This window comes from Varanus komodoensis, unplaced genomic scaffold (genome assembly GCF_004798865.1).
Source record: "Varanus komodoensis strain SLA01 unplaced genomic scaffold, ASM479886v1 scaffold3, whole genome shotgun sequence".
NCBI lineage: Eukaryota > Metazoa > Chordata > Lepidosauria > Squamata > Varanidae > Varanus > Varanus komodoensis.
Genome location: NW_025335761.1, coordinates 52722674 through 53011031, shown reverse-complemented (window position 1 = coordinate 53011031; position 288358 = coordinate 52722674). Strand labels below are relative to the sequence as shown.

The window sequence follows — 288358 nt, the reverse complement described above, 5'->3', positions numbered from 1 at the left end:
TGGACTCCAAATGCACTTTGGGTTCATATAAAACCACCAGGAGGGCCTATCTAATGGCCTTAGTGACTGGGCAGACTGGTAAGGGGGGATGGTAGTCTCACAGAACATGGTAGCCTGGCCCGTTGTAATAATATGAAGACAAAGTGCCTGCTTTCACTCCTGCATGATTCTCCATGCAGCAACTATTAAGGGCCCAGGAGCTGCTGTGTGCGGGCGAAGTCAGCCGTTATCTTTAAATAACACTGTGCCTTATCCCATGGCAATTTATCCCAATGTTTGTAACAATGCATACCAGCAATGATTCAGTTGGGGAATCCTTAGCAATGGATTTAACAGTAGTAAGCTGAGACGGTTATTATAACAACACAATTTGTGACATAAATTTTAAACAATGCTTCTACGTTTGTTTTAAATGGCTTTACAGGGATCCATAAATTTCCAGTAAGCTAAAAAATGTCAGCCCTGTGCATTCTACAATGCTGAACAAGTATGAGCTCAAGTGGATTTTGTTTTATTTCTTAGAAGGGAGTCGAGACAATCCTGTCAGATGGAGTTATCTGAGAAAAGAAAGGAAAATAAATAAGAATGTGTCCAAATATTTAGCACACAAACTACATGCCTGGTACCTACTTTCAGAAAATGAATGCAAAACATAACAAGGTGATGCCCAGCCTTCTCTCACCACACAAGCTGAAGCAAGTTTGAAAGAAAATGCAAATCTCACAGGTGCATCTTCCCTGGAGAAAAATCCATCAGCAGTGGGGAGGAAATGGCAAAAGAGGAGCTCAAGGCAGTGGGGGGGTGTCATGCTTTTGATGAACTGTAGAATTGTCATTGTCATTTTTGCTCTGAGCTTCAAAGGAAAGGGGACACTGATATTTTCAGCTGATGTAGTGCATCAAGATGTAGAGAGACTGAATAGGGAGTTATTTTTCTCCCTCTTTCATCCTACGAGAACCTAATAGAGACATCCCATGAAGCTGATTAGGGGGAAATTCAGAACAGATTAAAAGATGTGCTTCTTGAAATTGTTAAACAATGGAAGATAGAGTGATGGGAACCAATTTAGATGGTTTTAAAGGGGGATTAGACAAATTAATGGAGGAGATGGCTAGCCAGGGCTATTAGCTTTGCTGTTGGCGTGCTGGCAATGTGAGTCGGACGATACACTTACGCCCAGCTGGTGGTTTTCCATGGCACTGGCTGGCCACTGTGTCCACAGAATGAAACAGATCAGTGATTCCCAACCTGTGGTGCATGTACCCCCATGGGCACGAACCAGGACATTTAGGGGCACATGAAAACAATGAACCATGGCAGGAAAAGGCACATGTGTCAACAGTGTAAGACAAGATACAAGTAAAAAGTTGTGAAATTAATTGAACGTTAGGACAAATGGAGGAACAGGTTTTCTTTGTGATTTAACCTTGGGAAAAGCCCCATCCCCTCGCTGCTTTGGCTTTGTTACTTTGGCAAATGGTGGGAGTCCCTCCCTGCACAATGTGTTGCAAACACACCACTCAGTGCACATACCCAGCACCCCCACTCCCCCGCCCCCGCAGGCGCCTCCCTCCGTATTAAGTGGGCATCTCAGTTGGTCCTGTGAGCAGAGTTCAATGAACGAGACATTTTCAACAAAAATATGTGTTGAGTGTTTTATAAATATTATTTCAAAACATATTGAAGGGTTTCAATTATTAATAAATCAAAGTAACAAATGTAGTGTATTGATTAATGGAATGTATCTTTTTATGCAATCTGTGATGCATTTACTTGAATTCATTGTGTCTTGATTTTTGAATGTGAATGCGTATGCACTAGTCCCCTTTTAATTCCATTGCCTTTTGGAGCTATTTATTTACACTTATTTGAAATAACAGCGACTATATTAATTACAAACATTTTACTAATATGATGGGTACAGTTTATGGAAGTAGGCTGCCAAGTGAAAAATGACTGGGAACCACTGAAATAGCTGATAGACTTTCTGTCTGATCCCGCATGGTTGTTCTTGGCCTCCCCATCAGGGCTGGTGCCCCCTTTGAGTGTGCCCTCAGGATAGTGCTACTAATTTATTTATTTATTTATTTATTTATTATTTATTTATTTATTTATTTAAAACATTTCTATGCCGCCCCATTCGCCGAAGCCTTGGGGCGGCTCACGACATAAATTAAAATATAATACATTCAAAATATAAAACAAATTAACAATATAAAATAAGTCACACTGGCCAGATAAAATAAGCAAATAATATTAACAATTAAAATGACGTTTAAATAAAAAGGTCTTCGCCAGGTGCCGAAAAACAAATAACGACGGCACCAGGCGGACCTCTCTGGGGAGCGCATTCCATAGATTGGGCGCCACCGCAGAGAAAGCCCTCCTCTGAGTACCTACCCTCCTAATTTCTTTCACGGAGGGTTCCCGGAGAAGGGCCTCTCCTGCAGATCTCAAGGGGCGGGCGGGCATATATGGATATAAGCGCTCCTTCAGGTAGCAAGGACCCAAGCCATTTAGGGCTTTATAGGTCATCACCAACACCTTGAATTGGGCTTCAGTGGGCTTCAGTGGGAAGCCACTGAAGCTGACGGAGGACTGGAGTCATGTGAACATAACGCCCAGTCCCCGTCAGCAGCCTGGCAGCTCTATTTTGAACCAATTGAAGTATCCGGACCGTCTTCAAGGGTAGTCCCACATAGAGCGCGTTACAGAAGTCAAGGTGGGAAGTCATCAGCGCGTGTGTCACTGTCGCCAGGCATTCGTACTCCAGGTAGGGGCGCAGCTGATTAATCAGCTGAAGCTGAAGGAAAGCGCTCCTCGCCACTGCTGTCACCTGAGCTTCCAATGAAAGCTCTGGGTCAAGGAGCACTCCCAAGCTGCGGACCTTGTCCCTAAGAGGGAGTGCAACCCCATTCAGGACTAAGTTCAATTCACCCTCTCCGAAGCCCGATCCGCCAACCAACAGGACCTCTGTCTTGTCTGGATTGAGCTTCAGTTTATTGGCCCTCATCCAGCCCATTACCTCGGCCAGGCACCGGTTCAGCACAGCCACTGCCTCACCTGGATTGGTGGAAAACGAGAGGTAGAGCTGGGTATCATCAGCGTACTGATGATTCCGCAGCCCACACCTCCTGATGACCTCTCCCAGCGGTTTCATGTAGATGTTAAACAGCAAAGGGGACAAAATGAACCCCTGCGGTAGTCCATGGCATAGCTCCCATGGCGCAGAGCCATAGTCCCCCAGCACCACCTTCTGGAACCGGCCATTGAGATAGGAGCGGAACCACTGCAAAGCAGTGCCTCCGACCCCCAATCCCGCTAGCCCATCCAGAAGGATACCATGGTCGATGGTATTGAAAGCCACTGAGAGGTCCAGGAGAACCAACAGGGACGCACTCCCCCTATCCTCCCTGCACAGGTCATCGTACAGGGCGACCAAGGCAGATTCAGTACTGTACCCGGGTCTGAAGCCAGACTGAAATGGGTCCAGATAATCAGTTTCATCCAAGAGAGCTTGGAGTTGTCCCGCCACCACCTGCTCTAACACCTTGCCCAGAAACAGGATGTTGGCCACTGGTCTATAATTAGTGGCCGTCTCTGGATCCAGTGACGCTTTCTTCAGGACCAGTGGGACTACCGCCTCCTTTAAAGGGGCAGGCACCCGACCCTCCCTCAGAGAAGCGTTAACGACTTCCAAGATCCAGATCCCAATCCCGTGCTTGGCGTTATTTATTAACCAAGACGGGCAAGGGTCCAATAGGCAAGTGGTGGGATGTACTCGTCCAAGCACCTTGTCCACATCATCAGGCCGCAATAACTGAAATTCATCCAATAATTTTGGACCAGACGGCAGCATTGGTGTCTCCCCAGAAACCTCTGATTCACTAGTGGTGTCTAGCTTGTGACGAATCTGAGCGATTTTCTCCCTGAAATGCATGGCAAAGTCGTCACAGCGGGCCTTTGAGGGTGGAACCAGATCTTTCTTAGGACCTGGATGAACCAGGCCTTGCACCACTCGAAAAAGCTCCGCCAGACGGCATTTTGAGGAGGCAATGGAAACGTAAAAGAAACTCTTTTTCGCTGCCCTCACCGCCACAGCATAGGCCCAATAATGGGCTCTCAAGTGTGTTCGGTCAGATTCATCCCGTGATCTCCTCCACCTACGCTCTAGCCATCTCCCAACCTGCTTCATCGCCCGCAATCCAGGTGCATACCAAGGGGAAGAGTGGGCTCTGCCCGGTGGGAGAGGATGCTTAGGAGCGATCGTGTCCACAGCCCTGGTCATCTCCCCGTTCCACAGTTCGACCACAGCCTCGACAGGAGCACCAGTCTTGTCAGCCGGAAACTCACCCAGGGCCTTCAGGAATCCATCCGGATCCATCCGGCTCCAGGGGCGGACCCACACAATCGGGTCCACACCCTTGCAGAGGGAGAGGTCGCTCTCAAGCACAAACCTCACCAGGAAGTGATCTGACCATGACAGGGGAGTCAAACATAAATTCCTCACCCTCAGAACACCCTCTTCCTGCCCCGTCGAGAAAACCAGGTCCAGAGTGTGTCCACGTTCATGGGTCGGGCCGGTGACATGTTGAGACAGCCCCATGGCCGTCATGGAGGCCATGAAGTCCTGAGCCGCCTCGGTCAGACCAGTCTCGGCATGGAGATTGAAGTCCCCCAGGATGTTGGTCCTGGGGGTCCTCAACACCAGGTCCGAGATGATCTCCATCAGCTCAGGCAGGGAGACTGTTGGGCAAAAGGGTGCACAGTACACCAACAGAATCCCCAATCTGTCTCGGTCGCCCAACACCAAGTAGAGGCACTCCAGCCCTGGTCTCGAAGGGACTGGAAGTCCCGTGAGAGAGATGGAGGCTAGGTAAACCAAGGCGACCCCCCCCTCCCCTCCCCTCTGGGCGTGAACAGTGCTGAACCAGATACCTGGGCGGGCACATTTGAGAGAGGGCGACATCCCCCCCCCTCCCGCCCAGGTTTCCGTTATGCAAGCCAGGTCGGCCCCCTCATCCACAATCAAGTCATGGATGAGGGAAGATTTATTGTTGACCGACCTGGCATTGAGCAGCAGCACCGTCAGGCCCGAGGGGCGGTTGACAAGACTACCTGGCACCCTCTGGCTGGGGGCAAAACCAGAAGGAGGGACAGGTGTCAACCATCTGTCCCTCCTTCTTCTACATGGACACGTTAAGCCCCCACCACTATTATGTCCATTGCCCATGACCACCCCAATAGCGGCGCCCCCGCGCTCCCCAGGAAACACAAACGTCGACATGGCCAGGGACAACTCCATAAAAACAAATTAAAGCAGATTAAAATACAATAAAATTATAAAAACAATTAAAAAACTCCCCCTTCCCTCAGCGATGTGCCCCAGTCTGGCGGCGGCGGCGGCAGCGGCAGTGATGGGCCCTCTGCTTACATAACACTGAAGGAAAGGAGTGTTCTTTCCTCCCTCCCTCCCTTCCTTTTTTTTTAATGGCAACAGTTCCCCCCCCCCCCCTTCCTTCTTCAAGTCCTTCTCCTCCCCCAGCCAACTCTGTTGCAAAAGAAAGAGCAGAAGCACCCATTCAGACATGCCTGCAAAGCCAATGCCACTGTATTGCAAAAGATACGTATTTTACCTTTCATGTAGAGAGCCAGTGTGGTGTAGTGGTTAAGAGCACAGGACTAGGACTCAGGGGATCTGGGTTCTAGTCCCCGCTCAGCCATGGAGCCAACAGTGGTGTAGTGGTTAAGAGCATGGGACTGGGACTCAGAGGATCTGGGTTCTAGTCCCCGCTCAGCCATGGAGCCAACTGGGTGACTTTGGGCCAGTCACAGACTCTCAGCCCAACCTACCTCACATGGCTGTTGTTGTGGGGATAAGATGGAGGAGGAGATGTAAGCTGCCTTGAGCCCTTTGTAGGAAAAAGGCAGGATAGAAATCACAATATAAACAGGGTGACTTCGGGCCTGTCACAGAATCTCAGCCTAACCTACCCCGCAGGGTTGTTGTGGGGACAATATTGAGCGCAGGAGGAAGGGAATTATGTAAGCTGCTTTGAGTTCATTGTAAGAAACAAGCGGGGTATACATCTAACAAATGATTAAAAAAATAAATTTAGAGTAGCAACAACAGGTAAGACTATTTGAGGGTGCCTTCAAAACCTGGAAGCATCCACTCCAGGTATGGCCCTAAAGGTCCCCTTTCGCTTGTCCTCATCTTCTCTGAACAGCTGAGGAAGCTCAGTTGGTTCTTATCACCTACATGATGATTGCAGGATGCAAACCTGAACCCTCTTAGGCTCTGCAGTTAACCTCTGGTTGTACAACCTCCTTGAGCATGATCTGGCTTCCATAATGATTCCAAAATCTGGGCAAGATGCAGCACAGCAAGGCATTAACGGGGGCTGAAGAAGGGCCACATCTCCGCAGTTACTGATGCCACCTGGACTTTGGAAGGAATTTCCATTTGGTTAGCACAGTCCAGTTTCCTTCCAACCTGAGAAGGTGCTGATGAGTGTCATGAATAAGCCCTTTGGAAAGGCAGTCCTAGAGTGTTCCCCCCACATCCCCTTCCTCTTCAGCTCTGGTCAATTACAGGTCACTTGTGTTTGCAAAAAACTCAACACTCTGCACACCAGAGATAACAACCCTGAGATCACTTAGTGCTCCTAGAATGAAAAAGATGTAAGACAGCCACTGCTTTTTACCCCGGGGTTCTCTTCAGTTCCAACTTACTCCAGCTTCGAATTCACCTCTTGAATGCATAACACAACTAGGTAATAATGGGGTTGATGTTCCAGCAATTATCCAGTGGAGGAAGAAGGAGCTGGCATTCGCCTGTTCTTAGATGTACTTGAAGAAACATTTACCCCTCCCCCCAAAAAGCAGTGTATTTTAAGAGCATTTCTTATGGTTGTTTTTTGTTTTTTCTTTTCCTGTCTCATAACAATGCTAGCCATGGTTATCAACATAGGTCAGATAGTCATCCTGTTTAAAGCAAGGATTTGTGCTTTTGGCATGCGCAGGACCATTTAACTGTTCATCACATTAAACATTGTTAAACATCCATTATGCAGAACTGAGAGTTACCCGGAGATACAGAGCCCCCTCCTGAGAAATAATCCCTTTTGGTCTGAAAAGGAGGCAAATTGCATAGTTGATACAGGACTGTGTAGCAAGCCCTCAGAAAGAGGAATTCCACTTCCTTGCATACCATGACTGAACTGCAAAAAGATGAATGCCATTGATTCAGGAAGGAAGGATGGGAAATAGTTGAAGTTCTTGCTTCAAGAATCTCTGTTAAAAGAAGTCTGCAGCCAAGAACAGCCATGACTTTGATTCATCTCCAGGAACCATAGCTTTGGCAGGTGCATGTGAAGGAGAAAGAGAGAAAAAAAGAGACCAAAGAATGAGAATGCAGCCTTATTCAGTGAAATGGGAAATCCTGCATCAAATGAGAGACAGGATTTCTCATCCTGCTTCAAAAATCAGCATGCAAATACTAACTAGGTGCACAAACACATTTAAGAAAGCACAGAACAGCACAATACAGCACAATACAATGTTTCTGTGTGCACCTCTTTTAAGCATTACTTCCTGAAAATATTCAAGTAAAGGTATCAAACTGAGTTTTCCTCACAGCCTGTATGTGTTCATCAGACAAAGGGAGGGGTGGGTTCCTCTCTCTATTGGTCCAGGCAAAACAGGAAACCATTTCTCAAGAGCGTTTCCAGAATTCACTGACTGCTTTCACCAGCACGTGATCCAAGCCGCTCGCAGCCTCTCCAATTTTTGTTAAGGTTGCTCCTGCAAAGTTTAGTTGTTGTTGCTGCAAATGTATGGGGACTGCAGTCATTCTCTAGGTCTGTGTCTGCTGTTGTACTACTTCAGTTCTGAATGCATAAGGATTTAAAGGACCAACTAGAGGTCATAGAAAATGTACTTTGGTCCACTTGGTAATCTTTCTTAGCTTGCCCTTTTCACTGCAGCTACACAACTGAAGTTAGGATTTTTTTTGCCCAACCTGTCTAGTTCAGCCTGTGCCCACCTGGTGCTTTCCAGATGGTTGCACATCAATTTCCATCAGCCCCAGCTGACTAGGCCATGTTGAGAAGGCCCTGGCTGTCACCAGCTAGAAAGATTCGCTGCTGGAGGTGCCTAGAAACCATCAGAGTTTAGGGGTTGTTTGGAGGTGGGAAGAGCATTTAAGACTGAATAAGATACAGTATTTTTGCCAGTACTTCAATTATGCCTTTATATTTCTGTAGTGAGCCCCTAGTATGAATTGCAAGGGGACTGTTTAATCTTAGCATTTATTTACGGGTATTCGTTATTCACAGCCATCTGATCTATTAATCTCTAACTCTCTTCTGAGGTATCTTTCTTCAGTTCTGCTCTCTCCTCCACTGCAGACCCTTTTTGCTCATATGATCCTGCTAAAGAGGCAGGTTTCGGATGGTTGTGCTGAATGGACAATCTGCAGCTATTAACTGAATTCCCACCTTGCTGACCAAGCTCACATTTCTGCATCTCTCTTTCTCTCTCTCTCTCTCTCTGTGTTACAGAGAGAATAACAGTTCAAGTAAGTACACACATTTTGATTCCATGGCAAGGATGAGAAAAATGCACTAAGATCATTTTACATTACATGGGTCTGCCTACCACAAGAGACCACTGCCACCCGTTTTTTTAATTGGCTGGACCAAAAATCTTGTTACAATTACAAAGTGTACTGATCAGAAATAATCAGAAGACATTCTCTTAAAATGCACAGCTTTTTCCCATTTTAACCATCAACATCGTGAAGTGCATTGTATGCATTTACTCTCAGCATATCCAATCGTTTTTACAACTCATAATTATAACCATTAAGAACTTTTCAAAAAAAGGGCTCTGCTTAGAAATCATACATGGTACATAGGCCTATTTATTGCATTACAATTCCCATCAGCCTTGTGAATTGGTCAGAAATAATTGGTGTTGTTCCTGAAGCATAATCACACATAATGGGGCATGATTCTGTGCCTCTTCTTCCATCCTCCCTGTACTGATCCCCATATTTATTTCAGATGTTTATACCCTGCTTTTTTTCCCTACAAGCAAGACAAGGCAGTTTATATAACCCCCCTGCTTAGAATGCCAGTGTGGTGTAGTGCTTAAGAGAATGGGGCTGGGACCCAGGAGATCTGGGTTCTAGTCCCCGCTCAGCCATGGAGCCAACTGGGTGACTTTGGGCCAGTCACAAACTCTCAGCCCAACCTACCTCACAGGGCTGTTGTTGTGGGGATAAGATGGAGGAGAATGATGTAAGCTGCCTTGAGCCCTCTGTAGGAAAAAGGCAGCATATAAATCAATCAATCAATATTTCAATATACTATACACAGAATATTTTAAACAACTAAAAACAGTATCAATAATAGTACCAAATATGTTAAACAAAGCTGATGTTAACCTGATGCCAGAAAAGATTATGGCGTTGGCACCACATCGGCCTCAATGGGAAAACCAGTCCACAATTGGGGGGCACAGCTAAGAGGTGTCATTCAGGGGAGGGCTTCAGATATTGATCACAGTGTCTGGGTAGATTCAAGCTGGGATGGGCATTCTTTCAGATATTGCTGTCCTAAGCCATGTAAGGCTTTCCAGATTAAAAACAGCTTCTTCAGTCAGACTTGGAAGCATACAGACAACCAATGCAAGTGATAGATGTGAAAGGAAGATTTGGAACAAGGAGTAGAAAAATTGAAAAAGGTAACAAAGAAAATTACTTACCCCAAAGGAGAGGAGGGGCTAAGATCAGATAGCACAAGGTGTGGGGGAAAAGGCAGGTAGGCAGGAGGGCCAAATACTTCCTGATTGTTTACTGACAAGCTTGGCAGAACAAAATGAGCCTATTGTAGCCCACCGGGGGCAGGGCTGGTTTGGGAAGAAGGGCAGCGAGGAGGAGGCAGGCAGAAAGAGCGTAAACTCTCAGGACCCTATTAGCCAATTAGGGGAAAAGAAGAGGGAGAAGCGGCCGGGGGCAGGGCATATAGAAACAAAGAAGCATAAAAACATAGAAACAGAGCGAGTCAGAAGGGGTCTTCCGGGTCATCTAGTCTGACCTCTGGCACCAGCCAGCTCCACTCACAACATGCGAGCACATGTTCGCGTCTCATATAAAATGAGATGCGAACATGTGCTCCGGTGAACAGGAAAATGGGAAGGAAACCTTTTTTTCTGTTCCCTTCATTGCAATAAAGTTTGAAAAAGGACTCTCTGCATGCCTGGAATATTTTTCTCTTCCAACGGAAAGGAAAGAGTGATCATAACACAAGTGAGCCAGAAGCGGTGCTATAAATTCAGACCTTCTGATCGCAGCTACTAGTCTGTCTGCCACATTTTGCACATGCTGCAACTTCTAAACAGTCTTCAAGGGCAGCCCTACCTGGAGTGCTGTGCTATGATCTAACTTGGAGGTTACCAGTGCCTAGATTACTGAAACAAGATGATTCCTGACCAGACTTAGGCGTAGCTGGGCCATCAGCCAAACCTGATATAAGATATTCAATGCCTCTTAGGTGACATTGAGCCTTGGGTGACAGAAATAGGTCCAGGGAAACCCCCAAGCTAGGGACCTACACCTTCAGGGGGTGAGTGCGTTCCACCTGGTCCTAAGAACCAACTGCTAACTGCATCTCAGTCTTGTCTGGATTGTGGTTTCATGTGTTAACCCTCATCCAGTCCATTGTTTCAGCAGGCACCAGTTTAGCACATCCACAGACTCATTTGCTGAAGATGAAGAGAAATATTGCTGTGGGTCACCAAAGTCCTGCAAAATTCAGTACCGGACAATTTCAGTACCCCAGGCAGTATGATGTAGATACCAAATAATTTTCAGGACAAAATTGACCCCTATGGAGCGGTGAACACTATTCCCCAGGCCCCACCTTCTACAGCCAGCCCTCCAAGTAGGAGTTGAACCATTGCAAAGTAACACCCACACCACACCTCAGACTGGCATCTCTGAAGGATACCATTATAGGTGGTATCAAAAGCTGCAGGGGTATCAACAGAGCCACAGTTCCTGCCTCTCTCCCAACACAGGGAACCGTATGGGGGGACCAAAGCTGTTTCTGTGCCAAGACCCAGCCTGAATCCCAACTGAAACAGATCCAGATAATCAGTGACAGTCAAGAGCACCTGGAACCAATTGGTCACCAACCCAGTGAAGGGCCTTGGCCAGGAGAGGAACATTTGCCACCACCCTAAAGATGTTAGGATCTTCAGGGCTGACAAAGGAGTTCTTCAGGAATACGCTCACTGCCATCTCTTTCAAGAAGGCATTGCTTACCTCCCTGGCCCAGCCAGTCGTTCTTTCCTTGCTGGCTGAAAGGGGAAAAGTTCCCCTATGGATGTAATTGCACAAACCCGTCCAAGCACTTTGTCAACATCCTCAAGCTGTACCAATGGAAACTCACCCAAGAAAACTGGACCAGACTGTGCTCTGGATGCCTTACCCAATTTACCTCTTGTAGTACTGCAGTCTAAGTCCTGGCAGATGCAAGATATTTTGTCCTGGAAGTGTTTCCCAGATATGCTGGAATAATTCCACAGGGCAGGTTCTGCATATGTTAGACCCCAGACAACGCTTTAAAAATCTGCTGAGTAGCAGATAGAGAACTGACTTGGGGCAGTGAGAAGTTATTTCTGTGTTGCCTTCACTACCCCTAAATATACCTGGCCACAGGTACATAGAAAAATTAGGAGTTTTTCACCATCTGCACTGAAACAGTCTCCTATTTTGTTTCAGCATTCTTGGCACAGGGCATACAAGCAAAGGGTACAATGCATACTCAAGCTGTATCCCCTACAGGGAGGGTGCTCAGAGGGAATCACGTCAATTGCACAAGCTGCATTCCACAGACAGGCCAGGGTTTCAAGGGGGGGGGTGCTAGCCATATCGGCAGAAAACTGCTGCAGTCCCCACAGACACGCCCACAAAGAGAGTCCAAAAATCCATCAGGCAGCAGCGCTGCCCTCCCACTCCCATTCATCAGAATGAGCCAGTTCTAGCTGTTCTGGCCTCCACCAGGAACAGGACTTCTGCAAAGTTAAAGGGTCTTAATTACTCGTTCAGGACCAAGCCACTGAGAAAGATTTTGCATTACGAGAGGGAATAAAATACAGCTGGCAAGGAAGAGGGCAAATCATTTCACCCTAGCTACAGTGAGGATTGCAGCTAAGCTCAGAGGGCAGGATGAGGGCCAGGGCCCTTTCTGGTGGAAGGCAAAGTGGGGGGTCACCACCCACTGGGTGCGATTTTCCCTAGTATGGGAGACAGTGACGCTTCTCTGAGGGTACCACCATTTTGTGCAAACCTGTGGATTCCCACCCCATTGGTTTGCACCCATGAAAGTTGTTGTGCGATGGGAGTTGTTCGTGGAGCAGGAGAATGGGTGTCCAAAGAAGTCCATCTGTGTGGCCGAGTTCCCCTCTCCCTGCCTGATACGAACAAAAACTGAAATGTGAAAGTGGACCTGATGCTGCAGGTTGGGACTCAGGTGGGTCTCAGATCTGGACGGACTGAAGGTCACTGGTTTAAAGGATGCATATACTGTATTCCAAGCAAGTGTTGAAAGCCCATTATGGTGCAGTGACACTGATGAATGACACTGAGAAGCACTGCAATGTTAAAGAAATAAATTAAACATAGAAGATGCCACCATCCTCAGAAATGTGTGTTCCTCCCATGATCCCATTTCCTGCTGTTTAGGAACAAACAGCAGCAGCAAGAAGGGGCACCGCAACAGTTCCTCTCCTAGGACTCCAAATGCCTTGAGACAGCTCTGAGGGTGCCACCCGCCTTGCTAGTAACAGGAAGTGCCCGGACTACATCCGTTTGAGCTCAGGCTCGCTGCACCTCTGGGTACAGCTCAGCAGAAGGGTGCAGGCAGGACCAGCCTATATGGCCATGGGGCCCCCTTTTGCTTTCAAAGAACTCTTGAGACGAGACTCTGAGGACACCTCAGCCTGGCTAAGCAATGGTTCACCAGATCAAGCAGCCCAGCATGGCTAATATAAGCCATGGTGGTCCATGGTACAGAGCGAAGCCGTTTTGAATACTTGAAAAACCAGCCCATGGGTTCCGGGTATCTTACCAACCATTGCAACAAGCCACTCCCACCATGACTGGATGACATAACAAGCTTGGTTGCAGCTTGTATGTTCAGAATGACTGGTTGCACTGCAACCCATCCTGGCTTAAATAAGGCGGCAGGGGCTGCAGCAAAGGCAGTGCAATTAATAAACTCTTGCTTCACTCTATCCTGGTAGCGTGTAGATAACTATCCTAAAGTGGGATTGAATTAACTTTTATTTAGAACACAAACAGAATCTCCAAGTTTGTTACTAAAGCATTTATTACCATATCAGCAGGAACAGGAAAAAGTCCGCCCTTGCCAACATGTATTTCAATCACCAAGTATCACTACCCAGTTTGACTTTGAGTGTTTCCAGATGAATCTTTTATCTTGCCGCATTCACTGAATTTTATAGGTCACCCAGACACGAGATCTTCCATTTGTATCACTTCCATGTTTTCCACCACTGTGTCTGTCTCTCTCGCCAGAAAAAAAATCTGTTAAGATGGAAAACATGGAATAGCTGCACTATGGTTTTCCACTGTTGGCACTGGGAGCATCCTTCCATCTGGAAGCACCCTTTATGCCTGTTGCTTCACCTAAAATTAATTGGCAGCCTTTGCTAGGAAAAGGATACTGAGTTATTCTTTGCTTCTGCCCACAAAGGACTTGTGTGGTCCAGTTAGTGCTAGAGACCAAACCGAGTAAATGCTGAGGTAAGTATTATTTTCAGAAAGAGGGTGCTCATGTTTCTCTGTCCTGTAGCTGTTAGTGTAATCTGAGAACTTCTGGCTCCAAGCACGGCTGTGTGAGGTTGATGCAGAATTCCTACCCTTTTCATGGGGCACACTCCCTAATATGCCCGCCAACGCCCGCATCCTGCAAATGCAGTGCTAAGCACCCTTCTTAAGCTATTGAGTTTTGCTTTGCATTGCATTGAACATGCTTAAGACCGCACCGTACATTTGCTTAACTTTTCCCCGTTCCATGTTGAGTCTACTGCAGGCAGTCCGCAGACTTGGCCTTCTCCGATCTACTGCTTCTTCTCTCTGCCCCACACATAGGTTGTGGCTCTTGCTGAATATCCAGGCCGACTGAGAGCTTGGATAAAATGTACTTGATTCCTCTCTTCTTAATGGATTTTCAAGGGTCCTCAGAAAGGCAAGCCAACTGTTTCTTCAGTACATCCAATACAGGTCTTCTCTTCTGAGAAACAAGCCCCTATTGGTGGCTTTAAACAGCTGGTCACCAACAGCTATAGGCCAGATAAAGCAGATGGTAACAGAGGGGCCAGTTCCTGCAACAAAATTGGGTGGCAAATCTATCCAAAAAGCATATTTTATTTATTTATTTAGAGTTCTTTGTATGCTGTCCCATCGCTTATATCCTCAGGACGGCTCACATAAATAAATAAACATGATACAAAATACAATTAAAATCTGGAAACACCCTGGCTGCACAATTAAAACCCATAAATATTAAGCGTTGTTAAAATATTTTTTAAATAAAAAGGTCTTAGTCTGGCACCGAAAAACAAATAATGACGGCACCAGGCGGACCTCTCTGGGGAGCGCATTCCACAGATGGGGCACCACCGCAGATAAAGCCCTCCTCCGGGTGCTTTGCCTCCTGATGTCTCTCCCAGAGGACTCCTGGAGGAGGGCCTCTGCTGCCGATCTCAAGGGGTGGGAGGGCAAATAAGGAAGCAGGCGTTCCTTTAGGTATCCAGGTCCCAAACCATTAAGGGCTTTGTAGTGATAACCAGAGCTTGAATTGAGCCCGGACTTTGATGGGGAGCCAGTGAAACTGGTAGAAGACTGGGGTTATGTGAGAGTAACGTCCAGTCCCCGTCAGCAACTTGGCTGCTCTGTTTTGCACCATCTGAAGTATCCGGACTGTCTTCAAGGGCAGCCCCACGTAGAGCGCATTGCAGTAGTCCAATAGGGAAGTGACCAATGCATCTGTCACCGTTGCCAGGCAGTCATCCTCCAGGTAGGGAGGATCTGCATAAACAGATCCTGGCTGGATCAGCCCAAGGGTCCATCTAGTCCAGGATCCTGTTCACATGGTAGCCAAACCGCAGCCCACAGCACCCAAAAACCAGACAAGAGTGCAACAGGTGTGCCTCACGTCTACTCTGGAATGCTATTACAGGATGTCACAATGTCACCTATAACAGAAGCAGTTCTTCCACCTTTCTCATGATAAGCTTTCTTTTCTCAACCATGCCCTTCTGCATTCTGCATGGGCAAGTAGGCCTGTCTCTACAGAGAAAAAATTTGTTGTTCAGTTGCAAAGTCGCACCCAACTCTTCACGACCCCATGGATGACATTCCTCCAGGTTTTTCTGTCCTCCACCATCCCCCCAGAGTCCACCCAAGCCCACACCCACCTCTCCGGTGACCCCATCCAGCCACCTCAACATCTGCTGTCCCCATCTCCTTTTACCTTCAATCGTCCCCAGCATCAAGGTCTTTTCCAATGAGTACAGAGAAAAATAAATGGATGCTATTCTAACATTAGAAACAGTAATATTCAAAAACCAATTGCAGAACACTTTTCAGCCCCAGAGGATCCTCGGCCTTGACCTTAAGAGAGCAAGCAACTTGGAAGACAGACCAGAATTTGAGACTTCTGAAACAGACTTCCTCAACAGGTTTAATTCTGTCTCCCAAAGCTTGAATCACACTACATTTTTATCATACTACATGTGTTAATTGGCTAACCTAGTGCTGGGAACCTTGTGTTATCAGTAACAACTATGTTATGAATAGTCACTGATAATGACGCAATTGTCACTGGCAGTACTATCTGCATTACATTTCCTCCATGGTTTACAGTTCTTCCCCAGCCTCCCTCCCTATGTACCCATATAACTGGCTGGTGCTGGTTCTGTCTTCCACTGTTTTATTTTTAATTTCTTCCCTTTTATGCTATGTTTTAACTAATACTTTGTTTTAATTCGGTTTTTAGGGCTAGCTGGCTTGAGTGCTAATTTTGAGAGAAAGGTGGGATAATTAAATATAAAAACCTTGAGAACTCTTCCTAAAACTCCATACATCTGATAAAGTAGGATACAGTCTGCAAAAGCTTATGGCGATATCAATGTGTTAGTCCTTAAGCTACCACCAGAATCTCTGTTGTTGCTATTGAACTGTAGCAAGTGCCAGCATTTTCCCCATTGCTTTTATTCTCTCTGTGCGCTGGTGGGCCATTCGGCAAAGGGGATTGTGCCTGCTGACTGATTTCTTGTCCTTTAGTCTTTCTTTGATCGGTTACCAAAACAACTGTGAGGAGCACTCTGGCGTTCAGTTCCAGGTTCAAAAACACAGTCTGTTTGTTTCAACAGGATCACTGACAGTAAAGCGGCACAGAACACTCACAGTTGAGCTGCCTTTGCAAAAACTGGGATCTGTTTGGCAGGATTTATTATTGATGTAAAACACCAGCATCTTTATTCAGTTAAGTGTAAGTGGAATAAATAATGCCTTGTGTAGTTCTAGTTAAAAATGAAGAAAGAGAGGGAGGCTGGGAACATTTTCATGCTGGCTATGTGACTGGGTACTGCACCTTTAAATGCAAGATTCTCCTTTGTGCTGTCACTTCAAATAGGGACTGCTACACAGGGAGAAGCCATGTGGCTGCGCTCGCTTTCTCCTTCTCACTAATGGAGACTTTAGGGCAAATGCCAAATTGTCATACACACACTAATCTAGACTTTAAAATAATTATGGGAGATGAGGCTGAGATTTGCTACTCTTTCAAAAATCAATCTGTCAGGGTGAGCAGATGCAAAGAAAGGAATTTTGCAGGGGGGAAAATAGTAGGAAGCATGCGCCGAAGGAGGCATTTTGGCAGATGTAGTTTGTCATGGGGGAGTGGGTATGTGAACAAAAAAAATCCACACTCGCAGAGCTTTTTTTCTCTTTTTCACAACTATAGGAGCCCTGGCCTTCTTAGCCCTTTGAATTTCCCTGATTTATCTAAAAAATATGTATGTCAGCTACATTACAGCTGTCAACTAATTAAGGAAACCTAAGGCCAGGATGCTAAACACACTTACCTGGGAGTAACCCTTATTAAGCATGGTAGAAACTACCTCTAGAAAAACATGCAAAGCATTGTTCTATTATTCAGTTAAAGAATTACATCTGCACATGATTTAAAAGGTGAACATACAAAAAGCTGTATGGGGAGTGATGAGCATTTGTCTCAGAGGCCTTTATCCTAGAAGAGCTTTTCCATCTTCTCTGTCATCTCCTTGTCTCCCATCTTCTGAGCTGTCACATGCCATCAGTGACTTTTATAAGTACTCACATTAAAAATAAGGTTTTAAAATTTTAAAGCAGACTGAACAATTAATCAAAAATGCCTTTTGAGTCTATTAAAACATTTGAAATCAATTAACTCAATATGGATGGTAAAGCTGAGTTGATTAAGTGGTTGCATTATTGAATTGGTTGACTAGTTACACTAATGGCCCTATAATAATATATAATCTAACTCCCTTTAAAGAGCTTTGAAGTCATTTTCCCAAGAGAAGCTCTTGGGACCAAATTATGTCTTAAGGTGTTGTGGGGGTGAATCCTAGAAGGTCACATTTGAGATGTTAGTTTTTGTTTCCTTTGATTGCTCATAAGGAGCCCCCCACCGTTACATTTCCCCATGGGGGTTTTATCATTGCAGTGGCCACCATATTTTAAAATAATTGTGGTAGGCATGTCATGAGCATAGCTGGCTGGGGGGGGGGGGGCGGTCAGACTAGATGGCCTGGGAGACCCCTTCTGACTCACTCTGTTTCTACATTGAAAATTAGGGTATGGCTGGAGTGTACTTCTCATTATGTTCCAGCTTGGCAGGAGTGATATTTGGGTGTCTACAATCCACCCACAATACTGATGGATTCTGGAGGACTCTTCAACCATCCCAGAAATACCCCCTTAAACTAGGTCTGCATGTAAGGAGAAGCTAAACCATGCTCCTGCATTCTCCAAATATTCAAAATGGCGACAACAAGAAATTCCATGGTGAAACTCACCCTCCTCTTTACCAGAAAGTTAGCTATTGCCTGCATGCCTTTAAAAGGAGCTAACGTCTTTGCTGCCAGCTCCTTTTGCTGCATCCAGGACTGGTTGCGCTTATGGAGGATTGGGGAGGCTGGTGAAGCCCTTCCAGTTTTGGTGGGCCTTGGCAATGGCGCTGGGCTGCAAGCAGCACTGAGGGCTGCCGTCTTGCTTTCCCAGGATTGCTCAGAGTGATGCTACACTGGGGAGAGTGGCAGCCAAGCCCACCTTCTTGAAATACTTGGTAACAACACTTTTTCAAGTGGTTTGCAGGGCAGGCATAAGGTGGCCAAGCATCTTAATTTATGGGCCCGGTCCTCTATTTTGGAAATGTGTCAGAGGATAGCTTTTATTTGGAGGTGCTCTTAATTTCATGTTCTGTCCAGTTCTAGTCTGGTTTAAAATCTAAGAACTATTAAGGAAAAAGCACAGGAGCCTTGAAGCTACTCACAGTCGACTCACGAGTGGACAAACAGATCACCTGCTCAGTCTTTCTGACTGTGGTAAGATAAACTATATTTCTATTTAAATTATAGCCATTGGTTTGTATCCAAATTGAGACCCACTCAGAGCACAGCAACAGACATGAATGACACTTAAATTAGACCAGGAAAGGATACAATCCATTATTCTAAATTTGCACCTCTTAATTTAAAATTGTCTATGCAAATATCATACAAACTGTTTCCCCCTTTTGTCCTCTTTTTTGATGATGCAAATTTTTTAATCTGGCAATGACCCAGACAACTCATGCAAGACAAGGGGGATTAATATGCTGGTTCATTTCCCTAATTACTGAACCTACTATGCGTAGGTGGCAGAGGAGGTTAAGAAATCATTCAGTGGCCCTATATTAGAACCATGTTCTTTCCAGGTGGGTTTTTAACCACCCCAAATATCCACCTTTTGTGGCTTCTTAACCACGCTCAAGTCACTTGACCCCTGTCTAAGACCTGGTTTCCATGATCATCTTGGCTTATTTAAACCAAGGTGGGTTTCCACGCCCCTTCATGCTGAGTTATCAACTCCACCCTGGCAGCCTTTATTAGCCATCCTCATAGGTAAGCAGCCCCAGGCAGTGGCAGCCCCCAGTGGTCCCCACCAGGATGCTGACTCTCACTACAAAAGTCCCTTGCTGCTTGCTCTCTGCCGCTACATTTCTGTGTGACAAGCTGGCATCAAAGGTGCAGAAGCAAAGCTGGTGGAGTTGGATGGCTGGTGATGCAATCGAGGGAGTGCACTTGGGGGCTTCATTCAACCTGTCCTGCTGACTTTCGTATTCCCCTCCCCTTCGCGCCTGGTTCATGCCAAAGAGCTGATGAGACAGATGCCTGTGATCTTGGGAGAGAAAGCACAGTTCATGGCATTCTCCAGCTGCTGCACTTCTGTGGCTTCTTGAAGGAGCGGAGCAAATTAGGAATGAAAAAAGCAATCTCAGCTGCTCGGGTCGATGAGGTTTTTGAGGACCAGAGGATAAATGAGTGAAAATCACACAGTAATGAGGGCTGGAGAAGCTGGTACTTGTGATCACTTATCCAGCACTTTTACTTAGTAAAAATTGAGAATGGAGGCAATCGCTTATCCGGTACAGCACAGTGAAGTCTCCTTGGTGGAAGATTTATGAAACACTTGGTGCAGTGCAATTGAGGGTAAGGCCTGGAGTGCATTCCAAAACCAAATTTGGTGGAAACTTGCAGACCAGAGGAGGCCTGCCTGCATGCACATGTTGGGCAGGTGGTGCTCTTGTACCCACCCCGCTTGGGGGATCCTGGGGGCAGCTGATTTGCTGCCCTGTGAACCGAGTGCTGGACTGGGTGATTGGTCTGATCCAGCATGGCTTTTATTATGTTCTTAAATGTTTTGGACTGTGCTTCCCATGATCTCGGACCATGGGCCATGCTGGCTGATGCTGATGGGAGTTTTAGTCCAAAACACCTGGAAAGTACTAAGTGGCCACATTGTGGTCTAGGTAATCCCATGGAGGCGGGATTACCTAGCATAGCATGAAGGCATATTCATCAGTATCGGTGCTTGATTTGATTTCTTCTGCCATGAAAGACTCTTCTATGTTTTTTACTGTTTCTTCTGTCTTTTTCCTTTCTGCAGTACACCAGAAAATTCATCAAGAAAGAAAAAAAGAGGCAAGACAAACTCACCAAGGAGTAATTTGACCGATAAGGAAGCTGTTCCCACATCCTCCACCCCCACTGGCTGCACTCCTCTTATCTGGAGCAAAATGTCGAAATCGGCACATCAGCCCAAGAGCCATGAGCTCCTGCGCTACTTCTGCCAGAGACCTTGGATGTCTTCCAGCATCAACCGTCTGTGAATCCACCAAAAGCCTGGCTAGTTTTGCTGAACTTGCCCTTACAACCGTGTCTGTGCCTTCCCAAAAGCACATTCCATATAACGGGGCATTTAGCAGCCTGCCCCGACCTAGTGCCTGCCACACGTTTTCAACTTCAGCTCCCATCCGTCCCCACCAGCAAGGCCAATGGTCAGGAACACCGGGAGTCATAGTCCAAAATATCTGGCGGGCACCAGGTTGGAGCAGATTGGGATATTGGTGTTTTGTCCCCAAGACCGAACATCAGGGGTTCTTCCAGATGAAGAGCTCTTAATGCTAGCAGTCAAGGACATTGGCCTGATATGATGTCTTTCCTGCCTTAAGATGTTTCAAGAAAAAGATGAGAGAAACAGTGAGAAAACAGAGGAGGGCTGCCAGTAGAAGACATCTTCTGGACCCTCTGTTCAAATTCCATGAATGAGTCGGGGCAATTGTTGGAAGACAAAAGCTGTTCTGGAAGCATCCCAGGCACCTGCAATCAAAACAAGTCGTCCTCCGAGTGCTACATCCATTTTTAATTTCTGTGACCGATAAAAACCACTTCAGCCTTTTGTAAATGTGTGTAACATTTAATCCTGCTAATTCTGCTCTGGAGTGGTTGTTTTTATTTTTTAAATACATCTCACATAGCCTTGCTCTTGGAGTGCAACATGTTTGATGTCTGCAAAATATTATCTTTAGTCCTGTTGTTCTTTCGGTAACTGTATTAGCATCTAAGAATCTGTCTTGGATCCCCGCGATGGTTGGTCCTTCTGGAACTGGGTGCTGAGTTGCATTGGATGGGATGAGCTACTGACCTCTGCTGGATAGACCTTAGACTTGCACGTGCACCTTTCCGTACGTGGCTCATAAATGCCTCTCCTTGTTCCAGACATGTTAAAGACCTTGTTGGCAGAAGTGATATATTACTGGAAAATCCAGGCTCTTTATTTACATTTTAAAAATAGGTTTTTATCTTGTCTCACGTAGTCATTCCAAGTAGATTTCTAATTTTTACAAATAAAATATGCCAAACATTCTTGGCTCTGGGAAGAATTCAAGGGACCTCTAGTCCTACAGATACTCATCCATCTTCTTCTGAAAGAGCTCTCCAGAAAAATAGGTTTCTCAGCAGTGTCAGCTGCAGCTCTGGGGGGCCTTGGGCAAGGCACTTGCAGGGGGGGCCCTACTTGGTGAATTGTCTCAGTGCTGCCACCAGCTTCCTTGCTGGGCAAAGAGCCAATGAGCAGGCAGAGAACAGATGTATTATTCCTTTCTTCTAGCCACCAAATTTTGTCTGGGGCAGAGCTAGGTGTTGATGAATGAACAGGTTGCTCTGGTGAAGATGAGAAGCAGGTCCAGGGAGCAGGTGGTCCCCTGGCTGCTCGAGCTGCCACAGTCTCTTCCCAGTTGAAAGCATCTTCGGACACCCATCTAAACCTGTTTTGCTTCTGTTGCTTTCTGTCCTTCTCTACTAGACCCCAGGAGACAGGAGTAACATTTCTGGTGGTTAAAATGTAGTGAATATCTCTGCTTGTCCCCTCAAAAAGAAATGGGGGACGACAGGGACAAAATAAAAAAAAAGAAAGTAATGAAGGCACAGTGAAACCCTTGGATACTTCAGCTGCTCAGATCCTCATGGGCGCCTTAAGGAAACATTGCAAGACATTCATTCTGTTCCTGCTACAATGGTGGGTCATGTATTCAACGTTCTGTTTTTGACTTTTAAAGTCCAGATTATTTGATGGATTGACTACACTCTGTCTATGTGTTAGGATAATCTTTGGTTGGTTTGTTCAGTACAGCCGGGTAATAAGATGAGTTAAGCTGGCAAGGCCTTCTCACTGGTGTCCCCCATCTCCTGGAAGCAGAAGTGCTGGCCCTATCTGTGGGTGTTCGCCAGAGGCTTTCTCAAAGAACATGTGTTTTCCCTGGTCTATAATTGAAAACTGATGGATATTCTGAAATTATATTTTCTTGAAACTGGTTTCATTTAAAATTGTCTTATCATATTTAGTATGATTATATTAGCAAAATATTATCTTCAGTCCTGTTGTTCTTTTGGTCTGACTTCCAGACAAGTTGGGCTGCAACACCCAGGATTCCCAGTCAATGGCCCTGTAGTCCAAATGCCTCTGAAGGCCACTGGGCCGGGGAAGGCTGAGCTAGACTGTCTCAGAGGTCCACTGAGCTATGGCGAGCCGCCTCTGGGAGGAGAGACTGGAGGCAAAATCATCTCTGCTGTTGGCAGCAGCCCAGCAGAGCCTAAGATTTTTGGGAGCCACCAAGTTCAGGGGCTTGTGTCTAACAAGCTGCCAGCCGATATTACTGCACTTGCCCGTCCTCTGTCAGACCCTGCTGATTTATCTCTTGTCAGAAGGCTCTGCATGAAAGCAACCTGGCCATTTTATCAGATCGTACAAAATATAGTATATATATCATTCTACAGGGTTATATATAATACCAATATATTACAGAATGAGGGAGTGTTCTACAGCTTATGTACAGGGACGGGATTTCCACTGAGGACACCAGGGCAGCTAATTGCCACACTAGCTCAGCCTCAGAGTCCGTCTGTCACCCCACCCCTTTGGAATGGCCAGAAATGGCTTTTATATGGAGGCACAACACATGAGTTGTGTGGGGCAAAGGCGTGTCTAACAATGCACAGTTCATTTGTATTCCTCTGTCGAGTGAAAAATGTGTCTCCTCTCTCATCTGGTAATAATGGTTAGCATTTCTATAGCACTTCACAAGTGATTGAGACATGACAAAAATGTCATCTATGCTTACAACAGTTTTGTAAGGCAGGCCAGAGTTGTTATTTCCACATTCATTAGTCGCAGTTGTACTAATATTCAAAGCAAGCAAGCATAGGATTACACTGTAAATTAATGATTTCGCAACACGGCAATAGCAACTTTTGCTGAAACCAGGGCCTGTCTCACTTCCTGCATCCTTCCTCTACAGGGTGTGACTTCCATGTGTACTGCAAGCAGCTTGGGATGAAAAGCTCCTCATTGAGGCTCTTTGCTTGTGAGATCCTATCTACATTTTGGGTTTTATTCCAACTCTGCAATGATCTTTTGTGGCCGGTTGAGCCAAGAAAGAGCGATGCATCCAGAGAAAGTACCAGAGGAGAACTGGTTGGTACTTACCCAGGGCAGAAGTCATTGGAAGCTCCCCTGTGCAAGGCTCATTGAAGTGAATAGGAATTGCTCATGAGCCCTTCCGCAGCTTGAGGCTTGGGCAGAAGCGCCTCTGAGTGGATGATGACTAAGGACTTTTCTACAAGAACAGTTTAATGCATTGCTTCAGGACTTCTGTATAGGAGGCATGTATTCTGCTCTTGTGCCGTCTCACTCACAGAAGTTTGCAGAGCTTGTCCTGATGCAATCATGCTCCAGAGTCTCAGTAAGGGCTTCTCTACATAAGAGCTTTAACTGAGGGATCACCTTCTGTTTCCAATGTGGAAGGAAAAAAGGCATCCTTTCCGTGGGGTTTTCTCCAGGCGTTTGTAGTTCTCTGCCTTTGTATGCATTCTGTTAACCAAGCACAAGGTGGCTCTGTAATGGTGTTTGCAGCTATGCGCAAGGCTTTTGGGGCCGTTTGTTGCAGTTTAAAATGTAACAGCAGATTTTCAACGCTAAAAAATAAGATAATAAAAGGGCTGGGAAACCGGGGAGAGATTCTGGAGGAGGAGGATGTTGTCAAAAAGCCCATAAAAACCTCCATGAGTGAGGGATCCTGGGAGCATGAGAAATGCCTTGTGAAGATGCTTTACAATAACAAGTATCCTCATCAACACAGAGAAAACCAAAGTGATGCATCAGCCAGCCCCGAAAGCCCAATACCAAGAGCCCACCATCACAGTGAAGGGACAAAAGCTGCAAGCAGTGGACCAATTTACATACCGTGGCAGCACCCTTTCCCACGCAGTGACAATTGACATCGAGGTCAACTGCAGAATCGCCAAGGCAAGCTCTGCATTCGGCAGACTGCAGACCAAAGTGTGGGACCACCATGGAATAAGCCTTGCTACAAACCTTAAAGTCTACCGAGCAGTAGTGCTAACTACCCTGATGTATGCCAGTGAGACTTGGACAGTATACAGGAGGCATGCTAGGCAACTAAGCCACACGACTTGCCTCTGCAGACATTTGAGGATCCGGTGGCAGGACAAGGTGCCAGACACAGAGGTCCTCTCCAGAGCAGGCCTGCCATCAGTTCACACCCTGCTGGTGAAAGCCCAGACACGCTGGGCAGGCCATGTTGCGAGGATGCCAGACCACCGCATCCCCAATCGGCTCTTCTGTGGTGAGCTGTCTCAAGGAAAGCGATCGCACAGGGGACAAAAGAAGCGATACAAAGACACGCTGAAAGCCTCTCTCAAGTCCCTGTTTATCGACACCACCTCCTGGGAGACCCTGGCACAAGACTGATCAACACAGTGCACACTGATCCACCAAGGCTGCCAAACTTCTGAAGCCAGAAGGACAACCATAGCACAAGAGAAGCGAGCACTCCCTAAAGCCAGAGTTGCAAACGTTACAACAGTGGTGCCCACACATGTCTGCCTGACATGTGGCAGAACACTCCGTGCCCCTATTGGACTTATCAGCCACCTGCGGACACACCGTGGACAACTCACAACCCGTTAGATGTCAAGGTCCTCATTGAAAACTATGGACGAACAACAACAACAATCCGGAAGGAGGCCTTGCAGTTTTCTTCAGCCACCAAATATGTCTTGACTCAGCCTTATGATTATGTGCACATTTCTCAGGACTTCTGAATGATTTCCAGATCTAAATACTGCACTAAAAGCCAGACGATAAGCCCCTTGCAAGCATTCTGGCAAGTTACTAAGTGTTCTGAAATAGTACATGAAGTGACTTGCCCTTCACGAGGGAGCAAAGTTAGATTGACCACTCAGGAGCAGATGGTGAGGGAAAACACGCAACTTCCATTAAGTTCTTGGCATGACATCTCTCATCTTGCAGAGGAACTCAAGGTGAATCTGGCCAGCATACCTGTCCCTGATGGATGATTAACAGGCATGCCATGTGATATGCTGGGTAAATTGTTTACTCCCCTTCAGGAAAGCAGGACAGAATCCAGAGAAGCAGTCATACAGGAACAGTCTTTTCCTCTTGCATCTGGCTCTGCAAACTCTTCAGCTGCTGCATTTTGAATTCAAGAATAACAAAGGAGTCTCCCAAGCTGCTGCTCCTTTTCCTAAGTAGGCATGCAGATCATGGGCTGCCCAGAAACGCAGTGGCTTCTGAGGGCCACACAGCCATGGCTCCAGGGCCCTTCCAACACAATCTGCCCTGGGCGAGAGGCAACTTCTGAAACTGACAGGGGAGAAAGATGAGTTCTTCGTACCCATCTGTGCAGCCCTAGATGCACTGGCCAAAACTGAGCCAGTGGCTTTATTAATCAATTGTTACAAAGATAATAATGGATATTAAAATGCTGCAATTTAATTAATTTACATTTTAGTGTGTCTGTCCTGCTTACAACAAAGTTTCCAGAACAAGACTATTTAGACATAGCACAGCCACCTAGCAATAAAAAAATAAGTTTTTTTTTAAAGAAATGCTTCAAATCAAAACAGCAAACATAGTAGTAAAAGGAACAGTACATGAAGGGCAACAAAGCAGGAAATATTCCATTAAATTGCATGGGAACCCCACAGGTGCTTACTGGGGAGTGATGAATGCAATGAATTTGCTGAGGCTTACATCCAAGTAAACATGCATTATGCTGGCCTGGCGAGCTGCAAACCTAAGTACACTTAAACCATAATCCTGTGCAAGTGTAGCCAGAAAAAAGGCCTCCAACTCCCAGTATGCTCCAGCCAGTGCAGCTCTAAATTCCACGGGATCACTCCCAGTTAAGTGTGTCTCAGTTTGCTTGGGAAATGAGTCCCCTGAGATTAATGGGGCTTACTTCAAATCAGCAGGCTCATTGTCTGTGTCATGTAGACATAAATGCAGGTCATTTGGGGTTGCAACTCACCCAACTGAGGCCATCCTCATCTCTTCTTGCACCTTTAACAACAGCTCAGTAAAGCTGACACCCAGATACTAGCAAGAAAAGCGTTGCACAGAATGGAGAGGCACATAAGGAGGTATGAACAATCACAAGCACCCAGGGAATATGTGGGAAGCAGCGCTGAATGTGTCGGCATGCCACTCATGCAGCACTAGCCCAGCGTCTAGTGAATCGGCACCAACTTTAATTGCAGAGGTGTTCAGGGTGAGGTTTAGAGTGGGAGAGAAGATGTAAGAGCCCTCCTGGAATCAGACCGAAGGCCCACCGAGTCAGGCATTCTGTTCACACGAGAAGCCCAGCAGGGACATGAGAGTCACCGCTCCCAATCACCCATGTCCCCCAGCAACTGGTATACACATGCAGGCTGCCTCTGACACTGGAGGTAGCATGCAGCCATCAGGACTAGTAGCCATGGATAGCCTTCCTCTCCATGAACTTGCCTAACTCCATTTTGAAGCCATCCAAAGTGGCGGCCATCTTGTGGAATGAATTCCATGGTTCAACCATGTGCTGTGGGAAGAATACCTCCCTTACTTTCCTGAGTCTTCCAGCAATCAGTGCACCAGGCCTCATGGACCCTCATGAACTTGACTTCAGGTGTTCTGAGCAGCTTCACAGAAGATCCTTTTGCACACTTACTTGGGAGCAAGCCACAAGCTGCTTTAGGAGCTGGTGGGTTCTCCTTGCCAAAGGAGGCTCCACAGCCAGCTAACAGGAATACTGTAACTGTATCCTGCAATGGGCAGATGGCGTCCAAGGTCCGTGTGATACTGGCTGTAGGAGAGCACAATCCTACGGCATCTGCCCTTGGTGAGCAGAAGCCTCCAAAGCATTTGTCATCGAATGCAGAGCACACAGCTCAAGGGCAGCAACACCTGCTGCTCGGCATCCTGCACCTGGATTTCATCTGGAAGAAATGAAGGTGGCATTTGGATATGTCGCTGCCCAGCCTCCTACCCTGTCGGCCCCTCAGCACCTCCCTTTAGTCCTTTCTGAGGGCCGTTTCTCACCTGGGGATGCGACTGGCACCGTTCTTTCCACCCTGGCTGGGAGGCAGGCCAGGAGCGCCATCGCAGCCCCTGTGCCCTCCTTGGAGGACCTTGGACTGGGACTTGGAATCCCAGGAGGCCACAGGGCTGCTCCCTACGATGAACAATTCATAGGTAGGATGAATTCCACAGTGTAAACTCTTTAGAAAAGGACTATAGAGCTAGACCTGATTAGAGGGAAGTTAATATAACCAATAACTAATAAATGCAGTTCTTGGTAGGGAATATCCAAGACAGCTTTTCACTTCTGCAGGAAAGCCAGGTGTATCACAGCCTTTTTGCAGTTTCTTCACTTCTTTGCCAGCAGTTCAAAACTGCAGACTTCCCAGTCCCTGAAAAAGCACTAAAAGACAGATGGCGTGTGGACACCAGAGAGCAAGGAGAGGAGAGAGACCAACAGCTGCCTGGGAAGGAGATGCAAAGGCAGAGGTGGGAACCCATAGCGTGCTGGCTTCTGAATTTCCTTTTCTGCTCTCAGTTGCAAGAGCACAAACTCCCACAAGCTCCCTTTCTAAAATGCTTTGCTGCCACACTCGCACTGCAGCTGGATGGCAGCTGCAGGGGAAATTACAAGAAAAGCACCTTTGGCCCTCTGCACTTCAGGATGTGTCAGCGACAGGCAGCCAGCCAGCCACAGAAGTCTCCAAGATGGGGAACGGCCTTCTCCCACCAAGATGCAGCAAGACATGGGCAGCCATCAGCATCAGATGCTCCAAACCAGGGCTGTCTTAACAGCACTGTGGGCCCTGGGCAAAGCAGTGTACTGGGGTCCCTACACAACTATCCTCAGTGCCAGTATGTATCAGGAACAATACAAAGCAGAGAAGAAATTAGCAATTAGTGAAGTAACTATACGCCTTTGATCTGTATGTATCATATATGATACAAGGTGCATGGAAGGGTTAACATACACAGATTAGTATGGGGCCCACGGGCAAGGGCCCATCAGGCCCACACCTTAAGACAGCCCTGCTCCAAACCTCTGGTACGGGCCCTCATCCCCTGAGAGCTGTGCTGCACGGGAATGACTGCAGCAGGATCCCTTTCTCTAAAAAGGGAAAAAGATGGTTCTTCAAACACTTCCCCTCTGCCCTTTTTGTCATGCTCTCTGCTTAGAGATTTTCAGAAAGGACATGCATGCATCATTCTGGAAATTTCGGCCAGCAAATTATTGGGGAGGGGAATTTCAGTGTGGGTGAAGGGGAAGCAACTCAGCCGAAGAAGCAAGAGGTTGAAAGGTCTAATGTTGAGTTGGGTTTACTTAAAGTGAAATCCAGCATATTTTAACAAAATTTGAAGTGGTTAATTTTTTTCTACCTCCTAATGCCTGTGGGCTGTGGAGCAGTTAATAGAATCTGGACTTAATAGTCGTATGGAGGAGGGGGGTCTTCCTTAGGTTTCGCCCTGATTCACATGACGAAAACAAACCACCATGGATATTTAAGTCACAGTGACTTGTTTAAAGCAGTGGCACGTGCCATGTGACATTCGTGAAATTCCCTGCCAGGGTGTAGCTGGTGTCATTCAAACCCAGGCAGCGTGGTCTCTTTGAGGGAGAAGCATCTAACAAACAGTGCACAGCCTCTTGTTGGGTTGTTTGAGGGTTGCTTGGCCCCTCAAATAAGCCATGCCCAGGTTTAGATGACATGACAGACAGGCTGTGCCCAGGTCGAATGGCTCCCGGCATATCCTGACATCTTCCACTGATTTAAACAAGCCACCGTGACTTCCCTGATCTCCTGCTGGCTTCACTGAGTGAGTTCTAGCATGGTGGGAAAAGGAGGAAAAACCTGATTTTGCTCGCTTTGATCACAGCATCCTGTGACCTGGTGCTCTACTGCAGTCCAACACCTCCAGGCGGCACCAGGCCCTCTTCCTTCCCCTTCCAAACTCAGATGCCCAGACACCGTGGCCATTCTGCAGAGAGCGCTATTCCAGCCCCTGCATCGTTTTGCTGAGCCTTTCTTCACTGCTTCCAGTTCTGTGATAGCCATTCCTGAAATGAAGCAACCTGAACTATAGGCAGTATTCCACATATTCTGATGCCATTGACTTTTCGTCCACATGTAAAATGAGTGAACCAACCAGATATAAAGGTGTGGCTGATGAAATGTAGGGTGTTGGACACGGTGGAAAAGAGTCTTTGAGATCAAAAATGCTGTCCCTCTTTGTGGGTCCAGAGCTAGGCTGAGCTAAAGCAGAACATCCTGGGTGGGGTAAAGGGAAGGCAAGGCCCCTTAGAGGTGGACGCTGGAGGACTCTGGCAGGAGGAAAATTGAGTAGAGAATTTTAGAGCCAATGTGGAACCTCAGCACTGAAAAAAGCCCCATGCTTTGTGGCACCCACCTGATTTCATGCAGTGGGGCAGCAGGAGAAGGGCCACTGTGGAGGCACTTAGGATCTGGGCAGGTGTAAACAGGAGGAGGTGATCTCTGTAAGTCTGTAATATCAGCACTCTGAACTTGGCCTGGGTAGGAACTGGCAGCAAGTACAGCCCCTAAATCACTGTTGTGAAATGTTCACATTGGCTGGGACCCATTAGCCATCTTGCTTCCTGCTTTGGACCTGCTGAAGTTTCTGAATCATCGACAAAGGCAGTCTCATGTATAATAGGCCAATGTCCCTCATCTAGCAGAAGGATTCTACCCTGGTTGTGCCTGCACCTTATCTGGACTGAGTTCCAGTTGACCGGCCCTCATTCAGTCCATTGCTGCACCTGGGCACCCATCCAGAATACCCACTGTCTTGTCTGAATTTGAAGGAAAGGAAGGACGATGCAGGGTGTCCCCTACATATTGATGGCTCCTCGGTCCATATCTCCTGGGAACCTCCCCAGCATGCAGATGCTAAACAGCTTGAGGGATAAAGGGGACCCTCCACCACCCCATGGCATTGCTGGGAAGGGAGAGAGCAGCAACCCTTCCGATCTTGCAATTCTGTGATTTACAAAAAGAGACTGCTAAGAATATCAAAAGCAGTTGGACAAGAAAGATCACCAGAGTAAACAGGAAGTGCTGGAGAAGTGCAGTTCTGGAAAAAGGCAGACCAGGAACTGATGAAGAGTCACAGGCTACCGATGACCTTATTCAAAGGACACAGAGCCTAGTTTCAGCACTGCAACCTAGAAATATCTCACTGCTTGAAGCACTGGAGCACAAGTCAGTTTAGATGTATGCTTGTATATCACACCACCAGAGTCCACTTTGCAGAAATATATTTGCAGAAATGATAGGTGTCTGCCTCAAACAGCTTACAATCTAAAATCCTGGCTGCTCGTCAGCTTGAAGCACCTGTGGGCACCTTGGGAGCAAGGAGAAGAACACATCGCTTGTAAGGCTCATGGAGGGTATTCTTCCATCCAACATATTTTTAATATCATGGAACCTGTGGACTGTTTTCTCTTGCCACAGCATTTCCAAGAACTGCTTCTCTGTTTCTGTAGGTACATAGCTGTGAAAAGAGGCATCCTAGGAGACCCTGGAGACCATTTCTTGGGGCTGTACCAGGCTATCTCAGCAATCCCTAGGGCAGGGGAGGGAGACCTGTGGCCCTCCACTCATTTTTGGATTCCAGTGGCCAGTCATCAGGACGATGCAAGTGTCTGCACAATCATGGGGCACCTACCCCAGCCTGAAGGTCTCAGATCTTTGACTTGCAAGGAAGTAGCTGTGTCCATTTCCTCCCAGGTAAATGCACCCAGGACTGCAGCCCCACCTGCCTGCCTGCTGCTAGTTCCAGGTCATGGGTGATGTGAGCAGGCAGGGGAGAGCCGGAGGTATGTGGGCAAGGATTGAGCTTGCTGTGCACCTGAGGATGACATTTGCTTGCCCAGGCTGGTGCCAGGAAAACAAGTTTTCCGGCTGTTCAGCCTCTGATATTCTGTCCCAATTTCACCTCCCCTTGCTAAGCACAGTGTATCTGAGGTGCCATAAATGGGCATTAGGAAGAGATGCAATCAGTTAGCTCTCTTGGCACTGCTCTGTGCTCAGTCATCAGTGTTCCCTGAAGTCTTTCTCACTCATTACCAACTGTTAACTTAATTGTCTTTGACACAGTGAAGAGACGATGAAGGTACACAGAAGTGCTGACTCGCACCTATTTAAAAAGAACACCCTGATTTCCATAGAAGTTCACTGTGGGTGTCTGAATGCAGTTCTCTTTTTCCAGGCTGCAGCTAATTCCTGCAAAGGCAAGGGGTGCCCCCTGTGCATCCCCCCCTTCAATCTTTTAGAAGGGGGGGTGCACTCAGTTTGGGAATCCACCAAATGATTCATGGTGGGGGGAGAGAATCATGGGGGCTAGGCATCTGGCAAACTCCCCAGGAACAAATCTTGCCCCAGGGCTGGGGTTCTGCAGTCCTATGTTGGATGCTATGGGGCCATAGCACCTGCTTTTCCTGCCAAAGGCTGCAGCTGCAATCCCTGGGCATCTCCAGATGAAACAAGGACTACTAAGCAAGGTAGAGATTAAGGCTCCACAAAGTGTCTTTCAGTCAAAGTGGGCAACACCAGGCTAGCTGGACCCACAGGCAGCTCCTGGCGTTGTCTGTGGATGGGAGGTACAGCGTGAAAGCTGATTAAGGAACGGGGCAGCTGGAGCAGAGAAAGCACATTTGCGGGATCATCACCGGCATGAGGATGCGAAGGTGTCATCCTGTGGCTTGCTGACATCTGCCACCTGTTCTGTGACAGTCTGGTGGGGGTGCCAGACTGCATCCCAAGGAGCCCAACCTTCCTGGAGGAGCACTGAGCGGTGATGAAGCCATTGCATCACTCAAGGCTTACTCCCAAATAAGTATAGAATTGCAGCCTCCTGGATGCAACCTGTATCAGATCCCGAGGCTTCGTTTCCTTTGCCATCCATTATACTGCCAGACTGTTGTTCCTGGTCTGCCTTTGCTTTGTCTCTTGTGACTTCACACACCAGCGCTAGGATGGAGAGGCGGCGGCCCTGTTCCCACCCACATGTAGGCCTGTTTGTTAACAGGGCATGTTCAGTTACAGCTCAGAGAAGCGCATGCATTTCCTGCGCCAGAAACAAAAGCAAACATTGTTCTAAAGATGCTTCTTGATTATGTGGATTGGCTTTTCCCCTGGCAGGCAACTTGCCCTCCTCCCCACCTGCTGTAGGAATGAGGGCTTTATAATATAGCAGGAGGAGAGATGGAAGAGCTAGCGAGATTTATTTTGACATAGACATGCACAGGGCTGCATTGCTTCTGGAAACAGAAAACAGATTCTGGCATGTGGTGAGGACATACTGCCCATGATCGGCATTGAAAACAGGCGACCCCAACCCTTCTATGCCTCCAAGAGACAAGGAAATGTCCCAACATGGAGAGGCAGTGACAGGGAAAGCTGTAGCTGTCGAAGTAGCTTCCTGCTGGAAAAAAGGTGGCCATGGTAAAGGATTCCTTCCAGGTGTTTTGGGCTGGAACTCCTTGGCCAGCATGGCCAAAGGGCAGGGCTTGTGGGAACTGCTTTCAGAATCTCTGGCGAGCATCTGGTTGCCCTTTTGGTTATGCTACCATGCCTGGGTGTAAGAAAGGCAAATCTAATGCAAGTTACTCAAGAAACTTAGCAAGAAGTTATCACATTTCTATCTTACATAGACCTCCTCACTTGGGTACTAATCAGATCTGGACATGCTTGACCTCAGCAGATATTCGCATTATCAGAATTTTGCCATTAAGGTGAAACACATCATTCATTTCACTTTCCTTGCCACCCGTGGGAGCTTGTGTCAGAAAAGCCTCAGTGCAATATCCCACCATGCCTCCTTTACCTTCTAGGAGACTTGCTCACGGCACCCATGGAAATTCATGGAAATGTCAAGGGAAATTCTACACACTCCCCTTTCCAGCGGAATGTATCTCCTCTGGTCCCTCCCACCGTGCCTGGGTGGAGATTCCAAAAGAATCTTTTGGACTACAGCTCCCAACACCCTCCAGTCCTTCTTTCAAGCGTAAGATTGCTCCTTGCAAAAGTCCGTGTAATTCCCAAAACTGCACAGTAGATGGCGCTCGTAGAGCCAATTTTTCAGGCTCTGCTCTGAAGCGCTGGGGATGAAGGGAGGATCAAAGGCAGAGTCTGTTTTCCTTGTAGTACTTCAGGCTAGAGTCCTAGACCTCAGGACTCACGGCAGCTGCTTTTTTTTTTAGCATTTAAAAGAAATAAAGAAAAATAAAGCTCGCCTTACAACTTTGTCAGCTGCATCAAGGGCAGAAACGTAAGAAGTGTGGCTTGATGCAGCTTGGAGCGGAGCAACGAGGAAGCTGTGTTAAAGGGGAGCCCCAGAAGACAATGAAGTCCAGGCCCTTATGGGGTTGCGACTGAGTGACTAAAGTGCTCTGATGTCAAGAGGAGCCTTGCACTGTCATTGGTGTAACTGCTGTGATGTCAGAGGCCCTGGGCAACCAGAGCCGAGCAGGCGGCTGTCTGGGGAACCCTGGGAAACATCAGAATCAGAATGTGAATGTCCAAAACTGCTGCTAAATTAAACCACACAAACTTTTCCCAGACACTAAACACTTCCAATGCCAGCAGCTTGAGCATTTTCAGAACTTTTCAGTGGAAACTGGCGGACTGGAAAAGACATCCGTTGCCCGCCACCCCTCTGCCTGCGTGTGCTTTCTTGTCATGCTGCTCTAAAACACACAAGGCGGCTCTCTGCTCTCCATCACACGTGTTGTAGTCCTGAGATAATGCTCCCCCCTCTCTTAATTAAGATGCTCTGCGGGTATAAAGCACTGGGAAACTTGCTGTTTGGGAACCAACTTTTTGGCATGCCTCACAACGCGGAGGAACTCTGTACCAAGGAAGGCCCTTCCCTGACGCGGAGCCAATACAGGCTCCTTTGGGTTAACGCTAAACGAAGGGCTAATAGGCAATCATCCCATAAGCAGGTGCTGGGGAGACACTGCCCAAGGACAGCCTCCCCAGAAGCAGGATTCAGAGACCTGCCCCCGCTTCTGCCAGAGCCCTGTCACCGTTTAGCAACGGTCGCAAATCGTGGCCAATGCACGGTCCCCTCCGAGCTTCACCTCGCCTATTGGGCATTACAGAGCTCTTTGGCAAAAGCAAGCCTCTTTTTAACCCCATAGTCTTGATGGTGCCATGATTTCAGTGAGTTTAAAATGCAAGATGAACATCCTTGTGGGGACTGTTGTTGCTCAGACTGGCTAACAGTTTCACTGCTGCCCTGGTATTTCCGGAATGTGGAAGCCATTGTAAAGCATGGAAGGGCAACTGGAGGGGTGCTGAGGAAAGTGAAATGTTTCATTGTGTGCTTCAGAACTGAAGCCATACAGATGGCAGTCTTAAGCCCCCTCCCCAAAAGACCCCTGGGTCTGAGGTCTGAAATTACCCAGCTGCATTCCATTTCCTGGATTTGGGACTGGATTTTATTCTCTTTGATTCGTATCTACCTCCCTTTTCTGAAATCAGTGCTCTCCTCAGCCTTGGTAGAGGGAACCCCGGGTTTCTCATAGCCCCCGAGATGCTTTTAGGGGCCATGGGACTGTGTCACAAATGCATTGCTTGCTGTTGTAGCTTTTTTGGATTTTCTTTAACTATGAACAGTTTAGTAAGGAGGACTTTTGTCTGGATTATGGCATGTGGGGAGAAGGGCTGAACCCTTTCCTCCCTTACCCAGGGTCACTCCCTGCCCCCAGCACACACACACAGAGCGCACACACACACACGCACACACACACAGAGCGCACACGCACACACAGCGCATGCGCATGGCCATCACTAGAATGGCATCTAGTTTAGCCCTTAGTCTATTGACTTCAGTGAGATTTACTTCCATTCATGCTGCAACCTTCAATCCACTGTCAAACCACTAACTAGTCCCATTGGTTAATCCCACAATGGAGAGCCAGTTATGGAGTAGTGCTTAAGAGCTGGGACTGGGACTCAGACGACCTGGGTTCGAGTCCCCACTCGGCCATGGAGCCAACTGGGTGACTTTGGGCCAGTCACAGACTCTCAGCCCAACCTACCTCACAGGGCTGTAGTGAGGATAGGATTGAAAGGAGGAGGAGAATCATGTAAGGTGCCTTGAGTTCCTTGAAAGGAAAAAAGGCGGAATATAAATATAATAAATAAATATTCCCATCACTATCACTGTATTCTTGAAGTCTGCCTGGACTGGTTTCTTTGCCACTTGGTGGTGGTTTTGTAAATGTATCCTCGGAGAAAAACAACATTTTAAACATGCATGTATCTCAATGGCCAATCATTTGCGATGTGGCATCCCTAGCAATGTAATCAAGTGGGGGTGGGGGGTACGACCTCAAACAGAAAGAAAGTTTTAGCTCTCATAATATTTGCACTAACTCGAGTTGTCTGTAGAGGGTAATATTTTGCTACCATTGCCTTCCTTTTAAGCATCTGTTTCCTTTACAAAAATAGAGGAAAAATACTAGAATGACTCAAAAGTTGGAATAAATAAAAGTGACTTCACAGCTTTTGAATCTGAAGTTTTAAAAATGTTTAGATCAGAATGTAGTGCTTCTTGTGAGATTCCTTTCTTTGGCCATCCTCCAAAGGACCCTCTCTGCTTCCCAGGGAAGCCTAGCAGACCATCACTGTAGGAATGCAAAGGCACCTTGTCCATATTATGCATAGTGCGGGGCTCTTCTATCTGGTGCCAGGTTTTTTGTGGGGGGCCCTGGACACATTCCATGAGCCTGATTCCCTGGAGAGTCTGTCTTCTCACGCACACCCTTCTTGGTGGTTTTTGCTCCTCATTCCTATGGTATCCTTATTTAGTGAGCCAAGAGCACGTAAGCTGTGCATCTCTCACTCCTCCTCCTCCTCACCACCACTGATGCCCGAGCCGAGCCAGCGCATGAAGCAGCAGGTTGAAAGGATGGTCAAGTCCAGGGGCTCCTTCTCCTGGGCTCCTGCCGGGATGTTGGCCTGCAGCAGCTGCCCAAGCAAGCCTAGCTCAGATGCCAGCCCTGTTCCCACCCAACACCACGGAAGATCATCCCTCAGAGCTGACAGTAACAGAAGATACTTGGCACTGAGGTGGCCAGGTGAGAAAAGAGGCAGTATGTGCAAAAGAGGGAACTTCTCCTGTTCTGTTGCTTTGATGTGCCATCAAGTTGTCTTCAACCTACGAACAGAAGCCCTCCAAAATGTTCTGTCCAGGACAGCTCCACTCAGCTCAAAGAATCACAGAACGGCAGAGTTGGAAGGAGCCATCAAGTCTGACACCCCGCTCAGTTCAGGACTCCAAGTTAAACCATTCTTCTCAGATGGTTGCCCAGTTGTACCTTGAATGCCTTCAACTTTGAAGAGCACACAACCTCCATAGGTCATGGGTTCCATTGCTGTTACGAAGGTGTTTCCTGTCCATGTGTGGGTGCTGGTTCACCTTAAAGAGAGAAGTTGCGGATTCCTCAGGCAAAAGAACTTCACTACACAGCGGTACCACCTGTCTCACTAGGCTCAGCAGCTCATCACCATCTCCCTTCCAATGCAGTGAACATGAGGCAGAACTGAGACTAAAGAAATGTGTGCCCTTGAAAGGTTTTGCAACACAGGCCTACCCCAGACTGGACTCCTCAGTAAGTATATCCTGTCTGAAAGACCTGTGAGAAAGGGGAGACACAGGGAAAGCACATTCTAAGCAGATTTCCTTTCCAGAATTGGAAACAACTATGATTCAAAATCTTGCCAGTATCTGGAACAGTGAAGTCAGCTCCTCCCTGACCAGCCTGGCTGAAGTTTCCCTAAACAAGAAATGTTTGATTAATATAAAACAGTGTATTTGCAATTTTTAAAGAAGGGAAGCCTAACAGAAAAAAAGGCACAATCAGGAAGTTCTTCTTGTTCAGAACTTGGCTTCCTGTAAATTGAGCCTGTTATTCCATGTCCTGCACTCTGGGGTGATCTAGAAGAGATCCTGGCCTTTGTGACAACCTTTCAAGTACTTGAAGACTTCTTCCAAATTCAAGGCTGGGGCTTCTTTTCCAGCTCATATTTTGGTCTTCCCTCTTCTATACAAGTATTAAAGCACAAGAATTCTTCTTCACCTAAACACCTTGCTGCAGAACATCTCTTACACATCAAAAAGAGTTCACACATTGGCAGTCAACATGTATTTGACCAAAGTTCAGGGGTTTTCTGAATGAGACACTGGAAGTCTCAAGTTAAGCAGGCTAAATAAAAGGAGGAGTTCTTGACTCTGAGGATGGAGAAAAAGTCAATCAGCAACTAGCACAAAGGTACATGAAATCAGGAACGCATTAGCAAACATTGTCAGTTATCAGCAAGCCATGTCAGATAGTACAATGATGAGTAATGCTGAGGTTAGCAGTGGGATAAATGAACAGAGCCTCAGCACAATTCACTCTGTGTGGGTAGGAAAGGGGCTAGGAAATGACATAAGGTATACTAGAGATAGAAGAAAGCACCTGGAGTGGAGGAATAGAATAACCAATAACATTATGTTGAAGTGCAAGATTTTAGAAGTCAAAGATACTGGTTGGAGTCATTCAAGAGAAGCTAGAAAATGCCCTGCTGGATCAAACCAAGGTCCACCTAGTCCAGCGCTCTGTTCACCAAGAAGCCAACCAACTGCCCATGGGAAACCCATAAGCAGGACACGAGTGTATCCGCACCCTCCTGCCTATGATCTCTAGCAACCGATATGCATGAGCTTGCTTGTCTCTGACACTGGTGGTAGCATGGAACCATCAGGACTAGTAGCCAAGATAGAGGTTTCCTCCATGAATTTCTCCAATCCCCTTCTAAAGCCATCCAAATTGGCGGCTGTCACTATTTCCTGTTGGAACAATGAATTCCCTAGTTTAATTGTGTGCTCCTAGAAGAACTATCATGGAATTATAGAATAATAGAGGTGGAAGGAGCCAAGAAGGCCATCAGGTCCAACCCCCTGCGGTTGCAGGTCACCAATTTACACCATCCCACTCAGTATATCCTCTTGTCTTTCCTGAATCGCTAGCTTCATAGGATAAAGTAATGATACTGAATAAATGTAGGAGAGGTCATGATTTCAGCAGGGGGAGGCAGAGGCAGTGGGAGTGGCCCATGAGGACCGGAACCCTGAATCCTTCATTTGGAACCCCAAATCTCTGGGGGACCACCTGCCCCTCCATGGACACTTGCTGAAATAAAGGTCCAGGGCCCTGGTGATCTCTATTTCATCTGATTGTCCTGGATAAGCTGTTTGCCCACATATGCTTTACCTCCCGCTGCCCCCCAGCAATCTTTCCACCTGAGGGTCCCCCCCCCCACAAATCCAATGACCTCCCCTTCCTTGCGCACACCATCTCTTTTGAGTATTATTAGGAGACAGCGTCCTTAAAGACACGAGGAGAGAGCGCGGATGTAAAGGAGCAGGTGCCAATGTGTGCGCAGAGCTTTGTTTTCTGCCCATAGGCTTTGTAAGGTGCCCTCCTTCTGCAGAGCTCTTAAAAGTGCAGGAGCCTGTCAGCTTTCCGCAGACCCACTGTCTGCTTTTCCGCATTCCCAATATGTGAGGCATTACACAGAGCGAATGTTACAAGAAGTTTACATCAACCGAAAAGAAAAAGTACAAATGCAAGGACTTTGCTGTCCATTATATATTAACCATTGAAATGATGAATCATATAATTTATGGGAGAAAGGACACAAAACGCCCATAATCTGGCCAGGGCGACTTATTTTATATTGTTATTTCTTGTATTTTAACCTAATGTTGTGAGCCGCCCCGAGGCTTCGGCGAATGGGGCGGCATAGAAATGTTTTAATAAATAATAAATAAATAATAATGGCATGAAAGCATGGTGAATGTGGACCAATGGAGAACATCAAAAGAATTCATTGCTTTGGCAAGATGCTCCCTTCGCTGACGGCATATTGACTGGACGATGCACAAAAGCTCTTGGTTGAATTCACATTCTCCATCACTGCTTGGAGGCGAAAGGCACAAATATTGCAATGAAAGGAAGCTGTGCATAAACATAGGCTGTGCAAAATCACAAAGTTAATGCTACACATGACTCAAGGGGGAGGAAAAGCCCTTTACTGCTGTACCACCAAGTTTACACAACTGGGGAAGAAAATAAGCCACTGCAGCTTATTCTCCTGCCCCAGTCACCGTCTCTCCTGTTACTATGATTCCCTTGCCTGTCACAGCTTGTTGTGTCTTCCAGACCTGATGAGGTTGTGGGGCTGGGGAGGCTCCCAGACCAGCCTGCCACCCTAGAACAAGCCACAAGCCCTGGGCTTTGTAAACCCTCCCGCCCTTGCCAGGCCTGGCCAACACAAGCCATGCTCAGCAAGAGTTGTTATAGCAATTTAGTGCCATTCACCCAGCACATGTGGAGTGGGAAAATAACCCACAATGGCTTATTCAGTGGCTTGTTTTCCTTCCCTGATTGTACAAACCAATCAATGCAAGACCTTGGGTTGGATATGTAAGTTGTCTCCATGGCAGGCGAGAAAATGTGCTTGTGACTGTGGTTTGAAGAAATGGGGTGACTTTTTGGCCCGGCTAGACTTTGCTCACCTCTGCCAAGGCCAGGTTACTGACCTCTTGCAATCAACAGATACTTGCTTAAGCCTGCTAAGCAAACGGCCAAAGCAAACATTAATTTGCAATTGCTGTGCTAGGCAATTGCTGCAAAGCAAGAAGAGACTTTTGGGGGCCCAGTTAGCCTCCTCCTCACCCTTCTTGGTGCTATTTCCTTTAAAATGGACCTGGAGCAGACAGCTCTTCAAATAGAGGACCAACTCTTTAAAGCAAGACACATAGCTCTCCTGTTTCCATCCCTTTCCTTGCCTGACATGAAAAAGATCCTTCCCCTAATTTTCAGGAATTAAAATCAATTAATATAAATATGTATAATTAAAATATATCAAATGTTTATATTTTGACAAATCTGCTCTTTGAATAACTGGAAACAAATATTTTGGACACAGTCCAGTGCATGTTAAGATATGTAGTTGCAGGGTATTTTTCTGCTTGAACATGTGTAGGATTGCATCCTAAGGCAATAAAATGTGATCCAACTAATTGATTAAACACTGAAGTTCTCCAGGGATTCACAGCACAAGGAAACAAGTACGGAAGAACTGCCTAGAGACCTGTTTTGTGGAGCATTTTCCTTCAGGGTATTTACTGGAACTGAAGCAATTTGACAGTATTTGTTGGGGCATGCTAGAACTTAGGTAGTTTTTATGTCTAAATTTGCATAGGGCTGCTGCCCGAGTAACTTTGCCAACTAGTGAGTAACTAGTAAGTAACCAGCCCAAGGTCTGCTATTGAATGCCAAGGCTGAGTTTGTATTTGGTCCTGGGCCTCCCCAGCCTTACTCAATTCCTCTAACTACTGTGCCACTCTGGGTGGGCTGGTACATAACCAGATGCTTGATTAGCAATAGTGCTTTAATTATAGTCTCCAGGCAACTGTTAAATAATTAGGTATTATTTCACCCACTCCCCACATTTCCAGGTCAACAAATGATGTGGCATCTCTAGGAATTCAAATTTAGTTGATTAAAATCAATACAATACAAAGATGCAAGAACAGAACTGTAAAACCAACCTGATTTTTTTAAAAATCCAGAAGTGATGCAGGACAAGATGCATACCGTTGAAGCAACAAGACACTGTGGCAGAAGGGGGTGCCAGCGACCGCGAGAGGAGGCATTTGCTGAAAGTGTGCTGTGGCACTGATGCGGTCCCTCCCCGTGGCGCAGCCTGGGGCACCCCCTCACCTCGGCTGGCAAAGGCGCCATTGGGTACACGAGCACTGAGGACGAGGAGGATGAAGGACCCTGCACCAAATGTATTATGGCATAAGTTTTGTGAGCACAGTGCGCTTCATTAGTGCCTGTCATGACTCGTGTCCAAAGTGAAAATCAAAAGGGCTGCTATGTCCCCTCCAATTCCTTTGTGTTCTCAGTAGCACCTGTCATGCAAGCGGAACTCTCCTCCTGGGAAGCAGATTTAGCACTCAGGGAGTGCTGGGGATATCCAAACGAATCTTCACAGAGCAATATTGCTTATATGTGCCTTTGTGATAAGCAATCAAGCCTGTAGCGTCCCTGCTCCTCTTGCCCAGAAAGAACCAGAATTCCAGGCCAGGCTTTTTTCCATTCAAGCTTTATCATCTGTCCCCGTTAAGAGGCCGAGTCCGCTCACCTGAGGCAGCTGCTACACTTAGTTGCAAAGTTAATCCTCTGAGGAATGCAGCTCCCAAGGAAAGTTAATTGTGCCCATTCTTCCTAGCAGCACGAAGCTGGCAAAGCTGCTCTGACCAGTTTATCTTGTCATGTTGCAATCGGACTCGCTTACAAGTTCAAGCTCACACCTACGACTTGTAATAATTCGTGTGCCTTTTTGATATTCATGTCACTATCCTGTAATCATCAATATTTTCCATACTATTGTGTTATGTCCCCTTTGCAGATGTCTCACTGTTTTGACTATGAATGCATTATGTACCCATTATTTGCTCATCATTAGCCCAGCTCCTGTGTACGTGACTCAAAACCTGTAAAACATTCTGTATATGTTCTGGAATTTTGTAGTTGGTTGGTGCACCTTTCCCCAGCAGCGCTATTGTAGGTTTGTACTCTGCAGAAGGGTTTACCTGGGTTGTTCTCACCAATAAAACTGCCGAGGTTCAAGGCGAAGGTGCTGCCTTGTGGATCCAAGCATACATTCTTGCGGCCTTGAGCTGCCTTGATCCAGAAATGAGTGTTTCAGCTTGTTTGAGGGACTCGGAGCTTCCTAAATCAAGTGCCAAGTCTCCACTGGGGAAGTGCTTGGATCCAGCTTGCACAGTGGAATCAGCTGAGGTGTCCCTCACACCACAGAAGTGGTGGGAGGGGCTGCATGCGCGTGGCTCCATGGGATAACACTCCAGGAAAGCATATGCCTTGATGTCTTTCAAGAGCTGCAAGACTCTGGGGCTACTTGAAATGCATCATGCATCAAGGTGAAAAGTGATGAAAAGCAGCCCACAGTTTGCTCTGTGGCTAACAAATTTCTTACCATGGCACTGGAGTGCAAACATGTCAAGACCAGTGTCTACAGCCTTCAGGAATCTGCGCCATCACTTCAGCTATAGTTGGCTCCCTGGCCCAAATCCATAAAGCCATGGAGGCCATGCAGTAAAAGTGCTGGGAAAGCCATACATGCCAGGGCACTGATAAAGTAAAGCTCCAAAGGACCCTACATCTAAGTTTCTGGGCATGTGGTTGGTTGGACTGCCTTTTTCCTTTTCGCTTTGGAGACAGCTTTGCATTTTAAGTCGGCCTAGAAACATTTCAAATGAGATAAAACAATGTGAGTCAAACAAAACTCCCTGAGGACCAATACTTTTTGCAGAGCATTTTGTAAGTCTGGTCTATGACTCTTCCTAGATATTTGACAGTAAGATGAATTCAAGATTCAAATCTGTATTCAGATGTATTATGCATGATTCAAATCTGGCATGGTAATAAGACATGAATGCTGAAAATGTTAGGACACATCTTCTGTATATACCTGCAGAAATACCCATACAGCAATGGTGTAGAACATCTTTCAGCCCAAGGGCTGAACTCAATTTCAGACCCTCTCTGGGATCACCTTCCATGATGGGTGGAGCTGCAGGCAAAAGGGTGGGACTAAAGGCAGTGAGCTGGGAATTATATTTCCTTGAAGCTTTTATTGCTAGGAGAGTTTTAGAAGAAGCTTGCCAACCTTTTAGAATGGTACAAAAGTCTACACAAAAGCTAGGAAACCACCAAACAATTGATAGTTGGGGGTGGTGACACCAAGAAGAGGATGTGGCCTTTGGTTCATCACCTCTGTTGTACACATACCTGGGAGTAAATCTCATTGAACTCAACAGGTTTTAGCTTTGAGTAGACTTGTATAGGAACACACTGCACCTCTTTGTTATATAGGCAGTCCCTGGGTTACGAACAAGTTCCATTCCTAAGAAAATAGACATCGTCATTAAGTCAAAATTTTATGTAAGTTGGATCACATATAGTCAGCCCTCCCCATTTGTGGAAATTAGAAGCACAGCCCCCCATGAAAAACTGAATATCTCTACCCACCAACCCTCCCCCCCACCCCAACTCACCAGTGTTGCTCTTTGCAGCAAGGAAATGCTGGTGGGATTTCCCTCTCCGAATGGGTGGGACAGGAAGGCATGCTTTGAAGGCCTCCCCCTCTCTCCTTTCACTTCCTCTCTCTCTATGGTGATGCTTTGGAAGCCTCCCTCCCATTTGCTCTCTATGGTAATGATTTTTCTGCTGTAATTTTAAAAAATCAATAGGCTGTATAGCAGTTCATTCATAAGTATGTGCTTTTTGTAACTTGGGCATTCATAACTCGGAGATTGCCTGTACATGGTGATTGGGTAAACTAACAGCTACCTCAATAAGACAGTTGGATACACACAAAAAGCCTTATAATAAATAGTAACAGAGTGTGTTTGCTGCCTTTCCCTTGTACATCTTGGGTTATGGTTCACAGATGCCTCTTCTGCATGGCTGCTTTGCTTCTATATTTATGCCAAGCCTTAGGCTCAAAGTGTCCCAGTCAGTTCAGTCTATTTTCACTAATATGTATCTAATGCCACACTGGTAACAGGCTATATTAAGATGACACTAGGAATGCCTGGCATCTATTCTTGTAGAAAGTTATCCCTTATTTAAAAACACACGTCAGAGCATTGCAAGAAACAGCATGGATGCTCCTTGCCCAAGTTTACCGTGATCCCATCAACATAAATTGGGGCAGGGTAGCTGTGTCCCTTCATGTCGCAGGACTCCAGCTTCCCTCAGACTCTGCTAGTGTAGCAAATTGTCAAATGTGATGCATGCTGGACCCCAGCCATATGATCGAGAGAAATCCAGCCTTCCTCTTCAGACACAACACTGCTATCCAAACAGGGCCTTTTCTGGGTGGAACTGAGGTTCTGAAGCTCTCATGAGTCAATTCTTCAAGTATTTAGGAACTGGCTGGAGGGCCACTGTCAACATTTATACTGAAAGTTCTCCAAGGCAAGGACCCGTCTTTCCCAGTTTTCTTCTGTGGCTTATGATCAGAAATCGCACATCCTATATTCTCGGGCAAGGAGAAACCTGGGCATTTCCTGACTTACATAGGATTGCTCTGCCTGGGAACTTTGTACCTCTCTGGAGCCATTTTGCAACTCAAAAAAGCAACAAATATATTTATTTTGTTTTGGAGTTTTAAATATGGTTTTAAAACTGACATTGAAATCTTACGCTGTTTGAGTTCAGGGTTTTAAAATATTTTAAACTGCACAAAGTGTGTTAACCCCCCAGAAAGATGCAGTTATTGGGCAGCATATAAATGGATTTAAATGGATCATTTTTTAAAAAAATCGATAGCATGGCACTAATTCTACAGTGTTTTAGAGCCTTAGTATTTTATTAGAGAGCTAAACCCCAATCTTGCATTGTATTTGGCATGTCAAGCATACATTCCTCTGAACACAGACACAAAGGATTGCATTTCTGGGTACCATCCATGAGAAATTAATAAACAATATTCATTATTATTATTTAAGTGCTTCAGCAACTAGGGTTTGTATACCAGTGCCATCAAAAGCACACTTTGTGTCTGCGGATGTAGAATTAAAAATAACACATGTAGCAACCTTAATGGCCAATGGGCAAATCCTGTTGCGAAGTAATTCTCACTGTGTTCAGTGGGATTTATTTGCAGGTAGCATGTACAGGTTTGCAGCCTTCAGCACATAGAGCAAGTCCTATTGAATTCAGTGGCCTTTCCTTCTGAATAAACTTGCACAGGGTCACATGGTGGCCCCAATTAAAATAATGGCATAGGATTAACAGCTACTTTTTGACTATTCGTGGCTGGACAAGAGAGGGTTGCCACCCAAGTCCCTTATGCTGGGAAACTGCCAGACTAGGATCAGAGGATGAATTCTCCATGAATGCAACAGAATTTATTTTGGTATGAATCTGGCTCTTTCAGTCACAATCCTGCACATACTTGCTGAAACCAATGGGAGTGACTTCTAGGGAAAGATAAAATCAGGCATAGCTAACCTAAGTCCTGCCAGATTTAAAATGGTATTTAGGATTCCCTCCTATCTATGTTGCAGAAGTTTTTTTTGGCCTAAACATGGACACGATTGCATCCATAGTTACATGAATTTTTGCTGCACTGTGTGCTGTATTTCTAAATTACATCTATCCCTTGACTTTTAACAATAAGATGCTTGGATTCAATAAATGAAGGGTGGTTTCAGATGACGCATTTGTGAGGCCTTTGCTCTGCTTCATTTGGAGTTGTTTACAGGGGGTCTAGACAACATTATTTTCTGCTCATGCTCCTTCTGAGTGTTCTTCCGGTTTATCCACATTTTTTTCTTTAATGGAGAAAATCCATCAAGGAAAACAAGACAGAACTACTCAGTATTTTCCACTTTCCTTTTATTGTGCTTTCTTTAACAGAAGTGTCCTCTTTTAACATTTTATTATGTTCATGTGTGAACATCATGTGAGGAAGAAACAATTTCAAGATCTTTGTAAGCTTGAATGTTTTACAAAAGCTGCCTGGAAAGTTTTGATTTCCGGCCCACAACTAAGTTTTCAAAGAGAAGATTCCTTTGATTCTCCGGATGCCATTTGAAACTCAACATGTTTGGGCTGAAGCTTTTGTCAGCCCCAAACTGAAGTGGCCTCAAATTCCAGGAAGCTCCAGTAACAAGAGCCCAGCAACATTAGCCCTTGTTTAGGTCATTGTTCCCAACTCCTGTCTTCCCTCACAGTCTGAATCACTGGAGGAATTTCCAAATGAACATTATAAAACAAGAAAGTAAGAGGCCATTGTTAGCACCAAATATCTTGCAAAAGGATGTTTAACCCCAACCAGGCTTTTTGTCTGAATAAGCCTTCTCCATGCAAACTCAGACTTCCCCCAGGGCAGCTAAGGCAAAGCAAACCTTGGAACAAGTTGGAAGGAAACCCTGTTCACACAGCAGATTGGGCTGCAGTGCCTGGGAGTCCTAAAGGATTTTACAATTTCTTGCACAGCAGAGGTACTTCTTTCCTTTCCTTTCCTTTCCTTCTTTTCTTTTCTTTTCTTTTCTTTTATAACTTTTCTTTTATAACTTCTTTTATATCGTTTATATAATTTTTATTTATTTATTTATTTTATATTATTAATTTTATATTGTTATTTTTGTATTGTATTGTATTTTATTGTGTTGTAAGCCACCCCGAGGCTTCGGCAAGGGGCGGCATAGAAATGTTATAATAATAATAATAATAATAATAATAATAATAATAATAATAATAATAATAGCAGCCTTGGACTGGCTTAATTGGCATTACTTCTTCATAGGGAACTTTGGAAAGTGTAATTTTCTTAGGTTAAAGATGTGTAACACAATATTCTTGGTATCCTCACCAAAGAATGGTCTCCATGATTCTCTGCGGGAAGCCGCAAGAGTTAAGCTTGTAAGGCAAATATACTCTTGTGATCTAGTAGACCAGGCTTCTCTAACCTGGTATTCCCTATATGCATTGGATTACAACTTCCATTATCCCCAGGCTGTATGGGATTGACAGTCATGGTTGGAGTAGAAAGGAAGTCCTAACAAGGAACATGTTTTGAGAAACCTGGCAGTTAGCCAGCAACTCTCACAAGAAAGAGAGATTCATTTAGAGTGGAAAGATGATATTCCTATATAAAATTTTATTCCAGCCCTAGAGATTATATCACTCCATAAAAACTCTGCTTAATATCAAACTATTATCCTCATCATAAACCATAGACATCCCCCTTCTGAACAATCAAGCCAATAATTTTAGAATTTATTTTACTGATAAAATCTCATTCAGGAATGGGGGGAAGCAGGTGCATACACATGTACTTCTATTTATACATACAAAATGCTGCAAGGAGGGGGATCATGTTAGGCTCTTTATGTTCCTTGCAAGATGAAATAAGGTGGGGTAGGAAGGGGTATAATAAAAATAAATAAAAGCAACCCTAAAATACTATATCCCCATCCAAATCAATATAATAAAAAGGCAGTGGCACAAGATAAACCTAGTGCATAGTGAGATCAGCAACAGATGACCTTCTCTGGGAACCCTCTGTGAATGCTATTAGGAGGGTGAGTACCCGGAGGAGGGCCTTCTCTGCGGTGGTGCCCCACCTATGGAATGCGCTCCCCAGAGAGGTCTGCCTGGCACTGTCGTTATTTGTTTTTTGGCGCCAGGCTAAGACCTTTTTATTTAAAACTTATTTTAAGTGTTAATTTGTTGTGTAGGATTTTAAAATTTTTAAGCCGAGATGCACCGGGTTTTAATATTTTTATGGTATAACTTTGTTTTTGTATAACTTTGTTTTTGTTGTAAGCCGCCCCAAGGCTTTGTTGCGATGGGGGCAGCATAAAAATGTTTTAAATAAATAAATAAATCAGAAGAATCAGATAAAACCATTTTGATTGAGGTATTTAGAAATACCTGCCCAAAGAAGCAGTTTGCCAAATGCAAACTGTAAAACAGGGTCAAGGGTTCCCTTTCTCCTGGGCCCACCCCTTTCCCCCAACAGCCAATCATGTGGCTATTCCCAGCTTTTAAGCAATTCTGTTTTTGTTCTAGAGTTCTGGAGAATTTCGCTGGAGTGAAATTTCACTGGAATTAAGTAACTAAGGCTTAATTAGTTACTCCAAGCAGCATTATTATATGCATTATATCTATGCATATAATAATGCATATATATATCTATGCATGCTAGATACAGTATTATAGCAATATAGCACATACAGCCTGCTAAATATAGCATTATATGCTTTTTGCACCAGGTCAAGACCTTTTTATTTGACCAATATTTTAATTGTGTTAGATTTGTTTAATTTATTTTAAATAGATTAGTTTTATGCCCAGTGTTTGAGGATTGAAATAATGTCGTAAGCCGTCCAGAGACAACAATGATGGACGGCCTACAAATTTTCTAAGTAAAATAAATAAATAAATTATGCTGGATGGTTTTTTGGGAGGTTTGCCCCACCTGCTGCAGCCCTGCTCACCACTGGAAAGGGGACCCCAAGAACCTCCCAAAACTGAATTCAGCCTGCAGGCTCCCCAGTCCTTGCAAGAGACCCCCCCCCCAACATTTCACAAATAAAGCAGGGCAAGTCTGCTCAACTTCTGATATCTCCATTTGCACCTCCATGGCACATTTCTGTGCACGTTTACTCAGAAGTAGTAAAAGTCAAGGTATCACTTCCTCCTACTCAGAGGTGTAATCTAAGAGGAGTATCGAGAAGACAGCATCTCACGAGTATGCATTCCTTAAAAAATGACCCATGGCAGCAGGAACCACATACCTGCAAACATCAACGCACCTACTGGGGGGCCAGGATGAGACTGCAGGTGAGTGCCGGCTGCGTCCCATGAAGGTGACCTTGCTGGTGGCGAGAAGGAAGGGGAGCATCAGGTATGACCTGATGGCACAGGAACTCTCTGCCAAGCAATGATGAAAATGGCAGAAGCAGAAACAATGGGTGACAAAGGCAATGAAAGGACAGGCTCGCTGAGGGAAGGGCCCTATGAAGACTACCTTGCCCAACACCCCCCCCCCCCCCGCCCAGCCAGCATGGGCTGGATAGAAAAAGAAGGCCCCGTGCATCAGCAAGCCTTCCACCTTGCAGTCCTACAACTCCCCTGCTGAACACAGTGTGCCAGAAGTTGACACTTTGGACATGGCCATATACCACAGAGACCAAGTAGGCTTCAAAAGTGGATAGAGGGAGGTGGCAGCAATAAATAAATAGAACAATTCCACATGCACACCAAGTATTAACTCACCTCAAGGCTGCATGACCCAAAACAGGTGAGCAAGTGATTTCAGGAATGCAACAGCCTTGTTTGTTGTCCTGTAATCTGTTCTGCGTGTATTTATGATTACAAGGCCTTGTATACCACTTTCCAGTGAACTATCAAAGATGGAAGCAGTATATAATAGGAAATAGACAATTATACTATTGTATGAATAATAAATAATGATTTAACCATAAAAAGGAGAATAATTGTCTGTCACCCTGTTGGCTGGGTCACAGCTCTGGGAAGGTCTGGCCAAAGAGGTGGGGTTCTTCAGCAGCTCTCTGGAGACCAAAACTGACACATCTCAGAGCAAGCAGAAAGCCATTCTTGGGTGCTCCTGAACTGCGTGAGGGATCCTCTGCAGGCTGAGCTCAGGGGTGTCAGTGGTGCTCCTGCTGAGGGCCAGACAGGTGGGGATATGCGGGGTGAGGCCACCTAAAATAGCCTGGTCTCAGAGCTTTATTGGTGAACAGCAGAACCTGAATGTTGGCCAGGCAATGCAGGCCTTTCAGCAGAGGTGTAACATGTTGCTGGAAAAAGGCTTCCCTGCTACATTCTGCACCAGCTGCAGCTTCCAAACAAAGCCCAAGAGTATCTGCCCAGAGAGCACATACCAATAATCTGTCGTTCAAGTTATTTGGCTCCGGATGGAACTAGCAATGCGTACAGTTTCATCCTGCACTTGTCTGTCCGGGAGTTAAGGCCCCACCAGTGCTCAGATAGGTGTCCACGGGACTGCAAGTGCTGAACGTCATACTGTCATGGAATTAAATCTCACTTGAGCTCCAGAGATCTGACTTGGTGGGTTGTCTCACACAGCCTTCCAAATGTTTGCTTATGCCTAAATCATAATTTTGAAGGGACAAAGCATATTTTCCTTCTTTAAAAAGATGTGATTATAGATCACAGCAGGCATATATACTCATAAATGACTTGAACTTCCTAAAAGTTATGACTCAACTTAGTTCTGAGTGAATATGCCAAGGATGAGGTGCTAAGAATGTTTTCAAAATTAACACTAAAACACCATTAGGCCTATACCCACTTATCTAGGAGTTAGTGCCAAAGAACTCTTTAGTAAACTGTCCTGAGATGTCTATGATGGAACAGTATAGAAGTTTTAAATAAATAAGCAAGCAAGCTCAGTGGGAGAAGACCTGCATATGGTAGTGCTTCTAGTCCTTAATATGTGGCTTGGGCATACTGCCCTTCAAGGTGGAACAGAATTGGATTTAGAGCACAGGTACGTCTTAGACCAGCCATCCCCAACCCTGTGCCCCTGGGAGAGGCTGGGAGCTGAAGTAGTGTTAAGAGACAGTCTGCTAATGTGGGAGACCTGAATCTTTCATTTGGAGCTCCGACTCTCTGGGAGGCCCTCTCAGGATCTTGGTGACCACTGCCCCGCATTATTTCTGCCTCAGTTTTTCATTTTTCTTCCCAGTCGCTATAACCTTGGTTGCAAATTGGGGTATCCTTAGGAGATGGGGTCCTTTAACCCGAGAGGCGCTTTAGAGGATATGCCTCTTAGCTTACGTACAGCTGCAGTTTTGCATGCCTTTGTCCCGTGGGCCTTAGTTCAGGGCTCTTCCGCACCTGGCTGGCACTGCCCCTGGATGGGCGCTGTAGCTCCCCACGTCTGGAGGACGTGAGGCTGAGCCGAGCGAGCCATGCAGGTTTATCTCCACATTTCAGACATAAGGAACGCACCCATAAAACTCCATAAACGTAAGTCTACCTCGTGAGTACGCAGGGAGCACACAATCTGGTAACTCAGTGCAAAGTCCGCCAGAGGCGTCCTGTAGCTACAGTTTCGCTTCCAGACACGATCCACGATGCTCACGTGCAAGCTCGAGGAGGGCCCTCCCCCCGAGGGCACCTTGGCATGACTCCACATGTGGAGGTCAAGCGACGTCCCCGCGGTTGCCGAGCCAGGCTGCGAAAGCCTTCTCGCCGGGGCGACTGCGCTGGCCGATCGAGAAGCTTCTCCATTGATCCTTGCAGGCATTCGCGCGAGCCCAAGAAGTGCAAACGGGGTCTAGAAGGAGCGGCCCCCCGGAGGGAGCGAACCCCGCACTCACCTCTTCCTCCTCCGGCCCCCCCCCCACATTTTCCCTTGGGACGGGGAAGCGCGCGCCCGCGCCCGAGCGGCCCGGGCAACTTTCTTGGAAGTTCGCCTCCCGCTGACGCAAACAATCCTCCACCGGCCCCGGCCCAGGGCGCAGCCAATGGGAGGCCGCGGGGGGAGCGGGAGAGGCCAATCGCGGCGCGCTGGACAGTTCCCCGGTCCTGACCGACCTTCACCCGGCAGCCGCGGGAGGGGATAAAAGAGCCTAGCGGAGGCCGCCGAGGTTTGGTTGCCGCGCCGCGCCGCCTGCTCTCGCGCCTGTCGGCTCCCCGCCCCGCAGCGCCGGCGCAGCACCGCTCGCCCGCCCGCCCGCCCGCCCGCCCTCTCTTCCCCGCGCCGAGGGCGGCGAGCGCAGGCGGCGGCGCGCGGGAGCCAGAGGAGGCGGCGCCGCCGCTGCAGGCGGACTCGCTCCGGGGCGCGCGTGGCGGCGGGAGGCGGCGCCGGCTCATTCATTGCCGCAGCAGCCGGAGCCGGCGACGAGCAGCCGCGGGAGGAGGCGCCGCCGTGCAGCCCGGTCGCTCCAGGCCGCCTCGCGCGCGGCGCGGAGAGGTAAGCGGGCGCCTCCTTCCGCGCTCCCCTGGCCCTGCCTGCCTGCCTTCTCCGCGCGGCTTCGTTCCCACCGGGGTCTCCCGGCTCCGCCGCCCTTCCAGCCCCCGGTCGGGCCACCCCGTTCTTCTTAAAGGCCAGCGGTGGGTGGGAGGGGACGGGTGGGGTGGGGACACGTGAGGCTCGGGGCGAGTGAGGAAGGGCGACAAGGACAAGGGAGCGCTGGGCGAGGAGAAGGAAGGGAAGGCGGCGGGGGAGGAGCGGGCTGGAAGCCGCCCGCCCCAGATTCGGGACCCCAGACAAGGGCGGGCGGGCGACTGTCCCCGGGCGGAGCGGGGCCGCGCACCAAAGCCCCGCATGCTCTCAAGCTCCTTCCCCCGGACAGTGCCGGAATCGGGAATGGCGTTTCTGTTTACCGCCTGTAACGGGACAAGAAAGGCTTTTCCAACAAGGGGATTATTTGTCTCCCCCTCAGTGACTCTGGAGGCGAGGAGGTTGAGAACTGTGGGTGGCTGGGAGAGAAGGGATGGTGGTGAGGGTGTTGGATGAAAGGTCAGGCAAGGATGTGGGTGGGGAGAAGCTTGGAGATGTTAGGGGCTGGGTTGACTGCAGGAAGGAAGAGGGATTTGGGAAGGCTGCTCCAGCTTTGGCCTGAAATATTGCAAAACAGCCATAATAGCCAGGGTCATTTAAAGCCTCAGCTGACATATGCGAAGTGGAGACTGAGTGAACGCAGCAGAGGTCAGCTGTGCGGGATTTGGCCATGCTGTGATAATCAAGAGGGACCCGCTCAGCACTTGGATCACCTCTGTCCCAGCTGAGGAATGCAACTAAATTGGGGCAGTGAGAAAACTTAGTGCACACCATGAGCCTGGTGAGTGCCCAAGAAAGGCCAGCCGCATAACTGCCTCGCTGCAGGCAGTGTTTTGCGAGGATCTGCTCAGCTTGGTGATGTGACCCGACAGTGGCGATGTGAACACAGACAGACCTGCCCACTGATTCACTGTGGCAGCTCTTCACAGCCCTTGGCCTGGCATTTAGGAAGGAAACAGCAAGTTTTTTCCGACCGAGGTGAAGAGTTCGTCCATGTTTCATAACCAACCTTCTTGAGTCAAGATACTAGCATCCTGTAACTCTTTGGCTTGTGTAAAGAAGACGAGTTGCTGAGCAGATACAAGAAGGCAGCTGGGTTACATCCCTTACATTAAAAACAATGACAAGCCTTGTAGTACCTGAAAGAACAAGAACTTATTTTGGCATAAGCTTTTGTGAACTACATAGTACACTTTGGGGCTTAAATTCAGGGCTCAGGCCCATAGGAACCACCAAAAAGCACTAATTCGTATGTGCTAATGTACATATTCTCTGAAGGCACTGTGTGTATTTAAAAGGCTCTTCTCCTTAGGACACCCTGTTTGTAAAATGGATGTATGGACAGTGGAAAACAGGTTACTGGGCTTTAGAGGGGGGATTCAGGCAGAAAGGTTGAAAGAAGGGGGCAGCTGGAAAGGCCAACTAATTCAGGGCGATTGAATACAACAGATATTGTCTGCTCCATAGTACTTTTATTCAGCACGTGCTTGTGCATAGCAGGGTGGCTCCCACGGATTTGGGGCTCCCAAGTGAGAGATGCAGGAGCCCAGCCCTGTTGAAGCAGCCCTTAACACCACGAATGCCCACTTCTGGGCACAGAGTGTTATCGGGCATTTGAGGTTATACGCAATACCTACAGAGTGGGAGAAAATTGTAAACAGTATCTTATTCATTTAATTCCCATCTGGTTACTGTTCACAATTCTCTTTGCCCCCATATATACCTGAAAGCCTTCATAACCTACAGATCTGATGAAGTGGGATATATAGTCCAGGTAGAACTGCATCCAGGGAGATTTATGCCAGAATGAATTCATAGTCACAAGTCACTTGACTGGGGGCGGGCAGTCTTGATTTGTTTGTTTTGCGTAACAGCAATCTCAGAAAAAAATGTTCAGAAAGGGAAGGGTCAAAGATACTCATGTGGTTTGATCTTCCCCTGAGATGAGCGGAAGGAGTATGGAGAGGCGAACACCCTTGCAAAGCTATGGCATTGCTGGATCAGCCGCCTGGCAAATCCATCAACCCGCAAGACCATTTGGGGAGGAAGACGCACTGCTGCTTGCAGCTGGGGGCCAGACAGATTTCTGCTTTGCTGAATTTAATATTGACCCCAAATCCATGGTTCTTAACCATGTTGTTGTTGTTGTTGTTGTTGTTGTTGTTGTTGTTATTATTATTATTATTATTATAACAACATTTCTATGCCGCCCCTTGCCGAAACCTCGGGGCGGCTTACAACATGATAAAATACATTGAAATACAATAGTACATCATAAATTACCATTAAATATAACAATACAAAAAATACATTGATTTACCAATACAAAATTAAAATTATCAGTATAAAATAAAAATATAGGAGGAGAAAGAGAAGGAAGAAGAAGTTGCCCAGGCCAGATCATATGTTTTAACAATTGAAATGATGTTTAAATAAAAAGGTCTTTACCTGGCGCCGAAAAACCAGTAACGACGGTGCCAGGCGGACCTCTTTGGGGAGTGAATTCCATAGGTTGGGCGCCACCGCAGAGAAAGCCCTCCTCCGGGTACTTACTCTCCTAATTTCTTTCATAGAGGGTTCCTGTTACACTGGATTTATATCCTGCCTTTCCTCTTGTGAGGAACTCCAGGCTTACATTCTAACAACACCCCTGTGAGGTAGGTTGGGGCAAGAGTGAGTTACGGGCCCAGTGCCATCCGGTGAGCTTCATGGCTGCGTGAGGACTAGAAATTGGATCTCCCAGGTCCTCAGTCCAACACTCTTATTATAGTTTTTTTTAAAAAATGAGTCATGCTACTCTATGACAGGGGGGAAAAACCAAGATCCACAGCTGGGCAATCACTTTGCTAGGACCAACAAAAGTTAAACAAAAATATGCTATCTTTTTCATTCTCTAGAAGTCTTCAAGTACAAAAATGGCAGAAGTAGCAAACAGGTGCGCAGGTTTGGCCTTTCAGCATTTGGCATTAAATCAGCACTGCTTCTAGTTCTTGTTTAATGTTTGATTGGTTGCTCATGCTCAAAGTCTGGCTCTCCTTAGGGACTGAGCAGTGTAGTGCTTGGGTGAAGAGGAATGTCTGAGCAGCCAGCTAATGGGCTTCTGGCGTTCTTGCTGCTGAGAATGGTTGTTTTCTTTTTAAAGGTTTCCCATCGCTCCCGGGTCTTCATGAAGAAGGGGCTTGTAGCCTAGCGGGAAGCAGTCCTCCGTGAAATCCCAAGCCCAGCAATGCCCTGGAACATCAAGTGGCTGAACGGCTACAGTGCCCACAGCTCCCAGTCGCAGAAGCAATGCAAGAAATCCTCCTTCGCCTTCTATCAAGCTGTGAGGGACCAGCTGCCCGTGTGGCTCCTGGAGGACATGAGGCGCATGGAGGCCTTCCACTGGCAGGAAGGGGGCAAGGTCAGCACCTACTCCCCTTCTGAGGCCCTCCTCTACGCGCTGGTGCACAACCACCAACCTTATACCCGTTACCTCCTGAGCAAATTTCCACAGAGTGCCCTGGCTATCCCGAGCCTGCACTTCAGCTGCTGCCATTCGTCAGCGCCTCACCTGGCCATGGCCGTCCGGTACAACCGCATCCACATCCTCTTGGAGATCCTGAAGGCCATCAGAGACTTCCCCGTGTGTGACCGAGCTGCCTATCTGGACCGCAGAGGGTGCAGCCGGGTAGAAGGTGGCAAGACAGCCCTCCACGTGGCCTGTGAACTGTCAAGGCCCGAATGCCTGCTTTTGCTGCTGGGCAACGGCGCCTCACCTTGCCTGAGTGACTGTGCCGGAAACACCCCTCTGGACCTGCTGCTCCAACAGATCTGGGAGAGCCCAGCATCCAATGTGCGCAGCAGGCTGCTCCTCCTGGACTCCCTCTTCCTTTTCATGCCTCCGGGCTTCCATTTCGCCATGAAACAGCAGCTGCTGGATGACCAGCAGCAGTGGCAGGACCTTCTAGGTAAAACTAGGTTCCAGTGGCTGGCCGGCTTAGCTCCGGCCTCCCTCTTTGTTCGATCCATGCAAGTCTTAATCAGGACCATTGCACCAGATCAGTTCCCAGAGGCGCTGGATGATCTGCCATTGCCACACTTTCTAAAGCCATTGGACCTGAAACTGAAAAGTTAAAAAATGAACAGTACTAGAGACCTCTTCCCTTCTCCCCACTCTGCGACTTCTGCTTGTGTGATGAGAATAGGTTTTCATTGTTGTGCAGAGAATTCATGTGTTTAATATATACAATCTGCGTGGGAGAGGGGAAAGTGTTTAATTAGAACCTGTTTTTAAAAAGACCAACTGTGATATTGTCTTTTATTTAAATGATGTTGAGTTGGGTGGAATGAAGGAAAGGGGTGCCTTTGAAAGAAAAGGGTTTGTTTTATGGTTGGGTGCATATCTTAATGCTTTGCTTGTGGGTACAGAATTGTTGTGTACTGATCCAGCTACACACATGTGGCTGCCTGGGCCACCCCTATGGCAAGGTAATCAGCAACAGCACTAAATTAATCCAGTGGGCAATAAATGCAGTGCTTTGCACAGACTGCCACTATCCTTCTGACCAAGATCGTGGGTTGCTTTCAACACTAGTCTTGCCCAATTCAATTCCGTGAATCCAGTTGAAGCAGGATTGAATTGGAAGCAACCATATATGCAATTCCAGCCATAGGATCAAGCCAGGAACAAAATGCTCAATGTATTTGTATGTGAAGTTCCTCATCCAGATAGGGATGGAAAGCCACTGAAGTGGCCCATGAGTGGAAGTCTGACTGTCCAAAATGTCCAAAGATTGGCAAACAGGCTAAGATACCAACTTGAAATCTCCATCACGGGATACAATGGAGCCTCAGAATAACGTAACATGCAAACTCATGCACGTTGAAGCAAAAAAAATCCCACTTCAAGAATAAACGGATGGGACCTGTGGAAGCAGTGACTGACCGAGAAAGAGATCTTGGGGTTGTTGTCAACAGCTTGATGAAGATGTTGAACCAGCCTGCGGCCACCGTGAAAAAGCAAACTGCATGTAAGGCATCATTGAGAAAAGAATTGAAAATGACACTGCCAAGAAAATCTTCCCCTCATACAAATCTATGGTGCAACCACACTTAGGATACTGTATATAGTTCTGGTCACCAAAATAAAAAAGTATATTATAGAACTGGAAAAGGGGCAGAAAACAGCAACTAACATGATCAAGGGGTTGAAGTAACTCCTCTATGAAGAAAGGGTATAAGAGCTGAGATTGTGGAAGTATTTAAAATAATGCATGATGAGGAGAAAGTGGGAGAATTTTCTCCCTCTCCCATAATACTTGGGTTAATCTCGTGAAGCTGATTGGTGGGAGATTCAAGCCAGCTAAAAGGAAAGATTTCACACGACACAGAGTTAAATTATAGAAATCATTCCAGAAAATATAGTGATGGCCACCAATTTGGAGAGCTTAAAGGGGGACAGAGGAGGAGGCTACCAGTAGCTTCAGGGTACTAGCCCTGAAGAGGTTACGTTGTTTTATTTATTTAAATGTTTTTACCCTATCCTATATGAAAATCGCCCCAGGATGGCTTACAATCTGATGTCAGAGATCGTAATCCCTCATTGCTGGGGAACTGGGTGGGCATAAGGGTGCTGTGCTTGTGGCAGCTGGGTAGCCACTTTGTGGACAGATTGCAGGACTGAATGGACACCCGAATCTGATCTGGCATGACTCATGTCTTCCCATCCCCAAGGCCATCAAGGTGTGAAAATACGAATCTTAAGGCTGGTTCCAAACAGATCGTTCTTAATGCTACCAATCTAAAACCATTGTGCACAAGTACTGAGTTTTTTTCTTAACAGATTTTCTGAGCTTAAAAAAGGTATGACCTAGTAGGAAAACACAGGAGAACCATGTGTGGAAGATATTGTCCAACACCTCTGTTAAATTCTGTGACTGGAGGCAGGGCGCTGGTGCTGCGAAAGCCTCCTCTCAAACTACTTCATGGAGGTATTTTGCTTTGAATCATCGCCTAGAAAATTAGATTTTTTTTAGTTCTTCCTCCTAATACGTGCAAATATTTTACTGCTGTTCGTTACAGCAAAAACAACCTTCCTTACATCATGGTACCCTGCCAGCATACGTAAGGTACCCATTCAGATGCTGACTAGACTAAAGCTTTTTGGGAGGAAGCATATAAGTCAACCCTGTGCCAAGGCTGCATCTTCCATTTTCTTTGCAAGAAGATTAGAGTGTCTTTCACATTATTCCTCTCCACAACTAGGGTTTTCCTCCATGCCTTTCTAATAAGCTGACATTCAACTACAAAACACCAGGTAGTGCTGTCCTGTGGAGCAGAATTGTGAAAATACATTGTGCTTCTGTAGCTAGTTTTGGTGGCATCCAGGAAGATATCAGACTTATCTTGCTCAAAGTTGTGAAAATAGATGGAGAATTCACGGGAGGCCTTGGAGAAAGAGGACTCTGTGTGAAGGGCCTTCAGTGTTCTGTCAGTGAGTGATGGTGGGCATGCAAGGAATGCCTTGGGTTGAGAAGGCAGTTTCAGCAACATCACAATATTATGTGCCTTTGGACCACGGCAAATACTGTATAAGCTGTTTTCACTACAAATGTTCCTCTTGGTCTACTAAAGTCAGGGAAGGCTCGCCGTGAGCAGTTTCTGACAATTTAAAACTGATGGATCTCAGTTCTTAGCTTCAGGGTCCTGTCTATCGGCAGTCAGTGAACCAAGGATTTTGAATTGTGGAAGTAATCCATACACCCCGTTTCCCCCTTTAGCTGCCGGGCTTCTATGTCTCTTAAGAGCTTCATAGGAAGCAGAAAATCAAAAGAGAAAGATTTTCCTACCTGCAAGCTTGGAAACTTCTGGATGTTTTCAACAACTCTCATCAGCCCCAGCTAGTTGGAGATGGTAGGAACTGTAGTGGGTGTCTGACTTGGTAGGAGACTGCTTCCTCTGTCCGAAATCTGACAAAGGCAGAGCTACCAATAGCCTGCTGAAAAATTGGCAGCTCTCAGAGATTGGTTCATTCTGCAAATGGTTCTCTGAATCTCATTTGCAAAGCAAGCATAAAAATCTGAAAAGTGGGACTGAATGTGAAATAACAGCTTTGAAGCTACCATTATAACATAAATGCTGAAGGGAGCAAAGACTTCTTCCATGTGGCACCAGGATAATGGGGCTGACAGCTCATCAGAGAGTGATAATCAGAGTTCAACAAAAAAAGCGGCAGACTTCCTGGAAGGGAAGGCAGAGCGCACTGTGTGAAGTTCACACTTCAGATGTCTATTCAATGAAGGCATTCTGAGAAATTCAAGATTAATGCATAGGAATGTTTAATGTTTGCTTCTAAAAGAAAGAAATTGCTTTTCAACATGCAGTAAAATGGGTCCCAAAGAATAATTTCATGTAACTGTCTCTGGAAAAATATGTACCAGCCCCTGCCCCCCAAATAGGCTCAATAGCACAGTCTTGTGCACATCTCAAAAATAAATCCCATTGATAGGGCTCGTTCTCCGGCAAGATGATACAGGATTGTATATTGTACTTCAACCATCAGTTCTCAGACTGGCTTGTGTCAGTTAGAACAATAAAATCAAAACGTCTAAAACAAGGGAAAAGAGCTTCATGAGCTTGTCTAATCTATCTTTAAAATATGCAACACTCTAAAGGCCCATTTTTCACATGCTGTCAAATGCACCACTTCAGGCTGCAGCTGGGGAATACAATGCCTATAGAATTCCATTGCATTTTATCCCAACTTTAAATCCTGCAAGTAAAAAATCTAGCACACCAAGGAAAATTGTTCTAGGTAGTTTTCTACTTGTGGGGAGTTTATTTCTTTATAAGAGGGATATTTTAAAACTCTACTGCTTTGGGCCTAAACTATTGCTCATCTCATATGTGGCAACTCCATAAATTCATTTTGAGTTTTGTGGAGACATGCTTTCTTCCATCTTTCTGAGCAACCTCTTGGTAGTCAGCTTAAATAATCTAGATACAGTTGAAAACATTGACAGTCTTCAGTAACTTTGGGGTGGTTATCTCTTCTAGCTCTTCTGACTGCCAAATACATTCCTCTTGATACCATTATAATTTTTGAATCATCGACTACACGATTGTTATCTTAGGTTTGCTAACTGAATTTTTAAAACTTCCTGTTCATCTCTCTGTGCTTTAGGAGCACCTCAAACTTGTTTATTTACAATATATGTATACTGCTTTTAAAATCTAGTGTAGAGATTGTGGAACAGTGAGCAATAAAGGATAAAACACTGTGTTAAAAACCAAGGTCACTGAAATTGTATCAATAAAACTGTGCCTAGATAAATCAGAAAGCCTTCCCAAAACAGCAGAAGACAATACCAACCTGGTGACTGCCTGGCCTCCAGAGGCAGGGAGTTCCACAGGAACGGAGCTGCTACACGGAAGGTTCTTCTTTGAGTGGACCCCCATCAGGCCACAGGTGCATGTGGAACCACCACGGCCTGCTGTCTGAGGATCTCAATGATCATGCAGGTTGGGAAGGGAAAATATTTGTGGATTAGCAGAAGCAAAGCAGCATCAAGCTGCCAGGATAGAGCAAGCTGCCTTATACCATTCAGTCTAATTGTACATCTAATCCAATATTGTTTGCACTGACTGGCAGTGCCTCTGGAGTGTCAAACAGCAGCCCCTTTCCCAGCTGTGCTTGGAAATGTTGGGGCTTGAACCACATTTCTGCCATTATTTATTCAGAAGATTTATATCCCACTTTATAACCGAAGCCAAAAAAGTGGCATACAAGTGGATTTATAAAATACAACAGATACAAGAGCCACATACTCAAAAATTGACATGGAACAATACAACCAGCTCCACTTCAGTGGGGGGCCAGCACTGATATTGCTTCTTATGGGGCAGTTGGTGTCAGTCGGTAGTCTGCCTAGAGCAGGCCTAAATGTTCTCTTTGCCTCTTCCAGCTTCCCCTGCTCTTTTGCATGTGGCAGCTGATACTGAGTGCCAACCCTTCACTCATAAGCCAACAAAACAGAGTAGAATCTTATGGCTGTTTAGACAGAAAAGAGGCCGGCACCTCCCTGGCCACCATTCCAGCCGGGTCACACTGGACGTTGTAGGGTGCTTTAGAGTTTCAACATAGATAAAATCATGCTTTAAGTAATCCTAGTCTCTCCTGTGGTTCACACCTGGGCAGTAGGTCCTTGTTTTGGGTGCGAATTTCTGTGAGCTGTCCCGAGGCTGTATAGCAAGGGGACGGCATATAAAAACTTTAAATAAATAAATAAATAAATAATCTATTCATTTCAGGAGCAGGAAGTCTGGGCTAATCTTCCACAGTGCTGTAAATTTTAGTCCGAAGCAGATCAGCCTCCACAAACAACAGAAAGTAGGAAGTTATTTTTTTCTGGAAAGTGTCCCTGCCACATGTTGCTGGTCGTATCATGACAGGAACAGTATAGGACCATGAATGCTGCCAAGCCAAACATGTGTAAGAGTGAACACAGCGTGGTGGGGAAGAGAATGGTTCAAAGAAAAAGCTGAACAGGTGGGGTTTCCCCCTACTATAGGACTGCTTCCTTCTATCTCTGCTTTCTCTAACCTGGTGTAAGAAATATTTACTTACCTGGTGTAAATATCCTGGTGCAAGCAAGTAACCTGGTGCAAGCAAGACCAGATAAGCAAGACTATAACTCCCATAATTCCCAGTCAGTCTGCTGACAGCTCCTGTTTTTGTGGGATAATGCTATTTGGGGCATGTAACCACTGGCACACATGCCTGGACTTTAGGAATAGCAGTCTGCCCAAAACAGCTTACATAACCCTCCTCCTCTTCAGTTTATCCTAACAACAACCCTGTGAGGTAGGTTAGGCTAAGAGTCAGTGAGTGACCCGAAGTCACCCAATGAGCCTTGTGGCCGAGTGGGGATCAGAACAGGAATCTCCTAAGTCCAGCACTGTAACCACTGCACTACACTACTCTCCACTGTCTCTTTACATTTTAAATTGCAATTTAAAGCTAGTGTTCTGCAGCAGGTTTGGATGTGCTTGTCTAGCTTTTATCTATTATCATGCATAACTTGGTTCGCAAAGCCACACAAGTGGCGGGAATGCCTGACAAGACAGAAACAAAACCGAAACAAAAAGGCAGGTGGTTTCAATTCCTTGCGAATAACCCCAGATACATCATGGCTTTGTGGAAAGTGCAGGATTGCCCAGGGCTTGGAACAAGGGCTTGGCCTTCTCTGCAGTCACTCGGCCTAACCCCCCAGGCAGCAATTTTGTCTCCTAACACTCGACAGCCGCTCAGGATGGGCTTCTGAAGTGGTCAGTGCTTGTCACAGTTCCTTGTGCTGATGGATGACCAAAAAAATTCCAATTAGTGCCCATTATGAAGATGCTGTCATGCTTAATAAAGCAATGCGAGATTGCTATGCCAACCAAGCTAACTGGCAGCAAAACCAGATTTAAAAGAGGGAGGGAGTTAGAGAGAGAGAGAGAGAGAGAGAGAATCCACTTGAGCTTTTTACCTGCAAAAGTAAAAGATAAAAAGGTGGGATTAATTTTGAGTCAGAACTCATCAAGGCTAAGTTCAGAAACCACTTCAATTAATGCAGCCCTGCAATATATGAAGAACAGAGCGACTATGGTTATGTGCAGTGTCTTTTTCACGGATCAGACTCCACAGTGGTGGAATTAGTGCAGGCATTTCAGTATCTGGTGCAGACTTAATAAAATGTGATCCCTTCCTACTCTCACTCAACTCCACCCCATTCCATTTTTTAATAAAAGGACAATTGTAATTCTAAAAGGATGCATTTCATTTCTGGTGCTCACATGAAAGTTGGGGACATTTTAAAAATCTAGTTCCAAATAGCATAAATGGAAATTGCGGGGCAGTAAATGGGATAGGCACAATAACCTTTATATGGTGCTCAATTTAGACCAGAATGAAGCCACACTCCAGAAGGAGGACCGAAGAGTGGAATCAGGGCAGGTGGAGAGGTAGTGTGATTACTCTCTTACTCCTCAACATTCCTCTGAAGTTAGCTATTATTCTGACAGTAGCAGGGAGGAAACGGATCCTATGCCATTCCCAGTGAAATGCAAAGGAGTGTATGGGGGTGGCTTGAATGGGCAGTTTTCAAAAGACATGCTCTTGCTGGACAGGTAAATCGCTAGACCTGCCTTGCTGATACAGGTCAGCCGATCCACGGGACTCTCTGGACTCTCCTTGAGGGCATCGCTGTGGAGTCTGTCATGATCAGCTCCCCAGACAAGGTCTGACTCAAGGAGCTGCTTCGTTATGTCTTGTCCGGCCTACACACACCACCACAGATGCTTAAGGAGTGTATCCGCTGGGTTGGAAATGGGAGGTGGTGGCAAGATGCCCTTTCTTGGTCAGAACAGTCCTTTATTTGAAGGACTGTCCAGAAAAAGTCTTGTAATTTGAAATTTTCCTCTGCTTGAATGGCAGTCCAATCCTTACCGAGTTGGGATATGGAGAACCATAGAAATTGCCCATCCAAAGCACCTTGACAGGAGGCACAGCAAAGCCCATGAAGCTGCCTGGTCACGTCCTTTTAGACTGTGGTGAGAGGTACTTTATGTCTATCAAATACTAACAATAGTAATAATATAATCTAAATCTGCATGTATAGAGATACATTTACATATCCATCTGGCATGCCAGTTAGCTTTCTTCATTGTTCCCTTTTTTGGTGATACATTTCCTACTTATGGGTGATTCATAAGGAGCACCTGTACAATGACATCTCCCAACAAGGACAGGGACATTTGACTCAGAGGAGCTCTCCTGCTAGCTGGATGGAGCAAGAGGCGACCTTGCCCACCTGCCCTGCTTCCTTTACAGCCCCCAAAGTTCTCCTCCAAAGGCTTAAAAGACCCTTTGGAACATTGTTGGGGGAGGGTGGACAGGGAAGGGGAATTGGCATAAAGCAACTTCCCCCACCACCGGCTTTCCACCAGTGGATGTTCCAAGCAGGATTCCTTGTAGGAATTCTCCCACAAGCAGACTAAAAATGCAGGATCAGCTCATTCTGAGGTGGCTCCCAGGAAGGCTGACTGGTTTGCTCAAGTGCCTTGCTCCCCGGCCATGTTGCGAGCATTTCTGCGTGGCCTAGGCGGTGACATTGCCTGGCTGAGAAGTATTCAGGGCAGCTGATTTCAGAAGCGCTTATCTTTCTCGCCCACAGGGTCTTGCATCACTCTGCTCCCACTATCACATTCTGACCGAAAACAAAAAGCGGTAAACTGCAAAGCACTGAGATCAACAGCCAGGGACCGAAAAGGGGGATCTTATCATGAACCCAGCAGAGTCGAAACATGCTTGGACCCACTGAAATCTCCCAGATTAAACACCCTTGACTTCTCTGCAGGGCTGCCCGTGGCAGGCTCCGGCTTGCAGGGGCCACTGTGCACGGCACCCTCGGTGGGCCTGCCCTCCGGGATTCTGCCTTTGCATGTATCCACACCTATGTTTGTATGATCCTTAGACACTTTTCTCTCATGTGCTCCCCCTTGTCGTACGTCATGGGGCAGTTCGGTTCCTAAAGATACAGTAGAAGACAAAACCAACCAATCACTCGACAGAAAATGTTAAGATAAAAAGAGGCCCCGCCAAGCATTTTTGCATTAAACTTGTATGATTCTGCATTACTGTGTAATCTTGTCCTTCTTTCCAGCCAAGGGTGTCTATTTTTATTTATTGTCTATATTTATTTAAACGTCATTTTAATTGTTAACAATATTTGCTTATTTATCTGGCCAGGGTGACTTCTTTTACATTGTTATTTATTTTATATTGTTAATTTTATATTGTTATTTTTGTATTTTATTGTATTTTATTGTGTTGTAAGCCGCCCCGAGGCTTCGGCAAGGGGCGGCATAGAAATGTTTTAATAATAATAATAATAATAATTTCATATTTGGGGTAACAGATGCCTTTATATAAAATTTGCATATGACAGTTGCATATGTTGCAAAAATTCATAGGAAGAGAGTGTGACCAGGTGACACTTTGTACCTGCATTGTCTGCTATTCAGGTGCTGACTGAAGATGGGCAACTTCAACCCCAGCCCATCTGTCAGAGCTCTCTTCCTGAACTGGTCAGCCCATCAAATAGATGATACCTTCAAATAAAGACTTGTTTCCCATAAAGTAAGATACATGGAGGTTGTTTGCATGGTGTGGAAAGCCAGGATTCCTCCTTCACACATTCCCTTTTTTTCTTGCAAAGTATTCTTTATTGACCCAGAAGCACAAAGCACCTAGAATGAATTCCTGAGCATGCGCAGAGTGATTTGTTGAACCCAATCTAGTGTTCACTTCCGGAAACTCTCCTTATGAGCATGGGCCCCATCCCTTTGGCCAGGGCCTTCCGAAAATGAGCACACCTCCTCGTTGTGCACCGATTCGCTAGCTGGGCCACCCTCCTCTGTAGAGGCCGTGCCATGGGGTCAAGATAGGCCAGTTTCACTCTGTTCGCTTGTTGCACAGAGTCCCATCTTGTACTGCACGAAGACAACTTATGTAGCCGTAATTTCATGCTCTCTGGCTAGCCACGCTGGTTGAATTACACAGTTTGCTTCTGTTTGGTTTTTTGAAAAAGGTTTCAGGAGGAAGCCAGCATGTTTCTGGTTAAGCATTTCTTAATTGACTTTACTAAAAACCTCTTTTCTCCATTTTGAAAGCTGAAAACACTGTGGGTGGGTCACTGTAATTGCTCGAAGGACCGACTGGTCAGCACACTGCATAGCTCCATTCTGCCGGAAATAAGAAAAAACGGGTTGCTCCAGGGCTCAGCCCAGTTTCGAGGCATTGCTGAATGTCCTCCCTGGATGCACACAGAAGTGAACACACATTCAGAAATATATTCATCTCAGGAACCTCTGCACGTGATCATAGTGCATTTTGGCAGAGGTGGCCCAGCAGGTGACCCTGCCTACAGGACATGCAGGTGCCAGCATGAATGTCTCTGCCGGGAAGGGCAAACCATTTGCAGAGGTTCCTTAGATGAATCATCTTAGATGAAGGAGATGAAAGGAGTCATCTTAGTCCTTTCCACCACAGCCTTTTTCTGAATGCCACATGTGAGCTCCTGCTGGATAGTAGGAAGTAGAGCAACAGCTGTGAGAGATCTTGAGTTGATTTAATCTGCTGCCTTTTGTTTAGGAGTCAAAAGACTCCTTCCTTGCCTCCCACTTTGGCACAGACGCATTAGGAACAGTTGCCCAGATACCAACAAAACCTTCTGTGGTTTCCATGAGAGTAGGGAGCCGGGAAGAGAAAGACAACATTCAGTTAAAGGGTCTCTCAGAGAGTGATCTGCCTTAGCTCCATGGGTAATGCCTGAGCTGATGAAGAGATAAAAGACTGCCAGGGAACAATTCAGGTTTAAGGGCAATGGCTCAAGAGGCTTGCTTCCTTTTGCTGTTCTAGAGAACTCTCTTCTACTGCAAGGAAGGCTCTCAGCTGCCAGACAAGAGGGGTTGCATCTGGAATGTTGATTTTGCAAGTTGCCAGATCCAAATATGGGAAACTGAATGCACGGCACAGTGAGGCCATCTGGCATTAGCAACATGCATCTGTCTGCATTCTTTTCATCGTCTTATTCCACCAGAGGAAATGCAAGTGCCTAGGAATTAAGGCTGTCATTTGAATCAACAATACTTTATAACAATGATGTGCATGGTTACTCGGCTGCGAGGCCAACTGTGTTCAGTGCAGCCCTACACCCAGGTGAGTGTGCCCTGGCTGGCAGATATACATCGATCTATATGTATGTTTTTCCATGTACCCAAAACAATCATTCTGATGGAGAATACTTGCTTATAGGCAAAGCGTGTGTAATATTTTCACACAAAAGATGCATGTTCTGCAGACGGAGGTGGGGGGCCTCTGTGGTGTGCAAGCATTTGTGTTGATAATACGTGTTTACAAGAGCTGAGCAGCTATGAAGGACAGGCCGTCTTGGAGGACCTTAATCTGAGGGTTGCCATAACTTGGCAACAACTTGACAGCACATCACAACAACAGCAAGAACAACGACAATTTAATAATATGCATATTCAGGCTGCTGACTCTTTCTTGAGTGGTGAAAGCATTTTTATTTAATTCATTTAGGATGCAGTCCTGCCCGAGATGCCTGTGGCCCTCCAACTGGCTCCTAAGGAGCAGAGGCGAAGGTCACAGCTGAGCTCCCTCTCCGCTGCAGAACACCCAGGCAACTGGCTTGGGCCGTCTACGGGTGGCGGCTTGGAGGGCCCCGGGTGCTTCCGGGGCATTTCGCATAATGGTAACGCTTGTCTTCTCCCCTCCCCGCCTCCCGGAACACCCACTCCTGCCCTTCTCCAGGGCCCTGTTTGCCACTCCAGGGAAACGGCTGGTGCAGCTCTTTCTGTGCCCACTACCAAAGGTGGGCAAGATGCTGTAAGGTCCGAGGTCAGAGCTGGGATGTCAACAACCCCTTACAGAGGACTGCACAGTTGATGAACAATAAATGAAATAGTGCAGCCCTTTTAAGAAACAGCACTCCTTGAGCTATTGTGGCCAGAGTGTTTTTGCCTGGGAATTGGAGACCTGGGTTCTAGTCCCCACTCAGTCGTTTGTCCATTAAAACATTTCTATCCCATCTTTATCCAAAACAGATCTCAAGGCAGCTTACAAACAAGAAGTGTAGCAGCACATTTAAAATGTAATGTAAAAATATACTGTAAAAGACTCCAATTCTATAATAAAATAATCAGCCCTTAAAATACTGGGTGAATAAAAAGGTTTAAGCCCATCACCAAAAAAAAAAAAAAAAAAAAAAGCATTGGTGCCAGGTGCACCTCTCTGGGGAGCAGGTTCCAAAGCCAGGGCACCACCACAGAAAAGCTCCTTCTCTGGGTAGCCTCTCTTCTAACCCCCTTCAAAGATGGCTCCCGAGGAAGGACTTCAGTGGAAGATCTTAGAGTGTATATGGAAGGAGACTTTCCTTCAAATATCCAGGCCATGAAGGTCATTGGGTGACTTTGGGCTGGTTACAGATGCTCAGCCTAACCTACCTCACAGGGTTGTTGTGAGGATAAAATAGAGAGGAGGAGAATTTTGCTATCCACTCTGAATTTCTTGCAAGAGGAAGCAAGGCAGGGTATAAATGCAATGCAGTGACAATAATTGTTCTTAACATAAGATTCAGAACAGAACTGAGCTAGATAATAATGTTCTGCAACACTAATTGAGCAGTATGAAGAAACACTGCATTTTCCTCTTTGATTTATGTTTTGTAATATTTTTCTTATTTGAGGAACACTAGATCAGTGCTCTTCAAACTTCAGAGACCCGAGGAACACTTCTCAATGTGAAAATCAGTGTGGAATCCATTAATAAATATTTCATGTAATACCTTTTATTTGAACAAAATGTTACAGTTAATGTTGCAAGAATACATTTCATACAATGTAAACAGAAACTATTTATAAATGCCTTAAAGAACCTATGTATTACATAGTAACCAAAAAGTACTAAAGACTAAAATGACTTGGTTGTGCTTGTTTTGCCAAAAAGAAAATCAAAATTGGGTGTTCTTGGTGATGGTTGCAAGTGCATTTCTGGTTCTTCATGTCTGACTGTTATTCCTTGTAATCTGAATCCACTTGAATGAAACTACATTGGCATTAAAACGAATTAACCAGCTTTAAAGGCATGTGCATAAAGGCTCTGAATTAAAATGAAGACCTAACCTTGTCACAGACTTCTCTCTTTTAAATGAAACCAAGGACTGAAGGCCTTAACATTTCATTGTCATCATAGGAGTAAACCCCTGGAGGATTCCCATGGAACCCTGGGATTTCGGGAAACATGGTCTAAATGCTGTGGCCCTAGAAGGATGCTGTGAATGGAATGCAGCCAAGCATTCCAGGAGACTGGCTTTGCCACCTTGCATTTGGCCTAAACCAGTTGTCACTGCCTTAGTTACGGTTGCTATGCAGGGAAGCTACAAACCCAGTTTGAAAAGCGGGGGTAGAGAAAATAGATTTATTTCAAGTGTGGCAACAAAGGTAATGTGTAGAAGGTCCGTAAGGAAACACAACACTTCCTGGGGAGGAAATTTGGGAAAGATTGGCTTTAAATCTTTTAGAGACAGTTGAGGAGTGAAAAGGTTAAGGGTCGTTGCCTGAATGAGCTGTGCTCAAAGCTGGGAAAGGAGAAAACCCATTTTCAGGGAGCCTGACAGAAAGGCTGTCGTTGCCGGAACTGGTGGCTGTTGGAGCAGCAGCTGTGCTGTGCAGTTGTGTTGAAGCTTCAGGTGGGCTGAAGTGGGTCAGGTCAGCCCCAGACGTTTTCAGGCACATGCTGCCCGGAAGAAACCTCAGCAAGGAGTCCCCGAAACGAGGTCCTGCAAGAAGCCAGCAGCAACAGAAAGAGCCGGGAGCAGAGGAAGGCTACTCGTGGGGGATGGTTTGAGGTGCGGTGGAAGAATCTGGTCTGAGAGAGAAGGCACCAAGAGGCTCTTTGCTGGGAAGCTCTCTCAGGACAGCATCCTGTCACCCCCACGAAAAATGCTCAGCAGCCTGCAAATTCAGATGCTTATGTGCATCCAATGTAAGGTGTGAGGTGCGAGAGACAATCTCCACCATTGCTGTGCCCCACACTGCACTTACTGAGACAGCTGGATCTGGGGCCAGCAAGGAGGAGGGAAGGATGCTGGGGCACCGCTCAGCATCAGCAGAACCCCACGGCCACAGCATGACCCTTTTTCTCCCTCCGAGGCCCAGCTGCAAACTGAGTGGGCAACAGTGTAGTTCTTTCTGCACTATCTGCAAGCAGGTGGCCCAGGGTGAGGGCTCAGCCCTTCCTGACGATATCAGGAATACCCTGACCCTAACCAAAAATATTTAAGTACACTTAAGTATTGTTGTAAAAAAAATAAACCTTACTCCCTTGTGTATGCAATTCTTTTCATAAATATCCTCTTTTTGTGTGTTCTGTTTGCAGTGGAGATGTCAGCCCCATGCCCATAAAATAGGAACCAGGCTACTGGGTTTCTGAAAACTACAGAGACTCGATCTTGCCTGATAGCAGTTAAAAGTCCTTATGGCTAAGAGGGCCTCACAGCAGGGAGTTCCACAGACCCAAGTCTTATTGCTTAATAAAGGGGACCAGAGCCAGTATCAGAGTGTTGGACTGGGAGCTGGGGATTCATATCTTAATGCCTACTCAGCTGTGAAGCTCACTGGGGGACATTGGGATGCTGCACTTACCTAGCCTTACCTACTACATACGTCATAGGATTGTTATAAAGATAAATGGGCAGGAGGAGTTGCATAGAGGCCACCTTGCACTCCTTGGAGGAAAAAAGGCAGGATTTCAGTGGAATAATGAATGAATGAATGAGGCAGGAACAGTAATGTGGTTTTTCTATATTTGATGGCACAAGTGTGATAACCTTCATGTTCTGCCACATTTGGTGGGACCTCTGGGATGTTGTTATGCGGTCCTTGCTGCACAAGTATTCAGAGCTCCCTTCACATATGGATCCCTCACATGCACATGTGCACACGCACATGAATTTGGCTATGATCAAGGCAAAGTTTAGCATTTGAAAGAACTGGGCATGTGTAACACTCTTGTGAAAGCAATGAGACTTATACTGTGATGCAATGAGAGTGGTGTTATCTCTTACATCACTCAAGGATCATCCAAATCTCTTGAGGAAACGGTGAGGAAGGGCAGGAAGGCAACCCAAGATGAGATGCTGCTGGAGAACATACTTTTTAGCTGAAGGAAGATGCTATAGTGGGTGAGGAAGGCTTTAGTGTGTACATTGTATTTATTTTGCCTATATTTAAAATCATTTTGCCATTTTCCACTCACAGAGAGGAAAGTGCAAATTTCACATGAGCTGGTTGCTCTGGCAGGAGTGGTTATGTGCAGAAATGAGCAGCTAGCTGATGGCCAGACGGACTTGGGTACTGGCAAATATTGCAGGTATCCCTGTGCATCTATTTGAACAAACCCCAAAGAAGAGAATATCTGCCACTAACAGCAACTCAGATGTCACTTCAGGGCTTGCTCACAACATTGTGGCATTCTAATAAAATATATTATGTTTTTTGTTCAATGGTAGTAGTTTTGTGGACTACAAGAGCACAAAGCTTTGCATCTGAAGCAGGATTCCTAGCAGCTAACCCAATTACAATGTCCAGGATAATTTGCAAGACAGAATGTATTAAGATATTCTGTGGGTGAAGCGTGGGAAAGTCCTCCCTGTCTGTTAGGGCAGGGAGCAGTTTCGGCCTCATTGCACTGCAGCCCTTCCATCCTGCACTCGAGCAGGCGACTCAAGTGATCGGCTCGGGTGCCAGGCGCAGGTTGCCCTTGCCCTGTGTTGTACTTTCAGCACCTGATGCGCAGAATGCAAACCCTTCACTAATAAAGCTGGCAGCACAAACCTGGGTGGACAACACCATGTTAACAAACATATTGCAGAATGTGTGCAGCAGTGCTCATTTAAATGGGATGCATGTTGAAAGGTTATGATCAGTCCCAGTTGCCGAGGTGAACTATAAAAAATTAGAAACTATCAGAACAGGATAGCTGGAAACCACTACGAAAGAACGTGCCGATGCTTTAGAAAACATTCACAGCCCCACTAGTTTTAACCAGTTTAGTCCTAGGGTATGCTTGCTATGTTGCTGTCTGTCTTTGCCCAGAGAGAAGCAGTTCGCATGTACACAACTAAAACTCAGGAAGGAGACCTTATGAACAAGTGTCTTTTTGTAGTCTCTTGCAGCCTCCCTGTAGGCCTGTACTCTGGTGTACGAATAAACTGTCTTGAATCTTTTGCTACCACCCACTGTGCTTGTGTGTTTCCCTCCTGGTTCCCCAGATAACAATTTTTTCAAGGAGTGCAGGCTGAAAAAGCTCAGCACTTGCAGAGACATACAAATGCATTATTTTATATGATTGCAATAAATTAAGTGCGTAGATTGTGTATCAAGTTCTGAAATGAGTCACAAGTCCAAGAAAAATGAAACAGAAAAGAGTCTTGTTGCAAACAACATTAATCTAATTATTTTAACAGAAGTTTCTTTTTGGACAGGAGTTTGCTTCATCAAACACTTGGATCATAATATGAGTTAGTGTTCAGGTGTCACAAGAGTCTGGTTTTTTGCTGCAAAATACTGAGGGCAGGAGCCAGTGCTGCAGAGGTGGACTTCCTCTCATGCCATCGGACTTTTGTCCTTTCTCCTCCCTCTGCCTCATCCTGAATATGTGCCCTCGAGGTCACCAAGCAGATTTGGCGAGTGCCCAGGGGGTGGCAGGAAAAGGAATCCCCCCTGCAGTTCAGTCAACAGATGCGGTTCTCTCAGTGGAAAAATAGGCCATTAGGGATCGCTGTTTGGTTGGCTGGTTTGTTTGTTTAATTCTATACTTCCCAAAAGTTGAAGCTCTCTGGGCAGCTGGTCCCTCCTCTGAAGCCATCCCCCCTCACCCCCCCCCCGCAACATTTCTGGAGTGATGGCAGAGCCAGTAGCACTCACTGAGCATTTTTGCTTGTGTGTACACACACAGACCTTTCTTCAAAAGCAGATGCTTTTACAGTAACTAGCGGTAACATATGTTTTCTGTATACTGTAAGCTTGATGGATTCAGTTCTTTGGTAAGCACAGTTTCCTAAATGCTTTGTATTCTGTGAGGGAGAAACAGGAAGGCAAGTCCTTGGCTAAATGGAGCAAGTGCCAGTTAACAGCCAACTGTCCTACCTGCCAGATAAGAGAACCCTAACCCTGACCTAAGTCCCTTCCATGACACAACCTGGTCAGGTCGTTTGTTCACCTGGAAACTGAGAGATGCTGTGCTTCCCGCTTTGCCCTCATCCACACTATCCAAACCAATCAAGCTTAGCATCCTCCCTGCAGAGTGGACATCGTCTTGTTAGAGGCTTCAAAACGGAACCGCATAATAGGAGCCTAATTTGGATTTTAAAAATGCTTTGAAGCATCCTGCAACCACAAAGCTCTAAAGCTTGAATACCATCCTTTTAAAGTAGAAATTGAGCTGCTGTTGCTCCATGTTGGAACCTGAGAGCTTACTTGGCAGGGGAAACGACACCTTTGTAGAAACACAAACACAAAGAAACCCCCTTGGTGTTTAACTGCAATGCTCTAAAGTGAAAGTGTGTTAGAGTCTATCCTGAGCAGCAACCAGAGTACTGGGGAGCAGCAGCAGCAGCGGCTCATCTGAGTAGTCACAACTGAAGGTCTACCCAAATTTTACTTCTCTGTTCAATTTTATCTTTACAACAGCCCTGTGAGGTAGAGCAGATAGTCAGTGAGTGGCTCAAAGTCACCCAGTGGCCTTCATGGCCAAGTGGAACCAAAATATCTCCAGTCCCAGTCCAGGGCCTGAATGATTTCCATCCGCCGTGTCTAAGAAGCCTGCAAGCGTGCCTTTTTTGGCTAGACTCTGCAATACATTGTACGGCTGTGCCCTAGAAAGTCCAGCCTGAGCAGTGGGAAAGATGCCATTTTCAGTTTTGGTTGCACACTACTACATTGGATATGACAATCTACAATTTCATCCATTGGTCATGGCTGAACAATTTTTCCAGTGCTTCAGGAAGCCGATATAGGTCTTCTGACATTGTTATAGCTAACAAGGCAGTATCTTTTCTCAGGCAGAGCCATACCAGTGAATCATATTTAGCCAAGGCAGTCTCAGAAGGCATCTATCAGCGACTCTGGAGATAAAGAATCTGCTTTGAGCTCTACCTAGATGAGCAGCTAATCTTGGTAGCACATGGCACCGTAATTCCATTGGGTGCAAGAGACGATGAAAGGACAAATTGCATGTGTAGTACTAGCTTTGCAGTTTAAGAACTGCATAGAACATCATTTAAGAGGTTTGTGGTCTGCACTTGTTCCTTCTATACAAGCCTGCCTGCGTTGCGCTGTTCATGCATCTTTCCTGTTGTGCTGTTCACGCTATATATTCAGTGGTGTCACAAGATTCTTGCATAGAATTGGATGGCTGAGTTCTGGATTGTGCACTTGAAAATGTTGCCAGGAAGCCTCAGTTTTGAGGGAGCTTCCATATAGAAAGCATCTTGGACAACTTTTTTTCTTTAACCGAGAAAGAAAATAAGCAAGTATGGAAAGCAGCACAGAAGTGTATAGGCATGTTAGTCATGAATCCCACTTCCCACTCTGTCTTATTTATAATGAATGGTTCCCAAAAGATTCCCTCGTTCTGACAGAAGGGTACCATGGACTCAAACCAATATTCACATGCTGTTCTTCAGTTTGCTTCCAGAAAGACCTATTCTATGATCCCTGAGCAAAAGTTCGATGGAACATTGGGTGGCTTGGGAAAATTCTCCAAGGTCAGACCTTGACAAGGGAGCCAGAGGTCGGACTTCCTACCCCCCCACCCCCTCCACTTGCAGCCAGAGTGCAAAGAACCACCCTGGCTGCTCTCGGGGTCAAGAGAGTGATCTCAGGAAAAGGGGACATTCTGGTGAATGGAGGAGACCGGAGATGTTTGGCGGGGAAGGCAAAGATCACCCCTGCCATTTCTCCCACCCTACCAGCTTCAGTCCAGCAGGGCATGAAGCTCCCAGAAAAGCACGAGTTTGGAGGCTTTCGAACAGTGAGGCCACAGGCCATAAAACGGCACTTGAAGGTGTTCAAAAGTGGACGACAGAAAAACTGACAGCGCAAACAATACAGCAAATTGATTTTGGACTTGTTTATGTTATCACAGAATTCACATAAACTTTAGGAAACCCCTTTGGTAATGCAATGCTAGGGACACCAGGGGGACATTAATTTCACTGCTGCTTCTCCATAATCGGAAGTTTTAAATGGTCTGCCATAGTTGCTGTTTTAAAGCTGTCTACTGAAAATCTATTTACTCCTGCATCAAGGAAGGGGAAAAAACCTGCTAGACAGACATTCCTTAATTTCCAAAACTGTCAGGAAGGCCCTACCAGCTCATTAAAGAGCTGATTTCTGCCTATTATGAGTGGCCTGTTTTTCACAAGCTTATCTGAAAAGTGATATATAGCTGGGAAACATTTGAAGTCATTATTAATTCACTTTATAGTTACAGCAACAGTAACAAAATTGTCCTCATTAGAAATTAATGTGATTTCCATTATTAAGCACTTATGTGAGATTGATTATACTTCAAACACTAAGTTGCCATCTTGCAGCAACTGCTGCTTCTTTTGGAAATGTGGTTGAAATCCAGTTTGCTTTTCTTTCCCTTCCTCTTCCAGTCTTGGTGCTTGGCTAATTGTAGCTTTGGACACACCTGTGAGCATAGAAAGCCAGCTGGGTTGAACCTCTCTAGGGCTGTCTTGTCATCAGCACACCTTGATCCTGGGCAGCACCACTGATAAATGAAGGCAGAGATGGGAATGTGTATCCTTCAGGTGTTGTTGGGGTATAGCTCTGATCACTCCAGCCATTGGTCAAGATGACTGAACGAACTGTACTTGGAATACCGTGTACCATTGGAAAAATGCAGAAAAGAGCAACCAAACTGATTAAGGGACTGGAGCAAGTCCTCTATGGGGAATGATAGCAATGTCTGGGTCTGTTTGGCTTAGAAAAAAGACAAGGAAAGGTAGACAGGAAAGCTGTACAAAAGTATCTATTGTGCAGAGATACTGGATAGAAGACATTTTTATTCACTTTGTCCTAACAGTAGGGTCTAGTGGGGTTATCCCATGAAGACAATTGATGGGAAACTTGGAAGAAATAAAATGAATTAACTTCCTTCATGCAGTACAGAGCTAAATTGTGGTATTCTATACCACAGAATGTGACAACGGGTCACCAATTTGGATGGCTTTAAGAGGATTAGATGAATTCATGGAGGATAAGGCTGGCAGTGTTGAATAGTCCCAGAAGTCCTCTCCAGTATACACCAGTTGCTGAGGAACACGAATGGGAAGGTGCTGCTGCATTCACATCCTGCTAGTGAGTGTCAAGTGGGCAGCTGGTTGGCTATCATGTGAGCGGAATGCTGAATCAGATGGAACTTGGCCGGATCCAACATGGCTTCTCTAATAGTCTCAAGTCGAGTTCAACAGCACCATAGAAAGAGGATCAAATTGCAACACTTCCTCTACCTCATTTAAGACGTAAAATTTTTATCAGATGTAATGCTCTTTAAGCACATGCAACAGGAAAAACCTGCTGCTCTCATTCACCCTCATGTGTCTTTCTTCCTATATCACAGACACTTTGCACAGCTGCATGAGAAGCGAGGGACATATGGGCTGCACAGAAGGAACAACTGTGCCCCAGAAGTGCAGGGAGGACAGAATCTTTGGAACGTGCTCAGATTGATAGATGGTCTTATTTTGAATCTGGAATTTTGGTCTTTGCAAAAGATATATTTTATATTTTTATTTTATAGTGTTAATTTTAATTTTATATTGTTATTTTTGTATTTTATTGTATTTTATTGTGTTTGTAAGCCGCCCCGAGGCTTCGGCAAGGGGCGGCATAGAAATGTTCTAACAACAACAACAACAACAACAACAACAACAACAACAACTGGACTGGAAAAGTAGCAGTAATTTCACCACATTTTATGCAACAGCTTCTGTGCACTTGACCAGTAGTATAAATGTTACTGTATGTGTAATCTCCTGAAGTTTTGTTCTGACTTTTTTTGGTCAGCATGACATTTCAAGATATCTTAACACTTCTGTAAAATACACTTATCTTATGCTGCTTGCTTTCATCTCTCTTGTGTAAAGAGTGCTTTGCTAAAATCCATAATGAACTGAATCTGTTTATTTTAAAAGATACCTGACCTAAGTAGTGTTTGTGGGCCACTTACCTTATTACAGCCCAAACGTCCATCTTTGTTTCCTGATTACTAGATCAACACCCACTTCTTTTCATACTTCCTTCTCTCGAAGAACTCTTTCTACATCTGGGTGGCTGTTGCAGAACCTTTCTACACCTGTACCAGATTGTGCTGTCAATTTGACTGGGAGCCAGAGGGGCAAAGCATACCTTTCACCAGGGGTGGGCATCCGTGTGCTTGCAGTGTACCTGACTTGGCCTCCACCGAAGTACATTATCCCTCTGACGTTTACACATTTTATTACTAGCAATAGGGATGGCTGCAAAACAGGTTTCTACCTTTCATGACTGATCTTTTAAACCAGGGCTGGAAAACTTTTTAAAAGCAGAGGCCTACATTCCCTCGGGGTATGTGTCAGGGGGCCACATTCTTGTGATGGGGGGGATGAACTGAAAGTAGGTGGAACTAAAGCCAAAAATGAGGAAAGAGTCACCTTCCACTCATTTATCCATGTAGTCCAGGGGTCCTCAAACGTTTCCATGGGGGGCGGGGGGCGATGGTTTTCTCTGAGTCCAAAACGCAAGCCACTGCCTCCTCACGTGGCGAGCGAGGAGGGTGGTGTGCATGTGTGTGCGTAGCGCATCCAAAACCTCTGAGGCGGGCTGGATAAATGGGCATGGCGGGCTGCATCCAGCCCGCGGGCCGTAGTTTGAAGACCCGTGATGTAGACCCTTCCCCCTAGAGCAGGCTTACCCAACCTTGCGCCTTCCAGACTTGTTTGGACTGTAACACCCAGAATTCCCAGTCAATGCCCCTGCTGGATGGGAATTCAGGGAGTTGCAGTCCAAAAGCCTCTGGAGACCACCAGGTTGGGGAAGGCTGTTCTAGAGGCCCACCCCCCATTCCTCCCTTTGCCTTTGGTATCAGGTGCCGAGCAAGAGGCTTTGTTTCAACATCCAGTCTGGAAATGCAGAGGACAGGCAGGGAAGAAAGGCCGATCTGTTTCTCCCCGAGCAGCATGGCTCAGGAGGGGCAGGGATGCCTGGGGCCCACTGCAAGGCACAAGGTCCCTGGAACGTGCCTGCAATAGCTTCAGAGGATACCTAGACCGTCAGAGCGAGATCCAGAATGGGGATTTCCTATGTATCAAGTGCAAAACATACTCATGATTGGGTGTAAAGAGATCGTACCTACAGAATTACGCCTCTCTCTCAAGAGGTTGCTTTATAGTTTGGTGGAGCAGGTTTTTAAGGGAAATGCTCCCCTGGCTCTAGAAGAACATGTGTGCATGTTGCATTTTGGTATGTACATTCAAGCATGTAAAGAAAATGAAAGGGTATGTAAACATCCGATTGATTTCTCAAGATACCGGCTGCTGTATCAGGTTATTTGGCTTTACTGAAAATATGGTTGTATAGTTGGGGTGGTCATTCCCCTGCCCTTGTGGCAACAGCATTTTCAGATTCACTTTATAACTATACTTGGGCACAGACTATTTAACTTGCTTTCCACAGCAAATTGCTTCAAAACTAGCCATGCATTAACTCGTAACTGTACCTGTCCTGTGTCCAGCACTCATACCGCTTTTATAGCAAGACAGCAATCCATTTTAGGATTTACAGTTCTAAATACTCACTTTGCTGGGGTTTGTTTTGTTTTTTTTGGGCTTCCAACCAGATAATCTCCTTTGTATAATAAAATCACCAATCTTGCTCTGGTCTATTCAAGAAATTCTAGCTTTTAAGTCCACATCATCCCCCTAATGTTGTTTCAAGGTCTTTGTTAGAAGTTTTATAGCTATAATAGAAATGGAAGCAGAGTAGCATGCACTCTTATGTTTGGGCAGTCAGGTGTCTTATCCATCTGAATCTAAATGCACATCAAGCTACGGAAGTTAATCCATAAGAGGGTGAAAACATGAGACCTTGGACTGCTCTGTTCTGATGCTTGTACACTGTGAAGCAGAGTAAATACCACAACTCAAATGTTTTCAAAATCACAAGAGGTGGTTCAAAAATGAATGCAATCTTTTTGGTTATTTCCTTTATTCAAATGTTTAGTAATATTTTCATTGCAATCTTTGTAGTAATGCTACGACATGCTTAAATAAAGCCAAAAGTTGGAATTCTTTAAGATTCAAGTAAAAGCTCTTGGACAGGAACAAAGTGCTATAGGGCATCACTCTCTGTTTGAGCACCTGGCTTACGTGAGACCCCCAAGTACGCTCTCTAGTGTCAGTGCAAGCCCTCATTAAACTGTCCTGCAAAGCCAATCTAGCATTCTTTTATCAAATATTTAAATGTAAGAGATTTTTCGCTTTGCTTTAAGAACAAGACAAGCTTATTGCACTGAACACAGAGGCAAAACACAAATGTACAAAAATGAAAATAAGGATGGTAAGCATTTGATGATTAGATCAGTCAATACAAAAACAATCTCATTGACTTGGAAGGGCTGTCAACACCCATTTATATTCATGAACAAGGCAAGGTGCACTAGTACAGGGAACAAAAGCAGCTGGCAAGCTAAGCTGCTGCCAAGAGGTCTTTGTAAAAAAGTGTACATCTATACAAAATGTCATTTATTTTTTCAGTATTTTACTGTAATGTGAACATTTGGCCGGGAGGAGTGTAAAATACTGCTGACAGCATCTCCCAGAAGTTTCCAACTTCAAAGGAGGTGTGTGTGTTTACAACTTTGGAGATTCCCTCACTGAGAGGCTCCTCAAAATAGCCTACTAATAAATGAACGGGGTAAACTTGAGCAGCTACATTGGTCACAATCCAGTGACAGACTAAAAAAGGAAACTCTGAGGCCAGGTCCATATATAGATGAAGAAGTTATCAGGCAAAACAGATCAGCTCTCAAACAAATATGACCTCCTCGTCGCCATAAACTAAGAGCAGACCGAAAATCGAGCACTCCTTATGCAAGTGCGGTTGCAAACCAGGTATTTTTAGTGACCAACATTATTTCTCTGTATGGAGAGTATCCATCTTTCTGGTTTGCATCAGCTCTCCGCATAGCACTGGAAAGCTTAAAAAAAGTCCCTTCACCTCCACTTTAGATTCACACATTCCCCACTGCAGTGGAAGTTGGCTCATTTGCAGATTCATTAGCAGCTGCTTACAAGATTCCAAGGAAGCCACAAATAAACAGATATAAAATACTACAATCCTAAGCTACTGGAAGTTACAATTTTTCTTAGCTGTTTTTTTAAGAAAATTAAGCTTCATGAAATATATGCTGTAAGGATTAGTAGATTATAAAGTACCTGTGCTGTAAACTTCTCAAACGTAAGATATTGCAATATTTAGCTAATGTAGCTAAAAACTGATCATTGCAGAGACAAATCCTGACAAATACCACATACTTATGGGATACATTTCTTTATTAGCACTTTTTCAGTTTTTATTCTAAATTATGGTACAAAAAGGGAACTAAGAATCTCCTCTGGTTACAGGCACAGTTCTTTCAGGCTAAGTGTGGTATAAATACCACCCACAGAACTACCGTCATTCTACAAGCCAGACTTACAATGTTCTTTCTAACCCTCTCCTAGGTATCTGTGGAACAAAAGCCATTAATGTCCTGGTGTATGTATACAGAGAACAAACATTCCAACAAGAATGAGATAAAACCAAGCTCCCCAGTAATGAATGAAACTAGGTTTTCCTTTTTAACCCAGTTCATCACAAAGCAAAAGTTTAAGGAACCAGAGAGGTTACAATTAAAATTATCCCAAAATATTTTCATTGGAACACCACTGATTTGACTTTCTACCAAGAAACATATATTGTTCCTTTTATGAAGGGGAAACTGAAATGCGATCTCCATCCACAGTGTATCCATTTCCTTCTACTCAGACTCTGAAGTACAAGAAGAAAGTTTAAACACATTCCTGGTGTTGAAAAATAGTTAATGTAATGCACGTCCTTCCCAATGTAGCACAGATATTAGCCTGCATGCTAGAGCAAAACAGTTTTGCTGCTAATGAGGTTAAACTGACATGTTATATTTCAAAACAGAATCACTATAACCATGACAAGTTCACAATTTCTTTAAGCCACATTGCCTGTCTCACCTGAGATACTGAAACAAGACACCTCACTACACAATTTGGGGCTATTGGACAAGTCAGGGTTTTTTTTAATATACCAAAGTGCTAATATTGTCAAATGTCTGGGGCTTTAAGAGCCTGGCATTTGGCATGTAACAGGATTCCCAAGCATGTTTTCTTGCTATTTTACAGTTCTGCATCCTTGAGGACTTCATATGACTTCCCACTCATCTTCAAAATCCTCAGGGTGAAAGGACACAGATGCATCGCTTTGTTTCTGCAAGGTGTGAGAATGGTGGAAGGTCTTTGTGAGACGCTGGAGGAGATATCCAGAAGGACCAACTCCCCACAGGACATCTGCAGGAGTAACTGAGGGAAAAAGGGTTATAAGATTCAGCTGGAATGCTAGCAGGCAAACTCCTGACCAAAAAGTCTATCCCTTCCCACCTGCAACTCTGCCTTGAATTTAATCCAGAGTAAGTCTCAGAACACCTCTGCTGAAAGCAACAGGATCAACTTCAGCCCCATTTAATTCAGTGATTCTCCTTTAGGTCTGCACTCACCCATCCCCTACTGTCTTTTACAAAATCCTTCCCCAACCTGGTGCCTTCCAGCAGCAGTTGTGGACTTCAACTCTCCTTAGGCCCAGTCAGCATGACTAATAGCCAGAAATGCCTGAGGCTACAATGCAAAACTGCTGGAGGGCACCAGGCTGGGGAAGACTGTTTTGCAACGTCACCAAAATTAAAGAAATGAAGAAACAAATAGAAACAGAAGAGGGGCACTCTTCAAGTTGAGGATAGGATGAAGAAGATTAGGCTGGTGTCGTTTTGCATATGTGCTGGTATTCATCTCACCTACCTGCACATGTTTAAACAGCAGGTAGGTGCAATTTAGCTATCACCCAGAAAAGAGGTAAGTCAGTGCAGGAAAAAAAGGGGATTTATGCTAGGTGCAGGCTAAAGGTGCAATCTTATGCATATTTAGGCAGAACAAAGGCCTACAAATCCCAGCATGCCCAAGTCACCACAGCTGGGAACTGTAGGCCTTTTTCCTGCCTAACATCCATAGGATTGTGCTTCAAGTGATGGTTTGGACTTTTGTTGTCTCTTCCTCCTGCCCCTTTGTAATCAAACTGCAAAGCTGTCTACAAACCCAGTGCTCATGCAGTGCAATGTTTAAACAGCTCTAGAAGAGTCACTTGCAAATTAATACTCCTGTTTAGACTTGGGCTTTGTGAAACTGAGAAGCCAAACTGATGTTTAAAAGGCCAGCACTGCTTCACCTTTCAAAGAGCAAATTGCCAGAATTCCCCCCACAGTTTGCATAAGACCACCAAGCCTGTCAAGGAGCCCACTTACCTGTCAAACAAACGACACTGCCGGGGATCTTCTTCCAGTAGTCTCCGGCAGGATTTTTATAGGTGATGCCGTACCGCCGTGCAATATCCCCATTTGGACAGCGTGCCCAAACAGTTCTTGTACTTATCGCCAGCTCACATGCCTGCAGTCCTGTCCCCAGAGAGAACGTGAAGAACATGAGGGCTCAAAGCATTCTGAAACTGATACAGCCATTGTACACATTTTCCTCTACTTCTGATGTTACACAGAAGAAGAAACATTAAATACTTCTTCAAGAGGAGATTTAAAAAAGAGAAAAAAATCAGGGTAACATATGTATTAGTGTTTATTTACTGTATTTGTAATGTTATACTGTGAGGCCACAGCAAGATTAATAAAGATGTGTGAAATATAGTGAATTGTAATGCTGAGTGTGGATGATAGGAGTAGTAGTCCAACAGCTCTGGAGGGCACCAGCATGGGGAGGGCTGGTTACTATCCATCAGAATAGGTGCCAGTGCTGGTTACTATACAACCTCAGGCTCAAAGGCCAAATCCAGCATGCTGGGTTCCCCCAATCATTTGACAGTTGCTCACTTGAGCAGTTCTCCTCCATTCTAAAAGACCGAAGTGCCTCTCCTATAGCTTGGCTACTGACAGTTAGGGTTTTACGCAAAAATACACTGGTGTTTTCAGTACACCTGACTTCACTCTTTGCCCCACACTCACCCAATGCAGCCCTGCAAAATCCTCTGAAATGGAATTCAGCCCTTGGAGTGACAGAAGTTCGGCACCTTTGCCATGTAACACGCTAAGAATTATGATCTCTTTGTAGAGAAACATCACTTTTGCTGGTTTAGTGAATGGAGAGAAGAGCCTTATTTATGCAGAAGAGCAAAGAGGCAGATTATAGGCAAAGAATCCTTGAGACTGGATAGTGGACTCACAGGAGTGGTCGACCCTGGCACTGCCAATGGAGCTGGCCTAGGAGCTCCAAACTGCAGTTAAAGGGAGTGTAGAGTTTCCTCCTAGTATTGCTCAAAGAAAGATTGTCTAGCTAGCTTCCCCTTGGGACCAACTCAGTACCTCCTGGAAGCCCACAAAAGTATTGTGACGGCAGTAGGCCACTCCTGCAGGATTAAGCAGCACATTTTGTCTGAACCTGGAAGTTTTACAAAGCCACAATGACTAACAGCCATTGATAGACCAGGTCAGGGCCAAGGAACATGCAGTTTTTCTAATGCTGTTGACCTCCAACTCCCACCAGTCCTCTCCTCTGGCTATACTGGCTAGGGCTGAGGAGAACTGCAGAAGAGCCTCATCTGAAGGACCTTATAAAGTCATCTAATTTAGTGGCTATAACTAATCTGGCAGCATGAAGCCTTCCATAATTTAACTATGAACTGTATGAAGACAATTTCTCAGTTAAGGAGGTTTGCAGTGTGGGAGATTCAAACAGGGTGGGAAGAATAGTGAGTAATGGATGACATGATATGAGCTATACAAAACTGCACTATGCATAGAAAGTGGATGGACAGCTGTTTCCCCCCTCACTCATAATACTAGTGGTGGTGTTATCCCATGAAACTGATGGGTGGGAGATTCAGGTCAGATAGAAGGAAGTACTTCACATGTAATAAAGGCCACCAATTCTCTAAAAGGGGGTTGGACAAAATCATGAGGGGCAACACTATCCATGGCTACTAGTCCTGATAGGCAATGCTACATCCACCATCAGAGAGGGCACGGGATATGCAAGTGGGAGGGTGCTGCTGCATTCACATGACTCCAGCAGGCAGAATTCCCCCGGCAGCTGGCTGGCTACTTTATGAACAGAATGCTGGACTAGATGGAACTTAGTCTGACCCAGCTTTTCTTACAGCCAACAATGAAATCAGCTAAAATCAGAGAGGGACCAAGCTGTCCTGGAATTCCAACAGCAACTGAGTGTTGCATCTCGCATTCTTACCTGGAACCTGTTCCCAATCTGTGCCTACAGGCATTTCCTCCGTAATTCCAACCCGTACATGAACATTCCATTTGCTGTCAATCGCCCAAAGGCTCTGATCATTAGGACTGGAGTACACACTGATCAAGTTGACTCCAACGGGCTAGAAAAAACCAAAGCACAGCATTTTATGTTATCGAATGCTATACAATTATAATGAACTGAAATGAGGGGAAAAGATGAAAACAGAGCCACTGGGGAAGTGAAGAGAAAATTCCAGATATCCAAACAGCTTTAAAGAGCTTTTGAAAACCTCACCACTGGGGCCTCAACCACCGCCCATGGAAGCCCATTCCACACCCTAGGGATCCTAACTGTCAGGAAGTGCTTCCTGGCATCCAAATGGAACCTTGGTTCACTGAGCTCCAATGGAATGCATCCTGATGTGTTTTATTTGTTCTTATTGTGTATGTTGCCCTGAGAGCTTCAGCTCCTGGGTGACTCATACATTGCAGCAGCAGCAGCAACAGGATTTTGAGAGTGGCAGAAACAGTAAACAGATTTCAGGCCCTTTCAAGCTCCTTGTGTTACTCGTATGATGGTTGGGTCCTGGACTTTAGTACATCCAGGTCTTCTGCAGGTCTTGCACAGCATGGTCTCAATCCCAGGTTCAAATGAAACAGGGAAGAAGGGCCCTGTTCCCTAAGAAAGCGACTTTTTATAAGCAAAGCTCCTACTGAATTACAAGAAAGGGCACTTGGTGGGACAAGAGCAGCCACTGCAAATGGCACCATGTTCAGTCAATTAAAGGACTACATGAGCATTATTGGAAACCAAACCCCTAACCCTCCCTTGTATAGCCCTTTAAGGGCAGCCAGTTTTAATCTATTCACTACCATCTAAGGTGGAAATGCATGTCTCATCATGCTCAAGAAGACTTAAACATAGAAACAGAGAGAGTCAGAAGGAGCCTCCTGGGCCATCTAGTCTGACCTCCGGCACCAGCTGGCTCTGCTCACGGCATGCCCACCATGTGAACGTCCAGCCTATCCTTGAACACCCGCACCGATGGGGCCTCAACGATCTCTTGTGGAAGCCCATTCCACACCCTCGGTGTCCTGTCAGGAAGTGCTTCCTGGCATCCAAATGGAACCTTGGCTCCCAGAGCTTTGCTCCGTTGGAGTGTGTCCTGCCCTCCTCTGCAGGAGAGAACAGGTCTCTACCCATTTCCATGTGACATCCCCTCACATACCTGTAAGTCGCCAACATATCCCCTCTGAGTCTCCTCTTCTCCAGGCTGAAGAGACCCAGTTCCCTCAGTCTCTCCTCATACCCCATCCCCTGCAAACTGGCCACCAACCTTGTGGCCCTACGCTGCACTGACTCTAACCTGGCTATATCCTTTCTGTAATGAGGGGCCCAAAACTGAGCATAATACTCCACTTGCAGGTGCACTAGAGTCGTAGAGAGTGGTAGTAATACCTCTCTCAATCTAGAAGCCACACTTCTGGCTATGCAAGCAAGGGTGGTGTTCGCCCTCTTGACCACCGCATCACACTGCTGACTCATGTTTAGCCTGCAGTCAAGCAGTACCCCGAGGTCCCTTTCACAAGTGCTGTTCTCCAGCCACTTGTCACCTAACCTGTACTTATGACACCTATTCCTATGCCCCAAGTGCAAGACATTGCACTTATCCACATTGAATGCCATCCTGTTGTCTCCTGCCCACTTCCATTGTCTGTCCAGATCCTTTTGGATCTGGAGTACCTGCTCCTCAGTTGTGGCCACTGCTCCAGTTTTAGTGTCATCTGAGAATTTGATCAGCAGATTGCTCACCCCTTCTTCCATGTCATTTATGAAAAGATTAAACAGGATTGGCCCCAGGACAGAGCCCTGGGGGACCCCGCTTGTCACTGGCTGCCATCCCGATGATTCCCCACTAATGGTTACACTCTGCTTTCGATCAGTCAACCATGCCCTAATCTACCAGACAGTGCTTTGGTGTATCCCAAAACTCCTCAGTTTCTCGACTAGGATATCATGGGGCACTCTGCCAAAGGCCTTGCTGAAATCCAGGTATACCACATCCACTGCATCCCCTCCATCTAGCCATCTCGAAACCTTGCCATAGAATTCCACAAGGTTTGTCTGACAGGACCTGTTTTTGTGGAAGCTGTGTTGTGTGGCTGTCAGACTCCCTTCCCTATCTAGCATCACTAGATCTCTCTCTATTATGAGCCTTTCCATTGTTTTTCCTACAATGGACGTAAGGCTAACAGGTCTGTAATTCCCCATGTCCCTTCTACTAACCTTTTTGAAAATTGGGACCACTGATGCCACCCTCCAGTCCTCTGGAACTTCACCCATTCTTCATGAGGCCTCAAAAATGGAGGCCAGCGGGCACTCTCCTCCGCCTACCCACCTTACTGACTAGAAGTATCGTCAAGGCTTGCGCCTCCAAAACCTCCCTTTGGAGTGCCATCCACCCCTCCTCAACTCGCTTACCTTCCAGTAACCTATCCCAGGAGACTTTCCCCAGTCTGGCCTTCAGTTGGCCAAAACTAGCCCTCTTGAAGTCCCAGCTTCTAGTGCTCGACCTGCTGCATGTCCCCAGTTCCCTGATCTCAGAGCAAAGGATGGAGTGATCACTCGCATCCAGGGCTCCCCTAATCTGTATTTCATCTATCAGCTCCTCTCTACTGATCAAGACCAAGTCAACGATGTTTCCTCCCCTCATCGCCTGTCGGACCCTCTGTGTGAAAAACCCTCTCTCTATAGCTTCTAGGAAGCGACATGACCTGGTTGTCACCACCGAGTGAGTCTCCCAACTAATATCCGGGATACTGAAATCTCCCATAATTACTGTGTCTCTCCCCCGAGATAGAATCTGGCCTGTCAGGACATCATCCAGGGTCTCAAGTTGACTTGGAGGGCGATAATGTACCCCCACTGTCAGGTCTCTTTCCCTGTCAAAACCCCTAAGTTTCACCCAGACTGCCTCTGCCGAATCCCCATCTGGGCTGCATTCTATCTCACTGCATCCTATCCCTTCCCTGATGTATAAAGCCACGCCCCCACCCCTTTCCCTTCCTGTCCTTTCTAAAAAGATGATACCCCTCTATGTTCAAATTCCAGACTTGCCTTTCATCCCACCATGTTTCTGTGATTCCCACCAGGTCATACCCTCCTATTCCCAGGAGAGCTTCAAGCTCTTCCTGCTTATTACCCATGCTCCTAGCATTGGTGTACATGCACCTCAACTCCTTCCCACCACTTCCCTTCCTTGGAGTTCCCAGCCTCCTCCTTCCTCCCATCCTCCCTGATACCTGGCCCCTCTCCATAGGAGTCCTGTCAGTCCCTGCAGTATCTCTAAAACCCTGCTCCCAGAGCCCTGATCCTCCCCCCACACTTGTCCAGTGCAGACATGTTACTGGGGGGCCTGAACCCCCCCCCCGGCTCAGTTTAAAGTCTTGCGGACGAAGCTCACTAGAGCATCTCCAAAGGACCTCCAAAGGACTTAGTAAGCACTAGCTCAGTAGGACAGATTCACATATGGGTTTCCAGACTATCTCACAGCCCTACACACACTGTTGCGAGGAACCATGTACTTGCTCTGAAATTGACGTCCCCTCCCCCCACCACCTTCACTATCAAAAATGGAATGTCTTAACAGCGGAAATGAAAACTTAAGCTAAAGTACAGTGAGTTGCAGAAGATTTTTCTGCAACCAACACGTGGCATTTTAATTTTGCATCCTCGGTGTTGAATGTCTATTGTACATCAAATGGTAACAATGGCAATTCAATCCATTTCAATTCCAGATTGTAATGCAACCAAATGAGGAAAAAAATCAATGTTGGGGGTGAATCTTCTGCAAGACATAGTAAGAACAACTAGCTATTGTGGCTACTCTTTTCTTCACATCAGCTTCAGATTAACTATACCTTACAAGCTTAACTGTATTTCTAAGGGCCTGTTGAAACAGAAAAAAAGTTCTCCAATTCCAACCAGCCTGCCTGGAGACTGCTAGGAGTTGATGGACTTTTTCCTTTTTGGGTTTTCCCCTATCTAGCATTCCAGAGTTCTGTTTACTCCACAAATCCCCCTCCCTCTATTTCTCCCTGATAAATGTACTCTTTCCACTCCCACTTGGAAATGTTGGCTGACCAATGAGTAGAATCAACCGTACTCTTCTAACAACGTGGGTGTTAAACCAGAACAGTGGTGTTAAACCTCTTTCAGCCTGAGATCCACATTACAGTTTGGAGAAGTTCTCAGGGGCTGCATGGGCAGAACTGGAGCAATTGTAGCTTGAAGTTATTAAGACTTCTGAACTTTGAAAATGGGAAAAAGTGCACAAAAAAACCAAGAAACCAGCAAATGATTAGTGGTCGGAAGAAAGAGTTCAACTTCTGAAGCATCCTAAAAGGATTGTTCTTTTCAAGAGGGAGAAATGTTGATGTACCAGACGTATTGAACATTTATTGAGCAGGATGGCTTTTAAAGGAAAAGCCAGAGATATTTGCAAGATCACAAATGTACTTTGATGACACTACTCCAGGAGTAAGTTTGTTAGCTGCAGGGGCCTCTCACTTCTAGCAATTGTATTACAAAAATGGCTCTGAAAGATGAAATGAGCAATGAAAAAAGCAGTAAAAATGGATAGTACGACCTAGATATGTTACCCATCATCAAATACTATTTGGTACTCCATCAGCATGGCAAGATGAGGCAGCTAAATACAGGCTATATTGGAAATTACAGGAGAAAGGAGGTGCAAGCACAATCTACCGCTGAAATTTATCTTGCAATCTCATTTTTCAGGCTTATTTCCCAAATGAGAACCAGGAGCCATAAAAAAAATTAGCAGTGGAAGCCTGACATGTGCTTAAGCAGACACATGCATGTCCTCTTAAAACCTTTACACAGAAGCATTCTGCACTCTTACAACAGAGTTCTCTCCTATGCCCACTGCTTTCCATTAAAGAGAAACACCCCCGTACTAATACATTCCTTGAATTAAAGACCATTTTTGAATATTGCTTTGATTGTGGTATTGTTTAAACTTAGGGAGATTCAAAGGTGCTAGATCCAAAGCTAGGCTAAATTAAGGAAATTCATAGAGCAAAATCTTTCCTCCCCATTTTTCTATCTCACATTGGGGTTTTTTGGAGGGCTGCGGGGGGAATAGGAATCTTTGAATAATTTTATTCTGTACTGCCGCTATGCTTCTATGCTGAATCATAGCAATTGCTTAATGGTTTGTTCTTTTAAAATATTTGTGTTAACTTTTGTTTGATTTTAACCTCAGCTATCGGGTGGTACAGAAATTAATTAAATAAATAATTTGAGAAACCTGAAGTGCCTCAATTATGAAGTTCATTAGAACCCATATAAGCAGACCATTAATAGTAAGACATCCTATTAAAACAAACTGGGAGCTAAAGACCGTCTTACAGTAAATATTTAACAAGATTAATTCCTTCCCTATAACTATAGCTGCAGATTATTTCTAAATATAAAAGAAGAAAATATAATAAAAGAAAATTAATTCTCTCCAATATGGCATTAAAAGCTACATATTGTATTTTGAAGTGCACATTTTACTATTCTGTCATAGGTATTTATAAAACATGGGGAGAATTCCTACAAAATTTCACAAAATGTAAATTACATGGTAAAGTACAGAAATGCCAAGGTACTGAATAAAGGGAATAGGGAGGTGGGGAGTGAAAATGACTGAAATTCTCACACACCAGAATAGAAAATAAACAGTTTGCATCTTTAGAGGGGCAGAACACGGCACGCTACCATAAACAACTCTGCAGTATTTTAACAGCTCTTGTGTTGCTGACCACAAGCAAGCAGAATGGTAAACGGATGATCTGCTTTCCCATGAGAAAGCAAAAGTCACCCAACAGGATGTAAGAAGAACATGATGAAAGGAACACTCTAAAAAGCTTGAGAAAATCCAAGTAATGTTATTTTAAGTTGCAGATATATGATCTGTATAAATACTGACAGGAGCCACATAGCCCCTGAATTCTGGAGTGTTATGCAAGTAGCTTCACTGAAGAAGAAAATGCAGATGTTCACAGGGAAATGTTATGACTCGTGGGTTGAGATGGGGCAAATTATTCGACTGAACTAGAGGGCCGGAGTATACGACCTCCTTAAGAGCAGGAAGCATATTGTAAGAGCAGCTCTGTATCATAAGCAACTGAAAAGCTCAGTTTCCCCCCACACCTCACACCAGATCTCTTATTTTGTCTGTTCCTGTGAATATGGTGGGTAAGCCACTAATTTGTTAGCACCTGCTAATCAAAAGCTAGAGCTGACCTGGCTTTTAGGAGGTACTAAGGTAATTTATTGCAGGGGCAAACTTGCACTTTTGTATTTTCTTGTAACAACAGGGCTTGAGGTATTGCAATTCTCCCAGACATTCTTATGCAACCAGAGATGGGGGTGGGGATTCTCTGGAAGTAAAAACAGAGTCTGAATTTTTTGTCCTTTGAGATTTGCTGTATTAGGTTTGTGTTGCTGATGTTTGGGAGGCAAGCCAGCAAGCACCTAGTCCGAAAACAATGCTATCAAGCACAGAAGGGACAGCCACAGTGGTGCCTTGGAAAAGATGATTAATGTTATCTCCCCCCAACACACACACACACACACACACACACACACACAAAGAAAGAGAGAGCGAGTGAGCGCTTAAGGTCTGAACAAATCTTTCCTGATCTAGCCTGAACTGCATCCTTGAATTTCTTGCTTTCTCTATTTCCAGGAACTTCAAACTATGAAAAGAAACTTCCTGAGCAGGTGAATGTTTGCTACAGAAGAACCAACTTTGCTACAGAAGAACCCTATCCAGAGAAACCTCCTCATTCTTATTATTCCAGAAAGTGTAATATTCATGCATTCCGCTCTTTCTACCAGCAAGTTGTGAGAAGCAGGTATCACATCACAAGGTCCATCATGCTGGAGAAGTCAACAATGCTTCCCTCATAAAATGAGGGTTCCCCCACCCCTGCAAAGAGGGCACACCGCCAGATTCCTCCTGTTGACTTTTCATCTTTATTACACTACTCACAAGCAGAGGGTGATTCTCAGTCACACATACTTTGGCCTTTTCTGTGTGTGTGTGTGTGCTTCTCCTGAGGTATATTTGGAGAAGTTAGAGTGGAAAGTTAGTGCCTGGGATTAAAGCTGATTTGGCAAATTATTTGGTTCTGGATTGAGGGACACTCCAAAGGGCAAAAATAAAACATTGGCCCTACTTGTGAGGGCTGGGAAAGGCACAAAATCAGTTAATGGGGGCAAAGGTTTGGAAACTAGTTTTAAAAGGTTTAATTGTTTGGAAAATGCGGTCTTTATTTTCATTCCTTTACCACCCTGGCTAAAAAATCAACACTTCTAGCATTACTAAAAAAACAAAAAACAAACAAGCAAGCCCCTTCTGATAGGCACAGGACTGCTTCAGTTGACACTTCTAAAGGCACACGCAACAGTGTGCAAGCGGTGTGCAGCACGCCCTTTTGATCTGCCTCACAGGCAAAGGTCTGCCTTTGCTTCCTGAAATAAGAGGAGCCCTCTTCATCATTTGATGCATTTTCTGGTGTGGACTGATCTGTGTATTTGAGGGTAGGATATCCTTCGAAGAACTTATCCAATTACATGTTATTGCTTCAGTTGCTATCTGTCAAATTGCTCTTTCCTCTGTGAATAACCTCTCTAAACCTAGGCCCACATCTATGACACTGCACAGTTTTGGGCCCCTCAACAGACTGCATTTCGCTAAGCCAGATCAAAAATTGCAACGAACCCTCTCTCCTTTCCCTTCTGTTCTTTCTCTGTCCAACTCTTCAACTAGCCGCCGCAGCAGCTGCCTGCTATGTGCTAAACAGAGCTTAGTGAACAATGATATAAGAGAACATGTTATGGCAACTGTGCTCAGAGAATATCTTGGTATTTTACAATGCAGAAGCTGCAAAAGGCCCCATAAGTGATAAGGGGAGGACAGCATCAGCACAGCTTCACTTGATGTGAGGGAGGACAGACAGAAAACAATCCAAAAGGAATTTAGGTCTCAAGTGAAAACTCAGGCTCCAAGGCAGTCTGAACGAGTTTAGTATTATTTCACTGTTTCCTTAACAAGGACATTCACATTCGCGACAGGATGGCATATAAATACTTTAAATAAATAATAAATAAATAAATTCATAGCAGAGTAGCTTATGTGTTGTTAGGCTCTTACTCCATGGCTTCCATGTTGCCTTGAGTGATTTTATAAATAAAATAAGCAAGTAAAGGACAGGGTTTAAGAGATTTTGCTTGAGGTATTACATTGTGTGGTGTAGTGGTTCAGAGCATGGGACTGGGACTCAGACGACCTGGGTTCTAGTCCCTGCTCAGCCATGGAGCCAACTGGGTGACTTTGGGCCAGACACAGACTCTCAGCCCAACCTACCTCACAGGGTTGTTGTTGTGGGGATAAGATGGAGGAGGAAAAGATGTAAGCTGCCTTGAGCCCTTTGGATGAAAAAGGCAGGATATAAATCGGAAAATAAATAAATAAATAAATTTTGTGCCTTCAACCTGCTTCAAAAATGTCTTCAGATCTGACCTGGAGCTTGATCTTATTTATGTGTGATATTTGTATCCCACCTTTCCTCTAAGGGGTCCAGAGTGGTACACCTCCTCCTCTAAACTTTTGGCTTCCCACAGCCCTGTGACGTAGGTTATGCTGAGAGTCAGCGACTGGGCCAATATCACCCAGTGACTTCCATGGTCCAGTGGAGGCCAGAATCCAGATTTCTCCAGGCCTAGTCCAACAGTCTAATTTGTCAGAGGCATGGCCCACTCCTGCTTGCTCACACAGTGAACCCTGTAATGGGGTGTGTGTGCATGCAGATATGTCTCATCCTGACTCAATATGATGTCCTCCTGACCACAGATGCACAACTTAAATTCCAATATGTCAACAATCAAGAAAGGGACCACTTGGTGCCCTTTATATCCTTGGAGACCCTCTATGGAAATAGACACAGATGTCAAGCACAATGGTGCCCTGACTGCAACAAATTTAATTTTGGTAGTGTGATGCTCAGTGTAGTCATCCAGTTAAACATCAACAGAAAATCAAAATTGCAAACAGAATGCTGAATGGCCACGTTAAATTGCAAGGCTTACTTGGCTAGTAAAGAAAAGAAACCCTTCAGACAGATTAGATAAATGAAACTCTCTTTTCCAAGAAATCTTGGCAACTGTAGAGAGTGCACTTTAAAAAAAAGGTGTGGGAAGGTATAGCTGTGCTGACCATAAGCAAAATTCCAAATTGTCAGTGTAACACCAAAAAGATGAATTATCAAAAGATTACCAAATATTTGCGAGCTGTTGCAATCTCCAGGTCCATCCATCAGAAAGATGTAACAAAAACAGGTTGGAGGGATATTCTAAGTTAACACTGAATTCACTGGCCTGGTTGGCACAATAATCTGGGCTCACTGTGGGTTATTTAACCCACAGTGAATTTCACATGTCATGAAAATGAGGTCACTCTGCCGGCATGTTCAGAGTACTAAGATGAAGTCAAGGAGGATGGGTCTGCATACAATCAAATCAGGTTCTGCATGACATGTGATGGTTACAGGTTGGACCTGCAGCTGCCCTAGGATTACTGGAAACCAGAAAGGGAAAACACTAGAACCCCCAATTTGAAATAGAAAATCCTATTATTTCTTGGATGCATTTCAAGCTGGGTTAAGTGCACTGGTCTTTTTCACTGCTATGTAGATTCTAAAGAATTGTGCGTGTGTAAAATGCCAAAGAAGTATCTTACTTTTTATGGAGGAAGTGGGAGAATTAAAGAAGAAACGAGGTGGCGGGTAGAAGTATGAGCTTTCTGATGGAGCATTTCTTCCCCAGCACTATCTTTACTCAGAGTCTCCTTCTATCTCCAACTAACTTGTCAGGGTTACACAAAGTTTTTCAACATTTCCAAGCCCATAGCCTCAAATTCTCACCTGCCATTGCTGAACAAAAAACAATGGGATCCTTTCATGTCAAAGACAAACAAATAAGTGACTGAGTTAAAGAACTACTACTGTTTCACCTGGACAGGCGGTTCAATCATTATCCATGCAGGCACCATCAAACTTGGGTTCAGAGGCTGAGTTCCAACCCGGAAGTAGATACCACCACAACTGTCACAGGCCCAGATGTGCTGATTTCCACATGCTAAACTTCTAAGTTTCACAGCACCTAATGAGAGAGAGAGAGAGAGAGAGAGAGAGAGAGAGAGAGAGAGAGAGAGAGAGAGGGGGGCTAACTTTCAGTTAGTCAACAATCAAATCTTTAGTATCTCAAGCCACCTAGCTACAGTATTTTCCTTCCATAGCACCAACAACCCTTCCATGGGAAGAGAGGATTTTGCTGGTAGTGGGGGAAGAATTAAAACACACCTCCCATTAGTGCATTTTCTCCAATCAGTATCAGATCTTCCCACAGCATAAATAAAAATAATGGTGATGCTACACAAATTTCCTTTGATCACCCGGAATCGGACCTCAGAATCAACTACTTGAAGGCAGGCATTTATATGCCATTCTAGATTTGAAAAACAGAGTTATACGGGGTGGTGGTGGGAAATAGAGAAACGAAGAAGACCAAAGAGGGAGGGAAAGCAGCAATGGGGATTCCTCCAGGAGGCAGGGTTTGGAGACCAAGTCCTGCTTTATGGAGAAATCCAAGCAGGTTCTGCAGGCCAGTGGAACCTCCATAGACCAGATTTAAGTCAAAGGACTGGTGGTTCCAAATTGCTGCACTAAACCATGGTTTAGAATTACATCCTTACTTGGCTTGTGCATGGAATACTTCCCTACTGCTTCTGTCCAGAAGCTCCTTGAAGCACCAGGCCAAGTGAGGGTGTACCAGACAGCTCCTTAACATGTGCTTCAATGGAGATGTCTCTATGCCTGCACACATGTAACTCTCCTCCACTGAAACATGTAGGAAAATATATGCTGGTTCTGGTTCTGGTTACCTCCAGTGTATGCTGGTTCTGGTTACCTCCTCAATAATAAGAAGCTATGTGTGGGTTGTGGAGTGAGACTCTGTCTTTCACATCTGCTGACCAAAGATTCATACATATTTGCAACATCTGTATAGGGTCTTTGCACATAAAATCCAGCAAACAAATAGACTTGAACTTCATGATCAACATCTTGCATATAAAGAAGGCATGGCTACCTTCACGTCCCATGTGTAGCCACTACTTGAGCAGAAGGTCACTTGAACTGAAGAGACTATACATACTACTTGGGGGAACAGAGCATGGGGATCCTGGCCTATGTCTACAATACAAAACTAACATTAAAGCCAAAGAAAAGGAAGGAAAAATGTTGGTTTCCTTCATTTAACAAGTCTTCTTTATTCAAGCATCTTGGGATGACAGGGTGCAATTCTACAGTTGCTGCTATTAAAAGGATAATTTTCAAAGGGGAGTTGGGGCAGAGGGGACTCCAGTCTATGTCACTGGACAGCAATTCTGTGTAGAATTACAGAGGCAAGTTTTCACATGACCTCATGTGAACTCTTCCTGGAAGCTGGTCATGCTTACAAACCTGGTCTATAAATACTGTTTAGTGCTTAACATTCCAAATGTTACTTGCAAATAGTGGTTGCTGGATGGGTTATGGAATAAGTATTTCAAGGTTAGCCAAGCTTTTGCTTCTATTACACAATGCAAGAAAGAAAAAGTTGCACCATCAGCAAGGTTTCTTTTATTTTTAGTCAAATAACAGCATCAAAGGTGTTCAGCTTTCCTTAGTATTAAAATAGAAAGTGTAAACCTGTGAAATAACTCTCTCATTAGTCAATCATCCACCAGCAGAGTACTTATTCCTAGAAACGCCAACCATGTTATTTACATTTAGGAAGGTGTGAAAAAATTCTAGAGGTTATTGACCGCAATGCCACATAACTGAGTCTAGAGTTTCTGCATTTGGTATTAGAAATACTTGGCAAAAATAACAGCACACACATACAATGGCCAACATGGAGTTATACAAAACAAAGTAGTCTGATCAAAGTTAAAAAGACAACAAATGCCCTTATGCCACAGTAAAGCTCACTGATTAACTGAATGTTCTGAGTGGTGACTGGAACATCCCATTATCAGCTATAGTGTTCCCAATAAGAAAAGAAAGTCTGAAAGTCAACTTATGATGGCAAGTTATGCATTTGCTTTGGATTGGTGGTGTGACGTTGTTGCACAACGAGTAAGCAAAATACCCTAAAATTCATAACTTTTGTAACAGTTCATCCTTTGGGAAAATTGACTTTGAACAAAGGTTGTGATTTTGGTGCAATGGTTTCAGATATTACAAAACTGATGCAGCATCCTACATTATGTAAGTGTGACAAAAACTTTGGAATTCTGCTTTTCTTTTCATGGAGAAGCGTTGAGATGCCCTTGCTGCAGGGTGGAAACACTAGGACAGCCAAAAATAACCTCATCTCCCTATTTTTCATTCATCAGAAATGGAAGATAACTTATACTGAGTTGACCTTCGAACCCTCTAACTCATTGCTATCAACACTGACTGGCAGTCAAGCTCCAAAATTTCAGGCGGGGTTCTTTCCTAGCCCTATTTAATATTTAATTGCTTGTCGGTTTGTTTCATTTTTATATTGCCCAATAGCCAAGGGGAATTGGAGCTGGGACTTTCTTGTGAGCAGGGCCTGAGCTCCAGCACTGAGCTACAGGCCCTACTTTATCTCAAAAAGCCCCTTAAGCAGCACAATTTTCTACATCTGCTCAAGACTAAGCTTGCATTACTGCAATATATGTGGAGGTACATGTCGTCAGAACATAAGGTGATGGCTACCAGAAAGACCTTCTTGGAAAATAAAAGCGGATATTAATAAAAGTTTTTTCTAGGTCTTGAATGAGTACTGTATCTACTAGGAGAAAACAAGGGTTAAACTACAGGAAGAGGCAGGAGTCTAACTAAGGAAACCATGTTGTTAAGTTCTTTAAAGAACTATTTCACTAACTGTTGAAACTATACCAAAGAATCTTCAACTGGAAAATGGAAGGCAAAAGTTATTATTAAAAAATAGAGGGAGAAGAGACAGCAAGACTTTCCCCATAAGTGAAAGATACAGTCCAAGACCAACTTTAGCAAGCTTGGGAAGGGGTTTGCAAAATGAGAACACAAGCTTAAGAGAGATCCCTAGCACTGAATAATTTCCTCAAGTTTTCTCAAAAGCCCTAATGATTGCAACACTTTAGTTTCATAGTCTGCAGATCATGGGAAAGGGTCTGCTCCTGAGACAAGAGGTCTTGGGACAAATGGATAGGTGACGATGTCCATATGCCACAAGGTGCATTTCTCAGGAGTCTTGTGAAGAAAGATGATGCACAAAATGATGTTCAGAAGCACATCCCTTGACCTTCTCTTCCAGGGCAATCTTGTGCAGTATATTTCGAATGAAATAAAATGGGGAAATGGTGTACGCAAGACAGCTCTTCCGTGGAAGGCATTGCCAAAGAAGCAAGAACCATGACCTGCTCTGCCACAAAATTTGTGGCATGTGATATTGTGCAACATAATGAAGAGGTCTGTTGCAAAGGTAAACCTGAAGATGTGGGTTAGGTTGGATATTGAGAACCATTCATAAGCTTCCTCCATAGCTCTGCATAACATGCCTGCAAGGGAGTAATAAGATATACAGAGATACAGCGAGAATGATTCAGTGTGCAAGACACTGTCCATAGGCTTACTGAGACAAAAAGTGTACAGAATGCACCAAATTGCACTTATATTATCACTGTTTAATATTTCATGACTACATTCTCCACAGAACTTTTTCTTGAATGAGTATAACAAAAGAAACTAAGGGTTTGTACATGGTTTGCATCAAAAGCAGGTTTGGGTATGCTCATTTCTCTTAGTGTGTCAAAGCTCTGTGGAAGACTGATAGTGAGTTCCCACCTTATATATCTGTTGTGACTAAGATCAGTGGCAGGAAGAATGTCAGGATTCCCTTGCTGTACGTTCTGGTCTTTCCAGAAAAGAAGAGAACAGGAAATAACTAATGTCAGTCTTACTTCAAATCATCTCTTCAGTAAGACTATTCAACAGCATCTCTAGCTGCCCAGGATGTTTCTTGGTATATAGAAACGGTTATAACCTGTCCAAGAATGGTTCAGGCCTGGATATTTATTTATTTAGAAAGTTTCTATGCCGCCCCATTCGCCGAAGCCTCGGGGCGGCTCACAAATATATCAATTAAAATATTATACAATAAAAATATAAAACAAGTTAACAATATAAAATAAGTCGCCCACAATATAAAATAAGTTTCAGAAGACAATGGCAAAACCTTTAAGGAACATGAGGGACAGCTTCCACGCTTACGCAAATGCACTAAATAAATGGACAGGATAAGGTTTCAAAATGGCCTTATCACGACTGGATTAAAACAAAGAGAACAATAAAGTACTGGAATGTTCCTGGCTTATTCCTTTATAATTTCTTGAATTCTGTCTTTATTTTAGCACCATTACATAAGACCTGCCTGCCTCAAAATAGCAGCAGGGACAAAAAAACAGTCATCAGCATAATTCAACTGCTCCTCCAGGTTTGACATTCAGTGGCGCTATTTAAAATAAAATCTTATTGCTCCTGATGGAAGAAAGCATGTTGGATCACAGTGGCTTGCACTTTTGATGGCTCAGCTGTTGGTTTTGATCTAAATAAACACTAGGGGCCTCTGAGCAAGGAGTCACATATCACCTGCTCTGCATTGCTGGGAGTTTATTTACAAGTCCAGCACAATTTGATATCCAAAGATGGACTCCTTATGCAACATTCTGAGGCCCCCTTCCCACTCCATTTTGGATTTTCCCTTTATCAAGGCTGGTACTGTTTATCCAGAGGGGCAGATCTTTATGGTCAATAGAAGCCTATCAACACCCATTCAGCTTTAGAAGATAACAGTACAATCTTAGTCAAATCAAATGTTGGAGTCCTGGACTCTATGAAAGTACATAAGGAAATGACTGCAGAACTGAAATTCCAAAGCATATTGCTCTGTTTGCTAATGTAATCTCATCACCTCTGAATTTGTTTTCCAGGGGACACATTTAAATTTTAAGCAAGAAGCTTTTTTTTTTTTTTTTTTGGCTACAGAAGATAACCTCTTCCCATTTTCATTGGGTGGGTGGCAGGGGGGCAGGGTCAAACCTCTTTTTGTCTGACTGAGGACCAAATTCAATTTAGGAGAGACTCTTGGGGGCTGTATTCCAGCTGATGCTTGAACTAAAGGCAAAAAGGCCACGGACAAAAAATATCAGATCATTTTAGCTTCAGCTTTACCTTTGGGCTGAGGAAAAACATGAGAAGATGAGAAGCCTCAGAGGGCCTGATGGGGATTCCAGGTGTGCTGGATGTGGCCTGCAGGGCTGAGGTTCTGCACCCCTGCGGTGACTGATAAGCACCCAAAGTCAGTGGGGAGGAGTGCATATGGGGGTGGAAGCCAAGTGAGATTCTACCCTTTTTCCACTTGTTCCCCCATTTGGTCAGTACTGGAGTGATATGGGATGGTTAGGGAAGTGACACAGACACTCTGATCTTGTATTGGCTGGCCCTGACGGCAGTACTTCCTGCCTTACCTACCAGGACCCTGCAAGGCATCCATACAAGTATTCTCTCAAAGAGCACTTCACACTTTGCTGGGCTGGCACTGTTTATCCCTCCATCTGATCATTATCTTTCATAATCAAAAATTAGAAAAGTAAAAGGGATTTTCTAGGCATAGCAACTAACATGGCAAGACTACTTATATTTAGTCTTATAAAATACTTATATACTTATAAAAACTACAATATGTATCAGTAGATTTCAAGCATGCCTGTTACCTGTCCATGCAACCTGTAGCAGCTGGTGCTCACTGGGGCTGGTGGGGCAGAGGACAGACTGGATACTCAACATTTTACTGAGATTCTTGGAGGAATGCAATAGAAGGTAATCTCTGATAACTGGGAGCTGCATGCCATGAATTGGCACAAATGTACCTAGCTGTGGAGGGATTTCTCCGTCCCAAATGGGTCAGAGAAAAAGTTTCTCTGTTCATTTGTTCCAAATATAGAGCCACCTCTGATAAAGCTCAAAGCAGAAGTACTGATGGTTGTTACAACTCTCAGTTATGCAGAGGGTGTGCCTCTTGCTTATGCTGAGGCCAAAAAGAAGTCTCTCTTGTTTGTTATCTGTCTGAGAGAGACAGGCAACATCAGCAAGTAATTTTATGTTAAAAAGACCTGTTATTGTAGGTGCATACCAGCAACAGAGAGTGAGCCTGTCACCAGTCGGAACCAGTTGCTACAGTCACCGCGCACAGTGAATTTATGCATTCAGCATTATGTAATGATTAGTTCCAGAAAAACATCATCGCCAGAGACATTCAATTACTTTTCTACATGATTATCATAAACTACAGTCTTTTGTGGACTGATGTTGAAACATTTGCCTCCAGGCTTATCTATACAACATTCTGACCTTCTTGACAGAGGTTTAATTTATATTTTTGACTTTCCTGTGTCTCTCTGAGAGAATCCTAAATAACTAACCCTTGTTTTTTTGTGATCAGAAAAAAAAAATATTCTTCACTTGTCTGCATTTAAGTTAGGACTTTCGTGAGACAGTATATAAGAAGCCATACCTAACTGAGCAAGGTCCAGTTTGGTCCAGTGCATCCCTGTTGGGCAGGTGGGTGAAAGAGTCCTAATGAAGATCTGCCCCACACTATCCAGGCTCCATATGGCATCCTGGCAGGCAGAATAGCACACCATCTCACCATCAGAGGGTAACTGAACTGTTGAAGGATGGAACTGAGGATTTTGATCACTGACACAAAATAGATCCTTGCTACTTTGGCACAGCCACAAAAAGCTTCCTGTGAGGAGGACAAAGGTTTAGTTGTAAAATCTGTTTTTCAGAAAGGCTTCAGTGTTACAAAATTATTCAACATCTGTGCATTATTAAGAATAAAGTGAAATATGTATTCCAAAAACAAGGAAACCGGTCAAATGCAAATGTTAACACAGGGTAAAAATTCACCCTGCCCAGCATGTTTCCTGTCATAGGTTGCTGTTTGCTTAAGAAATGTTGTGAATTTATTTCCAAGGTGAGATTTGAGCTGGGAACTCAAAGTTCATCCCCTTAGCTAAGATACTATGCATGTGCTGACCTTTAGGAATTGCTTTATTTTTATTTCTAAGTATAGCAACAAGTTCTATTTCCAGATTCAACCCACGGCAGCACAAAACAATGTAGAATAGAAACTTGTTTTCTTTAAAAGTACTTTCTAAAATAATCTTGGAAACAAGTGGAAATGCTTTTTTTCAGATTGAGCCCAGTCAGTGGTGTTCCCTTCTGTGAGTGATGTTGATACAATCTGCCCTGGAAATGAGTGTTTGAGCATTTTTAGTCATTTTAAGAAGTGTTAACGCTCCACTGCATTTGTCGTAGGCCCCACTGATGCCTGGGCATAGCACAATACTACCCTGAGTGGTAGGCAACATTTTCATGCCCACAGGTGTATTTGTCATTTCCCCCCTGGCATTTCTCTTTTCTACTGCCCACCCATGGATTCTGTCTTTTCCACTGACCCCAACAGATTCTCTATTTTCTGTCCACTTCTGGTGGATTCTCTTTTCTGCGCCTTTGCACCAGCATGTTTTCTCTTAACTAGAGATTCTGATGGAAGACCAGTGCTGCACAGCACTGCATGCCGCCAAACAGACATACAATAGGAAGGAGTGATCTCATGTGTATGGACAAGGATCCTAGGTCCATCCATGCATTTTCTTCCAAAACAACCTGGCTAATTCACTCCTGGTGTGGCTTGTTTCTGGTGCTGGTGATGCTCAGGCTGGCAAATAACTGGCCACAGGTAGACAGTTTTGGACGGAAAAGCACAGGCAAAGGAAGAGCTCAGCATCCTTTTCTGGACTCCCCATTTAAAATTCCCTCCCTCCACAAAAATCCCACCTTTCACCTGTTTAAGCACAATCTCCTCCTAACAAGACAGAGGTACAACATGTAGTGATGGCCACTAATTTGAGGGGGCAGTAACCCAGCCACCATAGAAACATGGAAAGTTGAAGATTAAGTATGCTTATTTAGATAAGCTGAAGTTAATGCAATTAATATATTTTTGCTATGGGAGAAAAGGGCTGAAAATAAACTGCAAACTTTAAACAGCTTTGCTCCACCTGGTGCCCTGCAGCTGGATTGTCATTCTTTCCATAACTCCCAGCATTCCCCTTCTGGCCAGTTCTGGAAGTTCTCGTTAACTCAGCTAGAAAGCACCAGGTTGAAGGAGGTTGCTTTAAACCATAAATGAAACACTTGTGAATCTTAAATAAGATTTCCAAGTTTATAAATGGTTTTATGGGATCGACCAGGATGAGCTCCTTTCTTTTTATATCACAGTTCAGAGCAAAGGCTACTTACCAAAGACAGGAATAGCTCTGTTTTATATTTCCCTTTTGTCTGATTCCTGTTAATGTCTTTAACTTGCAGTGCAATATGTAACTGAATAGGTAAGGCCAAGACTTGTCTCTTTCTTCACTTTAACTGAAATGCCCCATGAACTTACAAGACAGCCCCAAAACATATTTTACCTTCTTTTGTTGGAGCAGCAGAAGCCAACACAAAAGCCCATTTTGTGCCTGAAGCAGTGCCGCGAGGCACAACGTTATTCCAGTACGTACCTGAAGAAGCAAACGGAAAGCTCATTTAAAGAAAAACACACTTGTCCAATCTGTTGACTCTGTCCCATACTCTGTTATCCTGAGATTTCAGCTTCAGGTTACATAACTGACTGCTCTTAGATGCAGATGGGTCTTTGAGAATTTTGCTTCCCTAGACCACTCTCAATTGCTGGGCCAAAAGAGAATACTGAATTCTTAGTGTACAGAACTGCTCACTTGCGTTCAACATGCCAACCATTTCACAGTTTCTCACATTCAAGATTTCTCAAGCAGGATAGATTCTTATTCTCATTTTTACAGACACAGAAATTCTCAATACTGCTGACTGAAATCCTCAGTGGTTTGTGGATGAAATAAAGTAAACATCTCACAACCGAAATGAAAAAAGCAGGATAAGCCTTAAGGAACATGGAAATGGCTGCAGAAGAACCATTTCCCAGAGTATAAATATATCTGATCCAGTTTATACAACTAATACAAACTTTAAGCCAGTGTGGGGGAGTGGTTAGAATGCTTGACTGGAACTCAGGAGATGTGGGATCTAATCCTCAGTGGGCCATGAAGCTCATTGGGTGACCCTACCTTACCTCACAGGGTAGCAGTTGTGAGGATAGATTGGAGCAGGGGAAGAGGATCATGTAAGTTCCTTGGGTTCCTCACAAGAGGGGAAAAAGTGGGATATAAATGTAATGTAGAAAAAGCAACCTAAACATTTTTCAGATCCACTTATTTCTAAATTTACCTTGTAGCACTGAGCAGGGGAAGCAGTCCACATACTTTCTTTGTGCATTCTTTTGCACAGGATGTCCTGTAAAATGTTGTATATAACCTAGAGTTTGGTAGAGAGTTTACATATACTTTCTCCCACCCCATTCAAAGGAGTCTGGACTGGTTGCAATTTATCCTAACTTAGTTCTGTCCTAGGCAGTTACAAACTAAGGTCCTATTACATTTGACCAGTTGGTCTATTCCCAGGCATTTGACAACACATTTAACAGGTTCTAGTATTTCTTCTTATTCTTTGGGGTTTCTTTGTATTATGCTTGTAATGTTACTATAATGTATTTTAATCCTTTAATCCTAGTAAACAACCCAGAGTGCCTCAGCTGTTGGGTGCTGCAGACTGAATGGACATCTCCAGATTGGACCAGAGGAGTTTTTGCCGAAAGCCACACTTTCAGTATCTCTTGCTCACTACCCCTCCCTCAGTTCCTTCAAGTGAAGTCATCATACATGTGTTGCTTCCTTCTTCATATATTTTGAGCAGCACACATTCCTGACTTCAGAACATCTGCACAACCTCTGGCAGTTGCTTGGTCTATATCCCCTTGACACTATCCAGCAGGAACAAAATTATTACATTGCATTATATGCCACTGCAATGCTTCCTGCCTGCAAGTTATTTGGTTATATTGGTTTCCATGTCTCCCATCTATTCTATATAAGCAAACACTAAGGGAGTTTATTCTTAGGCAGACTACATGAATTTCCATACATGCTGATGAATATGTGTGAAACTTGGCATGATCTGCTTTACTGCCCTCTCTGTGATTAGATTTTATTCCTCCTTTATGCATATATTATTGGATTGGCATGTATTTGGAAAAGCAAGAGGCCCCTCCTCAGGCAAATTTCCCAACTTCCTTTTTATTTTCAAATTTCTCAGTGCAGTTTTAAGCTTCAGTCAATCAGGACACATTATAACCAAGCATAAAAGGGTGGCAGATTAATCCAGAATGGGTTTGGCTGGGGTTCACAGCTCCCTGATTTGAAAAAAGAAAGCATTTCTTAGCACAGTCAAAGCAGTTGCTCTGTTCCCTGGAACTTGTCCCACACAAGCCCTGCTGAAACAATTGGCTGCTGAGTAAGTACTGCTGAAACTCCACTGGGAGCTTTGTTCAATCCTGCGCAAGCAGCCAGTGGAATAAATGGCCATTACGTGAATACAGCTTTCACTGCACAATCACCATTTTATTTCAGTGCAGCAGGAGACTGGGATAGCAGCAGAGCTGTGCTGAATGGCAAGGCAACAGCAGCCAACAACACAAGGAGCCTAGAGGCAGGAAATGCAATCCAGGTAGAGGGTACAGCTGATAATTTCAGTTATAGGCTATGGAATGATTCCTTTGCTTCTTTGTATAGGTGGTAAAGAGAACCTAAATACATTTTCCTGGAGAGGGAAAAACTCAGATTCTGCAACCAGGGTGCATTATGGGAGATGAGTTCACTGGACCCTCCCACTCCCGGACTTAATTTTGAGATACTAAGGCAGAAAAGGAAAATGGGCATTATAATAGGTGGAAAGGCTGTTTTTGAGCCTTAAAAATAATTCAGCAGGCAAAAAAGCCCTCATGGCATCTGGAAAAGGTGCAGAAAGTCAGCAGTATTCCCACTGGTCACTAAAAGGCATATCCAGATATTCAGATAGTTTGCTAAAGCTCAATTTAGCTCCCTGGACTCCAGCTTCCTTCCTCTCTGCTTTAAGTCTTGCATGGGCATCCGGCAGGTAGTGAGTCCGTGAGGCTGGCTTGCACACATGCTGCCTTCATTGTGCAAGTGAAGTCAGTTTGGTTCCCGAGCGTGATCTCAGCTTAGCTGGCTAGGAGGCCAGGGCTGAGCATGGGGAAAAGGTCCAGCAAGCCCGAGTACAGTCAGAACAATCAGTTTTCAGCTGTAAAATTTAGCCTTGAGCTTTGCTTTAAGCAATGCAAATTTTAACCCAAAAGGTTATTTCTATAAAATAGTAAAAGTGCAGCCATTGCTATTTTATTAGACTTATATCCCACTTTTTTCTTACAACAAACTCAAAGCAGCTTAAACCTCCTCCTGCTCTCAATGTTATCTCCACAACAACCCTGTGAGGTTGAGAGACTCTGACTGGCCCAAAGTCACCCAGGTGGCTCCATGGCTGAACGGGGATGAGAACCCAGATCACATGAACCTTCACCACTAAACCACACTGGCTCCCAATCTTGGCCATTTCCTTAGATAAGCATATAGCTTAGTGGAGTTCTGAGCAAGCCATCAACAGTGAGAGGTGCCAGCTCCTGAGGGTATCCTTCTTGAAATGTTCTTTGTGAAAGCCTGATGCTTTAGACCAAAACACTGATGTCTCTCTAGAAAAGGACATGACTGAGAGACCATGATTTTAGCTACCATATGATTTAAAGCAGCACTCTGGCACTTATTTTTGGGCATGGTCTGAAGGAATGTCAAGCAGCAACTTTGCTCAAGTTGGGCAAGTTTGCACCTCATTAGTGCTCAGAAGGACACAGCCTGGGAAAGGCTCTGTACACCACCTTGAGCTCCTTGGAGGAATGCCGGAACAGACATGCATTTTTTGATAAATTCGTTACAAAGGTAGCAAATCTGCAACCTGGGCAGCAAGGATTTCTGGTCTGCCGAAAAAATGGACCAGCAGAGTTTGCATGAGTGGCTACGATACAAGAGGAGATGAGGAAAGTGCGGTCCTCCAAATGCTGATGAACTGCAACACCCATGAGCCTCACCCACTTAGCCAGAAGTACAGACAATAGGAATTGTGGTCCGACAACATCTGAAGGACCACGCATTTCCCATCCCTGCTATAGAGCCAAGTCCGGTATGCCTGCCCAAGTCCCGCTGACTGTGTTTGCCCAGCTCAGAGGAGAAAAACACAATGAAATACAGGGTGATGCAAGGCATCCTGCTATGCCTATACAAGCCTTGCAACACCACAGCTGTGCCAGACTTTGAACCTTGCTGTACCATAACAACACAAGCGCGCTTGTCCTGCATCTTTCAGCAAATGTTCTGCACTAAAGTAACTGGGACAAACAGAAACACATTAATGCTCTGCAACTTGCTTTACTATTACAAGCAACAAAATTGCACCTACCTACAAGGCTTCCTTTTGCTACGTGAAGCTCATTCTTCCCAGAGGAGATCCAGACACCGCTACTGCTGACCGCAAGTAGACTTGGCTGACTCTGGAGCTGCTGTGACCAAAAAGCTGTGCGGAGTTTGTCAGCCACCTTCTCAACGGGGGCCTGGGCTGCTGTAGCTACTGTCTGGGTTGCCTGGATTATGGTCTGGAAAAGGCTGTTCTGGTCAAACACGACATAATCCGTAATGCTTACCTAGGGGGAGAAGAATGGGCAAAATGACCAGAGAATGTTAAGCAACCTCCCTTGTTGGATTAGATCAAGGGTCTGTCTAGCATAGGAGCCCGAGTGCCATCTTCCACAGGCTTTGAATACACAAAAGGAGAAAAACATCCACATGAATTCACACACTGGTTGCAATGAGAGAGTTTTTCAGAAGAATTAACTCTCCAACTGAGAGCAACAGTTCCCTTTTTGCCTGGATCATATCCCATATTTGCAGCTCTTTATAGCTACTAGAAAAACGGGGAAAGGTAGCACTGCACAAAGTTTCTGGAATAATGAGTTTTGCACACCTTGCACATCAAGCTGCTTGAATTTTATACTTCAGAATCAGGGACAAGAGAAAGAAAGAACATGCTATCTGGTATGTTGATAATAAAACTCAGCTTTAAATGAGCTGAAATATGAGCTCTGAAGTTATAGTCCTTTGAGAACAGTAAAGAGTACTGCAATATCCTGAATGGGAGTGGATATTGCACCACAAGCAAGCTGCACAAGCAGTGTTTTTTGAAAAAGGGTAGAAAAAACAGAGATGGAGGCATAAAATCCTGTGTTCGACAAGAAAATCAAGACGGCAGCACTAAGCATCTGATAGCACTGGATATCTGAGCTTCTTTCTTTTCTGAGCTCAAGAATGCTCACACACCTCCAAGGTATAAAACCTTTTTTAACACAAAGACGACCTTGGAAAAGCACACAGGGGCTGCATTCCAGTGATTTGGGGGTGGGGGGGTCAAAAGCAAAGAGAACAGAGCCAAAGGCAAAACAGGTAAGACCAAATACACAAAAAACAATACACTTTAGGGCCGGATCCAGCCCACCATAAATGTTTCGGATTTGCTGTGTGCGCACACGCGTGTGGCAAGGTGGTGACTTGTTTGTGTGGCAATTGTTTTGGACTAGCTCCGAGAAAAGGATCTCCATGCGCACGCACATGTGTGCCTGTCCCCACTTCGCACCGCGCCTCCCCACCTGCACCGCCTTGGCAGCCCGCACCCATCGCAGGCACCTTTCAACTGGTCCCCTGTTGAAAAAGTTTGAGGACCCCTGACTTAGAGTAAAACCTCCCTGTCACAGGGTGCATCTTATTCCAACTTTTAGAATGAGGGAGACACTGTACTAAAGCCAGGAAATCACCAAACAACTGGCAGATGGGAGAAGGGCAAAGGGCCAGGGAAGGAGGCACAGCTATTTGGAGAAATAGCAAATTTAGTTCTGTGGCCTGAGGTCCCTTTCCTTGGCTTATGGTCAAAGTTGTGCGAGTTGTAATTCAAAATACCCAGAAGGCATCAGGTTCAAGAACTGTTCAAATAATATAGATTTAGGATAGAAACAAAAATGACAGAATTGAGCATGTCCTACTTTAGGCACATCATGAGAAGGTAAAACTTCCTGGAGAAGGCATTCATATTAAAGAAAGTCAAAGGCAGAAGAGGAAGAAGACCAAATAGGAGATGGATTGACCCTATAAAGGAAGCCACAGCCTTGAATTTACAAGAGGTGAGTAGGGCTGCCATGGATATGGCATTTTGGATTGCTTTCATTCATTGGGTTGCCATAACTCAGAGACAAATTGATGGCACATAACAAAAAAGAGATATAAGAAGCCTCCTATGAATGGCTTGTTTGAGGTCATTTGAAGCCTTGTTTGTCATAGTTTTCATTAGAACCCTTTCACCTGTGGTAAGGATTAACAAAAATGTTAACTATGTGTAAGAATGGCTCCACGGAAGCTGAATCTGAGGGGCAGTACCTCCCCAAGACGGCAAGCAGAGGTCTTGCCCAGACCTTCCTGCTGGGATCCTTTGACTGGGATTTTTTATTTTTATTTATTTTATTTATTAAAACATTTTTATGCCGCCCCATTCGCCGAAGCCTCGGGGTGGCTCACATCATTAAGTTAATATAAATTAAAAATATAAATATTAAATTAAAAATCCAGCCGCCCTGGATTGAAATTATGTCCTTATGCATGGAAAAACTAAAGCTCTTCTCTATTTGTTGACAATAGAATAAGAGGTGCGTACTTGCCACCAGTGTTTATCATCTCCTTGTGGTTTCTTTGAAACAACGCCTGTTCTGAACCACAGATTTCCACAGATGTCTAAAACCCAAATGGTTTGTTGGTCTCCAAGGGTTACACATACAGGTTCTAAACCCTGCATTTCACTGCAAAGACAAACAGAACCTATAACACATTTATACACTATTATTCCCCTGACCCCTCAAGCCTACAGCCTGTTCTATATCGAGCTAACTTTTGCAATATATTTATTTACAGTTCAACCTGAAATGAGAGCTGCTCAATATGATGTTATTGTTTCAGCCACTGAACACGATTCAGCATTTGTAACTAGGTCCCACACAAAGAAATGGGATGGAATTAAGTTACCCTTAATGGAAGCCCTAATTATTTCAATGGGATATACCGTATTTTTCGCTCTCTAAGACACACTTTTTTCCCCCTCAAAAGTAAGGGGAAATGTCTGTGCGTCTTATAGAGTGAATGTGTGTGTGCCTGACGCCCAGGACACTGCTGGCCCGCCTGCACCATGTGGCACCACCTGGCCGGCACATGCTTGGCACGTGCTGCTCCGCCCCCACCCCCCCCGGCACAGGTGAGAGCTGTGCTGCTCAGGGGGAGCGGTGCGGAGGAGGAGAAGCCGCGGGTTTTAACCCACCGGCCGCACGGAGAGACGGACTGCTCACATCCACCGCCCGGGAAGACCTGCTGCCACTGCCGCCGCGCCGCCCGGAAGACCACCGCCGGCCTGGCTGCACCATGTGGCACCACCTGGCCGGCACGCGCTCAGCACGCCCTGCTCCACCCTCCCCCTCTGGCGCGGGTGAGAGCTGTGCCGCTCAGGGGGAGCGGTGCGGAGGAGGAGCAGCTGTGGGTTTTAACCCACCGGCCGCACGAGAGACAGACTGCTCACCCCCACCGCCCGGGAAGACCTGCCGCCGCCGCCACCGCACCGCCCGGAAGACCACCGCCGGCACGCTGCTGGCCCAGCTACACCACACCTGGCCGGCACCCGCTCGGCGCGCCCTGCTCTGCCCCCCTCCTCTGGCGCAGGTGAGAGCTGTTAATCACAGGTCAGTGTGTGTTTTCAAATGGCAACCCGTCTTTTAATGAAGCCCATGGGGAAGTGATGGGGAATGTACCTGTGATTATCAGGAAGCTTTCCATGGATCCCTCCTCTAAAAACTAGGTGCGTCTTATGGTCATGTGCGTCTTATAGAGCGAAAAATACGGTAGGTATAAGGAACTGCTGTTCCATTATGCATGCCACTAGCTGCCCCATAGTTTTGCAAGCAGGTTTTGAGTGGGTTTGCATGACATTAACACAGGTCACTCAAAACCCAGAAAAGTGCAAGCCACCTCATTTCAAAAGGAGTGGTCAATTTTGAAAGCTATTTGTCAAAGCTCTAGTTCCTTTATAAAATGCATCATCATCATCATCATTTGAGGTGGGGAAGAACAGGACATGGTTCCCCAAGGCTTCCTGTCAGAGACATATGAAGGCATGAAGCCCTTTTTAAAAGGAATTGGAGTTTGGCAGCTAGATTTTTCTTGTTTTTAAGTGAATGACACTTTTCCATGATCCGAAGCAATATATTCAACAACTGAAACAATTAGAAAAGAGAGTTTGTCCTTATGACATTATAGTTCAAGGAAAAAAGTATCTTTATGTAAAGAGGGGATAACACCCACCACCCCCTTTTGGTAAGCAAGAGTCACCTGTTTCCTTCATTTCCCAGTGACAGTCTTGTCTTTTAACAGCTGTCAAGAGAAACCAAAGGGAAGAAAAAGCCTATTTGGAGCCTCCCTGGCTTAATATCCAGGTCTGGTATTTGCTTTAGTATGACAGCAGGTATCCCCCAGAACACTGACCCAGGCAAGGTGTCCTACTGCTGCAGTTGCATAAGTATGGCTATTTAAAACCCTAAAATAAAAATTGTGCACATCATGGGCATAAATTTTATTTAAAAATAGCTTCCCAACCACTATCAGCCTCTTCAATGTGCTGTTTCAGCATTTTAAGAGGGCTGTCAATGACTGCCAAAATGGGGATGATGAAATCCAGCTGCCAGGCCAATCTTTGTGATCCCTGGGGGCGGGGCAGGGGGGAGGACAAAAAGCTCCAGCAAGCCAAATTGCACAGGTCCTGTCCCAGGATCTACTGAGATTCCTGCAGGAGGACCAACAGAGGAGGCGGCGATAAGCAACCCACAGTGAGCCTGTCAGCCACGCCATGGGTCCTTTGCAAAACAACCAACCCACCCACTGCCAGGACAGGCTGGTATAATCTGTGCAGCCACCCACGGCTTAGCATAAACCACATATGAAGAACTGGCAACTGAAGAGCCACTGGTACAATTGGTTGTACAAATCTTAAATAATTATCTTGGTAAAGTGGATGCACATAAATTTGGCTAATTAGTATAATTTATACAGGCAGGAGAATTTCACTCTTCTTGAGACTAAATTTGTACTTGTCTGGCCACAAGAGATGAATCTCACTATGAACCAGAGAGTACACACAGAGCTCAAATTTTTGAACTTTAAGTTAAAACAGTATTTAGTGATTATCCATGGTAATGTGGCCACACAGGCCTATCCCACATCTGTGCAATATGAAATGGCAACTGGCACAACATCCTGCGCTATGCCATGAGTGCATGAATACTTTTCCTCCTCTGCACAGTTTCGTAACAGAGTATTTTTCCTGCCATCCCACAGGTCAATGAAACCTACTACCCTGATGAAGAAATGGGCCATCTCACGTGATGAAATATATTCTGCAGGCATGTGCAAGTCTAAACTAAGATGATGAAAAATCCAACCATTGCCCAAGAAGAACTATTACAGAACATACTGACTTAATTAATTGTTTACCTGATGATGTCACATTTCCACTGCTCCCCTTCAGGGCAGAAGCTACTCACACCTTCACGGAAGAGAAGTGCCCGTTGTTCAGTCAATGCCCAGACAACATTATTTCTGGCTGTAACCTGCGACAGAGGATATGGACACTCCACCTTTACTGCTCTGGCACAGGGACGATCCACACTCAGGCCTTCAAGTGAAATACAGAGCACTAATTAAGCATACCACCTCTGTTTTTGCTCCAAGAATACATTTGAGGGGGCAGCATGGGTTTTTATCTGCTTTCTGTAGAGTTTGGGACTTAATTTGGGCAAAGGTGCTGCCTCTCTAGCTCTAGACATGCTTTTGGCTTTCAGTATGTTCCCTTAGTACTATGTTCATCTCAAACCAGTTTTTATTTAAGCTACTTCCATTTATGGTTATATATTCACAAAACTCTTTGAAGACTAATCTAATAACAAAGAAACACCAGATAAACATGATGCCCTCAGAGTCACCATTGATAAATAAAGTGTCGTGGGTCCATTTATTACTGCTTTATTCAGAATTTAAAATGTGCTGCCCCAAACAAGCACATCATTCTTATTTCCTTAATCCTGAATGAAGAATCCTAGAGTTGCCTCTTGAGAGTTCGTCTGGGCAGGGATATCAGGACTTTACGAGTTCACTGGATGTAAGCAAATGTGGAGATATAAAGATATTTGGAAGCGTTATGCATTCCTCTGCATAAACAGAAATCAACACAGTGGCAGCTATGGCTCACACAAGCAGAGCTGGCTCAGTGAGGATGGAGAATGTCTGTATTTCTTCTGGATCTTTGTGCCTGCTCTGTTCAGCCAGCTAGTCCTCAACCTAGTCCTCTCCAGATGTGCTGAAGTATAACTTCCAGCATCCCCCAGCCAGCTGGGCCTAAAATATTTCATGTGTATAATCCAATATATCCAAAAGGCATCAGGTTGGGAAAGGCAGCCTCAGGATAAAATGTTTTAATAAATAAATATGTTGTAAGCTGCCCCGAGGCTTAAATAAATAAAATAAGTAAGTCTGGATGGTTTAAAAATGATAGAACCAAATTTTGGAAGTGGCAGAAAAACAAGGGCTCATCTAGGCTGTGGATTCCAGGGGAGCTGCAAGCTGAGTGAGGGAACTGTCATGTAGCACATATGGGGAACTCCAGGTTGCAGAGGGCTGCTTTAGGCTGGAAGTGGTCTGTGGGCTGGAAGTGTTTTGCCGCACAAACCCATGAAGGCAACAAGCAGAAAACTCTACAGCATTAATGGAGAAGGCACACGTTGGCACAGCACAGGCATGATACTCAAACACTGACAAAAAGTGAAATTGTGGGCTACCACTTCCCCAGAGCCTCTCGGGAGACAGAAAAATATTTCTCAAGGGGCCTGTGGCCAGCTTAGTCTTTAGGGATTCCTGTCAATAACAGAAATGACAAATACCTGTTAAACTTGAGTTTCTTGACACCCGAAACAAGTTCTAGGCTCTTGCATGAGCCAAAGGTATAAGAGCCCACTGGGAATAGATCAGCTGTCCAATCCCTAAGAGTGGGCAAGCTGGACCAGTGCTCTGGCTCAATGTAAGGGAGTCTTCCAATGTTCCAAGCAGAGGTTACCTGTCTGCAGATACAGATCTCCATTTGTTCGAATAATCCAGGCAGTGTCATCACTCAAAGATACAAAGGCTGATTCAGGTAAAGCTTCATACCAGTGACGTTTCCCTTTTATAGTTACTTTTCCACAGGCAAAAGCTTTATTTGTTTTTTGTTCAACCTTCCAGAGTAGAGTCCCTGCAGAAGGAGCCTCACATTAATCAGAACAAGCACAATTAGAGAGGTGTTATCTAGCACTGATTTTTTTTACACAATCCATTTTTGCTTAACCACTAGCTATTTTAGTGTTTGGAATACTGCTGAAAGATCTGCTTGTAGGGAGAAAAGGAGATATAGGAAGGTGCACTGTACAAAAGAAAAATCACAGAACAGATGGAGGAACCAATTCAAAGCGAGAGAAAAAGACTGTCCTCCTGTTAAATGCCCCTCCCATATATGGCTAAAATGCCAAGAAATTAAACCAATCACTGCTTGTATAACACAATATTCACAGAAATTACGCAACGGTGAAAACCTCTTTTGTACAACCAACAGAATGGAGTGATAAGCCTTGGTATACATCAGGCTGCAGGTGTGAGTGTCCATGTCTATGTTTGGATGCCCACCTATTCAAATGTCTTCTCCACTCCCAAAGCCTCCCACTATGCAGAACAGCAGCATGTCCAACGAAGGTCACCTTTCCTCCAGCATGCATTTTCTCTATGGACAGGAAGGTGAAGGCGGGGACAATCCTTGAGAAACTTTCAAGCATGTAGCCTAACCAGTCCATTGGCAACCTGAGTTGATGAAGCTCAGGAAAACCTCTCTACAAAGGACAGCCCAAATCCCTTCCATCAGGACTGCAGAACCTCAGGCACACAAGACAATCCAACCATCCAAGGTTCTGCAGATGGTCCTACCCTTTTCAGTAAATATGGGATAGTTTACTGGCTGTTATACAGGTTCCCCCCATTCAAAAAGTCTTTGTTATTGGCAGTAGGGCCTTTTCCCTAAATATGCTCCTATTTCTTGTACATTGGCAACTGCCCATTTTGCATTTATCCTCCATTCTGCACTAGAATGCAGCCCCAGGAGCTTATCCAAAATGGAACTGAGCTTTCAGGATGAAAGAGATTCAACACTCCAATCCTCCATCTTCAGCCTACTGTATTAAAAATGGTACTAATGCAACAGACTATGCCCAAACCAAAGAAAATGCTGAGGCCTAGAAGTCTCTACCAGGCAATTGGTTCAATGTGGTGTGTGTACAGTGGGCCCTCAAGTTTTGTAAACGACTTGTAAGAAAGGATCCGACACTGACATTGTCTAATAAAAATTACCTCTGTATGTAAGAGGCATAACTATATGTTTTAATCAAACAAAGAAGAGCACGAAGGCTTTCGGGAGCTCATACAAACCTGCCAAACCAGGTACAAAAGGCAAAAAGCATAACAAGTTTACCTACCTGAAGGAGAGGCTGCCACCTGCTGGACATTCTCTTCAAACTTCTGCCAGCGCAGACCAGCACTAGGTAAAGCACTGCAGTGCAGGCTGCCTTTGTAATCCAGGCACCAAACGTATTTCTCGGAGACAACCAGGCTCAGTATTCCATAGCCAGGACCTGCATAGCCCATCCAGCTTTCTGCAAACTAAAGACTGGAGAGTTAGAATAGGGCGCAGTATTTTTATTGGTATAGGAAAGCTGCCAAATTTGTGAGATATTTTTACTACATTTCTCTAATAGCATCTTTCATGGTTTGTTGAACAAAGCATGCCTGCTTCATCGACTATGGACAACTTCAACGCCTACTGGTCTCTAGCAATGAGTTTCCACATTTTTGTCTCATGGGACTTTCTTCACTTTATCACCAACCTTGTTTCAATAACAGTATACAAGCTGAAGGATTTCTGGAGAGACTCATGGCTAGGAAACACCATTTGTTGTTGTTGTTAGTCGCAAAGTCGTGTCTGACCCATTGTGACCCCATGGACAACATTCCTCCAGGCCTTACTGTCCTCCACACATTCTAGTAAAGAGTTCTTTGACTCTATTAGAACTCTGAAAACCCTAGTTAAAGGGTAAGTTTCTTACACTGATGAATGCCAGATAAAGAAACAGATCCTTTCCTGTGCAAGTGTCAAACACAGAAATGGATTGGTATAACAAACGTAACTAGCCAAGAAAAGGAGAAAGTGCCAATTATTCCCTTTCCATCAACCCTATCTTTAAAAAATTAACTTTCTTCTTCATATTAATGACTTCCAAATGTCCCAGGACATTGTTCCTAATTCACTACGCCACCCCTTAACAACAACAACCATAAGCCAGCTAGAGTTGGCGTTTCTGGTTGTAATTTTTTTAGATGCAGCTTTTGGTGAGCCATCACTCATCTGGAATGCAAGCAGACCACTCAACAGCTCATGGGAGACTGGCTCCAACATCCTAAACAATGTGCTTCCCTTAACAGTTGTACTAAAACACATGGTTCGCCTGGAGAAGTGCAAGTGAAATTCTGTTCCTGCAGGGACTTTCCTCCTCCCACAGCCCTTATAGCATTCTCCAGAGGAAGGCTGCAGAGGACCCCCTGTGAACAATGCGGACGTGGTGATGGAGGATGCATGTGTGTATTATGTGTGTGTCTGTGCAGCACTGTAGGAACTGGTGGAGAAGGACGGCATTAATATGAGTGCAAGAGACTCCCAATTATTCTAGGCACTGTTACAATTCTTGTGTACAAGATCGTACCTGATCAGACTTTAAAAGCACACCTTCCTCTATGTTTGTTCTGACTTTATCCTGGGAAGGCAGGCAGACTCCCATTTCTGCCATGCTAGTCTCTGAAGAGGAGTAAGGCAAGCCATGTCCATAGATATCTTCCTCATCACTGGATGCAGATCGTTCTGCTCTTACGTCGTGGGTGTTGCTTATCCATTCACTGGCAGTGTTAGGGCTGGTTTCAGTTTCAAACGTCTCCTGAACATCCTGCCCATGTAATGCACTTTCTTGAGGACTTACCTCTTCTCTGGAAAGGGCAGCAGGAGGAACAGTGGGAATTAGTGGGGCCAGCTCCTCTAGAGGATCCTGCAGTGTCTGGCCTACGTGGGGCTCAACACCCACACCCTGACCAAATGGCTCCTCAGTACAACTGGCTGTGCTCACAGCTACAGGCATCCCTTTCTCGAGGCTTGGTTCTTGCAGAAGATCTGAAGTATCCAGTAGACCTAAATCATCTAAAGCGCCCTCTGTTTTACTGGGGAGAGGAAACTGTTCGCTGCTTTGGGACAGTTGCTTTGAGCTGGTTTCAGTTTGTTCACTCGGAAGATTCCAGTTCCGCTCAGCATCAGCACTCCGCACTTTGTCATCTGTGAGAAGCAGCGGGGGCAAGGATGGTAAGGTGTTTATGGCAGAGGATGTCCCCATCTCATTCTCCCCATTAGAAAATTTCAGCAGCTCAGGCACACTGTCATTGTCCTCCGGTGTTACAGTCACTACCGATTCTGGAGACTGAAGTACGCTGAATGTTTCAGAGCCATTTTCTTCCTGCCACACACACAAGGATTCTTGGTCTGCAGAACTCATGCTTAAGTGGTCCACCATGCTGCTCACCAAGTCAGAATTAAGGGAGGGTGAATCAGTATTTACAGACCGAGGGCTCTCAGCAAAGTCCTGATGCTCAGAGCAGGGTGAGCTTTCCAGAGAGCTGGGTTTCCTCCTGATCCCATTTTCTAAGTCCACACATAATTGGAATACATGGTAGGATGGGGAAGAGGTTGGGAAGAAAAAAGAGAAACATGCATTAACTGAGGGAACAGCATTTTGAATGCAAGGAACAACTCTATATTTGAAGCTCACTATTTGACTTCACGTGTACGTGTGTGTGTATTTTCAATCTGAACTATAAATCCTAGCTATGATATAAAGCAGCCTTCCCCAACCAGGTACATGTCAGTTGTTTCAGAGTTCAGTTTCCATCGACTGCAGCCAGCAGCATGGCCAGTGGTCAGGAATGTTAGGAGTTGTAGAACAAAGGATTTGGGAGGCATCAGCCTGGAGATGGCCAATATACAGCACTCTATTACCATCTTTTCTAATAGGAGATTTTCTCCAGACTTCTAGGCAGAGTTTTTCCCCAATCAGTTACCATGGCACATTTTTAAACTGGAGATGAACCTAGGACCTTTGGCATGGCAAGCACGCTCTCCACCAGTGAGCAAAGATGCTCTCAACCAAGTCAGTGCAAGCTTAATTGATGTGCAATAATAAAGAAGGTGCATCATAGTGGCTAACTGGCTGAGCTATGCCTTAGGAAAGGCACATCTGCCCTCCATCTACAATATGGAAAAGGCAGGGCTGGTGCACAAATTATAAGAAAATAACGTATGTAAAGTGCCCTGAATCCTATAAAGTGCTCTATACTTGTTAACATTATGATTACAGTTATTTTCAACAGTGAGACTTGGTGTCTACCCACTCAAGGTACTGAACTTCATGCCTGAAGCCTTAAAACTTATGCGTTTTTGGTCTCAAAACAGCTATTTCATATGGCCAGGTACCAAAATCTCTGCACCAGCTATAGCTATCCATAAGGGTCCACCACACATGAAAGGAAAAGAAAGCTGGTTAAATATGCCAACTAGAAAGGGCCAATAGATTAAAGTTAACCCATTGAGCTAGATTTAGGAGATTCTAAAAAGCCATGTACTTTTACCTGTGCAGGAATGATTAGGAAAGTTTGTGGGGGGAAAGTAGGCTCAGGAACATAAGTCAAGATTCTGTAGTGTATTCAGGTTAAAAAGCAAAATGAAAATGCCCCCTCCCCCTTTTCATTACAAAGGTATACATGAATCCATTTGATCAAAAGAGATAGCACTTGCTTTCATTCAATATCCTATTGTTTATATTTTACCTTACTGGATCCAAGAGCAATTTTACAAGTTAGATGCCAAGAAGACGCCATTAGAGAAGAAAGCGTCAGAACAGACTTTTGTATTTACCTTGTCTTTTCTTTTTTTTCTTTTTCACTTTGATCTGTTTGACAGTGAATGCCTGATTGAAGTCTTCAGAGCTGATCGTGCTGAACCGTTGCCCTTCTCTCTGAACTTCTGATGAGGTTAGATCTCCACTGGTCAAGAAACTGGAGCCACTGTCCACAGAATTCATGGAGCTGCTCCTGCTTCTACTTCTTGGTTCACTAGCTACTGAGTAGCCCCTTCTTCTGGGGTCAGTGCTCAGGTCCCCTAGCTCATCAAAGCTCTGTGAGCGAATTTTCTCTGTTAGTAGTGCTGTGTCCAAGGAAGCTGTATCTACAGAGCCATTTTTGTCACCAGGTGTTTGAGGTGAGGGGAAGCTAATTAATTTTTGGTTTACTTCTGGAGACGGATTAGATGGCATGGATGCAATAACTGAGTGTGGACTTTGTAATTTTGGACTCAAATCAGTTAATGGGCTCATCATTTTTGAATCCATATCTGAAATTGAAATGGCAAACATTAGATAACAATTACATTCTGTTAATTTAGGAAATAATGACTATGGGGGAAGATGAGAATGTTCTATAAAATTATGAATGGGGTGGAGTAAATGATACTTTTTCTCCCTCTTTCACAAGAATGTGGGGTAACTATGATGGACAGCAGACGCAGGAAAGTATATCCTTCAGCTGACACAGGATTAATTCACACAATTTGCTGTGGCAATATGCAGTGATGGGTGCAAGCTCAGACAAATTAAAAAATACAGAAGTTCTTGAGAGACTAAGTTATCATGAGCTATTAACCATAATAGGAAAAAGCTCTGCATTTGGAAACAGCATTCTTCTGCACAGCAGATACTGGGGAATAAAGGAAGGCAATTGCCCATTTTGTATTACTTTGTAGGTTCCCAGAAGCCTCTAGTGAGCCACCACGGGAAACAAGATGCTGGACCTTTGGTCCATTCCTATGTGGCTCTTAGTGTTCACATGACCTTCAAAGAAAAGGATATGTTCATGTGCACATTTTCCTGAGAGCAATAGAACAAGAAACAAACTAGGTGACTGAAGAACACTGAAAGGCCAATTTCTCATTAAAGTTAGCACACACTCTCAAGTGTTATACAATCTGGCTAAAAGGGCAAGTTAGGGTGAATCATGTTGCACAGCTTGAAATTTCTTTTAAAAGCTGTGCTTCAAAAAACTGCTCTGCCTAAGCCAGAATTAATTCATAGTGACAACACGTGGGAGAGCTCTCACACGACTGCCAAGCAGTGAACAAAGCCTCTTTGTCATGAGGGGGAAGCCTGGCTTGACTACTTTGTCTCAATGGCAGCTGTGTCTATTTGTCAAGAAACATCTGGCTATAGAATGAAACACAAACCCTGTATTTTTCATTTGCAAACTGATCCTGACATGCTCTGTCAGATGATTAGGATCAGCATCCCGGCTGATAGTGATAAGGTTGTTGTAATATTTGTCCCCAAGCATCTGGCAATGACCTAACAGGATCTGCTACCAGGCAGGGCAGCCCAAGATACAATCAACAGGCCTATTCTCTAAGAATTTATCTAGTCCAACTTACCTAGCCCAAACTTGTGCCCTCCAGATGTTGTTGGACCACAGTGCTCATCATCCCTCACCACTGGCTCTGCCAGCTAGGGCTGATGGGAAATGCTATCCAGTGACATATGGAGAACCACCTGCTCCCCTCTGCTGATAGACGCTATCTTAATAGCCTTAAATCTGACTCCTGCTTGCTTCACTGAGGAGCCCAGGAGAATTCACCATCAGAACCCAGCCCCACTCATACAAGAGGAAGTCTCAGTCATGCTGCAGTCCTCACCCACAGCTGCAGTTCCTCCCACTTCATGTCAGGTTCTCGGCAAGTCTGAGGGGGGGACACTTGGGAGATGCAAAGGGCTGCAGCAGGGCAAATTGGTGCAAACACACATCCCACCTTAACCTACATTTCTTTGGAGACAAGCTACCATCCCATATCCTTAAAAATTTCTGAGAATAATAATGTATCTATGTAAAATGAATGGAAAACATACATCCATGAGGTCCAATGGGGGGCATTGGTGGACACATCTGCAATTTTCAGAGTGTCATGGACACTCTAACAAAATGGTTCCCATAGGGCAGCTTGTCCATTCATAAAATGATTGCATGGTGGACACAGCAATTCACAAGAAACTCATTTTCCAGAAGGCAAACTAGTGAGATTGAAAGACAAGTAACCTGCCCAAAGAGATAATTACAAGGAGAGGTGGGTTCAAAGCTCTAAAACACAAAATCACTCTTCTGAACCCAGTGATGGCTTGGGTGGTAACTGCAGCACTTGGCTTTCCTGTAAACCAGTGTTCCATTTTTTAAAAGTTCAAAATTAAATTAAAATAAAATAGAAATCAAGATGGGGCAAGAAGACTTGCAAGCCACAACAGCAGTGCCTACAGGCACGCTCGTGCTTATGATGCCAGGCTGGAGGCCTGTATGCCCATGTCAATCTGATCTAATGCACCACAAGCAGAAGGCAGCAGTAGCAGCAATCTGCTTGACCATGGTGGAATTTTCCCTACACAGGGCTGAGGAGTCAATCAGTCAACTGCATCCACTCAAAGAACACGAGAACACTCACCACACACATCAATCACTTTACATGTGCTATACAACTTAGTATGCTAATATGTGCCAACCTATTGACCCCAATCCCTCAGGCTTGCTTGAGATTCTGATGATATCCCTGTCTCCCTTTAAGAGGAAAATTTCATTTTCTGTACAGGATACAGACACAATATCGCCAGATCCTTCCAAGCTGCCAATCATAGTCTGCAAAAACAAGGAAAAGTTAAAGATAGGCTTCAAATGTGCCAAGAAAAGCTCTTTAGGATGCAAATAGCACTTCAGAGTTGTTTTTGTATTTTTGGCCAGTGACATTATATAATGAAAACAAGAAGCCAAATGACACTACCAGAAGAAGAACTAATACAGGCCTGATGTATGCAATGCTTACAGAAATGGGTTATAAAGTGCTTTATAATTTAGTTCAGTTGTGATGATGATTCAACTCTTGTTGGCATGAGAAGTGTAAATTCAGACTAGGTACTTTCAAATACCAAGGTAGCATAAAAGTTGGCAGGAACCCACAAAAAGTCTATTAAAATGAAAATAAAGCAAAGGAATACAGCTCTATAGTAGCAGCTTAGAAATGCAAATAATACCCAGTAGCCTACAAACCACAAAGTTTTTCTTAATGTCCAAATTCTGCAAGTCATTATTCATTAATGCCAATTTATAAACCTGCATGGAGTAAAAGTAGTGGCCCCATTAATTTCCTTTTACTGGCGCAAAGAACAAAACTTTTATTTGGTTTTCTCCCCAGCCTCCTCCACTGTCTCTAACAAGCTACAAGTGTTACCATGGTACCTTCTCCACAGCCCACTAAAACTGTCTCAGAGGCGGTGTTCTTCATTTCAAGATTAAATCACACAGTAAACAAGTCACAGCAGAACTGATTAGAAGCTGCTATTAAAGACTTTGCAGTTCAGTGAAGAATCCAAGTAAAATACACATACTTTTATGTATCCAGAACTGTATCCACAGTTATACTGTGGCTGGAACAACAGTGGCCATCACACATCTTAAATTTAAGACATGTATCAACATAATTGGAGAAATGGAGCAAGTCATTCTAGCCACTGAGCAGATGGCCATGAGCAAAAACTCTCTGGTTCAGTTTCTACTTCTAGGTTCAGGAATAACAAATTACTTAACAGACTTAGACTAAAGAATGAGGATTGCAGAGCACTCTTCAGACCAGTATCATGCTCCTCCAAGGGTGCAACTTTATGGGTTGCACCCTTGAAGATCATAACTCCTGAACTCCAAGACCTACAAGCATTCTGTGCAAGGCAAGACGAGTTGAGCAGGCAACCTTCACCTCTCAGCACTCCCACCCTGCAGTTTTCCCTGGGTGGGCTTTTCGTGCCTGTCATCTAGCAGGAGAGCATTGAAGAGAGAGGGAAGAATGCTGGAGAGGACTCAGGATAACTCATATCCTGGACTGTCCAGTCTCTTGCCCTCCCTGCCCTTCCCCCATCCTCCAAGGTTGAGTTCCTGACATTGGAGGGCAGCCAGTATGGTTCTTTCCATATAGACTGCAAGGAGGAGTGGGGACACAGCTTCAGTTCCCCCTTCCAAGGGAATCTGAAATATCCTACATCCCCCCACCCCCAAGTCACTGTTCAGGGGCAAAAGGATTCTTCCTTAAGGGACAAATAGAGAATTACAAAGTACAGTGCATATATGAAATATGCACATTTGCATGACCTGCCTGGAATTCATTGTAATGCCCTCGAGAAGCAAACATGGGCACTCAGGGAAAAATAATGTATGGGTCTATTGCCTGGGGAATTGAGTCCATCAGGCACCTGGGTACAGCAGATTCAGGGGATTACTCAAATGAACCTGAACCCTGTTTGGAACATATAGCAAGTTTGTAAATTAAAATATAGTTTTCAATATACCGGAACGGCCCCACAAAGATCTGTAAACATCCAGGGCATATAGAAACTTGCGTTAGTAATTGAAAGAGAAAGAAGAGATGGAAAGTGGGCAGGGGGACACAGGAAGGAGAGAATCGACCTGCTCAGGTCTCTTATAGTGAAGTATCCTGGAAGCAACTGAGAGGAGAGGTTGACTTCTGTTAGATTAAAAACTCTCCTCCCTAGTTTTTACAGGGGTGTTTCAAGAAAGACAAAAATGCTAAAGGACACCAGTTTTCTTTCCTCAGCAACCTTGTCAAGCTGACTATCCATTATAAAATGCTCAGGGTTGAAAACCAGCTCTGTATCTGAGCCCTCAAATGCTATATAGATCAAGGGCAGGGCAGAGCAAAAAGGGGTGTTCCCCCCCATAACTCCCCTTCTCTCCCCAAGAGGCAGTACAAACTGCCTGTTCCAGCCTGTCTGAAGCCTCAAACAGTTGCACTCAGTTTAGCAAGTGAGGAAACCCGCAACACTTGCTTGCAGATCCCACTTGTTTTAATTTAATAGTCAGCCCCATATCTTTACATATTCTCCTTCATTCGATTGTTACCATATATTGTTCAAAATGTAAATTGGTAAATACAGTGTATGTTTTTCAACTTTTAGCTTTTAGTTTCAGCTCAGAAATTTGAATATTTGAAACAGAATCTGAAATCCTTCCCTGGCTAAAGAGGCATAAAGGTCTGGAAATGATCCAGAAAAAATGGAATGCTTTAAGGCACCACCTCAGGAAACCAACAAACCAGCCCTGCTTGAATGGAGCAGACTTCAAACTGTACCCAGAAGCCCTCTCCACCATGCAGGGATTCCACAGTAAATAGAGAAAAGTGTTTCCCTGCTTTATTGATGATGTGCCTATACACAGTTTATCTTAAAACCAAGCCACAAATTTGTATGGAGGATCCACCTTCCCAAAGAAGAAATCTACTTTTGGAAAGTCCCTCTGCCCCATTTTTTTGGAATGCTGCCCCCTGCATTTAACAGGGTGTCCTGTTGCTCTGTGTAGTATTTTCAGGGGACTGAAGAAGCTGCTACAGGCTTGCAATGTTCATTTCCATCAGCACAGTTGATTCACAGTGTATCTGAGTCCAACCTATAACAGGTTACAAAGCCAAAACATTAGCAAAGCATTGATGAATCTAAAAATATTCCTTTACATCACTAATCATGTAACTATTCCATAAAAACATACCTTTGAACTGGGCTTGAAACGCTACAGATCAAATACAGCTGCACTGCTTTCCCTTACCTGGTTTTTTGTGTCTAATAAATAAATGCTATATTCATTCCAGCTGAGCACCCAACCTTCCTGGAAAAAGCAAGAAATGAGTCCAAGCTGCCTCTCTGGGAAATTAGAGTTGCTTTTGCTTAAGGGTTCCACTCGGGGATATAATTCAAAAGGCTTCATTCCAGCAGTGAGCACATCTTTCAAAATAAACGTGGCCTGAACAGTTCCATGGACATCTGATTTCCAAAGACGGATACTAGGCCTTGCAGCAAACAGTGTTAAATCACTTTGCTTACACAACCCAGGTATAAAACATGCTCCAAGTTTTCCAGCACTAAAATTTAAAACAAAAGGATTATCAAAGCACACAATTCTATTTAGGTGAGAAAAGACATTTTAAAACTATTAATTTTAAGTACAAGTGGATAAAGCTTTGGAAACAAGTAAAAAGACAGCTGTTGTGCCTGTCATCGTTTTTACATATTGTCAAGTCATCTCCATGCAATGATGATCCTATGAATGAATGCCCTACAAACTCTCCTGTCCTGCTCAACTCCTGTAGCAAATGAGCTGCAATTCATGTGAATATATATGAACACAGGCCAGGCTGGGATCTACAGGGCTGTGCCTGCTCATCCACGCTTGCACCAGAGGTTTCCTAGCCCTTTCTCCCCCTCGCAACCTGTTTTCCCACCACCACCACCACCACCAAGCTGCACCCAAAGTCCACAAGATTCTTTAGAGTAGCATGTGAAACAACAGTGGGGCTACCACACTTTCTGTGAATGGAAGCTATCTCCTTGCAGTTAATTTACATCCTAGCCAAATATTTCAAACCGTAAGAAAAATAAAATAAAGAGCAAATTTTCCCATCATGAAGGCAGAAAAGAATATGAAGAATCATTTGCAGATCTAGCATGCATACTTTTGCTTATTTTGTAGAATTGTCTGTATAAAAAATTGAGTGTGCTAACTACTGGAGCAGCTGGGGGCAAAAGATATACAGAGGGAGATACATGAATCCAAGGTGACTCATAAGCTTAGAAAGCATGGGATAATAACAGAGGAACAGGTTAGGGTGCAATTCAGGATGCTAACCTCTTACCCTTTGACTGCTGGAAGTTTCTTTATATTTTCATTTGATTATAAAGGTTAACTTTACAATAGTTAAGGACTAAAAACATAAATCATACTTGACCTAAAAGTCTTTTAAATATTTTGAATCATTAGCAGTTTCAGAGGAAAATAATGTACATAAAATGTTTTAGGAAAACTATATTGCGTTATAACAGTTGTCCAACCACCATCTCTCTATGAATTTGAAACTAAGATATTTGCTTAGACCAAAATTTAGTGGAGTTACTTTTTTCTGGGTTGGGTTCCAACTTGCTTGACAGATTTTTGTTCAGTATAAAAAAGAAGACTTCGCTGTGAAGTGGAGACAAGCAAAACCTTCTGGCTATAATCTAGCTGCACAATTGAAGATGGCTCTTCTAGTATCAAGTTGGAGTTGCAAAGACCCTGCAAAAGACATGACATGAATACTGAACATAATTTCTGAAGTTAAGAACTTGTCTGCATTTAACCTTACAAATCCAATCCTGTTCAAGTTCAGACAGAACTCTAGGACAGCACTTTAAGAGATGTATACTCTTGGGAGTGAGAAAGCTGGCTGCTCTGGGCACACATTCATAAGGGCTGCTGGCTGGTCCGCAGAAGAATCAGAAAAAGAAGGGGGGGAAGGAGCAGGAGGGGGGCTGGAAATGTTTTGGGCCATCCCAAAACACTGAGCTGAGAGAAGCAGGGACGCTTATCTCAAGGCCAGACTTCCCAGGTGAGAAGACAGTCCCTGGGGAAAACCAAGATGTACAGTTAGTGGGAGGGGGCTTGGGACAAGCGAGTTTCTCAGTCACAGACAAGGCAGCCCCAGCTTTGGAGCCCATGAGGCATCATCAGCAGAGGAGGGTGGCCCAATTAGAGCATCACTATGCCGCAAGGAGGCACGCTCATTTTCAGAGGTCCCTCCAGAAGGGATGGGGCCAGGCATCCTCATAAGGAATGTTCCTGGAGGTGAATACAGGAAGTCTGCTACATACGAACCTTCAAGTTGTGAACTTTCAAAGATGCAAATATGCTTTTGTGTACTTTACTGTAATAATTGAAAGAGGTGAGTCCAGCAAAGTGTAACACAGGTCGCACCAACCTAACGCTAATGCCATATGAGGAAGAACCCATCAGACGAACAACACAGGTGCACTTCTGCACTGCCACGTACCCAGAATTATACCTTCTGGAAGTCCTCCAATGTTGCTATAAACCTTTTACAGTACAGTATTATATAGCACATTGTGTTAGCTGGGAACCTGGGCCAACTTCATGAACTTACAAACAAATTGTACTTACAAATGCTATCTCAGAGGAACTTGTTCATATGTAGGGGACCTCCTGTACTGGACAGGGTTCAACAAACTTCTTGGTGCATGCTCAGAGATGCCTTGGCCCCCAACATTTACTGGTTGGGGTTACAGTTGATTTTACCATCTGACAGGCACCCTCTAAAATTCACTTCACATAGCTGACATCACACTCTTTTGAAGAAAGCAAGGTCATCCCATGAAGATGAATGACGGGAAATTCAGGACAGACTCAAGAAAAGGCTTCTTCACAGAGCACTTAAACTGTGGATTTTATTTCCTCAGTATGTGGTGATGGCCAGCAACTTAAGATGGTGGTTAAGGGAACCAGAGAAACACATGGAGGAAAAGCCAATCAAGTACTACTAGTTGTAATAACAATATACTTCCCTGGAGACCAGAGGCAACATTCCTCTCTATGCCAGGTGCTGGGAGACCCAATCAAGCTTTTGTGTTCAAGACCAGCCAGTGAACTTCTCCTAGGCATCCGGTTTGCTACTGTGGGAAACAGGATGCAGGACTGGACAGGCTTTTGCTCTGTTCCAAGATGGCTCTTATGCTCTTCCTTCAACCAAGGGGAAAAAATCTGGGCCCTTGGTATGCAGCTTACCTGATCTAAATCCAAAGCAGAATAGACTATTTTCCCTTTGTCATCACCAGAAAATAATTTCATTCCATTGGGGCTCCATGCCAAGGCTGTGATGCTACTTTTATGGAAACCACACACATTAAACCTCCGAAGCTGTAAAGAAGGAGATCACAGGAACATACAGTGAGTTGATTCCTGGAACCAACTTATTTATCGGTGCTTTTCTATCTTAGCCAAGCAACTTCATATTAGCACAGATCAGAAAATTCACAGAAGCATGTTTGCAGACAATTATCTCCTGTGATATTAAGGCTTTCAAGGAAAATCAAAAGCAAAACCATAATGTGATGGAATAATGTATCTGAAAACTGTTCATTAGGTGCAGATTTTTCTTGGCTGTCATAGCTAAGGAAATGCACAATTAATGGGAACTAAACTATAGGCTATGAGAAGATCATCATAGGTTACAAACAACTTAGACTCTTACTTGCTTGTTTCTGCCAGGCAATGTAGAGACAAGCTGAAAAATAGCAATCTTGCCTGAAGCTGTTCCAATAGCAACAAGATCATCAAAGCAGCTCAGGAGCTTCACAGCAGTAATAGACTCATTTTTCCCCTGACAAACAAAGGGAAAAAAGGTAACTCCAAAATCAAGGCACCAAGTGTATTTGTTGCATCTTCAACAAAGATGGGGCACCTGAAGGAGACCACCATACCACATATACCCTCTCCACAATCCCCTAACCTTGCAAATCTCAGGAAGAGAACCTGGCCCATGTTACCCCATCACTTAAAGTTTGGATATGCAGGGATATGCAGGAGTGCTTTCTATGTGGTGACTCCCTTGTTGTGATTCTTGCGCCCTAAGCAGGCCCAGTTGATTAACTCCTTGGGAGGTTTCCGAAAGCCACAGAAGACCTTTCACCTGCGGAGGTGCCTCAGACTAGAAAGTAACCCTCTCCATAAAAATCACTAGCCTCACTCCCTTTTTGCAGGGATACACTGTAGCAGGAGCTCTGTAAAGAGGGTCTTAGGGTATGGGTGGAAAGGCAATCTTTTGGATACCCTTAAACCAAGCAATTAAAAACTTTAAAACCAGCCCTTTAAACCTGGTCCAAAGTTCCAGGAAAGGACTAAAAATAAAGCCACACTGTTATTAGGAAGTGTTTGACTATACCTCAAAATTGTATTTTTTCATCTGGTTTAAGTGCCTGCAGTATAAGTATAGCATTCCAATACTGCTGCCCACAGCAATGTAGTCCCCATTGGTATCGAGGGCGGTGAGGTACACCACAATGGAACGAAATCCCTTTTGAATCTTTGTAGGAATAGCATTGAGGAGGTAGTACATGGGGCAGAACTCCTTGAAGGTAAATGATGGAGTCGCTGATGCCATGGTAAACAGCTATATGTGTTACCTATGGGCTGGAAAAGATACATTTCATATACTCCTGCAGTCCACAAAAAAAAAGCAATAAAAAAGCAATTTTTGTTATATTTACCATTCATGTAACTGAGAGCAAATTCAATGAAGGTGAAGGAAAAGAAGATAATGTACATTAAATAATTGTTACTTACTGCATCACATATTTGGAACTAGTTAGCCAACCATGTTTATACAACATTTTGCTTCCCATCACCTAAGAAAGAAAAATACTGTGCAAATGTAGGGTAACTTAGGATAGACACAAAACAAATCTTTCAACTCACTACACTTCTCCATTATTCTTTATACGGGCTGTGTACAGATATAGTTTTGCATTATGCAAAGGAACCCTGGGCTCATCAACTCCCCACTCCCTTCTCCTCTGGAACAGCCTCTGGAATGAACACTAGTTAGCCTTAACTATAGTTTACCGAAACAAACCAACTTCAGCCTTGGGTTATGAAGTTAACTTGATTCAATAAACTAAGACTAACCACAGGTTAGGGTTTGGGCACAATGCTAAATGGCAGTTTAAAAAAAGTTACATTGGAGATGAACATAAATATTTAGATTCATGGTACCACTATTAGTTTAGACAAAACACATAGTAGCTTTGAGCCTCTGCAGGCAAGACTGCTTCCTATTGCTACACAAGTTGAAGATACAACAAATTGTCTCCACTCCTGCCAACCCCCCCTGCTCCATTTAAGCCAGTGCCAATGCCTATACAAAGATCCACAGCTGGCACAGAAAATTATGCAGAATTAACGCCTATGCAAAAGGCTGAGATCAAGCAAAGAAAAACCACACCTGGGATTGCAAGTAGCTGAGCCAGGTAGGTGACTTTCAAAATGCATTGTTGAGCTATAATGGAAGTGAAAGGTAAATTCCAGTATACACTGTTTCTTGCTGAAAGGAGAGTCTAGTAAATTTTGGCATCCCTCTGGTACTGGCACTTGCAATTTATTTATTTATTTATTTATTTTATTTAGAAAATTTCTATGCCACCCCATTCGCCGAAGCCTCGGGGCGGCTCACAAAACATCAATTAAAATATAATACGTTAAAAATATAAAACGAATTAACAATATAAAATAAGTCGCCCTGGCCAAAGAATAAAATAAGGAAATAATATTAACAATTAAAATGACATTTGAATAAAAAGGTCTTCGCCTGGCACCGAAAAACAAATAACGACGGCACCAGGCGGACCTCTCTGGGGAGCACATTCCATAGATTGGGCGCCACCACAGAGAAAGCCCTCCTCCGAGTACCTACCCTCCTAATTTCCTTCACGGAGGGTTCCTGGAGAAGGGCCTCTACCGCAGATCTCAGGGGGTGGGTGGGCATATATGGACGTAAGCGCTCCTTCAGGTAGCCAGGACCCAAGCCATTTAGGGCTTTATAGGTCATCACCAACACCTTGAATTGGGCCCGGACTTCAATGGGAAGCCAGTGAAGCTGACGGAGGACTGGAGTCATGTGAACATAACGCCCCGTCCCCGTCAGCAGCCTGGCAGCTCTATTTTGAACCAATTGAAGTATCCGGACCGTCTTCAAGGGTAGCCCCACGTAGAGCACGTTACAGAAGTCAAGGCGGGAAGTCACCAGCGCGTGTGTCACCGTCGCCAGGCAGTCATACTCCAGGTAGGGGCGCAGCTGATGGATCAGCCGAAGCTGAAGGAAAGCGCTCCTCGCCACTGCTGTCACCTGAGCTTCCAATGAAAGCTCTGGGTCGAGGAGCACTCCCAAGCTGCGGACCTTGTCCCTAAGAGGGAGTGCAACCCCATTCAGGACTAGGTTCAATTCACCCTCTCCGAAGCCCGATCCGCCAACCAACAGGACCTCCGTCTTGTCTGGACTGAGCTTCAGCTTATTTACTCTAACTAGTGAAGTATTTTAATGATGCAGCTTGGAAGTCTTGACTTCTATATACATGTGAAGTCCTCATCATGCTTTCCGCAATTGTCTACCTATGTGGAATTTACTATGGGCAATACACAGAGTGGATGTCATTTAACTGCACATGTAAATGCAGGAAGACATGGAAGGTTTGGCATCAGAGTTAGGCCAGCATTAAAAGCCACAGCAAGCACCCTGTTCTCATGTGACAGACAACTTGTATAACTGCTGATTTCAAGCACTCAAGTTCTCCATTATAGAACTTTTAGGACCTCGAAACTCATTGACAACTTTCCACAAACAAACAAATCAGATCACCTTGTACAGTATCTATTTAATTAATAAATTAAGTTACCTTGAAGGGCTGTTGCAAACGTTAGAGGATAATGTAATTTACGTATTTATTTATTACATTTATATTATCGCCCCATGACCCATTAGGCTCTCTAGGCAGTATACAGCATAAAACAGAATAAATAACATTAAAAGACAATAGTAACAAAATACATGGAACCTGGCAACTCAACAGGCTATGACAAGGGGTAATACAACTTAAAAAGCAGTAGCAGCTTGAAAACATCAATAAAAACAGTATTAAAACTAATCTTTAGCTAATTATTAAAATGTTTTATAAATAAAGTTTTAACCTGGCACCAAACTGAGAACAAGGATGGTGCCAGGAAAATCTCCTTGAGGAGCAAGTTCCACAGATGGGGTGCAACCAAAGAGAAGGCCCTTCTCCTACCCATCACCTGCCTTGCTCCTTAAGAAGAACCTCTGTTGAAGATCATAAGGTCCAGGCAGGAACAAGGGTGGATAAAAATCAATGATTCTTTTTAGAAGGATGTTCTTGATTTAAATTGGATTTTTATTTAAATTGGATTTTTTAAAATTTATCTAAGGATAGTTTCCTATTTAGGATACATTATAGAATTTTTAGGAGTAACACAATCACAGCTGGTACCACTTCCTCTCTTAAGGTGGTGTTGCCAGCCTCCTGGACCCAGGTGCAAACCCCTACCTTAGATCGTCGAAATTAGCCATGAAGGGCAAGGGTTGAGCATACAGGTGGTAGGACAGACATGACTGAGAACCCTGTGTACCACCTCAGGCTGCAAAAGCTGAAACTCACCCAACAAAATTGGATCAGATGGTGCTCTGGATACCTCCATCAATGGAACTGTTATTATCTGTGGTGTCCAACTCATGACAAATCCAAGCAATTTTATCCTCAAGGTGTCATGCAAGTTTATCACGGTGGGCTAATGTGGGTTCCATGATCTCTCTTTTTGGCTCAGAATGTAAAAGGCCATGACTCACTTGGAAAAGCTCCACTGGTCAGCACTGTGAGGAAGCGATGCTGGTGGCAAAGAAATATCTCTTTGCCACTTTTGCCAGCTCAAATAGGCACAATAATGAGCACTAAGCCATGTTCAGTCAGGCTCATCAAGAATTTTCCTCCACCTAAGTTCTAGCCATCTCCCCTCTTGCTTCATTGTCCTTAGTTCTGGTGAATACCATGCAGCCAGTCAGGCTCTTGGGTGGTCATGACAACCACCTGTAATGCTTTGAATATTCTAAATTATATAATTATAAAGTTGAGATCAACAACAGCAAAGTATGCCAACAGAGCATCTCAACATTTTTTGTTTGATTGCTTCTGTGTTTATACCATAACCTTTGACTGAGTATTTTAACTTCTCTTTCTTACTCTAGATCAAACAGAAGCTCTCCAGGAGTACAGTTAGTTCACATGATATAGAGTGTAAGATCTCAGGAATGTCAAAAAGCATTCAACCAGAACTTAAATCAGATGAACATTGGGACACATAATGCCACAGTGATGTACTGGCAAATACCGTACATAAAAATGGATAATGTTTGGACCTGGCTCTATTAAATTTACAGAGAGAAGAAAACCAGAAAATAAAAATAAGGAAAATTAAAAGGATAGAGACATTTCTGGATTTTTTATTTTGTTTTTTTTAATGTAGAGTGACAGTCTGCTAAACCTTTTGTAATGGTCCTAACAAGAAAACTGGTATTATTCTATTTTCTCCTCCTCACACACTTTTTTATTTTAGACTGGAATAATGCAGAGTAAAAATCCCACTGAATATTCTCAACCAATAACATTCTTGAGAAGTCAGTGCTCACCTTATTCTAGTAAAATTAATCTAAAGTAACTGTCCCATTTCATTTCCATATTCTCAACCAGTCACACCCTTGGGAGCTTTTAAACATTGTAAGCAAAAATCATCACTCCTTTAGCTTTCTTGAGGAAAGTACACACGGGTGGCTGGAAAATAGCAAGCAGTGGGGCAACTCACCTGCATTAAAAGGTACTAAATCAGTATATTTGGAATTCTAAATAGGCACACCATGATCCCTGAATTTTTGAAGAACTGGTTTGTCTGCCTGTGCCATTTGATGGGCATTACAAGCAAGCATGAGGACAGATATAGCACGTTAACAAAGTAAAGTTTCCCTTTTAACGATGGCTCGCTTGAACTCACGTGTTTCCAGGGCAGGTTCTGACAACACACGAGACACAAGACTTCTTCTGAGTATGTGCTGAGTGTGTATCGCCTCCTATAACAAGTCTCGAAGCCCTGAGGTTAGAACAGCCACCAGACAGTCTTGGACAACCACCCCGCCCATCCGGTAACCCCCCGTTTTTTTGGAAGTTAACTACCGAGGGCCGGGAGAAGGGATCCCGACCACTCTTGCTCCTGCCCAGATGAAAGCGTAGTGGAGGCTGCGGGTGCGATTCCCCCGGGCGGGGGACCCATCATCCGCAGCAACGCGTTCCCAGGGCGAGGCGGAGGCTGCCCGCCGCCCGTCCGGGCCGCCAGCTCCACTCACCTCGGCAGGGCCCCGGCGGAGACGCCCCACATGTTTCGCTGGACTGGCCGCTCGCCCCAGGCCCGGCGGCTTCGCGAAGAGCAGCCCAGCGCTACGCAGCCTCCCGGCAGCGGCGGCGACAGCGGCGGCGGGACGGCGGGCGGGGCCGGACGTGAGCGCACTTCCGAGGGCGCAGCCTGGGCAGCGGCCCCCTCGGCCGCGGAGACCCGGCGGGAATGGCAGGTAAGCGCTTGTGGGGCCGCGGTCCTTCCCCAGCCCTGGCTGATCCTCGTTGCCCTTGGAGGCGAGGCAGTTTCCTCGCCAGGCCTGCGGCGGGTTGAATATTAGTATGAGTATGACTAGGATTAGCGCTTTTATTTGTGAACTACCCAGAGAGCCTTGGCTGTCGGGCTGGAGAGAAACGCTGTGAATTATTGTTAAATAGGAGAGGTGGGCAAGGAAAGGAGTCGAGCTCCAGCCACTGTTTCATTGAGCTCCGCGGAGTAAAGCTCAATCCTATGCATGTTTTGATAGTAGGGGGAAAAGCCTTACAAGTTTGCATATGATTGGGCCGCTAGGTACTCCATAGCCTAGCTGGCTAGGGCATGCTGGGAGTTGTAGGATTTTCTCTGCCTAAACATTAGTATTATTATCATCATTACATGACATGCACAGCGTGGCACCCGTAGTTAATACGAGGGGCGTTCTCGGTATCGGGTTGATTTGCTATTGATGTGGGTAATTTAATTATTTCATTAGCTAATGACACTATCTGAGGGTATACATGCAAAATTTCAAGTCAGTGTGATCATTAGTTCCCTAGTAATCCTCAGTGAAAGACGACCATAATGACTGACGTGACAATGTTGAAGAAAATCGAGGACTGCACTGCGATTAAGTTCCTTACAAAACAAGGAAAAAGCAAAAAAATTATTCATGAAGAGATGGTGGCCATTTACCAGGACTCTGCACCTTCATTATCTACTGTTCAAAAGTGGTCAAGTGAATTTAAAAGGGGCAGAGAAAGCATTGAAGACGACCCTTGCTCGGGCTGGCCATTTTGCCACTACGAAAGAAAATGTGAAAAAAAATTGAGAAACTTGTATTGGAAGATGCCCCATTGAAAAATAAAAATTATTTCAATTTATTATTCCTTTTTCTTCATGCTGATACCGAGAATACATTGAACACCCCTCGTACATACAGCCACCACATCCTTGTACTCCTGTCAAAGAAAGGTCTGGGCCTTTCTTGCTCTAATTGATACATCTTTGTGATACAGCAGATGAATGCTCAACCATTTGTGGTTCATGTGACACAGTCTTATTTCCTTTGGTTTCATTTTCATTTATTGCATTGCCCAATAGGTAAGCCTCCTTGAGTGGTTTACAAAGATCAAAACCTTCCAAGTACATTATGAAAACCAAAACTAAACATACAGAGGTGCACTCCAATATGGCCACCTAGAGCTTGTTGGGAGCTGTAGGAGTATTTTCTGTCTAAGCATGCATAGGATTTCATTCTTACCAGGTTTTGGGGTAAGGGGGTTAGAGCTGAGGAAGCAGAAGGAGGTAGAATAGAGCTTTATAAAATCATGCCTAATGCAGAGAAAGTGGAAATGGAGGGTGCCCCCTATTCCTCTTTCATGTATGTGTTTTGCTTAGGTAATTTGCTTTTCACCTAGGAATGTCATAATACTAGAACTGGGATGTTCCAGCAATGAAACAGATTACTTGGTGGATTTATGTCAGGCAAGAGAAAGGCATTCGTGTCACAGCATCCAATTAACCATATAACCCATTGCTCTAAACTGTTTTGGTGATGGTGGATGAGTTTAAAAGGAGATTAAACTTTTGAATTTATGGAGGAAGCGGCTCTCAACAGATTTTCACTGAGGTGGCTACATGCAGCCTCCATGTTCAATGGCAAGATACAGCATGAAACAGCAATTGTAAGGCAGCTACTGGCTTTGTTCCCCCTGTCTGGGCACTGTAGGAAAGGGCAATGCTGAACCAGATCTATTTTGGGTCCAGTCTAGTTTTTTTTCCTTGTTATGCAATATTTCAAATAAAAGAGGATGGTATAACCTTAGATTCACATGCAATCCTACACATTTTTGCCTGGACATGAGTTCCATAAATTTCAAGGTGGTTTCCTAGGGCTTCAGTGTATGATGCTTATTGCAAAGAACCTAATTTGCCTTTATTGAGTCAGGAACTGGCCCAAGGTACTTATTCTAGGGTTCTTTCATATAAGGTTTTATGATTCATCACCTGGCCTTATTCACTGAAGTTTATTCACTGAGGTGGCAGTAGACACAATGTACTAGTAACTTTATGTATGAGCATTATTGTCACCTGGGATATGAAAAATATTAGCATTCTTTTTAATCAAAATACCACAGTAGGTTCTGGGATGAAGGGTGGTATCTTTCTCTCCCCTATCCTTCTGCTTAGTAAATAGCAATGCCAATACTTACTCATGGAATATAAGAATACAGTGTGCTATTACATGATTATTAGCAAATTTATGTATGTGTGGGCCTGTAAAATTCAGCATACCATCTTTAAGTTGGCTCATTTTAACCTTGTATATGTGTGGCCTGTCAAGGACAGACCAATTTGGAGGACATTCATTCATAGGGTTCCCATAAATCAGAGACAACTTGACTGCATGAAACATGTGTGAACAAGCACTAAAATCCCATTACACAAGTCACAGTATTTTAGACTTTGACTGCAGCTTTTAATCCTGTTATACTGAAAGCCCAGGGAAGTATGACCAGCAAGTGAGGGAAAAACCAAAAGTGATGTTAGCCATACGTGGCTTGGGAGCACAATACTTGAGGCCTCTCCTAACCTCAGTCTAACCCAGACCCCAGTGATCTGCATCTGCGATCTTCCTCTGATGCCAACTCCAAGGGAGGCCCAGAAGGAGGCAACAAGGTTGGCCTTCTCAATGGTAGCCCTCCAGTTATGGAACAAATTGCACTGAGCAACACTGTCATCTTTTACATCAGGTTAAAACTGCCCTTTCCCATGCATATTTTGGGTTATGTCAGCTGTTAACTCTAGTTTCACTGAAGTCCTTTTAGATGTTTGAACTGTTTTTACATTTTTGCATATTGGAGTTTTAAACTGTTTTAAATTTGTATATTGGTATTTTATATTATGCCTTTATTGTATCTGTATTTTAATTGTATTTTTTGTATTTCTGTTGTTCTGAACCAGAGAGCTTTGCCTATTGGCTGCTAAAAAAATAAATAAGAAGTGGTTGGTTTCTTTTTAATTAGGGGTCTAGCCCAAACTTTAACTATTCTGATTAAAAAGTTCTTCATTTTGTGTGTTTGACTAGCCAAGAGTTCAGTGCCCAGGACACCAGTATTATCAGTCAGTGCAAGAAAAATTAAAGATAATGCAGCAGACTGGCATAATTTAATAATGAAGTGGGAAACACTGAATGATAATGGATTTACCGCTGCCAACAAAATTGTGAACATCAAAATTGCTGAAAGGTAAGTATACTGTAAAAGCTTACTTATTATTCCACAGCAAATTTCATTTTGGTTTGAAAAACACACAATGCAAACTAAAACCATAAAAAAGCTTCCTATTACATACAAACCAACAGTGACCTTATATATTATAGGCAACAAGAAATACAAAGCTGTGAGAGAGATAGGATGGATCTGTTACATATACTGAAGGATATTTTTCTTTAGGTTTAAAGACAGCAAGATGGAAATAGAATATAACAATCCTGACTCCGAGTCTGGAAAACTGCCACATATCTACAATGAGGAATTGGAAATGTGCTGTACAGAACTACTTGGGACCTTCAAAAAAATGGTATCTTCAAGCATTCACATTGAACAAAACATTGCCTAGTCCACTCACCTTAGATCAGGGTACAGAACATCTTTAGCCTGAGGACTGCTCTTCATTTCAGAGAAGATTCTGAGGAGAACATTCCCATGGTAGGTAGGGCCAAAAGCAAATAGCAGAAGGGGGAATACCAACATATTTTAGCTTAAAGCTGTTACTGCTAGTAACTGCATTAGGAAAGGCATTTTAACCTTTTATTATTAGAATAAGGGAAAACACCCCAAAAGCTTGGAAACCACTAGTTATTGGGGGGAATCTCCAAGTTTTGGCCCCCGACCCAGAGGTTCTGCACCCTGTTCTAGATCAAGAGATGGTACTCTCATGTAGGAAATCTAGGTGGCTTTTTAGTAACTAGTTTTGCATGTTTATTTAAGATCCAGATAAGCAAGAATACTTCAATAATAACCAGATTTAAAATTAATTTCTACTTGAGTCATTGCAAAGTGCCTGGGGAAAGAATTAAAGCCATTCTGAGGATGCATACTGCATAGGGAATGCTGAGAGTTGTTTTAACATATATAGTGTTGTACCCTTAATGTCTGCTTTGAAAAATATCCATTGGAAACTATAACATTTCGTTCAATATTAATGGTTTATCCTGACTAGGGGTCTGTAAAATGTATTCCTTAGCTTTGAATTAGAATGCAATCCTGTGTCTGACAGGCCAGAGCATTCAACATTCCAGATCTAGGATTCTGCTACCTCAGAACAGGACCTCCAAATGCCAAGCACTCTGCCAGTTGTCTCTCCAACTGGTCTTGGAGAGGAAGAAGAGAGGTATCCCAGGGTTCAGGTGGGAAAGAAGCTAGAGCCAATATCCAAATGAGCCCAGCCTGCTGCAGGGTGTGAGGTATATATTATATAGGTGTAATGAAGTATACTTGATGTATTGATGCAATTAACACCTCTGAATTCAGATGCTTACGTGTGTCAAACATGGGGGGGGGGCACTGAATTGTGCCCAAAGAGTAGTTACTTCTTAAATAAAACTAAATGTATGCTTATTTTAAACTTCACTAGGAAAAAATTTATCAGAAAATGGAAAAATTGTGTTCAACAACTAAAGGGATCTGTGAATTAGAAACATACCATCATGGAGATCATAAGACACCATTCTTCCACACATGGCCCACTCCCTATTTCTGTAAGTATAGCCTTCATTTATGAAACTATGTTTATTCCTTTCCAAGGAGAAAAGTTTATACATTTTGCCAATGCAATGCAGCTCGACGGTTGAATCTGGCTAAAGAAGGCTTCAGGTTATCACACAAATGCTTTTCCAAGACTTCTATCCAAGTAAACTAGAGTGTATCTATCATAATACTTGTACCTGGATTTTAGTTGCATGACGAGACACACACATTAGGCAAGGATGAATGATAGACTGTATTTGCATTACTTAATACTAGAAAGCTGTGATATGAATAATATAGTTAAGTAATCTGAGTAATGTACATAAAAAACAAGTTCCAAAAATGGAATACATATGGAAAACTTGTGGAGCTACTTCATTTGTTTTTCTCTCTTTCAGATGAAGTTTCTGTCAAGCTCTTAGACATGTACTCAGAAGAAATAAAACTTAAGCAAACCATTGTGCAAGAGATTGCTCATACTGCTGACCAAGATCTGCTGATGGTCTACTTATCATCATGGTTATATCAACCCTACATTGAGGATACCAGCAAAGTACTATTAGAAAGCATGTTACTGGAAACAGGACTCAGACCACTTTAACATAGTTCATTACTCATTGAACCTGAAGTCTGTCATTAAAAACTCTTGGATGGAACTGAAGCAGCAAATGGACCTGTTACAACATGTTGACAATATTTTTCTTCTCATGCTATATTTATTGACAACTTTTTAGAAAAACACAGTTCTGAGTTCTATTTGTAATTTAATTTTAAAATATAACTTGGTTAACTACGCCTACGCTATTTGTAAAATCTGTTCTTAGGTTTCATGATAATTAGCATCTGATCAAACTCTCCCCTTTCTTTTGACCCTGAAGATTCACATCACAAACCACATATTACCTAAGGATTTATGCTTCCAAAGTAAATGCTCATTCATACTTATTTTGTGTATTTATTTTGTGTATTTAGCAGTAGGTGAATCTGTCAGCTTGGATTTTTTTTCTCAGTTTCATTTTCCCAGCCTGTTTCTGCATTGGTTTGAATTCAGCACAAACCCCCATGCGTGTTTCTTCCCAGTCTTCCATTTTTGTACGTGCCTTTCCTAGTATGCATATCTTGCAATTGATTTTTACCCAAACACATTTTTTTGCTCATTTTCTTATCTAATGCTTATTTTTCCAATGTGCATTACATTATACAGTTATGAAGAATGCAGATTTTTGGTAAACATATAGTTCTATATCCTACATTCCACATCTAGGTTCATAAATGAATGTGCAAATTGTGTGCATATAAAAATTTAGACCAAACAAATCTTTCATCTATCCATAATACAAATTAGGTGATGTTGGCCAAGTTTTTCAGTTTTATCAGGATATCCTGTTAAGGGGAGGATTATGAAGTGAATATATCTTGGAGACTAGGACCGTACCATTCACACATTGGAGAAAGGTCTGAAGGGCACACCAGCTCTACCCATATTCATCTGGGTGTCATACAATTAGAACAGTCTATCCAAGTGGAGTTACGTGGTGTGCCCTGGTGGGGACATGGGTGTACAACATGATCCTTTTCTCGTACTGAGGGCTAATGCCTGAAAGGGTTCTGTTCCAGCTGATTCAGGTAACATTGCATGCTTGTGGGTAATACTGCCTTCCATGCTAATGAGACACATGGCAAGTAATCACATGCAAATAATAGGTAGCATAAACCTTATCGGTATCATGCAACTGCCCACCAATAATTGGCTCCTACAATGTAAGCATGGGAGCCCCCAAAATGGGTGGTTATTCTCTAGGGCGGAAGGAGATGCCCCAAGATGATTGGCCTATACCAGAAGAATGGTGAGGTGGTTTTCAAGGTTGAACGAGTAGCACAGAGAACTTATGAAACGCCCAGAAGCCAATACAGTTTTCTTGCAGCCTTGCTAGAGTTTCACACATGGCACAAGTTTGCTCCAGCTAGGAAAAGGACCAGAGGTAAATCCCTCTGTAACTGCACCCCTCAACCACACTGGATAACAAAAGCTGTTTTCTTAATTGAAGCCACTTCACCCATTGTTTCTTGGGGGGGGGGGGGGATGCAGGCCAGCATTTCACTGACAACCTCTGGAATGGGCTGAGAGAAGCATATCAGATCCATGCCAAGTCTCCTTGCTCTTGCTTTGGGAAGAGGAACCAGTGCATTAGTTGCTCAAATATGTTGCAGCCACTTCAATGCATTCTGGGTAACAGTGCAATTACAGAGAAGGAGAAGACACACTTTTTCACATTAGTTTATATTCTGCATTAATAGTCCAACTTGGTAATCAATAAAAGGTAAAAGTAAAGGTTTCCCCTTGACATTAAGTCCAGTCATGCCTGACTCTAGGGGGCGGTGCTCATCTCCGTTTCCTAGCTGAGGGAGCCAGCATTTGTCTGCAGACAGTCTCCGTGGTCATGTGGCCGGCATGACTAAACACCGAAGTGCACGGAACGCTGTTACCTGCCCACCGAAGTGGTACCTTTTCATCTACTTGCATTTGCATGCTTTCGAACTGCAAGGTTGGCAGGAGCTGGGATGGAGCAACGGGAACTCACCCCATTGTGCAGATTTGAACCGGCAACCTTTCAATCAACCAGCCCAGCAGCACAGTGGTTTAAACCACTGCGCCACCTGCAGTCTCCTGTAATCAATAAATTTTGCTATTTTTCACACAAGCAGTTCAGTTCATATTAGTCACCCTCCAAATCTACCTGAACCAGGAATCTGAGTGGCTCAGCAACCTTACCCCAGCAATACAGCTACTCATTTAACACTCTTCATTACTTCAAGGCACATGTTGAATAGGCATTGATGTGCAATGACAAGCAGAGTATACTCAAATCTCCTAGGGAACATACTGAAGTCCTTCAAAATTGAACAAAGGAAAACTAAACAGCTCCTGCTGAAATTTAGCTGAGGCAGTTAACTATCATGTAAAATCCCTGCCTTTGCCACTAACTCATGGCCTAGAGGGAAAATAAACCTACTTCCTGCTCTTTTCAGCAATACAGGCCTATTCTGTTTTTAAGGCACAATGGCTACTGTGCACCTGTACATTGTCACTCCAAGAAGCAAACACTATAGGTTCTGTCTGAGCTGAACCCTAATCCTAAGCCTGGTACTTCCCTGAGACCTCTGCAACCCTATACATCTATATTCAAAAGTCATCCAGCTGAGTTCACTAGTATTTACTCCCAGGTAAACATAATACTGCGCAGCCTGTATCTGCGCAGCCTGTAAACAGCCACACTGAAATCAGCTATTTTGTGCTAGGGAGTGGATTTTGGACTTCTCACTCAGGACTTCTTTCGAGTCACAAACCACTGACATATGGAGTCTCCACTTAAACACTTTAAGATGTGGCTATTCGGGGCTGAAAAAGTCCATGTATACATGGATACAATTAACATTTACTATTAAGAACAGGGCACGTTCACTTTCCCAAAAGGAAGACTAGATTAATTTGGAGCTTGCTTTGAACAAACCATTGCTAATGCCTCATTAGCATTCAAGACATGGTGCTGCAGAAGAGCTTTGTGAATACCCTGGACTGACAGAAAGGCAAATAAGTGCATCCTAAATCATATCAAACCAGAGCTTTCCCCAGAAATAAAAATGTCAAAACTGAGGCTGTCATACTTCAGACACATCATGAGAAGCCAAATCTCACTGGAGAAGACAAACATGTTAAGGAAAGTCAAAGGCAGAAGACAAAACACCAAATAAAGGAAGCCGCAGCCTTGAACTTGGGAGAACAGAATCGAGTGGTCATGGACAGAACATTTTGGAGTGCTTTCAGTCACAGGATCACAATAGGTAAAAAAAAAGGGGGGGGGGGCTTGATGGCACACAACAATAATGCTTCACACATTAAATTATAGATGCATTTAAATAAGCCACCTCACAACTGGATCCACTACAGTTCCATCAGTACCATAGTTGAACAGATGCCATGCTTAAAGCACTACAATGGCCAGATCGGAACAAGATGTTAAGGACTATATGATTTCATTCACACACAATCCAGATCATGCATTAATTAATCTATGATTTGCCATGGTTCATGTACTGTATAAGCAACTTTTGATCAGATAGACTGAATGTTGCACGACATGTGGATCTGGACAGTTTGGGTTTTTAGGAAATTACGCAACCCAAAGTTAAGATACAATTACTTACTATGTTAACTTGGGTTTGCTTAACCAACAGACAAAAATGTCTAGGTACACATGTCATGCTACAACCTACAAGTAGACCAATTAGAGGTTAGATTATGCTCAGTGAATGCATCTTGAATATGACCCACAGCTTAAAATTTAACTAATGCATGATTTGCTGTCATTAAATGGGAACTAATTTTATGTGTAGCATCCTAAAGTAAAACAAAGTATTTCCCTATTCCCAAGTTTCAGAAGATGGACCTGTGATGACTTATTCCTTCCAGAAGTGAACTTTTCAATTTGAAGCCTACCTCTGATTAGTGAAAGCATAGCTAGGAAACCCAGTTCTTTACACTTAACTAGCAGCATACAGACAAAAAAGTAAGATTAAAAACATTCATTAGTAATTCAGATAACTGTCTAATAGCTTACTTTGCCAAAAAGCAGTGCAATGTATTTAGGTAATTCATCCTAATGGACAATTTAGCAAACAGTGCAGATTATCAGGAATTACGTTCCCACTTCTATTGCTGTATTATTCAATATATTCAAATTCATTAGTTGTAATGCTGGATTCAGCCAAGGTAATGGAAGTAATAATAAATTAACATCAAGTAAGAAAAATATATATTTCAGCATGTTTTTTAAAGAATGCCTCTATACATCTTCCTAATAATGGCTTGCTTTCACTTTGAGCGTATTATTTTTACTTTCACTATGAATTTGTAGTACAGCTAAGAGGTAGTTTCCAAAGAAACTATATGGATCTGAAGAATAGTAACAATACATTATTTTACAGTTTCAATTCAGTTTGAGATGACAGTATGACAGTGAGGCAGCACCATGATGAGCTAATGCCTGAATGATTCTGTATTCCTACAGAAGAGTTCCACACTTTCATCTGATCTCAAACATTACTATTTCATCTGTCATCCACATTTTCCAGTATTTTTCTCCAGTAAAATATTCTATTTCACAAATTCATTAAATCACTTTTTACTGGACTGCCATTTTTTCAAAGCTTGTATAGGAAAAAAAACTTTGAGACTCAAGCAAATGATACACTCCCATGGCATTAGAGAAGATTTTATGTAACTCAAGAACTCTTAGAATCTTCAAAATTTCTGTCATATGCTTCCTCCTGATGTTCTCTGCAGTTTTCATGATCATTTCCTTCATGCACTGACCAGACAGGCGTCTGACTAGATTTTTCAGATGCTACTGAGTTACAGAATTCAGACTCACTTTGTTCGCTGTGTTCCACTTTGAGTTTGCTTACATGATTTCTTCTTGTAAACTTCCTACATCAACAGTTGACAATGTTTCACCCTGTAAAGTTAAACAGTCTGATGTACTTGAAGGTTGAAAGCTCTCAAGTCTCACTTCTGTGCAGTTGTGTACATCTAGAGCTAGTCTATCATTTGACACTTCTATTTCAAGTGATTCATGCTGTTCCATTTCCCATGTTATATTTCCAGAGCAAGTATCCACTGCAAAGCTGTCTTCTAGAAGAAAACATTAATTCAAGTAAATACAAAATTCCCTAATATGCATGTCTTCTTATGTCACAAGCAAACTGAAAAGTGTTTTTGTCGTAAATGACAATGGCATCATTACTCAGATACAATTTGTCTTAAAACTATTTAATCCTGAAATGAAGCATTAAGAAAAATTGTGGGACTGATTTATGTCTACAAAAACTTCTAATTTAGGAACTTACAAAAAGAAAGCTGACTAGCAATGCTGCATTTAACACTTAAAAGTGCACTGTCATAGAACAGAAGATTTAGAAATGGTAAACAATATGTTAAAAAATAAATTTTAGCACTTGGACTAGACTTTGAGTTTTGTCACAATGTGGCTACATTGATTAGTTTTCAGCATATCTCCATCTTAGTTTCCAATCTATGAAGTGCATGTTATTTTCTAAATCACACTACAGAAGCAAAAGTGTTTCCATGCATGTAAGTGGGGCTAGTTAAGTCAGTACCACACTGAATCCTGTTCTGAAGGGTTCAGAGATCAAAAAGAATGGCTTTTAAGGCAGCATAGGGAACTGGACACACTATGTATTCTCAGCCCTGTTCTCTTGACAGGCAAGATTAACCAACATTAATTTTCTTCTCTCCTTTGTAGTACTAGCATACAAATAGATACATGAGTTACCCATCTATTACCAGTGTGGTAACTGCATTACAGCACACTGCACCACCACTCTGGAGAGCTAAAGAACAATGCAAGTAATTTTGCATGCCTGGGCTTGGGTTTCACGAACAGGTCTCCTTGATATCACATTGCAAACTGACTTTGGAAATGAGGAGGCTTTTCAAAGCAGTTTGTGCAAGCTACCACAAAGGCCAGCGTAAGCTCATGATGGCATAGGTCAGTTTACCACTGGCATCTATTCTATCTCACACTACCCCCTTGCTGACCTCCCTCTGGATCCCCCTCCTTCCCTCCCTTAGCAGCACTGTTACGTGATGATAGCTGCTGTTCCTAGCTACCAACCACCTTGGTCTACCTCTGGTCATTGACAGTTTCTGGTTTACAAAAGCATGCGGCAATGGGGGTTAGGAGCAAGCATCTGCTCTCTCCTCTTCCCTCCTCCAAAACTACCTTTCCTTTGAAACGAAGAAGGGGATGTGCTGGTATGATCTCTATGTATGAGAAATCAAGCTTGTTGGATGATCTAGTGTCCATCATGAGCTCAGTCTAAGCTACTTTGTGGACTTGTGAAATTAAAATTGAGAAATCCCAAGTACTGAAACCCTTGGAGGAAGGGCATGTTAAAAGCTTTACCAATATAGCATAACTAGTAGCAAAGATGTTATGAAATTCACACATGATCAGATTCCTATTTAAACAAGCTTCTTTCACCCAATTCTGAGCACCAAACTTAACACTAGTATCAGACTCAGAGTCCTAGAGCTTTAAAAAATTATAGTACCCTTCTAGCTTTGAGTACTTGCATGTCATTCTATCTTCCAAAGAGAATGGATGTTAAAATTTAAATACCACCTTCATATGTAGAATTTGTTTCCTTTATTCCACTATCACTTGAGCAATCAATATCCACATTCTCCATCAAACTTTCCATTTTAGTCTTTTTTGCAAATGGCAAATTTTCATCTGAAGTCTGTTAATAGAGAATGGGAAGAAAATAAACTAGTCTGCATTATATACTCAATATAAATAATATCATTTTGGAGCAATATTCATTATTATATTCATATAACCACTTTATCTGCTTAAAAGGCTTCAAGGCAGTGTACTAAGTTCGAAAGGGTTTAACAATAAAATCCTACAATAATAAAAAGAAGAGCATTTAAAGTAACAGGAATTATAAACCAAAAAATGCTTCCTATCAACTTTGGAATTATAAAAGTTGAGTATTCCAACATTCCAAAAAGCATTTGCCTGCATAGTCTGATTTGGTAACACTTTCCACATGAGAATTCAAAAGGAATAGTTCAAGTTAATAGTATTTTATTAAAAGTATTAAGTTCATTTACTCTAATTGTAATGAAAAAAGTAAACGCTTCACCAAGTTGTGTTAAAAATACAGAGGCCAATTATATAATAAGGCACTGTAAGGAAGCAGGCCTTGGCAACAAAAAAAGAATAATGATTTGATCTTTTGAAGTAGACATCCCAAAGCTCAAATTTCAGAGAGAAGAATGCAAGTAATTTTGACACAGGTGATGGCATTTATGGAAGATAATATATATCTATGCAAAATAAAGAGCAACAGAAATTTTGGTATGCTAAAATAATCTCTATGTTATTAATATGGCAAAATTCTTTCATACCTCAGCTGCTCGTTTTGGTCCTGAAATCTCCATAAAAACATGTTCACCAGTAGTTTTAATACATTCAGGAGAGGAGTCTGCCTGAATCTTCAGGACTGTATGATTACTCTCTATAAATCCTAATGACTCAGCAACCTATGAAAGAAAAATGAGTATAATTTAGAGGGAAGTGTCACTGGAAATGTCACAGGGAACCCACCCCTCAAAAAAAGAGAGTAGCACTGTTATTAAAATATTAAGATATTTGATCAATGTGTTTTGCATATCTATATTTTATGCTAAAGGCTATCCATACCCACCTAATGCTACAATGAAGCAATATACTCAGCACTAATGTTTAAAATGTTTTATTCACAGGAAATAACAATTCTATCAGGGTCCCCCAATATTTTTAATCCATTTGGAATTTGAAAACATGGTTGGGCATTCTTGCAGAATGGATGCCAGGCTGGACATGACCAATCACAAAACACTCTACACTAACTGACCCGCTCCCCAACCAAACAACCAAGGCAAAAAACACAAACTAGGTAAAACACACAAAACACCAACATTGCCACATGAACATGAACCCCCAGGCAAAACACATCCCATGCCAAAACAAACAGCTCAAATATCACATTAAGACATACAGGCAACTTCCCACCCCTCCACCTCTTCAATAGACGGCAGAGGCAAAACACCAACATTGCTGACCTCTCATCTGTTTCCTACCACCACCTCAACTTACTTTTTCCCCCTGGGTGGCTGGATATGATTCAAAACAAAGCACTGCTGTTGCTGCTTCCTATTTTTTATTTTCCAAGAATCCCTCTACCACTATGTGGAGATGAGAGACATTATTTAAAATTAAAGATTGCTCTGGCAATTAGTGCTCCACTGCATGTCACCTTTCTTATTAAAAAAAAAAAATGTTTTTTTTAAATCCTTTTAAAAGTAGGAGGGGCAGAGAGCCTAGCAGGTGCCAAGGAAGGTGCATCCAGGCACAATGACTCCCACAGGCATCACACTGGGGCATAGGCTATACTGTATGCTGCAGATATAGAAGTAGTATCTTCCATTCCAAGAAAAGCTCTTCATGCATCAGGTCAAACTTCAAAGCATTTTTTAAAAGGAGGTCAAGGTTTTTGGAGAAATATATACCAATCACCACCACTGTTTTAATGGCTTTAAAATCACAATAAGGCCGAGCTTGGGAATATGTAGCCCTCCAAATGTTGCGGGACTTCAGTCAGCCCCAACCAGTCTGGGATTACTGGAGTTGCAGTTCCATCAATCATTCATGATTGTGCAGTCACAGACCCAACACATTGCAGTTCAATGACAGCTTGATGGCCACACATTCCCTCACAGCTGCAGTAAGGTATAATATGCAATACAGAAGATCAAAAATAAAGTAACAGGTGATCAGAGGTCTCTGCCTATCACATCTCCAACATTTTCAATTAATCTTCATGTTTCTTCTTTTATTTATATTTAATTTACATATTTACATCTTGCCTTATTTCTCAGACAAATATGTTTAAGGCAACTAATAATAATAAATTAAGAAATAAAAATAAATTTATTTGTGAAGAAAGTGTATTGTTCGGTATTGCTGATATCCAATTTAGTTGACTGATTCAGACTAACAAGAAAAAAAATGCAACTGCTGTTTCTATGTTACCTTTGGGTCTTTTATATTCACAGGCTCCTTCAGTTCAGGACTGCTGAAATAGTCCTTGCACATGTCTTTCACTCTAGCATGCAGCTCTTCAAATTCCTTGTATACATCCGGAAAGAGCACCTTTGCTGGATATTTTTTTCCCACCTGTTCAAAAGCAAAATCTGCATGAATAGAAGCATGTCCAGAAATCACAAGCTATAAGCTTCATTCAAGCCCATTGCTAGGGAAACAGAACAGGTAATCATATGCATGGTACCTTTCTAAGTATAAGATTTTTTTTGCAGTTAAAAAGTTCTCTTTGCAAGCCCCCATCCCCAGAAGCTTTTTATGTCCTCTATCCCTTGATAACGTTGCTTTTATAGGACAATTATTTGAAGCAAAAGTGTCAGTCCCTTGTGCCCCCGTTGGCTTAAGTTGGTCTTATGTTACACAAGGACTGACAAGGCGGGCACTTGTACTTTAAGAAAATTCAAAGCAAATACTGATTGTATTCTAAAATATGTGAATTTGTGGAAAATTAAAAACGTAAATACTTCCTGTATGTTGTGGCTTTGCATGCCTATCAGCACAGAAGGAAAGCTGTGGAACAGATGGCAACTGCTTGTACGGATTGCAAAAAATATGCTTTCTCCATAACCTACTATTTACAGAAGGGTAGGAAAAGTAGTGTGCTTCCTCATAGCTCCCTATAGTCCTAGCTAATCTGGTATAATTCCATTTTTGTTCATCCCAATATGGGAGAATCTGCTTTAAGGAAATTGTCTACAGATGCTAAATCTAAATCCTCATAAATCTTGAGGATTCAGGGCCTACAATTAAAATTACCTTCATCAGTAGGAATTCAAATACAGTAACAAGTTTTGTAAAACGTGGAACAGCCAGCTCCATGAACTCTTCATTGGCACATTGCTGAATCAGCTATTAAAGACCATAATAATTTCTTTAGAGAAGCCATAAAGTCACATTGCTAAAGCGCCACTCTAAATACATGAAGATTAGGAGAGAAAGAAGAATGCATGAAACCTGTGCAATTGGTTGTTAGACAGATAAATCAAGACATTGGAAATTCAAACTTCAGAAAATACTTCCCATCTTCAGTACCAGATGGATGAAGTTAAAAAAAAACACCTGAATAGGGCCACCTCACACAACATTCTTCCTGCTCCAAGATGGTTGAAAGGAAGGTAGAACACAAGTATACCATCACAGACTTCCCCACAGGCAGACATGTTAACTACTTTCTGCAAGTTTAAAAAAAACAAACAAACCAAAAAACCCTGAAAATCACCACTCCCTTCTTCATAATCACTGAGTAGAATCTTAGCTGGCACATTTTCAGGCAAAGGTAAAATAATAAGGTTAGCTCCTGCTCAAACAACTCAGTTAATTGCATATGTTTTAAATTACACCTGCATATAAGAAGATAACTTTACTTTTTTTAGATGATACATGTCAGATGCTGTAGCGGGCACTCTTAGAAGCATCCTGTAAGTGGATGTCTGCTAATGCTGTGAAAATGGCACTTGAACACTTAGTTTACAAATAATTTTAAGCAAGAGTGTCATCCAATTGTGGTTACTTTTTATATTACTAGAAGGGTTGAATTGATTAACAGATTGATCAACTAAGGATGCATTATTAGATAAGAGCAATTTGTGAACAGGACAATCGTGAAACAAACAACTGTGAAAAGGAACCATACCTCTTTTAGCCTAGCTTTCCTTCTAAATATATTGTGGTGCTCTGCTGACATATTATTAAGAGACTTGGAAGGAAACTGACCAGGTCTGCTAAATTGTCCAGAATATCTTGATCTTTCAGACATCTTTGATCGACCACGTCCTCTTGGTTGCCTCAATTTTCCACATCCAGAGTATAATAAATGGGTATTTTGTTGTTCAGCAGACATTCTACCTTTTGCAGAGGCATCAGACTATAAAGAAGAAAAAGCAGAGAGAAGATCTTAATGGTAATTCCTTCCAGTGAAGGAGCATAAATGGTGGGGTCCTACAGGAATTTCTATGTAATCATACATGAACCAGATTTAGGAGTTACATGTGAACTAGGTAACAAATTATTTACCATAGTTAAAACAAAATGGGTTGTGAGGCACTACCAAAGAACCTCAAAAGAACCGGAAGAATAGACATCAAAATGCCAAAAGTAGTTCTCTGTAAGCAAGTGGTGAATGATACATCTTGGGGCAAAAAATCCAAGCTTCAAATTTAAAATACGCTAGTTGTGACTGATTAAAAAGAGATCTTGGGGTACTGCTGGACAGGTATCAAGCAAGTGAGCAGTGGCTGTGAAAAAGACAAACTGCATGTTATGCATAATTAGGAAGGAACAATAAATGTGACAATATTGTGCTGCTCTTATACAAATCTAAGCAACTACACTTAGAATACTGTGTACAGTTCTGTTTGCTGACCTAAAGTTACTGTTGTATTGGAAAAAGTGCACAAAAGGACAAGTAAAATGATCAAGGGACCAGAGCAACTCCCTTGTTAGGAAAAATTACAACAGCTGGGATTGTTTACAAGAATGGTAAGGAAAGTCATGCTAGAGGCTTACAAAATCATACATGTTGTGGAAAAAGTGGATAGAGAGACGGTTTTCATCTCTTTCATGATATTAGAACCCAGGATCATCCCAAGATTGGTGAGAGATTCAGGACAGATAAAAACAAGTATCTCACACAGTGCATAATTAAACCACGGAATTCATTTCCACAAGATGTAGTGATGGCCACTGATCTGAAGGCCTTGTAAAAATGATCGGACAACTTCATGCAAAAGACTATCAATGGCTGCTAGCCTGGATAGCTATATGCTTCCTCCAGCATCAGAGGCAGTATGCCTACGTACACCAGTTGCTGGGGGAAGTTAGCTGTTGCACTGGTGTCCTGCTTGTGTGCTTCCCTTGGGATATTGGTTGGGCTCTGTGTAAATAAAATGGGGGACTAGTTGGACCACTAGTCTAATCCCACATGGCTCTTATGTTCTTACAACACTGTTTTAACCATTATTCTGATATAGTTCAGTCCTTTTCCACAAATAAGTACTAACCACACTTTATTTAGAATAATCTCCCTCTGTTCAATACAGCTTGAGGCAATACACAATCAAAACATTACTATGGCATGGCAAAGCTCATGAATAGGGCAATGATGATGCCGAATGATGCAGCCTCAGATACAGAGCTCCCCAGCTTTCTTCATTCTTGCAACTAGCAAGTAGCAGTTTTAATTCGTTACTTCCAAATCAATGTCAAGATGGTTCCTAAGGATGAATAAGAAAAGGCAAACACAACTAGCAAAGTGTTTGTGCCCTACCAGAAACTTCCAGCAATCATGTTCAATAATTCAAAGTACAGGCAAACTTCAACTTTCACGGGTTTAACTTTCATGGATTTGGTTATTTGTAAATTTGTAATTAAAAGGGGTTTTTTGGAGTTTTGAGGTTTACTGCAAAAAATTGCAAGTGATGCATGTAAACTAGAAAATACCTGCTATATAAGGGTATTTTTCTGAAATAGACTTCCTGGTCACTTGTTCCACTCATATGATGATATGTATAATATGTATTATATCATATGATGATATGAGTTTAAAGCTTTAAAGACAACCCTTGAATGAGTTTTCAAGGTGATCCCTGAAAACAAAAATAGCAATCCAAAAATTGGGGGATCCTCTTATACACAGACATATATGGTATATCAAGAAAATGAAAAAGGAAATGTGAGAGGCTGTTGCTGCAGCTACACCAGTGGGCATGAAGACACAGGAAGAAAGAGGGAGAAGTAATCTAGTACATGAATGGTCAACAGTATTAAGAGTTAAGGTTTTTGGAGAGGAATACAGATATTTACACTTTTTCCACTTTCATGGGGGTTCGGAACCCCTAACCCCTGCAAATGTGCAGGGCCAACTGTATTTTAAAAACCTTTCTAAGACGTTCTACAAGTAAGTGACATAGTACCACTTTTGTGAAATTAAGCCTTTTTACATCCTATACAATGACAACTGTGCATAATTTCTGTATAGTATAGTTTTAGGTGTCCCATTGCACAGACTAGATATAGCCTTTATAACAGATTCATATTTACTTGCAGCAGAATCCAGTCTGTCAGTCATGACTGGCCACAAGCCAAAGTGAGTGCTCCACTTCACAATGAAGAGACATGAGCACATGGTTCTCATTCAACTGCTTGGTTTTTAGAATTAGAAGATGAACCATGAGTTCAGGATGCAGGTTCAACCACCCAGCTCTTTAAATACAGGCCTTTGTCACAGTGCTCTCTTTCTCTCTTCAACCGTAATGCATTATATATATGAGATTATTATAAAATCTCAAGATGGTTTACATTATGTAAGAACATGCTCTTTGCACTGGAATAACAAAACAGGGTTTGAACAGAGGGTAGGCACCGCTTCAGTTATTTGTAAAGCAAGGTTTCACTTAATTCCCATAGGGTTCATTATAAAGATTCATTCATTCATTCATTCATTCATTCATTCATTCAAACCATTTCTATGTCACCCCATTTGCAAAAAGCCTAGGGGCAGCTTACAACAATAAATACACATAAACAATTATATAATTAGACTTAAAAAACTGGAAACATCTCGGCATGTACATAAAAACCCAATAAATACAGTTCATAAATAACAATTAAAATAACTTTTAAATAAAAAGGTCTTGGCCTGACACTGAAAAACAAATAACAACATTGCCTGTAACATACTGTCAGTGGATAGACTTCCTTCCCCAGTTCGATTGTTAATCCATTTTTAATAAGTAACCATAATCTGTGGTGGTAAAAAAGTCTGATGGATACTTTTACCACTTACCTGCTCAGTATGCTCAAGCAATGTCATCCCATGCATAGAAGATTGAGAAGGTTCTTTCTGTCCATGACCTGGATTAAGTTTATAATGCCTTGCTAATCCTCCTTTTCCTATGTAGGATTTTTCGCAATGTTGACATTTAAATAATTTTGGCCTCAGATCATAGTTCAGGGAATCAAACAATGAACAAGCTTCCTTCTCCTGGCCACCTTCATCATCTTCTAAACTGAGTTCAGAATAGTCATCAGAATCAGACTGGTGACAGTCAGCCAAGTCTTGAGTTTTAATGAATTTGTAATCCTTTACCTTATATTTGGGGGGGCGTGAAATCCGCCCAGAACGGGTTTTTACCTTCAGAGATTTTTTAACCTTTTGGTCTTTATGTTTTTTCTCCTGGTTCATTAATGAGTTTGCTGAACAAGCTGAAACCTGAGCAACATTTGAACAACCTGCTGCAGCTACAGTAATGGATCTGTTTTTCTGTCCATAAGGTAGTCCATGCACTACAGATACTTGTCCAAGAGGATGTGAAGTGTTCTGCAGAAGTAGCTGAACAGTAGATTCTGAAGAATTGCACAAGAAATATTGTTGCGACCCAGTTCCTGCAACAGGCTGTATTCGAATAAACTGGGGATTGATGACATTAAGTTCTAAAATTTTGGAATTTTTCTGAACAGGCTGAGGTACAGATACATTTTTTAATTTAACTGTTGCAGGAGAAAGTGCTGACTTTTCTTTTTCTTTTGTCTGGCCAGGCTGTACTTGGACACAGATCATTTCCAATTCCTTTGGGGAAAAAAGAAAGTCTGTTTAAGTGCAAGCATTTTCACATACTTTTGAAATTATACATCATGTTTTATGTATCAAAGTTTATGTTACAGGTATCATGTTATGTTTCACCTATCAGTTTATGTATCCATTGTACACAATGTATTTTAGGTGAATGAGTTACAGTGGTGTGAGTATTGGTGGGCTCCAGCAAAGCCATGAGTTATGAGTTATCAGATGCCTCAAAACAAGCACTTTTGGAGACTGGGTGAAGAGGTACTTATAGACCAGAGTCAGTAACTGTCATGTCAGCAGTTACAAAATCCTGGATAACGATAACTAGAAATAACAAGCAAACTTGTGGTCAGCCTACCCTGGGGCACTGTACCATTAGCAATAGGGCAGTTTACTAAACTGTGTGTCCGCATCTCAAGGACAGGATAATAACAAGCATTTATAGGGCGATTCAGTAACTGGAAACAAATGAACATAAAGTGATCTTAGAAATAGTTTTTCCTGGAATTTCCAGAACACAAGGAAAGATGTCTGTGCTACAAATACTAGTTTTTTATTGAGGTTGCAAAATGATACCAGCATCACTGATCAGCAGTGGTGAGCCATGCTTGCAAAAAGGTAACATGTGGGTAACTAGAGTGGTTTAAGTGCCGCATTAGAACCAGAGGGCTCTCACTTTATTATGAAGCTCCCTGGGTAACTCATGGTCTAACCTACATCACAGCATTGTTGTTAGAATAAAATGAAGAAAAAAAGAACATGTTTGGCCCTTTGAAGGAAAGGAGTGATAACAAATATAACAATAAATCATAAACAACAGAAACTTGCTCTCTGGGAAGACTGCTGCTTTGTTGGAGGGCTTTGATTCTACATATTTGCTGCATGTGACTTAAAAATATGTGACCCTTGCTAGATCAGACCAAATGTCCATCTAGTCCAGCACTGTTTACAGTGACAAACTCATGGGAACCCACAAGCTGTGTATGAGTGCAACAGCACCCCTTTACCATGTTCCCCAGCAACTGTTGTACATAGACATACTAATTCTGATTTCTGAATGAATTAGAAAATGGTCATCAGGACAAGTATTATATCTAATGTTAATCCTACAAAAATGGGACACTCATTTCAAAGTGTCTATTCTAAACACAGCTGACACCAGATTCTACTTTGTGCATTTGTAAATACAACACATCACCTTAGGTCCCTGGTGATCTTCGTCATTCACAGGGCACTAAGGCGAGCAGAACTGCGTCGAGGGGAAGAGAGGGAATCATATACCGCTACTACTGAATAAGAATGAACCTACGAAGACCTCATCTCCTTGGGCATTAACCTCCTTTCCCATGCCCAGCACCCGCAAACTTAGGTAAATCCCCATGTTTATACCTTGGGTGAAAGAAGCCTGGTTGGGGCAACAGCCAGCGCGGCAGATTTGCCCTGCTCGAGGGCGACACGTTCCGCCGCGCTCTGCAACTGCTGTGCCGCGTTGTGCAGGATGTTGGAAAGTGGGGGTAAGGGCCCCAAAGGCGAGGCGGAAGTCGCCGAATTGAGACCCTGAGGGCAAGGCGACGGCGAAATACCATTGTCCTGAGCTGGCGACGAAAAAGCTCCATTCCCCTGAGATAATACAGCAGCCTTGAGGACGCAGCGGCCTCCGGACATCTCGGCGTCTGCCGTCCCCGCCTCCTTTCCCAGAGGCGGAAGAAGCGCCTCGTCCAACAGCTCTCCAGGGCCTTTTCCGGCCTCAAGCCCCCTCTGCTGATCCAGCCTCCCGTAGCCGACCTCAGCTGCTTCTATGGGCAGGCTCTCGTCTGGCTGTGGATACAAAAGCGTCTCAGAGGAGGAAGCCATCACTTGGAGCTGGGTAACAAGGTCCATCCCCTCAGGAGCTGCCATCTTGGGTCCCTTCTGAGAAGCACGGTTGGGAAACACACTTCAGACCTAACCTTGTTAGCCGCTCGCTCCGAGGATCAGAAGGCTGTCACTCCGGGCCAATACAAACGCGCCACTTGCGCATCATCATCATCATCACCATCCGCCGTTACACGTCATTAGACTGCGTGGCGAAGGACGAGATATGTCATTAAGACGGAATCCGGCGTGGAACAATCTTTTTCAAAAGGCGTTTGGTAAATCTGTGGAATGCCGCTTCCTTTTCGAGTTCGTACCGTACCATATATTGTGTGAGCCGCTGATGTGAGTGTCGCAGAAGCCATTACAGAGTCAGCGCAGTTCAGATTTCGGGCAAATGCAGATAAACAGGCGGAGCTTTTTGTTTGCATTGCCAAGAGAGATTTAAAAAATATTCTTTTTAATTGAAGGCTTTGCCAAAGGCAGATAAAACACCGCTCGGCGTCAAGGAGATTAAATGGTTTGAGAAATGTTGAGTATTCTGACTTTGTTAACTTCCTCAACAAGTTGTTTGGGTGTCTGCAGATTAAGACAAGATGGTATTTACTTGACCGTGGAGCCAAGATTTCTTTTTGTTGTTGTAAGAATAAAATAATTTTCAGATCCAGCATTTTCTATTGGATCTTAAGGTATTATCCTTTAAAAAAAATTACTTTTTCAAGCAGAAATGTAAAACATTCTAAACAAGCTTGTAGACTACAACAGATTAACACCCCTGAAAAGAAAAACTCTTCGTGTTTGGCCCGTACGGGGATCGAACCCGCGACCTTGGCGTTATTAGCACCACGCTCTAACCAACTGAGCTAACCGGCCACACATCGTGAAAGACTGGCTTCATGTTATTTCTGTTAATTACACTAGTTAAATGTCGACCATTTAGTATGTAAAAGAATAATCAGACTTCTGTTGTATATTTTATTTCCTTCAGTGACCATTTTTCACTGTAAAATTAAGCAGGGCTGATCTATATGCCCAATATGATATCTCTGACAGAGTATGAAAGTGTTTCTCATTATCAAAAAGGGCAAAAGGAGAAGAAATTAGCTGTAGCATTAGTAACCAGTACCTCATTAAAGCAGGTCTATTACATGGCTATTTTTTAGAGCTGGAGAGCAAAAAGGATGAACTGTGCACAGAGGAATTTATGTTCACAGCTGAAGACTGCTCCAAATACTGGGTTTTTAAAAGCCACATTTTACATCAGTTGCAGAAATCATCTAGTAAATTGGAACATAATACTGGGGCAACAAGTCACAGCAAAATGAAGGTGATATTCTTGCAGTCCCAATTCTGCAGGTAGGTCAACTCATACAAGAGTGATGCACCATTGCTCTCATTACAAGAAAGTTGATTTGTAATTTTGTTGCATTTTGTTTATACTGATTTTTTCAGAGTAAATTGGGTTTTTTCCATTTGAAAATATGATATCACCTTTCCCAAAATCTACTATTAAAATAAGGTGCTTAGACTTAAAGTAATTGACAATACACTCTTGCGTGTGTTTACTCAATGATAAGTCCTACGGAGTACTGAATGCTCCTTAATTCAGCATTTCAGATTCAGTCTTATAGCATCTCAGTATTAGTTACCATATTTCCTTTGAATTATGTCCTATGCATTTCAACAGAATATATTTCCAAATAAATTGGATAAGTTCTTGAATCTGAACAGAGAAAAGGGTTTAGCTGAATCATTGATTGAACTTTGTTTCAGTAATAGTGAGGCTGCAATCCTCACTATTTTCTTAGGAGTAAGTTCATTATGAGAAGGCAGGATTCACTGGAGAAGACAGTCATGCTAGAGAAAATTGAAGGCAGAAGAAGAGGAAGACCAAATATGAGATGGATTGATTTCATTTATTCATTTCATTTCTATACCTCCTCACAGCCAAAGTCTCTCAGCAATTCCGTAAAGGAAGCCACAACCTTGAGTTTACAAGAGCTGAGTAGAGCCGTCAATGACAGGACATTTTGGAGGGCTTTCATTCATACAGTTTCTATAGTAAGCAGGTATCCACCATAAAGTACCATTAAACTTAATAAGGATTATGTCTGAGTAAATATGCACAGGATGGCAGCCTTAGGTTTAGTTAATGGTATAACAGAACCAGGGCTCATTCCATTCAATTTAGTAATTCAACTTATTCTAATTTTAAACTGCCCCAAACACATATAAAACCATCAGTAAAGAATACAACTATTACAACCAAATTAAATCCAGCAAGAGAATCAAGTTCTAAAAGCAGTTCATAAAATGCCTGGGAAAATAAAAAGGCTATTTGGCATCAAAAAGACCATAATGTAGGTATCGGGCAAGCTTCTCTATGGAGTGCCATCCCTGAAAAGGCATTGCCTCCTTGAAGCACTAAGATTTTCTAAGAATCAGTCACAGCCCCTCTATTTTCTGAGCTTAGCTAAAATCAAAGTGACTGGTGAAAAAATGGATTTTCCCAGAAATAAGATCTTGTTGTAAGCAACTGTAATGCAAAGTATGGGGAGGGATGACTTGGTCTTGATTGGTAATTAGCGCCCATTAGCTTTATAGGAGACCTACAAAAGACATTGAAACCTGTAGTTTTGGAATGTCCTATGACAACTGCCTTAATGAGATTTTGCAGATCAAAAGTTACTACTGTACTACTGGTTGCAATACTACACACATTTATGGGCGGTATAGAAATATAATTTATTATTAAGCCTCCCACCCACCATGTAAACAGGAATATCATTTCAGTTAAACTAATCTTATACACACATGGAAAGAAGTTCAACTGAACAAAATAGTTCAGTAATCTGAGTAAACATATATAGGATTGCATTATCAATTTCTTGACTGGAAAGTTATTTGCAACCATGGTGTTTAAAGAATTGGCCAGTTCTTGAAAGTTTAGATACTATGTATGTTGACACTGCATAGCATCTTTCCTCATGTGGCCACCTGCCCCTGCACAAGTTTACAGATATGGAACTTTAGAAATCAAGCTATGTTCTTAGTCACTTTCAAAGATGGATTTTTTATTGTTTTAACTGTGCAAACCCATACATTATGCGTACAGGCACCTGCCTTATACTGACTGAGTTCACATAACAACTACAGTGTGGTGTAGTCGTTAAAAGCATGAGACTGGAACCCAAGCAATCCAGGTTCTAGTCCCCACTCAGCCATGTAGCTCACTAGGTGACTTTGGACCAGTTGCAAACACTCAGTCCAATCTACTGTTATTGCTGTGGGAATAAAATTAAGGGCACAAGGAGTATTATGTAAGCCGCTCTGAGTTCTTTGTAAGAAAAAAGGTGGGATATAAAGAAACATTATAATACATTATAAATATTTTAAATCTATAATTTATAATAATATAGGGTTTAGTAGTCATCCCTGGATATGCCATGTCATCTGAGCCCAGGTGATTCAAATCCAATGATAACCCAAACCCTCTGATAGCTGTCCCCAAAGTGCCCAAGCTGCAGTCACCAGCCCTTTTGCCTGCCGAAATCTGGTGCTGCCACTGCTCTAGAGTAGGCTGTGGAAAGCGCAGCTTGCCCTCCCCATCTGGCACAGATGCTGCCAAGAGACCACATCACTGGACACGGGAGCACTAAATTCAGCCTACTTTCCAGGAAGCCAACGCCACTGCCCAACAGCTACAGTGCGCGACAGGAGGAGCCGCGTGGGATGCTGAAGCTCATCTCAGCAGAAATGTCTTGAGCAGGCTGCCTCTGCAGACAGCAATCGCCACGGCTCCTAAAGTCTACTCATGAGTCAGAGCGAAAGCTGGGAGCCAGTCCTGATTCCCAACTTTTAAACAGGAGGGGCACTTCAGTATTCTTGCCATTTCCCATGGGGCTCTTGCAGGAAGGCCAAGAGAGAATGAAGGGAAGCCACGATGTATCCTATTTTCAATACACCCAACTGTTGGGCAAATTAAAGGCGGGGCAGCTTGTAAGGCAAAATGCAGCAGTCCTAACCTCCTCCGTACAAAGCATGTGTTCTACCCCTGAGCGGGCGCTTCTTCCGCACTTATAGAGTAGGCGCGGCTGCCCATGCAGTAGGTAAATACCCCCAGACGCAACGCTTGAGCCTTCAGCTGTTTTCCCTATTACAATACAACAGAAGCCTACTCAGAATTGCATAGGGGCTTAGTACTCAAGCTGAGGACACACAGAACTGCAGTCCCACAATGTAAGCCCTGCAAATGGACATAGTGCTAAGCACACAGACCCGTACCCTCAAGCGCGGACAGCCCCGTTGGCCCCGCACGGCGGACCTGCGCGCAACAAAAGAGGCCGAAGAAGCGAGTTCCTAGTAGGGAGACAACGACTGCGACTGCGCACGAGAGGGGACCTGGGCGACGAGAGGGCGGCCGGCGCGCGTGCGCACCTGCAGAGCCTGCGAACATGAAGACCGCCCTGTGCTTGCCGCAGTCACTAGGAGAGGGCGGAGGTGAGCCACTGCGCTTGCGCTGCTCGTTCGTGGCGCGGGCGGGGCAGGTTGGGTCAGACGCGGTCGTGCTCCCGGGGTGAGGAGCTTGACGCTCTGGGGTTGCCAGGGTGACGGGAATACAACATGGCGCGCTGACATGTTCTGCCGTGGGGAGGGGGTCTGGCGCTTCTGAGAGGACCCGCGTCCTCAGCCCCTCCCCCTCCCCACCGCTCAGCCCCGGAGGGAACCCGCGGGGAAAGCGAGCAAAGGATGAACAGTAAGGGAGGGGGGCGGCCGCAGCGCCACGGAGGGAGGGGATGTTGCGGCTGCCTTTGGCCTCAGCCCTCAGCGAGGATGCGGGGGCGCGACTGAGGGGCGGTTTGGTTCTAATGGAATTTATTTCGGAGTACAGAGAGAGACCGTATCCCTGCTTTTAGTTCATCTGTCTGGGTGGGGAGAAAGGGCAATGGAGGCTGATGGCTTCTGTGTCGGTGGGGCCCCTTGCCCATTGCAGCTTTTATTCTGAGCTGTATGAGAGCTAGCTATGGTGCTGAACGCCCTCCCTAAAATAGGCTTGCCACCATGGAGCACCACGGATAGCTCTGGATAAAAGCTGCAGTAGATAAGGAACCACACTGATTAAACAGCCTTCATTTCCTCTGAGTAGGGTTGCTGCTGAAAAAGGAAGGGTAAGGAAGGTTTGAGATGAGCTCTATCCATTTTCTAATTCCGTATTTGTTTGTTTTTGATAATGGTGTCTTTGGGGGATTTAGGGGCAGAATTCACAGTTTGGCAATGGAGATTAGGAAAGGAGAGCAGTTAATAACTTGCCCCATCCCAGCTTCCTCCAAGCTTGCATCCTCCACCATGTGTCAGACTGCAGTTTCCATAATTCCCAGAGTAATACTTGGGCAGTGTGGAAGATGTAGTCCAGCATATCTGACAAATACAAAATTTGAGGAATTTAGTCTGTTTCTTCACCCCTTTGTCCTCCTCTCCTGTTCCACTGCAAATGGTAATCTATTGTAAGGCTGCTGCCATTCCACCTGGCCCCCAGTGCAATAAATTTGGGATTCTAGCATGGGAAAGTGAGCGTAGATTCTACAACTCTTCCAAAAGTGGTGGAAATTTGTAGGCTGGAAAGGGAACCCAGCATACTTCATTAGGTTCAAGAGACAACTAGAAAAAGAGGAAATGGTGCTTTAAGTCATCTCATACAAATGACTGCTTTTCTCTGCCTTTCTTGTCTTCCTGAAAAAAGTAATCACTTTCTCCTTTGCTATATGTATCCTAGGTTACTTCCAGACTAAGCTTTTGTTGTGCGATTGCCCTGCATTTTTCAAGGAATTTTACTCAGGCTATACAGATGCTTTTCAATTGAAAAGTACTGGTGTTAGCAATCTAAAGGCATTGTGCAGTTGTTGTTGTTAGTCACAAAGTTGTGTCCAACCCATCACGACCCCATGGACATTATTCCTCCAGGCCTTCCTGTCCTCCACCATCCCCCGGAGTCCACTTAAGCTCACAGTGCAGTTTTTAGTTTCTTTCTATCTCTCTCAATGGATTTTCCACAGTTTCAGTTGACTGGAAAAAAATGGGAAGCCAACAAGTGTAAGATGCCATCATCTAAAGTTTAGGGAATAAAGCAGAGTGATGACTAAATAAAAGTTTTGTCTGGAAGGACACCACTTTATTTCAGATGCTCCTGGACCATAGGGTTGAACCTGTTTGAGACCAAGGGCTGAATTTCATTTCAGAGAAGCTCTCAGAAGTTGCATTTTACTGGTGGGTGGGACCAAAGTATCAGCATATTTTTGCTTAAAGCTATTACTGACTTTTTAACCTTTTTTAGAATGTGGGAACACTGTACAAAAACTGGAAAATGAGCAACAATCCATTGTTGGGGGAAAAGTGGTGGGGTCAAAGGAGGGAACATGGCTGTCTGGGAAACTAGATTGAGGTCCAGGCCCTGTAGTTCTGCACCCATGTTCTAGATGGGGGGCAGGTTCCTAGTACTACAAATCAAAATACATTATAGAACTGTTCTAGCATTTCTTCATTAAGAATTTTCCTGTCAACCAATGGGAAAATATAGGAAGCCTGCCAATTGAGGGTGTCATTGGGATCTTCCTATTGAACTCCATAAGTGAAGCACTATGATTGCACCATAAAGGCCTTGTCTGGAAGTACCTGACATCTTTCATTTAAACTCTCCTGTATTTTCCCAGTGCTTCTTCCAACATTTTTCTTAACAGGAAATATATTAAAGAGGAACAGTTGAAATAATTGGATAATGCTTTTGATAGGAAGTGCTATGAATTCTGTCTGAAAGCATCTTATTTACACTTAAAGCAGTTCTATCAATGTGTGTGCATGCATGTATGTCTTGTCTTCTTCACTGAAGAATTTTGTCTTCAGTTCTCACTTTGGTTTAACAGCCAGGAGTGTTCAGATACTGAGCATATTCTCAGTTGCTGGCTTCTGCTGAATTATATGACATGGTTTATAAAAACTTGTGTTGCAATATTATTTATTTAATTTTATTCCTATACCACCCAATAGCAGTTCATTCTGAGCAGTTAACTTATACAAAATGCAAATGCAATTAAAACAGTACAAAAATTCTGTGCAAGATTTAGAACAGAAATTAAACTCTTTAACTGTTAAAATGCATTCAGTAAACTATACATGATGCAGGAAAATCTGCTGACACAAGCTCCTCATAGGCTATTAAGACCTATTAAATGCCTTGGCATAGAAGTCTGTCTTCTTGCAGTGCTGAAAGGATAACAAAATTGGCTCAGTGGAAAGGTTATTCCATGTCCAGTCAGATGTAGGTTGGAAGAGGCTTTGTGATCACAAGCCATATAAAGACCTCAAATCTGGCCTGAAATCAGGATGAGGCAATACAAGTGAGGTGGCGTCAGTGTTATATGGTAATACCTTTTCATCCCAGTTATTAATCTAGTTCTCAAATATTTTATCAGCTGCAGCTTCTCAGCTGTCTTCTGGCCCCATCTAGAGTGCACACTGCAGTGGTCTAATTTGGCAATTATCAGACTGTCATTTACTGAAGCAAGGCTATCCCTTTCCTTAGCTAGGTCACCAGCCAAAACTGGTAAGAAGCACTCCATGCCACTGAGACCATCTAGGCCTCAAGTGACCAGGGTAGCTCAAGGGGGGTGCCAAGTTATGCATCTGTTTCTTTATGGGCAGTGCACCCCCATCCAGAACAGGGTGAGCAACGTCCAATTAAAAGAGCCACCCACTAACAGCTTCTCAGTCTTGTCTGGATTGAGCTTCAGTTTATTATTTCTCATCCAGTCCATTATTGCTGCCAGGTGCTGATATAGCACATCCACTGCCTTGCCTGATGAAAAGGAGAAATAGAGCTGCATGTTATCAGCATGGCGATGGCAATGCACTTCAAACCCCTGGATGACCCTATTCATTGGTTTCATGGAGAAGCTGAATAGCATGGGGGACAAAACCAACCTCTGGAGAATGCTATGCTGGTGAATAGCTTTTGCTCCACAGTGCTGGACAAAACTTCCCAGCCACTGCCTTCTGGAGCTGACAATCCACTATAATACAGTATCCCCACTCCCAACTTTGTTCGCTCAGAAGGATACCATCATGGTCAGTCATATCAAAAGATGCCAAGTGATCCAGGAATAACAACAGAGTGACACTCCCCCAGTCCCTCTCCCCACACAGGTCATCATGCAGAGCAACCAAAACTGTTTCTATGCCAAAATCTAGCCTGAACTCCAGTCAAAATGGATCCAGATCATCAGTCTCATTCCAAGGGTGTCTGGAGCTGGTTGGCTACCACCCATGTAAGCACCTTACTCAGGAAAAGAATATTTCCCACAAACCTAAAGTTGTTAGCAACTTCTGGAGGCAAAGAAGTTTTCTTCAGGAGTGGAATCACCACTGCTTTTTTCGGGCCGCACTCCCTTTTGCAAAGAGGCATCAATTACTTCCCTGGCCCAGTTGCATGTTCCTACCCTGCTAGTGTTTCTAAGCCAGGAGGGCTGAAGATCCACTGCAGAGGTGATTGCAGAGTCTGAGCACCAAATAGTCAGATTGCAGCTCATCCTAAAAACACTTCTAAGAGTCTGATTGCGTGCAAGTTAATGCAGAAATATCATTTGATACCCACAGGTGTATAAGTGCAATTGAAATCAGTTGAATTGTAAAACATTTCTATTGTTAGGTGCCATGGTATAACTGCTTATCAGACACAACTTTCCCCATGACAGTATTCATGCTGTGGCCAGAAATAAGGGTAGTGGTTGGCAATTTTGGAGGAGCCTAGGTCAGTGAGAGCACATGCCTAATGTTCTAAGTACAGTTTTCACCATTTCTTATTAGATCTTCAGTAGCAAGGTTGGGAAGAAGGTGTGCCTAAGACCTAGTCAGGGAGAGTGGAATCTCAGCCCAATCTACTTAACAAAGTTGTTTTTGTGGGGATAAGATTGAGAACAAAAGAAGGAGAATGTTGTAAGCTTTTTGAGTTCTTTACAGAAGAAAAATGGCAGAATAAAAATCTAATTATACCCAGCTAGACAGATAAATTGTCTTAGTTGTCATCAGGCAGCTAAATACATGCCCTAAATAGAGGTACTCCATAGCAGTGGGGCTAGGATGCTTTTTGTATGTTCAGATTCCATAACTTCCAATGGATCTGAATTTTTCTGAGGTACAAGTATTTGTTTTAATTCATAGTTCTAACAGGAGGGCTTTAGATGACATAGAGTACACTCTGTGAGTTACAAAAAACCACAGCAGTCTTTCTAAGTTTCCAGCTTAGGGCAAGCCTGTGCATCCTTCATTCCTCTCCAGTGTGGTTGGGTAAAGATGGTGATATTGTATTTATTTATTTATTTTTCTATGCCATCCATTACTATAAAAAGTCTCTGGATGGCTTACAAGAGAGGAAACCAAGAACAAAACCATGACAATGACACACCGCACACTGCATCTAAAATAATAGTAAAAACAGGATAAAAACAGGGTAAAACCAATTAATTGTTAAAATACCAGGAGGTCTTTATTAATTGTTAAAATAAAAGGTCTTTGCCTGATGCTGAAAAGAATAGAGCAATGGTGCCAGGTGAACCTCCCCAGGGAGCATATTCCGCAGTTGGGGTGCCACTGCTGAGAACACAGGTATGTCTTCTTTCTTCAGTCATAGTGGAGGAGTGGGGAGAAAAGAACCATATGCAATTGTTCCGGCTCAATAACTTTTCTAATACAGAAAAGATCAGAGTATCTGACTGGAAAGCTATATGAAAGGTGATAGAGGTATCGTGATGGAGCTATATAGCAGTTGCAATATAAAGTGCACATGAGAAAATAGGAAGTGGAATGGGTGCAGTTTCTGGAATGCTCAGAGTAATCATACAACAGAGTTAATGGGAATGTATGGCGCTAATTAAGTAAACACTGGTGTGGAGGAACATTTTCAGCTGTAGCCTATATTAAATTGTTTTATGCATGCGAGTCCAAAAATGCATTAGTCTAATGTTTGATGACAAGTCTAATTACACATGAACAAACACAAATAACTAAAAATTCAACCATACTGGTTTCTGTTTGTTACTGAGTTGCTCTGCCTTATGCTCTCCCTGACCTTTTCTGCCCATTGTGACTGGTCTAAATGTTGATTGCATGCTAAGTTATAGAATGTTTCTGAAAAACAAAGCAGTACTCGAATGAGAGCTTGCCTGGAAGCTCATAAAATCCACTCTAAGCCTATAAAACATATTTAGGTGGGCCTAGTCCACACTTGATAAAAGGGAGGGTTGTATGCTACACTGCATATTTGTGTAACTGCATATAATTGCATTTAACTGTGTTAATGTCTGGCTCCTTTAAAAGTTTTTTTTTAATCTGAATGCAGGAGAAACAGGGTACTTATGTCACTCCTGGTATAGGATAGCACACTGCTTTATAAGCATATGCTTGCTGTTTGGATAGAAAAAAGGAATTCAAGAGCCCTAATTCTTGCCTGCTCTGAAAACAAGTTCACAAATAAACATTTCCTTCTACAGAAAAGAACAATAATATGGAAAAATCTTGCTGCTTAATTTTATGTAATTATGAAGTAGTAGAGCTGTTTGCCAATAGTCTTATTGAAACACTGTATGGATGAATAGTACAATAACATTAGAGAGAACCTTTTTTCCCTTTACCACTAGCTGCAGTCTGGAGAAGTTAATTGTTACAAGAATTTAGCCTGTGGAGGACTCTTAAAGCAAATTAGAGAGCAGAGAGGGATCTTCAGGGAAAAAATGAAACAAAGTTAACAGTCTATGGCTACTTAGTTCCAAAAAAAGGACAAATAATGGTATAATGTCACTTTTCAATCTAATTCACCAAATTAAATACCAGAGGATTAGGAAATTACAGCTGTTTCTACAACTGTAGTGGCTCAGCTGTTCTGGTACATTTTATGGGAAGGTTTCTGGCAATTTAAAAACAACCCAATGCAACAGCTGAGCAGGCTCTAGTTTAAATACAAGAGTGGTGATATTTTTCATGTGTCTTTTTCTGATGCTATTTCAAAACAAACTCAAAATTTCTGCAAACTAAACTGACACTTATTTGATCAATATTATTGCAGAAACTACCATTCTAGCAAATGGGTATCATATCTTTTGTTTAAGAAGCTGAGATGTGGTTAATTAATGAAAACCTTCCAGGAGTTATTTCAAATCTTAAGGAAGATGGAATTTCTTACATAATTGTCAATCATAATAACTATACTTCTGTTCTCTTTTTGCAATGCACTATCTCCTAGGCACCTTAGATAGCATCAATGAAAAAGGTTGGAAGGGTTCATTTTATTATATTTCCAGGCAGGTAACAATGGTACTATTTAAATAAATAAGCCATACTCATTGTGTCTGATGAAGCAGAACTTTATGGCCATAAAGTGTGTCATCTATACTAAAACCTAGCTTTCTTTTTAAATTTTGATCTTTTTAGAATACAAAACAATTTGTAAAATTGGTGAGGGGACATTTTCTGATGTTCTGAAGGTTCAGAACCTGAAAGATGGACAATATTATGCATGTAAACAAATGAAGCAACATTTTGAAAGGTAAGTCCAGCTGCCTGTTGAATTTACAGGTTTTTTACTTCCAACATTTAAGCATTTTATTTAACTTTCATTATCAAAATTGATTTAAATGCATTAAGAGTATTTACAAATGCAATGTTAAAAAATTGAGAGAAAGTATCACCTTTGAGTCTTGATAATTGGCTTAACTAACATGAGTATCAAAACTTGGCTGCCTTCTGCCTGATGAACAGCCAGCAACCATTTCATCCTGCACAAATCTACAGATCTTGCCACTGTTGGAGATAATGCAGTTTTTGATCAGATATAGAGCTTTCTCTATGATGGCATCCTGCTTTTTAAACTCTTTGAGGTGCAGCTACTTCTAAAATGTGAGGCATTATATAAGATTTCCCATAAAGCATGAGAGTGTTTTATGGGAAAGGTCTTTTTTGCACTAGTAAAAGCACCTTGGAGAATATGGCTCAATCCACCGAAGGCACACAGCAACTTAAAAGTGGAAGTCAGGCTTATTTGAGGGGTGGGATGATTTACATAACTATAACCTATGCATTATAGTCTAATTGATTCACTTTTTACACTGTATTTTAGTATTGACCATGTGAACAATCTGAGAGAAATACAAGCATTAAGGCGGCTGAATCCACACCCAAATATCCTTACTTTGCATGAAGTGATTTTGTAAGTGCTGCATGCTTTCTTTATTAAATTTATATCCCATCTTTTTTCTTACAAAGAATTCAAAGTAGCTCACATCATTCTCCTCTGCTCTCAGTCTTATCCCCACAACAACAACCCTCTGAAATAGGTTGGACTGAGAAATCTATGACTAACTTAAAGTCACCCAGTTGGTTCCATGGCTGAGCAGGGACTATCCGGATCACCTGAGACCCAGTCCTGTGCCCTTAACCACTATACTACACTGCTTCTCTTTCTGTGTCCTATTCCCTACTAGATAATGCAGAGATCCTCAATCATTATATATGTGCCAGGCAAGTCTTAATTTGAATAAAATTGCTTTCAGGCAAGAGCCCTCCTAGTTTCTTGTAGAATTGGGAAATTCTGTCTTTTGTTGTCCCTCTACTCCCAGGATGATAAAATGTATACTTGTGCTGGGAAACAGGGATGTGTGGACTACTAATTAGATTGAGTGATACACTTCACTGTCATAACTGATGCATTTATGTATTTCACTGATGCATTAGGAATCTAGATATACAGATTATAAAGAACATACTAGTTTGTTTCCATCTTCATCAAGTTCTTGATTGTACATGCAATGCCAAAATGTCAGCACCAAGAAAACAGAACCAAAAATTGGGAACATTTTATTTATTTGATGGAAGACCATGTTATGTCATTGACCCAAAGACAGCCAACAGGTAGTCAGGATTTTAAAAATAATAGTAATGTTTTGACTACAGTGATGCATTCTGTGATCATATTTTGTAACTGTGAAGTAACCTTTCATTCTCTTCATATGTTCAGGGGTTTTTTTAATGTCATGGACTTAAGTTCCTTATATAGATTTGCCAGGACTTCTCTGTTCTATTTACAATTTATCTGCTCCTGAAATGAAAACTTTGTAATGGAGTTGTAAAAGATGTTTATACTTAAAAAGAAGAACATTTGAGTGAGCACCATAATATTACAAATTATTCCTAACCTCAGACAAAACTCTCTAATTTACAGGGTCTAACCAGTTAGTAGTCCAAGCCAGACTAGCTTCCCCATGAAGAAAGGCTATAGCTTGTTGGTTAGAAAATGCAGAAGGCCCCAGTTTAATCCCTAACTCTGCCAATTTATTTATTTATTTGGAATTCTTGTATGCCGCCCCATTCGCATAAGCCTCGGGGCAGCTTCCAACACATAAATAAATATCAATACAAATACAAAAAAACAGGAAACATCCTGGCATAATAATTTAAAACCAATAAATAAATCAGCAATTATTAAAATAATATTAAATAAAAAGGTCTTGGCCTGGCGCTGAAAAACAAATGATGGCACCAGGCGGACCTCTCTGGGGAGCGCATTCCATAAGTGGGGCGCCACCACAGAGAAGGCCCTCCTCCAGGTACTCACCCTCCTAATATATTTCACGGAGGGTTCCCAGAAAAGGGCCTCTGCTGCCGATCTCAAGGGGTGAGAGGGCACATATGGATGCAGGCGCTCCTTTAGATAACCAGGTCCCAAGCCATTAAGGGCTTTATTGGTGATAATCAGCACCTTGAATTGGGCCCAGACTTTGATGGGGAGCCAGTGAAGCTGACGAAGGACTGGGGTTATATGAGAACAACGCCCAGTCCCTGTCAGCAACCTTGGCGCTCTATTTTCCACCATCTGAAGTATCCGGACCATCTTCAAGGGCAGCCCCACGTAGAGCGCGTTACAGAAGTCTAATTGGGAAGTTACCAATGCATGTGTCACTGTCGCCAGGCAATCGTTCTCCAGGTAGGGACGCAGCTGATGGATCAGCCGAAGCTGAAGGAAAGCACTCCTTGCCACTGCTGTCACTTGAGCTTCCAATGACAGCTCTGGGTCGAGGAGCACTCCCAAGCTGCAGACCCTGTCCTTAAGAGGGAGTGCTACCCCATTCAGAACAAGGTCCAGGTCCCCTACCCTGAAGCCCGACCCACCTACCAACAGGACCTCTGTCTTGTCTGGATTGAGCTTCAGTTTATTGGCCCTCATCCAGCCCATTACCTCGGCCAGGCACCGGTTCAGCACAGCCACTGCCTCACCTGGATTGGTGGAAAACGAGAGGTAGAGCTGGGTGTCATCAGAGTACTGATGGTCACCTCCTAATGACCTCTCCCAGTGGTTTCATATAGATGTTAAATAGCAAGGGGGACAAAATGGATCCCTGCAGAACTCCATGGCATAGCTGCCATGGCGCAGAGCCATAGTCCCCCAGCACCACCTTCTGGAATCAGCCATTGAGATAGGAGAGGAACCACTGCAAAGCAGTGCCTCCTGCTCCCAATCCCACTAGCCTATCCAGAAGGATACCATGGTTGATGGTATCAAAAACCGCTGAGAGGTCCAGGAGGACCAACAGGGATGCGCTCCCCCTGTCTCTCTCCCTGCACAGGTCATCATACAGGGTGACCAAGGCAGATTCAGTACCATACCCAGGTCTGAAGCCAGACTGAAATGGGTCCAGATAATCAGTTTCCTCCAAGAGTGCTTGGAGTTGTCCTGCCACCACCCGCTCTAACACCTTGCCCAGAAACAGGATGTTGGCCACCGGTCTATAATTAGTGGCCATCTCTGGATCCAGGGATGCCTTCTTTAGGACTGGACGGACTACCGTCTCCTTTAGAGGGGCAGGTACCCGGCTGTCCCTCAGAGAGGCGTTGACAACCTCCAAGATCCAGGCCCCTATCCCGTGCTTGGCTTTGTTAAGTAGCCATGATGCGCAAGGGTCCAATTAAGGTTCCCAGGTAGAGAGAGATCCCTATCTGAGGGCTTGGAGCGCTCCTATCAGTTCAAGCAGATAATATTGGGTTATATGACCTCTTAAGCTGATTCAGTACAAGGTGACTCCATATGTTCAAACCATTGGTGATAATTAGAGAATTTCTGCTTATGGTACACTGCTGTCAGTAAATTAAGTTGATAGCAGAATATTTAGCATTCATGGTGTTGCTTTACAAAAACAAGTACCAGTTGTAACTAAATTGTTTTATCTTCAGATAGAACATGCATTTATTTTTGCATTTTTCATTTACATGGCGCTCTGTAGATGTGTTTTGACTCCAGAATAACTGTTTATTTTTACTGCATTTACAGTATCTTTTCACACTGACTTAAATGTCTTCAGAGGCTGATTTTAAAAAATTAACAAGCTCCTAGACTGGAAAACTGTCATGTAAATTAATACCATAATCATAAATCCAGCCTTTATCTCTCATTCTCCAGATGATTACACAAGTTACTCATCTGATTTCTTTCATATAAATTAAAGCAAACTTTTTCCTTTAGTGACAAGAAAGCTGGTGCTGTTGCATTAATATGTGAACTTATGGACATGAATATCTATGAACTGATCAAAGGTATGTAGATTATGCCAACGCTGGAAAAATATTTTTCAGGTGCCATTAATTCATTTATGCAAAATCTAGAGGCATGTTGCATCTGAGCAAAAAGATTAAGTGGAGCTTGCTGGAATCTTAAACAACAAATGGTATTGCCCTGTGATTGCGGAAAAATATTGCATAGACAGTGGGCAGGTTCCCATGACAGGCTAAGTCAGGCTGTTGGCACCTGTCATAGAAGCCACCCATGGTGAGCCGAGCAGAGGCTAGCTGTATCAAGGCTAGGATGCACCATGCCATTCCATCCTCCTCCTCAGTCCTCCTGAGGGAATCCCATGGAAGACTGCAGGAGCACTGAGCTTCCTGCCTCCTTGTGGGAGACTCAGTGGCAGGAGGAGAGCAAGGATTGCTGATAGCCCTCACCCCAGTTTGCAAGTAGGCCTTGTAATCCATGCAGTGGGCTGTTGGCACTACTGCCAATCTCATCAAAGGCAGATTGCTCAGGATGCCCTGCTTGGACCAGTAGCAGCACCTTCCCATCATGCAACTACTGTTGGCAGTGGCTCCCCATCTAGGGGAGCTGAGCTGTACTTTGCTCAGCTTACTTTTGAGGAGTCCAAGCAGAGGCACCCACCCACCCTGTCAAGGAGTGGCACCAGACTTGGCAGAGAGAATTGAGATATGCTCTGCTTAGCCTCCTCTAAAGGAAAGCTTCTGACAGACACTGCCAACTGCTGCTTGGGCACCTTAGGGTCAGTTGTCAGCAGTGTTTGTCTGGCCACCACTTGGCTAGAGTAGCAGGGATTTCTTTCCAGTCTTGCCAAGAAGTTCTGCAGCAGGTAAAGATGACATGGTAAGCCCAGGCATGGCTACTAAATCCTACAATAATCCATTGTATGTTGGGTGGCTTATAAGCATGGCGAGCCTCCCTGGCTTATAAGCTGTGGGGGTGTTATTGAGAGTGGTGTTATTGGAGGTAAATGATTACCTTTACAATACGTGACAACAGAGAAAGATTTTGGAGTGCAGTCCTAGCCAGATCAGGAATCCCTGGAGTTGTGTGTAGTGATGTCAGGCAGAAAATTTTACTTCCTATATTTTTCATGAAGAAATGCCCAGACCATGCAAATCTGTGTTTTTTCCATGATTTTCCAGTCTGTTGTACAGCTGTCAATCAGGTTAGATGGACTAAATATAGGACATGAAATTTTATATTATTCTTCTAAGGGAAGCATTGGCAAACCCTAGTGCTCAGTTGCCCATGGGTGAATGAAAAAATAAGGCATGACATATAGTCCCAGTTGGTCTGGACAAGGCTTACACATAGCATATTTGCCCTCTATTGCTAACATTCTTTAATAGCAAGTTGAAGTGAAACTGAAACTAAGGCTGTGATTATTATTTGTTTCCCTTTCCTCAGAGATGTACCTCATTTCTTTTCTCGAGCTTGGGAAGTTAGAAGAGTTTGCGTAAGATTTGTTAGTCATCTAGAACTTGTGGTTAGGGTTAGATCCAAACACAAAAAGACAAGTGTGTGGCATCCCCCCAGAAAAAACACTGAAGGGAGAAAGACTGTTGCTACATACAAATATTGTAGGCAAGAATATGTTAATGCAATAAGAATAAATATTTATTTATTTATTTATTTATTTATAGCTTTTATATACCATCCAGCTACTAGCGTCTTGGGACGGTCTTACAGTAAAAGCAGCATAAAATGAAATGAAGCACAGCATCCATATAATTCCAATAAGATAAAACCCACATTACAACCTAATCAAACATTAAAATAATGGGAAAATAAAAAGGTTTTAATCTAGTGCTGAAAAGAATAGAGTGTTGGTGCCAGGCAAAGCTCTCTGGGGAGCTGTCCTGAAAAATACCAGATGCAAGTAGGAAACCAATGTAAAGAAGAGGTAGAACTCACTATTTAGAGCAGAAACCTCATCACTGGTTGTAGACCAAAACATCTGGAGGCCATCAGCTTAGGCTTGGGGAAGGTTGCCATATAACAAGCTCCTGATGTCCACGCAACAGCAGAAGCTTCTCCCACACTGTCCTTTTATCATCCCATAGCAAAGTCACCTTTGGGAGTGCAAGTCTGTATGTGTCATGTCAGGACCGACACACCAGTTCAAGAGGCTTCTTATTAGATGCCCTGTGCAGTAGGATCATTCTAACCCCTAAATCCCCACATTTTTCCTGCTGACACTTGAAGCTGATGGGCACATCCCTCATGGCCCATTTTCAGTGCTCCATACTGAAAGAGGTTGCCCCATAGTGTAGTTCCCTGCTCAGTGCTGCCTTTACCTGTAGTTTATCACAACTCTGGTTGACCTTAGCTGTGGATAAGGAGTGCTTCCAGGTACTGGGCTGCGGTCACAAATGATGAAAAGACCTTGTGCAGCTGTTCAGCCCTTTATTATTTTTTTCTGCTAAGAAAAAAAGCTGAAAAAAGAGGTGGGGAAATATGGGAGGGCTACAAGTTGAAGATTACATCATCTCGCCCCTCTGTAAAATTCCATGAATGTGGCAAAAGTCTCTGGAAGCACCCAAGAATAGCACCATGGTGTTTCTTAACTACAGGAGAGAACAGGAGAATTTGCACTCTGGAGGAGTACAGATTCTTGAGGCAGGCTCCTGATCTCTACACTGCAGTTAAGACAGAGCCCATGTTATATTTGAACTATCCTAGTGTGTGAAGCAGTTCTTTGTACCCCATGGGAAAAAATCAACTGTCTTTTGGCTTTAACAAAGGCCTTCTCCAAGGCTTGCAATGTGACCAAAGCTAATAAAACCACAAAACATAATTAAGATGCCAGGAAATATGGGATGTCAACATTTCAACATCATAATTAGGCCCCATTGGATGTCAGATGCAATAAATATTTTTATTGCTTGCCTAAAAGCTGTTGGGAATGAGACCAAACTCATTGACTTCAGGAAGGAATTTCAGAATGGGGGTCCTGCCACAGAAACAGTCCTGTTGTTTGTTCCCAACAACTGGGTGGTGGGATATAAAACAGAACCACTGAAGATGACCGTAACGTATGGGCTCAATCATATAGAAGGCAGTGCCCCAAGCAATGCAATGCTTTATAGGTAAGATACAACACCCGGAATTGAGCCTGGAAACGAATTTGAGACCAGTACAATCTGTAAAACTGGTGTAAATGGTGTGAAATGAACAGTATCTTTCTGATGAGCACATTGGAAAGCACTCCTGCTGCTATATTTTATACCAGAACATTCTTCAAGGGCAGTCCTGTGTAGACCTGCAGTACTCTCTCTGGCAGCAAGCAAGGCATGTATCACTGTAGCAAGTTCTGTGCTCTCTAGGAGGAGCGCATCTGGCACGCAGCTCAAGCTGAGTAAAGGTACTCCTGGCCACAACAGTCACCTGGACATCCAGAAAAGCAGCTTCCCAGAGCTCATAGGTAGAACATTGTATAGATGTATATAAAGATTAGTTAAGTGGCAGAAGTGACTGCAAGCTCTCCATCTTAAAGTGACCTTTGTGTAAAGCTATACCACACTTTTATTTCACTATTCCAAATTCTAGGGAGGAAAAAACCATTGCCTGAAAAGAGAATAATGAGTTATATGTACCAGTTATGCAAGTCTCTTGATCACATGCACAGGTAGGACAGATTCCTTTTGTGTAATTTATTTAATTGGTCTATTCATACCTAAGGTGGCTGTTACAAGCACATACCTATAATGACTTTTCTCTTCTAGCTGAGTTTTTCCTCACCACACAGAAAGCTTTGCTGGTGTACCTTCTGACTTTCAGGAATGGCTTTTCAGGAGTGGGTGAGGAGCTGTGCTGGAAATGGAGGAGGGGACTAAAACTCCCTAATGCGCACAGGGCTTTCTGCATTCCAGCCTTAGTGTTTACATGCTTACCTTTTCCTGAATTCCTTTCTTGATGCAGGAATGGAATATTTCACAGAGATGTGAAACCAGAAAACATATTAATAAAGGTAAGAAGTCTTACTGTAGCATGAAAACATGCAGCTTCCATTCCAAAACTCGTATGAATAGTGGTATTGAATTGATGCAAAATCATTGAGACTATTCATTCCTGTTCTAGGGCTGGAGTTTAGAAATGCATTTTGCTGCTCAAGGAGGAAGTGCACTGTACAGTTTCGATGAGTTAGATTCTTGATTTAAATAAGTATTATCTTTATTTCTTTTCTGACTAGTTGCTGAACTATATTCTGTCACCATTGGCAAAATGTGCCAAGCCATCTTTTACTACCTGATCAGTCTCTTTAAACGGCTTTCTCCTGAGTACCTTCAAAGAGTGACTCTCTCTCTTCCTCAAGCCCACTTTCACACCTCTTCCACAGACAACAACCCACTGAAACAATGGACCATTTTAATGAATTATGACCAGTTCTAAATAGTTTTTAAAATGGGTCAGATTCCCCTCTGCCTCAGATTAAACACTTGAAATGGACATTACAGGCCACTTTAAAACAACCATCATTACAGTGGTTGATGTCTTAAAAGTTTTAGATTTGCTTTTTGGTAACTTCTCATTTGAGATATACACTTTATCTAATTGCAGCAAGATCTTCTGAAACTAGGAGATTTTGGATCCTGTAGGAGTATACATTCCAAACAGCCATATACAGAATACATATCCACACGGTGGTACAGGGCACCAGAATGTCTTCTCACAGATGGCTACTACAGTTACAAAATGGACATATGGAGTGCTGGATGCGTCTTTTATGAAATTGCAAGGTACATTATGTATCTGAAAGGAATTGATAGTCTGCCTTGTGTAAAAGCACAGACTTATTTAAAAACTTATTAAGGCTACGCTTGGGCAGATGGGATGTGATGCTGGGGAGAGGTTGAAATTTGGTGGCAGAGCACATGCTTCTATCTCTAGTATAGGCAGTTAACGCCATCTTGGGTAACAGCACTGGAGAAAGTCTTGAGGACCTTGGAGAGCTGTTGCCAATCACGAAACTTTATTGAGCTAGACAGCCCAATGAACCCTGACTCCACAAGACAGCTTCCTGATGTGTTTGACACTTTTTGCAGTTAAACAGCACACTCTTACCTGAAATCAGTACTGCAACTAAGGAGTCTGTGATGCAGCATGGGGTGGCTTCAGACAGGGTGTCATCTAAAGGTATATGGTCCAGCAGCCTTGCAGCATCTTAGCCTGTCTGGGTCTAGGACCTGGAAAAGATACCACTGAGGAACCACTGAAGGCACATTTCCTTTGCTTCTTTGGAAGAAAGGAGGGATATAGATTAACATGCCTGCTTAACTGATCTCTCTAGATTGAGGGTGGGCACACGTAAGGTTTGCAGGATCAATTTTTTGTTTATTTTAGGAGACTCTTGACATCTACCAACTAGAGCCAGGTGACAGTGGCTCAGGAGTGTGGATTAAGGCCACTGAGCACATGGTTAAGCCAAGGCAGAAATCCTCCCTGGTTGTCTCCTCCTCACCCATCCATCCCCGGTTCCTTTCTTTCAGCTGCCAAATTGGAATGGGTTGGCAAGGGAGGAGGCATTTCAGCAACTGGGAAAACTTGTTAACCTGCTGGAGATAACGCAGTTTTTCTAGGAGATGAGAATTGACCTTCTGCCTGCCTCTGCTCTAGATTGTAGCCTTTAACACGAGAGGCTCCATCATTTGCCAATAAAACCTTTGTGTACTTCAGTAGCTACGAACTAAATTGTTACTGCCCTTATTCACTGTATGATGCTTTCCTTTACTGTAGTTATCCATTTGAGCTCATTTTCATTTTATAAAATGCTGAGCAAAAAGACAAAGGAGTGAGCAGACTAACTACAGCATTGTCTCCTTCCTGTTAGTGCTTCTTTTTATCCCCTCGGTACATGGTGTAAAGAAAAAAAAAAAAAGATGAGTACTAGCAGTAGTGCTATTAAAGGCCACTAGACAGACAATATTATTTAAGATTGAGAATGGACAGGTTTTTTCCTCACAGTAATAAAATAAGCTCATCCTCTGGAGTCTTGATTTTCAGCATTGCCAATTCCATTCTGCATTTTGTTTCCAGTTTTCACCCACTCTTTCCTGGATCTAATGAACTGGACCAGATATCAAAAATTCATGATATTATAGGCACTCCTCCTAAGAAGATTCTTAATAAGTTCAAGCAGTAAGTATATTCTACATTTTGAGATTTAGTAGTGTATCCTTTCTATTATTTTAAGTTTGAATAAGTTGCCTTCCTTTAAAGGAGAATGTTTATGTTTTATATTAAGAAAGCTCAGTTTACAACCTGAATTAAAGAGCATAAAAGAACAAATTTTGCCTAGCCTTAGAGCGATGAGAAGAGCCTTAAGAGTGACAAGAAGGTTCTCAAAGTAGCTTCCAGATACTTGGCAGCAGGATGTACATTGGGTCATACCCAGCTAGCTTTTCCTGCTGGTGGCCTGTCAGTGGAACAGGAAAGGTTGATTGCTCCCCTCCTGCCCCATAGTATGAAAATACGGAAAATTTTTATAGGGCTATAGGGGGAAATGGGAAAAATCTTTTGAGTGGATAACATTGATTTTGCTCATGATTTTTTCATCCCTTTCTTTCTCCATAAATTTGGTTCTAACTGATATACTGTAAGTCATACATTCTTCCATATATTGGTTTAAAAAAAAAAAAAGGTATCGGGAAGAACCTCCTGAAGACACTGAGGTCAACTCTTTTGTTAATGGCTAAGATTCGGAGGCAGGAAGTCATATCTGCCATAAACTCATCAACTGTCCAGGTGGCACACTACTCTCAGGCTTGTTCCTCTGTCCACAATATGGAGGATACTGCTTCAACATACAGAATTGTACCCTTGAACACTCAATGGTGCTATAGGAATCTTGAGTACAGCAAGGTTTCTTTTGCTCTCCACCTACATGAACTGTGAAGATGGAACGTTTGGGGTTAAAAGGTTCCCTTGGGAGAATGGTGTGTACGTGTACTGATTGCAAGACAAGGTAGCTTCCCTTTCTGTTTCCTCTGCAGCATGGAAATAGACTGATTCCTCACTTTTGCATGAATGTTTATCTTCATTCAGAACATGTTTTAAGTGAATATGCTGAATATAATTTGCCTGCTTCAAGAGAAAACAATGTTTCACCAGTTCTCATCTTGATGAAGTAAATTTAAACCTTTTCTATCCTAGTCCAACTTTCCATCATCTGGGGGTGAGTTTTGGAGACTATCAGAAGAAAAGCAAGAACTTCAAGGCTTCTCTATATCAGTGTAATCTCTTCAGCAATTCCCATCTCCAGAAAGACCGATGTTCATTGTCTGTTGACAGCAGTGCATTTATTTTCTTTCCTTGGATTACTGCAGGTCAAGAGTGATGAGCTTTGATTTTCCCATCAGAAAAGGAAAAGGAATCGCTCCATTTATGCCAAATTTGTCCAATAGGAGCCTAACACTTATGTATGCAATGATACAATACGATCCTGATGAGCGAATCTGTGCCCATGAAGCACTACAGCACCCTTACTTCAGAGAGCTGAGGTGAGGCAACACAATGTGGCTCCCTGTGAGATGAATACATGTGAAGTCGAAAGGCTCATACTTAAAACGATGGCAGTTTTAGCCAACACACCAGAAGGGCACTGCCCAGGAGAAAGCCTGTCTGCAGTGTTAATCGAAACATCTGCTTACATCATGGGGCTGAACAATTAAAAGCTGCATTATAAGTCAGTGTTTAGCGTAATCAAGAAACTGATATTCTTATAATGTTTTGACTCTCCAGTTGACACAACTAAATTGCAGCCTTTATATGTGGGATTTTATCTGGCTTTGCACTGAACAGGTTGGCAGAGAAGCAAACGTTGACCATACGCAGAAAAATGAGACTAGTAGAAAACCCATTAGAAAGAGAGTCTCTCAGCTTGCGGCGTATTTCAAAGGAGGAGCAAAGGCAGGTAATCTTTAAATCAAAGACCAAGTATAAACTTACTTATGTAGCACTATATTTACTCTCTAACAGGACAGCCCTGTATCAGACTTGGTAACTTGATTGATACTCACTGGTAAGTGAAATATGTTTTGGAATTCTTGCATCAAAAGTTTCCAGGGCTTGCATGGATTTTTTTGCTTTATCCATACATTGACTGTCTAAAGTAAGAAATGTAGGTTCAGGAAGGCTTTGCTGATACATCTTGTGACACGTTTACAGACTGGAACAACACACAGTTTAATGAGATAGCCCAGCTTTAGATAAAGTATTTTAAGACTCAGGATGAGGTCCTTTTGATATCAGACAATGAAGCCCTGCAAAAAAGGTTAATTCACACACCTTTTTTGGATAATCCTTTAAGTACAATTGAATTTGCATTCAGCCTCATATAAGCTTGAAGGATCTAGTTGTGCCACCTGCAGGGCCAGGCTTAACTTCTCCCAGCACTATTTTTGGGACCACAAAATCATCCATACACCAGGTGCCAATGAACTGTGTAATTCAGAACAGAACTGGCAAACAGGAAACCTCTAATTGCAGTACAGCTTTTCTAGGATCACTTAAACAGATGGGGAAATCAGACGAGCCATGTTCACAGTATTCTCGGGGCACCAGATGTAGGATGCCAGTACCAGATTCTTTGACTGTATCCAATTCTGAGTGGAAAGAAATCAAACTGATGATCTTTGTTTGACTTACACAAAAGGTATTCCAGTTACTGCTCCAAGAAGTTTTAAAAATTAATTCCTTTTAAATCTTGTATCATCAACACAGTTAGCTAAATTGAGTCAAACACTAAGTTGAAATGCCAGGTTTTCCCCTAAAATGAAAGAATGCTAACCTTATCTACCTTAAAGAAGCATGAGCTCCGGTACAGGGCCAAGAATTAACAAGGAGCCATATATTTGGACATGCTTTGACAATACCCATAGTGATATGGTTGTCCTCATCTCTGTGCTTGTTCCTATACCAATCTATGTATGTATATATACATACTTCCCCAGCCATGTGTTTCTTCCTGGTGACATGTTCATAATGCAAAGACTATTCCTCAGAAATAATCGTTTGGGTGGAAGTGTCTGCATGCATTGACACTAGTGTGGAAGGAACTGCAGACGTGGCAACCACCAAAGCTACATAGAAGCACATAACAGGATCCAGCCATCTAATTTTAACCTACAGAACAGACTTTTCCTTCAGAACATTGAACTTGTATTTTTATTTTAAAAGAACTTTCTTAGGCAAACCCAGGAGAATCCACTGGGACATCACGGACTTCCTTATGCGGTAGAGTTGCCAAAACTGACTGTTCCTGCAGTAACCAAGTTGACTTCTTACCCTAATCCTACATTTCAGTCAGTTTTTACCCACCCAGCAACCAACAGACAAGTCCATGTGTTGCAACCTATAACATATTTTGGGACACATTGCAAGGTAATTCTGCCTTGCTTATCAGATTACATACAACTTTCTACAGCCAGATTACAGCCTGTTTTAACTTCTGTTGTCTCGTCAACAGTCTGAAAAGCAGAAGGAATTTAAGTCTCCTGTGAAGCAGTACCACTTGCCTGCTCTAGAAAGAAGAGGGGGTGGATACTGATGGACAAAGGCTCTCCTGTGCTCTCCACACGCAAAGGTGCACCAACAGCAATAGTGCCTTATCACCTCAGATGCTGCAGCAAGATGCTACAATGCTGTTACTCTAGGACTTAATTTTTCAAAGAAGCCAACTATGTAAGCATCTTTTTCATAACTTGGAATGCACTTTGATTTTTTTAAAAATTTTTCAATATACAAAAAATGTTTTCTCATAAGTGGATCATACATTCCATTGTGCTGCACAGGTAGGAATGGAATTATTAAGGTTTTTATATTAAATGCTATATTGCATTAATTTATGACATGTAAAACTGAATTTGTGTATTTTTGGTATAATCAAAGTCAATCTCCTTGGATAGTCATTAGTAGTTTCAAAATGTGTCTGGTTAGTATCTTTGGGCATTTGTTATAATTCCTGATTAGAATGTTATCTAGTTTAAAGATTTGTTTAATGAAATTATTTATGTAAATGAGCAGATTATTTCTGCATGAATTCCTAATGACCAGAAGACAGTCTTGCTGTTCTCAAACCCTTTCCCTCTAGTATGGAAGTTTGAACAATGTAATCATGTTAACAGAGGTACAGTTTGACAGTGATTTCACATTGTGCATTTGTACTAGAAGAACCAGTAATATTTAAAGGAATCTTGGGGTGGGGAGGGAGTTGTGTCCTCCAGGGACATTTTTAAAATTACTCTTTCACAGTTACCAGTAAAGATAAAATGCCATTTTTAGGATCATTTTATTACAGGATTGATCTTGAAAAGGTTTTAAGGTTAATTACACTCTCCTCTTGCAAAAAGGAAATGTACTTCCATAACATAATGTCTGTAACTAGAAACAGAGTTTCTACATTCTTAATTTTTATGGTACAACTTAATTCTTCAGAGCATGAAATGTTAATAGATTTTTCTTGATCAACACTGCTGTACCAGCTGATAGGTAGACCTCTATATCCAACAAAAGCATTAGAAGTGAAAACCTGTTATATAATTAGACTCACAGATAGAAAGAATAAATCTGTTTATAAATCAGTAACGCCACAGGAGACACAGAGATGTACAAATGTACAAAAATGACCTTACCCTCTTCGAGCAGGGTTTGGAGGCTGTGCTGGTATGTTTTGCAGAAAAGCCACAGATGTATTCAAAGGAAACATGTAATCAAAATGTAAAATTCATAGTACATAAGCACAGTATACCTTTTATAAACCCATAAGTTCTGTATTTCCTTTGCACACTGGAGAAACTATTCTTTCGGACTGAGACTTACTTGTCCAAAACCAGCATAATGTCTTCAATTCTGGGGCAAGACATTGGGCTATCCAGTGGGGGATTCTTCTGACAGATGATGCAAGATTTTTACCTATTTTTCTTCACCCTGTATTACCTCCTATGCTGTTTCAGGATGTCTCCCATCCCTCCAGAGCAGGCTTTGAGAAGAGGCAGAGATTGCAGGAGTAAGGAGACATTAATGAAAATAACCCCCCCCCCCCATCTCCAACTTTCCTTTGGCAGGAACAACCTGTGGGTGGAGTTCCATTTGTGTGGTCTGGATTTCAGCCTATAAATGCCAAAGGTTTTAATTTCCAAAAGCGAAAAATATATTCAGCAACTTCAGTTCAATCATGCCAAAGCATTTACATTTCACAAGACTTTAGCCAAATCCAGGAGGTTGGGTACAAGATCCTGGGGCAAGTTCCTGTTAAAAAATAGATACAAATCAATTTTGGGAATGAGAAATATGTTTCAAACAACAAAGGATTTTAAATAGCCTCAGCCTGATTTTCATTCTAGACATATGAAAGAATATTCGTAATTCAACAGTGAAATACTTAGCCCTGCTCCATGTTACATTCATTCTGTAAAAAAGTAGCGAGGCTCTGACTTTCCATGATCTGAAGGCTTTTTCTAGGCAGTCAGTTTGAAGAGGCTTAATCTTGACAATACTTATTTAAAAAATCCCATGGTTAAGTTTCCCACATCCATATCAAAATCAGTCCCTGGTATTTCTTGTTCAGAGGGTAGCAGGAGATGAGAAAGACTTTTCACTGCCTGATACCAGGAGGGCACTGTTCTACATAACAGATTAATACTGGGCAAGTAGTCTGACTTGGCATAAGTCAGTTTCTGATCACTCTTGAAAAAGTGATAGTAGTAAGACCTTTGCAACCCATGTGATCACATAAAATTATCCGTCTCCACTCAGCAAAAGTTCATTGTATTGCATTGGAAACTAATCCTGACATTTCTCCCATACGACACAGTTTGAATCTAATTTGCCTAGCAGTTGCTTTTTGAAAACGGGCAGCTCAGGAGCCACACACACACAGATCCTATTCTTGTCATGTTCTAGATTAGCTCCTTGCTCCTAATGCAATAAAAGTTAACTCATGAAGCTTTTGTTCACATGGGATCAGAAAAGGGCACAGTTGGTAGTTTAGGGGTGGATTGTGTGTGTTCAGAATCTGCATGTTAGCTAATTTTAGCTTCTGGTTGCTCTTTTAAAATTTCTAGTCCTTCCAGTTACAAAGCTAGGTGTAGTCTTAGGAGGCAGAGTGACTGGATTTAGTTTCCTATAGATGAGAATTGAGGTCTGCACATATCCTCATCAGCTACTTTATAATTAGCAGCAAGTAGAATCTCATGCAGAATGAACAAAAATATACAAACCTGTCTTTAAAAAAAAAAGCATTGAGTTTTAGAATGTTTGCCGCAAGGTCTAAACACCACAAGGAAGGTGTACCATGTAATATCCATCTATGCTCCAGCCATAATGAACTACAGTACCATAATTTCCAGACAGCCAATGTATGTTCTTGTTAGGAATTATGAGAGTTGCCAGGATGAGAAAGTCTAATTTAACTACTTAATAAAAACTAAGAAAAATATTTTGTAAAGGCCATTTTTCACGGTTACCTTCTAACATCTGAGAATTCCATTAGATGGGTAGAAAGAGCAGAAAGAAAGGTCTTGCCTTTGATACTCCAGCAATAATAATTCAGCAAAAGAGGTTTTTCAGGAAGGAGCAGCAGCAGACCTTGGTACAAGCATCCAACTTAACCTCCCCCATTCTGGTGCCCTACAGATGTTTTGGACTTTAGCTTATCAGCCCAGGCCAGCATGGTAAATAAAGACTGGTGGGAATTGTAGTTTAAAACATGGGAGGGCACAAAATTGGGGGAGGTTGTTCTAATTCATGGCATGAAGCTCAAATTATAATGAGCATTCAAGATAATCTGCCCTCCCAATTTGTCATTTTCTAAGAACCTGAGACCCATCACAGATCTGTTCTTATTTAGTCTATTATTGTTAAACTGTATGTCCCTAAATGCTTTTTGACTCCATTTGCAAATCATGAAGATGTTTTGGTGCACACAAAGCCACTCCCTTGTGGTTTTGCACAATTAAAACCAAGTGTCTACATGTACACAGAGAAAATACATACATTAGTAGTTACTGCACTACTTTTCCTGCTGTCAGGACTGTTCTGCAACACCCCCACAAAGAAACCCTTCCTTTACATTTCTGTTGTAAGTTTATACTCATGGTCCTTAAACCTGATTGTTAGCAAGTAAGAATCTGGTTAAGGAAACTTCTTCAGTAAGAAAGTTTCTAAAAACTAGGAATTTCCTTTCTTCTTTTCCCTGTTTAACCTCACTTTATTTGTTGGTATGCCACAGATAACCAATAAAATGAGATAGGAGTGGGTAGGTCTGTGAACACAAAGGTCTGGATCTAGAATTTGTCCCCAACAGTGGAAATGGGGATGGTGAGGAACTTGCTATGCTGGGCATTTCTCAAACAAGCTTTTGGAAAGCACAAGCAGCTGCAGGAGAATATGAGAAACAGCAGAAGTAGCTTTCTCACCTTCTTTTGACTGAATCCCTCCTCAGAAATTCCTCCTGTGGAGAGAAGCAACCATTCCATTTACATAACACAAAACCTAGGTTCAGTAGCACCGGTGTTGATTTTTTGCTTTGCAAGTTAATAATCAGAAGTATGCAAAAGTATCTCAGTGCTGCTGTTTCCCTATTTAAGACTGAAATATAAAAATTGGCCTTGATTCTATTAAAAGAACTCCTTAGGGCATGTGAAAGGGTTTACATTCAGTGCAGTACATGTTGACAATCTGCTTTTGAGACACTGTTCAAAAAAGTGATGTAGATTCTATGGTAAGAGAGCAGTGTCCTAGAAATGTAGATCTGTCTGCAAAATTCTAGATTCAAGCAGGGAGGACTTGCTGCGATAGTGTTTGACTTTAAAAGTCACACAGCACACACAGCAATATGTGACAAGCTACATTTGAAGAGCCCCAAAGCCTTGGAGCACACACATGCCGGAACATGCTCTCCAAAGTGTAGTCTTTGTGGGGCAGCATATTTGCAGGGTGGGAGAGATGTTGTTATCAGAGGCATCCAGGTCGTCCTGTTCTTTCTCAGTCATGCCTTAGAACTTGCCACCATGTTGCTTACCCAAAGAACTGGAATAGGGAGGGAAAGTGTTTTTGTCTTATAAGGAGGAAGCTAGGAAAGGCTTGATGGCTCCACCTTTGAGGTCAGAAAGAAAGCACTACTGCTATCAGGAGAAAAGTTGGTTATCAAGCAAACAGCATTTTCTTCAATGAAAAACTGGAGGGGATTCTACAATTTTTAGTGTGTTCAAAATCAGTTTAATAGGAACTAAACAAGCAGCAGTTAGATTATGTAGATTCTCAAATCTACCCTCCAACACAAGGCATTAATTTTTCTTTGAAACAGGAAAATTGCATACTTTGGCACATTATTCTTATAGTATCAGCCTATTGCATTGTGTTACAATAATTTTAAACCAACATTTAAGTGCATCTACTAGCATTAACATATGCTAAACTATGCATTCCTAGTGTATGAAAATGGCTAGTATCAATGTTGAATGACCAACATATATATATATATATATATAAACCTAGGCTTATTTTATGAATTGGTGTAATGTTTCTAACGAGTGTGGACAGAGGAAATACCTGTGTTTAGAATAAAGTGCAGGGGAATCACATTTCCTAATAAAGATAAGTCCAGTTTAATAACTGGTGAATCTGACCTGAGTGTTTTTCAAAAGGAATATATTCTACAGGGATTAAACCAGGTCCATACCAAAAATATTACATTCAAGAAGGTACATCAAAGTTGATTTAATTTAAACAGAACGTAAACAAAACTGCATATTCAAGATAGTTTAATATGTATTTTCTGAATTAGAAATATCACTTTCTTAAATGATGAAAATTACTAGTGTATTGACTGATTTCTCGCCCAATCACTTGAATTACATTATTTACACATATAATACAGATTGATTGTAGTTGAAAACATTATTAAAATAAAATGTTTTAATAGATACAAACGATCTCTTTTATTGACGACAGCTTTAGAGGGTGTCCAAACACCCATTTAAAAGTAATTCTCTACTAGCATTAAGCTATTTAAGGTGCAATCCTATACAACTTCAAGATAGGAAAAAGGCCTGCAATTCCCAGAATGCTGGAAATAGTATGCCCTTTTTCTGTCTAATGTTGCATAGGATTGTGCCTTTAAGTGCAAACAATCTTTTTAGAAAAAGCCCCAATGATTGCAGCATCCATCTTCCTGAATTACATTTGTAAAGCCAGAAAGTAATGACTTTAATTTCCCATGAGAGCATTCCAGGCTAACCATCTCTGGTTTAAAAAAAAATCAGTGCAAAAAACCTAACAGTGAAATTCTAATTTATAACACCATTAAACTTACTTGGATTTAAGAAACATTTTATTTTACATGTGTTTGTATGTATATGATTAAATTACACTGCGAATTATAAACTGGAAAAGGTTTCACTATTTTTAATTGCAATGCCAAAAGAAGCATTTTGAAGCAAAATTCTTCTTTGGGCAAGCAGCCTAAAAATATTAGCTGTAAAAAGAACTCATTACATTATTATTATTATTATTAATATTATTATTATTATTTTGTAAAACACTATGTGATTCACATAACTTCAAGTTTACATTCTGCCTTTAAGAACTGTGGTGCTCTCTGGCTGAACAGCAGCTCCTGGTTCCACTGTCATTACTTCTTGTTCTGTGTTCAAAGATTTGCTAGCAGGAGTGTGATGGCTATACTACAGTTCCACTTGGAGAATTGGCCTGGTTTTGGGATGGCAATAAACCCTGCAAACAAAGCAATTTACATTAATCCAGCAAGAGAACCCAACATTTAATATTCTAAACATTTATGTTTGTAGACTTTTAAGTTTAGTGTATTGGCAGAAACCTTGTTCAAAAGTCTTATGTTAATGATTTCTCTCTTCATCTGGTTGTTTAATACAAAGCAACTTCCAAGATGGTGGACCTGATTGTAATTCCAAGGGAGTAACGGTTGTAATATGTTGTGACAAAACAAGAAATCCTGTGATGCCTTAAAAATGAACCCCCTACCGTGCCTAAGTTTTCATGGGCCAAAGTTCATTGGATGCATGAAGCCAAAGTGAGCTCTGGTTTATAGAAGCCTATGTTACATTAACTGTCCATTTTTAAGGTCGCATGGGATTCTTGATTTTCACGTGATTAAGAGAATGTGAAAGGAATATACTGTAAGGATTATATTTTAGATTCTATCATATAAGACTTCAGAAACCTGTTGCAAACCTGTTCCATTACACTAAGAAAAGATAAGTGAGCCTACAGGTCATGTTTGCACCAGGAATTACTTTACTGGGAAGAGGTTTGTACCTCTGCCATATTTCTGGAACTCTTTGTGAAATACAGGCATACCTTAGAAATATTGCAAATTCAGTTCCAGGCCACCACCAAAAGTGAACATTGCAATAAAGCAAGTCACACACTTTTGTTGGCTTCCCAGTGCATAGCTTTTGGCCTATCTCAGCTTTCAACATGTCTTCCTTGCTAAGCTTAATCATTTCTAGCTTTTGATTTAAACTGAGACACATGCAACTCCTCCTTTTGCTTGAACACTTAGAAGTCATTGTAGGATTGTTAATTGGCCTAATTTTAATATTGTTGTATCTCAGGAAATAGGAAGGCCAGAAGAGATTGGGGAATGGTCAGTCACTGCAGCAGTCAGAACACGCACATTTATCCATTAAGTTTGCTGTCTTATATGGGTGCTGTTCATGGCACCCCAAAACAATTACAATAGTAACGTCAAAGATCACTGATCACAGATTACCATAACAAACATAATAATGAAAAAGTCTGAAATATTGTGAGAATTTCCAAATTCTGACACAGCAACACAAACTAAGCAAAATGTTGTTGGAAAAATGGCACCAAAAGACTTGCTTGATGCAGTGTTGCCACAAACCTTCTATTTGTAAAAAACACAATATCTGTGAAGCACAATAAAGCAAAGTGCCATAAAATGAGGTATGCATGTATAGTTTGCACCCATAAAATTACTCATGGGTCATTGGTTATCCCAGAAAAAAAATCTTGTTCATAAATGGATCTTCAGCTTGGTGCCTCAAACAGTAAGCTTTCAACTACCTTATATATCCTAGGCACTGCAGTCGGTTGGACAATCTTAGAAGCAGAACTCCCTGCTGTTTCTTTCTAATGACATAGTGAAGCCTTCCAATCTTAGACCCAGCCAGTAGGTCCAATGCTCCCAGGTCATTTAGTTCAGACATTGCACAGAAAATCCCAAAGAATGAGTCTCTCTCTCTCTCTCATTCACTTTCCTTCTAACAACCTTCGTGAGTAAAGCTCTTATACGCAGATATTCCCAAGCTTCGATGCAAGCTGCACTTGCACCATTTCCATTCAGTATTTTAAAACCAAGTTTTATTAAACAAGCAGGTATGTCAGATGTTCCTGGTCAGGCAATCTTTCTTCGGTGACTAGCTGAAATGAGCAAGTTTCTCAAAAACTAATAAGATCAACAAATCTGGCCAAAAAAGCCAAATCTTCAAAAATACTGCAGAGTGGTTTGATTTCTGCAATTATATTCTACCTTTGCATGTATCTGCTCACATATATACTTAACTCTCGAGTACACTAAAAGCAACAGCAAAAGGCATTTTTCTATTTTACATCTCTTTAAGGGGAAATTCCAGTCTTTCAATACTTTGATTTGCAGGTCTTTACTACCTTAGTATCAGCCAAATCAGGTTTATTAAGCTGAAGATCCAAGCCCAACTGTAATGCAGAATTATATCTTGTGAGTCTACAGGAGCTCTTTCTGGCTCTGACCCAAGGCACAAAGGAAAGACATTTCCTGCTCTTAAAAACTGGAATCTTTACAAGGAGCTCCTGCACTGAAGACAAGCCACCAGAACCTGCTCTGACATTTTCCTCTTTTTAAAACTTCTAAACCAATTTTATCTAAAAAGATTATTTCTGGTGAAGGCACAGAAAAGAGAGCTGGGCCAGGTACGCTAGAATTTGCTCCATAAAAGAGAAAACTAAGGCTGTCATACATAGGGCACACCATGAGAAGGCAAAACTCCATGGAGAAGACAATCATGCTATGGAAAATTGAAGGCAAAAGAAAAGGAAGATCCAAATATGACATGGATCAACTCCTTAAAAGAAGCCACAGCCTGGAATTTACGAAAGCTCAACATGGCTTTCCTTGTCAGACCATTGTGGAGCACTTTATTCATAAGTTCACCGTAAGTGAGACACAACTTGATGGCACAAAACATCCACATTTTAAGTCCACTAGCTAACAATTGCTTTATTAGGCCATGCACTTGCCATAATATATTATACAGTTATACACTACACTGGGTATTGTGCCTTGTAGGCCAGTACATAACTTCAATCCCAGAGACTAATAGATACTAGACAATCCAAATGAGGTGAAAATGGAGGCTATCCTCAGGGAGGGGTATTTTTTTAGACCATTTTGAATCAGAACATGTTCCAATGCAAATTGGGATCAAAGAAAAATGAGTTTGCATCAGGAAGTGTTCTGGTGCTCTAAAGCTGCAGTAAGCAAATTCAGCTCCCACAAATCCTCATCACTAGCTATGTTGACTAGAATAGATGGAAGTCCTGGCCAAAATATCTAGAGGACTGCAAATAGTCCAGCCCTGCTCTAAAGAGATCTAATTTCGTGTTATTTTATTTGTATTTAGTAAATAAAACTGTAAACAAGTCTTAATTTTATGTCCCAATAAACTACAAGTATTTTGAAATATCTGAGAGCAGGAAATGAAAGCATGATCAATGAGATTTAAATGTTATATTAAGAAATTTTAATTAGAATACTTTATAAAAATGTTAAAGAACGTATGCTTCCCTTGCATTGTTTATATTTTAAAACGCACAACAGTACTTAGATCTATTGATACACTGATTTTAGCACACAAAAAAACTGTGCATGTTACAGTGGCAACTATTTCAAAAGGGTGAAACTTTTTTCCACTAGAGTTGATGGAATACTTTCAAGTTTTGTTCTCATCATTAGTTCCACATTAAAAAGTGTATATTTTAACAACTTATTTTCTCACATAGTTGCTAAGAATTGTCACCTGAAAAACATTACAACTCTGAAACTGCCAAGCTGGCCCAATACAGTATTTGCACTTAGCATATTTTTTATTAATGAGATTATGAACTGGAAAATTGTCCACCCAATGTCACTGGTCATCTAATAATCAAGTTACCTATGTAGTCTCCATATGTTTACTTTGACTCTCAAATATGACAGCTTCTGCCTAGAGCAGCAAGTCATCAAAGTTAAACCACATGTCCAGACGATCATCTGATATTTGTCCCGTACTAGACAAATGTCTGAATTTGTGAGCTCCCACTTTCAATCTAAAAAATTTCCATGAGTCTGGATGAAAATCATTTACATCCTACTTTGACATATTGCTCACCTTTACTTTGGTGAAGGAGTGGGCATGCTTCCATGACCAAAGCACTTGGGCCTATGTTCATAGGATTTAATTGGGGTTGTAATTAGGGTATGTAATTTCACAAAAAAGGTAAGAATTGTTAATATTTGCTCCACTTGGATTCAGAAGTAATACACAGCCTTTGAATTAGGAAGTTCCAATTTTATGTATTATCAATGGGGCTTTGAGTACCTTGACATTTTTCTCTTTAGTTTTTTCAAATGGTTCTGCACTCCCCCCCTAAAAAAAAAACACGATTTCTGTTACTTGAATTAATGTACATATATTTGGATTTGCACACTATTTATGCCAGAAATAAGAGCTTGAGGCCACAATCCTTCTTCCTCAAAAGCTTATTTAACCATCATTCTTATAACTTCTAGTCTGTTTACCCATTCAAAAATATATTCGAAGCTGTACATGCTTGGCATTTAAAATAAAGCCATGGAGATTAAAATCAGCATCCTGAAGCCTTTGTGATGTACCAAATCTCATAATTTTGTCATGTTTGCATGAATATTCATACCTGCTTTATGCAGTGTTGGACTACTGGTCCATCTGCCCTATTATTCTAATTGGGAGCCACTCCCCAAGCCCTTTCCAACTCTGTTACACAAAATCATTTAAGTAGGTATGCTTGTCAGAGTTTTATGTCTAGTAAGTTCTACCATTAGGTAGAATGAGGCAGTAGCTGATTTTGGATGTCATGAAAGGGGCAAGCAAATTTTTATTTAATGCCATAATGCTGTATTTTTAATGTAAGGGTGTAAAACTGCTCGTGGGATTTTCTGCCTTGTGTACCAAGATCAGTTGGTTGGCCATGGGCATTATGCACTTTGCCATAGTGCTATTTGCTCTCTACCCCAGCAGATAAGTGTTTGGGGGAAGCTCAAAACTGAAGAATCTAAAGATCTGGAAAGAGTCTGAGAGACTGTGGATGGCCATTTGTACTGTCTTCTTCCTGTTGGTTCCTTATGTTCCAATTTTTGTTTGTACTGTTTCATCTTTATGGGATAATTCTAGATTGTAGCAATGAGGTTGTTTGGAAGACCAAGTGATTAAACAACTAGCAGTTTCCTTCAAGCTCTGTTTTTCCAATCAGCAAAAGCAGGACCTGCTTTATTTCACAAGGTGCAATAGCTTGGTGCCCCACCTCTAAACACTGAATGGATGTGTACTTGTGGCATTAAAGCACTCTTTTAAATTGTAGAAATGTAGCCAACTTTATTTTGATGATAAATTTTAGGACTGATAAGTAAACAAGGGCAGTATCCAATGCTGCAGCAGCAGCTCCACTCATTCTGTTGCACTCACCTTCCTAAAGCAAACCTAGAAATGAGAAGAAATGCTTGTTTCTGGGATGGGACAGATTGGTGGAGCAGCGCTTTGAGGGCTCCACTGGCCTACCTCATTCCAGATGTAAGCATTTTCACTGGCTTTCACTGGCTTCACTGGCATTGATTCGGGAACTGACAGCTTCCCCAAAAGGCTAGCTGCCCCCCTAACACAGGGCCACCATTACCTACTACCCTCCATTTCCAGCAGCATGCTTGAAGAACTGATGCAACACAAACTGGAGTTCTGTAATAAGGTTATCAGCCAAAAAGACCCCACTGTCTGCTATTTATATTAAATGTCCTGCTCACAGAATCAACCTGATTTTTTTTAAAAAAAACCTTCCTTCAAAGCAATACTCATCAGTTCTCAATGGTGTACACACAACCTTAAAAATATAAGCAAACTTTTCAAATTTACAGGAGACGGGGGAGGCAACAACTGGAAAAGTGTGTGAGTCACTCTCCAACAATTATATCAAGTAGCAATCACTGAGCCATCTCATTGACTGGCATTCTCAAAATAATGAAGAGCAGGGCTATAGTAAGTATTCACAGAACATGCCCAAGACACTACAAAAAGCAGACAGGTGTCTGCATTCTTCTCACACACCAATACCCAAGGTATACTGCACCTATGCCTTTCATGGATGCAAATTTCCTTAGCTCATAAGTAGCCTTTCACATTTTACCTAGCAGAGTAAAAAAAAAAAAAGGTAGCTGTTTCTGCTCAAGGATGAAATCTCTTCATGGTGACAGTAACTTAAGGCTAGGGTGACAATCCAGTTGTTCTTCCAATCAACTCTTGCCCATAAACTGAGGTGCTATTTACTCAGTAATGAATATAGGAAGCGCCTCCCCTGACAGGCACAGTTAGTTTGTAAAAGGGACATACTGCAAATTGTACAATGAAAAAATATCAACATGTTTTAGGCTTTTTTCCCTTGGGCAAAGCAAACTAATACTTAAAAGTCAAAAAAGTAGGATTCATACAAAAGACTGCCCTAACACTTCGCAACAAACCTGCAGATAGCTAGAGCTTGTTCAGCTATCTGAAAAGCAAAAAGGTAGGGCTTTACTGCCGTATAGATATTCTGTTTATAAAAAGCTAATGCTATCTGTATCCCATGCATTTAAATTCAAATAACTTCTTCCAGACTTCTGAAAGAAGAGTTCTGCAACCCCCAAGAATTCATTGACTTTCTTGCAATAGACACTTCCTTTTATCAATGCCATCCTAAAAAGCAACCTGCAGTAGCTGAGGCACTAGGCCCAGGCTATATTCAGTGAATAAGCCATGTGCTATATCATGTCCACAAAGAGAATGGATATATGAACATACTCGACTTCAACCAGCAATACCATTCACATGCTCAAAGTGTGTGTATTTACATACCGAATATCATCATAAGGTTAAGTACAGTTACAATTTAGCAGAAACTGGTGCACTCCGAAACACCACCACAATCTTTATGGGGGTTAGTTTTTCCCTCCTTTTAGTCAAATTTGGAAACTCTCTGGCTTGCCCATTTCAAAACTAGAGTTGACCTATTTAAGAATTAAGCTGAAATCAGAGCAGAGAATCTTCATAAGCCCATGCTAAGCAATACTATAAAATGGTATGTAAATTAAAATAAGACTGGAAACACAAGTTACCTGACTGTGACATAGGCTAAAAGCAACAAGGTTCCAACTAAACTTAACAGTCATATATCAGGAATTTCAGGAAGAGCAAATTCGTTTTCCTCCTTCACTCTGTGCATGTTTAATATCTCCAACACAGTGCTAGCATTTATGATTACTACAACACACACAGACAGGTATTAGAAAAGCAAAGGAAGTGGGTAAGTAGGAACTGAGGAGTAGGTGCAAAACATGGCTTTGGAAACAAACTAATATTGGAAGTACCAAGTGAAGTAAGTCACGTACAAGCCACTACACTGCATGTTTCAGATGTAAGATACGAACTTAAGAGAACGCTGAACCAATTGGTCCAATCCAATTAAAGTGTGGCAGCAACAGTTTTCATTATCAGTAGCCTGCCTGACCAGATGGGTATAATTGGTCTTGGACTGTCTATTTAGGTACCTCATAAATGCTGGTAAACAACACTAAAGCATTTAAACATTAATGCAAGGTGCTGCAAACAAAAGAGCTCCTGCAGAACCCAAAAGGCATCAATTCTCCCATTTCAATGGCTGTTATTTTATCTGAAAACATCAATTTAACCAAACCCACTGCATATTGTTTCAGCTAATTATAGTTTCACATGGTATTTAAGCCAGTTCAAATCAACATGAGTTATGAAAGACATAAAAACTCTAAGCCAACATTTGAAAATAGGTATGAAATACCCAAGAGTTATCTACATTTTACTGTTCAGTCACACTTTTTATTTAATGTCAGTATACAGAGGACAACCCCATTAAATTATTTTGTAATGTCAAGTATTTAGTAGGGTTCTTCAGCTGAAACAGTGACATAAAACACTAAAAAATAAGCAGTATGAAACAAACATGATTTTTTTAAAATTATAAATATACCAACAATACTTATTAAAGCTTCATTATTATTGCAACAGTCAATTTAGTTTAACAATTTGTCATGTTAGAAAGGCTCTTATGAAATTTATTCAAGTTGTCAAGAAATTAGATGGACGTTTATAAAGAAAATACATATGAGTTTTACTGTTGATTTTTCACTATATCATTACAATTTTGTACAGTATCACCTAACTTGTCAATTTTAACAAATTCATGTATACAGATTCATAAACGCAGGAAAAAAACTTGCTTTTAAACTTTACACATTTTATGTGACAGTAAATCAGCTGGTTTTTTTTTTTTCTTTCTTTTAGCATAAGCAGGCCAGGAATTACTCTAAATGCAAATTTAGTAGCTTGAATGTGATAGAACAGAGAAGTATACAGTCTTTTCAAGTACATAACTGAGTTGCAAAAGATCAAACATTTCTGAAAACTCTTTAGTAAGAAACTTCCTCTCTTAATTTGGACACCCACATAATAAGGCAATCACTCTCTCCTGGCTTCACAGAAGTAACTGACCCATTCCTAAGCAAACCTGTTCGTACACTTGTATAATTAAGTTGTAGCCATATTTCAAGGCATTAATAAAATCCCTGTTTGCACTGTGTTTATATTCTACATTGTTTCATTTTACACCAAACTCACAATGGAGTTAGTTCTTCCTAAATCAGACCTGATTTCAAAATTATGTCAAATGATACAGTAAATCCCAACAACATTTTATGTTTCAATTGCATCCAATAAAATACTCTGTGCTGATGAGAATCCAGTAGTAAGTATAACCTCTCATTTACAAATGTCTGTCAAAAATTTTAGAAAGGCAGAACTCATTAAACATGATGCTGTACTACACGTGCTACTTAATTATAGAATATGCTGAAAGATACTCCATAACTGAATTCTAGACTCTCTTTGCACTATTTAATTCACATACATTTTCTAAATTCCATGTGCATTTTATTGTACAAATTGGTAAAACATTATTCTGCTCAAGGGATATGCTGACATTTCTCTCAACTATTCTTTACTCAGTCCACTCTTACCATGAATTTTTGGGTAAGCAGTGGAAGTTTTCCCTGAAGGCTGTAAAATGTAGATGATTTGGTAGGTCTGTAACTGAAGGTAAGACCTTTTGGTAATACCTAAACAACACACTTACGCATCCCATTTCAGACAGAAATGTAAGTATGACTAGGCATTGCAAAAGGACTGCAAAACTTGCTTTCTCTACCAGGGTTAACAATGTAATTGGGTAGGATATGGACAAGATATTTTAACGCAATTTTAACTCTTCCCAGTAGTACACTATATTTTTACAAAGTCATTTCAGAAATTTTGATGCCTGCAGAGTAAGCTATTTCCCCACAAGTTAGTGCAGTTTTAAATCTTTTTTGCTGTAATATGCAACATGGGGTTCTCCCACATTATCTACTGAACACAGTACTTTACATATGAAAAGACACAAAGAAGCTCAAGTAATGGCATGAATATTAAAGAGGAAGTCCTAAGGCTTGTAGTGGGAGTCTTCTTACTCCAATTTGGCAGTGTATCCCTCTGCCCTATCGGTTCCCAATACTGAAATGGTGTTGATGCTCCAGCCAAGGCAATAGCAGCCAGACAAAAACCACTTGTCCTAAAAACTGAATGTCCATTCTAATCCCGCTCTTCTGTAGAAATAGACAATGTACTATCCTTACTGCAACAGTCTGGGGCAAAGACAGGTAGGGAAAAGAGTAAGGTAGGGCTGGCTCAGTAACAGTGAGGCTTCAGACTGCACTACTGGTGTCCTCTGGCCCATTTTTCCCCAAGCTGGAACTCTGAGACATTTCTATCCAATTGAGATATTCTGGCAATGTTGGAAAGCCATTTTTAGCACAGGAAAATGGCAATAGGAGCTGTTTTGGAAGAGTGCCAGAGACAAAATGGCAACACAAAAACGTAGCAGCTTTCAACTCTTTTAAAAACTTAGCTATAGAATTAAACCTCTGGTAAGGCAAAATTGCAGTGTATAACCCAAGAGAAGAAATATGTTACCATGCATGTTTCTGGAAACTCATTAAATAGGTATAGAGTTTAGTTAAGTGCTCTCCTATAAAACAAAAAGGATGCTTATTAACATCTTTCTGGCACAAAGACATCTCCATCTAGAGCCCTGTAAACATATCACCTAACTTGCTAGTTTAGGCCAGCTGAGTGAGCTCACCAACTGCAAAAATAACTAATAATAATTTGAAACTCATTCTAAGTAAATACATCCTAAACAATATGCATTTACATCAGTGTGCGATATTAGTTTTCAAAGACCTAATGGATAACATCAGCATGAAACTTACCTTTAATTAAAGATTTCCGCATTGGCCAAATATAGAAATCCTAGCTTTTGGTACTGCATACTCTATCTCTGAAATATTTGAAATGTATTTCAAATCAAGCTATCACTGCATGCAAGTTGTGTTCTACTGGCATAGTTTACAACTCCTTTACAGAACAATTAATTTAGTACACATGAAAGCAGCTGAGAGGCTCCTGCTAATCTACTTCGGGATACCTTACTGGGTAAGCAAAGGGGTAATATTTGTCCTCCATCCATAGCCTACTTCATCAATGCACACATTTAAAAACAGCACCAAACTATGTGGTCCCTGCACCGATTAAATATATAAACATTTCCATCACTCTAGCGCACAAGAACAAACAGGTTTGTCATTTACCCTTACAAATTGCTTCCTTTTCCCCATGAAAAGCAATGTCATATATCTCCCGATTGTCTGTCCATGATAAGGCATACAGGAGAAACTACGTATCACAACAAGTTTATAAAATGCTGCTGAAATACTTAATTCTTATCACATATTTTAGAGAAGTTGTGAAACCTTACAGTCACAATGGGCTTTGAGTTCTAGTTGATTATCTCTTCTTGCACTTATTTTCTATTATCTGAGTATGCCAGGAACATTCAATGATACTTGAGGTACTTTAGGGCTGAACTCCAAGAAGATATCAAAAAGTGCCCAAGTACACCTCCAAAAACACAAAAAACAAGCCAAAACCCAAGACAACTACCAGCCAATTAGGATAACATTACTGGTTTTCTATCATTTCCACTGGACTAATGTGTTCCCATTCATGCATCAGATATAGCTAGTCTTTGCTTCCAGCTCCAGGCCCACTGTGTTGGATTCTACACCAAAGGATCCCCAAAAGCCTTATGGGTAGCTATCCTCTGGGGAAGGTGAGCCCAAGATGAATACCTGCATGAGAAAAAGCCACCTGAAGACTCTTTTGAGCTGGGCCATAGACTGCAAATTGCTAATAAGTACTGAAAGCAAACCAAACATTGTCAGAAAAAGTGCTAAAAATTAAGTAACTAATATCAGTTTTGTTCAATACAAAAGAAAACGTTACCAGTGCCACATTTAAGTCTGTGGATTTAATGGAAAACACATGAGTTAAAAATACTTTTTAACATGAAAGTACTTTAAAGTGACAGGTGAAAAATTAGTAAGGGATACATTCCACTACGGGACTTAAAATGACCTTACACATAGAAATGGTTGGAGTAGATTGATATTAAAAGTCAGAATATTACAATGCATATTTAATACCAGTTTATTCAAATTTTAAATGGAGACACTACAAATTGTCTTGATGATCACTGAAGGAGAATTAAAAGTTCTCAGTACTATGACTAGCTTTTGAAAAAAAGAGAGAGAATACATCCTGCTTTATGGATTCTTGCCAGGTAAGTCTTCTAAATCAATTGCCCAAATGCATGTTATACCAAGCTACAGCTTACCCAAGCTGTGAATGTATCATATTCCTGAATGCCCTTACAATTTTTACCCTCACTAATTGATTTTTAGATTTGTCTCAATCATGAATTACAAAAATAGCTTTGAAAATATAGGAAAACTATCACTGACACTTTGGATACACAACACATCTCCGGCTGGAAGGCAACTGTATTTCAAAAGGACTTGACCCGGGCCAGACAATTCAAATTGTTCAGAAATATGGCATGCAGTATCCAAAAGTATGGCTCTGAGGAAATAATTTTTTACATTAAGCATAAAGAAATTTTATATTCAACATTCAGTTATGTTTTGAGAAAAACTACCTATTCAAGTTCTACTTCTTTGATGCAGCATTAAGGATTAGAACTTACCCCTTTACCAGGCCTTGCCCATGTGCAAATAAATCCCTCCTGACAAGCAGTGACTATACAGTCTTCAAGAAAAATTAACACAGTCAGTCTTTCGTGTGCTATCTTTTTACAGATAAGAGGCTCTAACAAAGGAACATCCTCCATTCTGGGACACAGGGGTGTTCCCAAAGTTTTTGCTGGGTCTGTTTTGGTTTTAGTAACTAGGTTCAGTTTGTCACTGCTCTTACTAGATATATGTCCCATACTATGGTTTCTTTTGTGATCTTTTTCGTGGTGTCTTTCCTTCCGGTCATGTAGCGATAAGGTTGCAAATTTACTAACCCCAGAAGCAATGGCACCATCCATGACACTGCTTTTGCTGCCAGAATTGGAGACTGTAGAATGTGGAAGGCTATTTGATCTTGGAAGAGGAGGGGGCACAGAGTTTCCAGGTGTTGTGATGCTGTTTCCATTACTTCCTGGGTTAGCTCCACCACTTCCTGCAGGAGGACTTGTGGCATTCATGACATTTGTGTGTGTCCTTGCCCTTGAGAGGGGTTGGTGTGGGAAGAGGATATCTTCTGTTAGGTCCCATAAACACAGCTGTGTGTCCTGGCCTACTGAACCAAACCTGTATGTTACACTTACTGGGCGACTGTCTGTAGAGTTCCTTTTTGATAACCTAGACTGCGTACTATTTGCTCGCTCTCTTCCAAAATGAAGAAGATCTTGGAAATCCTCATCACTGCCACTAAATTCCATTGGATCACTTTCTTCTACACTAGTGGTATATGGATCAAAGGCCACAACACTGACCCAGGATTTGTGTCCATGGCCTCTAGCTATCACTCGACAGTCCACAAAAGACCAGACAGTCACCAAGTCATCCTCTCCACCTGTCACAATGTATTTTCCATCTGGGCTCCAACACGCACATAGCAGTCCTCCGAAGTAGCTTTTCATTGTACCGTGCAACTCCACTGAATCAAAGTTAAATACACGAAGAAAGCCATCCTGGCTTACACACGCCAAGAATTTCCCATCTGGGGAAAAAGCAAATTCATTCAGGGCACCCTCACCTACTGTCCATTTAAGCAAAGGGTTTCGTGCAGATTTGCTCTTGCATGTGTGGACTGCAAAGCTTTCTCCTTGTTTAAGTAGCTGATAGTGTGGGGCTGTGGTACCACAATTGTGTTCCACATTATACAAGTACATATTGCCACTGGAATGAGCTACTAGGAAGAGATTTTCTGAACCAGGCACCCATTTTACACAAGTTACTCTGGACTTGTCTATTAGTCTCTGAAAAACAAAGGAAAAAAGGCACACATCAGAGTCATCTCAGTTTTGCAATTTCACTTAATAAGGTTATTAATTTTCTGCCAGTCTGCATTAAAAAGCAGAAATTATTCTACTTGTAGGGAAAACAAACTTTTAAAACTTACCTGTTTACCAGGACTTACCCAAGTTCAAATAAATCCATCCAATAACAAAAGCTTTAACAATAAAGCTATTGTTAAAAACTGTGCTTTTCTCACTTAATAGAATAAAAGTAAATTAATCAGCCCGATCTGGGGTAAACCCTCCTTAACATAGTTTAACACAATAAGTCACTTAGACTGCGGATCCTACATTCTGTGAAGAAAAACTGTTCATCTCTTTAAAATCTGGCTTTATTGTACAGAAGTGACTAGGGGGAAAATCCCTAGTCACTGCAATAGAAATAATGCCAATTTTCAAACAGAATCTGCTTTACATGAACATTACTTTGAGACTTGATTGGTGGTTGCAGAAGCAAGATTGAATATCTGTATAACTTAAAATTTTTGAGTAAAATGTTTCACTGCTTTTGTCCAGAATGAAAAATCTAAGCATTCAATGTAATTAGTTACAACTGATAGCAGAAAATATTTTGGAGTTTCTGATTCTACCTCCTACTACCTCTGCTGGGTTGTCATGAATGAACAGTGGAATTTGGCTTGCATATTCATTATTTTAAGCAATAATAATGGCATATCAATTATTCTGCTAACCCAAGGCATTCATGCGTAAGAGCACGAAAAAAGCAAATGACAGTGATACCAATTCCTTATAACCACGTATCAAACTATGCCCACAATAATATCAGATGGCTGGCTGGCTGGCTTGCTTATGTATGTACGTATGTATTTATGGTTTTTATGGACCAGCCATCTAGTGGCATCTCGGGACAGTTTACAACTAGGATGTTAATGATGGCTGTACTACTAAGGTTGGCTCTGGATACCAAGGCATCATTCTGAGCACATAGTTATAAGCTATAGTTTGAATAATCTCTGGACATAAAAAGCTGTGTTTAAGTATGAAATACAACAGCCTCATTCCAGAGATTTTATCCTTTTACGGGATATAAAGCAACATGACAGACTGTACGCAATGAACAATATTCATTGAGGTCTGAAGCCAGTATGTGCTGTCTTTGTAGAAATGAGTAGATAATACAGACACTGACATTACCTTGGCAAGAGGCATGATCCTAAATTAGTGTCATGTATAGGAATACATAGCAGTGGAAAGTCAAATACAAGGGTGAGTTAAGAAGGCATAAAAGCAAAACTGAATAGGGCTGTTCTGAATTGCACTGAACTGTATACAAGTTCATATAGAAGCTACCGAGTTAAGGAAACAAAATCTTTGATCTGAGCAGATTTCTGACCAGCAAGGCAGAAAACAAATACAGAGCTCTACAAACATGTAGAGTTTTTGCTGTAAGGAGCCATAAAATTAAAGAAAGAGTTTTATTCTCACAGGAGTAGAAGATGGTGCTTAATGTCTACAGTGATTTTTGGCAGATAGTGGTGATTGTTTTACTTGTTCACTACCTTGAAGGCATTTCTTGGTAACATAAATTCATGTAAATAAAATTCCCTTTTCTTCCTTCATCCTGCAGCCACTTCCTGAAAAAAATGTCTAAATCAGAAACTATTCAAATCCTCAACCCATTAAGGCTAAAAATGCTTCTCACGGTGCATTAGATTTTAACTAGGGCTATTAGAGTTAGCACACCATAATTTAACACAAATAATATATCTTGCAACTTACTACATTTAAAAAGGCTGAGAAGAATCAAAAAGATACGTCTACCTAAAGCATGTCCTAAAACTCCTTTGTGTGGATTGTATTGGTCCACCTATGGCGAGATGATGATTCTGCCTTTCATTTAGAAGGCAATGAAAGAGGTTGAGTCAAAAGTGCCTCAAGATTCTGATTAAAAAGTTCACAGTAGATCACAATTTCAGTGGCTAGGATTTTTTAAAAAATCATTTTCAAATAGTATTCCATGTGCATGCACTGACTTCCCATATTACATGGCAAAAGACTTGAAAATGAAGAGAGTTGCAAAGATAGCACAGGGATGTGCTTGCACAATCTAGGACGTAAATGAATGCACTGAGTGGGCTGAAGCTGACAGGTTTGCCTCAAGGATTTTTTTTCAGTTCAGATGTTTGAGAAAGTCTATCAATCGCACCCTTGCTGCTCAGAATCACTCAAACTTGCAGAGTCCAAGATTCACCAGCCTTGCCAAACTGAAGTTGACCAGCAGGAGGAGCAGGTGAGGTGATCTTTGCCTCTCCATCCTCTCTGGTGATTTTTGTTAGATGAGCTTTTTAGCCCATCTACTGGGGACACTTTGAGGGGGAAGGGAAGGAGGCCATAGGAAGCTCGGGACAGTGGCCTCTTTGGTTTTCTCACCCACTAGAAGACCCCCTTTCCTCTTCCTCCAAGATCACTGTTCTGACCTTGGAGGGCTGACAGCACCACTGCTTCTGTGCTGCTGCAAAGGTCTTCAAATGTCCCTTCTGAGGTTTAAGAGCTCTCTCTTGGAAGGGTTTTTCTGAGCATTTCTGTGGCCCCTGGAGCACTCTTCCAGGGAGTATAGAATTGTTTTCTATGTGAAGGAGTTAGCAATTAAAGCAGCTCTACAAATATAGTAGATTCAAAGCGTGTTCTGGTATGTAAAACAGAACAGCAAACTAGGTAATGGTATTATTCTTTCAATTAACTATGCTGAAGAATGCTGAGACTAAAATAAAGAGTAATCTTCACTTCTTAGCAAACTTCTTTCAAACAGTTTTGAAGTAGACACAATACTCCATGAATGAAAGCAGTAGTCATTTTTTCTTGCAGACCTCTTCCATTCCTTTTTAATCTGAATTAACTAGGACATTGAATTTACACTAGCATAGTTCACAAACATAACCAGAGTCTCAAACTGTAGTTTGACATGAATTATACATAGCAAAAACACTAATGTAGATAGAACACTAAGCAAAGGTGAGAATCTGAGGGAAGAGGGAGTAGTGAAAACCACATTATCTTCCACAGTGCAATACAGTGAAACGGTGTGGGAATTTTTTCCTGTATCCATCCAAGTAAACTGAGTGGAAAAATAAATTAATATACATATAGAGAACTTAGAAAAAGTATACAGGTATGTTTGCATGCACTAAGTTAAGACATGAACTTACTTCCTCATTAAACAGTTTGCTAGTTTCTTTTTTAATAGGATCTATAAGTTGCACCTGGCCTGCAGAGAAGCCCACTAGTAGAGAAACACTTTCTGCTGTGGCTGTTAAATGATTGAAGTCATGACACGTAGGTTGTGTTCCTTTGTATATCCTTTTATCTATTGGTTTACTCAAGTCAGCAGCCTGCAAAAAGATTGAAAATGAGATTAGCAATGAGAACACTGCATTCCAGGGTACTTATCAATGCAAGTCTAATTATTTGTACTGCACATGACAACATTACAGAATTAGAAAACATTTTCAAAGCAGCTTTAAGCAGTCCGTTTGGAATCACGTGGAAAGAAAGGTAAAGTCTGTAATTCTCAGGATCACTATTTTCCTGATCACCAAGGAACCTGGAGTGTATATTGCAAGACAAAGACTGATCTCATCACAAGCAGTCACGGTCCCTAACCAAAGCTGGCAATATCTAAGTTGTCCAGGGACAGGGAGCATTCATTCAGGGAAAGCACAGCATACTAATATGTTTGTAGCATTATGTGCAAAAAGGAATAGTTTCAATAGAGTGTGAAATGCATGCAATTACATTTTTTTTTACATGTAAAAACTAGTGGACAAGCATTTTACCACACCTTGATAAAATATTTGGTATGGGATCTAGGTGATCTATGAAATTGTTGAGAGATGGCTATCACTGATTCAAAAAACTGTGACACCACTACATCATATTCCCTATGTTGGGGTTACTTTTCTGACCAATCATTTTAAATAATCTAAAGTTTTTGTTTGAACTTCTTGTTGTTAGTTGCGAAGTCGTGTCCAACCCATCGCGACCCCATGAACAACATTCCTCCAGGCCTTCCTGTCCTCCACCATCCCCCGGAGTCCACCTAAGCTCACACCAACTGCTTCAGTGACTCCATCCAGCCACCTCATCCTCTGCCGCCGCCGCCTTCTTTTGCTGCCCTCAATCGTTCCCAGCATTAGGCTCTTCTCCAGTAAGACCTTCCTTCTCATTAGGTGGCCAAAGTATTTGAGTTTCATCTTCAGTATCTTTTGTTTTGACAAAGGAGATCAAATTCCAATATTTGCTTGCTATAAATTCACTGACCACTTTTGGTAAGTAATACGCTTTGACCAATAACCCATGGCCATGTCAGCTGAAGGAAGGCTGGGGTAGTATCTGGAAGGATCAGGTCGGGGAAGGTTGGATTACAGTGGCACCCAAATGTGACTATTATATTTGCCTTGGGAGTACCTGCAACAGAGCATTTAGTATTGCAGCACCAGCCCTCTGGAATGCTCCTCACTGACTTCAGGCAGTTGTCATCCATTTTGATCTTTGCTCAAAACCCACTTCTTCATAAATGCCAGCAACTAATCAGTATTTTTCATTATTTTAAAAATATTTTAATTACTTACATTAAAATAGTTATATCATAGTACCCAATGGATATTATGTTTTTCCCTAAGTCTATCCAAATCCATTCTGCTGCAAAACCAAAGTGTATCTTGCTCCTCTACCATTGTCCAATTATCCAGTGCGAACCATGATTTTAGTAACCAATACTGCACCAATACTGTAGAATACTTTATAATACAAAGGAATGAAAGATCCTTCATATCAAGCCTTATTTTAAAAATTAGTATTTTAATGGTTTTAACAGTCACTTTTATTTTATTGGTTTATATTGTTTAGTATATTTTATGTTTTAATTTATTTGTTGTAAGCCGCCCCGAGGCTTCGGCAAATGGGGTGGCATAAAAATGTTTTAATAAATAAATAAATAAATAAATAAATAAATAAATAAATAAATAAAATATTGTGGTACTGAATGTTTTATTAGATTCTGATTTTAATGCCGTAAGCTATCCTGAGACGTTATACATAAAAGATGGCATATAAAATTTTTAAATTTTAAATTTAAATAAATAATAATATATGGTTGATAACAATACCTTGGCAGTTAGTCTAGCTTATTCCCTTAACCAAAAGAAAAAAAATCTTAACATTGTAACCTGCAATGGAATATTCAAAAATAGCAAAAGTAATTTTGGTAGTAAATTCATTTTAATAATACACCCCCCAAGATATTGCAGTTGTTTCTAACTTAAGATCTCTGTAGACTTCTTCCCATAATTTCTTATGATTGAAGCAGCAAGGTTTTCTAAATGCGCAGTTATCCATACTCTCACTGAAAAGTTTCTCCATGAAATAAAGATTGATCTAGTAATGAGATCCCCCCAAAACTGAAATACATCAATTCTGCTGTATTTTTACCAACATTATACCACAAATTTTTTCAAATGCATTTACCATTTTATTTATTTATTTATTTAAAACTTTTATATGCCGTCCCTTATGCATGGCATCTCAGGCCAGCTTACAATAATTAGAATCAAAATACAATAAAACAATACATACAAATATAATAAATAATATATAACCAATAAAAATTAAATCAAAAGCAACTGGTGAAACATTAAAATACTAATTTCTAAAATAACGATTGAATAAAAAGGTTTTGACCTGGTGCCAAAAAGAATATAAGCTCAGTGCCAGGCAAACCTCTCCGGGGAGCGCATTACACAATCTGGGCACCACTGCAGAGAAGGCCCTACTCCGAGTAGATACCCTTTTTACCTGTTTCAGGGAGGGTTCTCGGAGCAGAGCATCTCCCACAGATCTTAAGGGGCGTGAGAGCGTATAAGGAAGGAGACATTGCTTCAGGTATCCCAGTCCCAAGCCGTTCAGGGCTTCATAGGTCAAAACCAGCACTGTGAATTGGGCCCAGACTTCCAACTGGAAGCCGGTGGAGCTAGTAGAGGACTGGCGTTATGTGAGAATACTGACTGGTCCCCGTCAGCACCCTGACCACTCTATTCTGTACCAGCTGAAGTATCTGGACCATTTTCAAGGGCAGCCCGACATAGAGTGTGTTACAGTAATCCAACCAGGAAGTTACCAGGGCATGAATCACCATTGCTAGGCAGTGCTTGTCCAGGTAAGGACATAGCTATGAACCAGCCGAAGCTGGAGGAAAGCGCTCCTCGCCACTGCTGCCACCTGGGTTTCCAGGGACAGCTCTGGGTCAAGGAGCACTCCCAAGCTGCGGACCCTGTCTTTTTAGAGGGAGCGCTACCCCATCCAGAACAAGGTCAAAATCACTTACCTGAAACCTCAATCCACCCACCAATAGGATTTCCATCTTATCTGGACTGAGGCTCAGTTTATTGGCCCTCATCCAGCCCATTATCTCATCCAGGCACCAGTACAGGACAGCCACTGCCTCACATGAAGTAGATGTAAACAAGAGGTAGAGCTGGGTGTCATCAGCATACTGATGACTCCGCAGCCCAAACCTCCTGATGGCCTCTCCCAGGAGTTTCATGTAGATGTTGAAGAGCATGGGGGACAGAATACAGTCCTGTGGAATCCCATGGCAAAGCAGCCATGTCACAGAGCTATAGTCCCCCAGCACCACCTTCTGGAATCAGCCAGGCAGGTAGAAGCGGAATCACCATCATGCAAAGCCTCCCACTCCTAACCCAGCCAGCCTATCCAGAAGGATACCATGGTCGATGGTATCGAAAGCCGCTGAGAGGTCCAGGAGAACTAACAGGGACACACTGCCCCATCCCCCTCCCTGCACAGGTCATGATACAGGACGACTAAGGCAGATTCAGTACCATAACCAGGTCTGAAGCCAGACTGAAATGGGTCCAGATAATCCATTTCATCCAAGAGTGTTTGGAGTTGTCCTGCTACCACCTGCTCTAACACCTTGTCCAAAAACGGAATGTTGGCCACCAAACTAAAGTTGGCGGCCACCTCTGGGTCCAGAGACACCTTCTTCAGGATAGGCCAGATCACCACCTCCTCCAAGGGAGCAGGGACCTGGCCCTCCCTCAGTGAGGTGTTGATAACCTCCCGGACCCAGGGACCAATCCCATGACTGGCTTCTTTATGTAGCCAAGAGAGGCAAGGGGCAAGACGTACCATTTCAAGCACCTTGTCCACATCATCAGGTCGTAATAACTGAAACTCATCCAATAATGATGGACGAGTCGGCGCTCTGGACACCTCCCATACTGGAGCCATATCAACTGTAGAGTCCAGATTGTGGCGAATCTGAGCAATTTTTTCCTTAATGTGTTGGGCAAAGTCGTCACAGCAGGCTGCTGAAGGTGCAACCACTTCATTTTCCTGGCCAGAGTGTATCAGGCCTTGCACTACTTGGAAAAGCTCCGCTGGATGGCACTGTGAGGAAGCAGTGGAAGCGGAGAAGAACTGCCTCTTTGCCGCCCTCACCTCTACTACAGCATAGGCTCGATAAAGTGTTCGGTCAGATTCATCCCAAGTTTTCCTCCACCTGCGCTCTAATCGTCTCCTGGCTTGCTTCATTGCCCACAACTCAGGCATATTTTCCCAAATGCCTCTGCTGGTCTTTGTAAGACCAACTCTGTAGCAGCATCTGAGTAGAGATTATAACTTTACTATCCTTGTCCAAATTCTACCCCAGTCATTCTACTGCAAGTGATTACGCCATAGCACTTTTATTGCTATATTTTATGCTTTTATCATTTTTGTTAACCACCTTGGTAGTTTATTAGAAGTAGCATATACATTTAAGCAATAAATAAATAAAGCAAGCAAGCAAGCAGGCTTTTCTACGTAAATGAAGAACCAACTTAATAATTTTTCAAGTATGACTGTTATCATCTAGCTACAAAACACAGGCATTTATTTTCACTTGGTGCAAATGAAACACTCTAGTCTGCCTGGCAATGATCACAATTTACTTTGACCTATCATGCATGTCAATTTCATTTCTGTTTGTTGCTTTGTTTTTTATGAGGGTGGAACTAGCTCAAGTCAGAATAAAGCAGGAAAGAGCAACACAGAATACAAAGAAGAAATTTGTCCAATGTGCAGGTTCCTATATTCTCATACTTATTCTCACAAGTTGTCAAAGCTGCTGTCATTAGACTGACCTCATATGTGAATAGTTTAAAGATACCACCTCTACAGTTGGAGAAGGAAATAATGCAGAACACATACTTTTTAATGAATAGATGCAAGGCCTGGTTAAGACTGAATGTAAACACAGTGGGAAATGACCAATGTAAGTCGTTTGTGCCAGTGCAAAGCAATTTTCATTAGGAGCACATTGCTGGATATTATCCTTTAGTTATAATTAACATGGATTAGTAGTCAGAGCTACACTTCCATGATATGAAACAGTAGTAACAAGAAACTAATTAGCCCATCCTTATATGCATTACAATAGCAGGGCCAACAACTGCATTAAGGGAGGCATATTTTTTCATGTGATCCTTGCTATTAAGATATTGCCAGGCCCTTAAAACTTTTGAACTTAATGCAAATCTCATGGCTAGAAAATAAAGTGTCCAATACTGCATTCATGCCCTTGTCCATTTTATCATGCATCCTTTTAAAACAAAAAAACTACTACAGCCCATGCTTGATCTTAGACCACAGACCCAGATCAGAAAATATTTAATCAAAAGGCCAACAGGGAGTATACCCCAACAGCATTCATTCCTTGGCCAATGAGCATGCTCAGTTCTCATTGCTGGGGGTTTTTTTGGGGGGGGGGGGGAAGGATTTTTCTCCCTCCTGATTTTGTTTGCGCTTTTTCAAATCTTGTCCACATTTGCAAGCCCACTGATACCTCCCTCTTGGGGTTGTGCCATTTTGGCTACATGAACATGAGCACTCAACTGAAACTGCTATGTATGCATTGTGATTCAATATTTTAAAAGCTCTTAAGTCTGAATTAGTTAGACCCTGAAGAGCCTGGGCACACAGGGAAAACATAATCAAAACTGCCCAGATAACAGCTAATGAATTGTCATCTTGATTTTAATGAAACATTCAACTTAATGTGGATATGTAAATCTTCTTATTAAAGTCAAAGTCAAACAGAAGCCATTTACTTGTTCAATTTAAATGTGTTTGCATTCTCTTACAATGCAATACAAGCTGCTAACAATTTATTTGGAACAAGTTAATGCTGACATGTCTGGCCTTGGAAATTATAGACTATTCTGCATAAGATAATCAATGGCAAACTATCTAAATAGTTTCTGCTTATAGTATGAAGAGATATAACTCCTAAATACATCTGGTTATTGTCTGGATAGGAGACAAGAAGGAAATCCCTTTTACTTGATCATATGCAGACCCTAAGTATTCTGATATTAAAAGGCAACAATTAGATATTAGAAGGCACATCACAACACTGTGATTTAATATTTGATTTGATGAAACATGAAATATTAAAATATTTACTATGTGGACAGCATCTCTGTCTACTTTCTTGGCTCACAATCAAGTCTAGGGCTACACAGCACTGTTACCTGTACTCTGACCTTTCCTTCTCCCAACATGTGCACTGGCCATACTGGTTGGGGATCAAGGTCAATTATCCAAAGCATTTGGATGAGAGCAGGTTAAGTACAACTGACAGAGGTTTCATTTCTACTACTTAGAACTCCACCCAGCTGTATTTTAAATTTTTCTGACTTGGGCAATTTCAAGTTTTGTTCATCAAGCATATACACTAGGAACCTGCCTTTCAGATACTATATAATTAATGAGGTCTCCATATGAGAGTTCTTTTTCATGTTGTAAAGCAATGTCTATCTTTGTTACACAAGTAAAAAGTAGAAATGTTTTTGTTTGTTTGCACTCTTGAATTACTCTCCTACAGCAACTCCTGAAACTCTATCCCATGCTGTTCATGGGTCATATGACCCTCAATGGCAAATGCAAGGCACTCAGGGAGCTGCTGTGAAAGGGAGCAAGAGATCCCCATTCCATGAAGGAACACACTTATGCTCCTGGCTCCAACCTAGGATTTTTGAAAGCAAAACTGAGATTAGAAACACTGAAAGTTTCACTATGCCTAAATGGTTGAACAGGGTTTTCAAAAGCTCCAAATTACAAAGACTGTATACCCTCTTTCCTGTTCCATACTACAACAGTAATGATTTAACTTTGCATCTGGGGCTAAGAGTTCAGTAAGCTAGGAAACCAAAAGCTAGGAGCTTGTTATAGCTAGACACACAGTAGGCAATCCTTAAGTAGAACAGAGCCAGCAAATAAATATAATTAACACATGGTTTTATTGCAGTAAAGAAATGTATTTTTCACCTATCCAAATAACATTGTACAAAATTGTCTGTACAATGACAATTTTATCAGACAGAGGAAGAAAGGACAGATAACTCTATCATAAACATTGCAGAAGCTGAAACAATTTTCATTAATCTCTATTACCATGCTGGAGAAGTCAGATTATACACATATTGCCACTGCTAACTAATTTTCTGTGAGACAGATAATTAGTGCAGAGTTGTTTATGAGCGACATACTGGTTTGAGTGAGTCATCAAAACTGGAGCTAATACAAAATACAAGTCAAACAGGCCCAGAAGCAAATAAGTAATTTGCTTTCTACGTTACAACTATGTACCTTTTTTCCTGACAGATACTGAAGCCAAATCTATATTGCATAATATCTGCAGCCACTCACCAAAATACTTATATGAATCTGCTACCTATAAGCAGCGGCCATTATCAGGTTTTGTGGCAAAAACTGCATAAGTGGATCATATATTAATGTTATTATTAAGCCTTATTTCCATTTAAAAAATCAGTAGCAATACTATCTACTGCCAACAGAAGGCTAGAAGTGGAAACAGTAATATTCTGTAGTTCCAGTCAGAGTTCCCCTTTTCCTATCCTCTTTCCCCAAAAGAAACTTTAGAGAGGCTGCAGCCTCTAAATTGCAGAACACATTTTTGCATCCAGAAGGTCCCAGGGTCAATTCCTGGCATCTCCAGGTACAGCAAAGGTAGAACCTTGACTAAAACTTTGGAGAGTCACTGCCAGCTGGTATCAACAACAAAGGGCAAGATAGATCAATGGTCTGAATCAATAGAAAGCAGCTTCATATTTGCCTAAACAGTGGCAAATGATAATACTACTCTGACAGCCTGAGCTTTGAAGACCCCATAAAGCCTTTGAAATCAAAGATTCTGGGCATTATTTAATCTTGTCTTTCAGAGTACATGACCATCCCAAGGTGACTAAAACAAGTTTAAGTCAGCATTTCAAAATCTAAAACCAGTGGCGTTATTTTTATCAGATCAATTATACAAAGCATAAAATAAAACTGGCAGCAATTAAAAAAACAGAAACCCAGAAGTTATTTAAATGTGGACAATAATAAAAATGAGTCAGCAACAAAAGACATCCATAATTTAGAAACAAATTCAAACATAAGAGAGCTACCACTGAAGAACCCCTATCTCTGGTTCCTGCCAACCAGTTTCTTTTGCCACTGCTGGACAAAAGAACAGCACTTTCAACACTCGCCACAGAACACAGTCAACCAAAGTATGGATCCAGCAGGGTCACTGAAGTAACCTGGTCCAAAACTGTTTTTTTCCAAGTAGGATACGTATTCCTCCATTGAATTCAATATGTTTCACAATAATTTTTTTCACCAATTGCACAAATCTTAGTTCTATATATCGCTCCAGAATAAGCTGAATAAGTTTGGCCAAAATTTCCCTTTTTCCAAAAAATGGGGGAGGGGAGAGAAAATGTATTTCCTTAACCTCCCCCACATCACATCTCTAGTTGGAAATAGCATGTATAGATCTCAGATCTATAAAAGTTGATCTCACCTGTTAAGTTTAGCCACCATTTTTCGTACTGTCCTACATAGTCCCATTAAATCATTACAATATTCAGGGAAATCCTTGCCATCTGCATTGCATCCTGCAGAATTCCATCTGGAGACAAGAAAGCAATGGTGGTCTGTGGCGGTAATGGCCCTCTGAAATTACCATCCCTCTTCAATACATCAGACACCCAGGGTTATGCATTTGATAATTTCCCCTTCCATTAGCAAAAGTTGCATAATTTTATGATACACTGTTTTATTATTTGCTGGAGACCTCTTTAGAATTTTGTAAATTGGGACTAGTATATATTTTTAAATATATGACTAAAACTAGCTGACCACTTATTTAAAATAATTCTTAAGTACAAGGTTATTTGTAAGTATATACCTCACTCAGAATTTGTTCAATTTCTAGGCCTTTTGTGAGGAAGCTAAGTTATTTTTTATTTAAGTTTGAGCCTGGCAGGCACAGGCAGGGAAGAACTGCAGCAGGACAAACACATCTCTCCATCTCTCTTCTGACAGCCCGCCACCCCCACAGCCTAGTGCTTTATTTTTATTTTTTATAGACTTGTAAATTGTAGGCTTGTTTACCAGGCTGACTTAAATCAACTATTACCAAGGTCTTACTGGTTCAAGGCAAGAGGTTTAAAAATTCTCTGAGAGAACTTCACTGAACTCATGAAGTTAATGCAAATCAAGTGCAAGAAGCTGCATCTTTCCGGTTCATTACTTCCAGCATAGACCTCGGAGCAATTATCTCCACCCATCCAGATAAAACGAATATTTATGGAAAACTAATCTCTGTCATTAAGATATCCTGGTGAGCACTTTAATTGTATCAGATTTTATATACCACTTGCCAGCTGCACAAAGGGCTTGCAAATGTACTGTATGTAAACATGAGTTATCTAGTGGATAAAAGAAATCCTGATATATTCTTTAGAAGTATCAGCAAAAATTATCCGAATTAATTACAACATCCTTTTTGGGGGTGGGGGGGTGTCATTACTTCTTCATTCACATGCAAAGTCTTGGTTCAATTTTCAGGCTTCAGGCTGTACCTTTGAAAATAAAGACCTCTTCTCCCTTGTTTTATATTATTTGCACTATAAATTGTTTAAGTCACAGGTCACAGCAACATTCTGATGCCCCTTAACACAATTCAAGTGTTGAATTGTTGCCAGAGATCTGCATAACTTCAGATAACTGGAGATGGAGACTGCCAGCATCACCCAAAATGCATTCTTTCAAAACACACACCACCACTGTCTATTATGAATTACGTCAGCTTCTGCACTTTGAATAAGTGTTGCAGATGGCGATTCAGCACTGGGCATCATGCAGTTGTGCTATATGAATGCATAAAGATTTTCATTCTTTTTGCTTGGGACTGTATTATAAATTAGAAATTAACTTTATAGCTGTACAAGGATAATAAATCAGTATAAAAACTTGACCGTTTCCCAGCACATCCACTGCAGAATGTATTGGATGATACTTGCTTTTATGTAAACTATTACACCAAGGCACAACTTACTAGAAATGCCTGTCATGAACTAGTTTCACTGGAAACTCAGGTCATACTAGTCACTTTCTATAAATAATTCTTGAAATGATTTATTCACTTTCAAAATGAGAGAAATTCCAGTTTCAAGGCAAAATTAGATATTATGCACAGGCATGCATATGAACATTATTATGCTGCTGTTTTAAAAAATCAGAAGCACCTTCTGGAGTGATCCTTAATCAAGAGAGGCTCCTCCCAAATATTTCCAAGTGCAAATTTCTGGGGCAGGGACTGGGAGCCCTTGATTTACAGCAAGAGAAACAGACAAGCGGGAAAGATTAACCTTCCCTCCCCCACTGCTCCTTCATTCCTAATCATCCCTTCCCAATGCTGCTTTTGATTACTGTATTTTATTTTCAGGTTGCTATGGGGATGTTACATACATTGCATGCAATGTCTGTTCTAGCCTAAACAGCGGGAAGGCAGGGGTCCAGGTGCAAACATATATACCAGTTAAAACATACATCATGCAATACAAATACTGAATATACAGAGAAGTGTTACCATCTTGGTTTATAACTGAATATATTCATTATACAGCAAATAGCAATTCAGCCCCAGAAAAGCTATTCACATAGATTTGATGCTGCCCCAGAATCTGTCCAAGACAGAAGTTAAATCTGTTCATTCAAGTTTTACTTAGATGGAAATGGGTTATCTGGAAACTAACAGCAGTTTGCATAATTGTATCTTAAGTTGCTATGGAGACATTCTGAACTGGGTATGATGGTTAATCACTGTGCATTCTCTTCATTCTAATGCTTGGGGGTCAACATTCTGATTTTGTACTTCTGCCAAGTTGCAGAAATGTTACTGTAACCACACTTAAGCAGTCCAGCAGGAATAAGTGAGAATTAGAGCATTATTGAATGTATTTATTCATTGCTGCCTGAAAAAAAAAACAACTTCTAGCAAAGAAAGAATTCTTCAAACTGCTGATTTATGCCACACAGAGAATTCACAGAAATCTGACTTGCCTTTTAGTGTTAAAATGCTTGTTTTATTTTAAGTAGATATGAATAAAATGTCATTTTACAGTACTACCTACATTCTAAAAATGAGATCCAGATGGTTTATACATGTTTTCTAAATTGATTGTCACAGGCATAAATGATGCAATATTATTTTAACTCTGAGGCAGTACCAGGCATCAACTCTGAATTAGCTTTATTTTGAATGAATGAATGCCCTTCCTCACAGTGTTAATTCAATATTAAAGTAAAACATATTCTTACTATATGAATTACACCAATATACCTTACTTCTGGAGTTGGCAAGCATTCTATGTAAATCAAGGACAAATCTGTTTTTAATTGAATGCAAAGAATCCCATGCAGGTGTTCATATACTTTGGTACATGTCCAATTTCCAATTTTAACTCATGTTCCTTGTGGTATGTCAGGGAATATTTCTAAGAATGCTCCCTCGCAAACTTCAAGGAGTGCTCTTTCTGCAAAATGGAGAGAATATAGGTACAGAAGCCTTGAATACAACCCTTTATTTTTAATCAAATTTTATTATTTTCTCTATAAATCCAAAACTAAAAACAACAATTATTCAGGACATCGTACATACTGGGTCGACATCTCACACTTTTTTTTTTACATTCAACAGCCATATTCAGTTCTACGCATAGTGCCGTTTCTCTAACCAATGATAGAAAATATTCCAAGTTTGATAGAAGTATGTATCTTCCTTCTCCTTCAAAGACAAAGTCAATCTGTCCATCTCCAGACAATCCAAAATCTTTTGAATACAACCCTTTATATGCCACCTACTTTTCTGCTTCATTCATTCATTCATTCATTCATTCATTTAAAACTATTGTATGCCACCCAATTGTGCCACAGCACCTCTGAAAGATTCACAATCACAATCGTTATTTAAATAAAGCAGCCATCAAAATACATAAAATATAAAACACAATGAAAATGCAAATCTATGCACATGAAGCCTGAAACCACAGGGCTGGGATAAGAGGCATTTTGTAGCTAAATTAAAGCTATGGGAAAATAAAAAGACCTTTGCTTGGTGCTAGAAGAACATCAAGGAATGTACCAGGTAAAGCTGTTTTTCTGGAAATGATGTAATAGTTGGTACTCTAGAACACCATTCCAGAGTAACACAATTGAAAAAGCTTCCCACAGTATTGGAGAAAAATGTGACTATTGTTTTGTTGCTATTTTTGTATAACATTGAAAAAACACACAATTTGGGATTATGAAATATTCTCTTCATAGTGATGAATAAAATGCTGACAGCAAGGTGGTACCCAGCCTTTACTCCCTTAAAATGATGTAACAGAATATTTCTATAAGAAAGCTAGATCTGATAACTTTCTAGAAAAATTGAACCCATGCACTTTTAAAACCTTCTAATCTAAGATTCCTGCTATTATTTATTTTTCCTATTCCTTACTAGGACTACTGCTCTTTTATTTTACTTACAGACTTCTCAGAGATACTGTAGTTTCCAGGCGGAAGGAGGGGTAGGGTTCCTGCCAGAACAAGTTTAGCTCCAAAACTCCTCCTGACAACAGGCCCCACACAGGCACAGAACCCACATGTGTGATGCACAGAGACTGTGAAGACAAAAAACCCTTTGAAACCTGAGTCTATGGAACTCACTGTCACAGTTGTTATAAAGTTCCCAATCAGACTTCACCGTTAGGGAATAGCTATAAAATATTTAACTGCCACCACTGAAATAAAAGAAACCTACTAGCCTGAATCCTATGGCATAGACACAGCATTGACACTTATCAATAGAGACAGTAGAGAATGGGTCCATCTCTCACTTATTACAGACTGTTCATATAAAAAGGTAAAGGTTTCCCCTTGACATTAAAGTCCAGTCATGTCTGACTCTAGGGGGCGGTGCTCATCTCAGTTTCCTAGCTGAGGGAGCCAGTGTTTGTCTGCATGGTCACGTGGCCAGCATGACTAAACACCGAAGTGCACAGAACGCTGTTACCTTCCAACCAAAGTGGTATCTTTTTCATCTACTTGCATTTGCATGCTTTCGAACTGCAAGGTTGGCAGGAGCTGGGACGGAGCAATGGGAACTTACCCCGTTGTGCAGATTCGAACCGGCGACCTTTCGATCTACCAAGCCCAGCAGCACAGCGGTTTAAACCACTGCACCACCTGCATCCCTTTTAAAAGTCCATACTGTTTTGTAATCTGTTAAATTTTAATAAAAGAAGTGTACTTCAAAGAATTGTATTTATAGCAAAAGAAAAGAGGGAAGGAACTAGCTTGTTACAGAGACAAAGTTTCAAAATGTACAAAATTTTATTAAGGGGAAATTATTAACAAATGAGAATAAAATAGCAGTCTTCAAATAGTCTGAAATTGATTAAGGATTCTTAAATATGCATTGTTACCATTCCTGTATGAGATTCTTTGCCAGGTAAATGAATTTTCCAAGATACTGATGGCACCACACTTCAAGTCTCCCAAGATTCCATTTAGAGGTTTCATGTCCATGTCCAGAGGACAAAATGGAACCCTGAAGAACCCAAGAGTATAAATGCCAAGCAGCAGGAAACTGAAAGCAGCTTAATTTAAGCACAACTTCAAACAGAACTGCCTTCTTAATAAATGACCAAGAAAAATACACAGCAACGTTACAGACACTTGACATGTAAGTTTAGGAAACCTAAAGCTAATACACTATGCCATCTTATTGACTCTGGCAAGTTTTTTCAATATACACTGTCTCTGGAAACTTTTTATCAGCTTTATTTTGAACACTGTATGACCAGCATGGCTCAGAATGCTATGGCAAAAATATATTTTGACCTTCAAAACCATAAAATGGAAGGCATGAGCCCATGGCAATGCCAAATCTCATCTCCTCTATTTTGCTTTTACTAACCATTGTTTTCTGTCAACTGAACTATGATTACTACCATCCAATATGCTTCCATGACAACATCAGAAACCCTGGTTAGTTTTAACATCTGAAATGAGCAGAGAATTGTTACAATAAATTATGGTTAATATAAGCAAGAGTTGGAAGATGGCAGGGGAAAGGACAAAACTCAGCGACCCGATTCACATGTTACAATAAGTCAAAGATCCAGGGGACCTGTCTTACCACTTAGAGCAATATTATCGTAAACACTGATCACTCACTCCCACTGAAACAGAAGCAACAAATCATCCATGTTCAGTCCAGAGCTCCTTGTTTGCATATAAAACTAAAGAAACCACAGAGATGGAAAGTTCATCTATGGTTCATTTAACTGACCCTCCTTGCAGCAGGTGTTACGAAGTGAGCATGCACAAGGACATTGCTTGTAAATAATAGGCCATGATTCCCTCAGAGTCCTGGCTTATTGTTCAATGAACACTGAGATGATGAATAAATCTGCAGCAGGTAACTGAGGGTTAACTCTTGGTTTGGCCATAACATTGGAACTGTGTTTGTTGGGGACCCATAATCCATTTGCCATCTGAGGATCCCCTTTCATGGAAACCATGAGACTGTGCCTCACTGTACTTTCAAACAGCGCTAAGTGTAGCTTCCCCATCCATTCCCAACACTAATGGTGCAAAGCACATGACCTTCTGATCAATTAGCAGTGCTGATTGTGTGCAATTAGCAAAGCACACAATCGCCTGAGCAATAAGCAGTGCTCAGTCAGCTACCATCTTACAGTGCATTCCAAATTTTGCAGATGGATCTGTTGGTTTACTCTCTCCTTAAAAGGAAGGCAGTAGCAAAGCGGTGAAAAGGGAAAGACTGATAGCTGAGGCAATGAAACCTACAGAGACAGGCAGGCAAAAGGAAGTAACAGCAGCTCTAAGAGCTCAAGGATAGAGCTCATGGAACATCTCTGGCCCATTGACAAAAAATCAAGTAGATAAGTTAACCATATGTATGAGTTCAACAAGGCAAGGAGGCCATGAATATCAGCCTTCCCTTTTATTGATCTTACAAATCTCAACTTTCCAAGTGACTAAACCAATGAACAAAGGAAAAACAGTTATGAATGCAGGTGAGTAACAGATGTGTAATCAAGTATATTTTATAGCATTGGAGATGTACAGCTATCTACCTGTGAGGAAAATTGCTGCAAAGTGCTTTAACATTCCTGATATGGAAGGTTTTCCATATAAATGGGAAGGGGGAAGCCAAGGGAGACAATCCAAACTACATGAACAAGAATAGCATTCTTCTTTGCTTACACACACTGGTCTCAAGTTTCCCCTCCTACAGGAGGCTTTTCCCCGTTAGGGTAAGGTGAAAGAATAAGAGGACTGGAAGGATGAGGCTTGCTGCTCCAAAATGACCATGCAATTCAATTTCAGCAGCCCTTCTAAAATGGTTCCTGCACAGGGCTTCTCCCTTCCCTACGGTCCAATTAAAACAATTAAAAGATGTGCCTTCACAGCACAACAAACTTGCAAACAATTAGCCGTGTGTTTCACAATCATGGAACTTGTTAAGCTGGTTTAGTCACATTTATAGGATTGACTTCACTATCAGGAAGCCACTCACATTTTCTCAAAATGGCTTCTTTAACTATATGAAACCTAACCTCTCAGATTGCAGGCAGGGGTCTCTTCCCCACAGGGAGAAGGGCACAGAGCAATGAACAGGGAAAATATAGAATGAGCTATCATTGCTTAGTGACAAGGTGGTACTGAAGAGTGTTTCTTCTGCGAACATGCTTTGCCAGCTCTCAAAATTGTCATGCTTACTAGCACTGAATGTGGTCTGGCAATTTTTCTACTGCAAGATTTTTCTGTGAAAAGAGATATTCTCTTTCTAAAATGCACTTTTTCATACAACAATGAACAGATGCAATATTGCTGGGCAATTTCATTCTAGTAAGAGAGGTTTTTTTTACATAACTATAGCCCTTTTCTCATATTCCATCAAAACGAGAGGCAGAAGAACTGTACTTGTTGGTCCCACTTCTGCTCACTATGCATCCACTAGGCCAGGGGTCGGCAACCCGCGGCTCCGGAGCCCCACGTGGCTCTTGAACCCCTCCGCTGCGGCTCCATCGTTCAAAACATGCGCCAGCACAGCCCCGGATCTGCTCGAAGCTCCACTCAGGAACTCAGCGCTAGCTAGTTAAGTAAATCAGCTAGTTAAGTAAATTGCTACATTCCTCTGCTAAACAAGCTTCCTGCAGGCTCTCATGTTACACCAAAGCTGCTGAAAAGATTCTCTTAGTCCCAATGTAATCTCCTTCATCTGAATGTTAAAAGCTGTGCTTGGGACCTGTCACAATTCACAGCACTTGATTGTTTATCTGCTAATCAGTCACTAAACACACCTATATCTGTGACCCGGTGCCGATTTACTGAGCTTTCCCTCCTCCAACCATGGATAAATCCAAAGAAAAGTTTCTGAAGAAAACCGAACATTTAATGGTATGTGGGTAGATTCATTGCTTTTACTGCTGACGAACTTATGGGGTTCGTTGTTTAATGCATGCAGCTCTTTAACACTGATTCTGACTCTGCAGGAAGCTGTTCTCTTATTCAAAATATATGAAAGGAATCCTACTAGTTTATAATGTAAGATTAAAAATTACAGTTTTTAGTGACTGAACAAGAGCTGCAGCTAAATCATAATGAAGATATAGAACTACTTCTTTGTTTTAAGAAGATTCTTATAAAAATTCCAGCAACATTATTACATTGGGAGAGGGATGTTTGTTCAATTTCACCACGTGATAAAAGGATGAGGGCACACAGAAGCAGACGGCATTATTGGTTTGCTCCAGGTGGCATGTTTGGTTTGTTGCTAGTGGATAATATAAGTTCAGCTTTTTATTTCATAAATATGAGGACTCAGATAGACATTGAGTATTTTATTTGAAAGTAACTTTCAACCCAGCGTCTTTTTTTTTTTTTGGAGTTCAAAATGTTTTTGTTGCATGCAGAAATAAAAATTTGTTTTCTCTGTAGCAGTTCATTGATTCCATAAATGCAACACACTATAGTTTTTTTATACATAGCGTAAAGGTAAAAAACTATATATGCAGTGTTATCTTCATTTTAGATGTCAAAAGGGTTTTGCGGCTCCTGGTGTTTTCTTTTCTGTAGGAAATGGGTCCAAATGGCTCTTTGAGTATTAAAGGTTGCTGACCCCTGCACTAGGCCTACCAAAAACTTGTGAACGCTCTGCAGACAAGAATAAGCTTTAAGTGCACAGGGTCATGCTGTCAGTAATCCTAGTGCAACCAGGGTTCCCAAACATATTACCTATATACAGATGTAGAGCCCACACCTTCTGCTGAATTTAGAAGTCAGGTGTCCATAAACAGAACCCAGTTCTCCCTCCAAGCACTGAAAAAACTTGTGTGGGCAAAACAGAAGAAAAAGAGAAAGCTGGGTTGATACCTGGAGAGGCACTCCAACAAGTAGTTAAGCCATAAGACATGTTAAATCTTATAGGTCAATTTCACTATCTTGAAATAGGAACAGAAGCTTCTACCAACAGAAGTTAAAAATCTTAAACTTAACTTATGCACTAGTGTAACAGTTTTCTGCACAGACTTCAATAAACCACTTACCACAGCAAGGACAAAACTGCCCACGGGCAAACCTCAGGTGGCCAAACTTCCTCCCAACTCTGAAGTTGTAGAGATGGAGAGAGCCTTCCAGCAGCTGCACAAGGATCCCCAGCACCTCCTAATCTCCACAACTGGAATGAAGGCTGAGGATTGCTTGGTCAAGGCATCTGACAAACCCTGGCCATGTAGGGGCAGATCTCTAATTCCCTGTCCACTCAGTACCAGTTCTTTCTGCCCAGAAGCAAGAGAGCAATGCCAAGACTGTGGCAGTAGTAGACGCATCTAACTGTAGACTCCCAAACAGGGGAACACTCTTCTTCCAACCTATCTTTCACTTAGTAATGACTGAAAGGGCCCTTATCAAGGGAGGCCACTTCAGTGTTTCACCTAGACAAGGCCTGCCAAAGGTGAAGGAACAAACAGGGTTCTACATTTTTACTCGGTCTTGTTTTTGTTTCTTCCCAAACAAATATTTAATTTCAAATACTTCAGTTACATAAAATACTGAATCTAAACAGCACATATAATTAACACAGTATATTTTATTGTTTTGTGTATTAATGCTAAAGAAGGACTTGTTGGATTTAGGGCATTAGATAATTTTCTGGAAAACAGACATAACTACCTAGTGGGTAAGAGGTAATGCAAAGATTGTGAATGAGGTAGGACACTGTAAGTGAGAACTCAGAACACCTGAGAAATGAATCACTCGATTCCTTCCCTTTGGAATAGTGCCTGGAATCTGAACTTCCTCTTACCTCCTAAGCTATGTTTCTTCACCTTCCAGTCACTAAAATCTCCAGGAAACACCTATGACACTGCTGCAAGCCCTTTACTCTCTTCCTCAAATGGGCTCTGAAGGTGATTTAAGTGTAAACAGAACCCAGGCAAGAGGGTTATGGTGAACAGAGTGATAGACCCTGTTAAAACAATATTTTATCCCAACCAATTTAAACGCTGAAAAGCTATTTGCATACAAACACCTATATGTGACATTCTTTATGTACCACCCCAAAAAAAGGAGAATGGCAGCAAAAATGCTAACAATGTTCATCAGTTTTATAATCTTCACCATATTCATATACTTGCTGATGACTTCAAGTAGGTCATTGTTCCCTGCTTTGATAAAGTGAACTTTTAAAACTCTAAATTGTGCTAATGCTTTTGAAAAAGCTATCGTCAGGAAATATGGTTCATTTAATATATTTAATAGCTGAATGAAAATTCAAAAAGAGAAGACTAATCTAAGAGGTGCAAATTAAGGGCTTAAATCATTGTATAGAGTTAATAAATTATATCAGGCAATGGTATTTAGATCATCAACACCAAGTTAAGTACTGCTGCCCATCAAAGCAAGAAAGTAGTATCTCTTGAAAATATAGCATAACATAATGTGTAAGAGATGTCACTTCTATTTTAAAAGTTCAGGCAATAACCATCTAAACAGAGGAATGTTTTTGTAGTAATTCAAAAGAAAGCTTTCTCAGTAGCTATTCTCAAGTTCTGGATAGGACTCCAGAGATTTAGGTAGACTCAGCTTACTGGGTGACTTTGGGTCAGTCACTGTCTCTCATCCTAACCTACCTTACAAAGTTGTTGTGGGGATAAAATGAAGAGGATGACACACTGGGTTCCTTGCAAAAAAAAAAGAAATATATGCAGCAGCAGCAACTCTTCCCTACAAAAGAAGGCTGTGCTAGCTCCATATCCGTGTCTTTCCTCCAGCAGGTGAAGATGCTTTGCTTTTTGATCTGTTTGCTGAAGCTGCTTTTAACTACTGGACATGACATTTCTTTTTACTGATACGTGTAAGTATTTATGTTTAATTGTAATTCTGTATTTTATTCTTGTTAGGAGCCTTGAACACTATGTTATTGGGTAATTGGGCTATAAATTTAATAAATATAAACTCACCAGTTGGGGGGGGGGGTCCTGGACAACATATCATTAAAAAAGTGGGTATGGATATTTTTCCCATTCATCTCCAGTCCCAATACAAATCAAACTGAAAGAATGAGTAACACTGTACTGCAGCAGTTCCAGAAAAAGAAAACTAGGTTCCCCACATGTTCACAAAACGCTGCTCACAAATTTAACATGCTTCATTCCTAGTTAAACAACTGGAATTTTTAACTATCCGCTCTGCTTTGTGCAGTCAGTGCTTCTCAGCTCAAGAACTCCACCACCAGAGTGTGAAACTCATTTACTGTCACACACACAGGTGCCTCCAGAAACTGCAACTTCAAAGAGACTTCTATTTATGCTTGAAAACATAATTATTAGGTCTCCTGCACTGTGATGATCTGTCTTCCAATCCTGCTTTCTCAGCCACTTTTATAAGTACCATAAAAGGGAGCCCCATTTACCTAGTATCTCTCTCCATTCAGTTACATAAATTCCTCTGCTTTATGTGTTCAATGAACTTTCAATGAAGCAGGCTGAATGTTTTATCACTATCTGCTTGAACAGAACTTCCCTGAGCAACAGGTATCCCTTTCCTTGTATTGGTCCTTCATTTTTTGTTGATTCACTCTTCTGAGGAGAGGGGAACAGTAGTGGCTACTCCTGTCCTGAAAATCCTATCTACAGATGTACAAATGAAAATGGAAGTTATTTAAAAGAGCTACTTGCTTCTCTACTCAGACAAAAGTCAGGGAGATGTGAACAATTCAAATCATGCTCCCATAATTTTTTAATGGCTATTGCCCTCTCCAAACTAAAGCTATTCGGCAAAATAGAAGTTAGCTTGCTTGAGACAAATACTTGTTGTATTTGTTGTCTAAAAACTTGTAGAAACCACTTGCCTTAAATCCAGACACATAACCATTTCTTCTGGCTAAATACTTTGTCAGACCCACACAATTAAATTGCCCTGCAGAGTAACTGAAGCTCAATCCAGACAAGACGGAGGTCCTGCTGGTAGGTGGTTTGAACTCCTGGGTAGGTGACTTGCATCTTGTCCTGAATGGGGTTGCACTCCCTGTAAAGGACAGGGTCTGCAACTTGGGAGTGCTCCTCGACCCGGAGCTGACTTTGGAAGCTCAAGTGTTGGCGGTGGCGAGGAGCGCTTTCCATCAGCTTCGGCTGATCCATCAGCTGCGTCCCTACCTGGAGGACAACTGCCTAGCGCAGGGGTGGGCAATTAATTTTCCTATGGGGCCACATGAGAAACTTTGACAGTTGTTAAGGGTCGGACCAATACACTTACAGTTCTGCTCAATATATATCTCTATAAAAACAGCAAATGAAACATTACAATGATACAATGAAAATGTGGAGCACAGAACAACACTATTTAATGAATATTCACAAAAACATTAACATTACATGAAAAGCAATAAATTCAATTCAATTTAGCAGATCCTTCAAAATAAAAGCAGTGCAGTTGTAGTGCTTGCATCTATATTACAATGATATATATTTGCATTGACTTTTAATTTGCCAGTGACCTCATGCAGGCCAGTCAGGGTCAGCCATCGGGCCGGATGTGGCCCGCAGGCTGTACAATGCCCAGGTCTGGCCTAGCAACAATGACACATGCATTGGTTACTTCCCAGTTGGATTTCTGTAACGCGCTCTACGTGGGGCTGCCCTTGAAGACAGTCTGGATACTTCAGATGGCGCAAAGTAGAGCAGCCAGGTTGCTGACGAGGACTGGGTGTTATTCTCATATAACCCCAGTCCTCTACCAGCTTCACTGGCTTTCCATCGAAGTCCGAAGTCCGGGCTCAATTCAAGGTGTTGGTAATTACTTATAAAGCCCTTAATGGCTTGGGACCCGGATACCTGAAGGAATGCCTGTGGCCATATTTGCCCTCCCGCCCCTTGAGATCGGCAGCAGCGGCTCTCCTCCAGGAGCCTTCCATAAGAGATATCAGGAAGCAAGTACCCGGAGGGGGGCTTTCTCTGCGGTGGTGCCCCATCTGTGGAATGCGCTCCCCAGAGAGGTCCGCCTGGCGTCATTATTTGTTTTTCGGCGCCAGGCCAAGACCTTTTTATTCAAACAGTATTTTAATAATCTTTAATATTTATAGTTTTAATTATGCAGCCAGTGTGTTTCCAAGTTTTAATTGTAATTGTAATTCTATCTGTTTTATTTATTTGTTGTTGTGAGCCGCCCCGAGGCTGTGTAGCAATGGGGATGGCATATAAAAACTTTAAATAAATAAACAATAGCCCCATGCTAGTAAACAGTAGTAAATGATTTATTGCTGGAAAGTTGAAGTTGTTTGAAACCTTTAAAATTATAAGAATTTCGGCTTGCTGAAAATTTCTTTTAAAAGGTTGCCAAAAGGTCAAACACAGATTTTACATTAAACCAAAGAAACTTACAATGCAATCTTGAGCTCCAGCAACACCAACTGAAGCACTTTAAGATTTACCTAAATCCCCCAGCAAAAAATTATCTTATTTTAATTTTAATTTTTACATTTATATGCTGCCCACTAGTCCCTAAGGATTCTCCAGGTGGCTTACAATAGAATCAATATTATAAATACTAAAAAGCACAACAATGAAACCAATTATATATAAAACCCATAAAAACAAACCATTTAACTCTTAAGATATATGCCACATCAACATAGGTTCTCATACCAACAGTTCTCCAGGGATACACTTGAAAAGTGGCAGTGGAGGAATGAATTAATTTCTATGCTCCCTCGGAATGCACTGCTTACATGAAAAAAGCAGGCATAATTAAGGACACCACAGTTTACTCAATGGAGAATCAAAACACACTGATACTCCCACCTCCTCCCATCTGCCTACATTACTATGATGGAGTTATTGATTGATTGATTGATTGATTGCTTTTATAGATGATCCTTCACTAAAAGTCCCAGAACAGTAATACAATGAAATAGAAGTACAGCATCAGGCGACAAATTACATCAGATAAAACCCCATCTTAAAAAACATTAACACCTTAAAAATTGGGAAAATAAAAAGTTTTGGCCTGTGCAGACTCAACTAACTGCAGTTTATCAGAATATACCAACACCACTACATACATATACTTATGCTAGTGAGCCCTTTGCATGTAACTATATATGTGACTATACCATGCTGATTTTCATGGATACACAAAGGAACTTTGACATTAGTAACTATGACAGAAAGGCACATTGAACAAAAAGGGAGCATGTTGCACAGTCTAGCATCTCAACAAATACAGAAATACTTAATGGTTGGTCTTCTCAGAATACCTACTCTGCTTTAGAACGCCAAACATTATTTCTACACTGCTAGCCCAAAGGCCAACACATTATCACTCCTCAAAGTATAACTGCTGCACATTAACACACACACTCCCACCACAGCACTCTTGTCAATTGTGTTGTAGCTAAGTTGTGCAGCTAACAGATTCTTGGTTGTTGCCCAGACAGAGCTGTAGGGAGGAGAAGGGAACTGCAGCTGCATGTGTAGGTAATCCCTCTATTCATGAGAGCCTTGAACCCTGCTCCAACCATGGCTACTGCCTACCAAGGAACTGCATTCCCCTTTGCCTTACAGGATCAAACATTGGTCACAGCCATTTTGCATACTGATCTTCATGTATCTTCATTTTGTATATTCTGCATTTTTCCTATGCCATAGCTGGAGTCTCACTTCAGTCCACTATAGGAGGGGGTAATTATTATCTCAGTCACTACTTTCCCACATCCCAACAGGTAAAGGTAAACATTAGAAGAACTGTGCTGGATAAGACCAAAGGTCTATCTAATCCAGACTTTTGTTCCCCAAATGCTACACCAAATAACAAAGGGAAGCCCACAAGAAGAATCTGACTGCAACAGGACTCTCCTGCTCATGCTTCCCAGCAGCTAGAAATGAGAAGCAGAACAGCTCTGATACTGGAGGTAGCAGATAACCGCCAAGACTAGGAAACATTGTTCATCTCATCCATGAATTTATCTAACCATCTTTTAAAGCTGACCAAGTTTAGTGGACCTTTACTATACCTGGCAGAAACAAAATCCAAAGTTTAACTATGCACACTGTAAAGTGATACTTCTCTTTATCTGCCCTGAATTTCCCACCATTCAGCTTCATTGGCTGATCCCCATATTCTAGTATTATGAAGGAGAAAACCCTATTTTTATCCAGTCTCTACACAACATGCAGCATTTCACACACCTCTCTCATGTTCTCCCTTTCTCACCATCTAAGTTGGAATGGCCCAAATATTGCAACCTTCCAACCTCTGAGTTTCTCCCACACCTTTAGCAAATCTTTTCTGTACCCTTTCCAGCTCTGATGTACCCATTTCAAGATATAACCAAAACTGTATACAGTATTTACTCCATACATAACTGCACCATCCATTTTATAAGCACAATAATAATGGCACTTTTATACTTCTTTCTCAATGTGGAATTTGCCTTTTCACAGCCACCACACCCTGGATCAGCATTTTCACTAAACTATCTACCAGGATTCCAAGATTCCTTTCATGGTCAGTCACTGGCAGTTCAGGCTCCATTGGAAGCTGGGAGTTTGTGTTTCAAGGTGCATCACTTTACACCTACTTATGCTAAACCATGTTTACCATTTCAATACCTCTTCCCTTCCTACTCTTCCTTAAGGAAGAGCACCCAAGCAGCAGCATTCAGATCATTCACTCATGAAAATTTAGAAAATGATTAAAAGTCCTAAGATTACTACTCATTATAATTCCTATACTTCTTAACTCTTCATGGACAACATTCAAAGCAGAGCAGAGGCAACAATATTCCCCACTCCAATGCGATGCAGTCCCAGTCCACAAGGCAGATCAGTGGTCTTCTGTGAGTCTGCACATCTTTTTGTCCCAGTCTGACTCCTGTATCTTACCAAGCTGCTTGACAGCTATGTAACAGATAAAGCCACATCCGACCTAGTGATGGCACAAAAGAGTGAACACAAGCTGCTGCTTTGTTTTTCATACAAAATTTAAAGTTATGAAGAGGCACAGAAACCCTGTTGAAGCAATATGACTGACAACCGCATAGCTCTGTCCTGTCTTCTCCCATATGAATCTGCAGTCAGATGCTGCTGTCTTGCTGTGCATACTATTGCCTTCTGAGGTACAGCTGGTGGTGAGAAAGTTTCTTCCATTGTGGTGCCGTATTTACAGAATTCAACTGCTCAGGTTTGCTCACCCTTTATTTACTCTACATCTGTGGGATAGACCATGGAGAGGCTGTATGATTTGGCAATGCTTTTAGATAACTCAGGTAGTGATAAGAATTAGGATTGCCTTTTTTGGGACACCAACTCCAGCATTTCCTGGAAAGTTCTTGTTTGGCCACAGTATTCATAGTTTACTGACACAGTACTCTGGACTGCATTTTAGGTGGGACTGCCTTGAAGCATACTTAGAAACTTTAAATGGTACAAAACTGCAGTCACCAGATTGCTGGCAAGTGCTATTTGATAAATGCATATTACTCCTGCAATCTGCACTATTCACTATTGACTTCCAGGTTCACATTAAGATGCTGGCCCTTACCTTTAGAACCCTAAAGAGTTTGGTCCATCACAAGTTCCTTCTTTATTTTCTCTCTATGTACTCTGTCCAAGACTGAAGAATGTGTCCTAGGTGCCCCAGCAGTAACCATTTTCACTCAACACTGTAAGCTTGGAAGCAACACTATGTCACAACATAGTACTGTTCCTAGGGATACAACTGGAAAATACAGAGACCAGCTGGGGCCACCATGTTTTTTTTTTTTCCAAACATGCCCCTGGGAACAAAGCTGAGTATTTAACACTACATTTGATAGAGAAGGAAACACATGCAGAGAAATGAGCACTGCTGATGTTGAATCATTAGTAAATATTAGTGTCACACATAATGACAATCCATGGTTTAAACAAGTCAGTTTTCAAAACCTAACAAACTGTTCTGTTTCTGGGTTGCTTATCCTTAAGTCATGGTTTGTTAGCATGCCTGTGCTGACCCAACAACCCAGAATTCAACAACTCATGGGTAAATAACTGTGGTTCAGCACACCATAATAAAATGTAAAGGAACCTGTATTTCATGGTTTGGTGGGAAGTTATTCAGCCATAATGAAGCATGGTGTGTTCTGACTCAGAAGGGATATACGACAGTATAAAAAGGAACAGGTCAAAATTTAATGAAATCGGCTCCCCAGAGATGTGTACCAGGTGCCTACCTTGTACATATTTTGGCTCCAGGCATTTTTTTAATTTTCAGAGTATTTTAATTGTTGATAGTTTTAGTTCTAATTTTAAGTTAGTATTTTAATTTATGAATTTAACAGTGTAACTGATATCTTAAAATATAAAATGTGTCCAATCTGGGCACTGTATGAGGTTAACATTGTTAGTGTCCCTGATGGAACTGAGGGTTTTATTTATTGGATTTGTTTATAATGCCTAAAGTTTTTTTAATGTTTTTGTTTGTTTTAAATTGCTGTAAACTGTCCAGAAAGCCATGTGGCTTTTGTGACAGTCTATGAAAGCTTGAATGAATGAACAAATATTAGTTAATTTAAGCCACAGTCTTTTCCTTTCTGTGGTACTCAATACTGAGTCAAAGAAAACTTAGAAATGTAAGCAGTGTTTTGGACTACCATGAGGATAAAAAGGAAGAGTAACGATGTCTCATATCAGTAGTTTATAAAGAAGGCAAAAAGATATGTGGTTCCCAGATTTCTGGGAATATATTAAATTATAGGCGGTATGAAAGCATTAAGAATCAACAGGTAGTTGGTTGAATTTTTAATCATGCCACACCATATTTAGCTTTCTTACGAAAGAACATCTACAACAAATGAGATATATAAAATATCCCAATGTTACATAATGAACCATTTAATCGAATATGAAATAGGCAGAATAAAAGGACTGGGGAAAGAAGAGGAGGGTCAATAAGCATCAGAAATTAGTGAAAAGAGAAGCAAACTGGGCGTGGTATATTTAGTATCAAGCTAAAGAAGCTTAACAGAGAGCAAGGCTATTAAAGTGGAGTTGTTCAAGTCTTTTCAGTGGTGGCATTGCAGTACCCTCCTTTCCAGGGAGGCATACCATGATGTACCTCTGTATCAATTCCAAGGTCAACATGTTTTTATCTGCACAAGATTTTCAGTTTTCCTGCAATGTTTAGCTACCATCATTCCAATGGCACTGGATACTGTAACATTTGTTTCATTTTGGTCTGCTTTTAAATTTCACAGCCTTCAACTCTGGTGGGAAAACAGTCTTGTACAAACGGATGAAACAACATGGTACAAAGCTAAGAGCAGCCAGGACAAGGGAACACAGGATGAGATTGTAGATGGCATCAGGGAAGTTGTAGTTTCAATTCTTCTGATCTCTCAGTGTTACATGTAGCTCAAATTCCAAACTGCAACATAAGAGGGAGCACAGGAAAGGACCTGATCTGGAATTGGTTGTACACAGAGCTTAAAATGTCTTAGGAACACAGAAATATTTCTTCACTTCATCTTTCCTCCTCTACCTGTTGCAGGTCTCACCTCTGTCAGGGACTACACCTGGGAGAAGCTCTTAGCATGCAAAGCTTAGAAGCAGCTGCTGGCACCACCATCAGTAGTTAAAAAACCTGCTGCGCCAATCTCTGGGGCCTGTCCCAAAGAGATTGAAGATAAGTACACATCCCTCCTTCTACCCACTATAATCTCTTATGATTTCTCTGAGCCACTTCCCCATAGCAACTACACACACACACACACACACACACACAGAGCAATACCTGAACACAGAGGAATGGATACATATATTCAAGTGCACTCAGCAAAACAAATGTACAGCAGTATTCAAAGCCAAGCACAAATGTTAAAGGGCTGGTTTGGTTTCATGCTTAATGTCATTCAGAGCCATAAAAAAGAAACGAGGGGGTGTTGTATGATGCATGAACAAGAAGATAATAAGGCATAAAAGAAATGGAGGATAGAAAGGATCTTCTGTGTTAGTAAAGAGGTAATATTTCAGCAATTTCATGAAATTTCTGAACTTTCATCAGTCTGGCTCCAACAACATCTTGGTCAAGCCACGCTTTGGCAATTATAAGCCTCCTGCATATCTCCTTTGTTTCCTACCATAATATTTAATGTTATTCATTGTTATGGTTAACACTGAATCTGACAAAATATGGTAACTCCTAACTAGGAATTGCTCTGCAAATGAAAAATTGTTCAAACAAGGCCATTACCACAGTATTATATTAGTTATTTAAAGCAGCACACATCTAGTACACTTCAAAAGTGATAGTAAAAATAAGCAGGGTGATCATCTCCTTGCAAAATATCTGTACCACAAAATTATGATAGTTGAGCTATCACAGCTTATTCTTGTTATTATGATATCAAACAATGATAGTTATTCTAAATTATCATTTATGACTCTGGCTGTGGTGAAACTCTAGGTGGCTTTTGACTGGTTGACCAAGGCCTTTGGGTCATCCCTAAAAGCCGTGAATACTTTTACAGTTGTGCTCCTATTTGCAAGCTTCCAAAAAGCAGTACTGAATACATGTGCCTTACCACATTAACAATTTTGCTGTGAATGACATAACGTCCCCAGAGTTAACATCTAGTACTATCTATCAATAGGAAGTCATTCAAAACTTTTGGAGTGAGGTGTGATCAGTAGGACCCAGCCCTATTTCTCTGAGAGATCTGAATAAGAAGGAACTTCATATATTCTGAACCAATGCCTAGATGCAGTGATGGGCTAGATAAGGGTCAGCAAGATAATCTAATAAGATGGAGACTGTAGGTGGGTGGTTTGTTGTTACAGGGGTTGGGGAGCTTGCCTGTTCTGAGTGGGGTTGCATTTCCTCAGATTCTTTCCAGAGGTAACTGGATTCATCACTGTCATTACAAACCAAAGTAACTCGCATGGGTAAGGAACATCTAGTATATCAATTATGCCCTTTCCAAACAGGCATACCCTGGTCAATGTAGTCTGTGCACTGGTAAATTCAGATTTAGATTATTATGATGCACTTTATGTTAGACTACCCTTGTGCCTGGGCTGGAACCTGAAATTAGTGCAGAATGTAGCAGTCAGGATGATAGGTGCAACACTTGGCAGTGGACACCTGCACTAGCTACCTGTTAACTTGGTGGCATAACCACAGTTAACTGGCTACCTTCCCCAATACAGAACTGAGTTATCACTAAGATACTCACAAGAGGCCTGGTTGGCTGTACCATAACTTACAACTTGCCATAAAGTAGTCACTGAGAAGTAGAACTTCTCCAGAGTGGCATGCACCCACCGACTCACCTTAGGAAAATGTCCTCCCTGCTGGTAGCCAGAAGGCACCAACTGAGGTGTGTTTTCAGCTGTCTTTTTTTCCTAGCTCTTCCTTGACAAACTACACTGCCCAATTTGTTAATGTGGTTTCAACATTTTAGTTTTAAATGTTTAAACTTTGAGCATTTATACCTATTATGAGATTGTATGTTTATTCTGTGAACTATTCAATAATATTGTGAGCAATATATAATTGATCAAATAAAAGAGTCAGTGTTAGTGCAGAGAGAGAATCACTGTTACATTCTACAAGAATGTGCCTGAATGCTACAGTTTTTCAGATTTAAAACTGTAAATTTAAGTGCTGTGAGAAATCTGTACTGTTACAATCGCTTCAGTTTTAACAGTTCATTTAAAAACCAAAGTTTCAAGCACATAACCAGCCCTACCAGTGTCAAAAAATGCCCCAGCTGGAATTTAAAACTGTTTGTTCATTCCCACTTTTTGGTGATCCTACAGCCTAGAATATTTACACAAGTTGTACATTTAATTTGCGTTACATTCTTGTATATTTATATAAGCCCTAACAAGAGAAAGCATCATAGCCTGTTCATAATCCTAATTTCAGTTCTGTAATAGCTGGATCTCTCTGGGAAGCTCGCAACAAATAAAATCGTAAAGTGCAAAACAATGAAATGCAATGTAAATTTAATTCACCAGACTTAAAACAGAAACTAAACAACTAAAATCCTGGGAAGAATAAAAGTCTTCACCTAGCATCAAAAAGAGCACAATGTAGGCCTTAGGCAAGCCTCTCCAGGAAGCTCCTTCCACAACAAGCATGTCACAGCAGAAAAGGCCCTCTTCTTAATTTACTTGTACCTTATTTCCTTTGGTGGTAACTCCTAGAGAAGAATTGCTGAAGATGATCTTAGGGTATAGGCAGGTATATATGGTAGGATACAATTCTTCAGTTAACCTGGTCCCAAGCCATTTAGGGCTCTCAATGTTAATATGAGTGCTTTCATTTGGATCCAGAAATGGCAGTCTGTGCAGAAGGGAAAGTACTGGCATAAAATGACTCTGTTGGCCATTCCCTGTTAACAATCTCATTCTCCTATTTGGACCAGCTGAAGTCTCTGGATTGCTTTCAAAGGCACCCTCGTGTCTAAAACATTGTAGTAATCCAAATGAGATGTTATTGGCATATGGATAACTCCAGCTAGGCTATTATCTCTGTTCAGACAATGACACAGTTGGATAATCAGCATAATCTGATAAAAGACAGTTGTTATGTTGCCATCAGGTTGACTCCAACTTATGCTGATCCTATGAATGAAAGTCCTCCAAAATGTCCCTTTCACATAAATCTACCTGTGTCTTATGACAATACTCGATCCAGGCATACCTTCAAGCTACAAACCATCCTTTGGGGGAGTGGAACCCCTTCCAGAATAGATCAAACTGTTAGCCAGGCAGATGAACCACCTAACAACATTACCTCTCTCTTGCCTGGAGTAAGTCTCAGTTTATTGGTCTTCTTATGCAATTTTTAGAACAGAAAAGGGTTCATTAACAGCCAAGATCAAGGAAATAGTATCTCTAATTGTATGTCAGCAATTGCAGGCTAAAAAAGGTTAACTACCCTCTTCCAAGCAGGAGGAATTTGCCTATGGGTCTTCAGTTTATAAAGCAATTTATTTTCAGGATTTAAAGCAAAAAAGTGTACTGGTTTATTTAGTTTAAGCAACATGCTCTTCAGATCTCAGTCTTTCCAATTGATTCCTCTTGGTTGGTTGAAAGACTACAGTGCTATTAAATTGAATGTGCATGTAAGTGGAAGAGTGACAAAGATGTTCACACATTCCCATGTTACTTAAAAAGAGAAAAATTCTTTAAAAACAGGGAAGGGAGGAAAATTAAAAGGACAAGTCTGGAAGATCAAACCTCTCCAGAGCACCAGGTAGTTACTCAAACTACAATACCAGAGGCAGAAAATTTACACTACATGTCAGGAAAGGCACTCCAACAACACCATGTATCAAGTACTCAATGAAGAAAGAAAAGCTTCATTCAGAAAGCAGAAGTCTTGTCCAAATGAGAACAAAAGTGAATACAAACTTATACAAATGTAAAGAGACAATAAGGAATGCACTTAGAGGACTGAGGTGCATATTACCAAATTGCTCCAAACTTGTTGGATCCCTAGGCTTAGCTGGCATTACCCTGGCATTATCTTGCTTCAATCATCGTTTTGTTTAAGAAGACATAGCCTGAGAGTGTCCACAAATATTGTTAGGGTTCTTGTAATCACCAAAAGGCAAAGGACCCACAGAATATCCTTCTTCCTCCTTAGTTAAACAAGGATATAAACGCCTCCCTGAGTGCTACACTGTCATTCAATGAACTAATTCACAAAGCTACCTTTGAATGGCCTATAAAGCTCCTGGTGAAAAAATAAGCCCAATGCTGAAGTGTCTCCAACTCTCAGTCAGATCAGCCACATCAAGCACTACCTGAGTATGGTTAATGATGCTTTTGATGCTTAATCAAATCAAGATTCAAGGAACTTCCCTGTGTCTTCTTTTTAGTACACTTTATTTTAATTTTTCCTGGGTCCAGCCACTAAGTCATTGAGCTCTTTGTTTTGACCCCTCTACATTCCTTGAAGTTCAGACAGTGTTCATTCTTTCAGTTTCAGTACCTCTTATGTTGGCATATCTCAGCTTAAGAACATAAGAAAAGAATATAAGAATTTGGAGAATAAACCGAGAATGCTATGACTAACTTTCAATAGCATTCTTTTCAACTCTTTCCTAGAATGATTCTCCAACCTACTCTGGTGCCTGTGCCTTGTTTACAGGGGCAGAACCCCCACTCTCTTGCTCCATCTAGATAGATAAGTCTGCTATGTGTACCCAGAAATTTTCCCCACTATTAAAAAATCTAGATGGCTTCAGCAAATCTAAGTCCTGTCTGGCTAATTCCTTAGAATTCTCTGAGAGTGTCAACAAACATGTGGATAACTGTGATCCAGTAGACACTGTTTATGAGGAATTTTGAAAATCTTTTGATAAAAATGTATTGCCAGATACTGCTGAGCAAAAGTAACAGCATCTAAGTGTGAGAAGATTTGTACATTGGATTTGTACATTGTTAAGGTAAAGGAAATGAGTAAGGTCTAAATGGATTGTTTCACAGTAGAAGTATGTAAATTGGGGGGGGGGCTTCAAGATTCTGTACTGGAACTGTTGCTTTCTAATATATGCATAACTTATCTGACATTGTAAGAAGCCCAGGGTTACTGATTACACCAAATTATTTAGGGGTTAAAAAAAGGATTGCAAAGTATTCCAAAAAGCACTCTCCAGGCTGAGGTAGCAGATATTAAAATGGCAAATGCATCTCAATATAACTGATGATGAGATTTGAACTGGTAGTGAAATACCAAAAAGAGATCTTGCTGTTGTGGTAGAAAGCTCAGTGAAAGTGTAGACCCAGCATGCAGCTACTATGCAAGAGAAATTCCATGTTAGGTATTAATAGGACAGGGACTGAAAATAAAACTGCCTATGTCATAATGCTCTTTTCCAAATCTATTGTCTGACCATACTGGGAATTCTATGTATGGTTCTGGTCAATGGACCTCAAAAATGATATTACAACACTGGAAAACATGCAGAAAGGAGTAACTAAAATTATTAAGCAGCTAGAGCTAATCTGCTATGAAGAAAGGGTACAATGTTTTAGGCTTTTATCTTAGGGGAAAAGGCAAGTAAAGGAAAACATGATAGAGTTGTGTAAAATTAATAGAAATTGACTGGAGAAGGTAGACAGAGGACCATTTTTCTCTCCCCCTCATATTGTTAGAACCTGACAACATCCTAGGAAGCTGAATGGTGAGAGATTCAGATCAGATAAAAAGAGATACTTCTTTGCATAACACACAATTAAATGATGTAATTTGCTACCACAAGATGTAGTGATAACCCCCAACTTAGACATCTTTGAAAAGGGATCAGACAAATTCATGGATGAGGCTATCAAAAGCTGCTTGCCATGATGGTTACATATTACTAGAGTCTTGAAGGCAGTATGCTACAAGCCAATTCCCAGAAAACACAAGTATAAAGGTGTTGCTGCACTCATGTCCCGCTTGCAGGCTTACTACTAGGACATAATCTGGCTGACCACAAGCAAACAGAATGCTAGACTAGATAAACCTTTGGCTTAAGCCAACATGACTCTTATTCCATATATATATATATATGGGGTGTCAAATGCATACTAAGCCATTGAGAGGCTAATGTTTGCATTAATTCCAATCTTTCTGTTCCAACCAGAAGTTTCACCAGTGAATGTCACAATTTTGTATTAAACGCAAGCTTCATTATTGGCCTAGCAAACAAGTAATAGGAAATATCAAGCATATTACTTAGAATATTGCAAAATTCTGCTCTGAATACAGCAAGAACTTTAGTATCTTATGACACTGAAAGGAAGTAGGGAAAAAAGACCCTTCTCTATATGGCTGACCTAGGCTGCTCAGATTTTTTTCCCAGTGTTAATTCCTTAAAGGTGGTGTTAATAGAAATAGGAACCACACAAATACAATGGAATGAGCACTGAAAAACATAAAATCTACAAGCTCTGGTATAATAAGCACTTATACCAAGAAATTCTAACTTGCAGTTAATGTGCTGCAGGAAGATTCCTCAATGGGCTGATTCTGGTGAATAACATCACCACTTACCTCAGTTACACTGAACATCAGTGTAATTACCTGACCCCAGAGAAAGCCAATGGTTTCAGGTGGTGGAGCTTGAACAGGAGGCTTGTGAGGTACTGAGGAATTAAATCACCTCTGAATTTTACCTCCCCTTGGGCAGCAGCAGTGTTCAAAGATGAGGCAAGGGATGTCAGTAGAGAAAACTGAGCACAAGACAGTAGTACTGCAATGTGGAAGGCAATGAAAAATCAAACTATATTTTCAAATATGTTTCATATTTGGCTAGACACACATCTAGAGAGAATCTAGTCATAATGTTCAACCTCTAGTAGGAAAGAAGCAAAAAGAATGTTCTTTGTTCTTTGTTTGCTAAAAGAAAACAGTATATACATATATATGTATTGAATGTCTGTCTATTCCAGAATGACCATTGAAAAGTCCCTCTTCAGTCAATACTTAGCTAACCTCTGGGAGTGGAACAGCCAGAAGAGGGCCTCAGAAGCAACTCAATGATCTGCCAAGGTCATAAGGGAGAAAGGAAAGCTTCAACTATGTCATACTCTGAAACAATCAAAATATCCAAATTATATTCAAAGGTAACCTCATATACAGCACATCAATAATTCATTAATATTAGTTGACCAATGGGCTGAAGCTCATGCTCCTATTCACTACACAATATATTTTGCAGATTTTTTGTAATAAAGTAAAGAATCAGTCCTGTGTCTATGTATTGACAAGACAGACCCAATTAACAGTGGAACTTTTTTCTGAGAAAACATGGAAAGGAACATGTTGCAAGACCTTCTGTACTACCTATACCAGAGAGTGGGCAACTGGGTACCCTGCAGATGTTTTAGACTAAAAGTTCCAGAATCCCTGACCACTAGCCATGCTTGCTGAGGTTACCGAGTTATAGTTCAAAACATCTGGAGAACACTAGTTTTTCTGATCCTGGCATCTTGCTTTCTAAGACCATCGGGCCAGATGTTACACATCTCAATCAGTTCTTGGCATTAAGACAGCTTTCCTAGAAAACATACATGGACAGTACAGTAATCCAGACAGAACTAATTACCTTGACTCCAATATTATTTATTCATTTCATTTCTAAACCACCCATAGCAGAAACTCTCTGGGTGGTTTACAACAAAGTAGGAGAGAAAGCCATAAAGTATTCTAGAAGCCAGAGAGCATCTTTGTTTCTGTCAGTAACTTGAACTGCATGCAGGGATTCTGTGGATCTCATCAAGACCAGCTTCAAGTTGGGAGACCACTTAAAGGGGCAAGCATCCAACCAAAAGGCAACTACTTCATAGGAAGTTTGCCTATTGTATTCAATAAACCAAGTCAATTAAAAATATTTGTTACATCAGAGTGCAAATCAGAAACTTTGTATTATTAAAGTCATAAATGATATTAACCTTATCACACTATTGACTCTGCACTTCAAAGAACAGTATTCAACTAGCATGAACATCACTCTGGAAAAGTTTGTAAATACCAACTTTTTTATAAAGCAAACTTTTTTTTCTAGAAGGCAATCATAAATTCAGAGGAAGACAGGAGGTTAGACTGTGACAGACATTCCAGGAATGGAAAACAGGTGCTTTCATTTCTCATCACCTCTCTATGACATATAATCAAATCCAGAGTCCCCACAATAAAGTGCAAGTTTGGCTTCATAAACATTCACTTTCACTTAAGAAGTTAGCACTTTTAACTTCAGTGGTAGAGGCAAACATCAGTATGGTACTTCTAAAAATATTTGTCTCTATGTATCATTAAAGTCACTATGATGTAATAGATTAAACTATCAAATACTTTGTAAGAGCAATATTCATACTTATTTCCCTGTTTAACCAATGTAAATTCAACCATCACGATTTATCAACAGATTGTCTTGACAAACTTGAACATTAGAGATAGATTCCTCAGTAACCAGAGACATCTTACAACAAGTCTGCAGTGCCTGCATTTCCTGTACGTTCTGTTTGACAACTTCTTAGAAGTAGCTAAAAACATTCCATATTTCAGTAAAGCCAGGTGTGTTCTGTAATACAACTGAAGACAATACCAACCACTTTCATTCAAGTAGTAACTATTTTGTTCAGACTAATCAGAATTAAAACCAGGGCATATATAGTACAACTTAGTTGGGAATACTTAGAATCTCCTTCATTCACCTGCATAGATAACATTCTAGGGATGGATGTGATATGCACAAAAAGGAAGGAAAATCTATTTTTGCTTTAAGTTCACTAGGTTAATAAAGAGATTAAAGGCATTGCTAATCCACCTAAAGTGATATTTGCAATGCAATCACATAAAGGTCTACTCAGCAGTAAGCTCCACTGAGTTCAATTGGGCTTATTCCCAGGTAGGAGGATACAGACCTTAGTATATTGCCCTAGAGTACCAATGGCTCCTAGTGTCAGTGGATTTGCCACAACTAATTACAAATAATATGTCAAAAGGAGATTATGCAGCTAGCAGAAACTGAGTACAAATTTACACACATTTGTGGAACAGAGTCTATCAGCTCTGAGCTATAAGCTCAATCTATAGTATCATGTGATCTTCAGTTGTCTTCAGCAATGCTAGTACCGTATACCCCACAAAAAACAAACCAAGAACTCTCAACCCTTCATCATTTAATAAGCTTGCATCTAATATCTTGCATACTTCAAGTAGAGCACATTTCTAATACCTTACCAGCCTAAAAATGATCTGCAAAATGATGAAAAAGAGTAGGATTCACAAATAGCATGTACTTGGACTGCATCTTTCCATCAGCAGTACATCACTACTTTATCCAGCATTCCTTAGAATCAGTTGCTTTTAATATGAAGCCTCAATATCAGCATCATCAACACACACAGAAAAAAGCAACTGCCCCTGCCATAAGGAGTTTATGATTTAAAATATTTACAATATGAATATTTTGCCTACTCAAGCTTTTGCAAGGAACCAATTAAATGTTTCCCTTTTCCCTTTGTAAACTACCACAATCTGTGATAAATGGGATCATTTGCTGTAAAAGTAAAAAGAGAAAGCTTTCACTGAGTCCTTGTAAGCTCTTGAGTCGATTCAAAGCAGCTCCCTATATTTATTCATAATGTAAATATTTTAAGTCAACATTTTCCCAGTGTGGAATTTCTTTTGTTGTTCAATAGCATGCTATGTATATTGATGACACTGTATTAATATTAGTAATAATGCCATAAAATGAAAAAGGGGCTATACAAGTTGGTAGACAGAGAGGATGGTGATGTGCCAAGTCCTAAGGCATTAGCTTTATATTAGATATATAGAATTCTGTAGAAATGTACTGCCATGCATTTGGGGAGACCTCAGCTGTGCATGAATTTGCTTAACCTGGCCATGCGCAAAGCCACGGTGGTTAATGGGTTTATGTATATCATATTTGTTTGTAGCAGTTAAAGCTAATGGTTTAGGACAGAAATTCTGCTGTCTTCAGTGGTGAGTACTCCACAGCATTAGGGGAAAAATGCGGGCAATTACCTGAAACTGAGAAACTTAACATTGTTTTAAAAAATCAACTTTTATGGAAACCAGCCTTAAAATTACATGAACATTAAATTTCAAAAGACTGATTTATTTACATCATTTATACTATAGGTTTATTGAGAATATAAGCAGGTATTTATCTGATCCTGTTTTTGACTAGAGCAGAATATATTCTGTCATTTATATTTTCAGAAATTACATTAAGTTTTCTGCTTCCTTCTATTTCTTTGGGAAAATACTGTTTAAGTTTCTCTGAAAAGTTGTCTAACATTTTCTAAGTTATCGCCTGAAGAAGCAAGCATACTTTAAACACAAAAACTTATTTTACAGATACTTAAACTTATTTATCTACTTAATAAAAGTAATGCTCCAGATATAAATCACTTGCTGTGTCAAGCACCATAGTTTACCAAAAATATTTAATGGCCCGTGCATCTCCATATGGATTATCTATAGCACATTGGCAGCTGAGTTCATGTTCATAAACTAGAGTAGCACCTAAAATACTGGGTTTGTTTCAAACACATTTAAAATTTCCTATGAGACAGTGGTTAGGATTCAGTGCTCTCACCATCACAGCCCAGGTTTGATGCCCAGCCGAGGAAGCCTGTTTGGGGCAAGACTGCAATTCAGTGGGTAAAGCACCTGTCCAGACTGCAGAAAGTCCTAAGCTCCATATCTGGTATCTCCAAGTATGGCTAAAAACCTTAAGAGCCCCCTGCCATTCAGTGTAAACAATGAGCTAGATGGATTTAGTATGAGGCAGCTTCCTACATTGCTCTCTAAGGTATTAACAGTCTCTAGTGATCTTACAGCACAATCCTATGGATGTTTGTTCAAAAGATATCCCTAGTGTGTTCAAATTGGGTTGCATTCCTGGGTACATGTGCAGAGTACTACAGTGTTAGTTTAAGTAAATATTGCTTGACTTCTATAGTACCTTACAAAATATTAAACAACCAGATCAGAAAGACGTTTCTAAGTTAATTATTGGCCATGCTTTCAAAATGCTCCATTCAAAAGGACTTACTAAGAAGCTACTAAAAATACAATAAAATAGCTGTACTTTTGACTTTTTGGTTGTAAGATGACACTTGACAATCTGTGTCCTACTTCCATACTGTTTTTCCTCCTACTGTTTTCTATAGTTGTGATGCCACAGACATTCTTAATTATATGCTCACTTAGGCCTACTGAACATTTGTTCTTGTGAGTGGCATATGACTGTAAATATTCCATATAAAACACAGTTTTATAGTACAGACCAGACAGTTGAGGAAAGATGAACATATGTTTTAATAAAATCTTGGAATAATTTAGTGACAGTAACTTGCACAGAAGAGCCAAAAAAAGCTTATACAATTAAAATTCAGCAATACTTTTCATCAAGCTATGAAATGAGAGTGCACTAAACTTAATTTTCCACTATTAGGAAGCCTATCCCTTATATTCAAACAGAACATCTCAACAAATTTATTTGAAGAGAATGTATCATATAGATACAGGGCAGATACATGCATACAGGATATGGACATTACTTCATGTGCTTAACTGAGTCTTCCAGGGTTGGTTATTATCCACTCATCCTTAAAGCTATCAATATTTTGCTAGAAATTTGTCATATTACTGTTCAGCAGGAAATACATTTCAATATAAATTAGAAGAACACAACTTTCTGATGCTTAGATTCAGTAAAATACACATTAGACAACCCAACATAAGGAGCACACAGACTTTCTAAATTATACTTGCAAGTAAGCTAAATGGTGATTACTTAAAATCAGAAAAATAATTAGAAGAGCTGTTTTTATTGCATGCAGTATCACACATAGCAAACAATGACTTAAAGCACCTTCACTACTTTGAGAACACTTCTCAACAGAAAAAAGCTTTTTCCTTCCTCCATGGTTACTGTTGTAACTTCTCTTTCAACAGCAAGCTATCAAGTATTCCCAGATAAAACCAAGACTTGATATATATACCTTAATGAGAGTTGCCACCATGCAAACAGTTCTTTAATATGCTGCCCTCATCAAAAATATATCTATTCAGCTGCAATCCTATACATGTTCAGATAGAAAATGCTGGGAATTGTATGGCATTTTTTCCTGTGGAAGCATGCACAGGATTGCACACTCAAGGTGTAAACATGTGAATGGAACATTTTTAGCTAACGTGGAGAGAGGTATTAAATAAATTAACCTACATAGGAATACTAATGCGAGTCATTCCTGTCATCTTCCCTCTCTCACCAGGAGAAAACGAACTTCTCTAATAGCTAATTCTCAGCCCTCACACACTTCCAGAGGTGATTTGTGTTCCCTGTCAGGGTCAAATACAACTTTCGGAGGCAAGGGTTTATCTAGTCTCAATTGTTTAAAAAAAAGAAAAGGAAGAAGAAAAGAAAAAGACAAGTGATTTCCCACAGAAATCAGAATCCTGGGTTGCCTGCGCCATTGAGGTGAGCAAAAACAACTCCGCCCTCCGCAAAAATCAAACGGAGTAATCATTACGTTACCTCCCCACTTATTCTCACGGAGGGGGGGGCGGGAGGAAGTCACAGGAAGTGGGCTCTTGACCGGATAATAAAGAGGAGAAAGAGGCTTACTGACAATTACGGTGTGCCTGAAGCCTGCTACACATTACCCAGGCAGCTTATTCCCAAGGGTGAGTCCAGCCACAGGGCCGGGAGGCACCTAACCCACCGCTCAGCCTCGAGCTATCTTCATCCCAGCCCCTTCCTCCACACAGTCAGCAGCCCCGTCAAACAACGCTCGCCCCTCCTCGGCGGGTTACCTTGCGGACCCCCTTGTATATGTAGAAGTAGAGCTCCCGGCCCACATTGAAGCAGAGCCGGTCGCCGTTGCCACTCTGGTCGTTGACGTTCACGAAGGAGACGCGGACGGGGTTGGAGCCCTGCGAATTGAAGGGCACCCGGTTGGGCCGGCTGTATTCCGAGTGGCTCAGCAGCTTGTACAGACCCTCGCGGGTGGTAAACTGGGTCTTAATCTCGTTCATCTCCTTCCCTCCTCCCTCCGCCGCCATCTTGAAAAGGAGCATTCATCCTGCCCCAGAGCCCGGATGTAAGGCCGGCGCGCAGGCGCAACCGAGTGGGAAAAAAAATCTTCTGCCCGAAAGGGAAGCCCACAAGACGTTCACGCCGTGCAGTGGGAGGAGCCAAGCCTTTCCCCTGTTTACCGCGGAGTTGCGCATGCGTCCGCTCCGCCGGGAGCTCCGGTAGTGGGGCGGGGCAAAGCCTCAGGTAGGAAGAGAGAAGTGGTAGGAGCTTCTGAGTAGAGAAGTGTGGAGCATGCGCAGAAAAAGGAATAGCTTTCCTGATAGTCGGGCAGCGCGTTCTAGAAGTTGTTTGTATGGGCGCGGAGATAATCAAAAGGACGGGAAAGAGTCTGCGGGCATTCGTGAAAAAGCGCTCTGCGTAGATTCGATTCTTCGTTCCTGAATGAATACTTTCTCCTGTATTTATTGCAATTCTACCCAACTGTCGAAGAACTCCGGGCATTGGATATGGTTCTTCCTTTCCCTTTGTATTTAATATCTACAAGATCTGGTTGTTTTAAGTCTACAGAGTTGCTACACGGCCAGATTTAGGGCTTTGAGGTTGATGTATAAAGCTCTAAACAACTTGAGATCAGGGTATCTGAAGGAACCTCTTCTCCCTTACTAGACTGCCATGATACTGAGGTCAGCAGATAAGGTGCTGCTGGTTCCGTAGAGCCTACTGCTGTCTTTGGAGTCTACTTGGAATAGAGCCTTCGGTGCATGAGTTTCTTTTCCAAGGAAATCCTTCCCTGCTCATGTCCAGCCCATGCTGAAGGCGTTTTTATTTAAACAAGCCTTCCTTGACTAATCATTCGTGTTTTTATTAGCGCAGTTGGATGTTAAAGATGTTAATGCTGTACTTTGATTCTTTCATTTTTCTATATTTTTACTTACCCAGGAATTGTTTTGGTTGTAGAGGGGATATATAAATCTTGTAAATATTCAGTCAGACATTCACTTTTGTATCTAGTATCCTATTCTATGGCCTTTCTCCTAGGAATATTTCCAAGTCTAAGCAGCTGTAGCCACTTTAATAATAATGTCTTGCAACAGGATATCCAGCTTTGTGTGTGTGGATGAGATTGCTGACTTGTGATTTCTTTTATGAGTACAAAGGTTAGTAGTTGCTTTTCCAACATATTGCATGTTGCAGGCAGAAGTATTTGCATTTTGTAATTTATATTTTAAAGCTGCTCTAGTAAGTACTTGTGTGTTTGGCAATGTAACTGTAAGAACAGCAAAAGTTATATCAACAGAAACAATTCCAAGGATTCCTCAGAAAATCTACCAGTGACCTCCCTTTACTGCTCCTCCTCAGCCACCAAACCATTTCTAAAAGCTGAACAAAAAGTTGTGGTCTCTCATGGGCTACATCATTGTGAATTCACCTATACCTGTCTCAGACAAACTGTTGTTTTAAGACATAATATTATGCAAAATATCTCATGCACATCTGAATATGCAATATGTTGGCAAAACAACTGCAGACCCTTATTTGTTGTTTGACTAACTAAAAGTTTAAAATGACAAAGTACTTGAGCAACCAGTTTTAAGATAATAAAAATGTTTCAGACTTAGAAATAGTTCTTTATTATTATACTATATATATATATATATATATATATATATATATATATATATATATATTCCCCACTCTCTCTTGCTCTGTGCTTTGGCCAACAAGTTTTTCAGCATAGTTTACAGGCTTAAGTAGCATGACAGTCCCTACCTGCAGGCTTACAATATAAATTTAATACATGACACACAATGGGTGGGTTCACACATAATGACATGCCACAGTGAAAACTGCGGATGTGACCTGTCATTGCCTGAGCCCAGCATCCTTGGTGAGGCATGCTATGTTTGGCTTCCATGAATCCATGCAGAGAAACAACTTGTTGTAAGATTTGCATGCTTGTTTTGCTGTCTGCACTCAGTTGTAATATTTCTTCCATAGAAGAACTCCATAGAGTTTAGGGGCAAGAGTGGCCACAGCTGCAGCATATGTTCCACCCTGTATTTTCTATTATCCTGTTTTGCCTAGCAACTGATGTGTCAGAGCATGATGTGCTCTGATTGGCTGGCTCACACTGGGTTTTTTTCTTATGTCCATGCAGCACTGATGTTCAAATGCAGCTTCAGAAGTTCACTAGCAACACAATGTTGCAGTGTGCTGCCTCCAGCAGCAGCGAGAACAGAGTGACAGCCCTAGTCGGCCCTCTGAACTGGATGCTGCACTTTACTGGACTGGCACTTGGAAATGGACAGTGTCTGTCTCATGTTACTGTTGTCTTACACAGGAGGAGCACATTGACTGTTTGCAGGCATCGCCATCAGGGTGATCACCATGAGATGCCCGTGTCTCCCACTCTGCCTCCTGTCATCTTCTTGAGTCCCCAACAATCCTTGAGACTCTCAGCAAGCCCGATTATCTTCTACTGCCCCACAGAGTTGCTGGACAAATACTGTCCTAGCAGCCTGCCAGAAAAATTGCCCAGGCAGATGCCCACACAGGCAAACCTGGGAAAGCCTGCCCAGCAGGAAACGCTGCCACGCTCCCTGGGTGTCCACATGGATGCTCTCCGTGTGCCTCGGTGCAGGAGGGAGGCAGCTCCATGGCAGTGTGTGCAAGTCCTGCCTATGGACATATGTGCAGAGATGAGAGAGAGGTGGGTGTGCTCACACATTAGCACTGAGTGTGGCAGCACAGAGGAGTGCTTCCATAGTGCTACTCCAGAGCAACAGTGCTCCTCTAGTGAGCAGACAGTTGCTTTGCAGGGCGGTGGGGGGGCGGGGAGGCGAGAATGGCAGCAGGCCCTCCCAGCACTTCCTGAGGCTCTGACTTCAGTGTGCAAAGCATCTTGGCTGCTCTTCCTGGCACCAGCCAAGTCACAGGCTTTGTGCAGTGTGCATCAGCCTCATGGGAACATTGTGCAAAGCCACTCAGCTGGCACTGGAAAGAACTCTTTGCAGCCCTTCTGCTTCCATTGCCAGAGATCATGGGATGGGGGAGTTATACTGCTGCCTCAGCATAAGGTCTGAGGTTCAGTCTCTGGTACCTCAAGCTAAAATTATTTTGAGTTGTGGGACAGAAAAAGGCCTTGGGAAACTGCTGCCAGGTTGCATTGGCAACAGTGGACTAGACTGACCAATCATTTGGCAGTTAAAAGGAGTTTGCAGTAGGGTCCCTGTATCCATGGAGGATATTTTCCAAGCCCCCCAGCGGATGCCTGAAACTGTGGATAGTAACGAGCACTATATTTTGTGGGCTCTCCACATTTGCAGGGAATAGGATTGCAGGACTCCCTCAAAAGTGGAAAAAACCCAAATATCTCTAGGGACACTGTCCGGGTACTAGCCCAAAGAAGTCACCCAGAAAACCTTCAGGTTATGGGGAAGCATAGAAGTGGAATGAAATAAATAGCCAGCCTCACTCCCATGTTTTGTCTCTCAGTAGGCATGAAGACTCTAGGGATATTTGCATTCCCCCCCCCCCCATGAATGTGGTGGGCTGCAGTCAACCACAGTACCTGAGACAGAAGATGGGGGGGGGGGTCCTACTGTACTTTTAGTTTTACACACACACACACGTTTTCTTTACAAAATAAATGCAAAATGACAGACAACCTAAGATGAAAATTTAATGTGAAGACAGCAGCAATATATGCAAACATGTAAGTTGATATGTCCATAAATTTTACATTTTATTTATTATTATTACATGTATATCCTACCTTTCCACCAAGGAGGCAAACATGCTCCCCCTTCCCCATTTTATCCTCGCAACATCTCTGTGAGATGGGTTAGTCTGAGAGTCAGTGAATGGCCCAGAGTCACTCGGTGAGCTTCATGGCCTCAGTGGGGACTTGAACTTTTGATCTCCCAAGTCACAATCCAGCACTCTAAATATAATGTCACACTAGCTGTTTATAAGTGATGCATTCCAATGCTCTTGAGAAGGGCTATAAAAAGGTTTCTTTGTACATTTAAAATATCCTTTGAAGGAAAAGTTGCAGGAACAACAATTTATCCTATAATTGGAGTTCCATGATAAGGGCACCCAAACAATGAAACATGAAGCCCTCTATAAATGAGCAGAATACTGTACTAAGATGTCCTGAAAGTTGCCCTATCTAGCAGGGGAACTTGAACATGTCTCCAGAGGAAAATATTTGGATTTGAACTAGAGATGGTTGCCTGAAGGCTTGGCCCCTCCCGGAACTACTTGCTCAGAACCAAGAGCACTCTTAGAAGGTCTCCTCCAGGTACACCCACCAAATGAAGCGAGGTAGGCCAGGTGGCTACTAAACCAGGTGGCACCCTGGTTGGGGAATGCCCTTCATCTAGCGATTGATTTATTTCATTTTATATCATCCAGTTTCCGAGGCTTTTCATCTGGCATGTACATTAAAACATTTTCATTCTTCCAGACATTTTAATTTCTTCTGTTTTTTCCATTATTTATCATGCTGTGATGTTTCATGGTTCTAACTGTTCTGACCCACTTGGGGAACTTCTGGGTGATATAGAGAGGTAATACAAGAAATAAGTTTGAGTCTATTTGGGTCTGGAAAATGACAATAGATTCTTGTTCCACAGCAGATGCAAATGTATTCAGCCAAGCTAAGCTGCTGAGGTTATCAGCAATTACAGGGGTGGTGTCTCCCTGAATGTCCAGAAATCAAACTAAAATATTTTGGTATCCCAGAGTATGGTCTGAAGGCACATATGGCATCCGCCATGTTGAAGCTAAGCATGTCTGGGGCTGGCCCAAGCTTGGGGGGGGGGGGGAACCACCTGGGAACCTTAAAGTTCCACAAGAGGAGAAGAGGTAGGATATATAACCAAACAAGCAGTTTCCAAGCGTGGGGTTCCACTAGTGGAGCAGAACTGCTGGTAGAACGGATTTCCCTTTCCAGCTGCAGCCACTCATCTTCTAATTTGGGATGGGGGGATTGCAAGGAGATAGGAGTGAATGGAGAATTCTTGTGTGAGGCATTTAACATTATTGACCCTCAGTATAGCACCTTCACATGTGAGGAAAGGAAGCTGAGATGCCACCAGAGTATTTTGTTTCCTTTTGTATCCAGTATTCTTCCCATTCCACTACCCCAGAATGTTCACTAAGCCCCTCATTCAAAGTCACATTAGCCACCTTGGAGAAAAAGCCAGTATAGTGCTTTCCACACTGCAGAAGGTGTTTGACAGTGAGAGCCCCAGGTTTGCTCTCAGAACAAGTTTCTCAGGTTGAAACTGGGATTCTAAAACATCCTGTGACTGTCTAGATGCTGTTTAGTGGCAAGAGGATAAAGCTGTTCATTTCTTCTGTTGCTGCAAAAGACTAACAAAGCTACACCTCTGGAAGTTGGCTAAGTTGTCCTATGCAAACTTACCTGGGAATAAGCGCTATTGAACATAATGAGCCTTTACTTCAAAATAACTTTGCATAGAATTGCACTGCTAGTTCCAGATCATAAAAAGCTTCATATGATCTGGAATCGGCAATCCTAAAGTCAGTATAAATCTCAAACTAGTTGTCATGCTGTACATTTATTTCCACTGGATAAAATTTACCCAACTCCAATCCAGACAAAAGCTATAATCTAGCTCTGTTACAAACAACATCATAGAAATGTTTTCCAATATTTACAGTGAAACTAAGGGAGAGCAGTACAGTTGAGCAAAATGGATAATTAATAGATAGCTTTAGCTCCCTCTGGTGATTTTGTTGCAAACTGCAACAGAGGAAATTAACACTGTTTCATTGTAAAAGATACAGTCAGAGGATCTGATAAAATGGGAGATTCCACAAAGAATGTCAAAAGGCAATATGATAAGCAAAACAGGCATTATATCCCATGAATATACACAGTTCCAATCCACTCAGGACCACATTTAGGTCCTTTTTCTGGGAAAGCTATGGAACAATGTATGCAACTTATATTACACAATTTAAACATGTCCCTGCATTTTTGAAAAATAACTGTATACAGCTTAATTACAACACTAATTGCACAAATGTTCATCAAAACTTTAAAAATTGTTTCTATAAATTTTCCTGAAGGCCCTACATGTGGTCCAGTAGGCATGGAATTTTTGCAAAACGAAACACCTCTTTTGTTTACCTCACTGCCTTTTGGCTTCTTATATTCAGAAGGCCTGCTGTTGACTAAAGGAGTTATTTGAGGAGGGTCCAAGCCATGCCCTCATCCTTCCATTCCGACATCTCACTTCCCTCTGTTTTCTGGTCTATAAGTGCAGCAGAATGAAGTGGTAGACATTTAAGGTCTATACCACTTTAGACTATGACCTAGAGAAGAGGCTGGGAATGGGTGATTGTGGAATCATGAGTTGTTGTTGCATGCCAACTGTCCTCTGGTTTAACTCTGGATTGTTAACCACAACAACACAGCATTCAAAACCCAATAATGAACAATGGGTTCTCTTCCTGGATTCCTGAGTTACGGTTTTTACTGTCAGAAAGCACTGCAGTACTACACATCAATATATTAATTGAGGTTGCTGTTCAGTTGCAAAGTCACGCCGGACTCTTTGCAACCCCATGGACAACATTCCTCCAGGTTCTCCTCTCCTCCACCATCTCCCAGAGTACACCCAACCCCACACCCACCTCTCCAGAGGGTATTAATTGAGAAAGTCCAAAGCAAGAAGTCAAAACACTTGCTTGTAAATTTACAAGAAAAACAGCCCATGCATTACCTGTTACAGCTTTCTGCTAGCAGAGGTGACTCCCAGACTTGTATGATCCCAACCATTGTAATTGGTACCATCAAGAATTCTTGCTCTTTCAGAATCAATCTTATTTATTTATTTATTTATTTATTTATTTATTTATTTATTTATTTATTTAAACCATTTATCTCCCGCCCTTCATAATGTTTCAGGGCAGTAACCAATACCAGTGTTGGTTGCTGCAGCACCCTCTATGCCCATACATATAAGCTACCTGGAGACTGTCTGGCATTGCCTGATGAAAATCCCCAAACTACTGAGTTAATATACCGGTTCTAATTGGTGTTAGTGGGACTGTTAAAATGTAGAGGTGGCAAATCATGGGTTCATGAACCCATGATTTGTTGTAGGGTATGCCAGGCATGTTTTGTGCTCTTTTAAAATATTCAGTTCTTGGTTGAGACAATCAGCACTTGCTACATGATGTGCAAACCTGGATGCTATGGCCTGGGTTGTTCAATGACTTTAAGTCACTGTTGTTTAATAACCCTCATGTAGACATGTTTCATAACCTAATCCCTGTTTACAGGTTTCGTGTTGTTGGAACCCATGAGCAGTTTTAGGGTTGTGAGTGGTTTATTAACCATGCAACAACCCACCCTTGCTGGGTTTGGATGACACAACCATCTACAAGTGAAGGTTGGCTTTGAATCGGCACACGTGGGCACCTGGCACACATACCATAAGCCATAGTGGTGCATTTAAGCCACTGCGACTCAATTGATTGTGTGAACCAGGATACTAATCTGACAAGAGTGTGTGTTTTGTTCTTGTGTGTTTAACCTGTATGCAGAACATATCATAAGGAAAACTGGGTTAGAATCAGAGAACGGAGGAATAAAATTGGGTGCAGGAGTGAAAATCAATAAAATAAGATTTGCAGATGATGGCATATTAGTGGCACAAAGCCACAACAAACTGAAATGACTCCTAATAAAAGTGAAAGAAGGAAGTGCCAATGCTGGATGGCAGCTGAACATTAAGAAACCCAAAATTATAAACACCAAAGACTTATGCAATATTAAGGTCAACAATGAAGGAATTGAAATTGTGAAAGATTTTGCATATCTTGGCTGAATAATCAATTTAAAAGGAGACTGCAGGCTTGAAATTAAATGAAGACTGAGACTTGGCAGCAATGAAGGAACTAGAAAAGATGTTCAAGGGTAAGGAAGAACATTTCATTAGAGACTAAGGCCTCCACACTTTTGTATTCATGATCACTATGTATGAGTATGAAAGCTGATCAGTGAAGATGGCTGACAGGAAGAAAATAGATGCATTCATGGGTGCTGGAAGACAGCTTTACGAATACCCTGGACTGACAAAAAGATGAGCAAGAGGGACCTAGGTCAAATCTAGCCAGAACTTTCCCCAGAAGAAAAATTGATGGAACTGAAGCTGTGGTACTTGGGTATATCATGAAAGGACAAGACGCACTGGGGAAGATGATAATGCTATTGAAAGTGGATGGCAAAAGAAGAGGAAGACCAAATATGAGATGGATTGGTTCCATCAATGAAGCCATGGCTTTGAATCTTCAAGAACTGAACAGGGCTGTGAAGGGCAAGGCATTTTGCAGGGCATTCACACTCGTAGGGCTGCAAGCAGAGATCTGTCTCTTACTTGCATGTTTCATATATAATGATTTCTGCCATTCTTCATTAAGTCCAGCATTTGCCTTCTTTCATGCATGCAATTTAAGTGCAGCATCTGTAACAGATCGTTCAATGCACAATGTTTACTCTTCAGTATGGTGTAGTGCATCTTTTCTGCATCTTGGGATGCTTGTTGTTGTTATGCACCATCAAGTTGTCTCCAATTTATGGAAAATCCATGAATGAAAGCCTTCCAAAATATCTTGCCCACAACAGACCTGCTCAGCTCTTCTAGGTTCAAGGTCACAGCTTCCTTTATGAATTGGTATGTTTGCATTAATAGAACTTACCAGATTGTGTGGGGAACCATTGTGGGAGTGCACTGGTTGCCTCTGACAACACTCATGCCTGCTATGGATTGCAGGCATGGCATTCCCTGCCTGTTTCTATGTGTGGGTAGACCTGAAGCTGGCATTGCAGCGATAATATCTGAGGGTAGGGCATGTAGATAAGGAGTCAGGTGTTTCCTAACTCAAGGAAATATCTATGTAAATGACTTTGTGTTAACGCTTTCAGAAGTACATAGTGGACTTTGCCATTGATGCCTGCCTTGGTCTTCATCCTGTTCCTCATTATCTCATTGCCTTGGCAGTACCAATCCTCAACCTTTTTGGAGAGTATACTGTAAAATGTGTCCACCGATTTGCAAATGGACATACATTGAGACAACCATGCAAGCTGGTGCTCTCATCTGTTGAGTGAGTTAGCTATAGAGTCTGACTTCTAGTTGCAATGCTTTGTCTGGCAGTTTGGCATTTTTGGACACTGTTGAACCTTGACAAGGGCTTGCCCACTCTTGCTATAATCCCATGAGAAGCCCCCAGCCTTTCTGGAATGTTGAGTGTGCCATGTATGTCCTCACAAAATGGATGCCACAAAGGAGGGTTTTCCCATTCATTGAATGGCTACGATGATAGACTTGGCCATTCACAAAACACATTTCCTAAATGGCAAACCTGTGAGACTGAAATATGACTAATATGTCTAAATGCTGAAATACAAGGGAGAACCCCAAAACACACAACCAGCCTTTTGAATTCAGATGAAGATGACCAGCGGCAGGCAGCACTTCACTTTACAGCATGCCAGCTTCCTTGTTAGAAAATAGTAATATGTAAACAATCTTAAGAAATAAAAGAAAAACCAGGAGGGGCAAGCAGCCCCTCTTGGTGGACACCTAGGGAAATGTCTGCAAACTGTTTGGTGGCCATAGACACCATATTGGAGCCCCCAGTACAACACAATCAGGCTTTGTATTAGAGAACCTTCTGGAACATGGCTGCATGCTTCAATGGGGGGATATTGGTTGTCTCAAGAGAAGCCTTTACTTTCAAACTTGTGAGTTCTAATTCTGTACTTGAGTACATAGTGCTGAAGCTTCAGGAGATTTGGAAAGAATCCTGGCCTGCATTAGCTTATGAAGTGACTGTCAGGTTCCAAGCTCTGATTTTGTATCAGTTTCCCAGTTCTTCATTTCCATTATGTTTTAGTCAAGACCAAGGTCAGGATCATTCAAACCATTGTATTCCCAATAAGGCAGCTGAAAGGAAGACAATTGATGCATTTGAAATACGGTGCTGGAAGAGAGCTTTGTGACTATCCTGGACTGACTGAAAAATGAACAAGTAGGTCTTAAGTCAAATCAAGCCAAAGCTTTCCTTAGAAGCAAAACTAACAAAATGGAGGCTGTCCTACTTCCGACATATCATGAGAAGGCAAGACTCCCTGGAGAAGATGATCATGTGAGGCAAAGTTAAAGGCAGAAGATGGAAAGGAAGACCTAATATGAGAGGGATTGGCTCCAAAGAGGGAGCCGCAGCCTGAACTTGGAAGAGCTGACTTTGGAAAGCTTTCATTCATAGGGTCACCATAAGTTGGAGATGAATTGACAGCACATCACAAGAACAATTCTGGGCCATTTTGAAACCACTAATCTGCCTAAGAAAGGAATGGTCAGCAAGAATCCTTAACAAAACTGAGCCTTTACAGTACTGGGGCATCCTTAGCACCTTGCGTAGGTCTTTACACTAGCATCCCAGGTGTAGTCAGTGGAGCTGATCATCACCCTTGGCAAGTATTCCAGAGCCAGCAGAACTGGGACTCTGAAGAGTAATAGGACCTTGAGACACAGATGGGAGTTTTGGAAAAACAGGCAGAAGCTCAGGCTTTGAAACACCCTCAAGGTCAGCACCCATGGGGATGTTTTGTAAGTGAGAGGAGGGGTCAGCAAAGAGGAGAAGGAAGAGCCATTGCCTTGCCTGGTCCCTGACCTCATAAGGCATCGGGAGACACAAGCTGCCCAGTTAGAAGGTTTGTGCTGCTCTCACCAGTGGGCCTTTCAACAGTGGAAGCCACCCTGAGGGTGGAGCCCCAGAGTTACTGAAAGGAAAGGGTTCTGGGGAGAAGCCCCTAGGTTGAGTTCAACTATCATTCTTGACATGTGCAGGAGCATAGCTTCCAGCTCACTAGAGGGCTGTCCGAGTTCCTTTGTCTTGTAGCTGTGTAGTGCCAATAAGGATCTGCTTGCAGAGACTGTCTGGTGTTTTGGAGCCTAAAGGGAATAAGGGGAGAGCACCAGGAGTCACTAGGCAACTGAACCAGACAGGCATTTGGTTGATCCAGCTTTAGCCTAGAGCTGACTCCCTCTACGGAATGGGCAGAGTTATGAAACTCTAAAGTATTTTATGGGGAGGGAAAGATCTAATCAGGCTACTATATCTGGTAAATAGTACCGGATCTAGGCCCATCCAGGTCCCCAAAAGCATGTACTTTTATAGCAGCTTGGCCAAGAGATCCCACCTGACTGCAGTGGGCAAGATAAGGCAGGCTAAATTCCTGCCTCCCAGAAAAATGCCAACTGTAATTAACCAAACAGATCTATTACAAAAATGAACAGGCTGCACAGTTGCAATTAATTAAATAAGGAAAATTTTCCTTCTAATCCTTGTTACTTGCCCTAGCCGCTAGAATAGGCAAGTGAGCCTCATCTGCAGCGGGCCCAATGTAAGGAGCATTAGCTGCTTTAGTAATCAGGTCTATCTCGCTTCTTGGCAGATGTAGCCTCCGATCTAAGAAGCATAATTCTTAACTCCCACTGGAAACTCTTAATAGAACATGAGGTTATGTTCTTGAATAAGAACAGAAATGCTTGCAAAATTGATGCAATGGCATTACTTGATTTTTGGCTATTAGGCGGGGTAAGGTAACCAAGGTATGCCACTTAGGCTTGGGTACAACAATGGTCAGACACAGACTTGCATGCAAGGAACATGCACATACACACACTTTTAATCAGTTGAATCCCAACTTTCCATGACAAGTAGTCTGTTGTGATAATGAAGTAGGATAATCTCGAGGCAATACCCAGGGAAAGCTTAGATACACACCCTGTCTGTCTGTCTGTCTGTCTATTTATTTATAACATTTCTATGCTGCATCCATCGCCGAAGCCTCGGGGAGGCTCACAAAGAACAAACAATCAGGCATAGAATATTAAAAATTTGGAGTTTCTCGGCAAATATAAAACCATTAAATAAAAACCAGTTAACAATTAAAATATCGTTTGAATAAAAAGGTCTTGGCCTGGTGCCAAAAACCAAATAATGACAGCACCAGGCGGACCTCTCTGGGGAGCGTATTCCATAGGTGGGGTGCCACCACAGAGAAGGCCCTCCTCCGGGTACTCACCCTCCTAATATCCCTCACAGAGGGCTCCCGGAGAAGGGCCTCCCCCGCCAATCTCAAGGGGCGGGAGGGCATACATGGACATAAGCGCTCCTTTAGATAACCAGGTCCCAAGACATTAAAGGCTTTATAGGTGATAACCAACACCTTGAATTGGGCCCAGACTTCAATGGGGAGCCAGTGAAGCTGACGGAGAACTGGGGTTATATGAGAACAACGCCCAGTCCCCGTCAGCAACCTGGCAGCTCTATTTTGCACCAATTGAAGTATCCGGACTGTCTTCAAGGGTAGCCCCACGCAAAGCACATTACAGAAATCTAATCGGGAAGTTACCAATGCATGAGTCACAGTCACCAGGCAGTCGTTCTCCAGGTAGGGACGCAGCTGATGGATCAGTCGAAGCTGAAGGAAGGCGCTTCTCGCCACTGCTGTTACCTAAGCTTCTAATGTCAGCTCCGGGTCGAGGAGCACTCCCAAGCTGTGAACCCTGTCCCTAAGAGGGAGTGCAACCCCATTCAGGACAAGGTCCAAGTCCCCCAACCTGAAGCCCGACCCACCTACCAACAGGACCTCCGTCTTGTCTGGACTGAGCTTCAGTTTACAAGGATGTCCAACTTGCACTGTGAATCAGCATAAGGTTTTGTGCAGCTTCATGTGGCTTCTCTATGGTCTTCTTTGACTTTGTTGCCAAAGACTTCCATGAGTGCTCCATACCTAAATAGATTGGCCTTGTGTTTGAAAATGGCTAGGCCAGTGGTTTTCAATCTTTCCACAGCTGGGAACTGGTGAAAACAGGAAAACCACCTCGGGGATCGCTGAGGCAGAAAAAAAAGCACTGTACACATAATACAGTATTCTATATATTAGTTTCCAAACACAGTACCAAAAAAATGAAAATTCTCCAAAACAACCAGAAACTGAGCAACAAAAAAAAGCCAACCAAAACAAAAACAAAATGCCAAAATCAGCACAGCATGGCTCCCACTGAGCTGTTTCTCCCCTCCCCAGCCCCCACCCCAGCGGCACCAGTGCACCCCCCAAGAACATGATGCTAACCGAGGAAGAGGTGGAGTGTGGGATGCAACACCCCATGGACCAGCAAGAAATATCCTGTCGACTGACACCTGGAAACCACTGGGCTAGACTATAACCTGTGACTGCAGTCGAACATGCAGATAAAAACCACACAGAAGGTGCACAGGGTCCTTTAAACCATGGCTTACTAGTGAAATCTTGACTATATGGTGCCTTGCATTTAGAAATGAGTTGGGGCTGCATGAAGCTCAGAAGACATGGACCACATGCTTTGAATGCATACGTCCCTGGTATAATCCCTGGCCTATCTAGTTAGGGCTGGGAAAGAAAACCTGAAGAGGCAGTGCCAGTCAGCATAGACAGACAATTCGGAGGCGGCAAGGTTGTTCAACCTGTTCTGGGTGGGGATGCAAGCTGTTGGAGCAGGCTTGTAACTTGGGCTTCTCCTGGAGTCATTTTTTTCTCTGGAGGCTCAGATGACCTCTGTGGCAAGGAGCACATTCTGTCAGCTTCAATTGATGATCCAGCCTCTGTCTGGACAGGGATAACATGGCCTCAGTAGTCTATGCTAGTAGTCTGAGAGTAACTGGGAAAATGGTAGTTGACAAAGTTTTGGTTAATAGGTGGAGGAAGAGAGCCTTGGTTGGGTGGTGTGTGGAATAAAGAAAGGCTGGGCTCACACTGAATAATGAGAACACCTGTGTGATAACCATATATGGCTGGCAAGGATCTGGCGTAAGGGAACAGGTACTGTGCCAGAAGGCTGCCCTAACATGTTGCAAGAAGGAAGTTACACAAAACAGTCATTAAACCCAGGAGAAGCTTTGGTATTGGACAAAGACTACCACCAAGAGCTTGAGGTGGTTGCAAGTGCATTTGTCTAGGGTGTGATGGCAAAGCACAACAGCAGCAGCAGAGTGCATCCAACAAACATATGCACACACAGGGCTAATTTGTAAGTAGATGCTTTGCAAAGTAAACAACAGTAATCTAAGATATCTTAGGTACTGTAAACTTGATGGTTATGGACTTTGTAAATGCAGTTTAAACAAAGTTACATATACTGTGGGCAGAAGAAAACAATACATGTCTCTTGCTCAAGCAAGCAGGCGTCAGTTAAAAACAAATGTTCTAACTCTCAGGGAGAGGATATAATTTTAATGTATTGCTAGGCAACCTCCAGAAGTCCATCCCGGATTTGATGAAGTAGATAATTCCACTGAACTCTCCCTCTCAACCACACAGAGCTTGGTTTCTCCCTTTGTCCCTTGTTGTTACATGCCATCAAGTCATCTTGGTCTTATGGCAACCCTATGAATGAAAGCCCTCCAAAATATACTGTTCGCAATAGCCCCACTCAACTCTTCTAAATTCAGAGCTGTGGGTTCCTTTATGGATTCATCTATTTGGTCTTCCTCTTCTTCTTCTCCCTTTGACTTTCCCTAGCATGATTTGTCTTCTCTGAGTCTTGCTTTCTCATGATGTGTCCAAAGAACACCTCAGCTTTGTCATTTTAGCTTCTAGGGAAGATTTCTTCATTGTTAACAGTAAAGTGCAGTAATTCTTTTGTGGTAGCGACTTTCGTTTTCTTAATATTCTGCTGCAGTACTGCTTTTGCACTTTCTTCTTTCAGTTTCATCAGGTGAAAGTTCCAAGTCATTGCTGCTTTCTGCTGGTAGAATGGTGTCATCTGCCTATCTTATTGAGGTGTCTTCTGCAAATTTTAATTCTATCCTCTGACTGTAATCCAGCTTTCATTATGAATCTTTGCCTTTTAACCTGACTATACTAGACTGCTATAACCCCTTAATGGACAATAAATCTAAACAGTCTTCCAGAAGAATTGACATCTTCTTTTTGCATACTCTAATAGGGCAGAAATTTAGAGAATTTGGCCTGAAGAAAACGTTCATTAAGGATGCAATACTATCAGTTGGATCATCAGTGATTGGAAGCTTCCCATCATCCCAGTGCAGAACAGGAGCAACAGAGATTACCTCTGCTTCCCCATCTGCTAGCTCTGCAGATTTTGCTACTTGGAGGGGGTGGGAAGAGGCTGGAAGAGGCTCAGCATAACTCATATTCTGCCCTCTTTGGTCTCTTCCCTTCCCTGCCCACCAGAACACTCCCCTTTCCCTCCTCCAGGGTCAATTTTCAATGTTCCAAGGCCAATTAGTACTTTTAAGCCAGCTGAATTGGTTCTTTAACTCCCCCTTGCAAGGTCAAAGCCCTGTCTTTAACCTTGGAGGGAAGAATCCTCAGACAATGCCTAGAGCCCTAAATTGCTTCCTAGGGGTCTTGCATTAGCAGCTGTATCTGAGTGCTTAAGAAGCACCAACGAGCATTCTTCTAAAAGTTCCAAAGTAAAAAGTATACCATTATATACAAAATATCTCTTTAATAAGCCAACTTGTTTAATAGTTCACCTTGACTTTAATGACGGTGTCCATCTCATGCCCACAACTCTTATACCAAACTACTGGTAGCTTTTCAAATATTTCGAAGGGGAATAAGTTAGCTTGTAAAACTCTTGAGTTACAGTTGCAGAGAGCTCCTTAGGACCTGAAATACAGTAATTGCTAAAAAATAAGATAGGCGGTGGTGTCATCAAAATGAGACAGCAAGTGGGACTGAGGAGTCCAGAGCCAATTACACCCACACCAAGCAACATTCAAGGCAAAAGAAAGAAAATGAACTTTATTTTGGAATAGAGGAAGACAGTGGTCTCCCAGTCCTTTGATGCAGAGCTGTGGGGCACAAACAGAAACAGCAAAATTATAAAGCCTGCCATGCCTATTGGTGGTAACCTGGGGGAAAATAATGGTGGCCACCGATGGGGATTGTCCTGTGAAGGGGCAGCTTCCTCACAGAGACCCTCTCCTGGCTTGAACATGCCAGTCTCTTGCTCATCACAAACTGTTCAGTGGGTGTCACTGTTGGACTCTAACCTGGAGGAGATGGAGCAAGTGGGGGGGGGGGGGCAAAGATTTTGAAGCTCCTTCAACTCTGCCTGGGAAAGTTATTCAGTCTAAGTGTGAGAAGCAGCCTGCTTTGGAAGAAGGGTTTTCAGGGAAGGGGGAGCTGGTGCAAGACCCAGTTCTTGACCCAGTGAGGAAGCAGCTGGAGAAACAAGGTGTCAGTTGGATGGGCTTTGCCACTCACAGTGTCTCGCTCTCCAGCAGCAAGAACACTTCTGAGGGTGCATTACTGAAAAGGAGGAATCAAGGGGAAGTTTCCAGTTTGCATTCAACTCTTTACATGAGTAGAGGCTTCATTTTTCAGCTTTGGTAGAAGGCTATTTAAAGTACAAACTGTTCTCTTATCTGTGGAGCCTCAATAAATGTTATTTTTAAAGTTTTTGGAACCAGAGGTTAAGGATCAGCTCACAATACTAGCATGCTATGACTGTTGTCCTAGGCTCTCCTCCAAGTGCCAAGCAGAGGTCATTCTCACTGGTGGTCCCGCAATTAGAAAGCAGCATCTCCAGTGGGGTCTGCTTGGCACCAGCACTGCCACCCTTTCAGCACCAGATAAGACTTTCCTTTAGGGCCAGAGGCCTTTGACAGCATAGGATAAAATTTTTAAATTTCCTGGGATTTTTATTATTTTCATTTTTGGTATATAAATGTTTTACATTATGCTATATATTGTATCTTTAAGAGTTTAATATTTTCTAAACCACCCAGAGAGCTTTGGTTATTGAGCAATATGTGAATGTAAATGATAACAATAATAATAGGGGGCAATGGTCTAATTTGGTGTAAGTTTGCTTCCTATGCTAAGTGAATCTAAATCGGTTAAAGTATTTGGCACTAGGGAGGTAGTAATGAGAAAAATAAAAGTACCAAGCATATTCCATTGACCCTCTGCATTTCCTAAAATAAGAATAATGAACTGCATATTACTATTTTTAGTTAGATTATGGAGAATAAGGCCTTGCTCCTTGTTCATTCCTTTTCTTCACTGACAAATATGTAAAGCAAAGTAAGAAGTTTGCAAGCAATTTACTGACTTATTCCCTTCATTTGTGGAGCAATAATCACCCCGCATTTTGGTTGCTTATTTTTCTCCAATCATTCTCAAATTGAAAATGTCCAGACTTGGAAAACTGCATTCCTGAAATAGAACATTTCTTACAGTAAAGAAGTGGTGTAACTTGGGCAATGTTCTACTTCTTCCTGTAACTACAACTGAAACTAAAATAAAACTAAAGTAGTACACACATAATGAATGATTCATATGGAAAATATTAGCTTAGACAAACATAAGAATAGGAAGACAGAAACATGAACCAGCCCTGATGCCTGTATTGCCAACCTTATTATACAAAAACCAACATCTTTGCATTTTATATTGATCACTGCTTTATGAACTGCAAGGAATACTGGGCAAGAAAGTAATGCAACCACATCACTAGGAGGCCCTAGGTTAAATCTTGCTAGGGCTCAATTGCTCAAAGCATCCGTTTCTGCTTTTTGCAGGCACGTGTCTGTTTAGCATATCTAGAGAAAATGCCCCAATGTGTCTGCAGATAGAAAAGCTTGGAGTCAGCATACCTTTTTGTGTTCTTATACTTTCCCCTGATAAATATACAGTAGAGGTGACAAATAGATTTAAGGAATTGGATCTGATACACAGAGTGCCTGAAGAACTATGGATGGAGGTTCACAACATTGTACAAGAGGTAGCAGCTAAAACCATCCCAAAGAAAAAGAAATGCAAGAAAGCAAAATGGCTGTCTGAGGAAGCTTTACAAATAGCTGAGGAAAGAAGGGAAGCGAAAGGCAAGGGAGAAAGATACAAAAAATTGAATGTAGAATTCCAGAGAATAGCTAGAAGAGATAAGAATGCCTGCTTCAATGTACAGTGCAAAGAAATAGAAGAAAACAATAGAATAGGGAGGACCAGAGATCTCTTCAAGAAAATTGGAGTTATGAAGGGAACGTGTCATGCAAAGATGGGCATGATAAAGACCAAAATGGCAGGGACCAAACAGAGGCAGAAGAGATTAAGAAGAGGTGGCAAGATTACACAGAGAAACTATACAAGAAAGAGCTTAACGTCCCTGATAACCACGATGGGGTGGTCACTGACCTTGAGCCAGACATCCTGGAAAGTGAAGTCAAATGGGCCTTAGGAAGTCTGAACAACAACAAAGCTAGTGGAGGTGACAGTATTCCAGCTGAGCTATTCAAAATTCTAAAAGACGATGCAGTAAAAGTGCTACACTCAATATGCCAGCAAATTTGGAAAACTCAACAGTGGCCACAGGATTGGAAAAGGTCAGTTTACATTCCGATCCCAAAGAAGGGCAATGCCAAAGAACGTTCAGACTACCGCACCATTGCACTCATTTCACATGCTAGCAAAGTTATGATCAAAATTCTACAAGCTAGGCTCCAGCAGTATGTGGACCGAGAACTACCAGACGTACAGGCAGGATTTCGAAGAGGGAGAGAAACTAGAGATCAAATTGCCAACATACGCTGGATCATGGAGAAAGCTAGGGAGTTCCAGAAAAACATCTACTTCTGCTTCATTGACTATGCCAAAGCCTTTGATTGTGTGGATCACAACAAATTGTGGCAAGTTCTCAAAGAGATGGGCGTACCAGACCATCTTATTTGTCTCTTGAGAAACCTATATGCAGGTCAAGAAGCAACAGTGAGAACTGGACACGGAACCACTGATTGGTTCAAAACTGAGAAAGGAGTTCGGCAAGGCTGTATACTGTCGCCCTGTCTATTTAACTTATATGCAGAGCACATCATAAGAAAGGCGGGGCTAGATGAATCACCAGTTGGAATTAAGATTGCTGGGAGAAATATCAACAACCTCGGATATGCAGATGATACCACTCTCATGGCAGAAAGTGAAGAGGAACTAAAGAGCCTCTTGATGCGGGTGAAGGAGGAGAGCGCAAAAGTTGGCTTGAAAATTAACATTAAAAAAACTAAGATCATGGCATCCAGTCCTCTCACTTCCTCGCAAATAGATGGAGAAGAAATGGAGGTAGTGACAGATTTTATTTTCCTGGGTTCCAAGATCACCGCAGACAGGGACTGCAGTCAAGAAATTAAAAGACGCTTGCTCCTGGGGAGGAAAGCTATGGCAAATCTAGACAGCATACTAAAAAGCAGAGACATCACCCTGCCAACAAAAGTGCGTATAGTCAAGGCTATGGTTTTCCCAGTTGCAATGTATGCCTGTGAAAGCTGGACCATAAGGAAGGCTCAGTGCCGAAGGATTGAGGCCTTTGAATTGTGGTGCTGGAGGAGACTCCTGCGAGTCCCTTGGACCGCAAGGCGATCAAACCGGTCAGTCCTAGAGGAGACCAACCCTGACTGCTCTTTAGAAGGCCAGATACTGAAGATGAAACTCAAATACTTTGGCCACCTAATGAGAAGGAAGGACTCTCTGGAGAAGAGTCTAATGCAGGGAACAATAGATGGCAAAAGAAGAAGGGGGCGGCAGAGGATGAGGTGGCTAGATGGAGTCATTGAAGCAGTTGGTGTGAGCTTAAGTGGACTCCGGGAGATGGTGGAGGACAGGAAGGCCTGGAGGAATGTTGTCCATGGGGCCACGATGGGTCAGACATGACTTTGCGACTAACAACAACAACAACAACTTTCCCTCTCCCACCTCTGTGCTGCAATGCCACCAGAGTAGCCCTTTCCAACTTGGTACCCTTGAGATTTAAAAATTGTATATACTATTCGCTCTGCACATTGCTCTCAGGACATTTTACAGATGTACTGGATTGTAGCCACTACTGCAATGTCGACTAAGCATGATAGAAGCTGTCCTCCAAAACATATGGAAAGCAACACATCAGGAAAACATGAGATCAGTACTGGGCTAAAGGTAGATCTCCAGATTTTCCCATTTTAATTCCCAGAAACCCCAGATGACTTTGCCAGTTGTCATGAAAGCTGGGAGTTGAAATTTGAAATATTTAGAGCTCATTCTGCCCATTTAATGCAGGAACTCTGAAGGGTAAGGTGAGAAACTCTTATGCCAAATAATTCTTGAGTATGTGATGCTGTGGACAGTGCTGCAGGGAGTAATGGGGCAGCATACATATAGGGTTTTACCAGAATAAAACTATATGGGCTAATCCCAATGTTATGCAAGTATCTTCCAGGGAAGGCAAGTGACCCATATATTGGTGAAGCTCTTCAACCACTGCAGCATTTCTTCTGAGCTTTACAGGAGCAATCCATGGTGCTAAACTCCATCCTGAACAAAAGTCACCACTATGGAGTACCACGAATAAGTCCTATAAAGCTGAAAGAAAAACTGCAATGGGTGAGGAGCCCAATGACATGAGGCACCAGCCTCCCCAGTGTACCCTCCCCCAAATCCAGTTCAGAGGGCTGTTGGACTGTGTGTGTGGGGGGGGGGGACGACAGATATGAGGCTGTAGTGGAGAGTGGCAATTCGATCCCCCAGCTGTTTCAGTTCCACCTACTGAAAAGACTGGATTGTCTACAGCCCTATGAGGGACCTTGCTCTACATCCATTTCTTGATTTTAACATACCTGCAATGTTTTTGTATTAATCTGAGCTATGCATTGTCACTATGGCTTATGTAGGCCACCACCTACAATCTAATAGGGATGAAAGGCTCTGAGTAGGTGATCTGGGCAAAACTAAATGCTAGAGGCTATTTTTAGTCTAAGCTTTTGGAAGGGAGATTGCATATTATTACCATGGCTAAGCTGCTGTTAACAAGAGAGCAAGCAGCTCTGATGACACTACATAGGGAATGATAAAAATCCAAATGGATCTTTGTTGATTATTGTACTTTAGATTCTGTATTGCAACAATTTTAGAGATTGTTCAGTGTTAGTAAATGCTAGCTTCTTTTCTCATTCCTAATGTGTTCTGGAATATTCTCCCCTTCCGTTTCATAATAAATGTTCTATTTCATTGCAAGATTCAGAATTTTGGATTTCTTGCTTTTAGAACTGAGGTAACTATTTTTTATGATTGGCTGTTGACCCATATGGAAAAGATCAACTAGCATAAAAGTCAGAAAGAAAAAAGAGCAAAACTACCCCTTCTCTTTCTCTGCCACCCTGCTCTTGTCTGTGATGCTGCAAGATTAGGCCACATACTGGATTTATTATTGGATAAATCTTACATAACTAGAATTGCAGTAAAAACTAAATCACAACTAACCAACCAAACAATACACATCAGCATGAACAGCAAGAATCATTAATAAAGTAGGAACAAAAGAACAGCAATACCAACAGCTAACTGCAAATAATTCAGCATCAGATCCATTCTAGCAGTAGTGAAGCAGACCTATCAAAAAAGTGAAAACTCGGGATTTTAGAAAGGGATTGGACAAATTTATGGACGAGACTCTCAATTTCTATTAGCTACATGCCACCTCCAGTATCAAAGGAAGGATGTTAATGTACACCTTCTGCTGGGTAACATGGGCTGGAGGATGTTGTTGTACTCATGTCCTGCTTGTGGATTTTTCATGAGACAGCTGACTGGCCACTGTGTGAACAGAATGGACAAGATGCACACTTGACCTGATTCAGCATGGCTCACATTTTCTTATACAGGAAACCAACATACCAATACAAGTATCTACATGGAAGCATTTACCATCCTCACATTAAAAGGTCCACTGCTTGCAGATACGTATGTTCTGATGAACAAAATCCTGCCCATATTCATCAAGCTAAAATACTGCTGAAGCTTGGTAAATGGCAAGTGTATTAGGATTAAATCATTACCCAGAAGTGAACTGCTCCAACACCAGCAAGTTAAAAACCTTTAGTGGTCACCTACAGTTCAGTTAAAAGTGTTGTAACACATTATCAGAGATCTACACCACATCCTGGAAGATTATTCTTTGAAGGAATTTATATACTGCTCTATATTCAGTGATAGGAGATTTCACAGCAATTAAGAGTTTTTTTTAAAGCCAAAGAATAGCATCATATGTTAAAAACAATATCTGGTTAGTTCAGATATCTGAAACAAAAAGGTATTCAGAAGGTGCCTAAAACACCCTATTTGTGCCTGGCATAGAAGCGACGCCACTTCTTCCGGGACACCCCAAGGCTTACAGGAAGCCATCCGACCTGAAGCAATTGCTGGCCTCAAGGGGAAACTCCCCATAAATGGAATTACGGCAAGGCACCAGGCCTTGTAATAAACCTAGATGGAGGGTGTACTCATGAACAAACACCCGTGATAATACAGAGGGCCTAACAGAGTCATCCACAGCCAATATTCCCGCGCGGGATCCAACGCTGCGTTTGCGAGGTCGCGGGGGAGCGCTGGAAGCCGCAGGCCCTTTTTTCTGCCTGGGCATGCAGGGGATTGCGGCTTCAACCCGTCAGGAACCACAAGGACCGTCGCGTTGCTTGGTGGGGCGATGGAACGGCCTCCGTCTTTCTAGCCGGTTCTTCGGCGTGGGAGGGGCCGGCTGAGCAGCGGGACGCCTTCCGTCTCTCGCTGCTTCTAGGACAATCCGAGGGCACTGCAGGGAGGGAACTTGCGGAGCGCGGCTCAGCACGCCTAGGGTCGGGGCGGAACCAGCAGAGCCCATCCGCCTCCTCCCGCTCCTAAGGCGCTTTTCATGGCATGGGCGGGGCTGCGAGCGCCAAGGGAGGACGAGGTGCTCCCTCACAGGCCGTTCGGAGCGACAATGACGTCATTGCGTCAATTCGCAGAGATTCCTTCCCCTCCCCCGCGCCCGCCTCGATGAGGCGCCAAAGGCAAACAGCTACTCCAGGCGCACAAGATTAGCGCATGCGTGGTCTTCTGTTGCAACTATGGGAAACGCAGGAAAGAAGGGGGGGAAACCTCTCGTAGTCTCGCGCTCGGCTGCGCATGCGTTCTGTCCAATCCCCGCGAGGACTGAGGCAGTTGGAAGCAGAAAGCTCGCGGTTGTAAGAATAAAATGAGAGTGCGAGAGAGCCGTGGAAGCGCATGCGCATCTATTCACAAGGACTCCGCCTACCGTCCTTCCCCCCCTCCCCCTTTTCTAGCTTGGCACCTCTTACCCGCGGAGAAGAATCCCCGCCTTCTCTCCGCCCCCTCCCTTCTCTGTCAGTGAAGGTTCCCGATGGTTCTGGAAAGAGGCGGCTGCGCGGCTATATAAGGCTGGCGGGAGGGGGGCGCCTCGCGCAGTGCAGTTGGTGAGCCGTTGGAGTAAGGTCTTCTCCGGTTTTACGGTCTCGTCGTTGGTCATCTTCACGTTGCCAAGGTGAAACGGGGAGCAAGGCGCGGCTTTTCGTAGTGGTAGTGGGGTGGTAATCATTGAATTTGCAGCAGCTGTGAAGGGATCGGCAGCCTGCCCGTTGCACGAGATAGAGGTGTCTTTACCCAAAGAACGGGTGGAGTGGTGAAGGGAATAAGCGTTTTTGTGGAGCTATTGTCTCCTTTCAGGCATAAAATCAGAAACGACAAAGGTCTAACAGGATATAGTTCATATATATCCAGCTAAAGTGGTTATTAGCGCGTGTGTGTGAGGAGGGGGTGGGATTGAAGGTGTGTATCGCTGAGGTACAGCGCGCTAGAAAGGTTTTTTCGGCTTCTCTGCTTTTTCCGAGGGTGAGGTGGCTGAATGGAGTCACTGGCGAAGGGGCATGCGTTTGGGTGGACTAAAGAGCATAGTGCAAGACAGAGCTTGGCGTGCTGTGGTTCAGGGGGTACTGGAGAGTCGGGGACGACTTTGCGACTGAACGCACATACACTGCTTTCTCTATAAATTTTGAGGGGGTTGGCTACGCCTGCGGACGGGAAATCGGTAAAAATGCGCGTTGGGGGACAAAGTGCTAGAGCCAAGCGCACGCGCTGCTGCTTAGTTCTCGCCACCCAACCGCGAAGGAAATGGAGGCTTCAGCGGCTCTGTCGCAGAGTCGTGGGCGGTTAGAAAGAGTGGGGCGCGTGGCCCGTGATCAGGGCCGGGCCGGTGGAGCACCGCGAGGACGGACCTGGCGCCCGGGGGGGGGGGCGAGAGGTGGAAGCGCGCGCGTGGGAGGGCAGGGCGGAGAGGGGGCCGCGCGCTCACGTTAAGTCTCTGGCGGAGCGCGGCGGGAAGAGGATTGGCTTGTGAAGGGGCTGGGGGGTAGGAGGGACTTAGGGCAGGCGGGGGCGGGAAGGCTCTAGCAGTTTCTAGAACGCTTGCGCAATTCTGCTCCAAGGCCAGGAGGTGGCGCTGGAAGCGGCCTCGTGGAAGAGGCGGCTAGGCGCTGTCTCCTTTCGTTTCGTTTTCCCTGCCTGATTCCCATGGGACCCGGGGGTATTTCTTACATTGCCAAAAGGTGACGCTAGATTGGTTGGGTATGGGCACCTAGTCCGGGTAGGAGAGGGTTTGAAGCCGACCAGCTGCATAGGCAAATGTAGCTGTACTTGTGTTCCAGGTTTGCAGGAGCAATTAAAGGGTGGAAGTCTGCCTTGTGAGTGGATGGTCTTTCCCCTCGGAAGTTTTCGATTTTTAGAAGTTTCTGATGGTAGACTGGGAGAATGGTCCTTTCTGTTTCCATTGATTAAAGCTGTTTAAGCCATAGAAAACCTGTATTTTATGTTTAAGTTGCATGAATCCTCTCTGAAAGGGAATAAAATATTGCAGAAACAGAATATAAGTACAGAACAACTTTCAGTTCTCTTCTATAAGCCTTCAAGTGAACTGTATTTAAAGTAAATTACTTGTTTTGCTTTTGTTAGCCAGTATGCATAATATCAAAGATGAGTAATTAAGTTTGGAGTACCTACTACAGTTGAAGATAAAACGATTTGTCCAGATTAACTAAGTTTGGGCTCCCCAAGGCCTGTACCTTGGCAGGAACTCAGAAAAGAGATAAGGATTCCCCTCTGTTTTACATGCTTAAGGGGAAAGCACATCCTAAGGACTGTGCCTAACTCAGTCTCCACTGGGAGAAAGCCTTTAGAAGCCAGAAATAGATGTTCCCCAAGATTGTTATCTGGATTATGCTGCTCGCATGGAAATTATGTAATCATCTCTCAGTACCAAGCAAATTCTTTTTAGCAAGAGCCACGGAATTCTATGCTTTCTCAGCACAAACAAAGGCAAAATGGGCAGGAATTACATTAGGAAACAAGGGCATGCTTACTGACACTTTCCTTTCTGGGGATAGCCTGTTAGTGGCAGTTTGCCCTCCATCTAAAACCTGTTCCCCATCTCTGATATAGATGATTGCCTCTCTGGGTGCATAGTTAAGATGTCAAATGTTCTGAAGTTGTTTGTTGCTTAATTTCTTGTTTTTAGAAGTCAGTGTTTAAAATACTTGATTATGTTTGCAGATGCCAGAGGAGTTGCAGACACAGGATCAGCCAATGGAGGAAGAGGTGGAGACCTTTGCCTTCCAGGCAGAAATAGCCCAGTTGATGTCCCTGATCATCAACACTTTCTATTCTAACAAGGAAATCTTTCTCAGGGAGATAATCTCTAATTCATCTGATGTAAGTAAATCCTAATTTAAAGAGATAGAAAACAAGTTTCTTACATCAGTTAAAGTATCTTGCATACTGAAAATACTGTTTTTTGTTCTGTAGGCTTTGGATAAAATCAGATATGAAAGCTTGACTGACCCAAGCAAGCTGGATTCTGGAAAGGACCTAAAGATCAACCTTATTCCTAACAAACATGATCGTACTCTGACCATTGTGGATACTGGTATCGGCATGACTAAAGCTGACCTGGTGAATAACCTGGGTACCATTGCCAAGTCTGGTACTAAGGCTTTCATGGAGGCCTTGCAGGCTGGGGCAGATATTTCCATGATCGGTCAGTTTGGCGTTGGTTTCTACTCTGCATATTTGGTTGCTGAGAAAGTGACAGTTATCACCAAGCATAATGATGATGAGCAGTATGCCTGGGAGTCATCAGCTGGTGGATCATTCACTGTCAGACTGGACAATGGTAAGGGCTGCTTATTTTCACTTTTTAAAATGACATGTATTATATAAATACAATAACTAGATAGAAGCCATGTTAGTAGGTACTGCTAGGTTAAAGCTACAACAATTGCAACACGTGTAGCTCTTTTGGAAGTGTCAGAAATTTTGAGGAAAATAAAATTACTTAATATCAGATCTTGTATATTTAATAGAAAATTTCTGGAACAGACTAACATGCATTGTGCAAATTAGAATCAGTTTGAATGTGTCTTGTTCTATTTAATAAATTGGTAATTCCACTGAACTAATGTAAGTATTGGTAGCTAGTATTCTAAAGCTGGCTGTTAGGACATACGGCTGGTGATTCTTAAAACTTTTAATGGAGGTTAATGAATGAAATTCCTTGTTTTACAGGTGAGCCATTAGGACGTGGCACAAAGGTTATTCTGCATCTGAAGGAGGACCAGACTGAGTACTTGGAAGAAAGACGAATCAAAGAAATAGTCAAGAAGCATTCTCAGTTTATTGGATATCCAATAACACTCTTTGTAAGTGGCTTGTTCCATGAAGTACAACTTTGTCTTTAACTTGAAAATATTGTAGCTTTGTGAGATCCGGACTACTTGTTAGTGTCCTGAAAGGGCACAACTGACTGAACCAAATACTTTTTCCATAGCCTGGAAAGGCTATTAAAATCTATTATGAAAATTTAGTGAGTTGTTTCTGATTAACCTGGGACTGGGTTGTCATTCTTGTATCTAGAAGGGTAGCTACAGCTCAGAAAAGCTCATACAAAAATGGTTTAAAAGCCAATTTGGTGTGTTCAGTTCAAGGTTTGTGCATTGCCTTGGCTTAATCCCTATTAGTAGGATATAGGCTTGAGTGGGTTGCTCCAAGGTTGCATAGCTGCATTGACCTTACTGCTACTGGTTCTTTTTTGGACAGGTAGAGAAAGAACGTGATAAAGAGGTGAGTGATGATGAGGCAGAGGAAAAGGAAGAAGAGAAAGAGGAAAAAGAAGAAAAGGCAGAAGACAAGCCAGAAATTGAGGATGTTGGTTCTGATGAGGAAGAAGAAAAGAAAGATGGTGATAAGAAGAAGAAAAAGAAGATCAAGGAGAAGTACATTGATCAGGAAGAGCTCAATAAGACAAAGCCAATTTGGACCAGGAATCCTGATGACATTACTAATGAAGAATATGGAGAATTCTACAAGAGTCTGACCAATGACTGGGAAGACCATCTAGCAGTTAAAGTAGGTTTGTTGTTACTACTCTGTGTCTAGGCCAGTAGGTGCACATTTCAGGAAGAGGTTCCAAACATAAATTTGAATTGTATACTAGAAATAACAATTGTTATAACAGTTTCTGTGTATTTAAAATTGAACAGTTTGTTTGTCACTAAATGTATTTTCAAATCACCAGAGGACATAGGCAGATTTCTTTCCTATATTTTTGCAATGGCACCAGAGCCTTTGAGTTTTAAATACTTGTAATACTCTGGAGGCACCTTGATCTGATTCTTGTTTACCTAATGATATTCTTTGTTTTTTTTTTCTTTCCAGCATTTCTCTGTGGAAGGGCAGCTAGAATTCAGAGCACTCTTGTTTGTCCCAAGGCGTGCACCTTTTGACCTGTTTGAGAACAGGAAAAAGAAAAATAACATTAAACTCTATGTGCGCAGAGTTTTCATCATGGACAACTGTGAAGAATTAATCCCTGAGTATTTGAGTAAGTAAACATATCCTGCAAATTTTCAGGTAGATCCAGGCCAGTTCCCTTGGGCCTGGATATAAGATATAAAGAAAACAAGTAGAAATGCACCTATTTCTCCCAAGGGGACTAATAATGTTGCTCCTTTTATTTTTTCTAAATTACAAGTAAAATTTAAAACATGCATTCAAGTCTATCCTACAGATTTTGGATTCTAGAATAATTCAAATATATTTTCACAGATTTCATGAGAGGTGTTGTTGATTCAGAAGACTTGCCCCTAAATATCTCACGTGAAATGCTACAGCAGAGCAAAATTTTGAAGGTGATTCGGAAGAACTTGGTGAAGAAATGCTTAGAACTTTTTACTGAGCTGGCAGAAGATAAAGAAAATTACAAGAAGTTTTATGAACAGTTTTCCAAGAATATTAAGGTTTGTTCAAAGTATCCATCTTCCTGTGAATTTTTCCTTGCTTTGGGTAACAATCTTTCACATAAAGCTCATCAAAATATAATTTAATTCTAGCTTGGCATACACGAGGATTCCCAAAATCGTAAGAAACTCTCAGAGTTGTTGAGATACTACACTTCTGCATCTGGGGATGAGATGGTGTCATTAAAAGATTATTGCACTCGGATGAAGGACAATCAAAAACATGTATACTACATCACAGGCAAGTTCCATTTTAAGGTGTTTAGGGTAGACAATTTTGGGCTCCAGAGATTTCTGGCCCACAACTTGTCCTCACCCATTTGTTATGGACTATGGGAACTGCAGACCAAAACATGTGGCCCTGCATCACCACCCCTGGTAGACAATGGGATGGTTGCAACTCCTCTTTAGTAAAAGAAGCTTTGGGTAACTAAGATTGTGGAGAACCTGTTAACATTTTATTTTATAACGTTTTTATATACTGGTGTGACAGTAAAGATACCTTAACAGCTGATCAGGCTGTGATAGGAGTTCTTTAATTGGTATCTTTAAAGCTTTAAGCATATTTTAATGTTTGTCACATAGTCAGGATTTCCTTGAAGAAAACAGTATTTGTTCTAATAGTCCTGATAGACGTTGACTGTTTATATAGTGCTTAACTTACACTGGATTTTTCACATTCTAGGTGAAACCAAAGATCAAGTTGCAAATTCTGCTTTTGTGGAGAGGCTTCGTAAGCATGGTTTGGAAGTAATCTACATGATTGAGCCAATTGATGAATACTGTGTACAGCAGCTAAAGGAATTTGAGGGGAAGACTTTGGTCTCAGTAACAAAAGAAGGTTTGGAGCTTCCTGAAGATGAAGAGGAGAAAAAGAAACAGGAGGAGAAAAAAGCCAAATTTGAAAGTCTTTGCAAGATCATGAAAGATATACTTGAAAAGAAGGTAGAGAAGGTAAGCGACCCAGATGTATTTAATCTGTAATATTTGGTAGAATCAGTTTTCAATGTTTCTCAACATTGAAAACATCTCTAATTTTTTTAATCAGCTCGTTAGCCAAGTAGCAAATTGCAGAGGTCTTTGTGGTATGACCAAGTATATTTATGGAAAATGCCAAGGACAAAATGCAAGGACCTTGCTCTGGAATCTGCTGAATACCTTATCTTGCTGTACAAAACTTGATACCAGATTGATGCTCCAATGTGGGTTTTGTCTTTTAATTAACTCAAACCTTTCTGTAAGAGTAATACATTCCTGTGGTATTGTTTCTGCCCACAACTATGTCCGCTTGGGTATTAAAACTGATTCACCCCTGATGCCTCAACCTTCCCAAAAGCCAGCTCAGGAGAATCTTTCAGCTCTGCTGATCCTGTGGAGGCCTCGAGAGGACAATAAATCTTTCAGTTCTATAAGAAAAAAAAAAGGCTTTTACTCAATTTGTTCACAGTGCTTGCAGTTTAAAATTATAATTGAAGTATCTAAGTTGTAGAGGATTTCTTATAATTATCTTCCTGAAATTTTCTATAGGTTGTAGTTTCCAACCGATTGGTGACTTCTCCATGCTGCATTGTGACCAGTACATATGGCTGGACTGCTAATATGGAGAGAATCATGAAGGCACAAGCACTCAGGGACAATTCAACAATGGGTTATATGGCTGCCAAGAAGCATCTAGAGATAAATCCTGACCACTCTATCATTGAGACACTAAGGCAGAAGGCAGAGGCTGACAAAAATGACAAGTCAGTGAAGGACCTAGTCATTCTGCTGTATGAGACTGCTCTCCTGTCTTCAGGATTCAGTCTAGAGGATCCCCAAACTCATGCCAACCGCATCTATAGAATGATAAAACTTGGTTTGGGTAAGTTGGATTTTTAAGCAATTTATAGTTAAAATATTGTATGGACTTTTGAGATTAATACCCAATTTTTTTTCTAGTGCTTTTTGTTTAACTTGATGTAACTTGCTGTTGGGTAGCTTTGGCTAGAAGCAACTGCAGAATATGGAAATTGTTGATCATAGTGCTGTAACTTTAATTCTGTACAGGCATAGATGAAGATGATACTGCTACAGAAGAAACCAGCCCGGCAGTTACTGAAGAGATGCCACCACTGGAGGGAGATGATGACACATCACGTATGGAAGAAGTGGATTAAATGGTTACATGAGAGAAGTCGGATATTTCCTTTGCCCTTGGCTTTGAATAAGTTATATTTTGTATATTATGAATGTTAACCTGCCAAAAGTCTTGACACTTGTCTGCATTCCCTCTTTATATTTATTTTTGGAGATGTTATACCTTTATTTTTGTTACATTTGCTTTTTTTAGGTAATGTGAGATGCCATTGAGGGAGTGTTCTTTCTTGATGTATAACACTGTACAATCCTATCTATACTGGCAAGTAAAGAATATTGCTTTGGTTAGTCAATGGCAGGGATTCAGGCAGGCTTTGGGCAGGAAAAGGTGTAAGGGAAATTCCATGTTCTGCAAAATGTTGCTGTTAAATCTCTGAAGTTCTGGTAACTGAACATCTGTAACATACAATGCCTAGCAACTAGGTATTGGAACTGAAAATGTTGGAAATGAGTGACATCTAATTCAAGTTCCAAGCTATTGATGTTTAGTTTTTTTATACTGTAAAAAGGATTCTAAATTCCACACTTAATATAGAATCTACTGTAAATCTATTGTGACTAATGAAGTTTTGCATGTACAGTTCTACTCTGGAAGTACCTAGAAATAAAAGTGTTCTGAATGAACTTCTTGTATTTTATTGAACAAAATTTGGGCCAGATGTGAATAACTGACTTGTTAAGTTGGTTGCATTTTGGGGCTAATCAGCTGCTTCTGGATTAATTAAGGCAAGCTTGTGCAAGTAGGAACATTAGGAATCATACAAATCTGGAGGATTTGGTATTGGTGTTATGGAAGGATGGAACAGTGAATTAATCTGCTTCATGTTGCCCCGCCATTCCAAGTTAAAGCAAATGTGAAACTGGGGCAAACTCAAAGCCATTCTTACTGAAAACAGGAGAGAGAAAATTGGAGCAAATGCCCAAGGATGTAATTCTAAAGTGGTAAATGAGGACTAAGGACATGACAGACTGATGGTCCCATTCCAACTCAAAACACCCAGTTTAGGGGAGTTGACTTTGCCTAAGCTGTGTACATCTTTTCCCCTAGATAATCAGGGATATGCAGTCAGTCGCTATGGTCCAGTTGAAAAAAGGATAAGAATTTAGATTGTTTTAGTGGCAAAGTTGTGCTGACTGTGGACAACATTCCTCTAGGCACTCCTGTTCTCCACCATCACTCGGGAGTCCACCCAAGCTCACCCACCGCCCCAATTACTCCCATCTAGCCACCTCATCCTCTGTCAAAAGGATGGGAATGACAATTTTTGTGGAGATACAAAGATCTGTATTTAGACAGGAAAAATCAAAAAGTGCAGCATAGTTTATACCTAGTTTGACAGCATGTGCAAAAAGGTTCTAAGAATAGGTTATAAGAAAGTGCCACACTCTTCTGGTTTAGACAGCTCTCAGTACTGTGTATCTGGCAGATAGTGATGTCATAATATGGCATATCCCATGCCACTGTCACCATTGTTACAAGCATGGCATAGAACAGATGCTGTCAAACGTCTAGTTTGCAAATGGGCTAGCATTTTGTGGATAATGAAATGACCAACAGGTAAGTTTAATTTTTTGATGGAAATACTGATCCTTGCTACTGCCTCTTAAGTTAGTAGGTGTCATGGTAGCATTAATTAATGAATTGTCTCAAAATATTAAGGAATTTCTAAGATTCTCTTGACTTTGTATATATATTTGGATTCATAGCCAGGACCTCTAGGGTAATGGACAATCAGTGTTCTCCACATGAAAGCAAAATAACAGCTGATAAAATTGAAGCATTCTATCTCATAACTGGTCTTTCTCTTCTGCCTTTGGTATTCCCTAGCATCACTGTCTTCGCCAGTGAGTCTTGGCTTCTCATGATCTGCCTGAAGTATAACAGGCTTCAAGTTTAATCTTTTTTGCTTACAGGAAAACTTATGTTTTGGATCTTGTCCATCTTTGTGTTGATCCAGGGTATTTACAAAGGTCTCCAGCACCATGATTCAAATGCATCCATTTTCTTCCTCGGCTTTCCTCACTGTCCAGCTTTCACATCCATACACAGCCTTCAGTAATAAAATAGCATGGATGATCTTGGTCATGTTTCCAGAGAAGCATCCTTAAACTGGATGATCTTTTCTAGTTCTTTTATTGCTGCCATTCAAAGTTTCAGACTTCAAATTTTTTGGCTGCAGTTTCCCTTGAGAAGAAAACATAAAAATCACTGTTCTGACATCTAGGGCTATAGGAAACCATTCTGTTTCTCCTTGAATTGCACCTTTGTCTCCCTCCCAATGAGACCAGACATCATTTCTCAGGACCAATAAATGATCTTGGATCCAGATATCTACCATCTAGTGGTGGAAGAGCGGCTGATAACTGGGGGTCCCACTCTGTCCCAAAATCCAATCTGTCCTGGATGTAGCACTGCAGCCCAACACAAGGCATTCCTACAATGCCAAATGCAATACCTGTGTGTCTGTTGCAAGCAGAGAAATTCAATCCACACTGAGTGACCATCCAGCAGATCCTCAAGTTTCTGCACTCACTCCACTGCAAGGGCCTGAAACTGTCCTCTATCACAGACTATTTGGCAGCAATCTGCCTTCCATGGGATGGTTGAAGCCTCTTCCATTTTCTCCCATCCTCTGTCCTATTGGTTCCTCAGAGGTCTGCACAACCTTGTCCCTCCCATTTTTTCCTGTGTGCTGGGATGGAGCCTCTCAGTGGTTCTACAAGCACTCGCAATACCCCCATTCAAGCCCCTGGCCACTGTGGGTCTACTCTTCCCTCAAAGCACTTACATCACTTGATAGCAATAGCTACATTGAGAGTGATTACATCAGCCAGAAGAATAAGCACTTTACCCATCAACCCACCATTTGTTATCTTCCATAAGGACAAAGCAGAAGTTCTCCATCCTGATCGGTTGTTTCTGTCAAAGGTCATATCACATTTCCACCTAAATTGGGACATTGTATTACCAGCATTCTCCAAACTCCGTTGAACCTGGTGGAATCGGCACTTCATACCCTTGATGTTGACATTCTATCAGTCCCAAACTAAGTCTTCCTGTCAATTACAGAGACTCTTTATATCTTATGGTAGCTTATCACAAGGCGAACCCATCAGTATCTAGCAACTCACCCACTGGATCCCTGAGACTATCAAACTAATCTACCAACTGGCTGGACTGCAACTATCTGCCCAACCAAGAAAAACATTCCTCAAGAGCGATGGCAACATCTGTGGCATGACATGCCAGCATTTCACTACAGCAGCTATGTAAAGCAGCTGCATGGTCCACTCCATCAACCTTTTGCAGTTGAATCTGCAGCCTGTGTTGAGTTAGTAGTTAGCTATTAAAAGGAATAGCTTGTCATGACTGCATGTGAAAACAGTCTCATTGGCAGAAGAAAAAACGCAACGGAAAGGCATGAGAAAACCACATGGGCATGCCACGTCACTGTGGATGGGCCAAGTGAGAGACCAAAAAACAGACTGCAAGGTGGACTGCTGTCAGGTGTTGCCACTGTTTGCAACATGCTGCACATGTAAACCAGGAGCAGAAGCATAGCTGAAGCCGGTGCTTAAAGCCTCCATTTGCAAACACAAAGACTTGCCAATGCACATGCGGCTTGCTTCTCTTGCCCCATAATACCAGTGCCTTGGCCACTATTTCCCATAATTCACCCAGCATTGCACTATTCTGGGGCATTGTGGGCATACAAATGGTATCTAGACTCAGCTTTCCAGTGCTGATCTGTGCTCTTGTGTCACCTGCCACCATTGGCCAGACCACCAACACATGAGGGGGTCAAGCAGAAGGGCATCTATCCAGGGCTTCTGCAAGCTGGAGTCTGTCCTGCAAAGACTTAACAACAGGGACTGAGAAGCTCAAATCTAAATCTCCTGGATTCTCCAGGTGGCCATGCCCCCGTTTTCCAGCCCTGCTCCCTTTGGTCCAAACATGGATCACTTAGTGATGGATGGGCTTTGTGCTGTTTCTGTCTGATTCTAAAAGGATAAAGCACCTCTCCTAAATCTGAGCTGCTAGCAAAAAGCTAAGACATGCTGGTATGTTTGAACCCATCCCTTTGGCCTAAAGCCCTGGAAAATGTCTAGGAGCTGGAGTTTGACTTTTTCTGAAGGAGGTTCATCGTCACCCCTGCTTCACAGGAGAAATTGGTTTTGAGGAAGAACTTGAAGAGAAAGAGGTAGCTTAGGGATTGGAGTGCTGGGCTGGCATTTGAGAGAACTGGGTTCTAGGCCCCACTCAGCTCTGAAACCTACTGGGTGACTTTGAGCCATTTGCTCACTCTCAGCCTACCCTCCATCCCAGTTTGGTTGTTGTGAGGCTGAAATGGAGGAGAACCTTATTCATTGCCTTGGGTTCCTTGCAAGAGGAAGAAAGTTGGAGTATAAACACGTGATGATGATGACAATGATGATGCAATAATGCCTGTCAAAGGGAAGGGGCCCCAATTTGCTTTATTTCCCACAGAAATCACCATCTGAGAGATCTCTGAGAGCAAACCAGATATGGCACAGAAACACACAGATCTTTCCTGCCCTCAGAAAAAGCTGCTTCATGAGGAGCATAAAGTGCAGAATTGGCTGTGGGCAGCTGGGTAGCCTCTCCTGTGTCTGTCCCCCAGCCTGCTGCTTCTCTGGTCCAATTCCCTAGTCTCCCTCACCACCACCACCACCTACACACTGTCCTCTGCTGCCGCCAGGTACTTTTTCTCCTGAGGCAGATCCAAAGGCGCAAATGAGCAGGCACCACACAATAACAAAACAGGACCAGTTCCTCCTCCTCCGTCCTCTGCAGTCTCCACCCAATAACAAAACAGGACCAGCTCAGGGCCTCCCATCTGTTCTGGGGCTGCATCCTGAGTCACAATGGACAAGGTCACCATCAGCATCAAAACCTCCCCTGAAGTTTGGCTCCCCCAAAGCCCCCACAGGGGCTCAAAAGGGCAGAAGCCGGCAACATAACATTAACCCATGACATGGCTTACTGGCTACAAAGATGAAAGGAAACAGCGGGTGACAAAATGCCAGGGTTACAGAAACAAGGGCCATTGTTTCAATACGGGAATCTGGTAGAGCATGCTCACTTAGCAAGACTCTCCTGTTACCATTGCTTTTAGATTTCGGCTCTGATGGATTTTGCCAAGTGTCCAGACTGTATGGAGGGACTGAGAGACAGATTCATGGTAAACGATGTATTCCTCACCCCACCCTTTTAATCTACATATTCCATTTTATAGAACAAATATATCTTATTCTAACATTTTAAAATAAATGCAGATGAGTGCTGTTTTTATTAACAGAGCTATCCAGGAAAAAAATCATTAAAATTAAAATAATAAAAGGTAAATAATTACAAATATTTTTTAAAAAATCCAGCCTTCTTCCAAAGAATTTTGTTTCTTTCTCACAACTATCCTGGGAGAAAGGCTAGGTTGAGAAATGGTGACTAATCCAAAGCCACCTAATAAGCTTTGTGAATGAGCGAGAATTCGAGCCCAGGTCTTCCTCATCTAACTAAGGTGTTGGAGCAATACCACTATGAGCAATGCGGCACAGTTCTGAACTCTCAGGAGATCTCAGTTCTTGTGCCCACTCCATCATGCGTCTCACTGGGTGACTTTGGGCCAGTCACTAACGGCATGCAAAAGCGAGTGCTTCTTCATATACTGCCCAACTAATCTACAGAAACCACCACCAGATGTGATGATTAAAGGATTAAAATAGCTTATAACCTTTTAGGATAAGGCTAGGAAATCTGAGCCCTTCCAGATGTTGTTAGATTCCAGCTCATCTTCGCTGCTTGACAACTATGCTAGCTGGGACTGATGGGAACTGATGTCCAACAACATCTGTTGTCCTCATTGGTGAAACATACATATACCATTAGCACAGGATGCTTTTAAAAGGAATACATGAATTGATGTAGAAGTCCCTAACAAGTAAATGATGAAACCTTCATGTTGCAAGATAGTATGTTGCTGAATAACAAATTTTGGAGACATAGGTGCTTTGACTGCCTCATTCACAGAATTTCTCAGGGTGTCCAGATACTGTCACCTTCTGTTGTAATTGTTCCATGTTTCTTACTGCTTCTTCCATTTTTTAACTACAAAAAAGGGGAAAAAACTTGAAGGAAAAAAATGGAATTGGCCATGTTTATGGCATGTTTCAGGGTCAGCCTTTAGCATATTACCTTTGCTTTTTCTCTTCTCTCAAAGCAGAAATGCACAGTGGAGCCTGGGACGAGGCCCGTTTCTGGCAACAACCTCCTGGTATGGCAGCTGCTTCTCTAGCCGACAGTGTTTCTCTGTGTGGATTGATTACTAGAGGAAATGGGGAACAACTGAAATTGCAGACTCTGCTTGGCAGCTCCAAAGTGGTATCTTCGGCAGAGCAAATGGGTTGTACCCAATGTTAGTCTAATTTAACTTTCATTTAGACACAATCCGATGTTTTTCCCAGCACATAGTACTTGCTTGCTGAAATTATTCACATTTTGGGGAGCGAAGTTTTAGGTCAGGAGATATTTGTCATACTAGATAGTAACACACTTGCATAATAATGATAATTTCATCATCATCAGTTATTATCGTTGCACCATTTAGTTGGTTAGATTAAGGGTTGAATCCAGTAGCATCTTTCATCTTCCCAGCAGAACAGACATTTCATCCCGCTTCTGCATCCCCCACAAATTGGTTCCAGTGATTTAGGGGACCCTCTGGAGCAGGTTTTGGGGGGAAACATTTGGGTTTTTGGGGAAACTCCCCCTGCATAAGAGAACATGTTTGCAAATATTTAATTGACTAGGAAGGCACCCACAAATAATTCAGTAGCAAAATTAAAGGAAAAATATTTTTAATGCAAGAAACTGTACAGTTTTAAATAGAAAACCCAAAGGTTGCAGGTACCAACCTGTTTTCTTTTTTCTCACACAATGGAGACTTGGTGCCAGTGCAACATATGATACATTTCCTGAAAGATTGTGTTTTGATCCAGAAGTATTATTTTATTCATATTGAAATGTATGCCCATTTATCAGTTGATTAATTTACTAAAATGCATACAGTCAGATAATGGAACGTACAAGTCTATACATGTCTGCTTGCATGTAAGCCCTACTGAATTTAATGGGGCTTATTTCCAAGTAAGCTAGTATAAAATCACAGCTGGGCGGCTACATTCTCCTCCCCCTTATAAGAAAATCAACATGTTTAGGATTGCATGCAAGATTTTTTTAATTGTTGAAGACTATTCTACTACTAAGTGTTTATAGTGCATCTTTCTAGCAAGGGCTAATTGTACTCCTAAGAAGGAAGCAGACAACAGCTAGTTTTCACTTGGAAATGTTGTCACTATTCATGACGTGTTTCTGAAACAGAATGCAGTCTACATGCCCATGGATGGACTCCTAGAAAAAATAGGCCACCAGGCTCGTCAAGTAGGTTTGTACATTTTTGTAATTCTACGATATAACACACTAGCAACTTCATTAATTTCTGTGTGTCAGGTTGCTCTTCAAGGAGCACAGGGGGAAAGGCTGGTATGAAATGGGGAAAACAGACCAAATTAAACCCTCCAAGAATACTGCAAGGCAACAGTGGCAAAAGTTAAATGGTCATTCTGGATTTATGGCATGTCCCTGCAATTTGCCAGAAACAATAAGTAAGTTTTATTAATAACTTTACTGGCCCCCACCACTAAATGTGTTCATGATTTGTTTCACATAGGAGAAGCCCAAAAGAATTATTTAGGGAGAAATAAGCAATTAGGTCCACTGGTTTTGAAGCTGGTATGGCTGAAATTTAATTGAAAAGGTAGAGAACATAATTTTGGATAGTTTTAGAGAACACATAATTAAATTCTGTGAAGTGTTGGGGATAAGAAATATAAGAAATCTCAACATCCTGTCTGTATAAGGAAAAGGGAGCTTGCAATAAATCAGGATGAGCAATTTGTTTTCCACCAAATTAGGGATGGACTCTTTTTTGCCTGCAACTTTCATGATCCTTCACCATTGGCTACATTGGCTTGGACTGGTGGGAGTTGCAGGACAAAATATCCACGCATGATAAAGTTGTTCTCATCTTTTAACATTTTTCGGTATTACTGCTTTCCATTCTTGTACACAGATTTGACAGCTTTTTAGCAAGTAATGCTATAGATAAATGATAAAAAATAAATGCATGAATAATAAACTTCTCTGGCTAGACCATTTTGCAGGTCAAGCTTGCTTCCCAGGTCCAGGACTAAAGTAGGCAAGATGGCTGCAGCCACTTGTTATGATTCTAAAGTGCCTGCTTTAGTCACATATAATGCATATGTGGTGGTTAATTTTAACAGAAAAAAGGTGTCTGAGTGACAGAAACAGGGCTCTCCCAATGAATCATCACCTGAACATTTTCTCCCCCACCTTTAAAAAATAAAGTGTTGGCTTGCTATTAAAAATAATGTAAAAAAATGAAAAGAATGAGAATGAATTAAACACACACAGTCTGCAAAGAAAGGAAACTGGTCTGAAGCTATTCATAGGGAAATGACTCATTAATCTTCCAGCCAGGATCAGTAGGAAACTGTAACAAATTCTGACATTACAAAGCTGGGGTGTTTCATTTAAAGCCACAGGCGTCCCTCAAGGAAAGCATTCATTGTGCTTTGTCTGTCCAGGCTTGTCTAAGACGGACCAGCTTTTAGTTTGCAGTTGTGCTTTATTATCCTTAAGGCAGAAGATACTGGCAGCAGCATCTTCCCCAGGGCCAATTGCAGGATTTTGACCAGCCTTGAGCCAGACACCCTCCTTGGGCCTCTTCCTCCTCCATGCATGAGTGGGCCTCTCCGCACGCTTTGACCAGCCAGTGTTGCTCCTCCTCCTCCTCCTCCTCTTTCTCCTCCTTGCTCTAACTTGCCAGCTGGATAGAGCTGAGAACAAGTAGGCTGTGGCATCTCCTGCTCCTTCGTCTCACCAGCTCCATGGTCTGGGCCAGAACAGGTGAGCAAGGAGAACTCTGGTGGCCTCTTGCCCAAGGTCCCCTGCAGCCATATGGGCTCCTGGTAGCTTTCTGAACATGCCTTTCTTTCATGCTGGCCTGTTACCTGGCTACTTAGTAAAAAGTGTATGAAGAGGATGGAAACTCTAGAGAAATAAATTGATGTGGAAATACCTCTTCAGCCGCTGCCTAGCGGTGACTAATCACCAGCCTAACAGAAACCACCGGTGGAATTCTCCTCCACCTTGTGCAGGACTCTCCAGAGAAGATTTGGGGAAGGTGCAATGGAGAAGACAGCAAAGGGAATTCCTGTTGTTTATTTGTGCCGTGTTAGAAATTATCAGTCATCAAAAATGAAAGTATGTAACTTCCAGTATCAGTGCCCCTTAAAGAAATGCAATCTAACTTTTAAGCTATGTGAAAACCTAGAGAACATTAACTCCTATGTTTGTATACCCATAACAATATGATGAACAATCCTTTTCCCTCTGGCCCATGTCAGATGAACAGCGGAAGAGAAGAAATTGCACCAGAGCAGCATTCAGTGTCATTTGCACCACTGGATCCATGAAGCTGCGGAAGAGAAAAGCATCCTTTCGTCACAAGGTGCCCAGGGGGTGCTCTCTTGTTGGGTGAGAGGAAAGAGGGGCGCTAGGCCTGGATATATGTAGAATGCAGTGAAAAGATTACAAGTAGGCACAATTCTTCCTCCTCTCCATGATTATTTTGTTCCACAACAGCTGCTGAACACAGAGCACAATAAAGACAGTAAGACTGCAGTTTTCTGCTGTAAAAGCAAAGGAGCGACCTGCTTGAGGAAGCAATGGGGTCCCACACTGGAACTATTTAAGCAGCTGCCCACTGTCAGAGTGTTATATTTACAGCCTTCATTATAAATTCTGCATTATAAATTTATTCTAATATGTTGCTGGACATTTTGTGCCATTGGGAATATAGACTTCCATCTTTTTATTGTTTTCCTGTTAGCAAAATCCACACACTGGGGCTGTTGTGCTGCACCAGATTCTTGTGCACTTGAAAACAGTCCTGGTTGCACATAATGACCTCCAAAATTTCTTCCAGCAATATTGTTGTTTTGTGACATCAAGCTGTCCCCTTTCTCAAAGGTGAAAATGCTTCTTTGAGGACTTGATTACTGGCAGTTTGGAGCTTTAAGTTAAAATATGGTGGCATTTTGCCCTGCCTTTTGCCTTCAGACTCACTCACTATTGAAATGCAGCTGCTAAAAGTGACTCTGAAGTGGAAGCTTGTGCTTGGGCCAAAAGAGGTTCGACCCCTTTCTGTATGTGAACCTCGTATTATTCAACTACTTCAAATGTCCTCCATTCTCTTTCTCCCTGCTCCCTTGACCTGCTATTTGGATAGATGAGGATCTTTTGTACTTACATTATGATACTTACACGTTGTTCTCTGTGATAGCTTTCAGATTCTGGAGGCAGATTCTGGGAAGAGCTGTCTATTATTCCTGATGGTGGTGTGCACTTTCCTAATGACAGAAAAGATGAAAGCGCTAGTTCCTGTGTCACCCATCTGGAAGAAGAACTGGAAGAAGATGATCCCAAATCCTTCCAAATGCCTACTTTATGGGTTCCTTCATCCAAAGGAAGCCATGATGACATTGACATGGAACCCACCAACGACTTCCTGAGAACCAGTGAAAGCCTTCCTACAGAGTTGATGATCCATCAGCCCCAAGGACTTCCAAGGACATCTGAGCATCCTAAAGGCTTGGGGGCCTTTGCCGAAGGGCTGCGGCTGGTGCCTGACTACTTGCTCATGGATGTTGAACCGTCAGATTTTGCAGGGCTCTTGCCAAGCCCAGTGGCTGCTCCTTTGCCACAGCCTTTGCTAGCAGAGCCCGATGGTGATGTTGTCATGCACGATGAACCAGTGATCAGGAAGTCCAAAGAAATAGCAATTCTGGAACGGGTTGGGGAAACTCTACGGCAAAAGAAACTGCGTGCAACCCAGGCCTGAGGTGCAAAATGGAGTCTTGGCTAATAATACGTGTAATAAATAGGGGTGTAATAAATAGGGGTGGGCAGGAAATTCTGGGTTTGGTCTTTGATTTCCCCCCACCTTTCCCCCTTTTGCATATCTTCCCTAGGACTTTCCATACCAGGAATGGGGAACCTTCAGGCTGTTGGCCAAATGTGGCCTGCAAAGGCCTCCTCTGTGTCAAGAAGGGAGAAGGGAGCTGGCTTCATCAGGCGCCACCATGAAGCTACTCTCAGCAGGGAGCTGCTTTTTCAAGGCGCTGAGAGTAGCTTGAGGTGGTATTTTCTTGGAGCTTCACTGGGTGTGCTAGGAAAGGTAAGGGCCAAGTGAAGTCACCTTTTTTGAGGCGTGCCCTGAGGCTATGGTTCTACTAAGCTGGAAGCAATCCCTTTCTCCCATTCAGCCACTCCTACCAGAATGCACTTGAGTGGTTGAATAGGCAAGTATGTGGGTTTCTCTGTCCCCTGCAGACCTGCCTATGGCTTGCATATACCCTTCCTCCAACATGCTTGCCCAGAGTTAAGGTGAGCTTTGACTCAAAACAGTTCCTCACCCTTTTGGGCCATGGACATGCCTTGTGGAGACCCCCAGGTGCTTTCTGCCACGGCCAGTCTGCTTTGTCCAGGAACATCCTGGCTATTGCCCAGCAGAAAATGAAAAGCAGAGGGAAAGCGCCAATGCAAGTAGGAAGGAAAGGGACTTGCGTACACAGCAGGAAATGTTTAGGCTCAATGTTCTTCCAAGGCATGTGATCATGGGTCTGGCTACCATCTACCATAGGTGTCACTGGGTGACCTGGGTCCTTGTCCAATTTCGCCAGACCATGTAAATATATTTCTATCCTGTTCTCTTTAAATAGTCTGTTTTCTAAATGAACAATCCCTCAATACTTATTCTTTTCCTCAGAGGGAAGTTGCTGCCACCCCTTAGAGATAACTTTTAGTAGCAGAGCTTCTGGGTTCATACTTAACATCTCCAGGCAGGGCTGGGAAAGGTCTGACAGTACAGAGAGCCATTGCCCATCAGCTTAGAGCAGCCTTCATCATCCCAGTGCTTTCCTGTTGTGTCAGCTGATAACTCCCGGCCTGTCTGAGGATGATGAGAGTGGTAGTTCAACACACCTAGAGGGCAACTGGGTTGGGGGAGGCTGGAACAAACAATATGAGGCCAGACGGACCAGTGGTTTTTCTCAGTAGAAAGGCAACTTCCTGTGTTTCATCCTTGCCCTTGTTTTGCAGTTTTTCTAGCCTGGTGTGATCTTTTTATTGGCAGGTTCCTGTGTTCTACAGATTTTTAATGCTTTAATTTTGTGAAGATGTATCAGTGGAAATTACTCATAATGTTGCCTTCCTTTTTTTTGCAGTGATGCTGAAATTAGTCACCTGGCTCTTTTGGGTTCTTGTCAGCTCTCTGTGAATGCCAGACTCCACTGAATACAAATGGATTTTCACAGCTTCCTGAATAGACAAGTTTTAAAATAGCTTCAGTGAAATAAAGCATAAGTTGGAGAAAGAAAGAAGCTGCTGGCTGAGTTTTTCTTGTCTTTTTAACAGATTAATCTTCCGCAGCATATATTACTGTCACATGACACAGGAATTCAAATTAGGGCTTAGGCACCTGTTGGTCATTTTGACCAACTGATTATTTACTTAGAACATGTTTGCTTTGCTTTGCTGTTCAGTTCCTCGAATACAAGTGTTGCTTCAAAACAATGATTAATCGTGTAATCCTTTGTTTGTTTCCTTGGATGTTACATTCCACAGGGTTTTCATCCAGGTGAACCAAGGACTGCATTCTAAAACAGCATATAAAATGGGGGAAAGCAACCACAATAGGACAAAATGGCAGAGCTAACAACCATTGCAAAATGCCTAGATAAATAAAAAAACCATTTGGCTCGTGCAGGCCTAGGCGGCAAAGGCTGGGCTGCAGAAGATATTTTAATATCCAGGCAGGTTCAAGTGGAAGATGGTTTCCATGGTTACCAGCCACAAAGTAATCTAGCAAAGACATCCAAGGGACTGAGGGGTGGGGCAAAAATGATTTTAAAATGGCTGTTTCTGCAAATTTATTCTTCTACAGCCACATGACTATTATTATTACATTACAGTTATCCTTCATCTTTCTTCCCTTTGCTGAGGAACCCAAGGTGGCTTAAAAAATATACTCTCAATTTTATCCTCAAAACAACCTTCTGTGGTAGCTTAGGCTGAGAGTCTGTGACTGCCGATAATCATCCAGCGAGCTCCATGGCTGAGTGAAGACCAGAACCTGGATCTTCCAAATCTCAGCTCAACACTGCACCACACTGGGTATGCCATGCCTGCTAGTGCAGTTGGAACACAGAAACAATGCAATCACCCATCTTCTCCTGAGTCAACTCCTCTAAAGTATGGAGAATCTTGCTATTCCATCTTTCACTCACAGTGGAAAAGCAAGAACGAGCTGGCTGCAGGGGGCTACCTTCTGAAAGCCGCTAGAATAGCCTGAAGGGCACAGAGTTTCTGAACACTGGTAAAGGAGGCTTATTGGTTTCAGGCCCTAACTAGGTGCTTCCCAGAGGTCTGCAGGATTAAATTGATCTTGTGTCTCGCATTGTGTTGCTCTTCTTAGCCAGGGGCATTTCTGAACTGACGAGACTATGCAGTGCATTATGGCTGGAATCTCCAACATGGTGCCTATAGGGGGTAGCGCCATGGATACTTCTCTTCATATAATCATAGAATCACAGAAGAGTAGAGTTGGAAGGGGCCATGAAGGCCATCCTGCTGTTGCAGGACGCCATGTTACACCATCCCACTCAGATGTCTGTCCAGTTTCTTTTTTGAATGTCTCTAGTGTAGGAGAGCCCACCACCTCTCTAGGCAGCTGGTTCCACTGCTGTATTGCTCCTGCCAGGCCCTGGGCCTTTCCAAATTTCATTTTAAAATTAAAAACAATATTTTTAACTCGGATGCAAAGTGTTGCCCTCTGGTACCCAATTTTTGAGGTTAAAAATCTTGCCTCTGCCTTGCACTTGTGCTCTTTGGAAAGTTACTTGTTCATTAGCCTTGTCAGCTTCTGGAAAATATGGATTCCGTGGCTGACCACACCCTTCATGGCAGCCATTTTAACAATGGGCAAGATATACTGGATGGCAGCCATTTTATGAATGTACAAG

At 42.4% G+C, this 288358-nt stretch overlaps 6 protein-coding genes and 1 non-coding gene across 30 annotated transcripts; 4 read left to right on the top strand and 3 right to left on the bottom strand.

Annotated features, from left to right (window-relative positions):
• Positions 1–52011: 52011 nt before the first annotated feature.
• On the top strand, positions 52012–56521 carry ANKRD9 (ankyrin repeat domain 9). 2 transcript variants are annotated; one of them, XM_044436997.1, is made up of 2 exons: positions 52012–52152; positions 55385–56521. In XM_044436997.1, the coding sequence occupies exon 2, from the start codon at positions 55469–55471 to the stop codon at positions 56354–56356; it is 888 nt and encodes a 295-aa protein (XP_044292932.1). In that variant the 5' UTR covers positions 52012–52152; positions 55385–55468; the 3' UTR covers positions 56357–56521. The 2 variants fall into 2 exon arrangements, with proteins under 2 accessions (XP_044292932.1, XP_044292933.1); XM_044436998.1 differs by lacking the exon at positions 52012–52152 and adding an exon at positions 54884–54899.
• A 22563-nt stretch (positions 56522–79084) lies between these two features.
• On the bottom strand, positions 79085–133889 carry TECPR2 (tectonin beta-propeller repeat containing 2). 10 transcript variants are annotated; one of them, XM_044437250.1, is made up of 21 exons: positions 133766–133870; positions 133417–133512; positions 128750–129862; positions 128060–128188; positions 127594–127725; positions 125933–126090; positions 124591–124903; positions 121491–121623; positions 118817–119290; positions 116568–117547; positions 115287–115470; positions 113846–114019; positions 112231–112411; positions 109358–109499; positions 107063–107303; positions 103096–103185; positions 101130–101363; positions 94516–94664; positions 84426–84567; positions 82478–82627; positions 79085–81485 (listed from the first exon to the last, which is right to left on the bottom strand). In XM_044437250.1, the coding sequence occupies exons 3-21, from the start codon at positions 128966–128968 to the stop codon at positions 81328–81330; spliced, it is 4383 nt and encodes a 1460-aa protein (XP_044293185.1). In that variant the 5' UTR covers positions 128969–129862; positions 133417–133512; positions 133766–133870; the 3' UTR covers positions 79085–81327. The 10 variants fall into 10 exon arrangements, 9 of the variants coding, with proteins under 9 accessions (XP_044293185.1, XP_044293184.1, XP_044293188.1 ...); XM_044437249.1 differs by lacking the exon at positions 133766–133870 and having other exon boundaries at positions 128750–129023; positions 129151–129862; positions 133417–133735; XM_044437253.1 differs by lacking the exon at positions 133766–133870 and having other exon boundaries at positions 128750–128997; positions 129151–129862; positions 133417–133735.
• Positions 133871–139706, top strand: LOC123026967 (cyclin dependent kinase 2 interacting protein). Its single transcript, XM_044437259.1, has 5 exons — positions 133871–133987; positions 137099–137258; positions 137466–137592; positions 138649–138772; positions 139160–139706. Exons 1-5 carry the CDS (start codon positions 133981–133983, stop codon positions 139360–139362), a joined length of 621 nt encoding a protein of 206 aa, XP_044293194.1. The 5' UTR covers positions 133871–133980; the 3' UTR covers positions 139363–139706.
• Positions 139707–143563: 3857 nt separating this feature from the next.
• LOC123026647 (WD repeat-containing protein 20) lies at positions 143564–243907 on the bottom strand. 14 transcript variants are annotated; one of them, XM_044436509.1, is made up of 10 exons: positions 243604–243897; positions 203490–203672; positions 199003–200283; positions 153276–154058; positions 150126–150356; positions 149249–149341; positions 148424–148567; positions 146758–146892; positions 145967–146084; positions 143564–144450 (listed from the first exon to the last, which is right to left on the bottom strand). In XM_044436509.1, exons 1-10 carry the CDS (start codon positions 243865–243867, stop codon positions 144224–144226), a joined length of 3459 nt encoding a protein of 1152 aa, XP_044292444.1. In that variant the 5' UTR covers positions 243868–243897; the 3' UTR covers positions 143564–144223. The 14 variants fall into 14 exon arrangements, 12 of the variants coding, with proteins under 12 accessions (XP_044292444.1, XP_044292443.1, XP_044292445.1 ...); XM_044436508.1 differs by having other exon boundaries at positions 143564–144453; positions 243604–243896; XR_006415354.1 differs by lacking the exons at positions 143564–144450; positions 145967–146084; positions 146758–146892 and having other exon boundaries at positions 148432–148567; positions 150206–150356; positions 243604–243894.
• TRNAI-AAU lies at positions 156709–156782 on the bottom strand. The gene has a single exon. It is a non-coding gene; the product is annotated as a tRNA-Ile (tRNA).
• Positions 160627–181471, top strand: MOK (MOK protein kinase). Its single transcript, XM_044436521.1, has 12 exons — positions 160627–160665; positions 167385–167499; positions 168070–168159; positions 171466–171536; positions 175081–175159; positions 175453–175501; positions 176092–176270; positions 177568–177669; positions 178857–179030; positions 179332–179443; positions 180709–180912; positions 180998–181471. Exons 1-12 carry the CDS (start codon positions 160659–160661, stop codon positions 181076–181078), a joined length of 1263 nt encoding a protein of 420 aa, XP_044292456.1. The 5' UTR covers positions 160627–160658; the 3' UTR covers positions 181079–181471.
• Positions 243908–267096: 23189 nt separating the features above from the next.
• HSP90AA1 (heat shock protein 90 alpha family class A member 1) lies at positions 267097–274798 on the top strand. The gene is made up of 11 exons (XM_044436431.1): positions 267097–267237; positions 269298–269456; positions 269550–269916; positions 270309–270442; positions 270840–271148; positions 271458–271623; positions 271848–272038; positions 272132–272279; positions 272724–272992; positions 273566–273899; positions 274085–274798. Exons 2-11 carry the CDS (start codon positions 269298–269300, stop codon positions 274192–274194), a joined length of 2187 nt encoding a protein of 728 aa, XP_044292366.1. The 5' UTR covers positions 267097–267237; the 3' UTR covers positions 274195–274798.
• Positions 274799–288358: the final 13560 nt, after the last annotated feature.

Coding starts and splice junctions, on each gene's coding strand:
- ANKRD9 (XM_044436997.1), top strand. CDS start 55,469: ATGCCCTGGAACATCAAGTGGCTGAACGGCTACAGTGCCCACAGCTCC.
- TECPR2 (XM_044437256.1), bottom strand. CDS start 128,968: ATGGCATCAGCGACTCCATCATTTACCTTCAAGGAGTTCTGCCCCATG. Junction 114,020..115,286: donor GGTGGCAGCCTCTCCTTCAG/GTAGGTAAACTT, acceptor CTCCTTCTGCAG/GGACTCTACTCTGGAAGGTT. Junction 84,568..94,515: donor TGATTGAACCGCCTGTCCAG/GTGAAACAGTAG, acceptor GGTTTTTTCTAG/CCCGTTGGAGTCAACTTGAT.
- LOC123026967 (XM_044437259.1), top strand. Junction 137,593..138,648: donor TTGGGACCTTCAAAAAAATG/GTATCTTCAAGC, acceptor AAACTTCACTAG/GAAAAAATTTATCAGAAAAT. Junction 138,773..139,159: donor ATGGCCCACTCCCTATTTCT/GTAAGTATAGCC, acceptor TCTCTCTTTCAG/ATGAAGTTTCTGTCAAGCTC.
- MOK (XM_044436521.1), top strand. Junction 167,500..168,069: donor ATGAAGCAACATTTTGAAAG/GTAAGTCCAGCT, acceptor ACTGTATTTTAG/TATTGACCATGTGAACAATC. Junction 171,537..175,080: donor TATCTATGAACTGATCAAAG/GTATGTAGATTA, acceptor TCCAAATTCTAG/GGAGGAAAAAACCATTGCCT.
- LOC123026647 (XM_044436508.1), bottom strand. CDS start 243,867: ATGCTCCTTTTCAAGATGGCGGCGGAGGGAGGAGGGAAGGAGATGAAC. Junction 200,284..203,489: donor GCAAACTGTTTAATGAGGAA/GTAAGTTCATGT, acceptor TTTGTTTTTCAG/AGACTAATAGACAAGTCCAG. Junction 146,893..148,423: donor TGAATATAAAAGACCCAAAG/GTAACATAGAAA, acceptor TTTCTTTCATAG/GTTGCTGAGTCATTAGGATT.
- HSP90AA1 (XM_044436431.1), top strand. CDS start 269,298: ATGCCAGAGGAGTTGCAGACACAGGATCAGCCAATGGAGGAAGAGGTG. Junction 269,457..269,549: donor TAATCTCTAATTCATCTGAT/GTAAGTAAATCC, acceptor TTTGTTCTGTAG/GCTTTGGATAAAATCAGATA. Junction 273,900..274,084: donor AATGATAAAACTTGGTTTGG/GTAAGTTGGATT, acceptor AATTCTGTACAG/GCATAGATGAAGATGATACT.